The 288,358-nt window shown below is 45.1% G+C and overlaps 1 protein-coding gene across 1 annotated transcript; it reads right to left on the reverse strand.

The window, feature by feature from the left end:
• Positions 1 to 61,501: 61,501 nt before the first annotated feature.
• On the reverse strand, positions 61,502 to 216,267 carry L3HYPDH (trans-L-3-hydroxyproline dehydratase). The gene is made up of 5 exons (XM_068129997.2): positions 215,668 to 216,267; positions 156,832 to 157,001; positions 100,489 to 100,611; positions 78,364 to 78,501; positions 61,502 to 62,479 (listed from the first exon to the last, which is right to left on the reverse strand). Exons 1-5 carry the CDS (start codon positions 216,179 to 216,181, stop codon positions 62,354 to 62,356), a joined length of 1,071 nt encoding a protein of 356 aa, XP_067986098.1. The 5' UTR covers positions 216,182 to 216,267; the 3' UTR covers positions 61,502 to 62,353.
• Between the last annotated feature and the right edge of the window lie 72,091 nt (positions 216,268 to 288,358).

Consider the following 288,358-nt stretch of genomic DNA (forward strand, 5'->3'; position numbering starts at 1 on the left):
GTACCGCTCGAACCACGGACAAGATGGTATTTGCCGAGCAGTTTAGAAATCCGCGATTCGAGCTGTTAACAAAGGACTAAACCCGACTATTGCGGTTGGCCGAATCGTGCCACAGGTACTCAATTGGAGAAAACACTAAAGCGACCAGATGAGAGGAATTAAGATTGTTTTTCAGGTTTGCCCTGTGTATATGCTTTTTCCTCCTTGTAAATGCCCTTCTTTCGTTTCCTCTTTTTGTATAGAAATAAACCTGTGTTCTTCCTTTACCCTTGTTGGTTCTTTGGCTTCCTCTCATCTGGTCGCTTTAGTGTTTTCTCCGATTGAGTACCTGTGGCACGATTCGGCCAACCGCAATAGTCGGGTTTAGTCCTTTGTTAACGGCTCGAATCGCGGATTGCTAAACTCGGTTTTGGTTTCACACATTTCAAATAAAAATCACAAACTGTTGACCGGTTCTTGTCAGCTCCTAGTCTGCTGGCCAATGTTTCTTCCTGTCGTTCTTCTTGGTCTTTGCTTGCTGCCTATTTGAAAATAATAAAAAGCACACAACGCGTCCATTTTTATTTAGGGCCACCAGGGGCCAACTATGGGTGGTCCACCTGTATGGCGAAAGGCGCCACCTCACCGTGGTCCGCAAGCAAAGAACTCTCTCTGGCCATCATGGCCGGTCCCAGCAGATGGGCCAGGCCCCAACACATGGGGTCCATCAGTGTGTGGTGCTTAGCCACAGAAGCGTGTGGTCCATATGGTGGTGCTAGGCCACAAGTCGTGTGGTCCATAAGGTGGTGTATCGATCCAGGCAGTCTGTGCAGCGGCGGCTCGGGCACACAAGTGCGGCTACCTGGGCATCCCCCCCCCCCCCCCCCCCGGACCCAAAATGAACAAGCCGTGAGTGGGGAAGGAAAGGACAAAGCAAGCATCGGAGCAAGGTCACAAGGGTACACATCCAAACAAGGTAATGCAGAGGTGAGGTGCGCACGGGAGCGAGCGGAGAAAGCTCGTCCCTATCGTACGTCATCCCCCCCTCCCCCCGTCACCTACTCTACCCTTGCCCTTACCCCGTATTTACACAAAACTCTACACATTTACAAATTCCGTCTCTACTGTCTCGTCTTCCCCATATCTCCCCGAATACCAAATTAGTTACCAATCCCTCGAACCAAATTTGCCATCAAACCCAATTTCTCACCAATTCCTCATAAGGAGGAAGAGATGGAACAACCAGAACAATGTCACCCCCACATCATGATGTGTCTCACCATTCCAAAACATTTCAAAAATCACACGGTGTGGAGTCTTGTCACCTTGGTGAGTGGATGTAGATGGTGCGAAGAGAATTCAATCCTAACTATACTTCTAAATGACTTTAACACTTTTACTCTACCTGGGGTCTCTCCCTGCCAAACCATTGGCCATCTTACACTATGTGGTTCTAAGAACCGAACCCCCATTGACCAAACTGTGGTGCTCACCAATTTGGGGTCTCACTCCCCCGATACAACTTTGCACAATTTCAGGGCTGGGTCGTGTGGCTCACCAGCAGGTCTACTCACCTGCACACCTCCCCCACTGCAGTTGCCTCTGAGCTTACCTGCTCCTTACCCTAACCTATTTACCTGGGGAAGGCCCTCTGGCGCTCTCCCCACTCGGTGCCCTCTCTGGCACTGGGCTACCTGGGTCCGTCCTCCGGATCCTCGGGCTCCACTGAACAACTCTACTGGCTCCCAGAGCCTATGTGCGGCCTCACCTGGCCGACAGAATAACAGTGGCGGAGTGCCCATTTAACCATACACACACTAACAGGCCACACGCCCAGCCATTTCCACTTCACTAATGCACCCATCCAAACACCATTCTACCACACGCACCACAGATGCCAATATCCACCACAATTTACCTATACCCTCTACCTACTCTTAAACTACCCTCCCCGGGTATTCGTGAAAAGGGTCCATCTTCCCCATCCACTACTTTCGCACCAACCACTCCACTCCACATATTCACACTACTCACTCCACACCATCCATTCCATACTCCATTCCATTTATTCCATACTCCCTTCACTCCATGCCCCATTCACTCCAGACCATTCTCCATACACCTGTGCTTCACCTGCACTTGCTCACTCACCTGGTGCTCACACCCACCTGGTGGCTCTTGCACCCGTCTTTCCTCCCAGGCTCATTCATGCAATGCAATTCACAATCACAATTACTCACTCATACACTGCATCATCTAAGCTGACTACCCCCTTCTGAAACTCGCGCTTCCCCGTCGCCCCTTATACTATTGCGCTCTCTCGTCGTTATAATCCACTAATCTGCTACGTCCCCTCTTCAGGTACATGTCGCTACTTAACTCTACAGTTACCTATGGTCATGTTTCTAAATCCCTAACAATTATACAAACCCTCCCTGGCTTGGTTTGCACAGCCAAAACCCCATAACTAATGCTCATGTGCCCGGTGATGTGAGGGATGGTAAATTTACCATCCCTCCACAACGGGCATCGCTCACTTTCACCCCCAGTCCTCTGGCACTATGAGCCCCCCTCACAAGAGGTACTGGGTCCTGCCTCGGCATCTAACGCTGAGGCAATCCACGAGGGTGCCTGCTCGCCGGTATAAGGTCTTATACTGTCGGCATGGATGATCCGAGGGAGGGCTCGTGGCCCCATTTTGATCTTTAAGACCACGTCACAGACTTGCGACAGGACGACCCCCGGGCCTTGCCAGGGAGAGGTGAGTTTTGGGCACCTACCCTTCCGCCTCCGGGGATTAATTAACCAAATCTTCATCCCCGGAGCGTACTGGCTCCCCTGGCTCCAGTGGTCGTACCTGCGCTACATCTTGGCCCCCGCCAGATGGAGCTGGCGGCGGGCGAAGGCATGGACCCTCTCCATGCGTTTCACCAGGTGATGTGCGTAACCCTCCCTCGGCAGGATATCTGTGGTGTCTGGCACGGGACCGCATAGCAAGTCGGCGGGAGCCCGCAACTCCCGCCCATACATGAGCAACGCTGGACTGCATGCGGTGGCCCCGTGCTGGCTAGGTCGGTAGGCCATCAATAAGTATGGGAGATGTTCGTCCCAGGCATCCTGACGGGTGGTGGTGAACAAGGCCAGTTGTTGGACCAATGTTCGATTGAACCGTTCCACCATCCCGTCAGATTGGGGTCTTAGGGGTGTTGTTCTTGTTTTCCTAATTGACAGGAGTCTGCACACATCTTTTAGTGATTGGCTTTCAAAATTTCGTCCCTGATCAGTGTGCAGCTCCTGTGGAATCCCATGCCGGCATACAAATCCTTTCACGAAGGCCTGCGCTACCACCCCGGCTTCTTGGTTGGGGAGGGCGTAGGCCTCCGGCCACTTGGTGAAATAGTCCATTACAACGAGGATGTACTTATTACCTTGGCGGGTGCGGGGTAGTGGTCCTAGAATATCCATAGCCACCCGCTCAAGGGGGGCCCCCACCTGGTGTAATTGAAGGGGGGCCCTCATCCTCCGTGCTGGTCCCTTTTTGGCAGAACAGGCGTCGCATCTCCGACACCAGTCCTGTATGTCGCGCCCCATATTCACCCAATAAAACCTCCGGCAGACCCGAGATGTTGTCTTTGTCCTGCCCAAATGGCCGCCGGAGCGGGTACTATGCACCTGTTGTAATATGATGTTTTTGAATTTGTCAGGGACTATCACCAGCCAGGAAGTTCTCTCAGAGGGAACCTCCACCCACTTGCGATACAAGATGTTATCCTTCAATTCCAGGGTCTGCCACTGAGCCCAATATGCCTTTGTTTGTGCCCTGAGGGGGGTGACCACTTCCCCATTAGGTCTTTGCCCCAATCTGACCCATTTGTACACCGGTCCCAGGACGGGATCCTCCTGCTGGGCCGTGCTCCACGCCAAAGTTCCAAATTCTTCATCTGCGGTTAGTGGCAAAATTGGCCCTCTCACCCGGGTAGCACGGACGATGAGGATCAGGGCAGAATCGCCCAATTGCTCCCTCTCCTCGTGTCTCGCACAAAATTTACAGTTTTCCCCCAGACAACGACGCCGAGAGAGTGCGTCAGCATTACCATGGGCCTTCCCGCCCCGATGGGTCACATTAAAATCGTACTGCTGCAACTTTTCCAACCACCTTGCAATTTGGCCCTCTGGTTCCTTGAACAGAAGGAGCCATTGCAAGGAGGAATGGTCAGTTCGAACCAAAATTTTCTGCCCGTACAAGTATGGGTGGAAATGGTTCATGGCAGCCAGCATAGCCAATAGTTCCTTGCGGGTGACGCAATAATTTCGTTTGGGCCTACTCAACGCCCGACTTTAATAAGCAATCACGCTCTCCATGCCCTCCTGTGTCTGCGACAAAACTGCGCCCAATCCTTCCTGGCTTGCATCCGTGTCCAGGGTAAATGTCCCGTCACTAGTGGGGCACGCTAGAATGGGTGTGGATGTCAAACACCCCTTCAATTTTCGGAAGGCCTCTTGGCACTCCCTTGTCCAATTAAATCACGTCCCCTTCTCCGTAAGCCGGTGAAGGGGCCGGGCCAACTCTGCAAATTTCGCCACAAAGTGCCGGTAGTAGGAGCAGAGTCCCAAAAATCCCCGCACCTCCTTGATGGTACGTGGTGCGGGCCACTCCCCTACCACTGTAATTTTGCCTGGGTCTGTTTTTACCCCCTCGCGACCGATAACGTGACCTAGATAGGCCACCTCTCTTGCAAACAAAGTGCACTTGCTCGGACTCAGCTTCAACCCTGGAATTGAAGGGAAAAAAGCAGATACACAGGGCAAACCTTAAAACAATATTAATTATCAACGCTCAGGACAGACAACAGACTTACACGAAAGGGGATGGCAGGCAGGAATGACTGGACGAAGGAGAAGGGTCCAAGTGGGACAGCAGGGCTGGAAGGTTCTGGCAGCGGCACAGCAAGGAGGTCCGCTCCAGGTCCACGCTTCAGGCTGGAAGCGAACAGCCAGCGGCAGCTCCACGTATTTGGTTTCACACACGGTCGGACAATGTCAATTGACTACTGTATTGTTGTCGCCGTCACGGACCCACTCTTCTGCCTCACGATCCAGCGGTATGCTCACCTGGTACCTCCCTCATTTGCCGGATCACGTCTCTCACCCGAAAGCAGTCCCTCCCAGCCGCTTTTATTGTGCGCTCCTGTATCCAGCCGCCGGCTCCTAGGACACGCCTCCAGTCCGCTCTAGCGGGGAAAAATGGCCTTAAAACTATCATTCATTCATTCATTCAGTCCATTGTATAATTTAAATAAACATGAATGCAAATTTCGCATGTGGAAAAAGTAAGTACACCCTTGGCTCCAATAGGTGGTATTGCCCCCTTTGGCAGAAACAACCTCAAATAGGCATTTCTTATAACTGTCTACCAGCCTCTGACATCGACTGGGAGGAATTTTTGCCCACTCCTCCATGCAGAATTCTTTCAGCTGTGCGATGTTCGAGGGGTTTCTTGCATGCACAGCTTGTTTCAAATCCCCCCACAACATCTCGATGGGATTTAGATCCGGGCTTTGACTTGGCCATTCCAGAACCCCCCATTTCTTTCTTTTCAGCCATTCCTTGGTGGATTTACTGGTATGTTTAGGGTCATTGTCATGTTGCAAGGTCCACTTTCGGTTGAGCTTCAACTTTCCGACAGATGGCCTCACATTATCCTCAAGCACCCTCTGGTACAATGAAGAATTCATCGTGGATTCTATGATGGTGAGCTGCCCAGGCCCTGATACAGCAAACCTGCCCCAAACCATAATATTTCCACCACCATGCTTTACAGTTGGTATCAGGTTCTTGTGTTCAAATGCTGTCTTTGGTTTTTGCCAAACATGTCTTCTGGTACTGTGGCCAAATAGCTCTACCTTTGACTCATCTGTCCAGAGCACATTGTTCCAGAAATGCTGGTCTTTGCCTAGGTGTTCATTGGCAAACTTTAGTCTTGCCCTGATGTTCTTTCTGGACAGCAAATGTTTCCTCCTGGCACACCTTCCATGTAGATCAAATTTGTGCAGCCTCTTTTTAATGGTAGACTCGTGCACTTTGACATCAACAGTGGCAAGAGTTACCTGTCGGTCCCGTGATGACATTCTGGGGTTCTTAGAGACTTCTTTCAGCATCTTGCGGTCTGCTCTCGTGCTGAACTTGCTGGGGCGGCCTGGCCTTAACAAGTTGGCAGTTGTTTGGAATCTTCTCCACTTGTAGATGATCTTCCGGACAGTCGAATGATTGATTTGAAATTGTTTGGAGATATTTTTAAATCCCTTCCCAGACTCGTAGGCATCTATAACCTTCTTTATGAAGGCCTCAGAGAGCTCTTTTGATCGAGACATGGTGACGCCGCACACTTCAACAACAAAGAGCAAACCAAACTAAAGGTCTGAGGTTTCAATAAGATAGGTTCCTCTGAGATCCTCTCTAACGATGTTCTAATCATTTGCACCTGAGCTGGTGCACCTGATTCTAATTTTAGGTATTTGAATTAGTGATAAATGCAGGGGTGTACTTACTTTTTCCACATGCGAAATTTGCATTTATGTTTATTTAAATTATACAATGGACTACAAAATGTAAATGTTTCATGATATTTGTTACATTATATCACCTTTATCTGTAAATATTGTTGAAATGAAGATCAAATAGCTGTATGTTGAAATATGTTTAAAAAGGCAAAACTTTACATGGGGTGAACTTACTTTTTCACGTGACTGTATATATATATATATATATATATATATATATATATATATATATATATATATATATATATTGTTATAGATCGCGGTTAGATGTTATAGACCGAGCGGTGGTGTAAGACCGCGACCTAACAAAACTCACCCGATTCACCCAGACTTTGGCCGTATCGCGCCGCAGCTGCTCAATGAGGGAAAAGACAAAAACGACGAATGCAAAGAGGAAAACGAAGACAAAAAGTTTGGAAATACTACTAAATTTATTTACTATTTACACACATAAGCAAAAAGAAAGCAGGCACGTTTATTTACAGGCACATAAGACGCAGGTGACACAGTGCAAATACTAGCTTATACAGACTTAACTAACCCAGGGACAGAACAAACAAAACAAACTCACGTACACAAGAAGGGTGGAAAGGCAGGTGGATGGCTGAAGGGAGAGGAAGGTCCAAGGGGTTCCTGCAGCACTATCGGCGCATTTAGCGGCCGCCGTTCCTTTGCGGCCCTGCTCAAAACCGCCGTTCAGGCCCCAAGTGGCTGTTGGGTGCTGCTGCTGCGGCCTCCGCTGCTTTCCCTGGTGTCTTGTCTGGCTCGTCTGGTCCAAACCCTCAACTCTTTCTTGGTCCACTCCCTCTTTACCACCGACTCCTCACCGCAACCAACGCAACCAACTGACCACCGACTCCACTGACTGACTCTCTCCTTCTTCTGACCACTTGCGCGCGCATCTCTTTAGCGCCTCTCGCGATCAAGCCGCCGGCCTTCTGGACACGCCCATCGGGGTCCTCACCTCGGCCCTGGTTGGTCGCGCGACCCTCTCGCTCCGCCCTCAATGACGGATTTGGAGGATTCTTGGATATTGGATTGGAGATATTGGAGGGGAGGTGATTGGGAATCGAGGGCTCAGCAATGACGAGAGGGGATGTAATATTGGCAATCGAGGCTCGGCAATGACGAAAGGGGATGTGACGGAAATGGGGATTTTGGGGATGGGAATGAAAGGGGATCTATTCTCTTTCACTGGTGCAATGGAGTACTTCAATTAATGGGAGACACAGCCTTACTCTAAAACACAGAATAAGATATAACTATCGAACATGGATATTCTATGATTGGCTGACGTGTATGCTTGTGGACTATGGGACGCCCTTTTGGTCTTTACACAGCTCCGGAGGCAGGAGGCACAGAACAACAATAATAACAATAACACAGCACACAATCAAAAAAATATACAGTCCTCATATCCATAACACTGCACCCTCCTCCTCTTAGGCACGTCCCGGGCCTACAACTTTTATTTAGTGTGACACGTAGGTGTAGTTCCCTCTACTCTTAACCTGACCCTGAGTGCGACAGTTTTAAAACATAAATAAATGTGTCCCGCTGGTCCATTGCACCCTGCCTAACAGACTTACGCCCACAGTTAACCGAATTGCGGAATGGTCTTCAAACTATACACTGACGGTGGGAAGCATCTATCTATAATTCCAGCAATCTCTGTGTGAATGTCTGTGTGTATGTGTGTCTGTGACCGCTGTTTCTCGACAACCACGGGTCCGATATACTTGAAACTTGCCAGATATACTGCTGGGGACCTGAGGATGTGCCTTTTCAAGGTTTCATATTAATCGGACAAGTAGTTACCGAGCTATGTCCAAAAAACGATTCGACCAATCAGAGAGCAGCGAGCTATCACGTGTGCCGAACGTGGCGAACAGACTCTGCCTCGGACGGCACATTTGAGAGCGTATTCATTTATTTCACGTTGGCAAACTATGTTGGCGTTAAACTATGTTTTAAAACTAATTAAAACTAATTTGCGATTCATCGTAACTGCGATATGCGACCCTCCGGAGATCCTGTGAGAGCGTGCGCCATTACGGATAGGAAATGGACCAAACCATTTCATGTAAATAGAGGGGGGGGGGGGGGTTCTACCGTACTCGCAAGCCGTTCGCTTTGGCTTTGCGAATGGACCAAACCATTTCATGTAAATAGAGGGGGGGGGGATATAATTTTAGATATATATATAGTACGGGCATGCCCTAGTTATTTACAATTGACGCTACTTTATTTACAAGACTAACCCAGGACCTGTGATTGTTCTTTCTGGGGGGGAGACAGTCTGCTCTGCATCGACGCACCATGAAAGCACCAAAAAACGCACCAATACAAGCACCCTCAAGCACCAATCGGTGCACAGTCATCACTGTTCATGAATAAAAATAACCAAACAACCCCTAACCCTGCAGGTGATCTCTTGCTCTTCGGCTCCCTCTGCTGGTTATTATCATTTCTTCCAGTTGTTGTCATTCCTTTGCTTTGCTTACTGGCGGCCTATTTGTATTAAAACTTGCACCCAATGTGTCCATTTTATTTTATTTTATTTATGGCCCACAGGGCCGACTACGTGTGGTTCACCTGTGGGGCATCGGTGCCCTGTGGCCAAGGTCCGCCAGCAAGATTTCGGGCCCTCATGGCCGGTTCCAGCAGAGGGGCCATGCCCCAACCCATGGGGTCCATAAGTGGTGCTCGGCCACAGACATGTGGTCCATAATGTGGTGCATCGATGCAGACAGCTGGTTCTGAGAGTTTCGGGCGCACAATGGCCGACTCACGCACGCTCCCCTCGGCGCACAGGTCATGTGGGAGACAAAAGGGGAAAGACAATTGAGCGAGGGGTAAGGTCACAAGGGTACACATCAATAAGGCAATGCAAGGCGAAATGCGTACGGAGAGCGAAATGAGAAAGCTCGTCCCTACCGTACGTCACCCCCCCCTGTCACCTACACTCCCCTTGCCCTTATCCCATATGTACAAAATCTATACATTTACAAATTCGTCACTACTGTCACGTCTTCCCCATATTTCTTCTATTCCAAATTCGTCACCACAATCCCTCTACTTCAAAATTTGCCATCACCCAATTCATCATCAATCCTCATAAGGAGGGAGAGATGGAATTACGCACAATGTCACACCCACGTCATGATGCGTCTCACATTCCAAACATCTGCACAATAATAATTAAACATGGCATGGTGTGGAGTACCTGTCACCTCAGGTGAGTGGATGCAGATGGTGCGAGGAGATCCTTCATCCTAACTATCCTCTAAATGATTTTAACACACTTTACACGACCCGGGGTCTCTCCCTGCCAATCCATTTGCCAACTTACACTATGGGTTCTAAAAACCAATTCCCATTGACCAACTGTGGTGCTTCTCAATTTGGGGTCTCACTCCCCCGATTCATCTCCCGGTGCCCTTGCACAATTTCTGGGCTGTGACGTGTAGCACTCCCAGCAGGTCTACCCACCTGCACACCTCCACCACTGCAGTTGCCACCCGAGCTTACCTAGCTCCTCACCCTAACCTATCTACTGGGGAAGGCCCCTCCTGGCTCTATCACCCCACTGGTGCCCTCTGGCACTGGGCTACCCGGGTCCGTCCTCCGGATCCTCGGGCCCCATCCACAACAACTACCACCGGCTCCCAGAGCCCACCTGCGGCCTCACCTGGCCGACATCCTCACAGTGGTGGAGTGCCCAAACCAACTACACACACTAACAGGCTACACGCCCAGCCATTTCCACAACACTAATGCACCCATCCAAACATCATTCTTCCACTCGCACCACAGATGCCAATATCCAACCACAATTTACCTATACCCTCTACCTAACACTTACACTACCCGCCCCGGGTATCCGTGATGGGGGTCCATCCTTCCCCCATTCACACCTTCGCACCATCCACTCCACTCCACAATTTCCACCATACTCACTCCACGACCATCCATTCCAATACTCCATACCATTTATTCCATACACCTGTCGTTGCACACCTGTGCAATCACCTGGTGCCACCTGCACCCTCCTCCTCTTCCTGGACCATTTGGTCATCACAATACACAATCACCACTACTATCACTCAAACACTGCTCCACACACCTGTTCAGTTGCACACCTGTGCAATCACACCTGTGCAATCACACCTGTTCAATCTCAAACACACGGCATCATCTCAGCTAACTACTCCCCTCTGAAACTTGCGCTTCCCAGTCGTCCCTTTAAACTATTGCGCTCCCACGTCATTATCATCCACACTAAACTACCTGCGTCCCCACTACAGGTATCAGTCACTAACTAACCTTAACGTTACCTAATGTCAATCTCTAGATCCCTAACAATATAACCTAACCCACCCGGGCTAGTTTTCACTGCCATACACCCCATAAACTATAGCGCATTTGCCCCACCGTCTGTGAGGGATGGTGGATTTGCCATCCCACCACATCGGGGGTCTCTCACTATAATTTTTGCACATCAAATTTTCAACCAATCAAAAATTTTGCCAATCATCGTACCAATCATCAAATTTTGCTTTTTTCTAATTTCGGGGCCAAAACACTATCCTCATCGCCCGTCCACTTATTAGATCCTCTCGGTGCGCCAATTCACCTCTACAGCCCGGCTTCGTACAGCCGAGCAATGAACGCGGGTTCTTTTGTGCCAGCGGCTGGATACGTCCCGCACTCGGTGCAGGGAAGGAGGTTTACCCGGGCCGAGGTCCCACGCACCATCTCGGCACGGAGCCATCCAATGTCCCGATCTCGACCTGCCGGCACGTCTCACCAAAAAGTGGTCGCCATGACGACCCTTCCTATCGGGCTGCCCGCTCCGCCTAGTGGAGCCCGGACGCGGCCGTTCCAAGCGAGGCACAGCGTGGATCGCGTACGGCGGTTCTTTCGAACCCGCCGTGGTTCGGATCCCCGCTGGTCCTCGCGGCACGCGAAGCTGCCGACGCGCACCGAGGGCCCGATTCGGCTATAAGTCGTTCTAACCTCTAACCCGGTTACCGTCGATGCTTCACCTGGATGCTTACAAGCATACGCTACCCCTTTCTTGCTCATACATCCAGCCGTTTCCATGCTCCTCGTCGTACCTTCTCTAACACACCCAGGTACACTCATTCCACTCCCAGCCTTGGTCACACACCTGACCACCGAACACCTTGGCACACATTCGTCGCTCGCACACCTCACCAACACACCTCTTCGCGCTCCTTCCTCGGTCACCTCCTCTGTGACCATCACAGGGGTGCTTTCACTCGCACACCCAACCACGTGCCTCACGACCAACTCGAGTGTGCATTCCCACACACGCTCTACCATTCCAGGTGTGCATCCTTCCATTCCAGGTGTACATCCTCGCTCACCTGTCACAGCCAACTCACGCTCCGTGTCACTCTCACTACTTTCACCTCCATTCTTGACAGCGCACTCACCCTTACTCTCGACAGCACACTCTTTCCTCATGCACCTGTCCGTTACACACCTTTCCCGCGCATCCTCTTGCGCACACTCTCCCGTTACTTCCGCCGTAACACTCACCACACCGCGCTTCCATGTACCCCCTCGCACACGCGCTACGACCGACTCACTCTCGACAGCACACTCACTGGTCGGCGCGCACTTTTTCCTCACACACCCCATGGTCGGACATTCTCGCACACCTCTTTTTTCGCACACCAGACCTGTCACACACTTCACCAACGGCCTTTCACGAACACCCGGGTCTACACCACCCCCAAGCCGACTGAATCTCCCCTCACATCATATACATTGCCACTTACCTCCGTACCTCGTCGTCGCACCTCCTCCGCCACCTGCAAACTTTTTATTTGGTTAGTGAGCACCTCATCATGATTTGAACACAGACCTTGTACATATTCCATGACTTCCTCCTTTATCTCCCTCTTAGTTTCCCTCCGTCTCTTCTTAATTTCACTCACCCCCTCTTCCACCTCCTCTAATTTTTGCTTCACCTCTTTTATTTCCCGCTGCGTCTCCCCAAGTTCGTCCTCTAAGGCTACCGTGACCGTCTCTATGTGCATCCTCACCTCTCGGTCCTTCGTCTCCATTATCTCTGTCACCTCGTCCACCCTCATTGTCAGTCCCTCACGTACCATCTGACATTGCCTCTGTGTCGCTATTAATTCGTTCTTAATGTCTTTTTGTGTCGCTTTTAACCCTCCTAGTACCGCAGTGTTCCTTTGAACCTGCTCCACTAACTCCGTCTGTCCCTCTGTCAGCTATTCCACCTCCTCCGTCAGATCTTCTATTCCCCCTTGTAACCTCGCCGTATTATTTCTCACCTCTTTCTCAATACGCTTTTCGCCTCGCTTTACCTCCTCGCGTACCCCAGAGACCTCCTCACTTACACCTCGTCGTATCTCCTCCATCTGGTTCCCCATCTGTTCGATTTCCCGGGCGGATTGCTCCCCTATTTCCCACAATTTGTCTTCCATCCTATTTTCTAACCCCATTAACCCATTTTTCACCTCTTTTATCCCATTGTCTAATCCCTCAAATTTGTTTCCTAATCCCTCTATTCTACTCCCTAACCCTCCGATCTGGGCCCCCATGTCCTCCCTCAATTTCTCGCTATTGGACCCCATGTCCTCCCTCAATTTCTCGCTATTGGACCCCATGTCCTCCCTCAATTGCTTGCCCATTCTTTGTTCCAATTGTTCGCTATTCTGGGCCATAAGGGCCTTCATTTGGATCATAAAAAGATTCCAATCCACCAGTGGCGCTGCTACGGTCGCGGGCGTGGCAAAATTTGGTGCCGCTACACCCACGTGCGCGAGGACGCCATTTTGTGCGTCTGATACCCCCTCAACCGCCTCCTCATTGCTCCCCTCCATTTGATCCTGGGTTCCTCCTAACCCCTCCTCTAGCTCACCCACCGGCATCCCGTCGCCTTGACCAGCCATGGCGCGATTTCAAAATTCGGGTTTTTCTTTAAAACAAAATCAAATTTCGGTACTTTATAATTTTGAGCGCGTTAAACGCTTCAGGTCCGAATCCGACTCCTCGACACCAATTGTTATTGTAATAACACAATTGGTGTTCCAAAATTTGGGCCTAACAAATTTAGTCCCAGGTCCGAATCCAACTCCTGACTACCAATTGTTATAGATCGCGGTTAGATGTTATAGACCGAGCGGTGGTGTAAGACCGCGACCTAACAAAACTCAACCGATTCACCCAGACTTTGGCCGTATCGCGCCGCAGCTGCTCAATGAGGGAAAAGACAAAAACGACGAATGCAAAGAGGAAAACGAAGACAAAAAGGTTGGAAATACTACTAAATTTATTTACTATTTACACACATAAGCAAAAAGAAAGCAGGCACGTTTATTTACAGGCACATAAGACGCAGGTGACACAGTGCAAATACTAGCTTATACAGACTTAACTAACCCAGGGACAGAACAAACAAAACAAACTCACGTACACAAGAAGGGTGGAAAGGCAGGTGGATGGCTGAAGGGAGAGGAAGGTCCAAGGGGTTCCTGCAGCACTATCGGCGCGTTTAGCGGCCGCCGTTCCTTTGCGGCCCTGCTCAAAACCGCCGTTCAGGCCCCAAGTGGCTGTTGGGTGCTGCTGCTGCGGCCTCCGCTGCTTTCCCTGGTGTCTTGTCTGGCTCGTCTGGTCCAAACCCTCATCTCTTTCTTGGTCCACTCCCTCTTTACCACCGACTCCTCACCGAAACCAACGCAACCAACTGACCACCGACTCCACTGACTGACTCTCTCCTTCTTCTGACCACTTGCGCGCGCGTCTCTTTAGCGCCTCTCGCGATCAAGCCGCCGGCCTTCTGGACACGCCCATCGGGGTCCTCACCTCGGCCCTGGTTGGTCGCGCGACCCTCTCGCTCCGCCCTCGATGACGGATTTGGAGGATTCTTGGATATTGGATTGGAGATATTGGAGGGGAGGTGATTGGGAATCGAGGGCTCAGCAATGACGAGAGGGGATGTAATATTGGCAATCGAGGCTCGGCAATGACGAAAGGGGATGTGACGGAAATGGGGATTTTGGGGATGGGAATGAAAGGGGATCTATTCTCTTTCACTGGTGCAATGGAGTACTTCAATTAATGGGAGACACAGCCTTACTCTAAAACACAGAATAAGATATAACTATCGAACATGGATATTCTATGATTGGCTGACGTGTATGCTTGTGGACTATGGGACGCCCTTTTGGTCTTTACACAGCTCCGGAGGCAGGAGGCACAGAACAACAATAATAACAATAACACAGCACACAATCAAAAAAATATACAGTCCTCATATCCGTAACAATATATATATATATATATATATATATATATATATATATATATATATATATATATATATATATATATCCAAATATATGTGCAGTTCTCCAGCTTTCAATGAGCGCAAGTAATGACGTCACTGCCATGTACATACGCTCTGCCTGTCAAGCTCTCAAGAGAACCCTCTGACAGAGCAGAATTTTGATCTTAGTTCAGATACTGTCATAAGTGTATGTAAAACTCACAGTTACCGACCTGGTTTCGCCCTTTTTGGGGCTCATCAGGGCAACGCAGTGAGTACTGCATACACTTATGACTCTGAAAACCTTTCGGTTATATACCAGTCACTTTTGGATGTCATACCATCAGTGGTGAACCGCCATTAAGGTATCCCATCCAGCTATGCTGTACCTTAATGGGAGCGATAAGTGCCATCTGCCACATGGCACATTACCTCTGGTATCCACTCATTATATGGAATCCCCTGGATGCAGCCGGGAGCAAACCAATCCAAATATATGTGCAGTTCTCCAGCTTTCAATGAGCGCAAGTAATGACGTCACTGCCATGTACATACGCTCTGCCTGTCAAGCTCTCAAGAGAACCCTCTGACAGAGCAGAATTTTGATCTTAGTTCAGATACTGTCATAAGTGTATGTAAAACTCACAGTTACCGACCTGGTTTCGCCCTTTTTGGGGCTCATCAGGGCAACGCAGTGAGTACTGCATACACTTATGACTCTGAAAACCTTTCGGTTATATACCAGTCACTTTTCGATGTCATACCATCAGTGGTGAACCGCCATTAAGGTATCCCATCCAGCTATGCTGTACCTTAATGGTATCCAGCCCTGATGAGCCCCAAAAAGGGCGAAACCAGGTCGGTAACTGTGAGTTTTACATACACTTATGACAGTATCTGAACTAAGATCAAAATTCTGCTCTGTCAGAGGGTTCTCTTGAGAGCTTGACAGGCAGAGCGTATGTACATGGCAGTGACGTCATTACTTGCGCTCATTGAAAGCTGGAGAACTGCACATATATTTGGATTGGTTTGCTCCCGGCTGCATCCAGGGGATTCCATATAATGAGTGGATACCAGAGGTAATGTGCCATGTGGCAGATGGCACTTATCGCTCCCATTAAGGTACAGCATAGCTGGATGGGATACCTTAATGGCGGTTCACCACTGATGGTATGACATCGAAAAGTGACTGGTATATAACCGAAAGGTTTTCAGAGTCATAAGTGTATGCAGTACTCACTGCGTTGCCCTGATGAGCCCCAAAAAGGGCGAAACCAGGTCGGTAACTGTGAGTTTTACATACACTTATGACAGTATCTGAACTAAGATCAAAATTCTGCTCTGTCAGAGGGTTCTCTTGAGAGCTTGACAGGCAGAGCGTATGTACATGGCAGTGACGTCATTACTTGCGCTCATTGAAAGCTGGAGAACTGCACATATATTTGGATTGGTTTGCTCCCGGCTGCATCCAGGGGATTCCATATAATGAGTGGATACCAGAGGTAATGTGCCATGTGGCAGATGGCACTTATCGCTCCCATTAAGGTACAGCATAGCTGGATGGGATACCTTAATGGCGGTTCACCACTGATGGTATGACATCCAAAAGTGACTGTATATATATGTGGCAGATGTATATATACATATATATATATATATATACATATATATATATACATATATATATATACATATATATATGTATATATATATGTATATATGCATATATGTATGTATATATATATATATATATATATATATATATATATATATATATATATATATATATATATATATATATATATATACATACATACAGGGGGCTTCAAAAGTAGGTATACAGTAAGGATTATACCAGTATTACCAGTATTATAATCGTGGTGCTAGGATTCATTTAGTACGAGAATTCATTTAATTCATTAAAATCATTATTACCATTTTTTATATTTTTATTTTCGTAATTTTTTCTATAATACGTCTATTATTTGCAGGTGAAGTGGAAATTTAACGATGGCTGGTAATTCAACGGACGAGGAGCGCAAATGGATTTTGAAACAGTACTGGACAAAACATTTGTTTGAACATTTGAGGGATTAATATGTTTATTATTGATATGTTTATTATTGATATGTTATTATCGATATGCTTGTGTAATCAATAAAATACGTTTTGTGCGCACGGTTTGTTTTTCATTACTGTATACCTACTTTGGCAGCCCCCTGTATATATATATATATTTTTTTTTTCTGGGAACCCTCGGATCTTTCAGCCATTGGTATAGCATGACACCATCTCGGTTTATATTACTACAGCCACCATGTACGCATCGACTAAGCATTTTTTCCATCGTTGTTCTCCTCCTCTTCCCTTTCATAAGGGGTGAGGTCCGATTACACCAAGCTCTTCCACTCCCCTCTGTCCTCAGTCAACTCTTTCTGCCCTCCAGCCGCCTCCACCTTACTGATATCGCTCTTCACACAATCTTCCCATCTCAATCACACTCTACCTCTGTTCCTCCTACCTTGTTCCCTCAACCTATCCGCTCTCTTTGCCATTCTCTCTTCCCCCATCTGCCCCAAATGTCCTGCACATCTCAGCCGGCATTTCACCAATTTCCCCGTCAAGCTCATCTGCACACCAATCTCCTCCCTCAGTTCATCCATTCTCCTTTTATCCAACCTCTTAACTCCCAACAGTGCCGGTGAAGCAATCCTCCTGACCAAGTTGTTCTCGCAAATCTGCAGCCTCTATTGTTGTCTCTCTGTCAGTGCCACAGTCTCCAGACCGTAAAGGTAGGCCAGCGTTACACAAGACATCAGAACCTTTCCTTTCAATCTCCTTGAAAATGTTCTGTCTGCCATTACACCCTCCACCCTCCTCCACACATTCACACCCACCTGAATCCTCCTCTGCACCTCTGCCACTTCCTTGCCATCACCTGTCACTGTTCCACCGAGATACTCAAACCTATTTCCTTGTCTGATCTCCTTCCCCTCTAACCTGATATTCAATTTTTTTTTCTGCTGCCTCACTCACATCACCTCCATCTTCTCCATGCTCCTTTTCAGCTCATGTTTCTCAAATGCTTCTTTTTCACTCCCCCAGTACTTCCCGCATCTCCCACGCACTCTCCACCACAACAACCAGATCGTCCGCATATAATATCCTCCCCGGAATATCTTTCATGTTTACCTTCCTGCTTATGTTACGGATTCGTCACTTCCGTTGTTGTGGTTTTCATCCACTGTAAACATTTTTGGTTCCATGCACTATTATTGTTATCGTTTAAGTGAAATGGAGATAACTGTTTTCAAAAGGTGAAAAAGTTAGTGTTTTAAAAGAAACCGGAAACAGGATCGGGCACCGGACGAAGAAGAAGAGGAGAAAAAGGCAGAGCAAGTGAGGTCGGAGAAGAAGCCGAGCTGCTTCGAGGTCTTGAGCAAACACTGGCGAACGGGGGTCACGAGTGAACTTTGGGTTTCCTGGGAAAGGGATTCCTGCGACAGAGTTGTTATCTCTGTGACAGATAAACCTGCGTGTCGGGTTTTGCAGTTGATTCCGAAGAGAATCATTGGAATGCAGATACGCCTCGAGTACAGGCCCGTCGGCCATTTTGCCTCGCTCCCGATTTCGCATCGCTCCTGGCTTTTCACCTCGCTCCAACCATTTCACCGCATCCAGACGTTAACCTGGTTTGCGTGTGTAACATGGATTGTGAGTGGGAAATTTCGGTTCGCCGTTTGGGAGCCGTTGAACGTCCATACACGAAGGTGTGATTTCCCAGTCGCCTCTTGAGGGCACCTTTGCGCATCTTTGGCGGCGTGACGGTCAGCCGAACGGGATTCTGGTCTCGATACAACATCGTTCTTACGATTACCGGAGCGTGGATCGACTTTGACTTGATGCCGGGACAGAGACATTGGGAATGTTCTTTTCGCTCACTGGGAACACAGTGAGTTATATTGTACGAAACTGATGGTACCATCATAGGAATGATATATTGGTTGTACAATTGATCAATATTGTTATTGTACTGTTATTCTTGTGTGACCTTAATACAATACTTGTTTGTTGGTAACAATTGGTGTGGTTTCACCATTGATCTTTAACACACAGATTAACACATCTTTCTGCCGTGACTCCTCTCGGGGCTCGGAGGTACACCGTGACCGGGGTTTGGGGAGGAGCACGTAACACTTACCAGCTCCATCACCATGCTAAACAGGAGTGTGCTGAGAGCGCTTTCTTGCCTCAAAACCAATGTTCACATTGCAACTCCTCCGACATACTCATCATCAACCAAAACTCTTCCTGTTGTCAAACCATCAACCAAACCCCTGACTATCACTTCTCCTTCTCCCTCCTTTTGCTTTAAATATTTCCCTATTGATTCTTGTCTTTTTGCACTTGTTGTTTTCATGTTTTGTTATGCATTATGTTTTGCACTCTGTCAAAGCGCCTTTGGGCTTCATGAAAAGCGCTATACAAAATAAATGAATTATTATTATTATTATTATTATTATTATTATTGTTGTTCCCTTATGCATTCCTTCCACCAACTTAACTTCTGTTTCCGACACTTGTTACGTACTCCCTTCTGAACCCCGGCCACGGTGTACCTCCGAGCCTAGAAGGAGTCATGGCAGAAATATGTGATATTATGTGTGTGTCCCAATGACCAATGGTAGAACCACACCAAGCAACTGATACAAAACAAATTATTGTATTCAAACCTCACACAATAATAACACTTAACGCAAGTACAAGGAAACTCTCATTTGCACATCATAAACCATACAATTGCTATGATGGTACCACCAATATATCCTTAATCAATAACTCACAGTACTCCAACGTGAGTGAACTGCAACATTCCCCAAAGTCACGGTGTCACGACACAAGGCCAAAGTCGATCCCCGCTCTGGCGATCACACAAAAAGGTCATACCGAGACGTGAACCCAGGTCGGTCGACAGTCAAAGCTGCAGTAGAGCCGCTTGGTGAGACGTCGGGCCGAAGTCGGTCTGGTAATGGTTCACCCAAAAGGTGAGTGGAAACTCACACCTTCTGTTCACCCGACAATGAAGCTGACATGAACAATCAGCGGTTCCCACGCTGAGGTCGCTATGGGAAAACCCACGACACACACATGGAACTGGGCGAAGGGCTGGTGCGAGGTGAAATGGTGGACCGGCCGATAATGGAGGCGTCAGCTTGCTCTCCCAGCGATGATTCACTCTCGGAACAAAAACCCGTCACGCAGGTTGAATTACAACTGCAATAACGACACTGTCACAAGAATCCCAATCCCGGGGAACCAACATTCGCTCGCGACCAATGTCCAAAGGCTCGCCACCACGAAGCTGATAAGTCTTTCTTCTCCGATCTCTCTCGATCCTATTGTCAGCCTCCTCTTCGCCTTCTTCCGGTTTCTTCTTCATCCATTTCGTTTTTCTTCGGAAACACTATTTTTACCTTTGAAGACAGTTATCTCCATTTCACACCAAAACCGTACCAATAATAGTACCTGAAACTAAAAATGCTTCAAGTAGATGAAAACCACAAAGACAGAAGTGACGAATCCGTAACACTCCCCACCCTCAAGAAAGAAAGTTTGAACATAGTGGAAACTTTCTTTTCATGCAAAAACACGCTTTAACAAACAAAAGTGAAACTCACACCCAAAAAAACCTACCAATCAACCTATGGCTGATCAACTCACGTGAGCAACAACAACTGATATTCCCCAGAAGAAAGCAACAACACTTCCAAATAACCGACAGGAATTTTCAAAGTTAGTTCACTCTGGATAAAGCATCAGCAACTACATTGTGCCTGCCCTTTACATGCCCAATTTCCAAGTTGAACTCCTGCAAAGACAAACTCCATCTCATCAACTGCTGATTTTTTTTTTTCATTTTTTGAATGAAGGTTAAGGGGTTGTGATCAGTGAAGACTTTAAACTCTGGATTCTCTTGCACCCCAACTACAGGCACGACAGGTGATACAGGAACCATTTTTTCCACAGGCTTCCTCTCATAATATTTCTTCAGTCGGTTGACATGCCACAGCTGCCGCTTTTTCCCATGGTCAGGAGTTGTCACCACATAATCTGTTTCATTAACCCTCCTTTCGATTGCATAGGGACCAAAATACCTAGCCTGTAGTGGCTGACCAGGAACAAGAAGCAACACTAACACTCGGTCCTCAGGACTGAAATTTCTTATCTGAGAATTTTTGTCATGTCTCACTTTCATTTTATCCTGTGTCACTTTCAAGTTTCCTCTCGTGACTTCACAAGCCTCTGCCAATCTGTGCCTAACCGTTGACACATACTCAACCACTGCTGACTGCGACTCCTCCTGTAGCCACTGTTCTTTCACCAATTTCAATGGTCCTCGAACTGCATGTCAAAACACAAGTTCAAAAGGACTGAATCCCAATGACTCCTGAACAGACTCCCTCATAGCAAACAACAATAAGGGTATTCCCTCATCCCAGTCCTTGTCACATTCAAAACAGTACGTTCTGATCATATTCTTCAATGTCTGGTGAAATCTTTCCATGGCCCCTTGGCTCTCGGGATGGTAAGTACTTGACCTTACTTTCTCCACTCCCAACAGGTGTACCACTTGCTGAAAAAGCGTTGACATGAAATTGGAACCCTGATCAGACTGTGTGACCTTAGGTAGGCCAACCAGAGTGAAAAATTTAATCAAGGCCTTCACAATAACTGCCGCAGTAATTTTCCTAAGAGGCACTGCTTCTGGGAACCTAGTGGAAGCACACATGATGGTCAGCAGATACTGATGTCCAGCCTTAGTTTTAGGTAAAGGGCCTACACATTCAATAATGACTCGGCTGAATGGCTCTTCAAAAGCTGGAATTGATTTTAAAGGCGCAGAAGGGACTTTCTGATTAGGTTGTTTTTGCGGATTGTTGTTGCAATTGTTGCGGATTCGGGGTACGGCACTCCCGTTACCAAGGGGGGGGGGGGGGGGGGGGTTAGTCCCTTTGTCTTTTAAGCTGGCCGTCTCCAATCCTGGAAATTATGACGTCACTTCCGGTCGGTAGTAGCCAGGGTCATTGGTCAATGCAATCCCAAATACCTGCTTACTAGTACCGACCATTAGCGAGGAGATAACTTCCACCCGAGCCGCAGCGTTAATGGATACGCCGAGCGAAGCGAGCTGCGACTCGTGCCATTAACAAAAAGACTAACCCGATTCTGAGCGGTTCTGAAATCGTGCCGCCGGTACTCAATTGAGGAACAGATGGAAGCAATCGAATGAGAGGAAATCAGAAGGTAAAGAAAGAACAAATATGATTTATTACTATACTGTACAATAAAAGAGGAAACAAAAGAGAAAGAATGTACAAGCAGAGGAGCAAAAGGACACAGGGCAATCTTATACACTCTTAAATATCACGCCCAGGACAACACAAACGGACTTACACGAAAGGGTAGTGGTAGGAAGGAAGAGAAGGTCCAGGCAGATGGCAGGGAAGGAAGGTCCGGGTAGATGGCTCCGGCGTCGAGGTCTGGCTCCAAGTTCACGCTTTGGTTCACGGCAAAACCTGGCAGGCAGTGCGGTTCGTATGGTCGTGGTAGCGGACCGACCCTCTCACCGTCTCTTTGCTCTATTCACAGCTCCGCCACGCTCTCTCTCCACCCTCTCTCTCTCTTGGTGTTCGACTCGCCTCCCTCTCTCTCTCTCTTCTCTGCCTCGCCTCCCTCTCGCCACTCTCTTGGTGAGGCTGTTGCCCAGAAACAACTTGCCTTTGTCTCCTGGAAAGCAAATCCAACGGAATGAAATCTCATTTCCTTTCACAAAGCCCGAAACAAGTGTGTGTCCACCCTCAGGAGAGCCAGGAAACAATATCTCTCCGTTCTCAAGACCGAACTCTCTTATCTGTCTCCCTCTTCCAAATCCTGGTGGCGTCTGGTCAAATCTGTTTCTGGTGTTTGTTCCCCCTCCATCCCCTCCCTTACCTCAAATGGCTACACAGCTGACTCCGCACGTGAAAAAGCTGAATTCCTCAACTCTGTGTTTGCCTCTAAATCTTGTGTCCCAAACCCATCGCTCTCTGTACCCACCGTACCCAGTCATATCCAGCTGCTCCTGGACTCCGTGTCGTTTCCTCCTGACAAGGTGGAAAAGTTTCCGCCAACCTTCGAGTCTGATTCTGCAACTGGACCTGACGGCATCAGCCCACGGGTCCTAAAGTCCTGTTCTTCCGCTCTTTCACTCCCTCTCTCAGTTCTCTTCATCCTCTCTTTTGCTCAAGGTCAACTGCCATCTGCTTGGAAATCAGCCAACATCACCGCTTTACACAAAAAAGGTGCAAAAACAGATCCTAGCAACTACAGACCAATCAGCCTTCTCCCAATTATCAGCAAAGTCATGGAATCCAGCATTGCTTCGGATATGAAATCTTTCCTCTTCTCCAATGGCTTGATCTCTGATCATCAATTTGGTTTCAGACCAGGTCACTCTACTCTGGACATGCTGCTTCTGCTCTCTCAACAATGGATGGAGGTCCTCAATGCCAAACAGGAAATTAGAGCTGTGTCCCTCGACATATCACGTGCCTTCGATACGGTCTGACACCCCGCTCTGCTCACCAAACCCTCCTCCTTTGGTATCCATGGAAATCTCCACGCATGGCTGGCGGACATCCTCTCTAGTCGTAGTCAACGTGTGGCCCTGAATGGGTTTCTCTAATCTCCTCTTCCTGTTCAGGCTGGAGTTGCCCAAGGCAGTGTTCTGGGCCTTGTGCTTTTTCTGGTCTTCATCAATGATCTCTCTGACTCTCTTGAAAATCCTCTCTATCTCTTTGCTGATGACTCTACTCTCTGCCGCTCCATTCCTCATCCCTCAGATCGGCAGTCTGCAGCCTCCTCAACTCTCTGCAGACCTGGACAAAATCACAGACTGGGCAAACAAGTGGAACATGTCTTTCAATCCTGACAAATCTCACACTCTTACGATGTCTTTCCGAAAAGACCGACTGGACAACCCTCCCATCTACTTTCTGAATAATCCTCTCCAAGAAGTTCTGTCACTCAAGCTTTTGGGTCTCACTATCTGCCATGATCTTTCCTGGGAAAACCACATTTCCAAGCTGGCCTCCAAAGCCAGTCGCCGACTGGGCATCCTCCGTCGTGCGAAGTCCTTCCTTGGCACACCTGAGCTCCTCACCACATACAAGGCTTTCATCTGCAGCTCAATGGAGTACTGCTCTCCCCTCTGGGCTGGTGCTCCTGCCTCACACCTAGCTCGTCTTCACGCTGTTGAAACCAAAGCGTTCAGAATCATTGGAATCTCCCGCGATGACGCTATCTCCGAGGGCCTTTCACTTACTCACCGCAGGCCGGTTGGTGGTCTTTCCGTCTTCTACCGACTCCTCTCCGGCCTTGCTCCCCCAGCTCTCTCTGGGCTCTGTCCCCCAAATATTCCTACAGGTCGCACAAGATCTGCCTGAACCCTCTTATGGTTAAACTGCCAAAATCAAGACTCTCTGCTCATCTTCACTCCTTCATTCCTCTTTTCTCCCTCCTCTGGAACAAACTCCCTCACCCTCTTCAATCCCACTCCTCCCTCCAGGTCTTTAAAACAGCTGTTCACCACCATCTCTTATCTTCCCCAATCCAAAACCTTGATCTTTTCTACCCCTGCTAATTTCACCCCAAATCCACTTTTTTGAAATACCAACTTCTTTCCTGGAAGTCCTTGGTGTCCTTGCGTTTTATACCTATCCTGCCTCCCCCAAGCCTTCTCCCTCCCACACATCTCCCGATGTCTCTGCTCTCAAATGTTGTGTTGTGTGTTTCCTCCCCTTCTCTCCCCATCTTGTCTACCGCTCCCCTTTTTATATACTTTGTTTGCTTGTTTGTTTGATTTGTTTGCTTGATAAATGTTAGCTCTTTCACGAGCCTCGATTCTGTATACCAAAAAAAAAAAAAGGTCTGCCCACCAGCTGGCAAGAATGGCAAGATTTACAGAACTCCGCCACATCAGGTCGCAATGCTGGCCAAAAGAAATGTACCAAAATTCTGTCACATGTCTTGTTCACTCCAAGGTGCCCGGCCAAAGGTGTCTCATGTGCCAAACCCAATATCTCCTTCTGGTACTGCTGTGGCACCACAATTTGGTAATGAACTTTCCTCTTGTCATTTGCTAGCACCTCTGGTGGTCTCCATTTTCTCATAAGTATTTCCCCTTTCATGAAGTAACCAACAGGTACCTTCATAGCCTCATCCTCAGTAATAGCTTTACCAATCAAACTCCGGAGCTCCGAATCTCTGTGTTGCTCTTCAACAAGTCTCTTTTGGACAAGCACCATTTATTCATCTTCGTTCCCAGATGTCTCCAACGGACACTCCATTTTCTCTTTTTGTCCAGATGCCACCTTTTCCTTAGGTTCCTTGATGTCACTCCCTTTCCTATCGTCTCTTCCCGACTTTTCCTCCAATATCTCTATGGAACCCAAATCCACATCACCTTCCTTCTCCTTCCCTTCAGAGCACTTCCTACCCATAGCACGAGTCACTGCACAGGATGGAATGATACCCGGAATCTCCTGCTCTAACTGTGCTGTGTTATTTTCCATACTGGGCTTTTCAACCAACATTGGTTTACCGGAAACTCGACCACCGGCCAAATCGTTCCCGATAATAAAATAAATTCCCTCTGCAGGAAGAGTGGCTTGTAACCCCACAGTGACCGGTCCTGACACCAACTCAGACTTTAAATGGATTACATGAAGAGGAGCTTTAACATAGCCACCAACCCCCCTGTAAGAGAACACTAACCCCATTTGCCGTCTTCTCTGACAATGGCAAAATGCCCTCAAGCATCAAAGATTGATGTGCTCCTGTGTCCCTCAATACCCCAACAGGTCTCTGGTTAGTTAAGTCCCCATCCAGTGACACAAACCCCTCGGAAATAAAAGGTTTGTAACCCTCTTGGACAAGGTCATTCTGTGATGCCGTAAGTTTGGCACGGGAACCTTCACAAGTCACTGTTTCCCAAGGACGATTTCTCGCATTGGCCAACGCATTCGGAGTTGCACTAGTTTGACTCCGCTCCTGATTTTTCCTTTTCAGGGCGTAATATTGGGACATCAAATGCCCAGGTTTCTTGCAAAAAGCGCAAGTAGGCCCGGAGGAAAAACCTGTGGTCTGCCTCGGGCCCCCCGGAAGATAGGTCTGCCTTGGAACTGCAGTCTTCTGATCCCTAAAGGTTGCGGTATCAGATTTTCCCCCCATAGTCCTCTCTAGGCCACCTCCATGAAAATTTGTTTTCCCAACCTGATTTAATGTAACCCCCCTGGCTAACGCTAGGCGGGAAGTTAGGTTTGTGGAACCCCATCCTGTGTGTCAAGTGTTACGGAGTCCGCTACAATCTCCTGGTCTCGGTAACCTCCGAACCCCGAGAGGAACCCCGGCAGAAAGATATATACCATGTCAAAACCAAGATCGAAACCACACCAATGGTTATCAACAAAAAGAATATATTAAAAATCACACAAGAATAATGATACAACCATGATAGCCAGCCACCATACAATCAATAACTTAGGATGGTACCATCTGTTAAAGTAATCAAACTCACTGTTCCCAGTACATGGAAAAACCACCTTTAGGCGGTTTCCCAAGTTGCACTTGTCCCAGTCCCAGTACATGGAAAGAACCTCTTCAATGTCTCGATAACCTTCAAGGCGAAGTTGATTCGCTCCGGCGATCGTTGGAACAATGTCCGATCAAGAGCAATCGAGGCGTAGACGGTCGGAGCGATACAGAAGTCATGTGGTCCAACACCCAGCAAACTCGCGGTAGAATGGACACTCTCCAAAGACGCGCGCCGACGTACACGTTTGCCATTCAATCAGCGAATCGCCGTGTACTCCTCAAACGTCGCTTTATTGCAGAGCCATCCCTGGCAAACCACCGGAGGATAAGCCCAGCCAACGCGACAAAAACCTTTTCCGATGAAGGCAGCGCGCGGGGCGAAATGGCGGCCGGCTCTTGCTCGAGCCCAAAGCCTCTAGGCGAGGATTCTCTGGAACCTCACACCTGTACCTGACTTCGCAGGCTTTCCCACTCCTCCAGTGATAACACCAAATCACACGATTCCTTTCACGGACTCAAAGTCCACTTGCGACGTTCGCTCAACCACGCTCCGTACGGAGCTTCAAGACACGTCTTTCACTGTCCTCACGCCTTCTTCTTCTTCACCCCTTTTCCTTCCGGGTCGGTTTCCTGTATCATTTTACGTTAAGCTTTTTAACTTCAGATAGCTGTTCCTGAATGCTAAACCTTTTGAGAATAATAATAATACATGATATCAGAAACATGTCAAGTGGGTGAAAACCACAATAGCGGAAGTGACGAATCCGTAACACAAGGCATAGTCATCTGCCATTGTTGCTGCCTCATACAACTCCGGTACCTTTTTTTCATCCAGATGCACTTTAATGTCCACGTGGACGCACTGTTTAAATTCCTCCACCAATATGAATGGTCGTAAACGGTGGAAGTCTTCCCCAATCTCCTTCGAGTCACACCACCTATCAAACATAGTTTCCTTCACTCTGGCAAACTCGACATGGGTCTCATTCTCTCTCTTCCTGGCATTCCTAAGTTTTTGTGGGTAATCTTCAGGGACCAATTCATAGGCTTTGAGAATGGCTTTCTAACCCTTTCTTCACTATCTCATAATCTGCACATTGGTCAATCGGTAAAGCCGAATAGATATCTTGAGCTTTACCCACCAGAACACTTTGTACTAACATAGTCCATGACCCCACAGGCCATTTTAACATTTGAGCCACCTTCTCAAAGTGTAAAAAGAACTTGGCTACCTCCTTTTCATTAAAGAGTGGAACCAGCCTCACATGCCTACCAACATCCCAAGAGTTCTGACTGGTTGTCGAACTAGCCGGCATGGATACCTCTTCTCTCCGTTCCCCCAGTAATTCAAGCTCCTTGAGTTTAAGTTCCCTCTGATACTCCATGTCCCGTTCCTTTAACTCCCTTTCGGCTCTCCTTGCTTCTGCTCTTTCTGTTGCTCTTTTTTCCTCGAATTCTCATTCCTGTTCTGCTCTTTCCTTTTGTGCTTTCCATTCTAACTCTTTTAACCTTTCCTGGCTCTGCAGTTGCATCTCCATTTTCTGGAGCTCCATATTTTCTTTTTCCTCTGGTAACCAATCCAAGGCTACCTCTTCCCATGTTGCTTGTCCCAGTAGAGATTCTACCACCAATGTCTGAATCTCTGCTTTCTTCATACTAACTCGGACCTCCAAGTTATAGTATTTGGCCAATATCATAAGTTCCGATCTTTTTAACGCCTGGAACTGTGCCTTGTTAGGAGACGTCACAAACCTTTCCACTTCAAAGACCATTGTGACTATTAGTTAGCACCTGTTAACCTTCACACAAAAAATTCCAAATTTTCAGAAATTCAAATTTGGGAATGTTAGAAAATTCAAAATTTGAAAATTTTGGGAATGTTAGGGAATTCGATCCCCGACGATCCCGGACGAGTTACGTGTTCCTCCTCAAACCCCGGCCACGGTGTACCTCCGAGCCTAGAAAGGAGTCACAGCAGAAAGATGTGCTATTATTTGTGTGTCCCAATGATCAATGGTAGAACCACACCAAGCAATTGATACAAACCAATTATTGTATTCAAACCTCACACAATAATAACACTTGACACAAGTACAAGGAAACTCTCATTTGCACATCATAAACCATACAATTCCTATGATGGTACCACCAATATATCCTTAATCAATAACTCACAGTACTCCAACGTGAGTGAACTTAACATTCCCCAAAGTCACGGTGTCACGACACAAGGCCAAGGCCAATCCATCTCAGTGTCGTCATCACCATCTCTCTCGGAACAGTATTGTAGGCCTTCTTCAGATCCACATATCCCAATGCCATTTTACCGTAAACCTCCAACCTCTTCTCCACCAGCTGTCTCAAGATGAACATCCCAACTGTCATCCCCCTACCCTTTCTATAACCCTGCTTCTCTTCTCCGATCTCCTTCTCCACACTTCCTTATCCTCCAATCCGAAACCCTCTCCAGCACCTTCATAACATGAATAAGGAGTGTAATGCCCCTGTACTTTCCCAGATCTTGAATACCCCCCTTCCACTTAAATGTCGGCATAATTAACCCTGCCTCCACTTCTTTGGAATTGACCCATCTTTCATTCATACATTCAAAACCTCTTCATCCACCTGACTCTGACTTCAACCTCTGCAATTATCATCTCTGTACACACCTCATCAATGCTGGCACCCTTCCAATTTTCATTCTCTTCAATGCTGTCTGCACTTCCGCTTCCGTGATCTCCCACTCCACTTTCCCCTCCACATAACTCTGTAGCTCCAGCTCATCGTTGCTTCCTTCCCGGTTCAACAGCTGTTTAAAATATCCTTCCCACACCTTCAATACTGTGCCCCTCTGTCACTGGCCTCCCACCTTCATCATTAATCACCACCCTCTTACCCCCTTCCTGTCCTTGCTATCCTCATCCCTGTCATGAGTCAATTTATAGATCATCTTCCTCCCACCATCCTCTTCCAACTTGTTGTACACATCCTCTTCCATATAATTCCTTACCTTATCCACAGCTCTCCTTGATGCTCTCTTCTTCTGCACATACAGGTGCAGCAACCCCGCATCCAGCTGCCTCCCACCATCCGTGATCTTCTCTATCCTTTTCCAAACCTCTTTCTTTTCACCAAATGCTTTCGCTACTTCCTCTGTTCATCATACCTGGTTTATATCCCTAGACGATGCACCCCTTCCTGACATCCTTCCACAACACTTCTGAAATTCCCCTAAATGCCTCTCCATACTTAGACGCCTTCTCTAAACCTTCCACGCCTTCTCCAAACCTTCCACTTCTTTGCTAAGTTGCTCATACCTTGCCCTTACCCTCTCCTTGTACTCTTCTGCTAAGTTTCCCCTGCACTCATCGTGCAGAAGAGAATCATCAGGCAGTCGATGTTGTGGAAGAATGATTTGTCTGTCTGTTTGAAGGTTTTTGCTGATGTGGTTGGACCTCTGATGCTGACTTGCTGTGGATGGGACCTCTGATGCCGACTTGCTGTGTTTGGGACCTCTGATGCTGACTTGCTGTGTTTGGGACCTCTGATGCTGACTTGCTGTGTTTGGGACCTCTGATGCTGACTTTCTGTGGCTGGGACCTCTGATGCTGACTTGCTGTATTTGGGACCTCTGATGCTGACTTGCTGTGTTTGGGACCTATGATGCTGACTTGCTGTGTTTGGGACCTCTGATGTTGACATGTCGTGTTTGGGACCTCTGATGGTGACTTGCTGTGTTTGGGACCTCTGATGCTGACTTGCTGTGTTTGGGACCTCTGATGCTGACTTGCTGTGTTTGGGACCTCTGATGCTGACTTTCTGTGGCTGGGACCTCTGATGCTGACTTGCTGTATTTGGGACCTCTGATGCTGACTTGCTGTGTTTGGGACCTCTGATGCTGACTTTCTGCGGCTGGGACCTCTGATGCTGACTTGCTGTATTTGGGACCTCTGATGCTGACTTGCTGTGTTTGGGACCTATGATGCTGACTTGCTGTGTTTGGGACCTCTGATGTTGACATGTTGTGTTTGGGACCTCTGATGCTGACATGTTGTGTTTGGGACCTCTGATGCTGACTTGCTATGGTTAGGACCTCTGATGCTGACTTGCTGTAGTTAGGACCTCTGATGCTGACTTGCTGTGTTTGGGACTTCTGATGCAACTTGCTGTAGTTATGACCTCTGATGCTGACTTGCTGTGTTTGGGACCTCTGATGCTGACTTGCTGTGTTTGGGACCTCTGATGCTGACTTGCTGTGGCTGGGACCTCTGATGCTGACTTGTTGTAGTTAGGACCTCTGATGCTGACTTGCTGTGGTTAGGACCTCTGATGCTGACTTGCTGTGTTTGGGACCTCTGATGCTGACTTGCTGTGTTTGCGACCTCTGATGCTGACTTGTTGTAGTTAGGACCTCTGATGCTGAGTTGCTGTGGTTAGGACCTCTGATGCTGACTTGCTGTGTTTGGGACCTCTGATGCTGACTTGCTGTGTTTGCGACCTCTGATGCAACTTGCTGTGGTTAGGACCTCTGATGCTGACTTGCTATGGTTAGGACCTCTGATGCTGACTTGCTGTAGTTAGGACCTCTGATGCTGACTTGCTGTGTTTGGGACCTCTGATGCTGACATGTTGTGTTTGGGACCTCTGATGCTGACTTGCTGTCGTTAGGACCTCTGATGCTGACTTGCTGTGGTTGGGACCTCTGATGCTGACTTGCTGTGGTTGGGACCCCTGATGCTGACTTGCTGTATTTGGGACCTCTTATGCTGACTTGCTGTGTTTGGGACCTCTGATGCTGACTTGCTGTGTTTGGGACCTCTGATGCTGACTTGCTGTGTTTGGGACCTCTGATGCTGACTTGCTGTCGTTAGGACCTCTGATGCTGACTTGCTGTCGTTAGGACCTCTGATGCTGACTTGCTGTGGTTGGGACCACATTATCTGCCAGCTGCGCACCTCTGTAACAACCGTTATTGGTTGTGGCAGGTCATATTGATAGAAATGCACCAGTTCACAAATCACTTCTGTGTCTATTGTCCCAAATGAGCAGATCACCGAGGGGCTGAGGTGCAGTGCCTGTGTCCCGTCTCATGTGCTCAGTTAAGCGAGTCTGCAGTTCTACGAGCAGGTTCTAAGTCATTGGTCAGAGGCAGCAGCGGTAGAAGTATCATTGCAGTAGAGGCACCAGATGTGGAGTCACATGATTATACTGGGGGCGACTCAGTTTCCAGGGCTGGAAAAGATGATAACTGGGATTCTGAAGGTTGTATTGTGCACAACTTGAAACTGTAGCATGTGGCTCGTTTGCTTTCTTGTTTGCGTTTTTGTCCAAAGAGGTAGCCCATGGCATGCAATATGTAGAAATGAATGCAGGTCTTACTTTGAGGAAGTAACTTTTGTTTGTAGTTACTGTAGTCAACACACCAAGTGGAATCTCTGCTTCTGTTTGTGATAAACAATTTGTAAATGATAGATACATGGATGATTTACATTTGGTAATAAGGAAAATATCTCCAAGAGGGTCACACCCAATGCCGGCTTGGGATCCGAGGATCCTGGGTTCGAATCCCGGTCGATGGCTGAATTAACGCCAGGGAGGTTGATTCATCGTGTCATCCTTCCGAGGTCGACAAATTGAGTACCAGCTCACTGGTAATTCACTGTGTGTCGCAAGAGGCGACTAACAGGGTTGGCGGAAGGAAGGGCATCCGGCCATAAAACATTGCTTCAAAAAGGGGACCATGGTGCCCAAAAAAGGCCAACCCATGCTCTGCGGGGAAAAATGGCCTCTAAAGGCGGTTCTTCTTCACACCCAAGTGGGTGAAACAATAGGAATTGCAAATTAGTCGAGGAAATCCGGTTAATTTATCCGGAGCTAGTTGTGTCCTCCCATCAACTTACTTTCTTCATGGGAGAGATGCTCAACAAAAAGGCCTCAATCCTGTCACTAACTGAGGCTAAGGTAAAGCAAAAGATTTTTCAATCTTTTGATGGATCTTCATAAAAACGATTTAAATACACAAAATAAACAGAGTTAAACGAAATCTTCTGCATATGTATATTGTATACTCATGTATTGTCTTTGTGCCAAGATGAATAAAATTGGTCCATGCATAGCCGAGAAATGGTTGGGGACACGTTTAAATAACAAAATTGGTGCTAGGCAGCCATATTCGATCTGATCTCGATGAAAAAATGACGTGTATATGTAAGCCATCATTCGTTATCTGTGTGCCAAGTTTGAATAACATAGGTAAATGCATGTCCAGGAAATGGATGAGCCTGTGTTCAATACCGTTTTTTTTTTTTACAACTAAAATGGTTGCCAGTCTACCAATCGGCCATGTTTGATCAGATCACGAAATAAAATGAGATGCAGGTGTATGTCACCACATACTGTGCTTTTGCCACGTTTGAACAAAACCGGACCATGCTTGTCTGAGAAATACGTAGTTGGGGACACATTCAAGTAACAAAATGGCTGCCATTCGGCCATCTTTGATCGCATCACGAAACAAAATGGTGTGCATATATACCACTATGTATTGTCTTTGTGACAAGTATGAACGAAATCGGTCCATCCATGTCCGAGATATGGTTGCAGACGCAAGGACGAGACCCAATCCATATAAGCCTGCGGTTCGGACCAAGGCTAATAATGCATATAGCTTTTGCTGAGAATGAATTGATGAAAATGAAAGGGATATTAGCAATGAAGGTTGTATATTTGGAATTTGTTGAGTGGTACCCTCAGTGGCACCCTCAGCCAATGATGCTACCCCACAGCCTTGCGCTGCATATGAAAGAAGAAGAAGACTTGTGGCACAGTGCAGTAATAATTCTGCCAAACCAGTTCAAATATTTCCTGCATAATATAGTTTTGCCATGCTGGTGACAGGAAAGGGAAAGTGAGAATGGAGTGGAGGAGTTTTCGGTAAAAAGTCAGTAAATTTTCACCTCTAGTATGTTGATGTATGGTGGCGATTTACTCTCTACAGATTGAGAATTTAACTTTGTTATTGCAGCCCAATTACTGAATTGAAGAAAAAAAAAAAGAAGCTTTTCGTAGCTTAGTATAGGGAAGTCTCATTGATGGCAAAAAGCACTTGCGATCTGAAATGCTCAGTCACTTAAGGGTGTCCAATAAACTAGGTTCTCTGAACTTACTCCCTCTGCTCTTTGAATCCTCCAATCTTCTCCAGCTCTTCCAGAATGTACGCATTCTCCCGGTAAGGCCCTCCACGTTAAACTCTCAAAATACAGGTTCACTGAACAATTTTACTCACATTTGTGGAGCTCTCTTCCTGAAGGCTGTTCAAGTTTGCTCTGCCTTCCAGAGTTTGAACGTAGACTTCCAGGACTCGTAGCAAATGCTCTAAACATTAAGCCACCGACTCCCTTCCTTGTTATATCCACCTGTTGTCCCACTCTCTCTGTATGTTGCCAATATTTCTGCACTCACATTACCTTCCTTATCTTCCATGAGCCTAAACTTTGTATCTCCCCAAAAAGAGATGAAATTTCGACTCGCAATGTTTGGTTAGATGTACACATGGAAAAAGTTAAACTTGGGCTGTTTTCGTGGATCAGAGCAATAACCGAGGCAATTATTCAGAAACTGTAATGTTTATCAAAAATAAAACCATATATTGGTAAAGTCTGCATGTTACACAAATTAAGACAAATGACTTGAGACAAATTAAGAGGTTTTGTTCTGTTTTAGCTCACCTGGAATGTAGTTCCCGGGACCTTATGGGATGGCGCGTCATCCGTTAGTCAGTTGGTCCGTAAACACTTGGACCTTCTCTGAAACCGCTAATGGGATTGTGACCAAACTTGGCACAAATGATATTCGGTATGTTGCAACTCGAGTTTGTTCACAGCATGAAAAAGATCAGGGTCTAAGGGGGTCTACCGGGGTCAAAGTGGGTCCAGGTTAGACTCCCCCAAAATAGGTATTTGCTTCCTTCTCTGAAACTACACACACTATTTTGATGAAACTTGACCACAACCTTCACCACCCGTACTGTGCCAAAGTTTGTTCACGGCATTAAAAAAAATCTGGCCCTAGAAAGGTCTACAGGGGGTTGCCCCCCCAAATAGGTATGTGCTTCCACTCTGAAAATGCACACACAGTTCCGATGAAACTTGACCACAATGTTCCGTTCATCTCCCGTGATGTACCAAAGTTGATCCAGAGCATTAAAAATTGAGGTCTAAGGAAGTCTGTCTATGGCGGGTTTAAGCCCCACAAAGTAGGTATTTGCCCTCTTCTCTGAAACTACATCAGATTTCAATGAAACTTAACAACCTCCATCACCTTCATCACTTCAGACAAAAACCAACAATCGGGGTCTAGGGATGTCTACGGGGGTGGGGGTGGGGGATTCCGAGAGAATGTAAAGGGAGTCGTTGCCATTCCTGTTGCAAAGCAGCCTTCAACTGTCCAACAGCCTGCATTGGTGGATACATTTTCTTAAATCTTCACCCAAGAATGTAGGCCTGGTGTTGGCTTAACTTGGGTTTAGGTGGCTGGCTGAAGATCATAGGATCTTGAGTTCGAGCCCCTGTTGTGCCGTTTAAATAACACCAGGTCGGTTGACTCAGCCTGCAAACCTTCTGAGGCTGGAAAAATGAGCACCAACCTACTGGTGACAGGTAGTGCATCAGCCACGCTTCCAGAAAATGATGCAACCAGCAGTCACAGGCTGCATACGAAACAACAACAACGGCATCACCCCAATAATGTTGCAAATATTCTCTAATGGAGGTAAATTATGACTCCTTGCTGGCCAGGGCAATGGTGTGTGTCGTCATCGTGTCCCAATAAATCAGTAACTGGGTGAGAATGGTGGAGTCTGGCGTTGTCATCCATGATGAATGCAGTGGGTGGTTGTCAAAATGTGGAACAACAACACAATCCAAAATGTCCCTATGTTGCTATTCACCTGTACAACGACAAGGTCAGGTTTACACTCACATCACAGGTAGCCCCATATAATATATTGTTACGTGCTCCACCCCGACCCCTTGGTCATGGTGTACCTCCGAGCCCCGAGAGGAGTCACGGCAGAAAAATGTGTTATTCTGTATGTCAAAGATCAATGGAGAAGCCACCCCAACTGTTACTCACAAACAAATATTGTATTAAGATAACACAAGAATAACAGTACAACAATAATAGTAATCAAAAGTACAATCAATATGTCCTATGATGGTATCATCAGTTTCGTATTATATAACTCACTGTGCTCCAAGTGAGTGCACCAAGAACATTCCCCAATGTCTCTTATTCCCGGCTTCAAGCCAAAGTTGATTCGCTCCAGCGATCGCCAGAACGATGTCCAATCGAGACCAGAATCCCGTGGGGATGGCAAGTACAGTCCCACAGCCAAAGCTGCATAAAGGCACCCTCAGGCGACTGGGAAATCCAAAGGCGCCCTCCAGGCGACTGGGAAATCACACCCTCGGGTATGGACTTTCACGGCTCACACTCGGCGAACCGCAAATTAATCTTCAAGCCACGGTGCACACACACACACCAGATATGTCTGAAAGCGGTGAAAACGGCTGACGAAGCAAAGAAACTTTGCTTGACGCGCGAAGCGCGTGAGTCAAAATGGCCAACGACTCGTTCTTGAGACGTAACGGCCAGACGATAATTCTCCTCGGAATCCACCGCCAAAAACCTGACACGCAGGTTGATCGGTCACAGCGATGACAAATCTGTCGCAGGAATCCCTTTCCCGGGAAACCCGAAAGTTCGCGAGTGACTCCCGTTCGACAACGTTCGCTTCAGAACTCGGAGCAGCTCGGCTTTCTTGTCTGACTCACTCGCTCCGCCTTCTTTCTCTCCTCTTCCTCTTCGTCGCCGTCCGGGTCCTGTTTCATTTAAAACATTAACCTTTTTACCTTTTGACAATAACAATTGCTATTTCCCTCAAACAACAATAATAATAATACATGGAACCAGAAATGTTTCAAGTGGATGAAAACCACAACAATGGAAGTGGCGAATCCATAACAATATGCGCCAACAAACCAAAACCTCTCAATTTAATTGGTTCACGAGTTATCAAACAGAGTGTCCACTATATTCGTCATGGGTTTGTGTCTGTGTGTCTGTGTCCGCAGCATAACTACCCGATGATATCATCTGATCTTGATGAAACTTGGGTGGGAGGTTGATATCATGATCTAGTTGTGTCCTGTCGAGAGTGGGCGTATTGTGCCCATTGTGGGCGGAGCCAAAAAAGATGTCTTTTTAGGGGGAAATCGAGTTCAACCTACATCTTCTCCGAGGGAGTTGGTGGAATCTGACAGGGGTTTCGGCATTTGGCTAGGCCAATGTCATGTGTCTAGCCCCACGGAGCTTGATTTTTCATTTTCGCCCCAAGGTCAAGGTCACAAGGTCACGAAATTTAGAAAAGTCGATTTTTGATGGTTTTATTACATTGTTCGCTTCCTGATAGGGGGCAATGTCGTACATGATCTTATATTATCACATACATCATGAAATACAAGTTTTCCCACAAATTTCAGAATCTTTGACCTTTGAATGTCACAAAGGTCAAAGTTTCAAAGTTGTCGGAATCGAACCGAATTTTCGGTATTTTCTATCTCATTTCAAGGTCAGTAACTTTCGTTTTGACATTTCAAGGTCACAAAGGTCAAATTTTCAAAGTTGTTGGAATCGAACCGAATTTTCGGTATTGTGTAGCTAACTAGTCTCATAACAGAGAATACACGTACATTCCTATTTATATATTTTCAATGTCGGTTTTGACTTTTAAAGGTCACAAAGGGTGGCCATTTCAAAGTAGTCCGTCCTTTGTCATTGAATACCGCTCGCTCGTGAACCATCGTCGTCTCCTGACTTGTCCATTTTAAATTCAGGCTGTGACAACAAAATGTGCAAAAGTCAAATTGTGTGAATACTTTCTGAAGGCAGTGTCTTTGTATTTTATTCAAACATCATTAATATCAGTGTTTTTGTGCTATGCCTGCTTCAAAATTCCCAGAAGGCAGAATGGTTGATGGTTTTCCAAGTTGATGGTTTTTAAAAAAACTGTTGTACCTTTTTCACCAGATTGCCGTCAAATGAGATTTTTCAGCATTTGCTCTTTATTTATTTATTTATTTATTTCAAATTCTGAACGGGTGGTGGTGGTGGGGCAAGTTTCAAGACGATGACAAATTTTGTTCTTCATATCGATGGGTATCTCGAGGAGGCAATTTTCCACCTCTGCGCTCATCCTTAGTGTGAATGAAATCTTGGCATTCCATCCATAAAGGCAATTAGCAGGCTGCTCTCCTGGATTTGCAAGCCTTCGAGGTTTGTTGAGAATAGCAAGAAGATGCGATTTTAACAGCACCAAGTGTTATGGTATCATATTATGGAGGAACATCTAATTTATTGCAAGGGCTGCGTCCCCGAGGGCCAAACCAAATGTGATGCGGGTTTCATTAATCACCTTCCGATGTGAAAGTTTGAAGCTTGTGTACTGACAGTGATATATTACCTCCAAATACCAGTGTAGATCAGTGTTGATTGCTTAAAGAGGGACTTGTGCTTCTCAAAAAAGGATAACTAATGGGTAATATTGTACCTGTAAATACAAGAAAAGTCGGAGGTCCCGGCCACGGTGTACTTCAACTGTCCATCTTGACTGTGTCATATCTATTCGTACATTTCTGCACTCTCATTTGCTGCTCATGATAGCGAATCCAAGACAGGGAAATTGGCCATGGCACCAATACACAATGGCCTACTCTTCTTGAAAGTTGTGGTCCTAATTTATTTTCCCGAAGGCTGCTTCGCACAAGCACTCTGGACAGCCAGCTTTGATGACATGCTACGAGATGCTGCACCTCCTACCAGCACAGCACCAGAATGGAAATTTACTGGAAGTGTTTGACGATGGAACTCTAACCATTTTTACCTCAGCCACAGAAGGTGGTAGTCAGGTTCACGATGTTTTTTCGTTCAAAATCATGGTAGATTAGCAAACCCATACATTTTTGGAAACGTTATTACATGGAAAATCGGAAAATCAATGTTTACATTTGCCAATTCCGACCAATTCGATTCGACCAATTCGACCAATTCGACCAATCGACCAATTCCATTCGACCAATTCGACCATTCGACCAATTCGATCGATTCGATTCGATTCATCGAATTCGATTCGATCGACCATTCGACCAATTCGATTTGCCAATCAATTTGACCGACCTTTGCTTGTGTGGAACGGACTGTGAAAACGATGCGGACTATATTGTCGGATACGACACACAGGACAGTGATGACGAACTCTAAATGGCATATTCTGTAATCGTGTATGTTTGATGCCATTGACTGCCTGTGTATATTTTGTCATTGACTGCCTGTGTAGATGTGAAGTTATACTGACTGCATGTGTATATATGATTTTGCTGACTGCCTGTGTATGTTTGGTGATATGAATTATTGTGACACATTTTGATGTTATTAACTGCCTGTACAAAATGATAACATGTATTTGATTATGCAACTTATCGCGAATATAGAGACAGTATTTTGCAATTCAAAACCTTTGATTCGTGCCTTACCATTCCCCATAGCACTAATTTGATACTTTCATTGGATTCCTTGTCCCTGAAAATATAGGTTTAGTATATTTTAAAAAGTTTTTAGGGTAATTAGAGGCAGAAATAGAACAAAATATGTATTTTACAGTGGCCATTTTGAAAATCCAAAATGGCCGCCATACAGGTATCTCTCCAAATGTAAACATTGATTTTTAGTTTCCTTATGCTATAACCTTTCCAAAAATGTATAGGTTTCCTAATCTACCATGATTTTGAACGAAATATAATTTATTGACATAGTGAACCTGACTATGGACAGAGGTTACGTTTTCCACCCTGTCTATTTGTCTGTCTGTCTGTGAGCAGTATATCTCACAAAGTTATGGACGGATTCGGACAAAATTAGGTGGACAGGCTGGGTCTGTGACAAGGAGGAATTGATTTGATTTTGCTGAGGATCCGAATCCAGATACAATAAAATTTTAAGTTCCCCCCTCTGGGCTGGTGCTCCTGCCTCACACCTAGCTCGGCTTCACGCTGTTGAAACCAAAGCTTTCAGAATCATTGCAATCTCCTGCGATGAAGTTAACTCCGAGGGCCTTTCACTCACTCACCGCAGGCAGGATGGTGGTCTTTCTGTCTTCTACCGACTCCTCTCCGGCCTTGCTCCCCCAGCTCTCTCTGTGCTCTGTCCCCCAAATATTCCTTCAGGTCGCACAAGATCTGCCTGCAACCCTCTTATGGTTAAACTGCCAAAATCTAGGCTCTCTGCTCACCTTCACTCTTTCATTCCCCTTTTCTCCCGCCTCTGGAACAAACTCCCTCACTCTCTGCAATCTCACTCCTCCCTCCAGGTCTTTAAAACAGCTGTTCACCACCATCTCTTATCTTCCCCCATCCAAAACCTTGATCTTTTCTACCCCCGCTAATTCACCCCAGATACACTTTTTTTTAATTTTTTTTATTCCAACTTCTTTCCTGGAAGTCCTTGCAGTGTTCATATGCTTTTTCCTCTCCCACCTCCCCCAAAGCCCTCCCCCTCCAACATTTCTCCCATTGTCCCTGCTCTCAAATATTGTGTTTGTGTCCTTCCCCCTCTCCTGTCTCCCCTCTCTCCTCTCTCCCTCTCTCCCCATCTTGTCTGCCGCTCCCCTTATTTTTTGTGTTTTGTGTGTCGGTTTGACTTTTTGTGTGATTCATGTTAGCTCTTTCACGAGCCTCGATGTTGTATACAAAAAAAAAGAAAAAAAGAAGAAAAAAAAAAGAAGTGATTCTTCACCATTGAGCGATGGGGCCAAAAACAATATATGGCACGATATCTCATAAAGTTGTGGATGGATTCGGACGAAATTTGGTGGATGAGTAAACTGTTCAGCCTGGTGAACCTGGTGAATGTGATACCTCCGTATGCACTCTACCGAGTGCTGTTCTAGTATTCTCATGATTTATGGTCAGTTGTACCAAATTTTCATTGGTCTGAACCGCCTTGTAGCATTCCTGCCTGCCGGACCCGGTGGGGGTGGGGTCTTTTGTGTCCTCGGAGTCTTTTGGGTGCTTGGGGACTTTGGGATCTTCTGAGTCTTTTTGGGTCCGTTGGGTCTTTTGGGTCATCGGGGACTTTTGGGTCTTCTGGGTGTTCTGGGTCTTTGGGGAATTTTGGGTCTTTTGGGTCTTTTGAGTCCTCAGAGAGTTTTGGTTCATCTGGGTCTTTTGGGTCCTTGGGGAATTTTGGGTCTTCTGGGTCCTTTTGGTCCTCAGGGACTTTTGGGTCTTTGGGTGTTATGGGTCTTTTGGGTCCTTGGGAACTTTTGGGTCATCTGGGTCTTTTGGGTCCTTGGGGACTTTTGGGTCTTTTGAGCCCTCAGAAAGTTTTGGTTTATCTGGGTATTTTGGGTCCTTGAGGACTTTTGGGTCTTCTGGGTCTTTTGAGTCCTCAGAGAGTTTTGGTTCATCTGGGTATTTTGGGTCTTCTGGGTCCTTTTGGTCCTCAGGGATTTGGGGTCATCTGGGTCTTTTGGGTCCTCGGGGACATTTGGGTCATCTGATGCTTTTGGGTCCTCGGAGTTTTTGGGTGCTTGGGAACCTTTGGGTCTTCTGAGTCTTTTTGGGTCCGCTGGGTCTTTTGGGTCATCGGGGACTTTTTGGTCTTCTGGGTCTTTTGGGTGTTCTGGGTCGTTTGGGTCCTCGGGAACTTTTGGGTCATCTTGGTCTTTTGGGGTTCTTTGGGGGACTTTTGGGTCTTCCGGGTCTTTTGAGTCCTTTTGGGTCTTTTGAGTCCTCAGAGAGTTTTGGTTCATCTGGGTCTTTTGGGTCCTTGGGGAATTTGGGGGTCTTCTGGGTCCTTTTGGTCCTCGGGGGCTTTGGGTCTTTTGGGTCAATGGGGACTTTTGGGTCTTCTGAGTCATTTTGGTCCTCAGGGATTTTGGGGTCATTTGGGTCCTCGGGGACATTCCGGTCATCTGGGTCTTTTGGGTCCTTAGAGACTTGGGTATTTTGAGTCCTCAGAGAGTTTTGGTTCATCTGGGTATTTTGGGTCCTTTGGGGACTTTGGGGTCTTTTGAGTCCTCAGAGAGTTTTGGTTCATCTCGGTATTTTGGGTCTTCTGGGTCATTTTGGTCCTCAGGGACTTTGGGGTCATCTGGGTCTTTTGGGTCCTCGGGGACTTTTGGGTCATCTGGTTCTTTTGAGTCCTCAGAGACTTTTGGGTTGTCTCGGTCTTTGGGGTCATCTGGGTTTTTTGGGTCATCAGGGACTATAGGGTCATCTTGGACTTTTGGGTCCTCTGGGTCTTTAGGTGTATTTGAGGTCTTAAGGATCTTAAAAGGTCTTCAAAGATCGAAGGGGTCTCAGCAGTCTAAAGGGTTAAAAGGTGAATTTCCATAATACCTAATTAATTAATAGAGTACGTAATTAATAGACACAAAGTATGCCTCACACGCGAACACACACACACACAAAGAACTCATCCATTTACAGTAGATTGGGCATGCTTGCTGTTGGCTTAACGGTTAAGGTGGCTGACTTAGGATCTTGGGGTCTTGATATTGAGTCCCTTGATATTGAGATATTGAGGTCTTCGGCTTGACTCAGCCTGCCATTCAAACCGAGGGTTTTATGCTGGAATTAGCAAGGACGATTTTATAGTACCCAGACAACTAAAGGACGAACACGTCACGAAATGCATTAGCTGTCGTGCCGATATTAAAGCTATCTTAAAGTCATGTCCAAATATATTCAATTGTAAAATATATTGATCAGGAAAAGCCAAAATCCACGAGGAGTGTTTGGAATGGTTTCAGAAGGTGATGCCACCTTTTTCTTTCTTTTTGGATTATTCAGTGTCCCTTGACTTCATAATGAACTTGTTTCCATTTGTCCTTTAAACTGTCTGCAGACAGAAGTTTTTCATATTTCTCCTTGAGCCGCGTCTCGGTTGCCTCAGTGAGTTACCTATCGGTGGCCACGCAGGTGCTACTTCAATGTGAACCAGGTAATCGTCACTGGGGGCCGGGCCGCGCGACTCTAGGGAGTTGTTGGGGCGACGCGGCGGAAGGAGTTGGGGTGATCAATCTGCTCGAAGTCACAGTCACGAACTACAACGGCACTCAGTAGAGAGCATACCTCCACCTGGTTGGCCATATCACTCAATGGTGAAGAATCACTTTAAAAATTCGACTAGCTGGAACCGGATCCGGATCTTCACCCAAATTGAATCGATTCTTCCTTGTCAGACACCCAACCTGTCCAACAAGTTTCGTCCAAATCCGTCCACAACTTGAGATAACCTGCACTGTATCGTTTTTGGCCCTTTCTCCCAATGGTGAAAAATCACTTAAAAAATTAAATAACTCCCATATCCGAATCCATATTCAGATCTTCACCAAAATCGTATTGAATCGTCCTTGTCAGACACCAAACCGGTCCACCAAGTTTCGTCCAAATCCGTCAACAACTTTTTGAGATATCCTGCTATGTATCGTTTTTGGCCGTTTCTCCCAATGGTGAAGAATCACTTAAAAAATTAAATAATTCCCATATCCGAATCCATATTCAGATCTTCACCAAAATCGTATTGAATCGTCCTTGTCAGACACCAAACCGGTCCACCAAGTTTCGTCCAAATCCGTCAACAACTTTTTGAGATATCCTGCTATGTATCGTTTTTGGCCCTTTCTCCCAATGGTGAAGAATCACTTAAAAATTCTAGTAGCCGGATCCGGATCTTCCCCAAAATCTAATCATTTCGTCCTTGTCACAGACACTACATCTCTGCCAAATTTCGCCCGGGCGTCCACAACTTTTTGAGATATTTTGTTCACAGACAAACAGACAGACAGACAGGGATGAAAACATAACCGACATCCACCTTTGGCGGCTGAGGTAAAAATGGTTGTCGGTGCAATACCAATGTCGCGCACAGGAACGTTGTTGTGAAGAAGAAGCACAACTTTGGTTAACATCCCTGTGTATTTTGTCCTTTCCTTTTGGCAATTTTTGCTCGAGGCTGCCGTGCAATTCCTTTGTGATTGCATCGCTTCGTGAGGCATATTCATTCAGCAAGATTCCCTCGGCGTCCCAGAAAATGGAGGCCACGATCTTGTCGGCCGAAAATTGGGTGTAGAAACCTTTTAAAAACAACAATCCCTGGTGGTTCCATTGCACGGGTTGTTTCTGGGTCCGAGTGGTGAAGCCACCCACTTTGTCGCCATATGAGTACTAAAGTCGGCTTTATCAGCTCACGACATAATGGCAGCCATTACTTTCAATCCTGCGTGCTGACGTTTCAGATGGTGGTGATTACGGTCGATTGTGAAAACGCTGCATTCAGAAGTTCCAGCCCGGGATATTGAAGCAACGTTAATGTGCTGATCTTCCTTCATTACTGCCTCGACCTAGGCGGCAGTTTGTGGGTCAGTTGCATCCCGCTACCCCCTGGGCCTCACATCCTCGTTAAAGTCAGCCACTCGTTTGGCCATTGTAGAACATGAAGACACTTTTTCCATGCGTGGCAACCTTGAATTTCTGGATTTCCTTGGATCTGCCGGCTTTTGCATAAAATTTCATGACGTCATTCTGCCCATCAAGGCTGTGCTACATCTGGACTTGTGGAGAGGGTGTGGGAGTGGAGCTGAAATCAATGGGACAGGAACAGACATCACCAGGGTGTTTTATACAATATCTAATACAATAAAAAAATATATCGTATTATTATTTTAACATCTAAAAAAATGTTTTTTTGGTGGAGGAAGGAGGTGATCATACTTGCCAGGTGAGCAATGAAGAAACACAGCACATTCACCTTTTGACCCTCTCGCAGACATCGCCGTCATGTACAATATCACCCATTCATACCTCAACAACCTACATATTCCTTTTTTCAGATGAAAAGTGATGATTTTAGAAGTTTGACCTTGAGTTGACCTTTTACCTTTTGACCTTAAAATAGTTGCTTTCCCAATTCAAGGAGACACTATGCAATTCCTGTTTAATTTTGAAGTCAATCAGATGAAAATGGATGATGCATCAGATGAAAATTGATGATTTTAGAAGTTTGACCTTTTACCTTTTGACCTTAAAATAGTTGCTTTCCCAATTCAGAAATGCACTATGCAATTGCTGTTTAATTTTCAAGTCAATCAGATGAAAATGGATGATGCATCAGTTGAAAAGAGGATTTTCGGAGTTTGACCTTGAGTTGACCTTTTGACCTTAAAATAGTTGCTTTCCCAATTCAATGAGACACTATGCAATTGCTGTTTAATTTTGAAGTCAATCAGATGAAAATGGATGATGCATCAGCTGAAAATTGATGATTTTAGAAGTTTGACCTTGAAATGACCTTTTACCTTTTGACATTAAAATAGTTGCTTTTCCAATTCAGAGATGCGCAATGCAATTGCTGTTTAATTTTCAAGTCAATCAGATGAACATGAATGATGTATCAGATGGAAATTGATGATTTTAGAAGTTTGACCTTGATTGACCTTTTACCTTTTGACCTTAAAATAGTTGCTTTCCCAATTCAGAGATGCGCTATGCAATTGCTGTTTAATTTTCAAGTCAATCAGATGAAAATGGATGATGCATCAGATGAAAATTGATGATTTTAGAAGTTTGACCTTGAGTTGACCTTTAACCTTTTGACATTAAAATAGTTGCTTTCCCAATTCAGAGAGGCACTATGCAATTGCTGTTTAATTTTCAAGTCAATCAGATGAAAATGGATGATGCATCAGATGAAAATTGATGATTTTAGAAGTTTGACCTTGAAATGACCTTTTACCTTTTGACATTAAAATAGTTGCTTTTCCAATTCAGAGATGCGCAATGCAATTGCTGTTTAATTTTCAAGTCAATCAGATGAAAATGAATGATGTATCAGATGGAAATTGATGATTTTAGAAGTTTGACCTTGAGTTGACCTTTTACCTTTTGACCTTAAAATAGTTGCTTTCCCAATTCAGAGATGTGCAATGCAATTGCTGTTTAATTTTGAAGTCAATCAGATGAAAATGGATGATGTATCAGATGAAAATTGATGATTTTAGAAGTTTGACCTTGAGTTGACCTTTTACCTTTTGACCTTAAAATAGATGCTTTCCCAATTCAGAGATGCGCTATGCAATTGCTGTTTAATTTTCAAGTCAATCAGATGAAAATGGATGATGCATCAGATGAAAATTGATGATTTTAGAAGTTTGACCTTGAGTTGACCTTTTACCTTTTGACATTAAAATAGTTGATTTCCCAATTCAGTGAGGCACTATGCAATTGCTGTTTAATTTTCAAGTCAATCAGATGAAAATGGATGATGCATCAGATGAAAATTGATGATTTTAGAAGTTTGACCTTGAGTTGACCTTTTACCTTTTGACATTAAAATAGTTGATTTCCCAATTCAGTGAGGCACTATGCAATTGCTGTTTAATTTTCAAGTCAATCAGATGAAAATGGATGATGCATCAGATGAAAATTGATGATTTTAGAAGTTTGACCTTGAAATGACCTTTTACCTTTTGACATTAAAATAGTTGCTTTTCCAATTCAGAGATGCGCAATGCAATTGCTGTTTAATTTTCAAGTCAATCAGATGAAAATGAATGATGTATCAGATGGAAATTGATGATTTTAGAAGTTTGACCTTGAGTTGACCTTTTACCTTTTGAACTTAAAATAGTTGCTTTCCCAATTCAGAGATGCGCAATGCAATTGCTGTTTAATTTTGAAGTCAATCAGATGAAAATGGATGATGTATCAGATGAAAATTGATGATTTTAGAAGTTTGACCTTGAGTTGACCTTTTACCTTTTGACCTTAAAATAGATGCTTTCCCAATTCAGAGATGCGCTATGCAATTGCTGTTTAATTTTCAAGTCAATCAGATGAAAATGGATGATGCATCAGATGAAAATTGATGATTTTAGAAGTTTGACCTTGAGTTGACCTTTTACCTTTTGACATTAAAATAGTTGATTTCCCAATTCAGTGAGGCACTATGCAATTGCTGTTTAATTTTCAAGTCAATCAGATGAAAATGGATGATGCATCAGATGAAAATTGATGATTTTAGAAGTTTGACCTTGAGTTGACCTTTTACCTTTTGACATTAAAATAGTTGCTTTCCCAATTCAGAAATGCACTATGCAATTGCTGTTTAATTTTCAAGTCAATCAGATGAAAATGGATGATGCATCAGTTGAAAATTGAGGATTTTCGGAGTTTGACCTTGAGTTGACCTTTTGACCTTAAAATAGTTGCTTTCCCAATTCAATGAGACACTATGCAATTGCTGTTTAATTTTCAAGTCAATCAGATGAAAATGGATGATGCATCAGATGGAAATTGATGATTTTAGAAGTTTGACCTTGAGTTGACCTTTTACCTTTTGACCTTAAAATAGTTGCTTTTCCAATTCAGAGATGCGCAATGCAATTGCTGTTTAATTTTCAAGTCAATCAGATGAAAATGAATGATGTATCAGATGGAAATTGATGATTTTAGAAGTTTGACCTTGAGTTGACCTTTTACCTTTTGACCTTAAAATAGTTGCTTTCCCAATTCAGAGATGCGCAATGCAATTGCTGTTTAATTTTGAAGTCAATCAGATGAAAATGGATGATGTATCAGATGAAAATTGATGATTTAAGAAGTTTGACCTTGAGTTGACCTTTTACCTTTTGACCTTAAAATAGATGCTTTCCCAATTCATAGATGCACTATGCAATTGCTGTTTAATTTTCAATTCAATCAGATGAAAATGAATGATGTATCAGATGGAAATTGATGATTTTAGAAGTTTGACCTTGAGTTGACCTTTTACCTTTTGACCTTAAAATAGATGCTTTCCCAATTCATAGATGCACTATGCAATTGCTGTTTAATTTTCAATTCAATCAGATGAAAATGAATGATGTATCAGATGGAAATTGATGATTTTAGAAGTTTGACCTTGAGTTGACCTTTAACCTTTTGACATTAAAATAGTTGCTTTCCCAATTCAGTTAGGCACTATGCAATTGCTGTTTAATTTTCAAGTCAATCAGATGAAAATGGATGATGTATCAGATGAAAATTGATAATTTTAGAAGTTTGATCTTGAGTTGACCTTTTACATTTTGACATTAAAATAGTTGCTTTCCCAATTCAGTGATGCACTATGCAATTGCTGTTTAATTTTCAAGTCAATCAGATGAAAATGGATGATGCATCAGATGAAAATTGATGATTTTAGAAGTTTGACCTTGAGTTGACCTTTAACCTTTTGACATTAAAATAATTGCTTTCCCAATTCAGAGATGCACTATTCAATTGCTGTTTAATTTTCAAGTCAATCAGATGAAAATGGATGATGTATCAGATGAAAATTGATGATTTTAGAAGTTTGACCTTGAAATGACCTTTTACCTTTTGACATTAAAATAGTTGCTTTCCCAATTCAGAGATGCGCAATGCAATTGCTGTTTAATTTTCAAGTCAATCAGATGAAAATGGATGATGCATCAGATGAAAATTGATGATTTTAGAAGTTTAACCTTGAAATGACCTTTTACCTTTTGACATTAAAATAGTTGCTTTCCCAATTCAGAGATGCGCAATGCAATTGCTGTTTAATTTTCAAGTCAATCAGATGAAAATGAATGATGTATCAGATGAAAATTGATGATTTTAGAAGTTTGACCTTGAAATGACCTTTTACCTTTTGACATTAAAATAGTTGCTTTCCCAATTCAGAGATGTGCAATGCAATTGCTGTTTAATTTTCAAGTCAATCAGATGAAAATGAATGATGTATCAGATGGAAATTGATGATTTTAGAAGTTTGACCTTGAGTTGACCTTTTACCTTTTGACCTTAAAATAGATGCTTTCCCAATTCAGAGATGCGCTATGCAATTGCTGTTTAATTTTCAAGTCAATCAGATGAAAATGGATGATGCATCAGATGAAAATTGATGATTTTAGAAGTTTGACCTTGAGTTGACCTTTTACCTTTTGACATTAAAATAGTTGATTTCCCAATTCAGTGAGGCACTATGCAATTGCTGTTTAATTTTCAAGTCAACCAGATGAAAATGGATGATGTATCAGATGTAAATTGATGATTTTAGAAGTTTGACCTTGATTTAGCCTTTGACCTTTTCACTTCAAAAAATAGTTGCTTTCCTAATTCACTGAAGCAATATGCAATTGCTGTTTAATTTTCTAGTAATTCGGATGACAAATGATGATTTAAAACAATATGACTTCAAGATGACCTTTGACATCAAAATCAATATGCTTCTCAGTTGTGACTACCTCTACAACTTGGTAACGTTTCATGACGATCGGTTTAGAATTGTGACCTGTAGGCGATAATGGGTAGTAGAAACAGACAAATGAAAAATCACTCATAGAGCGACACTTGGCAAAACAGAACAAAGTAGCATGGCACTCAGTGGAGCATCCTTTTGACCTCAAAAATAATTAGTGGTTTAATTCAGTGACCTGATATGCAAATCGTTTTCAAAGTTTAAGTTAATCAGATGAAAATTGACAATTTTAGAAATTGGGCCTATGTTGACCTTTTGGCCTATGTTGACCTCAAAAATTGTTGGTGGTTGCTTTCAGTAAGGTGATATGAAAATCTTTTTCAAATTTCAAGTCAATCGGATGAAAATTGAGGATTTTAGAAATTTGAAAAAATTGGTTAACTTTTGGCCTATGTTGACCGTTTGGCCTAAGCTAATCTCAAAAATAGTTGGTGGTTGAATTCAGTTAGCCGATATGCAAATCCTCTTCAAATTTGAAGTCAATCGGATGAAAATTGAGGATTTTAGAAATTTGAAAACGTTGGTTGACCTTTGGCCTATGTTTGACCTTTTGGTCGATGTTGATCTCAAAAATAGTTGGTGGTTGAATTCAGTTTGCCGATATGTATATCCTATTCAAATTTTAAGTCAATCGGATGAAAATTGTGAATTTTAGAGATTTAAAAAAAGTGGTTGACCTTTGGCCTATGTTGACCTTTTGACGCCAAAATTATATAGGATTTTGTCGGCCTACGAACTCTACCATTTGGTAAAGTTTTGTGAAGATTGGGTGTCCTGGAGGCAAGTGTAAGTTAGCGGACAGACAAACACCCACACCCACACCCACACCCACACACACGACACACACACACACACACACACACACACACACACACACACACACACACACACACACACACACAAACCGGAGTGAGCAATATACTTGCAATTTTTTTTTTTTTTTTTTTTTGCCAAGTAACAAACAGACAGAATAACGCACGAGATCAATCAATATGCTTGAAAAATCTTCGATTTTGCAAGTAACAACATTACCTTTGCCAAAGGAATTGAAGCAGTGATCCGATGTCACAGATGCTAAAACCATCAACGAGAAGTCGATGCGAGAAGTCGATGTGAGCAGAGAATGCTCATTTTTAAATTAAATTTTTCTTTTTATTAATTACTAGCAGAAGTACCCGGCATTGCGGGGCGGGGGAGGGGAGGGGGAGGGGAGGGGGAGGGGAACGGGGGGGGAGGGGGAGAAGAGGGGGGGGAGGGGAGAAGAGGGGGGGGAGGGGAGAAGAGGGGGGGGAGGGGGAGAAGAGGGGGGGAGGGGAGAAGAGGGGAGGGGGAGGGGGGAGAAGAGGGGGGGGGGAGGGGAGAAGAGGGGGGGGAGGGGAGAAGAGGGGGGGGGAGGGGAGAAGAGGGGGGGGAGGGGAGAAGAGGGGGGGGAGGGGAGAAGAGGGAGGGGGAGGGGAGAAGAGGGGGGGGAGGGGAGAAGAGGGGGGGGAGGAGGGGGGAGAAGAGGGGGGGGGAGGAGAAGAGGGGGGGAGGGGGAGAAGAGGGGGGGGAGGGGAGAAGAGGGGGGGAGGGGAGAAGAGGGGGGGGGAGGGGGGAGAAGAGGGGGGGGAGGGGAGAAGAGGGGGAGGGAGGGGGGGAAGAGGGGGGGAGGGGAGAAGAGGGGGGAGGAGGAGAGAAGAGGGGGGGGAGGGGAGAAGAGGGTGGGGAGGGGAGAAGAGGGGGGGAGGGGAGAAGAGGGGGGGGAGGGGAGAGAGGGGGGGAGGAGAGAAGAGGGGGGAGGGGAGGAGAGAAGAGGGAGAAGGGGGGAGGGGAGGAGAGGGGGGAGGGGGGAGGGTGATGGGGGAGGGGGAAGGGGGGAGGGGAGGGGGAGGGGGGGGGGAGGGGAGGGGAAGGGGGGGGGGAGGGGGGAGGGGAAGGGGGGAGGGGGAGGGGGAGGGGAAGGGGGAGGGGGAGGGGGGAGGGTGAAGGGGGGAGGGGGAGGGGAAGGGGGGAGGGGGAGGGGAAGGGGGGGGAGGGGAGGGGAAGGGGGGGGGAGGGGAGGGGAAGGGGGGGAGGGGAGGGGGGAGGGGGGGAGGGGGTGGGGGAAGGGGAGGGAAGGGGGAAGGGGAGGGTGGGGGGAGGGGAGGGAAGGGGGGAGGGGGAGGGGGGAAGGGGAGGGAAGGGGAAGGGGAGGGAGGGGGAAGGGGAGGGAAGGGGGGGAAGGGGAGGGAGGGGGAAGGGGAGGGAGGGGGAAGGGGAGGGAGGGGGAAGGGGATGGGAGGGGGAGGGGAGAAGAGGGGGGAGGGGAGAAGAGGGGGGAGGAGAGAAGAGGGGGAGGGAGAGAAGAGGGGGGAGAGGGAGGAAGAGGGGGGAGGAGAGAAGAGGGGGAGGAGAAGAGGGGGAGGGGGAGGGGGAGAAGGGGGGAGGAGAGAAGAGGGGGAGGGGGAGGGGAGGAGAAGGGGGGAGGGGAGGAGAGGGGGAGGGGGGAGGGGGAGGGGGAGGGGAGGGAGGGTGGGGGGAGGGGTAGTGGGAGGGGGGAGGGGAAGGGGGAGGGTGGCGGGAGGAGGGGGGAGGGGGTGGGGGGGGAGTTAGAGGGGGGAGGGGGGGGAGGAGTAGGGGAGGGGAGGGGGAGGGGGAGGGGGGAAAAAAAACATGGATCTAAAGATGAAAGAAAAAAATACCTATGTGATGTGAATGGCAATGTTCCTCGCTGAAATGTGAAAAAACGCAATCGCGCAGCAAGGAACATCACGTGATCGCTCTGAGCGATCGATTGCAACTCTGCGTCGTGTCATGGGCGTGGCCAACGTGGCCTCATGCCCCCAGGTGATTGGCTAACTCGAGCTGCGAGAGAGCCATAATGCGCTACGTATGGCAAAAAATATGGATCTAAAGATGAAAGGGAAAAAAACCTATGTGGTGTGAATGGCAATGTTCCTCGCTGAAATGTGAAAAAACGGAATCGCTTTTCGCTCTGAAATACGTGCGAACGCGTAACTGAGTTAATGGCGGCAAGGAACATCACGTGATCGCTCTGAGCGAATCAGCACGCTGCTCTGCCATTCCGGTCATAATATGCCTCGCTGAAATGCGCTGAGGTAAAAATATGGTTTAAAAATATTATGATTTTTTTTTTAGGTCGACCATGTTCTTCCCAGGCTCAATATTTTTCTTTTTTTCTTTTTTCTTTTTTTTGTATACAAGATCGAGAGCTCGTGAAAGAGCTAACATTAATCACACAAAAAGACAAACCGACACACAAAACACAAAAAACAAGGGGAGCGGCAGACAAGATGGGGAGAGAGGGGGAAGGACACAAAAGAGAGGGGGAAGAGGGGGAAGGACACAAACACAACATTTGAGAGCAGGGACATCGGAGGGACTTGGGGGGAGGTGGGAGAGGATTAAAACATATGAACACTGCAAGGACTCTGGGGTGAATTACCGGGGGTAGAAAAGATCAAGGTTTTCGATGGGGGACGATAAGAGATGGTGGTTTGAACAGCTGTTTTAAAGACCTGGAGGAGGGAGTGGGATTGAAGGGAGTGGGGGAGTTTGTTCCAGAGGCGGGAGAAAAGAGGGAATGAAAGAGTGAAGGTGAGCAGAGAGCCCTAGACTTTGGAGACTTTGGCAGTTTAACCATAAGAGGGTTGCAGGCAGATCTTGTGCGACCTGAAGGAATATTGGGGGGACAGAGCACAGAGAGAGCTGGGGGAGCAAGGCCGGAGAGGAGTCGGTCGAAGACAGAAAGACCACCAACCTGCCTGCGGTGAGTGAGTGAAATGCCCTCGGCGTTGACTACATCGCAGGAGAATGGCCATGTTTGGCCAAATGGCCATGTTTGTGCCAAATATCAAGCACGTGAGCCTCTCCGTTTAGGAGTCTACCGGTAACATTACACACACACACACACACACACACACACACACACACACACACACACACACACACACACACACACACACACACACACACACACACACACACACACACACACACACACAAACTGTGTTTTATATATATAGATTTCTAAATTAATTAATCAAGTTAATTCTTAATTTTTTTTAATTAAAATTTTCATCATAAATAAGTGGCTGAGTATTTGATATAATGTATATTATGGTGCCCATTGATGGATGAGTATATTAGGGTGGGTCTTTTGGGTGTTCGGGATATTTTGGGTCCTCGGGAACCTTTGGGTCATCGGGGACTTTTGGGTATTTTGGGTGTTCGGGATCTTTTGGGTCCTCGGGAACTTTTGTGTCATCTGGGTCCTTGGGGACTTTTGGGTCCTCTGGGACTTTTGGGTCCTCTGGGCCTTTTGAGTCCTCAAAAGTTCCAGCATGACAGTTCCATTGCTTCTTTTGTAAGGGTTAAAGCTACGGTTTTACGTACAAGCCGCGTCATCAAAAAGTCAGTATGCCAGACTCTGAAAAGTCATTATTTTTCAACTTTCTTGACCTGCAGGAACCATGCAACACCTGTGTGGAAGCCGTTGCTTAGTGTCCTTCATTTACCCATTTACCCATTTACCTATTTTTTTTCGTCCACTATCTGTAGAAGAGGCCTCTACCCCCAATGTTTATAGATGCCAATCGAATTCAAATTGAAACCTATCTGTTGTTTATGCTGCCACGATCTTTCCAGGTAGACCATTCCACTGTACCTCATTACATATATCCTGCCAGCCCAGTTTATGTAACAAACATGGGAAAATTATTTTAAAGACAAATGATTTATTGATGCTAGGCAAATGGACGTGAAGGTGGAATGCAGCGTCTTACTGGTCTGTGGGTTAATGGGTAGGGAGCTTTGTTTGGCAGCCTTGTGCTGGTTACCCTGTAGTGCTCTGCTCTGTCGTGGCACCAACTGGGTGGTGTAGGTTGTTTGGGCCGCCTCCTGATCCGCACCACATTTCGTGCACGGCTCGCGGGTCACGTGACACGCTGGATGCGTCTCCCGATCCTGCCATTGCAATTCTCCCTGTATTCCCAAACTTCCGATCAACAGAAATTGCCACCATATAATTTCCTCATGCCTTTGACCAATTTCGCGCATAGAAGAGTAAAAATACAACAAATCAAAAGTTTTAGGCCTTTTGCAACAGTAAGAATGAAAAAACGCATTATTAGGAGCATTTACAAATTGATTTATTAGTAATTATAGCAGCGATTAAAAAATCAATCCCGATTCCATGGACAATTCTTTAATAAAATTAGGGTTAAGTAGCAATACCTTGTAAAATGTCGAAATAATTGACCCATTATGTTAATCCATAATGTGTTTCCTGCCAGCAACAATCAGTATCTCAATCCCTTTATGATCTTCCCTCTGGAAGGATTTCCTTGATTTGATGTAAGCGTTTGATCTGCAGAACGTGTTAATCAATATGTAAATTGGGCGACGCTGCTCTTTTGTCTTCAAACGGCCAATCAATTTGTGACCTTTAAGCCCCCCCCCCCCGCCCCCATATGCTTGCACCGCAGATTCCCACAGTGCGTGATTACTACTTGGTTACAGAAATGTGCTGAGTGCATGCACTTTGTGGTGTTAATAAACCAAAACTCGGCATCCACAGCACGGTCCAGGAGTATTGAAATGCAAAATAGCAAAGTTTGTTGTTTATAGTCTCCAAGAAGAATGGTATCTCCAAGAACAATCCTCTTCAAGACATTCTGTCACTCAAGCTTTTGTGTCTCACTATCTGCCATGATCTTTCCTGGGAAAACCACATTTCCAAGCTGGCCTCCAAAGCCAGTCGCCGACTGGGCATCCTCTGTCGTGTGAAGTCCTTCCTTGGCACACCTGAGCTCCTCACCACATACAAGGCTTTCATCCGCAGCTCAATGGAGTACTGCTCTCCCCTCTGGGCTGGTGCTCCTGCCTCACACATAGCTCGGCTTCACGCTGTTGAAACCAAAGCTTTCAGAATCATTGGAATCTCCCGCGATGAAGCTAACTCCGAGGGCATTTCACTCACTCACCACAGGCAGGTTGGTGGTCTTTCTGTCTTCTACAGACTCCTCTCCGGCCTTGCTCCCCCAGCCGGCATGTCTGTGCTATGTCCCCCAAATATTCCTACAGGTCGCACAAGATCTGCCAGCAACCCTGTTCTGGTTAAACTGCCAAAATCAAGACTCTCTGCTCACCTTCACGCTTTCATTCCTCTTCTCTCCCACCTCTGGAACAAACTCCCTCACTCTCTTCAATCCCACTTCTCCCTCCAGGTCTTTAAAACAACTGTTCACCACCATCTCTTATCTCCCCCCATCCAAAACCTTGATCTTTTCTACCCCCATTAATTCACCCCAGATCCACATTTTTAATGAAATACCGACTTCTTTCCTGGAAGTCCGAGCAGTGTCCATGTGTTTTATACCTCTCACAACCCCTCCCCCATTCCCATGCCTCCTCCCCCCAAGCCTTCTCCCTCCCACAGATCTCCCGATGTCCCTGCTCTCAAATGTTGTACTTGTGTGCTTCCCTCCCTCTCCCCATCTTGTCTCTCGCTCCCTTTATCTTATGTTTTATGTGTCAGTTTGTCTTTTTGTGATAAATGTTAGCTCTTACACGAGCCTCGATCTTGTATACAAAAAAAAACAAAAAAATATAAATTGGAGGAAATAAATGGAAGTAAAACGTGGGATGAAAAATGGGCACCTGCATGGTTCGGTCACAGCAAGTGGAGGTCATTATGATATGACGCAAGCATTATGGACGCTTTCCAATGAAGAATAGACTATAAAGTAAGACATTAACAAGTATTCGTTTTTCCCTACTGCGAGGTGGCTCAACGGATCATTTTGAAACTCTGCATGACGATTCATGACGTCAATGCGCAAAAACGAATGAAGCCTTTTTTTAAATTTCCATCCAAGTCGTGAGATAATTAACTTGAAATGTAATTGCATGATATCAAATACAATCTATATTTAGTGGAGCAAGTGTTTGCATGTGTATATGTTTGCTCTATACCCATTGGTTGGACAGCTGGCCTGACACCATCCACAATCGTAACTTGGAAAAAATATACTTCTGCCATTTTGGTAAGCCTCAGACATCCTCGGAAATGACATATCCGCGATTGCCATACCTTCCATATACGTTTAACGTTTAGTGTAAAACGACCTAAGCGACTGTTAAGGATCATCAAATATCGAAAGGTTGGAGCCAACAAGCATCATGGCCCTTGTGAATGCGATACGACGTATTGACCTCAGGGTTCAGGCCTTAGGCTTCAGCCCATAGTGTCAGTATATGGCCATTGCAATTATTATTATCCAAGCTAAATAAGCGCGATAATGAAATAAGCACGATAAAATTTTTTACCTTAAATGTAATGTGTTTACATTTAAGTGTTTAAATGTAATGTGTTTGTAATGTGTTTGAATGTAATGTAATGTGTAATGTAATGTGTTTGTGTTTACATGTAATGTGTTTGTGTTTACATGTAATGTGTTTGTGTTTACCTTAAATGTAATGTGTTTACATCTCGCGAGATCTTGGAGACGGCGGCAGCGATTCTCGAAGCTCCACACGGTCTCCACGTTTTTCGAAGTTAAGTCTGTTCACAATTGTATTTTGTCGAAACTGTATTTATCCTTCGTTGTGTGAAGTTATTGTGTGCAACTTTGGTTGTTTCTCGGTGTTTATCTTTCATAAATTGATCGTCTGTTTGCCGTGTCGCGAGCAAGGCCTTTGCCGCGTCGCGAACGATTTGTAATCGAAGTTAAGTGATTGTTCCCATTTGTATTTTCGTTAAAACTGTATTTATTTATGGTGTTGTACGTATATTTTGTCCCGACGAAGATTTTTCGGTGCAAATCTTTCATACCTGTATTGAAAATCGTGTTAATTCGTGTCGTGTCTTGAGGCCTTGTACAGTGTGCACTGTACAACCTTGAGGCTTTGTTTTTCTCTCAGTGGTCCATCGTTTGTGATCCAATAACTTTCGTTCTCTGTATTCCCAGTCTTTTCACCCATAGCCTACTTCCTTGTGTAAATCTCCTCAAAAAAAAACAAAAAAACATTTCCTTCTCTGTTCTCATTCATTTATTTCTTCTTATTCGTTCGTTCGTTCTTCGACCACGTGTTTCTCCCCCATTTCCCCAGATAGTTTTCACTCATTAACCTTCAATGTTTACACTTTCCCCTCAAGTTATGTATTCCGTCATATTTTATAACACCTTTTTCTTCTTCTTCTTTAAAAGGCTGCTTTCGACTTGCTCACCAAATCAATTCATCCCAAAAAAAATATCCATCTCCTATAGTGCCTTTTTTCTACATTCCCTAAACTCTCCTGCACTCCATCCTCCATCCAGCGTCCTTAAACGTATTTTTAACTCGAAGGTCACAAGAAACTCCTTCTGCAATAAATGTTCGTTTCCCATAAATCGTACACTTTCAAAAATCCAATCTCACCCCTCCCCTCCAAATCTTCCCCATAACCCCTCCCCTCCAAATCTTCCCCATCACCCCTCCCCTCCAAATCTTCCCCATCACCCATCCCTTTCAAATCTCCCCCCTTGCCCCCTCCCTCCTAAACTACCCCCTCACCCCTCCCCGCCAAGACGCCCCCTCGCCCCTCCCCTCCTAGACTCCTGCCTCACCCCTCCCCTCCAAATCTCCCCCATATCCCATCCCTTTCAAATCCCTCCCCTTGTCCCTTCCCTCCCAAACTCCCCCCTCACCCCTCCCCTTCAAATCTCCCCACCCTCATTGCTTCTCAATTTCCCCCCTCTCACTCCCCCTCCTCAAAGCGTCCTCCCCGCTTCTTCCCCCTTCAAACTCTCACCTCCATCTCCCCCAACCTTCTGCCTCGCTCTTCCCCCTCCTCAAATAACACCTCATTGTGGCTCACCCAATCACCATCAAACCTTTTGTCCGCCCCATCCTTCCCTTTCTCCGAGCTATTCTGAAATCTCTGACACACCTTCAACAGCTCTCCCTACCTCTTCCACCTCTTCCACATCTTACCCTACCCCTCCTCCCCCCTGTTCTGTATCTGATGCTCCCCCTTCCTCTTCATTAACGGAATGGACCTCAAACATCCGGGGCCTTCGTTCAAACTTAACTGATCTCTCCATACAGGTTGCTTCTGTCAAACCAGACGTGATCTGCTTAACAGAAACTTTCCTCCTTTATGATGTCTCTGATTCCATAGTATCTCTCCCGGGCTACTCCCTCCTCCGGTATGATAGACCTGAGCCTCGTCCTGGAGGCGGGGTTGCTATCTTTATCAAAAACTCTCTTCCTCACTCGCCCTGCACTGCACTCTCTCCACCTCACCCCCAGGAATACCTCTGGCTACGGCTTCCCCTTCGCTCCCACCTCTTGTTCATATGTGTGTTGTACCGTCCACCAAACAGTGATGACTCCATCTACATCTCGCTGTCTGATGATATGGACCAACTTCTATCTACTCATCCCAACTCTCTCTTCCTCATATGTGGTGATTTCAACTGTCATCATGCCAGTTGGCTGGGTGTGGGTACCTCTCTCACCAGCCATGGCTCCTCAGCAAAGGACTTCTGCGACTCACTGGGACTGACACAATCTGTCAATTTCCCGACCCGGATCTCAGTCAACGGAACATCTTCTCTTCTGGACTTGGTTATGACTAACTTCCCTGAAAATGTCTGCTGCTCTTCTTCTGCTCCGATCGGATCATCTGATCATGTCCTTGTTAAAGTGGACATCTCTCTGACCATCCTCAGGGAGCCTGCTCAGCGTCGACGAGTCTGGCATTTCACTCAGGCCAACTGGCACGGTCTTCAAGCAGCCATCAATCATCTGGACTGGTCTCCCATCTCTACCACCTCTGACATCAACTCATCCTGGGAATTCTTCCAAAGTAAATTGCTCTCTCTCATGCACAGATTTATCCCATCTCGTCTTCAGTTGTCATACCCTTCCTCCTGTCCATGGTACACGGAATCTTGTGGTGAGGCTGTTGCCCAGAAACAACTTGCCTTCGTCTCCTGGAAAGCAAATCCAACGGAAGGAAACCTCATTTCCTTTCACAAAGCCCGAAACAAGTGTGTGTCCACCCTCAGGAGAGCCAGGAAACAATATCTCTCCGTTCTCAAGACCGAACTCTCTTATCTGTCTCCCTCTTCCAAATCCTGGTGGCGTCTGGTCAAATCCGTTTCTGGTGTTTGTTCCCCCTCCATCCCCTCCCTTACCTCAAACGGCTACACAGCTGACTCCGCACGTGAAAAAGCTGAATGCCTCAACTCTGTGTTTGCCTCTAAATCTTGTGTCCCAAACCCATCCCTCTCTATACCCACCATACCCAGTCGTACCCTGCTGCTCCTGGACTCCGTGTCCTTTCCTCCTGACAAGGTGGAAAAGTTTCTGTCAACCCTCGACTCTGATTCTGCAACTGGACCCGACGGCATCAGCCCACGGGTCCTAAAATCCTGCTCTGCTGCTCTATTTCACCCTCTCTCTGTTCTCTTCACCTTCTCTTTTGCTCAAGGTCAACTGCCATCTGCTTGGAAATCAGCCAACATCACCGCTTTGCACAAAAAAGGTGCAAAAACAGATCCTAGCAACTACAGACCAATCAGCCTTCTCCCAATTATCAGCAAAGTCATGGAATCCATCATTGCTTCGGATATGAAATCTTTCCTCTTCTCCAATGGCTTGATCTCTGATCATCAATTTGGTTTCAGACCAGGTCACTCTACTCTGGACATGCTGCTTCTGCTGTCTCAACAATGGATGGAGGTCCTCAATGCCAAACAGGAAATTAGAGCTGTCTCCCTCGACATATCACGTGCCTTCGACACGGTCTGGCACCCCGCTCTGCTCACCAAACTCTCCTCCTTTGGTATCCATGGAAATCTCCATGCATGGCTGGCGGACTTCCTCTCTAGTCGTCGTCAACGTGTGGCCCTGAATGGGTTTCTCTCATCTCCTCTTCCTGTTCAGGCTGGAGTTCCCCAAGGCAGTGTTCTGGGCCCCGTGCTTTTTCTGGTCTTCATCAATGATCTCTCTGACTCTCTCGAAAATCCTCTCTATCTCTTTGCTGATGACTCCACTCTCTGCCGCTCCATTCCTCTTCCCTCAGATCGGCAGTCTGCTGCCTCCTCACTCTCTGAAGACCTGGACAAAATCACAGACTGGTCAAACAAGTGGAACATGTCTTTCAATCCTGACAAATCTCACACTCTTACTATGTCTCTCCGAAAAGATCGACTGGACAACCCTCCCATCTACTTTCTCAACAATCCTCTCCAAGAAGTTCTGTCGCTCAAGATTTTGGGTCTCACTATCTGCCATGATCTTTCTTGGGAAAACCACATTTCCAAGCTGGCCTCCAAAGCCAGTCGCCGACTGGGCATCCTCCGTCGTGCGAAGTCCTTCCTCGGCACACCTGAGCTCCTCACCACATACAAGGCTTTCATCCGCAGCTCAATGGAATACTGTTCTCCCCTATGGGCCGGTGCTCCTGCCTCACACCTAGCTCGGCTTCACGCTGTTGAAACCAAAGCTTTCAGAATTATTGGAATCTCCCGCGATGAAGCTATCTCTGAGGGCCTTTCACTCACTCACCGCAGGCAGGTAGGTGGTCTTTCTGTCTTCTACCGACTCCTCTCCGGCCTTGCACCCCCAGCTCTCTCTGTGCTCTGTCCCCCAAATATTCCTACAGGTCGCACAAGATCTGCCAGCAACCCTCTGATGGTTAAACTGCCGAAATCTCGGCTCTCTGCTCACCTTCACTCTTTCATTCCTCTTTTCTCCCGCCTCTGGAACAAACTCCCTCACTCCCTTCAATCCCACTCCTCCCTCCAGGTCTTTAAAACAGCTGTTCACCACCATCTCTTATCTTCCCCCATCCAAAACCTTGATCTTTTCTACCCCCGCTAATTCACCCCAGATCCACCTTGTTTGAAATTCCAACTTCTTTCCTGGAAGTCCTGGCAGTGTCCATATGTTTTATACCTCTCCCACCGCCCCCTTCCCATGCCCCCCCCCCCAAAGCCCTCACCCTCTCTCAGATCTCTCGATGTCTCCATGTCTCTCGGTCCCTGCTCTCAAATGTTGTGTTTGTGTCCTTCCCCCTCTCTCCCCATCTTGTCTACCGCTCCCGATGTTATATGTTTTATGTGTCGGTTTGTCTTTCTGTGTGATTAATGTTCGCTCTTTCACGAGCCTCGATATTGTATACAAAAAAAAAAAAAAAAAAAAAAAAAATGGTGGTTGATCCACCTTGAATAGAAGGAAAAAGTGACATTTTGGGCCTTACCCTTTGTCGGAGCAAAAGTGAGAACAATGGGGGTGGATGTTCATACAGGTTACTTAGCCCTTTAAATCCCCAGGTTACTTAACCCTGCAAGAGTGCAAGTCCCCAAACAGCTGAGTCCCCACCCCCTGGGGTATGAGCCGAGGGTCAATCCATAAAATCTTCACATATATCATGTGTGCCCAAATGTTGATTGGACATGCAAAGTTTTATTTGAAAAACGTTTTAAAATGTGCATATAATTGCATTTTTTGGTATTTGAACTTTTCACGCTGCTCCCATGGCCAGGTTTTGGCGGGACAGGGCCAAAAATGATATTTCATCATCACTACCAAGTTTGTTGAATTTCTGCACAAACGTTTAGGAGATAGCATGACAGACAGACGTAGCGAATTCAAATATCCCAGTTTTTATTTTTTAAGCGTTGAAAAAAAGAAAAAAAAACCATTTTAATGAAAGGGCCTTTCACTCACTCACCGCAGGCAGGTAGGTGGACTTTCTGTCTTCTACCGACTCCTCTCCGGCATAGCTCCCCCAGCTATATTTGTGCTCTGTCCCCCAAATATTCCTACAGGTCGCACAAGATCTGCCTGTAACCCTCTTCTGGTGAAACTGCCAAAATCTAGACTCTCTGCTCACCTTCACTCCTTCATTCCTCTTTTCTCCCACCTCTGGAACAAACTCCCTCACTCTCTTCAATCCCACTCCTCCCTCCAGGTCTTTAAAACAGCTGTTTCCCACCATCTCTTATCTTCCCCCTTCCAAAACCTTGATCTCTTCTACCTCCGTTAATTCACCCCAGATCCACTTTTTTTTTGAAATCCTGACTTCTTTCTTTCCTGGAAGTTCTAGCAGTGTTCATGTGTTTTATACCTTAGCCCGCCTCCCCCCCCCCCCCGACTTCCCCTTGCCTCCATCCCCCAAGCCCTCTCCTTCCCACAGATCTTCCAATGTCTCTGTTCTCTGCTGTTGTACTTGTGTGCGTCCCTCTCTCTTCCCATCTCGTCTCCCGCTCCATATATTGTATGTTTTGTTTGTCCGTTTTTTTGTGATTGATGTTCGCTCTTACACGAGCCTCGATCTTGTATGCAAAAAAAATAAAAATAAAAAGCGTGGAGATAATAATTTCAACTATCCTGTTGGCACGTGTGTTTGACCAATCTCCCTTCCCTCACTTTCAGCCTTCGAATTTGTAGTAAAATCCCAAATAGCTTGGAGTGAGGAATTAGACTGACGTGACTTTCAAGGAAGGAGGAATCCAGAGCACAAGGGATCTGCAGCTTCCAGGATGAATGTGCTGAACCCTGTGTAGAAAGCTTCACCGGACACCTCCACCGTAACTGCTGGAAAGGGACCGCATTGCGTTTCCTGAAACACAAGTGGTCATGTCTGTGGTTGGAGTTTGGTTATATGAAAATGAGATCAAGGTGCATTGGTGATGAGTAAGCGTTGGTGGAAAATTAAGCAAAGGTGTTGGGGAGAAATCACAATAGGAATCCTCTCCATCCTAGTCTGTATGTCTGATCCTTATAGCAACGAAAACCGGCTTGGTCAATTAACTCCAAATATTGCACTTGTGCTTTGGGTATCCAGGGTGAAGTACCTGCTAGTGTGGGGAGACGTCTTGAAATATTCAACTGTTCACATGGAACGGCTTGGGATCCTAGGATCCTGGGTTCGAATCCCGGTCGATCGCTGAATTAACGCCAGGGGGGTTGACTCAGCCTGTCATCCTTCCGAGGTCGGCAAATTGAGTACCAGCTTGCTGGGATGAATGATCACGGTGTGTACCCCGATTTAGAATAGGTACACCGTATCCCTGCGCATCGTAAGAGGCGACCAAGGGTTGTGCGTCAGGAAGGGCATCCGGCCATAAAAACATTGCCTCAAACAGGGAACCATGACTGTCATGGGGCCCGCAAGGCTAACCCCCGCACTAGCGGGGAAAAATGGCCTTAAAACGATCATTCATTCATTTTCACACATGGAATAGTGCAGTGGTTTAAACACTGCCCCTTATCCGAGAGAGGGGGTATTGCAGGTGGTAAACAAGGCCAATACCTGAAAATAAATCCTCTCTCTCTGGAGCAGGAGAAGGGAAAGGAGGCAGAATCTATTTGAGGGCAAAAATAAGAAGTAGAACACCATATCTTTCCCTTTATTGAATTATGGGAGATAAATATCGAGATAAACAGCGAGCTAAATTGAAGAACAAATCGAGGCCTCAAATCGGACTAAAATGCGACAGGAATTATAAACATCAAAATGGCAGTGCACTATAGTCAGCTGTTGCACACCAAAATGTCCAAAAAAACTGAGAGTTATCATGTGCTTTAAGATGAATTTAATGAATCGTGATACTGAGAATTATGGGTAGTGTAATGCACAGCACTTGCTATTCAATCGCATTATACATAGCTCTACGGCAGCTGTATGCTTGTCAGGTGGCATCATTCATCCACATTCACTGCGAAGATACAGTGCCCTCCATAAGTATTGGAACAGTGAAGTCAAATTTGTTATTATTGCTATATACTCAAGAAATTTGGATTTGAGCTCAAAAAAAAAATATGAGGCAAGAGAACAAAAGGTCAGATTTTACTTCTTGGTATTTCTATGTATATATATGTTTTACCATTGTAGAACAATAGCACTTTCTATGATCAGTCCCCCCATTTTAGGTAAGCATAACTATTGGAACAAATGACTGACAGGTGTTTCTTTTTGTATTGATTGTTCACACATAAAAGAGCTGTGAACGTCTCGTCTTAGTACTAGCCTTTGGTTTTTCCTTTGTAGTCAGTAGACATAAACAAACATGAAGATCAGAGAACTGTCTATGAAAAAAAACAAGAAATGTGGAAGCTGAAAGAACAGAATAATTCAATTAGAGCCATAGCACAACAAATGGGCATAGCAAATACAACAATTTGGAATATCATGTAAAAGAAAGAAACGAGTGTACGTAGTAATAGACAATGGCCAGGTCGGCCAAGGAAAACAACTACAGTTGATGACAAAACTAGCGCAATGTGACTGTGTCGCCAAAATGCCTCCGCATAGTCCCACAAAGGGTAGATGCCATCACTCTGCATATGTATGGGTAGTGGATCACGTTTGTGAAGTTTCGTGTTGATTGGATAAGGTTCGTTTTTCTATCCAAGATGGCTGCCAAACCACATGACCTATGACATCATCATTTTCAAACTATATGCAACAGTGCTGTTGGATGATATTTGTAAAATTTCACATCGATAGGGTTAGCGGTTTCAGAGATATAATTATTTAATACTTTCCTTCAATCCAAAATGGCTGCCAAACCATATGACCTATGATGTCATAAATTTAATATTTGAATACATTTGGGTCATAAATCATGTGCATGTAATTTCAGATTTTTAGGATAAGGAATTCGATTAAAACATTTTTGGCTGGTATACCACTTCACCTATGATGTCATCATTATCTTGCTTTTGTTCCCCATTGGGAGTACTTGACAATGTACAAAGTTTCAAATTTTTCCATTCAGCAGTTTCTGAGAAATAATTTTTTAATTATTTGCTTTTAATCCAAGATGGCTGCCATACCACGTGACATATGACGTCACAATTATCATAAAAACATTCTGCATGGGTGTCACTCCTACCCTGAAGGTTTCGCCTCAATCGGAGATATGGTTGCTGAGAAAAACGAGGTTTAGCCTGTGTGGACGGACGGACGTACAACCCGAAAACATAATGCCTCCGGCGACTTTGTCGGCGGAGGCATAAAAATACATCAGAGCTGTGAATAAAAACTCTAAAACAACTGTCATTGACATCAGCAACAACCTCCAGAGTGCAGGGGTGAGAGCATCACAACCTACCGTTTGGAGAAGACTTCGACAGCAGAACTACAAAGGGTATACCACATGTTGCAAATCTCTCATCAGCACCAAAAATAGAAAGGCCAGATTAGAATTTGCCAAGAAGTACAGAGGTGAGCCAGTGAGTTCTGGAACAAAATGTTATGGACAGATGAGACCAAGATAAACCTTAACTAACATGATGGAAAGGCAAAAGTGTGCAGAAAGGAAGGAGCTGCATTTGATTCAAAGCATACTACCTCATCTGCAAAGCATGGTGGAGGTAGTGTCATGGCTTGAGCTTGCATGGATGCCTCTGGAAATGGTTCACTCATCTTTATTGACGATGTAACTAATGATGGCGGCAGCAGAATGAATTTGGAAGTGTACAGAACATTTTGTGTCTGCCTTTCTACAAGAAAATGCCTCCAAACCCATTGGGCGGGGCTTCACCATGCAGCAAGATAATGACCCAAAACACACTGCCAACGGAACCAAGGGGTTAATCAGGTGGAAAAGTGGAAGGTGTAAGACTGGTCAAGACAATGTCCTGATATAAATCCAATGGAGCATGGATTTCACTTGATGAAGAGGAGACTAAATTCATAAACCCTCCAAAACAAACAACAACTGAAAATGGCTGCAGTTAAGGCTTGGCAAAGCTTCTCAAAGGGAGATACCAAGAGGTTGGTGATGTCAATGGGTCACAGGCTCGATACAGTTATTGCATGTAAGGGACATACATCCAAATGCTAGAACTATTACAGTACTTTAACTTTAAGTTAATCTGTTCCAATAGTTATGGTTACCTAAAATTGGGGGACCAAACATAACAAGTGCTATTGTTCTACAATGGTAAACCATATATACATAGAAATACCAAGAAAAAAAAAAGTTGACCTTTTGTACTTTTAACTTATATTCATCTTTTGGTCTCAAATCCAACTTTCTTGAGGATATAGCAATCATCATACAAAATATGCAATTTGGTGTCTGTCTGTCTGTCTGTCTGAGGATTTTTGACCATGATACATTCGGTCATTATCCCAGGTTTAGCCCTGGTGTTGGGCTAGCGGCTAGGGTGCCGGCTTAGGATCCTAGGATCCTGGGTTCGAATCCCGGTCAATCGCTGAATTAACGCCAGGGGGGTTGACTCAGCCTGTCATCCTTCCGAGGTCGGCTAATTGAGTACCAGTTCACTGGTAATTCCCTGCTTGTCGTTAAAGGCGGCAAAAAGGGTTGGCGTCAGGAAGGGCATCCGGCCGTAAAACATTGCTTCAAAAAGGGGACCGAAAAACAACAACAACCACAGTTCCCGAAAAAGGCCAACCCCCGCTTGCGGGGAAAAAATGGCCTCTAAAGGTGGTTTTTATACATTCGGTCGTTACTTATCCAATCTCAACCAAACTTAACAGGAGAACTAAGGGTCACACGATGAAGGTTGTAGCAATTTAACTTCCCCCACCCCCACCCCAAGGGGATTTTTTTCCTGCTAATGCGGTTGCGTGTTGAGGTGTATATCCATGTTAAGATAGCTTTATCGTGGCGTTTTTCCAAGGCCGCTTCTAATAAACAAACGTAACCACACTAAATGTAAAAGCATACTATAGTGGGGGGAGGGGGGCTATGTACTCAATTTCAAGTTCATGTGCAGTTCATGTTAATTTTGGGCAACCACTATAAATGTATTCTACTGGGTCCTGCTAATCGGAAAAATGATGTCGCCATTTTTTCTGTTGACCTTTAGTGACCTTGACTCAAGGTCAAAGTTCAAACGTCATTACAGTGACCAGACTTCATTCAAAGTATATCGACCTTGGTACCAAAATGTGGCAAATTTCACAAGGAACATTGATTATGACATTTGTTTTGTCATTTGCCCTCAGATGTTTGCAATATGCAAATTAATAAGCAAATGACCTAATTAGAGAAAAAATATGCATAATTAACATATAGTCTTCACCATACACGTAAATCCCATCACTTCGCATTATTATTGAATGCCAATCATTAGTTACCATCTCAAATGTGTTCTGCTGGGTCCTAAACTGGAAAAATATGTTGCTTATTGTTTTCTGTTGACATGTTCTTGATATTAACTGACCTTTGACATTAACTTGACTTTACTTACCTTGACCCAAGGTGAAATGTCAAATGTCATTTTAACCATGTGCAAATGTCAGATCAAGCAAAATAAGTCGGATGTCTAGAATATTGATTTTTGGATTCAAGTTCTCAATGCTTTTCTTTATACTGTTCATTCATCATGCTCATTTGCTCATGTTGGTTGGGTTTTTAGCCATTGTTAGTATGTATGTGCAGTATGTGCAGCACCTCCACAGCTCACAAGAAGAGGCTGACACAAGAATTATCCTACACAGCCTGGATGCCGTAAAGCGAGGAGCTACAGAACTGTACATACAGTCCCCAGATACGGATGTTCTAGTCCTGCTTATCAGACGTTATCCACAGCTATGCAAAGACATATTTTCTGACAGGGTCAGGAAACAAGAAACGTGTTATCCCGCTGTCACCCATATTTCATGCACTGGGTAACCAAATGGTTGCTGCTCTACCTGACTTTCATGCGTTCTCTGGAGCAGATCAAACTGGCAGATTTGCTGGCAAGGGTAAGCTTAGCTGCTGGCATGCACTGATGAAATCTTCCCCTGATGTGGTATCTGCCTTTGCATCTCTTGGTAATCGTAATGGGCCATCAGCAGAAACAATTGCAGCTCTAGAAGAGTTTGTTTGTCAGTTGTACGAGCCAGGGACATCCATCACCAATGTTGGCGACCTCCGCTGGAGATTGTTCACAAAGAAACAATCAGAAGCTCAAAAGTTGCCGCCTACTCGAGGAGCTTTGGAAGAAGCTATCGCGCGTGCCCACTACCAAGCAATGGTGTGCAACCAAGATTACGTGCCTGACCCACAGCTCCCACCTGTTACAGACTTTGGGTGGAAAGTGGAAGGTGATGGTCTGGTGGCCATCTCAACAAAGCAACTTCCTGCCCCATATTCCATCACTCACCTAGTTAAGTGTGGATGTACGACAACAAAATGCAGCTCTCACTGCTCTTGCAGATCACAGAATATGAACTGCACAGAGATGTGTGTGTGTGGTGCAGATGATGACAACTGTACTAACAATGACCACGGACATGCTTTTGGGATTGATGAAGAAGAAGAATATTATGAAGATCCTTTGTTGTGAACAATATGAGAAGCTAATCTAAAAGCAAAAACATGTTTCCAGTTTACTCAGTGCAAATTTTTTTACAATATGTGTCAACAATAACCATTAGATGCACATAGGAACACAATCATGGTAATGCAGAATTGTGGCCAAAATATGCTCTTTGAACTTTGACCTTAGTTCAAGGTCACAAGAGTCACAAGAATATTGATAACATCAGTCAGCTAATAGGACCCAGGATACATTTGTGATTAATTACTAACAATTAACATTTTATGGAGACGGGATGTACTAGCCATTATATGTATAACAGGGATATATGTTTAATAGGGTATGCTAATTATGCATATTTTTGTCTCTAATTAGCTCATTTGCATATTGCAAAAAAACGAAAGGTCAAATGAAACAAATGTCATAATAAATGTTCCTTGTGAAATTTACCACATTTTGGTACCCAGGTTGATGTACTTTGGATGAAGTATGGTCACTGTAATGACGTTTGAACTTTGACCTTGAGTCAAGGTCACTAAAGGTCAACAGAAAAAAATGGCGACATCACTTTTCCGATTAGTAGGACCCAGTAGAATACATTTATAGTGGTTGCCCAAAATTAACATGAACTGCACACAAACTTGAAATTGAGTACATAGTACACCTATGAGTACACCCCACCTATATTGAGTACACCCCACTACTATTAATGTGATTACAATACAATAATAATACTAATAATATCCCCCTCCCCAAAGGGGTTTTCCTCCTTGAACAAACGCCGTGTTAACATGTATAAACAGCTTATTGTGCCATTTTGGTTGGAGCACTCCTACCAGAAGTAAAAATATTATAAACCACAAACACGTGTGATTACCTTTTTAAACAGTCGCTCCTGCTGTTTAACACGAAACTGAAAGGGAGAAAACTTGGGGTGTGGTTAGTTACGAAGCAGCTAGCTAGTGTTTGCCAAGCCAGCCGTTCCGTATCAACAGTTTTGAATAGAGTGTTTGCTCAATGCTTAAACCCCTTGGCGAGCCCTCCACAAGAAACTTGGTAACTGAACACATCCGCTGATGTACTTGAGGCCCAATCATAGATCTACTGTAATCTATAAGACCCCAGAAAGGAATGACCCTTCCTGCCATTCCCATGGGGAATGGGCATACTAGTAATAACCAATTTAACTTCATTGCTCCAATATTTATGGAGCACACTGTATATGCGGTGTCGCATCACAGTGAAAATTGAGGATATCTTGAATAGCCAGATCATCCGCACAGGTTGCCCTTACACAGGGGTTTTTTTTACGACCTCTGATTGCCGTCCTCATTTTTGGATGGATATGTTTGCAAGACGACTAAACATGCGCTTTCATTCGCTATCACTTATAGCAAACAAACTGTATTTGCACATAAATTATGATATCATGCATGCACCTTATATGTATCACTACCACGACACTTCAATCGCTGATGTAACACACCCCCATCTCCACCTCTCCCCCCCCCCCTCCCACGTCTTAGCAGTCTTTTCTCGCACTGCAGCGAAGTCTGATCTCGCGTAAATTTCATCTATGTCACGCTTGCCATGAAAGGCGACTTTCTTAGCGGAATTTTTCCACTCTGTAGAATCTGAAGTGCATAAATCAGATGCACATGAAAACACCATTTTGAGGATTTTCCAGAAAATCATATGAAGGAGAATAACTTGAGATAAAATGACACTCGGTAAAGAGTATACCTCCGCTAGCCTTAACAGTTTACATTTTGTATCCCACTGATAGGCCGGATCTGGATTTGATTCTGAACCAACATCGAATCAGCTTGTTCTTGTCACTTACCCAACACATCCACCAAGTTTTGTCATAAGTCGTCCACAACTATTGGAAATATCATGCTATATATCGTTTTCGGCCCCATCATTCAATGATGAAGAATCACTTTGAGAATTAAACAAGAAAGAGCAATCAGGGATTGCAGACCCTCGCTAGGACGTGTTTGTGTGGTGTATGTTGTGGAGTGTTTATTGGCTGCTGTGTTTATGTGGTTTATTGACAATGTAGATTTGTTTTCAATTCAATATGGCTGCCAAAACACGTGACCAATGACGTCATCAATTGAAATCTCCCACATCATTTTTTGGGTAGATCATGCTCAAGAAATTTCAAACTGATCGGATCAAGCGTTTGACTTGTCCAATTATGACGTCATAATGAAGGCACTGATGACATCATGAATACAGTAATACCCCGGCCTACAACATTAATTGGTTCCATAAGCCGTGACGTAACTCGGTTTTTGACGTAAACTGGGCGTAATGTCTTAAAAATGCCTTAAAATGAAGACAAACACCGTAATTCGTAAAACTAGAGTAAATAACTGGAGGAGGCTGCGGCTTCGCCCTGAATCTTTGCCGCTCCCCGTCGGGAGTCCCTCCATTGTTTTCTATCGGTCGGGTCTTCTCCTCGAACGGGGTGACCGGCACGGACGTGTCAACCGTGAGCTGGCTTGTGTGCCGAGTGGCTCCGCGGCCCGCTTCACCACGGCGTGCTTTACCCAACGTGTCCGAGCAGTTTCACCAGTGGTCGTGTCGTGTCTTCTGTGACGAACGAAGGAGCTTAGGGTTCCGTGAACCCAGTAGTCCAAGCCATTTAGCATTTGACGGGGAAAAAACTGCAACACTACCGATCTCATTAGTATTGATTACCCTCAAGGTACCTTTATAACATACTAAAAGTATAAAGGTCTAAAAATATGGGGTGACTCTCAAATAATGCAATCAAGTTTTCTCCATTTAGCCCCATGTTAAAAGACGTACATATGCCGCATGCTATGATTATTGTCGCTCTCTGAACTTCTATTGCTTATTTTATACACTGGACCTAATCACTAGCACGATATAATAAATAAAGGATATCATACTGTACAATATTGTATATATAAGTGAAGTTTTTACTGTTTTAGTGTCTTATTTAACCACACCCCGTTTTACAAAGACTGCTCACTCCACAGCAAGCGACGGTACATCATTATTTGTTTGTGAACCATATATATCTTAGTTTTTAATCCCATCAATGACATGTATTTAGTATGTTTAGGTCTATTGGCAATAACATACAGTAATAGTATATTCAACTTTTCTATATTTGCAGGTAATCCAACCCTGAAGAATGGCGGCCAATTCGTGTGTGTTCTGCAATGAATCCACCAACAACGATAATCCAGTAGTGACACTTCGTGAAAAGGGAAGTCGGACTATTAATGTTGTTAGTGACCAGCGCAGTGACCCAATACAGACTGTTCCAGGTCAAGTTGTTCATCAAGAATGCCGACGTGTATACTGCAATCCAACAAAGGTAGCACAGAGTATCAGAGATACACACAGACCAGGCCCAAGTGTATCGCTCCGATCAGCAGAGGAAGCCTTCAACTTCAAAGCAGATTGCCTCTTCTGTGGTACAAAGGTGAACTTTGATAACAGGAAACAACAAGGAGATGTCCACTCTATCACATTTACAGAATGTAAAGATAGTCTTCTGCAAAAGTGCTCAACAAGGAACGATGCATGGGCCGATACTGTTCGGGCTCGACTGCTCATTGTGTGTGACCTTCCAGCGGCAGATGCCGTGTATCACCAGGTATGCAGTTCAAATTTCCGGACAGGGAAACTGATCCCTCTGAAGTTTGTACATAATGAAACAGTACAGAAGAAACAGAAATTGGGTAGACGATACAAATCACACACGAAGGCGGTCGTCCTGCTCTGGATGACAGATGTCAGGCATTTATAAAGGTGACTGAATTCCTTGAGGAAAATGACGACGAACAAAACACAATCTCTGATCTGGTGGACAAAATGGCCGAGTATCTTGCTGACTCAAATGCCGAGTCCTATTCTCAAAGATATATGAAAGACAGACTGATTTAACACTTTGGCGACAGAGTCATTGTCACAACAGTTAATGGCAAATCGAATGTTGCAACGATGAGGCAAACAGCTGACAGTGTACTTTTGGAGTTTCATGCAAACCAGTCTAAGGATCCTATGATTCAGAAGAAAATAATCCTGGAAGCTGCCGCTAAATTCATACTGGATGACATAAAGCAAGTGGAAACAGGGAATGAAACATACCCAACATCGGAAGACTTTGAGTTCAAAGACGCCAGCCTCAACTTTCTTCCTGATACTCTGAAGATTTTTCTTGGAAAGATCTTGAAGGCAAAAGATGTAGAGCTGAAGATAGCTTCAATTGGTCAGGCTATAATGCAAGCTGCACGACCACGTGTCCTGATTGCTCCACTGCAAATTGCACTAGGGGTGCAGCTGCAGCACCATTTCGCCTCTCGTTTCCTTATTGATTCACTGCATGCACATGGGTACTGCAGCTCATACAAGGAAGTCACACGTTTCAACCAAAATGCAGCTGAAAACCAGGGTACGGACATACCCAACATAGAATTTGTTCAATATGCAGCTGACAACGTCGACCACAACATTAGAACCTTAGACGGACACAACACCTTCCATGGCATGGGGATAATAGCCATGATTACCCCTGGAACAACACAAGGACATCCGATTCCTAGAGCTCAGGTCACTGCCAGCGACATAGAAACAACTGGAAGAATCCAGATACAGTACCATAGAGCTGACGACCAGGCACTTGCAACCTTGACTTATGGGAGCGTGCCTATCATGAGAGCCCATGATCCCACAGCCAACCTTGATGTACTGTGGAAGACGTCACTGCTGTTCAAGATACCAAGACCTGCATGGTCCGGGATGATGCAACTCTTACATCGTGGTGTCCAGCATTCAAAATCGTCTGTCCTGTTTCTCCCAATGATTGATTTGAGCTCGAGCGACACTACATGCATCTACTCCACTCTCAACTACATTGCGCAACATGCTAAACAACATGATGTACCTTTGATGTACCATCATCACCTTTGATCAGCCACTATGGTGGAAGGCATTGTCGATCATTCTCTCTGAGCCAGATGGAAGCCCGATGCGACGTATTGTGGTAAGGCTAGGTGCCTTTCATATGGAAATGAGCTTCCTTGGCAGCATAGGGCACCTCATGGGTGGTTCTGGGTTGAAGGAGCTGCTAGAACTCATATACGCACCAAATGCAGTGGATCACATCCTAACAGGAAAAGCAATTTCCAGGGCTGTACGGGCACACATCCTCCTGGATGCTGTCCTGAATGCACTCCTCCTGTCTGATCCTCTTGGTAGTAAATGATGATTAGGTAGTCTATATGTGATTTTATTATGAGTTTGTGATTTTAATCAACAAAATGTGCCATAATTCTGAAACAGTCATGACAAGTGATTCACGTATTTGCATATCAGTGATCAGTATTTCGCTATTGGGAATTTTGTTTACGTGCTTATTTTTTTGTTCCGTACGGGCCGTACTGGGGCTGTAACATGCTGTAATTCCTGATATTAAAAGTATAATTATATACCATGTGCTCGGAATGTATCGCAAAATGTGAAGAAATCGTACCGCAAAAGGATGAAAAGGGGGGTCCATGTACCAGTGATTTTGACAGACACCCCATATTTTTAGAGCTTTAGACTTTTGATATGTTATCTGGTATATATTACTGCATACAATTTCGCACTGATATGTAGTGTTGCAGTTTTTTCCTATCTGGCCCCATATTTGGGATAAATGGCTTGGACTACAGCTGCCCCGGGGATCGATGCTCGCCTCCGAGTCGTAGGTGTGCCCCGTCTTTCCTCGAGCGGCCGAAGTTGCTTGCTTCTTTATTTTTGGACGATGCGATATACGCAGAAACGACGACGTGCAGGCAGGCATTTACAAATCCATGCACATGCACACGTCGATCGGTTCTTTACAAGGATATGCAGAAACAACAACTTGCTACTCCCTGCACCACAGATGTCAATTTCCAAACAATTTACCTACTCCCTCTACCTAACTTTAAACTACCCTCCCCGGGTATTCATGAAGGGGTCCATCCTCCCCCATCCATTCCTTCGCACCATGCACTCCACACCACTCAATCCACACTACTCACTCCACACACCATTTATTCCCACACACCAAGTATTTTTTTTTTTTTTTTGTATACTGAATCGAGGCTCGTGAAAGAGCTAACATTTATTTCACAAACAAAACAACCAGACAAACAAAATATACAAAAAGAGGGAGCGGAAGACAAGATGGGGAGAGAAGGGGAAGCACACAACCACAACATTTGAGAGCAGGTAGAGTGTGGGAGGGGGAGGGCTTGGGGGGAGGAGGCATGGGAAGGGGGGGGGGGGAGAGGTATAAAACACAAGGGGACCGAAATTAGCGGGGGTAGAAAAGATCAAGGTTTTGGATGGGGGAGGATAAGAGATGGTGGTGAACAGCTGTTTTAAAGACCTGGAGGGTGGAGTGGGATTGAAGAGAGTGAGGGAGTTTGTTCCAGAGGCAGGAGAAAAGAGGAATGAAGGAGTGAAGGTGAGCAGAAAGTCTTGATTTTGGCAGTTTAACCATAAGAGGGTTGCAGGCAGATCTTGTGCGACCTGTAGGAATATTTGGGGGACAGAGCCCAGAGAGAGCTGGGGGGGGGGCAAGGCCAGAGAGGAGTCGGTAGAAGACGGAAAGACCACCAACCTGCCTGTGGTGAGTGAGTGAAAGGCCCTTGGAGTTAGCTTCATCGCGGGAGATTCCAATGATTCTGAACGCTTTGGTTTCAACAGCGTGAAGACGAGCTAGGTGTGAGGCAGGAGCACCAGACCAGAGGGGAGAGCAGTATTCCATAGAGCTGCGGATGAAAGCCTTGTATGTGGTGAGGAGCTCAGGTGTGCCAAGGAAGGACTTCGCACGACGGAGGATGCCCAGTCGGCGACTGGCCTTGGAGGCCAGATTTGAAATGTGGTTTTCCCAGGAAAGATCATGGCAAATAGTGAGACCCAAAAGCTTGAGTGACAGAACTTCTTGGAGAGGATTATTCAGAAAGTGGATGGGAGGGTTGTCCAGTCGGTCTTTTCGGAGAGACATCGTAAGAGTGTGAGATTTATCAGGATTGAAAGACATGTTCCATTTGGATGCCCAGTCTGTGATTTTGTCCAGGTCTGCAGAGAGTGAGGAGGCTGCAGACTGCCGATCTGAGGGATGAGGAATGGAGCGACAGAGAGTAGAGTCGTCAGCAAAGAGATAGAGAGGATTTTCAAGAGAGTCAGAGAGATCATTGATGAAGACCAGAAAAAGCACAGGGCCCAGAACACTACCTTGGGGAACTCCAGCCTGAACAGGAAGAGGAGATGAGAGAAACCCATTTAGGGCCACACGTTGACTACGACCAGAGAGGAAGTCCGCCGGCCATGTGTGGAGATTTCCATGGATACCAAAGGAGGAGAGTTTGGTGAGCAGAGCAGGGTGCCAGACCGTATCGAAGGCACGTGAAATGTCAAGGGAGACAGCTCTAATTTCCTGTTTGGCGTTGAGGATCTCCATCCATTGTTGAGAAAGCAGAAGCAGCATGTCCAGAGTAGAGTGACCAGGTCTGAAACCAAATTGATGATCAGAGATCAAGCCATTGGAGAAGAGGAAAGATTTCATATCTGAAGCAATGATGGATTCCATGACTTTGCTGATAATTGGGAGAAGGCTGATTGGTCTGTAGTTGCTAGGATCTGTTTTTGCACCTTTTTTGTGCAAAGCGGTGATGTTGGCTGATTTCCAAGCAGATGGCAGATGGCCTTGAGCAAAAGAGAGGGTGAAGAGAACAGAAAGAGGGAGTGAAAGAGCGGAAGAACATGATTTTAGGACCCGTGGGCTGATGCCGTCAGGACCAGTTGTTCTGACGCTTCTGTCTGACCAGACCAGCCGTCAGGACCAGTATTCTCTCCATTTATCCACTTGCACCCCATGCAAGTCAATCACTCAACACCATTACACATGTCCTCAATACACCAATCATACACTTTCTCCGGTCATCCCAGACAATTGCCTCTTTTCACCAAGTTCAACGATAACCAGATTCTCACACACACAACCATTATCGACCAATGCCTCATTTCACCAAGTTCATTCCAAAGATCCTCATTCAATTCCTCATTTGCGCCTAAAGCTCATCCTCATACTCACACACATGATACACCAAGATACACCAAGAGCGGCTTCAGCTTGAAGTCGCCGGTGCAATTACCCCCAAGCATTAGCGTTATCCACTCCTTCGCGACTTTGTAGCCTGGCATGGTCTTCTCCTCCTTCGAGATAAAGGAGATGATGATGTAGGAGTGACGTAAAGTCGCACATAATGACGTTCGCTGAACTGAAATTTACTCTAGAAGAGTGGCGTAAAGTCGGATTTGACGTAGGTCGAAATGGCGTAAAATGGGGTATGACTGTATATGTTGTTCCCCATGGGGAGTACTTGACAATGATTCATTTTTTTCCATGGAGAGGTTTTGGAGATATAGTGGTGCAAAGCTATTCGGTTTTTCCAAGATGGCGACCGTACCACATGACATATGACGTCATAATTATCATTTAAAAATTGTACATGAGGCGCTCCTATGGCTAAAAATTATTCGCAATCGGACCAACGGTTGGAGAGAAAAGCATACTCATTGTGTGTGGACAAACACACAGACAGACTGACAGATAGATAAACAAACAAACTGACCCAAATGCAATACCCTCTCGCCTGGAGAGGGTAAAATTTCTCGTATCCAGATCCAGATTCAGATATTTACCAAAATCGAATCGATTCGTCCTTGTCACACAACCAACCTGTCTACCAATTTTCGTCCAAATCCGTCCATAACTTTTTGAGATATCGTGCTATACATAGTTTTTTCCCCTCATTGGCCAAGAATCATTTTCGAAATTCTCAGATCCATATCCAGATCAGGATCTTCACCATATGTAACAATTCCATCCTTGTCGCATACCCAACCTCTCACCAAATTTAGTCTGAATTCGTCCACAAAACCTTTTGATATCCTGTTCACAAACATACAGGCAAACAGTCAAACAGACAGGGGCGAAAACATAACCTTCGGTGCTGGAGGTAACTATAGTGTGAGTGGAGTCTCGCCAACAATCGTATATGTAAGCATAAGTAAAAAGTTACAGCAGACAACGCTACCAGAAGTACGCATGGCATAAAAATCGGCGATTATCGCAAGATTATTATAAAACAATTAATAAATCTGTTGTTAAAAATTAATTAAATAAAAAATATGTTAATTAAAAATTGTTAAATAAAATTATTGTTAAATTATTAATTAATTTAAATTATTATTAATAATCGAATTATTAAAATTAGTTGTTAAAATTGTTAATATCAATTAATTAAATTAAATCACTTAATTAATGATCGCATGATTAATAGCTGCTGACGAATGAACAGTGCCACCTGTGCTGGTGATATGGCCATTGAAGTTTGCCTCAATTGACCAAATATAACACTAATTGGAATAATACAATGTTTTTGTGGAATTTTTGAGGTCTGCCTTCTTGAGGCTTCTAAAGACGCGATGACAAAATTATTGGCAGTAAAAGAATATGATGCATTTTAGAAACCTCACACTCAGTTAGTTCAGCAAATTCATCAGACCTTTCCGGGTGTTTCCCTGATAAGGCACTTCTCCCCCACCCTCCTGGCAAAAAGTCGGGGATGGGGGGGTGTGGGGGGGGGGGGAATTGCTCCCCACCCCGCTCTGACATCCCAGGGAGCGGGTATGACTATAGTGAGGAATGGAGGACGAGAAGAGAGTGAGGGAAAGAAAGCCCATGTGAATAGTAAGGTCAAGTGCATGCAATGAAAGTTATTCCAGGAGTGTGCGTGGGAGGGTGTAGTGGATGGGAGAGGGGAAGGGGAGGGATGAGGCCTTCTCTTTTTTTTCCTCTTGCTCTTCCATGCGTACAAAGATGATGTGACTACATTCTGTGATGTACGACTATGATTCAGGCTTTTGTTTTAATTTGAAAATAAATGTTAGTCAGTTGTACCAACTGTTGGCAGAGTCAAGAGGGACATTTCTTGTGACGTTGAAGGGCAAAGTCGAATCATGCTACAGAGGCAACATTTGTGGGTTAGGATGCCATCTTAGTTGAATTTGTTCCATACATGGTAATGATCTGTAAAAACCTATCTATCAATAGTAGTTAACATTGATTCACAAAGTAAAAAAAAAAAATTAGGGATTTGAGTGATGACTAAGTGTAATGTGATGTTTTCACACCTCGACTGCACGACCAGTGAATTGGCTGTGAGTGGCACTGCTCTCGAAGCTCCGTGTCTGTCCAAGGCCTATTTGACCCTTGCGATATTGAAGGGCAATGCGTGCTGTTACCCCAGATCCGGTGGGACACCGATCTACCTGCAGAAGTAAATATTGCAGCAGCGATGAGAGTCAAAGGTTTGGAGATTGAATTGGAGTACACACAAGAGCATACTATAATATTTTGAGAAATTTACTACTCCTAATAACTCAAGAGCAACATTTCAAAGCGAAGTCCTCTTTTAACATCGTGTATGTCAATAAATACAATTTCAGCTTTTAATGAGAAAGATCTTTCATCACTAGGATCTTCATTCATTACATCCATGTACATTGGAATCAGTGGATGGGTTGTCAACATAGATGTAATGGTTACAATGTGTATGTCAGGTTGGTCACTGGTCTGTCTATGCCAAGTGTGCTTTTGGGCAGCTGAATAGAACATCAAAAAATGTCTCGATGTCTGGACTAACAGTTGTACATTTCACAACTCCTATAATTTCCTCTACAAAGTACTCGACATCAGATCTTACAGCAGGTTATCAAGAATGATCTTGCTTTCGAGTGTCCAACACACCATTGGTGTATTCGCAGAAAGTCTGACATCACTAAGGTCTGTAGCAATGAAGATTGGGCTTTACCTGCTGAAATTGACAAAGGTATGCTAACTCCTGCAGAGGGCAAAGTATAACTTAAGTTTCAGGCATGAAGGCCTTGCTCCGATGAAGGGTGAGCGTTTGAAACGTCTGCTTTGCTTTGCTTCCCATGGTGGTTAGCATGCTTTGGCCAACTTTCAGATGATGAAAAAACTATGGTTAGAATTGTCCACCGACGCAAACTAACACTATCCTTAACAAAAGTGTAGTATTCAATCCTCTCTGCCAATAAATAGTGAAGTCATTAATACTTATGTTCCCTGAAAGCACACGAAGAATACTGTGCAATCCCCAATACACATGCAACTCCAAAATATAAAAACTCAACTAAAACATAACAGCACCTAATGTTAAACTGCAAAATGTTGTCTTTATGCTGTCCAAACACGAGTGTGTTGATAATTATTGGCAAAGTCGGTGAAGAACATCAGCTGCAAACCTGTCTGCGTTATGAGAGTGACACGAGAGGCAAATAGGTTTAAATGAAATATATGTATATATATATATTGTTGCGGATCTCAACGTCGGCCCCTTTTCCCCTTAAGAAGGGGGGATTAATCCCCTTGTTTGTGACTGACCGACGTGAGTCCTGAAGCTGCCCAGCTCCCTCCTGGGGAGGCAGGTGAGCAACCTCGTTCGCGACTGCGGACAAGATGTTAATTGCCGAGCGGATTAGCAGCCGCGGCACGAACCATTAGCAAGTAACTAGACCCGATTCTGAACGTTGGCCAAATCGTGCCACAGGTATCCAATGGGGAAATCACTAAAACGAAACGGATGTAAAGGAAAGAAGGCAAGGTAGGAAGAACAAATATAATTTATTACTACTATTTACACAATCAAAGGAACCAAGGAGAAGGAAAGATACGAAAATAAAGACAGAAGGATGGAAGGACCAGAAGACACAGCGCAATACTAACTTATCTAAACAGGCTTAACTTATACCCCAGGACAACACAGAAGACGGACGAGAATCAGACTTACACAAATGGGAAATGAAGGCAGGAACGAATGGCTGAAAGGGGAGGAAGGTTCAGGTGGTCCACAGAGCTGGAAGGATGCGGGTCCGGTTCGTGTAAACGACAAGGCTCGAGGTGAGCGGCCGCCGACCCTTCTCAATCTCGTTCGCATGGCGGCGTTTCTTCGTAGCAGCGGGTCGAAGCTGCGTGTCACAGGGGGGGCTGGACTACGGAGGTCTCAAAGCTGCGGTTTGTTCCTCAACTTTCGCAGTGCTCACTCCTCCATTGAACTTGACTTTGTTGCTCCTCCTCCACTGAACTCTCAACAACAACCACTGCTCCTCCTCCACTGAACTCTCAACAACAACCACTGCTCCTCCCGGTGGACTGCGGTGGGAGGCTCTGGGCGACGGGTTATATATCGCCACACCCTGGAACGTTCGCGAAACTGCCCGATCGTTCTCTCTCCGCCCTCTCAAGCCAAACCCCTCGTGCTTGGTTGGTTGATCGGGGCTAGCTCACTCCTCCTTCCCATGACGCGGTGGAGACATGCCTTTCTTCTCCGAGCTGACCGCGTGCTCAATGGAGTTTTGGGGTGAAGAAAACCGCCCAATGCAGTTGGCAATGGAGGCTTTGGGAATGGAGGCTTTGGGGAATGAAAGGGAATCTATCTTATTTCAATTCGGTGCAATGCAGAGTCAACTAGTGGGAAACACAGCCTTATACTGACATAGAATAAAGAGATAACTATTTAGAAGGGTATATGGTGGCCTACGTGCTTGTATATGGACTAACTAAGGGGACGACCTATGACCTTTACACTTAAACTGAGGTATTTACAAGAATTACTTACATTACTAAGGGTGATATTTACAAACATTACACAGGATTCTCAAATCCGCAACACTGCACCGTCATCCTCCAGGCACGTCGCGGGCCTATAAACATTACTTAGTGTGACACGTAGGTGTAGTTCCCTCTACAATTAACCTGACCCTGAATGTGACAGTTTTAAAACACAAATAAGTATGTCCCCCTGCTGCATTGCACCCTGCCTAACAGAGTCACGCCCACAGGATAACCGAATTGCGGAATGGTTCTCAAACTAAGCATGTACGGTGGGGAGCATTATTTACAAGTGACACTAATTGTATTTACAAAACGCAACCCAGGACCTGTGATTGTTCTTTTGGGGGGGGGGGGGGGGGGGAGACAGCCTGCGCTGCATCGACGCACCAGCACCAACAAAGAGCACCGTAAAGCCCCATAAAGCACCATAAATGCACCAGTCAGTGCACAGTCACCACAGTTCATAATAAAAACCAAAACCCTCGTGCTGGTCTTCCCTCTTCGGCTCCCTCTGCTGGCCAATGTTCTTCCAGATGTTGTCTTTCTTCGTCTTCTTGCTGGCGGCCTATTTGGACATAAAAAAAAGTGCACAACCGTGTCCATTTTTTATTTATGGCCCACAGGGGCCGACTATGGGTGGTTTACCTGTGGGCTTGGTGCCACCTCACCGGGTCTGCAAGCAAGATCTTGGGCCATCGTGGCTGGTTCCAGCAGAGGGGCCATGCCCCAACCCATGGGGTCCATGAGTGGTGCTCAGCCACAGACATGTGGTTTTTACACATGCTTGCGGACCCATAAGTGGTGCATCGATACAGGCAGCTGGTTGCGGGGGTTCGGGCACACAATGGCAGACTCCCGCACGCTCCCCTCGGTGCCCAGAGAGCACGATCAATGGGTCGGGGAAGGAAGACAGAGAGGGCAGGTTAGCGAGGGGTAAGGTCACAAGGGTACACGTCAATAAATGCAATGCAAGGTGAGGTGCGCCTGGAGACCGAGCGGAGAAAAGCTCGTCCCTACCGTACGTCAACCCCCCCTGTTACCTACTCTACCCTTGCCCTTACCCCATATTTACAAAAATCTACACCCTTACCAATTCGTCACTAATGTCACGTCTTCCCCATATTTCCCCTAATACCAAATTCGTCACCACAATCCCTCTAATCCAAAATTTGCCATCACCAATTAATCATCAATCCTCATAAGGAGGGAGAGATGGATCATCAGTACAATGTCACACCCACGTCATGATGCGTCTCACAATCCAAACATTTGCACAGTAAATAATAAAAACATGGCATGGTGTGGCGTTCTGTCACCCCAGGTGAGTGGATGTAGATGGTGCGGGGAGATTCCAATCCTATCTACCTTCTAAATGACATCAACACACTTTACACTACCCGGGGTCTTCCCCTGCCAATCCATTGGCCATCTTACTCTATGCGGTTTTAAGAACCAATTCCCATTGACCAAACTGTGGTGCTTCATCAATTTGGGGTCTCACTCCCCCGATTCAACTCCCTGTGCCTTTGCACAATTTCAGGACTGGGTTGTGTGGCTCTCCCAGCAGGTCTACCCACCTGCACACCTCCACCACTGCAGGTGCCCCCGAGCTTACCTGCTCCTTACCCTAACCTATCTAACTGAGGAAGGCCCTCTGGCGCTCTCCCCACTCGGTGCCCTCTCTGGCACTGGGCTACCCAGGTCCGTCCTCTGGATCCTCGGGCCCCATCCACAACTCTAACGGCTCCCAGAGCCCACCTGCGGCCTCACCTGGCCGACATCCTAACAGTGGCGGAGTGCCCATTTAACTACACACACTAACAGGCCACACGCCCAGCCATTTCCACGTCACTAATGCACCCATCCAAACACCATTCTTCCACCACGCACCACAGATGCCAATATCCAACCACAATTTACCTACTCCCTCTACCTAACTCTTAAACTACCCTCCCCGGGTATTCGTGATGGGGTCCATCCTCCCCATACCCACCTTCGCATCATCCACTCCACTCCACAGTTTCCACCATACTCCCTCCACACCATCCATTCCATACTCCATATATTCCACACCATTCATTTCATTCAACCATGCTCACCTGTATTGGCACACCTGTGCAATCACACATGGTGCCTCCTGCACCCTCCTTCCTCCCAGGCTTATCCATTCAATACAATACACTCACCCACAATTGTTCCTCATACACTGCTCCATACACTTCCACACTCAATACAACTCACAATCACCTCACACTTTTCACAATACACTTCCGAATACACTTTCGATTCTCAAACACACGGCATCATCTGGTCGACCTGGTGCCCTGCTAAAACTCGCGCTTCCCCATCGCCCCTTACATTATTGCGCTCCCTCATTATTATCATCCATTCTAACCTCTCTATGTCCCCGACTACCTGTCCAATGTCGCTACTTACACCTCTACCGTTACCTATGGTCATCTCTAGGTCCCTATACATTATCCTAACCCTCCCTCGGTGAGCTTTCACTGCCAAACCCCATAAAACTATAGCTCATGTGCCCCACGTGTGAGAGATGGCAGAGTTTCCATCCCACCACATCGGGCATCTCCCACTACCAATTTTGCCATCAAATTCCAACCAATCAAAAATTTGCCAATCACTGCCAATCCTTCTACCAATCCTATTCACTATTCTAAATTTTGGATCAAAACACTATTATCATCACAGTCCGCTATATCTGAGCCTCGGTGCGTCATTACCTCATTAAAACTCGGCTTCGCAAAGCCGAGCAATGAATTCGGGTGGTTTGGTCGCCTGCAGGTTGAATCCGTCCGGCATTCGGTTCAGGGGAGGCGGTTTGGTCGGGCCGAGATTCCATGCACCATCTTGGCGCGGCACCTTCCGGTCCCCGGCCCGATAGCTCAATCTCGCCCGGTCGGAACCCCGCCCCCGCCACAAGGGGGCACCGTTCCGATCCCTCCAACCTGTCCCTGAGCCGGACCGGTCGCCTTGCCCGACAAGGCCCGGACTCGACCGTGCGGGGCGGGGCCAAGCCCGAATCGGCAACGACGCTTCGAAGAGAAGCGACGCAACACCGACCCGCACCGGGCCTCGCATCCAACAAAGTGCACCGTGCAAGCAATCCGTCGCCCTAAACGCTGCCCCAGTCAACGTCGATGCTTCACTCGCATACGCGACCCGTTTCACACTCACAAAACCTGGCGTCTCGGCGCCTCCAGTGCATCCCACACACTCCGTCCATTCCACCACCGCACTCCCTGTTACACACCACACCTCTCACGCACACTCGCCGTTCGCACCCTTCCTTAACACACCTTGCGCACCGTCTTGCGCACTCTCCCTCGGTACGTACTCCGTACCACTCACCATGGGCGTGCACTCTCGCATCCACCCACTCACGCGCTTCAATGGGCTCTCCCACACCCGCGCCACAACCAACTCAGGTGTGCTTTCTCGCACACTCTCACCGTTCATCCCAACCATGCATCCTCGCACCCGCTCCTCCACCAACTCACTCCCCGAGTCACTCTCACCCTCGCACGTACACTCCGTACATTTTAAAACATGCTCACTCTTTGACGCACACTTTTTCCTCACACGCGTGCCATTCCCACTCACACAGCGCACCACGGACCCTCCACCAATGCCCGGGTGCTTCCTCGATCCCAAGCGCGCGAAAATTCTTTCTGCGCCAAACATCCTCCTGCAAAATCTCCCCGCACAACATACAGCACGACTCACCTTTGGGGTTCTTCTTCCTCCCTGCACCAACACCTGCAAATCTTTATAAGGGTTAAGCACGGCATCAAGGTGTGAATACGGACTTTGCACATATTCAATTTCTCCCTTCAATTCACGGGCTACCTCCCTCGTCTTTTCAATTTCAACTACACCCATTATTTTTTCTTTACTCACCCCGACGACCGCTGGCTGTATTAAAATTCCCTCTTCTACCTCAGCGGTCGCCGGCTTTTCCATACCCCGGGTCGCGATGTCTACCCTGGTCCAGTTACCTGTGCTTTTCTCCGACTCGCTCAACCGGTGCCTCTCGACTCGCGTTACCTCATCGCATACCCTCGCAACCTCTTTGCTCAACCTGCGGTCAACCTCCCTTTCCACCCGCTTTGCCTCATACCTAGCCTTGTCCCTCGCCAGTCCCTCGTTTACTTCTTTGGCCTGGGCAGTTATGTCCTTCAATGTGTCCCCCTGCAGGTTCAGGGACGCCTGCATTTGTGCCATAACTTGATCCATAAGGGCCTGCATTTGGACCACCCCCATTGGCGCAGCGGGCGCGGATACCGCGCGCTCGTGCGAGGCGCCATTTTGTGCGCCTGAAACCTGGTGCGCGAGGGCGCCATCTTGTGCACCTGATACCCCCGCAACCACATCCTCATTTCTCTCCTCCTCCAATTTCTCCCACCTCCTCCATGGGGTCCTGGGTCGCTTCTACCCCTTCTAACTCACCCACCAGCATCCGATCGCCTTGACTATCCATGGCACGATTTTAAATTTAGGATGTTAAATAAAATCAAATATTGGGCCACTCGTAATTTCGAGTGCGTTATGCGCACTTCAGGTCCGAATCTCGCTCCTGACACCAATTGTTGCGGATCTCAACGTCAGCCCCTTTTCCCCTTAAGAAGGGGGGATTAATCCCCTTGTTTTGACTGACCGACGTGAGTCCTGAAGCTGCCCAGCTCCCTCCTGGGGAGGCAGGTGAGCAACCTCGTTCACGACCGCGGACAAGATGTTAATTGCCGAGCGGATTAGCAGCCGCGGCACGAACCATTAGCAAGTAACGAGACCCGATTCTGAACGCTGGCCAAATCGTGCCACAGGTATCCAATGGGGAAATCACTAAAACGAAACGGATGTAAAGGAAAGAAGGCAAGGTAGGAAGAACAAATATAATTTATTACTACTATTTACACAATCAAAGGAACCAAGGAGAAGGAAAGATACGAAAATAAAGACAGAAGGATGGAAGGACCAGAAGACACAGTGCAATACTAACTTATCTAAACAGGCTTAACTTATACCCCAGGACAACACAGAAGACGGACGACAATCAGACTTACACAAATGGGGAATGAAGGCAGGAACGAATGGCTGAAAGGGGAGGAAGGTTCAGGTGGTCCACAGAGCTGGAAGGATGCGGGTCCGGTTCGTGTAAACGACAAGGCTCGAGGTGAGCAGCCGCCGACCCGTCTCAATCTCGTTCGCACGGCGGCGTTTCTTCGTAGCAGCGGGTCGAAGCTGCGTGTCACAGGGGGGCTGGACTACGGCGGTCTCAAAGCTGCGGTTTTGTTCCTCAACTTTCGCAGTGCTCACTCCTCCATTGAACTTGACTTTGTTGCTCCTCCTCCACTGAACTCTCAACAACAACCACTGCTCCTCCTCCACTGAACTCTCAACAACAACCACTGCTCCTCCCGGTGGACTGCGGTGGGAGGCTCCGGGCGACGGGTTATATATCGCCACACCCTGGAACGTTCGCGAAACTGCCCGATTGTTCTCTCTCCGCCCTCTCAAGCCAAACCCCTCGTGCTTGGTTGGTTGATCGGGGCTGGCTCACTCCTCCTTCCCATGATGCGGTGTAGACACGCCTTTCTTCTCCGAGCTGACCGCGTGCTCAATGGAGTTTTGGGGTGAAGAAAACCGCCCAATGCAGTTGGCAATGGAGGCTTTGGGAATGGAGGCTTTGGGGAATGAAAGGGAATCTATCTTATTTCAATTCGGTGCAATGCAGAGTCAACTAGTGGGAAACACAGCCTTATACTGACATAGAATAAAGAGATAACTATTTAGAAGGGTATATGGTGGCTTACGTGCTTGTATATGGACTAACTAAGGGGACGACCTATGACCTTTACACTTAAACGGAGGTATTTACAAGAATTACTTACATTACTAAGGGTGATATTTACAAACATTACACAGGATTCTCAAATCCGCAACAATATATATATTGTATCTGTCTATCTATCTATATATATATATATATATATATATATATATATATATATATATATATATATATATATATATATATATATATATATATATATATATATATATATATATATATATATATATATATATACAGACTTGGCATTTAATATGGAATTTTTTTTTGTGGGGGTGAACTTACTTTTCAAGATGTCTTAGAACCAAAAGTTCATTGGAATTATGTTGAAATTATTCTAGATTTTGTTAATGTGACCTTTAAAAGAAAGAAAAACCACATTTGACATTTCGAAACAAATAAATTGATCCTTGAAAGTGATGTAAACTGATATCGAACTCAATTCATGGACAGTACAGTGTTAAACTTCTGTACGTTTTCCAGAAGTATCTCTTTATTTTGCACATTAGCCAAATTTTTTTTAACAAAAACAAAAGTTAAATTACGACTGGGATTACGGATAGTAAAATTACAGTTCAGTACTTCGTGTAACCCCCACGAGCATTCAGGAGAGCATGTACACGTTGAGGCATGCTGTTCACGAGATTTGCCAAGGTTTGGACAGGAATCGCTTGCCATGCAGTGACAATAGCCTGCTGCAATTCACGCACAGAGGTCGGCTGCTGGTCCAAGTGGTCGATTTGAAGCGTTAATTCTGCCCACAAGTTCTCTATCGGATTCATATCCGGGGAGATGGCAGGCCACTCCATATGCTCTACACCGAAGAGCAAGAAAGTCAGCAAGAAAGTTTTGGATCATGCGAGCACGATGAGGCCGTGCATTGTCATCTTGGAAGACAAAGTTTCCTCGAAAGGCTGCACGAGCAAATGGAAGCAATGTTTCTTCCAGAATGGCCCTGTACTTGAACTGGTTCAGGTTTCCATACAGAACAACCAGGTCAGTTTTTCCCCTTGCATGAAAAGCATCCCAAACGGTCACCCCACCACCTCCAGCTTGGACTCTTGGCACTATACAATCTTCGTTGTAGGCTGCATGCACTTGTCTACGCACTCGGACATGGCCATCTTGACGATAGACCAGAAATCAAGACTCGTCACTGAAGATCACGTGATTCCAGTGTCCTGGCGGCCATTGATGGTGCTCTCTGGCCCACTGCAATCGGCGCTGGTGGTGTTGTCTGGTCAGGCGTGGCTTTCTCAGGGGATGCCTGGCACGATAGCCTGCTTGAACCAGTCGTTGGTTGACTAGCCTTCTGGATACAGGCACATTTGTCAATTGCTGCCACTCAGCCGTAAGCCGATTAGCTGACTTGGTACGGCCATTGCGGAATAACCGGTGCAGCTGGCGATCATCCCTCCTTGTGGTTCTGCGGGGACGTCCTGGCCTCGGTATTGGAGTAGGGACACCCCTCTGAGCATTTCGTTTCAGGATCTTTGACACTTGACCTTGAGTGATGCCATACTGCTGAGCAATAGCACGCTGTTTCATACCGTAATTTCGTAAAGCCACCACTCCATGACAAACAGCATTGTCGAGTTGACGGTCCATCTCCAGAGGAAGCGGCAATAACTTTTGGAGATGTGCAGCAGTTGTTTTCCACTAATACAGAACGCAACAATCCTTGTATACCCGACTGTGAAGCCAATCATCAAATGCACCTGTCCGTACATTTTGCCACGCCACCTGTGATATAATCCTGTTGTTGACTTCTTGCTGCGACAGACAAGCAGTGACATGGTTCTTTTAACAAATAAATCACCAAAGTGTAAAAGAAACTCACCAGATTGATATACTGAGTTAAGAAAGTAAACCGATGTCAAGAAAAAAAAAAATTCTATATTAAATGCCAAGTCTGTATATATATATATATATATATATATATATATATATATATATTACCAAGGCCCCTCTCCACTGATTGCTCATTTTGGCCTTGCGGCCAGCAATTGGAAGAATTCCTGGTTGTTCCAAACTTCCTCCATTTAAGAATTATGGAGGCCACTGTGCTCTTGGGAACCTTCAATGCAGGAGAATTTTTTTTGTAGGCTTCCCCAAATCTGTGCCTCGACACAATGCTGTCTCTGAGCCCTGCAGGCAGTTCCTTCGACCTAATGGCTTGGTTTTTGCTCTGATATGCATTGTCAGCTGTGAGACCTTACATAGACAGGTGTGTGCCTTTCCAAATCATGTCCAATCAATTGAATTTACCACAGGCGGACTCCAGTCAAGGTGTAGAAACATTTCAAAGATGATCAAGAGAAATGGGAGGCAGCTGAGCTAAATTTCAAGTGTCATAGCAAAGGGTCTGAATAATTATGTAAATGTGATATTTCACTTTTTTCTTTTTAATAAATTTGCAAAACTTTCTAAAATCCTGTTTTCTCTTTGTAAATATGGGGTATTGAGTGTAGATTGATGAGTAGGGTATTGAGTGAAAAATGAATTTAAACGATTTCAGCATGAGGCTGCAACATAACAAAATGTGAAAAAAGTGAAGGGGTCTGAATACTTATGTATATATGTATGTATGTATGTATGTATGTATGTATGTATGTATGTGTGTATGTATATATATATATATATATATTGTTGTGGAAATGAGGATTGTGTTTTTTTTTTATTGTGTTGTATTGTATAGTAAATTGTTGTAAATATCACCCTCTGTAAAATGTAATGATTCCTTGTAAATACCTCCGTAGTGTAAAGGTCAAAGGGCGTCCCATAATTAGTCCATAAAGCATACACGTCAGCCAATCATAGAATACCCCTGTTCGATAGTTATATCTTTATTATGTGTATTAGGGTAAGGCCTTGTCTCCCATTAAGATGACACTCCATTGCACCAAGTGAAATAGATAGATTCCCTTCATTCCCCGTTCCCATTGCCAAAACCTCCATTTCCCATTTCGTCATTGCCAAGCCTCGATTGCCAATTACATCCCCTCCAAAACCACCATTGAACATGTGCTCGGGTCGGGGAAGACGGGCGTGCCCGCCCGTCGTCATCAAGGGCGGAGCCAGAGGGTCGCGCGACCAACCAGGGCCGAGGTGAGCACACCGATGGGCGTGTCCTGAAGGCCGGCGGCTTGATCGCCGGAGGCGTTATAAAGGCGCGTGCACAAGAAGCAAAGTGGTGGCGTTGAGTGGTCGGTGGTGAGGAGTGATTGGACAAAGAGAGAGAAAGAGTGGTTGGACCAAGAAAGAGAAAGAGTGGTTGGACCAAGAGAGAAAGAGTGGTTGGACAGGGAGACGTGCAAGAGTGTTGTTGAGTTGAGGGTTTGGACCAGACGAGTCAGACGAGTCCTGGCAAAGCACTCGACGTCCACAGCCGCAGCAACAGCAGCAACAACAGCAGTTTGGGGCCTGAACGGCGGTTTTGAGCAGGGCCGCGAAGGAACGGCGGCTGCTAAACGCGCCGATCGTGCTGCAGGACCCCCTTGGACCTTCCTCTCCCTCCAGCCATCCACCTCCTGCCTTTCCATCCTTCCTGTGTACGTGAGTTTGTTTTGTTTGTTCTGTCCTGGGTATTTAATTAAGCTTGTATAAGGAATTTGCACTGTGTCTCTAAAATCTTCTGTATATTATTTTATTATCTTTCCTTCTCCTTGGTTTTTTTGAGCCTGTATATAGTAGGAATAAATTTCGTAGTATTTTCAACCTTTTTTTTCGTCTTCTTCTTCTTCTTCTTCACATACGTGTCACTTTTGTCTTTTCCATATTGAATATCTGTGGCGCGATCCGGCCAACGTTCGGGAATCGGGTTAGTCGGGGTAACTGTTAGGGCCGCGGGGCCTCCGCTCGGCAAAACGAACATCTTATCCGCGGTCCGTAACAATATATATATATATATATATATATATATCTATATATATTGTTATGTCGGTGAGGTAGTGATATGTAGAGTCAGGTAGATTTGTGTATGTAACATGTTCCGACTGTCGTCAAGAAGAAGGACCACCACCATGTAATAAGTAGAGGACCTGTTTAGCCCGGATGTCGCATTAAGGTGTATCTTCATCCCCATTACCAGGAATGGGGCATGTTAACTAGTTATAGGGATTATGTTAACTACTACCTTGTTAGTCAAACCTCTGTGATCTATCCTTTGTCCTTTATGGCACCGCACCATAGACACTAGTTAGAATTGCCATTAAACAACACTAAATAACAACAAAAAAACCAGCCGGAAGCCAGGCATCAAGCACTAGGGCTAACAATCCCACCTCACAGGCACACATCGGTCGAGGCAGGCCGAGAGCTACGCCCAGAAGGACAGTGATTGGGCGAGAGTTGACCAATGGGAAGGCCGGGGTAGGAAGGGACTCGCTGATCGGTGAAGGAAGGACGAGGAGGAAGCAGCGCACTTTTGGCAAGGTTCGACCGATGACGTCAGAATCGGACTATGTGTGGATGGTGTGGACCTGAACATGCAGTGGTGGCCTGTGGGCATTGGTGGAGAGGCACAGATGACGTCACGAGATGGTCAATAAAATAACTCTCGGACCGACATTTTCTCTCTCTTGCTTTCTCTTTTCGTGCCTTTTGCCCCTTACGCCTTCCTCTGCCCTTGACTCTCTCCTCTTGGTTCCGGACTCTGGTGGAAGACGGTTGTACGGGGATGAAGGGCTCCAGAAAGCGATCAGACCGACCGTGTTCAGAGGCGCCATCGGGAGATGTGCAGAGGGAACAGGAAGAGTCGCGGCCCGAGAACTGCGGTTCTCCATGCGTGGATGAGTGTACGAGCGCTGCAGCGTGAAAGGGCGCAACGTTTGACTTCTTTCCTGGAAGTCCTTGGTGTCCTTGCGTTTTATACCTATCCTGCCTCCCCCCAGGCCCTCTCCCTCCAAAAACATCTCCCAATGTCCCTGCTCTCAAATGTTGTGTTTGTGTGCTTCCTCTCCTTCTCTCCCCATCTTGTCGACCGCTCCCCTTTTTATATACTTTGTTTGCTTGTTTGTTTGATTTGTTTGTTTGATAAATGTTAGCTCTTTCACGAGCCTCGACTCTGTATACAAAAAAAATAAATAAAAAATAAAAAATAAATGAGGCCTGGTTCCCGCCAACACGCGCGCTTCGCACGCAACGTCGACAGCACTCCGCACCGGTTCGCAGACCATGACGAGATCCCACCAGTGATCGGAGCTAAGTGCAAGAAATAACCCACATATTTATTTTTAATTTATTCTTCCCCTTCGTCTGTGTGCAAGTCTGGTGCAGAGGATCCCGTTTAGGAATTCAGTTTTACCATCGCTCCTTTCTTTGTCCCGGCATTCCGTTTTAATAAACAGGTTATTTTTGAACATTTTAAATCCGTTTCGTTTTGAGTTTATTTTCCGCAGGTTTGAGGACTGCAGTGGGATCCGTGAAGGTAAGTTCTTCATCGTCTGCTTTCCCTTTCTTTCCCCATGTGTATCAAGTCTGCAATTGAACTGAACGCTTTGGTGTAAAAGCTCGTTTGGCCTACCGTGCTACCCTAGGGTAGTTACGCGACAAATATATTGTGCTTCAATGCATCTTTCTTGTGTGAAACGTATGTTTAAAGCAATTTTGTTAATGTTATTAACGTTTCATCTCAGGAACAAATACTGTTTACAAATACTCTGCTCTGTGTAGAATTAATGTTTGTGCTTAGTTTCGTCATCACGTGCAATGTTTATTATTGCCAGGCATTGCAAAAAATGTTTACAGAAAGGCCAGGCATACAATCTAATGAGTGTTTTTGTGTTTCAGATTGCATGAACATGGGTGCCAAAGTTCAGCTAACGCCAGAAAATAGACAGACAATTGTAACTTTGAGAAAAGAAGGCCAATCCTTGAGACAAATTGCAAAAGAATTACAAGTGTCAGTAAATGCAGTTGCTTGTGCCATTAAATGACATAACGAAACTGGTAAAAATGTGAAGAGAAAATGTTCTGTTCGACCAAGAATCACAAGACAAGTAATCGGAGTTACCAGAATGCACAACAGACGTCTTACAGCACCGGAAATTAGAGCTCAGCTAAACATCTCCAGCATTGCAACTGTTTCAAGGCCTTCTTTTCTCAAATTTTCATGAATTTGTAAAAACATTCTAAAAAAAAAAAAAAATCCACTTTGACATTATGGGATATTTTGTTCGATCAGTGACAAAAATATTTCAACTTTCCAAAAAAAAAGAAGTTATCACTGGCACTCTGACCTAAATGACAAATTCCTGCTCGAACCTACAAGGGGCACTGCAACACCAGCACAGCCACACTCCCAGCAATTATGCAAACCAGCATCCACATACAACTGTCTGGGATGCCACGTTGTGGTGGATGAGTGTTTTTGTGTTTCAAACCCCCAACACAAGTTGGTGTCCAAATCTTCCCCATTCTTCCCTGCTGCCTGGATTCGTCAGGGTAGCATGGTCATGGTTAGAGTGCCGATCGGTCCCCTTGGATCGGCCCTTTCCCTCTTGTCTCTCTCTCTCTCTCCAACTCTGTCGTGGCCCTGACTTTGTGAAGGTTGTGGTACACCATCCCAGATGTGGGGGATCTCTGGGTCGCTCCTGCGAGATCAGTTGACTATCTCCATGCCATTTGCTTGTTCGAGAGAACTGTCTGGGGCAATACAACAACAACAACAACAACAACAACAACAACAACAACCAGCATCCACTTGCTGCATGTGAAAAGATGATGAACCTCTTCAGAAAGATAGCTTGTATTCTTTCCTCAAGAGCTAACCCCTCCCACCCCCCTTCCCGTTCTTCCTCCCCCCAAGCCCTCTCCCTCCCACAGATCTCCCGATGTCCCTGCTCTCAAATGTTGTACTTGTGTGCTTCCCTCTCTTCCCCTATCTTGTCTCCCGCTCCTTTTATCTTATGTTTTATGTGTGTTTGTTTTTTTGTGATTAACGTTATCTCTTACACGAGCCTCGATCTTGTTTACAAAAAAAAAAAGAAGAGGTATCACTTAGTTTGAAAAAGAAGTGTGGTTAATTCGATAAATGCAGGCTACAAGGTATACTTTCAAGACCAGAGTAACAATGTTTGAGCTATCTGTGCTTGAGCTATCAGTGCTTAAATGACTACTGAGAAAAAAATCCCTGAAGTAAAGAGGACAAACAAGACTGTATCCAACAATTTTAATGCTCTCTGTACTCTACTAAAGATATGTAATGCTGAGATGCAGGCCTAACCCCCTGAAATGACTGGGTGATCTGACAGTAGGTAGAGGCAGCTTGTGCCGGATGTTTGCATGTTTAAGTGGGCTGCTGGTTCAAAGCAAGTATTGTCATGGGACTGACTATTCCTGAACCTCCAGTATCATATTTCGTCTTTTTCCCGGATAAAAAGACTCCTGCCGATTATGATTGCAGAGAAATTTGACTTGTTCACGATTTTGGGAAATTTTCGCTGCCGTAGCCTCTGCAAAGTCAATTACCATATTTTCTGATGTGCAATGAAAATTGTTTTTAAAAATACAATGAACATTGCGGGTCGAGGGCACTCGTTCAGTTTGCGTTTCAAACGTTCTGAACGTACGCCGAATTTTCCTGATGCTCTGAGGGATAATTTACTGAAACATTTCTCACGATTTTTCAGAAGTTCTTACAGGACAAGATACACAACTTATTAAAAATATTTTTTCTGTTGGCTCCTAAATGTTTATTTGAAATTTATTTATTTATTATTTATTTAACCACTAGGTAGCTTGCGACTTTCAACAGTCAGGGGTTTGTCTAAATCCGTCCACAACCTTTTGAAATATCATGCTATATATCGTTTTTTGGCCCTATCTCTCAATTATGAAGAATCACTTTGAAAATTAAATTTGTTTTCTCGTACCCAGATCCGGATCTTCACCAAAATCGAATCAACTCATCATTGTCACACCCCCAACCTGTCCACCAAGTTTCATCCAAGTCCGTCCACAACCTTTTCAGATATCCTGTTCTCAGGAGTGAAAAAGAACCTCCATCCACCTTTGGTGGTGGAAGTAATGATGGATGAAGAATAAGAGCAACTATTTTGCATCATCAGATGCCTCTGGCAGTTTCGAGGTTATTGGGCACAATCCTGGAAGGGTCGCCACTCCGACGCAAGATACTCAAATGGTTCATTCATCCCAGTAAGATGGTACTCATTTTCCCGACCTCGGAAGGAAGACAAGCTGAGTCCACCAACCTGCTGTTAATTCAACGGCATGACAGGGGCTCAAACTCAAGGCCATTAATGACACTGACATTTCGAATGTTAACCCTTCATTGGAGCGAAAGAGAGACGGAATAGGGGCAATCGGTGAAAGGTGTGTGCGTCAGAGTGGAGTCGTGGAGCACGTGGGGCGAGGGAGGGGATCAGAGAGAGTGGGAGGTGTAAGGTTCAGGTGTTAAAAATCAATGTTACTGGGAGAAAAGTTAAAATAATGGGGAAACAAACAAGAGGATATTTGATAAATTAACGGAAGCAACTTTAAAAAGTGATCAAAATATAAATAACAGCAATAAAATAAAAGTATGGAAAAATGTAAGTAGTAAATAAAAAATAATAACTATTAAAATAAAAACACAATGAAAAAACAAACAATGATTTTGAGGAGAGGGGAGAGGTTAATGAGAATTGAGGAAAAGTGAAGGAGAGTGAGCAGAGAAAAAGGAGGTGAGGTAAGATAGGTAAAATAAAAGGGGATAAACATTGAGGGGGGAGGATTGAAAAGGTGCAAGAGACGGGAGGTCAAATGAATGCAAAGTGCTCGTTGATTCTGTGGGGAGCCAACGTGCTTATCCTGTGGATAAGGCTTTGCTTTGACCAGGGAATTTCACAAATTCCTGTCCATCTTTAAGGAGATGAGAGGGGAAATCATGGCAGTTTCAGCGTCATTCTGTAAAAGATTGAAGTTCCTCTGGATTATGTTCTTGACTTGAAGGTTGATGAGATGGTGTGAAAAATGTCAACGGGATCCTTTCTTCGCTTGTTTTTTACAGGGGATTGTAAAGCCGTCTGTCCGTTGGTGTTGCGGGCACTCCCCAGTGCGCCAACCACAGTCGAGGTAGGAAAGGCATGCTCAGTGAAGAACTTCCCTCTGTCATAGGATTTTTAATTTGAAGTCAGAATCATCGCTGCACAGTCGATGGAGGCTGGGGAATGAAGAATGTGCAATTGAACTTCTGACATCGATGGGATGGGAGGAAGAATACCAATGATAGCTGTGTCAATTTGTAGGCGACAGCTCGGTACTTGAAACCCCCCACATGAAATTGACGCCAGGGTAGAAGGAATTGACAATGTCAATAAACTGTTTAAGATCCGCTCTGTAGCAGGATGAGGCAACATGCAGTCGCCTAGGTAACAAACCATCTTTAGAGGCCATTTTCCCCCGCAGAGCCGGGGTTGGCCTTTTTCGGGCACCTTGGTCCCCTTTTTTGAAGCAATGGTTTACAGTTGGATTCCCTTCCTGCCGCCAACCCTGTTGGTTGCCTCTTGTGACACACAGGGAATTACCAGTGAACTGGTACTCAATTTGCTGACATCAGAAGGATGACAGGTTGAGTCAACCCACCTGGCATTAATTCAGCAATCGACCAGGGTTCGAACCTAGGATCCTAGGATCCCAAGCCAGCACCCTAAGCGCTAAGCCAACACCAGGCTACGCAGTCGTCTAGGTAACGGCCAAATAATTTTGCGGTGGGACTGTGGAACTGGTCGAAAATTTGTCTCTCAATGAGACCTACACTCCCCACAAAGACTTGGTGCCCATGGCTACGCCTTTCGTCTGCTTGTAGAATTTTCCGGCAAACAAGAAGCATTTGAGAGTGAGGACCGCTTTTCATCTCATCAAGTGGGACAGAAATGTATGAAATTCCCTGGTTAAAGGACAAGTACCCTCTGACCTCCCATGCGTAAGTGTTCACAGAGTCACTGTAACACCTGCCCTTTCGTTAAGGGCAGGTGTTACAGCGTCAATGGCAGGTGCACTTTAGTCTCAGCACCGATAAGCAGTATTACAGTCATGGACAACTTCAAATTCTCCTTTGGGAATGTGATCTTTGGAATCAGGTGGACTTTATCCAAGATCCATATCGGTGAAACGTGGTGAAGATTGGGCGATATCGCTCTTATGAACATTTTTGCTCATGCAAACCAACTGCACAGATATCTCCAAATTGGTTGCTCGACACTTCAATCTTCCTCAACATTCGTTCGGTCACATGGCAGTGTCCTATATTTTCTCCAGTTCAGCACCATGGATAGGTGCAAGCGCAAATAACAAATCCTTATCTTTAGGTTTGGCACATTGGCTCCCCACGGAATCAGCAAGCACTTTTCATTCATTTAGACTTCCCGTCTCTTACAACTTTTCAATGCTTTCCCTCTCTCCGTTTTCACCTTTTATTAGCCTCCAATGGGAGAATCAGCCCAGCCGAGGGTTTATATATTGGGCTCTGTCCATCTGCCCAGACATGCATCCACCTCTACTCAAAAATTACTGGATGTATTTCTTTACTATTCGACACTTATATGCAATAATACCTGGGCATGAGGCACGCCAAATGATTTTGGGATCGGAGCCAATTTGAAATTTTTGGCAGTTTAATTTTTTATTTTGCAGGAAAATAGTACAGTGTTGTATAAGCTTTCATGAACCATTATTTATTTACATACATTTTACCATGTCCACGAGGAACACACAACTTAGGAGTATTAATTTATACACCTTTTATCATTCTACGATGTACATACCACCTTCATTTATTTATTTATATACATTTTACCATATCCATTACCAAAATACAACTTTGAATTATTTATTTATATACATACACTTTACCATCACTGTTACTGACATACCACCTTTAATTATTTATTTATTTATATGCCTTTTACCATTGTACAACCTACCTACCAACTTGAATTTTTTATTTATATCATATGCATACACTTTACTTTCTTCACTACCTGCAGAACACCTTGAATTATATTCTTTATTTATATACACTTTACCATCACCACTACCTGCAGACCACCTTGGATTATGCATATATTTTTCAATTTGTATCTGCATTACCATATCCACCACCAACAACACCCACATTTGAATTATTTATTTAATTATATACACTTCATCATCACTGCTACTGACATACCATTTTGAATTATCTTGTGTATTTATATACCTTTTACCATTCTACAACCTAGTAACCTACATAAGATCTTGAAAAAAAATCCATATTGTTACGTGTGCCTCCCCAAACCCGGGTTTGGTTTGGTGCACCTCAGAGTCTCGAGAGGGAACGCGGCAGAAAGATTTGTTATTTTGAGTGTTCTCATAAACCATGGTAAAACCACACCAATGCCATTGTAGAACAAAACAAGTAATTGCATTAAGAACTCTCACATACACAATAATAACACTCTTAAAGAAAGTACAATGAAAATATCACTTGAATCAAATGAACCACCTTTAGATGCCATTTCCCCCCGCAGAGCAGGGGTTGGCCTTTTTCAGGCACCGTGGTCCCTTTTTTGAAGCAATGTTTTATGGCCGGATGCCCTTCCTACCGCCAACCCTGTTAGTCACCTCTTGCGACACACAGGGAATTACCAGTGAACTGGTACTCAATTTGCCAACCTCGGAAGGATGACAGGCTGAGTCAACCCCCCTGGCATTAATTCAGCGATCGACCGGGATTCAAACCCAGGATCCTAGGATTCCAAGCCGGCACCACTTGCATCAAATGAACAATACATATGATGGTACCATCATTTCCCAATTCTCTCCAAGCAATAAACTCACGATACGACAAACGTGAGTGGAATGTAACATTCCTCAAAGTCCGTGCACAAATCCCCACGCTGGTTGAAGCCGTGCAGAACGACGAGAACAGGCAGGTATTGGCACGGCGGCAGACGAGGAGTTACGAGGTGGTAGGTCGATATGGGAATTGAACCAATATGGAAACCAACAGCAATCCACACGATGATGTCGATATGGGAATCCTAATGTCAAAACAAGATGCACCAAGCGGACAGTCTTTTCGAGGACAAAATGGCGTATAGGCCTGTAATGGAGGTTCTTGCTTTTTCTCCAACAATAACTCATGCTTGGTAATAAAACCTGAGATGCAGGTTTAATTGCAATCGCAATATAGGACGATGTCATGGGCAGTCCCTCCCCCCGGGAAGCCTCAACTCATTCGCGACCAATATCAAAAAAGTCCGCTCGCAGCCTTGATGCGACTCACTGCTGTATCTCTCTCATGGCGGTCTCCTGTCCTCTCCAAAGCTCCTCCTCTCTCTTCTTCCGGCTTCTTTGCCGCGTTTTTTTTTTTCCTCCAGAAACATTTATTTTTTACCTTTTACTAAAGTCATCTCCATTTCACACAAAAATCTTAACAACAATATTACCTGAAACTAAAAATCCTTCAAGTATATTATAACAACAAAGGCGGAAGTGACGGATCCGTAACAATATACATTTTACCATCACCACGACTAACCACCTGGAATTATCTATTTATTTTTATACCTTTTATCATGATACTATTGGATAGGTGCAATACCCTTGAATTATTTATTTCTTCATATTATACACTTTACCATCTCCACTACCTGCATATGTATTTACTTATTTAAATGTAAAACCTACACAATTACACATCCCATTTTAATGTGCAGTGACTTTTTAAGGAACCTGTCATTGATGAGGACTTGCAATCTTGTTTTATCTTTCTCACCTCTCCTTTTTCACTCTCCTTTACTTTTCCTTTTAGTATATAATCCTGTCCTCCTTTTCCTCTTTTATTCCTATCTTCTTGCTCGTTTGTGTTAGTGTTTTTATTCTAGTTTTTGTTATTTCAAATTTACGCACTATTTTATGATTATATTATGTTTTTATTCTTATTTCATTATTATTTGTATCACTTTTTAAAGTTTCTTTAGTTTATTTATATCATGTCCTTCTGTCAATTCTTGTTTGTTTTCCTATTATTTTCACTTTTCTCTAGGTCCTAGTCCCCTTGATTTTTAACCGTTGAACCCTAACCCTCCTTGTCAAAACGAGTCATTCTCACGAGTCATTCCCACGTGATCCCCGACCCCCTCTGATACCAACCCTAGCTGTATCAACCCTAACCCCTATCCTGTCTCTCGAATTGCTCCGATGATTTCGTCCATTAATCTGGGAACATCCTGGAACAATGTGAACTCTGGGCAACGATTCAAGTGAGATTAATACATTCACATAATGTTCTCAATACAATAATTTGCTGGAAATCCCAAGCGTTTTTCAGGTGAATTTCACACAAAGTGACATTTATTTTATTTTATTTTTAATACCAGGTTTTAAACATTCTTCTTTTTGGAGTGGTTGTCTCACGTAAATTGTCTGATGCATATTGTGACTCTGGGTGATGCATATTCTACTGGGTGATGTTCAATCGAAAGACGGTATCCACAGGTGGGTCACATACAGAATGAACCTGATCGTGATGTGATACCAAGCGACATGGATGCCAATTGCTCGACATTCACTCAGGTGAATCGGTCCAGTGTGTGATTGGCTTTGGAGCTAACTGCAATGGTGCACTTAAAATTATACTTTCACATGAACACTCAGAGAAATTTGGAATTCAAGACAACAGGTTTCTCCCTTCTGTGTGAGCAGTGTTTGGTGCCTGATGTGTGAGCAGTGTTTGGAACTGAGGTCAATGCGAGTAGTTGTGGCTTACCTGAGCATCAGCAAACACGCAGATGTTGGCAGTAGGTATCTCAGTGAAGTCATCATTCCCATCGGTAAGAATAGTACCATACAAAAACGCCAAGTCCTCGTTATCTGGATGACTCAATTTGACCTGTGCACAATGCAACAACCATTTCCATTTAGTATATAATCATGTAAAATGCTCTTCAGTTGATACTATATCCAAGTGTGCTTGTCCATTTGCAATGTGAAGAGGAAGTTTTGGTTCCTCTTATATATTATGAGTATCAGGTCGATATTTCTGATCCTCAAACCATATGTGGCTCAAATAATGCTGCACATTAATATAATATCAAAGGTCATGTTGTCCAGGTATCCTCTACCCGAGGACACTGTGGTTTCATCTTGCTTCACACGAAGAACACAAATCGCCTTCTTATCATCTCCACTACCAACACACAACATTGAGTTGCTTATATATTTATATAAATAATTAAATAACAAGGGTTCACGCTTGCCCATGCGGTTGCGATGCGGGGCCAAGTTGTGCATCCATTGTTAGCATTATTTTAAAATGCAACAAGAATACAATTTCAAACGCCAAGAATCATTATTATACTTCTCAAGAGATGTGCAAATCATTAAATTGCTGGGGATCTCAAAACCTGAGAATCGTTACACTTCATTATATGATCATTGTTAAAAAAAAATTCACTTTGATTCATTTTTGATTACATTTTGATTTGATCATTCACATTTGATGATACAGTGCCTTCAGAAAGTATTCACACCCCTTGACTTTTTTCACATTTTTTTGTGTTACAGTCTGAATTTTTTTATGGATTAAATTGAGATTTCTTGTTACTAATCTACACATAATACCCCATAATGTCAATGTATAATTTTTTTTTTTAGAAACTTTTTACAAAATAATTCTAAATGAAAAGCTGAAATATCTTGAGTCAATAAGTTTTCAACCCCTTTGCTACGACACTCTAAACTGAGCTCAGATGCAACCAATTTCCTTTGATCTTCCTTGAAATGTCTCTACAACTTGACTGGTGTCTACCCATGGCCAATTTTAAGAGTTGTTTCTCACATATGATAACATATCGATAATCTCGTAATAAATGAAATAGATCTCACCTGCGATTGAATATTTCTGTAATGGTGACCAGAAACCATTTGAAAAGCGATTTGAAAGGCCCAAACAGTCACCCCACCTCCTCCAGCTTGGACTCTTGGCACTATACAATCTTCCTTGATACATTCAGAACCCCGCTGCCCGTCTACTCACCCATTCCCGGACCCGTGACCACATCACCCCTGTCCTTTACAAGCTTCACTGGCTCCCCATCCCCCAGAGAATCCAGTACAAAATCCTCCTCTTGACCTACAAAGCCCTCCATAACCTGGCCCCATCCTACCTGGCTGACCTCCTCTCCAGACACACTCCCACCCACAACCTCCGCTCTGTTGGTACCAACCTCCTGACCCCCCCCCATCCGGACCAAATTCAGATCCTGGGGGGACAGGGCCTTCTCCATCGCTGGTCCCACCCTCTGGAACTCACTACCTCACACCATCAGAGACTCCTCCTCACTCACCACATTCAAAACATCACTCAAGACCCACCTGTTCAACACTGCATTTAACATTCAACCCACAGCATTTAACCCCTGACTATCTCTTCTCCTTCTCCTTCCTTTTGCTTTGATTATTATTTACCTATTGATTTTTGTCTTTTTGCACTTGTTTTTTGTACTCTGTCAAAGCGTCTTTGGGCTTCTTGAAAAGCGCTATATAAAATAAATGTATTATTATTATTATTAGGCTTCATGCACTTGTCTCAGTACCTTCCTGCAATCGTAGAATTTCTTGTTTCAAGGCATCAATACATAATTGTTTACTTTGAGAGCAATTGGTTTTGTATTGCTGACAGAAAACACGGATCTGCGCTTTAGCATAGTCCCACCACTGACAGAGATTTAGGAAACGATGTTGGAAATACACAACCTTGTCCCAAAAAACCACAAAGGATGATTTAAAGAAAGGAGCGCTCAGAAGTGAGGTGTTAAAAGACCGATGCAAGGTGTGGCGTTTGAAACGAGGAAAAGAAAAGCACAGTTTTACCATAGAATGATCAGAGAAACCAGAAGGGACAATAGCCGTATATGTCACAAGATTGACAGCAGAGTTAGGAATATAAAATTTATCAAGACGAGCAAGTGAAAGATGATTTAGTAAAACCCAACACCAGCTAAATTGCTGCAGGTTTGGGTGTTGTTGCCGCCATACATCGTTGAGGTCATGTCGCGAAATTATACTGGAAAGAGGCCTACTTGAAGCTGGATGTGGCTCTGCACTGTTCCTATCTAAAGTTGGGTTTAAAGTACAGTTAAAGTCACCCCCCAAGCACAACAACGTATCAGAAGAGAGGTGTCTCAGGAAATTAAAGGACTGATTAAAAAAAGTTCCTCTGTCTGTGCTATCGCTTGGAGCATAGACGTTAACAAACATAAATCGTTGCTGATTGTATTCAAGCTCTACAGAGGCTAGATACCCTGGTACGATTTCCTTCAATATAGGGGGGGGGGGGGGGGAGGGACAGACAAACGTGTACTGGCAAAAAAGCAATACCCGCACTCACAGAATCTGTATTACTAAAAAACCAAGTGCCAATCAGCTGTTGCTGCCAATCAGCCATGCAGTCTGCAGTGGCACGAGTTTCTTGCAATAAAAGTACATCAATCTTTTCCCTCCTGGCTAATTGCACAGTTTGGGACCTACGCAGCTGACTGCACCCACCATTAATGTTCAAGCTTGCTATGTTCATAGAAACATAGGCAGCAACACAGCCATTACAGGTTCAATTCTTTCCTTGCTGTGACAAGGTACCTCTTCAGTCTTTTCAGTGATTGATCAGAAATATGAAGGTTCCGCAGATTGTTGTGCAACTTCCTGAGCCCCAATAATGAAGGCGTGAATGTCAACGAAGAAATCGCAAATTTTCACGCGCCTTTTACGGTAGGTTTTTTGTAGGAAATCCATGATTTCAGCAGGAGGGACAGAGCCTCCAGAGACATGCTCCGATGAGAAGTCGGCCTCACCATCACTCAGTGAAGCAACGGAAGAACCCCCATCAGAGTCACTATCATTGCATTGAGAGTCCATTGCCGAAGCAACGGGCTCATCAACGCGGCAATCTGAGACTTCAGCACTATCACCCTGCTGACCATGAGCTTGACAAGGCTCAGCTGCCTCAATGGAGGATTCGATCACAGACACATCACTAGTTCCTTCACACTCACCACTCCCCACAGAGGGAGGGGTGGCACAATCAACAAAAGCTTCAGCAAGGGACACACATGGAGGCTCAACCTCACATGGAGGTTTACCCTCAGAACACCAGAGAGACTCAGGTGCTGTCTGGCCAACACATAAATTTTCAACACTTATCACATTACCCTCAAAAGATTCTGAAGGCAGAGGGGGTTGAGGAATTTCCTCAACTGGAGGCAACTGCTGAGGAGGAGGTTGCGCTCCATCGTCACCTTCACTAACAACTTGAGCGTAGGTTGGAGGACCGGCCAAGACCTTATTAATAATAATAATAATAATTCATTTATTTTGTATAGCGCTTTTCCAGAAGCCCAAAGGCGCTTTGACAGAGTGGAAAACATAATGCATAACAATACATGAAAACAACAATTGCAAAAAGACAAGAATCAATAGGGAAATATTTAAAGCAAAAGGAGGAAGAAGGAGAAGAGATAGTCAGGGGTTAAATGCTGTGGGTTGAATGTTGAATGCAGTGTTGAACAGGTAGGTCTTTAGTGATGTTTTGAATGTGGTGAGTGAGGAGGAGTCTCTGATGGTGTGAGGTAGTGAGTTTCAGAGGGTGGGAGCAGCGATGGAGAAGGCCCTGTCCCCCCAGGATCTGAATTTGGTCCGGATGGAGGGGGTCAGGAGGTTGGTACCAGCAGAGCGGAGGTTGCGGGTGGGAGTGTGTCTGGAGAGGAGGTCAGCCAGGTAGGATGGGGCCAGGTTATGGAGGGCTTTGTATGTCAAGAGGAGGATTTTGTACTGGATTCTCTGGGGGATGGGGAGCCAGTGAAGCTTGTAAAGGACGGGGGTGATGTGGTCACGGGTCCGGGAATGGGTGAGTAGACGGGCAGCAGAGTTCTGAATGTATTGGAGTTTATTGGTGATTTTTGAGGGTGAACCATAGAGGAGGCTATTGCAGTAGTCCAGACAGGAGGTGATGAAGGCGTGGATGAGGGTTTCTGCAGCCGTGGAGGAGAGGGATGAGCGGAGACGGGCAATGTTTTTCAGGTGAAAGAAGGCTGACTTTGTGATCTGTTTAGTGTATTTGTCGAAGGAAAGGGTTTGGTCAAAGATGACGCCAAGATTAAACCTTATTATCACCTTATTATCGCCAATATTGACGCCTTATTATCAATTCAGGCTCGTTGAGGTCGCTAGAAGGTGAGAGGGTTCTTTTCCTGGTTCTCTCTTTGTCTACAATGGGGTTTGTGTCAGCACCACCCATATTCTTTACATCGTCGACAACGATCTCAGTAGAGCCCTGCTGTTCATCACCATTCAGGATAGTGACTCTATCTGTGGACATTTTTGGGCACGAGTCTTTTAAATGACCATATTGACCACACTCAAAACAAACTGGAGACTCTGTGGAGACAAAGACCCGATAAGTGTGACCTTCGACCTTGAAGGGCAACACCGCATTTAAAGAGGTTACATCCCGCGGTAAGATCATGTTGAAGGAGCAGCGCTCCTGCTTGAGACGGACGAAGTGACGGACAAGACACAAACTCGTCCGAGAAGATGTTTATTGTATAATCAACTCGGGAACTCTGAAAACCCGTTTTTCGGGTTCGCATACATATAAACCAAACCAAAAAGCATATGTCAGAACCAAAGCCACGCCTCTCAGGCGAGGCACGCTTTGGTGGTCATGTGACCGACAGGTGCAAGCAATTATAACCTCAGCGCCGCGGTTTGTCCGCCGGTTACGTCACCGGCTTCGGCAAGGAGATTATGTTGCTGGTCTCGAGCTTTGGGGGACCCATGGGTCGCTACGCATGCCCCCCCAGAATCGACTTGGTCCAGAAAGGTCAAACTGAGGGGGGTCCAGATGACCCGACCAAAACGACCCCTGGCTGGTCGCGGGGGGGGGGGGGGGGGGGGGTCTGGTGTGGTGGCGGGTGGCCGGGCGGGGGGTGCAGTGGACGGGGGGCGGCCGCGCCGCGGTGGGAGAGCCAGCCGTGGCGGCTGGCCGACGTCCATGTGGGCCGGCTTGAGGCGGTCCACCGAAATCCGGTCCGCCCGGCCGTCGATGCTGACGACGAAGGACTTGTTGTCCCGTCGTAGGACCCGGAAGGGTCCGTCGTATGGTGGCCGGAGCGGCCCCCGGTGTGCGTCGTGGCGCACAAAGACGTACTCCGCCGTGTGGAGTGCTGGGGGGACGTAGGATTGGGGGTCGCCATGGCGGGACGTGGGCACGGGGGCGAAACGTTGGGCGGCCTCCTGGAAGTCCGTGCGCTGGCACGCGGCGGACCAGGGGCTGGTGGCGTCGGGCACGAACTCGCCCGGGACGCGGAGGGCCTGGCCGTACACCAGCTCGGCGGTGGACGCCTGGAGGTCCTCCTTTGGAGCCGTGCGGAGGCCCAAAAGGACCCACGGGAGCCGGTCGGCCCAGCCGTCGTCCTGGAGGCCGGCCATGAGTGCGGCCTTCATGGAGCGGTGGAACCGCTTGCACAACCTGTTGGCCTGGGGGTGGTAGGCCGTGGTGCGGTGCAGGGTAACGCCCAACGTGCGGACGACCGCGCCCCACAGTTCAGATGTGAACTGTGGGCCGCGGTCCGACGAGATGTCTGCCGGTGTGCCGAAACGCGCGACCCAGGTGGCGATGAACGCCTGGGCCACGTCGGCGGTGGTGATGGAGGTGAGGGGCACGGCCTCCGGCCACCTGGTGGTCCTGTCCACCATGGTAAGCAGGTGGGTGAACCCCTGCGATGGGGGCAGGGGACCCACCAGGTCCACGTGGACGTGGTCGAAACGTCACTCGGGCACGGTGAAAGGAGCCAGCGGAGCCTGGGTGTGACGGTGGACCTTGGCCCGCTGGCAGGGTGTGCAGGCGTTGGCCCAGTCGCGGACGTCCCGTCGCAACCCGTGCCAGACGAAACGTGCCGACACCAGCCTCTGGGACGCCTTCCGGCCCGGGTGAGAGAGGCCGTGGAGCGAAGCAAAAATGCGACGCCGCCAGGTGATCGGCACAATGGGGCGAGGTCGGCCTTGGGAGACGTCACAAAGCAGGACCGTGTCCGCGAAGGGGACGTCAGCCAAGCGGAGGCCCGTGTCCGCCACCCGGAGCGCCTGCACCGTGCTGTCGGTGGCCTGGTCCATCGCCATCAGGGCGAAATCGACGCCGAGGTGGACGGCGTTGGCGCCGGCTCGAGAAAGGCAGTCGGCCATGGCGTTGTCCTTTCCGGCGACGTGCCGGATGTCTGTGGTGTATTCCGACACGGCGGAGAGGTGGCGCTGCTGGCGGGCCGACCAGGGCTCCGTGACCTTGGCCATGGTGAAAATCAATGGCTTGTGGTCGACAAAGGCCGTGAACGGGCGGCCCTCCAGGAGGTGGCGAAAATGGCGGACGGCCAGGTACAGCCCGAGGAGCTCGTGGTCGAAAGTGCTGTACTTCAACTCGTTGGGCAGGAGTTGCCGGCTGAAGAACGCGAGCGGCTGCCAGGACCCGTTTACCCATTGTTCATGACCCGCGCCCACGGCGTAGTCGGAGGCGTCCGTGGTGAGGGCGATGGGAGCATGGGGTACCGGGTGGGCCAGCAGCGTGGCGTTGGCGAGGGCCCGTTTCGCGCCGGTGAAAGCAGCGTCCATGTCCATGGACCAGACGACGTCGCGCTTCGCCGGCTGGCCGCGGAGGGCGGTGTACAAGGGCCACATGAGTTGCGCAGCTCGGGGCACGAAGCGGTGATAAAAGTTCACCATCCCGAGGAACTCCTGCAGCGCCTTGACGGAGCGGGGGCGCGGGAAAGCGGCGATGGCCTCGACTTTGGCCGGTAGCGGCACGGTGCCGTTCCGGGTGATGCGGTGGCCCAAAAAGTCGATCGTCGCCGCACCAAAGTAACATTTGGCCGGGTTGACGATCAGGCCGTGCTCGCTGAGGCGGCCGAACAGCGTCCTGAGGTGGAGGAGGTGCTCGGCTCTGGACGTGCTGGTGACGAGGATGTCGTCCAGGTAGGTAAAGAGGAACGGCAAGTTGCGCAGCACGCCATCCATCAGGCACTGGAACGCCTGTGCCGCGTTTTTGAGGCCGAAGGGCATCCGGAGGAATTCGAAGAGGCCGAAAGGTGTAATAGCGGCCGTCTTCGGGATGTCGGCCGGGCGGACGGGCACCTGGTGGTACCCCCGAATCAGGTCCACTTTTGAAAAAATGGTCCGCCCCGCCAACCGGGCGGAAAATCCTGGATGTGCGGGACGGGGTACCTGTCAGGGGTAGTGGCGTCGTTGAGGCGGCGGTAGTTGCCGCATGGCCGCCATCCGCCCCCCGGCTTCGGGACGATGTGCAGCGGCGAGGCCCAGGCGCTGTCGGAGCGCCGCACGATGCCGAGGCGCTCCAGCGCGGCGAACCCGGCCGTGGCGACGGCGAGTTTGGCTGGGTCGAGACGGCGAGCTCGGGCGTACACCAGCGGGCCCGTAGTGGGAATATGATGCTCGATGCCATGACGCACCGCGACGGCCGAAAACGTCGGTCGCGTGAGGGCCGGGAACTCCATGAGGAGACGCGCGAAGTCGTCTGCCAACGGGAGGACGCAGGAAAGCTCGGTGGGCGCGGAACGGCTCAAGGCACACGCCAGCGAGCTGAAAGTTTAGGCGTTGACGAGACGCCGACGTTTAACGTCGACCAGCAGCCCATGGGCGCAAAGGAAATCGGCACGGAGCAAAGCCATGGGGACGTCCGCCGGCACGAACTCCCAGTGAAAGAGCTGGCTGCCGAAGTGGAGGGCGACGGTGCGTGGGCCGAAGGTGCGGATGGCGGAGCCGTTGGCCGCGATTAAGGAGGGGCCGCAAATGGCGGCCCGCCTGTCCTCCGCCGAAGCGGGAATGACGCTCAGCTGAGCGCCGGTGTCGCAGAGAAAACGCCGCCCCGACGCTTGGTCCGCGATGAATAGCAGGTTTCCGGAACGGCCGGCGCTCATGGCTGGTAGTGAGCGCCGGCCCGACCGTTTCCCGACTTGCCGAACGTACACGGGGGTTGACATGATCGGGCCCGCCGCCTGAACCTGGCGTGGAAATAACACCAGGCCGGGTCTGGCGGGGGCTCCGGTCGACGCGTCGGGACCGGGCGACGCGGCGTCGCCGCTGCCAGTCGCGCCGGCCCGGCGGCCTCCGGGAAGGAAGCTGCGTCGCGGGCGTCGGGCGGGTGGGCGGGAAACTGTGCCGCAGGCGCCGACTGGGTGGCGGGTGGGCTCCCGGCAGCCACCCCGACGAGCTGGCTTGCCGAATCGATCTTGTCGGCCTCCCTGTCGAGGTCGCGGCGGTTCGCGATGGTCGTGCTTGCCAGGGCGACCCGAACCTGGGCCGGGAGCTGGCGGAGAAAAAGCTCTCGGAAAAGGAAATCCGAGGGGTGCTCGTCGAGCAACGCGAGCATGTAGTCCATACGTTCAGACGGGCGCGTATCGCCGAGCTCAGGAAGGTCGAGCAGGCGTCGTGCGCATTCAGCTGGGGAGAGGGCGAAAGCACCCAGAAGAAGTGCCTTGATGGCGTCGTACTTGCCGTCAGCGGGCGGGCTCTGGAGGAGGCTCAGGCAGCGGGCGGCGGGCGAACCTCCGTAATGCCACGCAGGGCGAACTGGGAGTCCGCCTGAGCGAACGAGACGGCGGCATGTGCTTCCCAGAAAGTGGGCAGTTTGAGGGACACTGCCGTGTCCATCGCGTGTCGTAAACTCGGGGTCACCAGTGAAGGAGCAGCGCTCCAGCTTGAGATGGACGAAGTGACGGACAAGACACAAACTCGTCCGAGAAGATGTTTATTGTATAATCAACTCGGGAACTCTGAAAACCCGTTTATCGGGTTCGCATACATAGAATCCAAACCAAAAAGCATACGTCAGAACCAAAGCCACGCCTCTCAGGCGAGGCACGCTTTGGTGGTCATGTGACCGACAGGTGCAAGCAATTATAACCTCGGCGCCGCGGTTTGTCCGCCGGTTACGTCACCGGCTTGGGCAAGGAGATTATGTTGCTGGTCTCGAGCTTTGGGGGACCCATGGGTCGCTACAATGTAAACAAAACGACGAAAGGACATGACGTGTTTTAAACGGTTATTTTTCCCTCGTACAGGAACCATAGAAACTGAAGAGACGACAGAACCAAGTTTGTTTAGTTCAGTAACCAGGTCTTTGTTCTTAAGGAACGGAGGAGCGTTAGAGAGAGAAACCTAAACTGCCGGCGTGTCGAGTGGACATACCTGAACAAACACGTCGGGAGCAAAGAAAAGCCCGTGCTCGACTATTTGAGCAACCATGGGCAGTGGGCACTGTGGAAACAAAGATTACCACGCGTTTATTCATGCGAGAAGCCGCTTTTACATTATCCAAACCGATTATCTCTCCGACCGCAAGGATAATGGCCTCGACGTAGATTCCCGAAAGAGGTGAGCAAACCAACCCGTGCTTCCGGGTTAGCGCTTCAAGAGACGTGTAACGAGAGCTATCCGCCATCGTTTACACATTTAAACAAAGGATAAATGTATAAAGGGTTAATGAAGCCAAAAAGCTCCAGGAAACAAACGAAAAATAAAAATATTTACGAAAAAAGAAACGGAAAAAGGTATTATGATTTGTAACACAATGCGAAAAAAACCGAAAAGGGAACCACCCGAAGGGGGAACCTTTACCGGTCTCACCACATGTACTCTCTCACTTTCTCACTCTCAAGAGGGGGGGGGGGGGGGAGGGATGATAACGTGGAAGGGGATACACAAAAGACGGCACAAAGGTGAGAAGAGGTAAGGGGAGGGTAAAGATACAAACCACGAGGACGGAGCTACAAGGCCAAAACACGAGCAGACGCCATGACACCGCACCCAACGCACCGACGATAGAGAGGGAGAGACTGACTGTTTCTTCCTTTTATTACAAGAGTACAAAAAATCAGTTATGTTCAGTCACAAAGAAAACAAAACACAAAAGAATGGTCTCAAGGAAAAGTTATTATCAAATCATCATCATCAAGTGTGCATATGGCATCATTAAAAACCCACTTTTCTTTAAAACATGTTAAATTCTTGTTCATTTTAAAAAACCGGTACTCTAGCTTTAGTCTTGCATTTACAAGAGCCTTAAGGGTGAGCAGTACATCATATGACGAGTCAGAAGCGTTTCCCATTTTTTTCTTCCTGGATTTGTAAATTGCAAACTTGGCCTGGCCAATTAAAAAATTCATTAAAACCACATTTCTAAGGGAAGACGGTCCTAAAACACCATAAATAAAAACATTGTGATTGAAGAGGGAACCAAGCTTCACAAAGCGTTCCTGAAGGAATGTAAAAAGAGGTTGCAATCGTTCACACTCAAGGTATATATGCGGTAGGGTTTCAATGGATGCACAGAAAGGGCATAGATTAGAGTTAGCAGTAGAGAACCGGTTCAGTAAAACATTATAAGGTAAAATCCAGTGTACAAGTTTCCATTGAATATCTCCAACATACTTTGGAGTAGGCAAGAGATAAAAACTTCGCCAATTGGGGCAATTGGGTGGTATTGGGGGTAAAACATCCCGCCATCGAAGCCTCAGGTGCTCAGAAAATGTTTTTGCGTATAAAATTTTAACGTACGCGTTGTACAAAGTTTTCTTTGGAAAGGCGGGAAGGGATAATGCAGTATCATCAGGGCTGTTCAGGCCTGGGGACAGATTAAGTGGCGGGCTGAAGACTAGGAGTTTGGGGAAGTCACCCGCTGTTTCCTCAGGGGAAGGGCCAAGTTCCTCGCAGGTATTACGATACGTTGTGGATATCCCTTGAAGAAACCGAGAGATGATCCTGACAGATTTTATTCCGGTTTTTTGTGCCATAGCGGCAGCACTCAGCCAGCAGCTCCCAGACTCTGCCATGAGGTCTTTCATTCGCAGCAGCTTGGCATCAACAAAACGTTGAACGAGTCCCCTATTATTCAAGCTGTTTTCCAGGAAGGGATTGTAGCATAGGGGCTCATTCAACAACATTTCCATGTTGTATGTTGCCATTTCACGGGAAAAGGACAGGGCTTGCCAGGTGTTCATCACCCCTTGGTAAAAGGTGGGCAGCAAGGATGAATCGATTTGATGAGGGTTCATCAAGAAAAGTTCTCGGTCATAACCCAGCTTGCATGTAAGCTGCAATATGCAGTTAGCCAGAGGCCTCCAGAGTAGGGCTTCATCTCCATATACAAGTTGGCGCACGATATGAAGCCGGAAGACCATAATCCGGCTGCGGATATCAATAAGACCTTGGCCACCTTCAGTGAGTGGTAAGTATGCCACGGGGGGTTGGAGCCAGTGTTTCCCGCTCCAGAAAAAGTCGACAATGCTCTTTTGCAGTGTAATAAGAAGGCGCCCGGGCGTTTGTAGGCATATCATCTTATGCCATAGCATAGAGGCGACAAGATTGTTAATGACGAGAGTTCTTCCACGGTACGAAAGTTGAGAAAGAAGTCCTTTCCAGCGGGCCAGTTTTGCCATTACCTTGTCCGGTAATCCCACCCAGTTCTGCTACTCAAAGGTGTTGTCTCCTAGGAAAATACCGAGGTATTTAATGCCACTTTTCCCACTTTTCTGCCAGTTCACTCCTCCTGGTAGGACAATTGGCGGGCAATCTCCAGGTCCTATCCAAAGGGCTTCACTCTTCTTCCAGTTTACCTGGCCTGAACAAGCCTGACAACAAGCCTGAGCCACCGCAGTGACGTCAGCACTATTTTTTATATAAATACAGACATCATCTGCATAAGCAGAGACTTTTAGCGGTGTGGTAAGAATTGATCCAGTGAAGCCAGAAATGTGCGTACGTAATTGGAGCAGAAGAGGTTCGATGGCAAGAGAGTATAAAAGTCCAGATAACGGGCAACCTTGCCGTACTCCCCGTTGTACAGCAATGGGGCTACACAATACTTGATTAATTTTAAGAACACTGGATATATTACAATACAAAAGTTTAACGTACGAGATAAAAATAGGTCCAAACCCAAAATTCTCTAAAACTCTAAAAAGGTACATGTGGTTAATACAGTCAAAGGCTTTTCCTTGGTCAATGAAAAACAGACCAACATTTATATTAAAATTGTTACAAAACCGAATGGTATCACGGATAAGAAAGATATTATTAAAAATAGTACGTCCAGGAATACAAAAGGATTGATGTTCTCCTATTAGTACATTCATAAAAGGTTTCATTCGATTAGACAAGGCTTTGGCTAAAATTTTATAATCCGTACATAAAACAGAAATAGGACGCCAGTTCTCTATAAGTTGAGTGTCCGCTTTCTTAGGAATTAAGGTGGTGACTGCTCTCCGGCAACTCCACGGCAGTTGTCCATCCTCTAAACATTCATTCAATACCCGCAGTAGGTGAGGTCCAATGGCGTCCCCAAAAAACTGGAAAAATTCGCTAGTCAGCCCATCCAGTCCAGGGGCTTTATCAGGTTCCAAGGCCTTCAAGGCAGCGGTGAGCTCAGGTAACCTAAGAGGATCCTCCAACTGCTGCTTCTGATCCTCCGCCAATGTTGGAAGGTTAGAAACAAGTTCCGATATTGCATCCTGGTTAATGTCATGCCGCATAAACCGTTGTTTAAAATGTTTCCGGGCACATTCCCTGATTCTGCCATCTTCATAAAGGAGTTCCCCATCATGGAGCAAGCGTGTAATCATTGACGAAGAGGCCCCCCTTTTAAGGCTGAAGAAGAATTTGGTTGGAGCATCAAGGTCGTGTATGTACCTCATCTTCAGGCGCAATAAAGCATTTTGTGCTCGCCTTTCGGATATGGAATTCAGTAAGGCCGTTTTTCCATGCATTTGTTGCCCCATTTCCTGGTAGCTCACACTTGCAGTTCCCTGAAGCTGTTCCTGTAATTCCAGGATTTCATCTTCAAGTAAGGTTGTGGTTTTTCTTTCCTCTTGAACACCATACGCACGATATTGTTGGCAGAACAGTCTGATGTGCGTTTTGGCATTATCCCACCATTGTCTGAGGTTTGAGAAATTCCCTTGGGAGGCAACTAGAATATTCCAAATTTCCGGAAAAATGTCCTTAAAGGTACTATCATCAAGTAAGTTGTTATTAAATTTCCAAAAAGCACTCTTGTGTTTCAGGCAGGGGGCAGAAATTTTGAGAAATGTTGCGCTGTGGTCCGAGAATCCTGATGGGCAAATTTTGGATGACAGAACGAGGCGTTCAAGTGGAGGATTAATATAAAACTTGTCCAAGTGAGCAAGTACAATATTACCCTGAATGCATCGACACCATGTGTATTGCCTGATTGATGGGTGCTGTACCCGCCATATATCTGTCAAATTCATTTGTTTTAAAAATTTGGTGAGAGGGATTGTGGAGGCAGGATGGGGCTCTGCACTGTTCCTGTCTAGTTGGGGTTGGAGGGTGCAATTAAAATCTCCACCAATACAAACATGATTGTCTTGGTTTTTTCGGGCGTTTTGGCTGTCGAGGGACGTTAGGTGTGTCCCAAGGTCATTAAAAAACCCTCGCCGAGCTACAGGCGTACTTGGGGCATAAATATTAAAAATAGTATAAAATTCTCCACAGTAGTGGAATTCTAGGGATGCTAGGGATCCCTTGTGTATTTCGTCGAATTTAAGCGATGAAGGCGAAAAGGAGGGGCTAAGAATTATTGCGACACCGCCTTTGCGGGAGTCACCGTTACTAAAAAAGGACAGGCCGGGGAAGAGCCTACACCACTCTGCGACACAGCAGTCGTTGGCATGGGTCTCTTGTAAGAGGGCAATGTCAACTTTCTTCTGTAATAAAAAATCCCTTACTTGAACTTTACGGACAGAGCTACATCCTCCGTTAATATTCAGGCTACAAATGGAAAAACTCATTACAGCTACAAGGAGGAGTGACCACCACTCAATTTTTTGATAGCAGTTCATTCTTAGCTTTTTGCAACCACTTCTTTAAACGGTGACGTTGGGAGGAATTGAAATTAAAAACGTGGGGCCGTTTTACCATCAATCTAGCGGAATGTACAAAATCAGGTAGCTCCGGAAAAAAGGTTTCTATAACAACATTCCTTTTTCGGAATGTGTCCTTAAGAAACCTTTTTATCTCGGAGGGAGGGATTTGGAGGGGTTTCTTCTTCCTTAAGGCTACCACATTCACTAACAGAGTCATCTATATCAGATGGCTCAGATGGTGTGTCACACTGGTTTTCATCATTTATCTCCTCACCGTCATCACATCCCTCCACGTTATCGGATGGGGCATAGTCCATAGAGGGAGGGGACGGGGAGGGAGAGAAATGAGCCATCTTCGGGGGAAGGGGGGGAGGGGGGGGGGGTAACTAATTTTTGCGGTTCAACCATATCAGTTTCTAGGTCAGTAGACAAGGGCGAGGATTCATCCACATCTATGTCCTCCAATACCGAGAAACGATTTTCTGTGACGAGGGACAAATCTAGGCCAGAGAGGAGGGGCTGTCAGTTTTCAGTTGTAGGTTTTTTAAAGAGATGACCGTTTTCATCTGTTGTTTGCAGATGTCTTTTTCCTTTTGGGCAGACTAATTGAAACTCGTCCTGGTTAGTGGGAAGAGATTGCAAGGGTTTGGGGGGAGGGGGGAGGGGGGAGGGGGGAGGGGGGGGGGAGGACGTGATCATCGGGAGGGGATTTCCATCGGCTACCACGGCGAGAGAGGTAGGATCAGTTATAGCAGGCAACAAGCTGTGATTGGACGATGTCGCCTGGGGGGTGAGGTCTATCGTTAACAGGAGATGGCTGCAATTAGATCCTTCAGTAGAGGGAGGGGCCCCTGTTTCAAGGGGAGGGGAGGGGAAGGGGGTACGGCGGGGGGGTTTGGATCGGTGGTAGGAGGGCTTGGGTCGGTGGTAGACAGATTGGGATCAGTGGTGGTAAGGCTTGGGTCGATGGTGGGAAGGTTCGGGTCGGTGGTGGGAGGGCTTGGTTCGGCGGCGGGAAGGCTTGGTTCGGTGGTGGGAGGGTTTGGTTCGGTGGTGGGAAGGCTTGGGTCGGTGGTGGAAGGGTTTGGATCGGTGGTGGGAAGGTGGGGGGGTTGCTTATTCCCGGTTCGGAGGGGAGGTTGTACTTGTGGAGAATTCTCTTTTCGGGGGCAGTCATGCTTAACATGCTGAAATTGTCCGCAGCCAAAACATTTTAGAATGTTGGTGGACACGTACACTGTATATTCGTTCTGTTGATGTTTTAATTTTATTATAAGGTTTAAATCCTTCTGGGAATTTTTAAAAATCATAAACACTTGCCGCCGGAATGAAACCACGTGCCTTAAATCGTTGTTTCGTGACCCGAAGGGAATCATGGAGATACGAGACACGATGGTACCGTATCGGGACAATTCTTTAATTAGTACATCGTCGGATACAAATGGGGGGCAATTGGATATCACGACTTTTATCGCTGGGCTATCTAGTGGGGAAATCATTACAAATAAATCTGGATCGATTGTCAAACCCTGTTCGACAATTTGTGGGACACAATCCACGTCGGACAAAAAAATAACGATCCGCTTGTTCATCCGTGAAGCGGCAACAACCTTGTCGATCCCGACAACACGACCGGTTGCGAGGACAACGTCCTCGACACTAACCTCACGTTCCGGAGGTACACAAAAGAACCCGTGCTTACAGGTCAGGCTCTGAAAGGCCGTAAATCGAGATAGTGCAGCTGCCATGCTGGAACAGCTGCACTTACAACCCCTCCCCAACTCGGGGAGGGTGAATATATAATATAATCTTCCCTACCCGAACTCCGGGAATGGGAAGTAATCAGACCTCTCCGATTTCCCTAACTTTGGAAAAGGGAGGCAACAAAACAAACTGAAGGAAAGATAAACGAAAGGAAAAAAAGGAAATAGAGGTTTAAGATGAAGGAGCAAACACCGATCGGGCGACGCCCAAAAACGGCGAACCCTTACCAGCGATCACCCTGTGATCCCAGTCTCCATGCATCTAGCACACCCACTGTCGAAAAATAATTTAACAAATCAGTACTACCTTCGGGATGAGGTTCTGCTGTATTTCGGTCTATACTGGGTTTAAAGGTGCAATTAAAGTCACCCCCCATGCAAATACAATTATTGAGATCTATCGACTGCATGTGTCGAATTAAAGATGAAAAGAAAGCTCTTCGGTCCACACTCTCACTTGGTGCATAAACGTTGAATAGTGTAAACCGAAAATTATTAATGACCAGTTCCAATGAAATAAACCGGCCTTTAATCACCTCCTGGAAGAGGCATGACTCAGGTACTAGTCCTGGTCTGGGTAAAAAGGCCACACCAGCAGAAGAAGAAGACACGTTACTAAAAAAACATTGTCCCTTAAAGAGGCGACACCAGTCGTACTCCACATTTTGAATTATATGGGTTTCCTGGAGTAAGAGTACATCAATTTTCTTGCGCTCAAATAAACTTTTCACCTGAACCTGGCGGTTTTGGCTTGCACCTCCGCCATTCATATTTAAGGTTCCAAAGGTGATTTTTTTCATGGATTATCTAAAGGCGTGAGCGGTTGCTGGGAAATCTCGCTCCCTGCTTTTGTAACAGCCTTTCTAAGCCGATGAAACAGCGACCTTGTTAAATGAAATTCATCCGGCCTCCTAATTATGTCCTTTGCAGCCTGGATGAATGAAATTAAATCAGGAAAATGATCTTTTACAATCACATTTCGGTGTCGGTAGGTGTCATTCAGAAAAGAAATAACAAGTTATGGGGCTATGGATGACTGATACGCTGAAGATTGAGACAACTCAGTCATCTCAACTTCATCATCTGATTCTGACAAATCAGAAACAGCTCTGCCCGGGTCACATATATCAGTCTGCGCCATCCCCATTTTGATTCCAGCCAAGTCCGAATATTTGCTGGAATGTTCTATGGTAGAGTCATCCTCACTCTGGTACCCGGGACATTCAGCAGGAGCTGAAATCTCGACTTCACCCTCCTGTAGGGAGATGTTCACTGGCTCAGTTGACGAACCAGTGTCATGATTTAGATCTTGCATTGGTAAAGAGGAGCTTGGGGCTGAAACATTCCCATTCCGCTCGGTCTCAGCAGGTAGTGAATGTGGCGGCTCACTAATGAGCTCGCCATTATCTTTAGTCTCGACCTCTACTTTTTCTCCCAAGTTTTCGGTGCTGCCCGATAATGTTTCAGAATTAATTAATTCAGGTTCCTTCTCCCTGGTGTCAATACAGCTTGTCGACACCTGAGAAAGACGTTTCAGGGCGTCTTCACCCACACTGTCTTTATCCAACACTACCTTTTTCAAAGTAATGTTGGAGCTACAAGCACCAGGTGCTCTTCGTTTTTTTGTCACCACAATGGGATCTTCTTCCATCTCCTCACTGCACGTAGCATCTGCCACAACAGGTGGGTTATCCGGGATTATTTCATTATTTACCGAATCAGTGGTGTTGTCGTTTTCACCAACACGAACAGGAGTATTATCCCAACCCCTCGTGTGCGAGGGAGCGGCGGTAGGAACCGTTCAGGTATTTCGGTTTACCTTGTTTCGTACGTTAGAGACCGGGGTGTTATCTCTTTTACAATCAGCGTCACTATGACCTGCTTCACCGCACCTTACACACGATACCTTCGGACAAAACCTTTTCACATGACCAAAAGCTCCGCAATGAAAACGTGTTAATGAGGCCGATGACGCATACATCTGGTACTCATGGTTGTTCACCTTTACCTTGAGCGTGATGTTTAACCCCGTGTCATCGCCTCGATCCGGAAGCACCATATACACCTGCCGTCTGAAGCTCATCACGTGTTCCACACGTTCATAGTGAGACCGGAGCGGAATCATTGTGATTTTCGACACCACTGTTCCGTATCGGGACAAAACGGACATCAGCTGATCACAGGTTATAAATGGAGGTACATTAGATATGACGACCCTCATCGACGGAGTGTCCATAGGCGACGCCAAGACAAAGAGACCTGTCTCTGTGGTTAATCCCGCACTAACAACATCGTGAACGAATTTTTCATCGGACACAAATACAACAACTTTTTGATTCATTCTCGACGCTGCTCGTACATTCTCACAACCGATTATTTTCCCCACCAACAAAACAATGTCCTCGGTGGAAGTTCCTTCGGGTGGAACACACACAAATGCATGCTTCCTTGTTAAGTTGTCGAACGCCTCTAACCGAGAGCGTGTATTCACCATCCCAGTGAATTAACACCCCCCACTTGTCTGAACCGGGCAAGAAGGTACCAAACCGAAATAAATCAAACTAAAATAAATAACAAACGTGCAGTATAAGCACAAAAAGGCTTACAAAGCGTCATTAAAGCCAGTAGGCCGCACCCAAAATGGGTCCGCTCTCAATCCTCTCTCTCTCGAAGACAAAGGTATAGAAAGGATGAAAACAAAACGCCAAAGTACACAGGATGGAAAAGGAGAAGGAGGGGAGGGCAGGAGAGGAGAAAATCGCACAAAGGACTCACCACAACACAGAGCAGTTGCTCACAGCCGCCATGACGCTACACCCAAATCGCAACAGCCGGCAGGGGGCGAGAGAGAGAGAGAGGGAGAGAGGGAGAGAGGGAGAGAGGGAGAGAGGGAGAGAGAGAGAGAGAGAGAGAGAGAGAGAGAGAGAGAGAGAGAGAGAGAGAGAGAGAGAAAGAGAGAGAGAGAGAGATCAGTGGGTGAAAGGACAGAAAGGAGATCGTGATTTAAAGCAGTGTAATTGCATATGTGAAAGTGTTGGAAGATGTGAAAAATGCAATTCACGCTATATTTCCAATGTGTTTATTACGATTGTGGCTTTGCAGCTGAACTGTGCACTACTTTAACAGTTCGCTCATTAAGAGGAAAAGGTGTAGGATATTCCCCAGCATGAAACTTTATTTTACTCATCATTTTGCCTTTTCTCCAGAAACAGTGGGTCGAGGGAATGACTGACGGCACATTTACAAGTGTGGTTGAACAGTTTTGTCTATAAAGAAAGAAAGTATTCAGTATGGACGAACAAATTTATTTGGAAAACTATGTTGTTTTGAAAAACATGTTTAATATGACTACTATTTTTCCCGGATGAATACTGGTTTGACAGAGCACACAAATCTGTATTTTGTTTTCCACCAAGTATTAGCCCTTTGTGAATGTTGTGTAGATTTTCAGATCCTGCAAAGCGAAAGTTGTGTCTGTTTCCAATCCCAATGAAGTTTATATGTGCGTCCTCTAAAAAAACAGGTAAGTGTTGTAAAGACTAGGATGTTCATTAAAATGCAAAATTCTTCAGCAAATTCAAAACGACAAAGCCAACTGTCTGGTATCAATTATTATGAATCCTTAGACCTTGTGGTGGTAGAGGTGTGGGTCTCATTTCACCATTGGTGAATGGTCATCCTGGAGATCAGCAGTTGCTGTTTTGTGTTTCTGGCTGATTTTTCAGGACCATAATTCATTGCAGTTCGAAGCGCTTCAACCCTTTCTGGAATGCACATTCGTGTCTGCTGAGGCCTCTTTGGTTTAAAGACAGCACTTTGCTGCTTACTAAGCTCACTGCCTGCAGCATACAAGGATTCCTTCATATGTTGCGTTCTGACTTTCTCCACTGGCACAGTTAACGTGATGTTATCAATGAAGCCTCGTCCTCTCACAACCCAGGGGAGGCTGAAGTGCCCCAAGGCAGCTTGGCCCAGTCTTGTTCCTTATTCAACTGAAAGACCTCTTTAACAATCTGGAAAACAGCCTCTTCCTTTTTGCAATTGACCCACCATTGTGTTATACAGTACCCCCAATCCACTGGCCGGCAGACAAAAGCTGCATCACCCTGCTGATCTGGATTTATTAGATTTTGGTCTGACAAATGGAACATGTCTTTCAATAGCAGATATTCTCATTGTCTCACCGTGTTACTCCAAAAAGATAATCAAACTAGAATGGCACTCGGTAGAGAGCATATCTCCGCCAGGTTTAACAGTTTATGTTTTGTATCCAAATGAAAGATCGGATTTAGATTTGGACCTGAACCAAAATCTCATCGGCTTGTTCTTGTCACTTACCAACTCATCCACCAAGTTTTGTCATAAATCAAAAACAATCTTTTGAGATATATTATATATCGTTTTGGCCCTATCACTCATTGGTGAAGAATCACTGAAGAATTAAAAAAATTCTTGTATCCGGATTCGGGTCTTCACCAAAATCTAATCGATTTGTCCTTGTCCCACACCAAACCTGTCCACCAAGTTTGGTCAGAATCTGTCTATAACCTTTTGAGATATCGTGCTATATATTGGTTTTAGCCTTGTCACTCAATGGTAAAGAATCATTAAAAAAAAATTCTCTGATTTAGATTTCAGATTGATTTTTCACCAAAATTGAAATGACTAGCATGACTTGGCACGGTCCACGTGCCTCACCACACGTCGTTTCAAAGGGATAGGCATCTTTGACCATTTTGGTGTCTTTTGGGTCTTCATGGTGTTTTGGGTCTTCAGGGCCATTTGGGTCTTCAGGGTCTTTTGGATCCTCTGGGCCTTTAAAGTTATTTTGGGTCTTTGGGGTGTTTTGGGTCTTTGGGGGTCTTTTTGGTCTTTTGTGTCTTCAGGGGCTTTAAGAGTCTTTGGGGGTATTTAGGTTATTCGATGTATTTAAGGGTATTTTGGGTCTGAAGGGTCTTTAAGGGTCGTTGGGGTCTTCAGGGCGTGTTGGGTCTTTAGGGTGTTTTTGGTCTTCAGGGTCTTTTGGGTCTTCAGGGTGATTTGGGTCTTTTGGGTCTTCAGGGACTTTTGGGTCTTCCGAGTATTTTTGGGTCTTCTGGGTATTTTTGGGTCTTTGGGGTATTTTGGGTTTTCGGGATCTTTGGTTATTTGGGGTGTTTTAGGTCTTCGAGGTGTTTTGGGTCCTCGGGGTGTTTTGGGTCTTCAGGGTGTTTTGGGTCTTCGGGGTGTTTTTGGTTTTCAGGGTGTTTTGGGTCTTTGTGTTATTTTGGGTTTTCTGGGTTATTTTGGGTCTCTGGGCCATTTGGGTCTTCAGGCTCAAGGGTATTTTGGGTATTTGGGGTGTTTTGGGTCTTCAGCGGTCTTGCTGGTATTAAAGGTCTTGGGGGGATTTAAAGGGTCGTCAAAGGTCTGAGGGGTCTCAGTAGTCTAAACGTAATTAAGTGGGTTAATTAAGAGGGTGTTAATAATTTTATTTGAAGAATAAGAAGAAGACGGTTTGGTCGCATACATAACCATATACGTTTGCTCTATTATAATAAGATTCTTCCTTGTCACACACCCAACCTGTTCACCAAGTTTCGTCCAAATCTATCCATAACTTATTGAGATATCATGTTCACAAACAGACAGGGGTGAAAACATAACCTCCATCCACCTTCGGTAGCACATGTAACGAACCCTCATATCAATTTCCATGGTCAGACATTGGAAGAGCTCAAGTATTTTCAAACCCAGCAATCGACTGGGCATCCTCTGTCATTCCAAGTTATTTGTTGAAAAATCAGAACTACTCAATCTACAAGGCCTTTGTCTGGTACTCGATGGAGTTCTGCTCTCCACTATGGGGTAGCATCCCAGTTTCACATCTCTCTTTCCAGGTATCTGTGGAATCTAAAGCCCTCAACAATTATGGAATCTCCCACGATGAAGCCAAAGCACAATGTCTGTTGCTCTCACATCGCAGACAGGTTGATGGCCTATCTTTTTTTTAAATCTCCATTGCTCCAATGTTCCTTCTGCTGTCTCAGTCATCGAACACTCCCAAACTCCTCCAAAACAAACATGTTCTTTCATGAACCCCCTCCTGGTTAAACTCTAAAACTCAGGCTTAATGCCGATCTCCGCTATATTTTTCAGAACTGCCATCCTTAGGGTGTTCGATCCCACTCTTCCCTTCAGGACTTCAAAGCCGACATGCACTCTCATCTCATGTTATTTCTCCATCCCTCCATGTGATCTTTTCTACCCCCTAATCCAACGTTTTCTTCCAGGTTACCATTTCCCATACTTTTTTTCTTTCTTCGTTTTTCTTGTACATTCATACCCTTGATTGCTTGTTCATTACGTCTGCCACCTAAGGTGGGGGCGGAGGTTATGGATTCAACTCTATCTGTCTACCTGTTTGTTTGCCTCTGAACAGGATATCTCAAAAAGTTGAGGATGGATTCGGACAACATTTGATGGAGAGGTTGGGGGTTTGAAAAGGACAAATGATTAGATTTTAGTGAAGGTCCAGATCCGGATACAATAATTTTTTTATTTTGCAAGTGTCTTCACCATTGAGAGACATTGAGAGAGCCTGGTGTTGGCTTAGCGGTTAGGGTGCCGGCTTGGGATCCTAGGTTCCTGGGTTCGAATCCCGGTCGATCGCTGAATTAACGCCAGGGGGGTTGACTCAGCCTGTCATCCTTCCGAGGTCGGCAAATTGAGTACCAGCTTGCTTGGATGAATGATCCTGGTGTGTACCCCGGCTTAGAATAGGTGCACCGAATCCCTGCGCATTGTAAGAGGCGACCAAGGGTTGGCGTCAGGAAGGGCATCCGGCCGTAAAAACATTGCCTCAAACAGGGAACTGTAGCGGTTACCGCTGGATGCACACAATCGCCTTGCACCGGCCAGAACACGGCCAGACGCGCCTCTCCCGGGCATGCCCGGACTCACTGTTCCCGGGCACGCCCGAACCTCCCGGGCACGCCCGGTCTCGTCCTTCCCGGGCATGCCCGCCCTCGCCCTTCCAGGGCTCGCCCAGAGCGTCCGGGCATGCCCGCTATCGCCTTTCCAGGGCTCGCCCAGAGCGTCCGGGCATGCCCGCTATCGCCTTTCCAGTGCTTGTCCAGAGCGCCCGGGCACGCCCAGCCTCGACTTGCCAGGTCGCAGCCAAACACGCCCGGGCAGGTCCAGACTCGCCTTTCCAAGGCTCGCCCTTGACACCCGGGCATGCCCGGTATAGCTTGTGCCGGGCAAACTTCCCGACATAAATGTGTATATATATTGCTGCCCGATAAACGGGCTTTTGTCAGAATACCTGAGCTGTTTTGTTTCAATAAAGCAACTCGGACGAATTCCGTCTTTGGTCGCGTCACTTCTTTCGACTCGCGTTGGAGCGCCGCTCCTTCACTGGTGACCTACCAACATGGACACGGCAGTGACTCTTAAACTGCCTACCTTCTGGGAGGCTCACGCGGCTGTTTGGTTCGCCCAGGCGGACTCCCAGTTCGCCCTGCGAGGCATCACCGCGGACGACACCCGCTTCCACCACGTCGTGGCAGCGCTTGGTTCCGCCACCGCGGCCCGCGCCCTGAGCCTCCTCGAGTACCCGCCGGCTGCCGACAAGTATGACGCGCTGAAGACGCTCCTCCTCGACGCTTTCGCCCTCTCACCGGCGGCACGCGCACGGCACCTGCTCGACCTGCCCGAGCTCGGCGACACGCGCCCGTCCGAGCGCATGGACTATATGCTCTCGTTGCTCGGTGAGCACTCTCCGGATTTTCTGTTCCGCGAGTTGTTCCTTTGCCAGCTGCCTCACCCGGTACGCCTCGCCCTAGCTGGCACGTCGATCACCGATCCCCGCGCCCTCGCCAGGGAAGCCGATAAGATCTCCTCGGCGGGCCAACACATCGGCGCGGCTACCTGGAGCCTGCCGCCGTCCGAGGCGACGCCCACGACGCCCGAGCACCCTGCGCGGTTGGAGGCCGAACTGCCGGTGAAACTGGCGGCCGCCACGCCGCACCGACCGCTTCCGACATGACGGCCGGGGCCTCCACCTGACCAGGCGTGGTGTTACTACCACGCCAGGTTCGGACACAAGGCTCGGACGTGCCGACCCCCGTGCACTTTCGGCAAGTCGGGAAACGGCCGGGCCGGCATTCATTCCCAGCCATGAGCGCCGGCCACTCGGGCAACTTGCTTTTTATTCGGGACAAAGCGTCCGGGCGGCGTTTCCTTTGTGACACCGGCGCCCAACTGAGCGTCATATCCGCCTCCGAGCAGGACAGGCGGGACGCCGTTTGCGCCCCCTCTTTGGTCGCTGCTAATGGCTCGGCCATACGCACTTTCGGCCCGCGCAACGTCACCCTCTGCTTCGGCAGCCAGCGCTTTCAGTGGACCTTTGTGACCGCCTGCGTCCCCATGGCTTTGCTGGGCGCCGACTTCCTCTGCGCGCACGGGCTGCTGGTCGACGTCAAACGTCGTCGCCTTGTCAACGCCGAGACCTTCAGCTCCCTGGTGTGCACGATGAGCAGCTCCACGCCGACCGAACTGGCGTGCGCCCTCCCGACGGCGAACGAGTTCGCTCGCCTGCTCGCAGAATTCCCGGCCCTCACACGGCCGACGTTTTCGGCCGTCGCAGTGCGGCATGGGATCGAGCACCACATACCCACTACGGGCCCGCCGGTCTACGCCAGGGCCCGCCGCCTCGACCCGGCCAAGCTCGCCGTGGCAAAGGCCGAGTTCGACGCGTTGGAGCACCTCGGCATCGTGCGGCGCTCCAATAGCGCGTGGGCCTCACCACTGCACATCGTGCCAAAGCCGGGGGGCAGATGGTGCCCGTGTGGTGACTACCGCCGCCTCAACGACGCTATCACCCCCGAAAGGTACCCGATCCCGCACATCCAGGACTTTTCCGCCCGTTTGGCGGGATGGGTCATATTTTCCAAAATTGACCTGATACGGGGATACCACCAGGTACCTGTCCGGGCGGCCGACGTCCCGAAGATGGCCGTCATCACGCCGTTCGGCCTGTTCGAATTTTTGAGGATGCCGTTTGGCCTCAAGAACGCGGCCCAGGCGTTCCAGCGCTTAATGGACGGCGTGCTGCGCGACCTGCCATTTCTTTTCGTCTATCTGGACGACATCCTCGTCGCCAGCACGTCCCGCGCCGAGCACCTCCTCCACCTCCAAACACTGTTCGGTCGCCTCAGCGAGCACGGCTTAATTGTCAACCCGGCCAAATGCCACTTCGGCACGACGACCGTTGACTTTTTGGGCCACCGCATCACCAAGACCGGGGCCGTGCCGCTGCCGACCAAGGTCGAGGCCATCACCACGTTCCCGCGTCCCCGTTCCATCAAGGCCCTACAAGAGTTCCTCGGCATGGTGAATTTTTATCACCGATTCGTGCCCCGCGCTGCTCAGCTCATGCGGCCCCTTTACGAGGCCCTCCGGGGCAAGCCGGCCAAGCATGACATCGTTTGGTCTGCGGCCATGGACGCGGCCTTCGCGAGCGCAAAACGGGCCCTCGCCGACGCAACGCTGCTGGCTCACCCGGTGCTCAACGCGCCCATCGCCCTCACTACGGACGCCTCCAACTACGCGGTGGGCGCCGTCCATGAACAATGGGTGGACGGGGTTTGGCAGCCACTCGCTTTTTTCAGCCGGCAGCTCCGGCCGAACGAGTTAAAATACAGCACGTTCGACCGCGAGCTGCTCGGTCTATTCCTGGCCATTCGCCATTTCCGACACCTCCTGGAGGGCCGCCCGTTCACGGCTTTCGTCGACCACAAGCCGTTGGTCTACGCAATGGCCAAAGTCACGGAGCCGTGGTCGGCCCGCCAGCAGCGCCACCTCTCCGCCGTGTCGGAATTCACCACGGACATCCGGCACGTCGCCGGCAAAGACAACGCTGTGGCCGACTGTCTTTCTCGGGCCAGCGCGAACGCGGTCCACCTCGGCGTGGACTTCGCGCTCATGGCGGCCGACCAGACCACCGACACCTCGGTGCAGGCCCTCCGGGCAGCGGACACGGGCCTCCGCCTGGCCGACACCCCCTTCGCGGGCACCGTCCTGCTCTGCGACGTCTCCCAGGGCCAGCCTCGCCCCATCGTGCCCGTTTCCTGGCAGCGCCGCATCTTCGCCTCGATCCACGGCCTTTCTCACCCGGGCCGGAAATCTTCTCAGAAGCTGGTGTTGGCGCGTTTCGTCTGGCACGGCCTTCGATGGAACGTCCGCGACTGAGCCAACGCCTGCACGGCCTGCCAGCGGGCCAAGGTCCACCGCCACACCCAGGCCCCGCTGGCACCTTTCACCGTGCTTGCATGGCGTTTCGACCACGTCCACGTGGACCTGTTGGGTCCCCTGCCCCCATCGCGGGGGTTCACCCACCTGCTCACCATGGTGGACAGGACCACCAGGTGGCCGGAGGCCGTGCCCCTCACCTCCACCACCACCGCCGACGTGGCGCAGGCGTTCATCGCCACCTGGGTCACGCACTTCGGCGCACCGGCGGACATCTCGTCCGACCGCAGCCCACAGTTCACGTCCGAACTTTGGGGTGCGGTCGCCCGCTCGTTGGGGGTCATGCTGCACCGCACCACGGCCTACCACCCCCAAGCCAACGGGTTGTGCGAGCGGTTTCACCGCTCCATGAAGGCCGCACTCATGGCCGGCCTTCAGGACGACGGTTGGACCGACCGGCTGCCGTGGGTCCTTTTGGGCCTCCGCACGGCCCCCAAGGAGGACCTCCGGGCGTCTGCCGCCGAGCTCGTCTACGGCCAGCCGCTCCGCGTCCCGGGCGAGTTCGTGCCCGACGCTACCAGTCCCTGGTCCGCCGCACACCAGCGCTCGGACCTCCAGGAGGCCGCCCGCCGATTTGCCCCCGTGCCAACGTCCCGCCATGGTGGCCCCCAGTCCTACGTCCCCCCGGCGCTTCGCACAGCGGAGTACGTCTTTGTGCGTCATGACGTGCACCGGGGGCCACTCCGGCCACCGTACGACGGGCCCTTCCAGGTCCTGCGACGGGGCGACAAGTCCTTTGTCGTCGACGTTGGCGGCCGGTCGGACCGGATCTCTGTGGACCGCCTCAAACCGGTGCACATGGACGTCGACCGACCACCACGGTTGGCCCTTCCTCCGCGGCGAGGCCGCCCCCCGTCCACAGTTCCCCCCGCTCGACCACCCACCACCACGTCGGACCCCTCCCCACGACCCTCCAAGGGTCGCTTCGGCCGGGTCATCCGGACCCCCCTTAAATTGACCCTGCCGGTGCAGGTCGATTCTGGAGGGGCGTGTGTAGCGGTTACCGCTGGATGCACACAATCGCCTTGCACCGGCCAGAACACGGCCAGACGCGCCTCTCCCGGGCATGCCCGGACTCACTGTTCCCGGGCATGCCCGAACCTCCCGGGCATGCCCGGTCTCGTCTTTCCCGGGCATGCCCGCTCTCGCCTTTCCAGGGCTCGCCCAGAGCGTCCGGGCATGCCCGCTATCGCCTTTCCAGGGCTCGCCCAGAGCGTCCGGGCATGCCCGCTATCGCCTTTCCAGGGCTCGCCCAGAGCGTCCGGACATGCCCGCTATCGCCTTTCCAGTGCTCGTCCAGAGCGCCCGAGCACGCCCAGCCTCGACTTGCCAGGCCGCAGCCAAACACGCCCGGGCAGGTCCAGACTCGCCTTTCCAAGGCTCGCCCTTGACACCCGGGCATGCCCGGTATAGCTTGTGCCGGGCAAACTTCCCGACATAAATGTGTATACATATATATTGCTGCCCGATAAACGGGCTTTTGTCAGAATACCTGAGCTGTTTTGTTTCAATAAAGCAATTCGGACGAATTCCGTCTTTGGTCGCGTCACTTCTTTCGACTCGCGTTGGAGCGCAGCTCCTTCAGAACCATGATTGTCATGGGGCCCGCAAGGCTAACCCCCGCTCTAGCGGGGAAAAAATGGCCTTAAAACGATCATTCTTCACCATTGAGAGACATGGCCAACATGATATATGACATGATATCTCAAAAAGTTGTGGATGAATTTGGATTAAACTTGGTGGATGAGTTGGTTAGGTGACAAGAACAAGCCGATTAGATTTTGGTTCAGGTCCAGATCCAGATCCGGCCTATTCGTGAGATACAAAACGTAAACTGTTCAGCCTGGCGGCGCTATGCGCTCTACTGAGTGCACCGTTCTAGTTTCAAGTGTGGTCACACTGTCCCATAGTCAGTTAGTTGCCTTTATACCAGCAACATGTCACTGGTCTACAAGAGCTTCGCGTTGCTGTTGTTACTGGGGTTCATTTTGTGGTCAATGTTTGAAAGGTGCACCCATTCATCGGACAGCTTGACCGAAAGCACCAAGACGAAATTATATGGCCGTCATATTGGTTTTCTGGTGGGCCTAACACAGCAGGCATGTAGGCCTCTGCTGATTATGCACTGCCCGGGTTTGTTGCATCAGATTTCCATCGGCTTTGTTTGGATTCAGTGTTATTGACGATGAGGGACTCTGAAAAATCTAAACATAGTAAGGTTTCATGAAGCAGCATAATTACGCAAATTACTAAAAAAAAAAAATGTTACATAATTTTGGACGGCACGATAATGGGTTTAAGCAATCTGTGACCTTGTGACGAAATAGCTTATTCTGATATAACCGTGGGGAGGGTGACATGGATGAGAGGTGTCGAGTTAATGTATTAATAGTGCATTAAAAATGTGTGTTTCCCAATCGTAACTGTTACCGAATTTTTTTGCAGGTTGTGACCACAGTGCGGTCATTGGTGTTCTGTTCTTGTTCTGTTGCATTGGCTCTGTTTGCTCACTCTTCCATGAACCACGATCTTGTATAGAAAACCTTTTCTTTGAAGTTGAAGAACTGTGTTGCAACATGGTGCCCATGTTGGCCCAAATAAAGCTTTGAACTGTTATTGCACCACAGTTACACAGTTTTCTCGGCGAATAAGAACACTGTCCAACTGATTCGTTCTGTTCATCTACGACCTTCAATCACCGTGTCCAAAAATCATTTGCACAGCAAGTTATTCTACAAGATTTTATTGAAATACAACATGATGGATGGTGCTCACAAGCACAAGCTGCAAACGAAAGAAAACCGTCATCACTCCACGGGTCATCGTGAATGTTTACGAACTAAAAGTCTCCAATGCTGTCCTTGCAGTGTTTGGATCAATAAAACTTTTCATTGGCTTGGAAGATTTATATTGTCTTCATCCATCTCCAGTGTAAGTAGAACGCTATAGCTCGTATCGAAATGGCGTGTTAGAGGTTTCCTGATGGTATTTATGAGGATAAAAGACATATGATGTATGTACACAAATAGTTGAAGAATCCTTCCTTTTTAAATAAGTACATTCTGTAAGATTACGGCACTAATAATTAAAGCTAGATAATTTACTCATTTTCATGTCAATTTCTGTTATATTAACTCTTAATTCATACAAAATTGCCTCATAATCATGCAGGATCCTAAACTTTAGACACATATTCGCCTCATGGTCTCGTCCATTCCCAAAGGGATAGAAGAGGGATTTCAAACAGTGTGTATGTGTGTGTGTATGTTTATATGTGTGTATAATATGCATGTGAGTGTGTTTATGTGTATGGTATGTGTTTATGTGTGTGTAGGTGTTTGTGTGTGTTTGTGTGTAGGTGTTTGTGTGTGTGTGGATTTATATGTGTGTACAGTCACGTGAAAAAGTAAATACACCCCATGTAAAGGAAGAGTGAGCAATTGGGAAGCCAAATTGGGGGATTGAGGAAGGATATGGGAGAAATGAGGGCCGATAGTGAGGCAATTGAAACTAGAATGGGTGAACAATTGGGAAGCCAAATTGGTGGATTAAAAACTGAGATGGGAAGCCAAATTGGTGAATTAAGCAATGATATGGGAAGCCAAATTGGTGAATTAAGAAATTGGATGGGAAGTCAAATTGGGGAATTGGGAAGCCAAGCCCGGGAAGTAAATGAGGGACTGGCGAGGGGGAAAGCCAGGTATGTTGCAAAAGAGTATGAGAGGGAGAGAGACCGCGAATTGAGCCAGGAGGTCACATCGGTACGCGACTCGAGGAGCGCGGATTGAGCGAGGCGGAGCAAGGCACCGGTAACTGGACCGGGGTAGAGATCGCGACACGGGGTGTGAAAAACCCGACGGCTGCCGAATTGGACAGGGCGAATTCATGTGCAGCGGCGGGAAAAGAAATTAGAATTGGAAAAGTAACTGAACAAATAGTAGTGGAAATTGAAATTGGAGAGACCGTGGACTTAGAACAGCACACGCGGCAGGGAGAAATGGATAATGTGCAAAGTCCGTGCCCGCATCATGATGCCGTGCTTGTTAATCCTTATAAACATTTGCAGGTGCGTGTGGAGCGAAGAAGAAGAACCCCGAGGTGAGTCGGGCTGTGTATGGTGCTAAGAGGTTTTGCGGGAAGGTGTTTAGCGCAGAAAGAATTTTCGCGCGCTTGGGATTGAGGGCACCGGGAGGGTCCCTTGTGAGTGGTGTGAGAGAAAATGGCGTGCGTGTGAGGAAAAGGTGTGTGAAGGTGAACGGCACGCGTGTGCGAATGGCGACAGTGTATGGGGGTGATACCGAGTGCGAGAGTGAATGCACATCGGAGTGTGGAAGTGGAACGACGAGTGATACGGAGAGTGAGATGGATGAGGAGTAGGTGCGAGGATGCCCACTTGGGATGGATGGAGAGAGTGTGCGAGAACGCACACCTGAGTTGGTGGTGGCGCGTGTGCGGGAGGGCACATCGGAGCGTGTGAGTGGGTATGTGCAGGAGTGCACACCCGTGGTGAGTGTTACGGAGTACGTACCAGAGGAGTGGTGTGCAATGGAGTGTGTGAGTAGGATGAGTGCGCAAGAAGGTGCGCGAGAGGAGTGGTGCGTAACAGAGTGCGTAAGAAAGGGAATGCACGAGCGAGTGCTGTGACAAAGTGCGTGGGATGTACGAGCGGCGTTGGAGCGCCGGGTTTGGTGAGTGTAAAAGGGGTCGCGTATGCGTGTGAGCATGCGAGTAAGGCATCGACGTTAAACGGGACAGTGGTTAGACCGACGTTTAGCCGACGCGAGCTCCCAGTCCGTGCCGGGCGGTGTGGGCTGCGGGAGCCGGCGGGGATCGGTGTCGCGTCGCTCCTGTTCGGAGCGTCGTGCACGATTCGGGCCGGGCCCCGCCCTGCATGGTCGCATCCGCGCTTTGCCAGGCAAAGCGGGTGGCCCGGTTCGAGGGAAGGTAGGAGGGGTCGGAACGGCGCCCCCTTGTGGTGGCGGCGTTCCACCCGGGCAAGGCTGGGCCATCGTGCTTTGGAGCACACGGCCCTGCGCCGGGATGGTGCTTTGAGCCTCGGCCCGACGAAACCTCCTCCCCTGAATCGAGTGCCGGACGGACCCAACCGCAGGAGACCAAACCACCCGCATTCATTGCTCGGCTTTGCGAAGCCGAGCTTTGAAAATGCATTGACGTACCGAGAGGCTCAGTTTAATGGACTGTGATGGCGACAGTGATAGTGTAATTGTTTCAAATTGATAGGGAATTGGCTTGAAATTACTTGTGATTCGAAATTGGGAATAGTGATGATTGGAAATTGATACCCAGTGTTGGGGGGTGGTATATCTACCATCCCTCACTCTGGGGGCAAAGGAGCTTTAGCATTTATGGGGCATGGCTGTGAAAACTAGCCAGGGAGGGTTAGGTTATAATGTTAGGGTTTAGAAATGACAATAGGTAACATGAGAGTTAAGTAGCGACATCATACCTGTTGTAGGGGACGTAGCAGATTAATGGATTATAATGATGAGGGAGTGCAATAGTATAAGGGGCCACTGGGAAGCACGAATCTTAGAAGGGAGTAGTCAGCTTAGATGATGCTATGTATTTGTGGTGAGCATGATGATTGGCATGATGTGCATCGAGTTGAGTGTATTGTATTGAGTGAATGGTCCTGGAGGGAAGGAGGGTGCAAGTGCCACCAGGTGTGCAGGTGCCACCAGGTGTGTGGGCACAAGGTGTGCAAGTGGAAGTACAGGTGATTGAAGAATGGTTGTATGGAATAGATGGTCTGGAGTGAATGGAGCATGGAATAAATGGATTATGGAATAGATGGTATGGAATAAATGGAGTATGGAATACATGGAGTATGGAATGGATGGTGTGGAGTGAGTAGTGTGGAATATGTGGAGTGGAGTGGTTGGTGCGAAAGGAGTGGATGGGGAAGATGGACCCCCATCACAAATACCCGGGTAGGGTAGTTTAAAAGTAGGTATGGGGAGTAGGTAAATTGTGGTGGAGATTGACATCTGTGGTGCGTGTAGTAGTAAAGAAGCGTGTGATTGGTGCATGAGTAAAGTGGAATGGCTGGGCGTGTGGCCTGTTAGTGAGAAAGATTAAATGGGCACTCCGCCACTGTTAATATGTCGGCCAGGTGAGGCCGCAGGTAGGCTCTGGGAGCCAGTAGTTGTTCAATGGGACCCGAGGATCCAGAGGACGGACACGGGTATCCCAGTGCCAGAGAGGGCACCGAGTGGGGTGAGAGCGCCAGAGGGCCTTCCCCAGGTAGGTTAGGGTAAGGAGCAGGTAAGCTCGGAGACAACTGCAGTGGCGGAGGTGTGCAGGTGAGCGGACCTACTGGGAGCGCCACACGACCCAGCCCGGAAATTGTGCGAGGGCACAGGGAGTAGAATCGGGGGAGTGAGACCCCAAATTGGTGAGCACCAAAGTTTGGTCAATGGGAGTTCGGTTCTTAGAACCACATAGTGTAAGATGGCCAATGGTTTGGCAGGGAAAGACCCCATGTAGAGTAAGTGTGTTAAAGTCATTTAGAGTAGAGTTAGGATTGGAATCTCTTCACGCCATCTGCATCCACTCACCAAGGTGACAAGGCTCCACACCACCGGTTTGTGCAAATGTTTGGAATGGTGAGACGCATCATGATGTGGGGGTGACATTGTGCTGATGTTCCATCTCTTTCTCCTTAGGAGGCATTGATGATAAATTGATTGATGGCAAATTTGGTTTTATGAGAAATTGGGATTGATGACGAATTTGGTATAGAGTGGAGATATGGGGAAGACAGGACATTAGCGACGAATTTGTAAATTGTGTAAATACGGGGTAAGAGGCAAGGGTAGATTAGGTGACAGGGGGGGGGGGGGACGTACGGTAGGGACGAGCTTTCTCCGCTTGCTCTCCTGCGCACCTCACCTCTGCATTACCTTGTGTTGATGTGTACCCTTGCGCCCTTGCACCCCGCTAACTCTGATTTGTCTTCCTTCCCCACCTATGGACCGTGCTCTCTGGGCACTGAGGGGAAAGCGTGCAGGCGCCGCAGTTGTGTGCCCGCACCTCCGCTGCCTGCCTGCCTGGATCGGTACACCACTTATGGACCACACGTTTGTGGCCAAGCCCACTTATGGACCACACGTTTGTGGCCGAGCACCACATCATGGATCACACGGCCATGGCATGGCCACTGCTGGGGAATCTTGCTTGCAGACCACGGTAAAGGTGGCACCTATGCCAAGCAGGTGGACCACCCTAGTTGGCCCCTGCTGGCCATAATTAAACAAAAAAAAAGTGGACGCCTTTGTGCCCTTTTTGTGTTGTTGTTATCTCTCAAATAGGCAGCAAGTCAAGAAGACACCCAGAACATCGACCCCAGCAAAACATCGGCTGTGCAGCGAGGACGCCAGTGTGACTTTTTGAACTGTATAACTATGCACTGGATGGTGCTTTGTGTTTTTTTATTGGGTGATTTATGGTGGTGCTTTTGGTGCTCTGAGATTGCACTGCAATATCAATTGTGCATCTCGGAGCACCCGTGGGTATGGTGTACCGGTGCAGTGCAGTGCATCACCTTTCCTCTTTCCAAAAACTCTGCTTTTGTTTCCCAAAAGAACAGGTCCTGGGTTTAGTTTTGTAAATACCAAATAGTGTGTCTTTGTAAATAATGCCCCCCACCGTCCATGTTTAGTTTTGAGATTTAATTCCGTGATTCTTTTATCCTGTGGGCGTGAATCAGTTAGACAGAATGCAACGCAGCAGGTGGGACATACTTAATTGTTTTAAAACGGTCGCACTCAGGGTAAGGTTAATAGTAGAGGGTTACTACACCTGAGTGTCACATTAAGTTAAAGTTTGTGTCGGCACGGGACGTGCCTGGAGGAGAGACGGTGCTGTGTTACGGTTTTTAGAACCTTCACTTTGTAAAATAATAATTCTTGTAAATATCCCCCTTTGTAAAGGTTGCACCCTAGTTAGGCAATGTACAACATGTAGGACACCATAGGATCTTCTTTAGTTATTTAATTAGTCTATGTTTCAGTTCAGGATCTGTTTCCAATAGTTTGACTCTGCGTTGTGTTAATCAAATAACCTAGGCCCCTTCAATTATCCCCAATCTCTCTCTCTCTCCAAAGTGCCAGTAGCAGTATTGCAGCATTCGCTGCCTTTTTGGTTTGCTTGCTGGCCCCAAGCCGCCATTACACACGCGGTCAAGTTGGAGAAAAAGGGATGAGCAGCCAGGAACGTAGGCGTGGCCCCATCAACGTGTCACGAAGGGAGGTAACAATTAACCCTCGTGACCAATCCGGGTCGAGGCGTGTTCACCGGTAGGCGGAGCAAAGCGGACGCGGCTTAATACGCGAAGCTTGCAATAAAAGCGAGGGCGCAAGCCCTTTCACGGCAGAGAGCAGATGCGGGGGAGATCGGCAGATGCGAGGGAACAGCGCAGAGGCGGCGAATACAAGAACATTGCGCGGAGGATCGTTTGGGATGATCGCTTTGGATACGAACTGCCGTGGTTTTGAGAGCATTCGGCACGCTATACGTACGCGCATTCCAGCCCCTCGCATTTGTAACGTCCGGTCGAGCGCCAACGACGCCAGCTGCCTGCCATTCTTCGCGGCAGACCCGGAGCCTGGAACCATCTGCCTGGACCTTCCGCCCCTACCAGCTACCATTCCGTGTGAGTCTGTTTGTATTGTCATGGGCGTGTTATATAAGAGTGTATAAGGTTGCCCTATGTCCTTTTGTTTCCTCTTCTGTATATTCCCTTCTTTCGTTTCCTCTTTTAGATAGTAATAAACCATATTTGTTCTTCCTTTACCCTTCTTATTCTTTGCTTCCTCTCGTCCGATCGTCTTAGTCTTTTACCCATTGAGTACCTGTGGCACGATTTGGCCAACCGCTATAGTCGGGTTTAGTCCTTTTGTTAATGGCCTGAGTCGTGGCTCGCTTCGCTCGGCGTGTCCATTACAGCCGCGGCTCGGGCGGGGCTCATTTCCTCGCTTACTGGAAGGCGCTGTTAATTAGGTAATAGGAACAATTGGCCTACCACCCTATTCAGCGCTGACCGGAAGTGACGTCATAGCTCCAGGACCGGAGACGGCCAGCTTAATAGACGAGGGGATTAACCCCCCGCCCCCCCCCCTCGGTAAGGGGAGCGCCGTACTCTGAGATCCGCAACAATATATATATACAGACTTGGCATTTAATATGGAATATTTTTTTGTGGGGGTGAACTTACTTTTCAAGATGTCTTAGAACCAAAAGTTCATTGGAATTATGTTGAAATTATTCTAGATTTTGTTAATGTGACCTTTAAAAGAAACAAAAACCACATTTGACATTTCGAAACAAATAAATTGATCCTTGAAAGTGATGTAAACTGATATCGAACTCAATTCATGGACAGTACTGTGTTAAACTTCTGTACGTTTTCCAGAAGTATCTCTTTATTTTGCACATTAGCCAAATTTTTTTTTAACAAAAACAAAAGTTAAATTACAACTGGGATTACGGACAGTAAAATTACAGTTCAGTACTTCGTGTAACCCCCACGAGCATTCAGGAGAGCACGTACACGTTGAGGCATGCTCTTCACGAGATTTGACAAGGTTTGGACAGGAATCGCTTGCCATGCAGTGACAATAGCCTGCTGCAATTCACGCACAGAGGTCGGCTGCTGGTCCAAGTGGTCGATTTGACGCGTTAATTCTGCCCACAAGTTCTCTATCGGATTCATATCCGGGGACATTGCAGGCCACTCCATATGCTCTACACCACGGTCAGCAAGAAAGTGTTTGATCATGCGAGCACGATGAGGCCGTGCATTGTCATCTTGGAAGACAAAGATTCCTCGAAAGGCTGCACGAGCAAATGGAAGCAATGTTTCTTCCAGAATGGCCCTGTACTTGAACTGATTCAGGTTTCCATTCAGAACAATTAGGTCAGTTTTGCCCCCTGCATGAAAAGCAGCCCAAACGGTCACCCCACCACCTCCAGCTTGGACTCTTGGCACTATACAATCTTTGTTGTAGGCTTCATGCACTTATCTGCGCACTCGGACGCGGCCATCTTGACGGTAGACCAGAAATCTAGACTCGTCACTGAAGATCACGTGATTCCAGTGTCCTGGCTGCCATTGATGGTGCTCTCTGGCCCACTGCAATCGGCGCTGGCGGTGTTGTCTGGTCAGGCGTGGCTTTCTCAGGGGACGCCTGGCACGATAGCCTGCTTGAACCAGTCGTTGGTTGACTAGCCTTCTGGATTCAGGCACATTTGTCAGTTGCTGCCACTCAGCCTTAAGCCGATTAGCTGACTTGGTACCGTCATTGCGGACTAACCGGTGCAGCTGGCGATCATCCCTCCTTGTGGTTCTGCGGGGACGTCCTGTCCTCGGTATTGGAGTAGGGACACCCCTCTGAGCATTTCGTTTCAGGATCTATGACCCCTGACGTTGAGTGATGCCATAGTGCCGAGCAATAGCACGCTGTTTCATGCCGTAATTTCGTAAAGCCACCACTTCATGACAAACAGCATTGTCGAGTTGACGGACCATCTCCAGAGGAAGCGGCAATAACTTTTGGAGATGTGCAGCAGTTGTTTTCCACTAATACAGAATGCAACAACCCTTGTATACCCGACTGTGAAGCCAATCATCAAATGCACCTGTCCGTACATTTTGCCACGCCACCTGTGATATAATCCTGTTGTTGACTTCTTGCTGCGACAGACAATCAGTGACATGGTTCTTTTAACAAATAAATCACCAAAGTGTAAAATAAACTCACCAGATTGATATACTGAGTTAAGAAAGTAAACCCAAGTCAAGAAAAAAAAAATATTCCATATTAAATGCCAAGTCTGTCTATATATACATATATATATTGTTACGGAACCCAACGTCGGCCTCGGATCCCTTCTCGAGGGGGGATTAGTCCCCTCGTTTGTGACTGACCGATGTGGTCCCTGAAGCTGCACAAGCTCCCTCCAGAGGCAGGTGAGCAGCTTCGTTCGCGATTCATGATTCATCACCGTCCATTAAACTTGAGCCTCGGTGCGTCGTTACATTCTCAAAACTCGGCTTCGCAAAGCCGAGCAATGAATTCGGGTGGTTGGGTCGCCTGCAGTTGGATCCGTCCGGCATTCACGACTCTGGGGAGGAGGCATGCTCGGGCCGAGATTCCACACATCATCGCGGCGCGGAACCTTGCGGTCTCCGGCCCGATGACCGAGGCTCGCCCAGTCGGAACCCCGTCCCCGCCACCAGGGGGCACCGTTCCACTTCCTCCCACTCGCCCTTGAACCAGACCGGTCGCCTCGCCCGACAAGGCCCGGACTCGACCGTGCGGGGCGGGGCCAGGCCTGAATCGTGCCCGACGCTCCGAAGCGGGGCGACGCAGCATCGATCCGCGCGAGGCTTCACATCCAACAAAGCGTGCCGCAAACCGAGCGCCCGCTATCCGTCGCCCTAACTGCTAACCCGGTCAACGTCGATGCTTCACTTGAATGCTCACACCACGCGACCCGTTTCACACTCACAAACCCCTGCGTTCCAACGCCGTCCGTACATTCCACCCACTCCGTCCATTCCACCTCCGCACTCCCTGTTACACACCACACCTCTCGTGCACCCTCTTGCGCACACTCGCCGTTCGCACACTTCGTTCCACACCTCTCCTCCGTTACGTCCTCCGTAACACTCACCATGGGCGTGCACTCTTGCATCCACCCACTAACGCGCTCCGATGTGCCCTCCCGCACACGTGCCACAACCAACTCAGGTGTGCTTTCTCGCACACTCTCGCCGTCCATTCCAAACGTGCATCCTCGCACCCGCTCCTCCACCAGCTCACTCTCCGGGTCACTTTCACCCTCGCACGTACACTCTGTCCACTCCGACGTGCATTCTCGCTCGCACTCGGTTTCACACTCGCGCTCCAATGTGCTCTCTCGCACTTGCGCCACCACCAACTCACTCTCTGTGTCACACTCCGTACACCCCGACGTGCATTCTCGCTCGCACTCGGTTTCACACTCGCGCTTCGTAACACGCTCATGCCCCGATGCACACTTTTTTTTCACAAGCGCGCCATTTCCACTCACAGGGGACCCTTCACCAACGCCTGGATGCTTCCTCGATCCCAAGCGCGCGAAAATTATTTTGTCGCCAAACATCCTTCTACAAAATCTCCCCGCACAATACACAGCACGACTCACCTGGGGGATTCTCTTCTCCACGCGCACCTGCAAATCTTTATAAGGATTAGCAAGTACGGCATCAGGATGTGACCTTAGACTTTGTGCACAAGCCATTTCTCCCTCCAACTGGTGCTTTTTTAATTCTGCCGTCTCTACAAGCCCGATTTTAACTATTTCTTTTTCTTTAACGACCGCTGGCTTTAATAAAATTCCCTCTACCTCAGCGGTCGCCGACTGCCCCATACCCCGGGTCGCGATTTCTACCCCCGTCATTTTAATCGCGCTTTGCTCCGCTTCGCTCAACCAGCGCTTCTCGACCCGCTTTACCTCATTGCGCACCCTTGGGACCTTTTCGCCCGATCTGCGGTCAATGTCTTCCTGTATTCTTTTCGCCATGGCGTTTATTTGCTCCTCAAATCCAACCGGGTTGTACCTTGCTTTGTGCCTCGCTTTTTTCGCGTCTAGCCCCTGGGTAGCCATCATTGCATCAAATCCCTTACTGTCACCCATCAGAGAGGCACCGAAATGCATCATCAAAGGCCCCAGTCCATTGGCACTGTGGGTCCGGCTATCGCCGTCACGTACGGGAGGCCGCCATTTCGTGTGCCTGCAACCCCCACGACCACACCTTCTTTACTCTCCTCTTCCACTATTCCCACTTCTTCCCTGGGGTCCTGGGTCGACTCTACCCCCCCCTTTTAACTCTACCCCCACCGGCACCCGATCGCCTTGAGCATCCATGGCACGATTTTAAATTTAGATGTTATTACAATCTCGGCCGCTCCAAATTTTGACCAATTTTTTTTTTTTTGATGTTTAAAAATTTGGTTCGGGCCTCGAATCTCACTCCCAGACACCAATTGTTATGGAACCCAACGTCGGCCTCGGATCCCTTCTCGAGGGGGGATTAGTCCCCTCGTTTGTGACTGACCGACGTGGTCCCTGAAGCTGCACAAGCTCCCTCCAGAGGCAGGTGAGCAGCTTCGTTCGCGACCGCGGATAAGATGTTAATTTGCCGAGCGGATGGCAGTCGCGGTACGAACTGTTAACAAAGACTAACCCGATCCTGAACGTTGGCCAAATCGTGCCACAGGTTTTCAATGGGGAAAAGACAAAGACGACGGATGTTAAGAAGAAGAAGACGAAGGCAAAAGGTTGGAAATACGATTATTATTTATTATTACTATTTACACAATGAAAGAAACCAAGGAAGAAGGAAGGATAATAAAATAATGCAGAAAGAGGGACGGACCAGAAGGACACAGTGCAATTTCTAGCTTATACAGACTTAACTTATACCCCAGGACAAGACAAAAGACAGACTACAAGCACACTTACACGGGGGATGATGACAGGAATGGTAGGAATGGTTTGGGATGGCAGAGAAGGGGAGGAAGGCACGGAGCTGGCTGGAGCTTGATCACGCACGGGACGTCGGGCTGGACCTCGACGGCCACCGATGCCACCGATCCTGGTTCCCGCGGGGTAACGGGTCGGAGCTGCCTGGTGGAGCCAACCTGCTGGTGGAGTCAAAGCTGCTGGTCGAGCCAAAGCTGCTGGTGGGGGGTCTGGCGTGACGGGTTCTCTCTCTCTCTTGAACTTAATCGTCTCTTTTGCCGCCATGGGGACGTCGCGTGCTTTCCCAGGACTCATCTCCCGTGGGGAGCGTCCCGCTGCGGGTTATATAGGCCCCGCCCTTCAACCTTCGCGAACCTACTCGACGGTTCTCCCCACGCCCTCTCAAAGCCAAACCCCTCGTTCTGGGTTGGTCGGCAAGGGCTGGCTCACTCCTCCCCTCTATGACGAGGTGGAGACATGCCTTTCTTCTCCAAGCCGACCGCGTGCTCAATGGAGGCAAATGCAGTTGGTCATAAATGCAGTTGGCAATAAAGGCTTTGGGGGAATTTGGAAAAGGGGATCTATCTATTTGAATTCGGTGCAATGGAGTATTAATTAATGGAAGACAAAGCCTTAACCTAATACACAGAATAAGGAAATAACTACCAACAAGGAGGAAATCTATGATTGGCTAACATGATTGTATATGACCTAACTAAGGGACGCCCTTTGACCTTTATGCACAGAGGAAGGAGGGTGATATTTTTTACAACAATACAAAACACAATTCTCATTTCCACAACAATATATATATATAATATATATATACTGTATTTTAGGAGTTGCCGAAGGCGAGAAGAAGGGGCCATTTCGTTGGGTACAAAGCTTGTTTATTGTACAGAAATCTCCAGCAACTGCTCACGAACGGAAGTCGTAACGGCTTATATAAAACCAAAAACCCTCTTCGGAGGGCGTGGCTCCAACAGCCGCGCGTGCGTCACGACCACACAACCAAAAGTCCCACAGGGCCGTGCACGTGGATTATTACCAAATAAGGACATGCAAATAAGGTAAAGGTAACCGCCACATGCGAATAAGGTAACCGCTGCATGCGCCCCCCCCAGAATACACTCTCACGGGCTTGTACGTAGTTTGCAGGCACGCTCGGCGGTTGCCGAGAAGGCGCGAGCAGTGCTCGGCCTCGATACACACGAAAAAACGCCGCCGTGGGGTTGAGTCGACCGAGGGGCTGGTCAAGGCCTCGGGGGAGGCTGCCGAGGATCCTCGCGGGCCTCCCGAGGTTGCAGTTCGCGGGTGCAGTGCCGAGAAGGCTCGAGCAGCGCTCGGCCTCGGTGCACGCGAAAAGCAGTTGAGCCAACCGAGGGGCTGGTCAAGGCCTCGGGGGAGGCTGCCGAGGTTCCTCGCGGGCCTCCCGAGGATGCAGGGTGGTTCGTAGTTGCGCGAGTGGCGAGCAGCGGTAGCAGTTGTAGTTGCAGCAGTAGGAGGTGCGGGAGTGGCGAGCAGCGGTAGCAGTTGTAGTTGCAGCAGTAGGAGTTGCGGGAGTGGCGAGCAGCAGTGCGCGCGAAGGTAACGAGGCTCCAGTGTGCGCGAAGGTAACGAGGCTCCAGTGCGCGCGAAGGTAACGAGGCTCCAGTGCGTGCGAAGGTAACGAGGCTCCAGTGTGCGCGAAGGTAACGAGGCTCCAGTGCGCACGAAGGTAACGAGGCTCCAGTGCGCGCGAAGGTAACGAGGCTCCAGTGCGCGCGAAGGTGACGAAGTAGCGGTGCCGCCAACGTCAGTGCGTGCGCAAGAGATGAGCAGCAGTGCGCGTGAAGGCGATGAAGTAGCCGTGCCGCCAACGCCTCATAACGGCGTTCCTTCAGAGGGTCCCGGAGCAGGCTCGCCTCTCTAGTCGTAGAGGAGGAACCGAGCGCGGTGCGCGAACCACATGGCCGCTCGTCGTTGCTAAAACTCCGGCAGTTCGAGTTTAGGTCTTGTGGAAGAAATTGGGAGAGGGAGAGAAAAAGAAAAGAGCAGAAAGAAGAGAGAACAAGCATTCTGAGTATTGCGCTGCAACACATGTCCCCTACCGGCAGTCTGTCATCCGGAAGACTGTTGGGGAAGTTACCAAGGGTTATTTACCCACAGGTTCTGAATCCGAATCTTTCCCAATCGCTAATTACCTCAGGATGGGCTCACCTGTGATTTGCACTCGGAACTTCGATTTATACACGTTGCAGACAGGTCAGCAGAAGCACGAGAAAATAAGTTGTTGATAAAGAACCTTTCGAGTCGCTAAATATCAGTAATTTATGAAATTTTCCGGTTCACGATCAATGATCGATGTGTATATATATGTTGCTCGGCTTGGCTCCGCCCCTCCCGAAAGCACGCGCTGTGTCGCGCTTTTGACGTTCACGAGACGAGGCTGAGGGCGCGTGGTGCGGCTTGAGGAGAACTCTAGAATAAACAAAGTGCCATAACTTTGTCAAAAATGATCGGAACGTTGTGAAGTTAGAACTTGATCTGTAACTTATCATGAGGAAACCATGTACCAAGTTTGAAATTATTAGCATTAAGAGTTTAGAAAAAAAGTCTGGAAAACTGTTCTTTGTGTGACGGACTGACAGACTGACGGACAGATGGAGTAACGGCATGCAAACCTATAGTCCCCTCCGGTGTACACCGGTAGGGGACTAATAAAGGCAATAAATGTTTTACAGCTCCTTCATATAGCTTGCAGAATGAATGGAACCACCACTCACAGAGTCACAATGAAGGTGTAATTTCAATATGGGGAAAGGCTCCTGCAAGTTGAACAAGCATTCTGAGAATTGCGCTGCAATACATGTCCCCTACCGGCAGTCTGTCGTCCGGAAAACCGCAAGGTCGCTCCGTGGAGCAGCCTGCATGTATTGCACTGTGTGAATTATATAATTACCAACTCACGGTCTGAGGTAACTCGGCTAAAAATTATCCGATTTGCACCAAATAAATTTCATGAATGGTTGCACAGACTCCTACTTCTCACTAAAAGGGGAAAAAGAATGTAAATCAGAGTTAAAATAAGCCCGCAGGGTCGCTCTGTGGAGTAGCCTGCACGTATTGCACTGTGTGAATTATATAATTACCAACTCACGATCTGAGGTAACTTGGCTAAATATTATCCAATTTGCACCAAATGAAGTTTATGAATGGTTGCACAGACCCCTACTTCTCACTAAAAGTGGAAACAGAATGTAAATTGGAGTTAAAACAAGGAATATTAACAGCTTTGACTTACCGCACTCCAAATTATAGTCCGGAAAACTGTTGGGGAAATTACCAAAGTTCAAAGTGCCATAACTTTGTCAAACATGATCGAAACGTCGTGAAGTTCGAACGTGATCTGTAACATATCATGAGGAAACCATGTACCATGTTTGAAATCATTAGCATTAAGAGTTGAGAAAAAAAAAGTCCGGAAAACTGTTCTCTGTGTGACGGACTGACAGACGGAGGGACGGCGTGTAAACCTATAGTCCCCTCCGGTGTACACCGGTAGGGGACTAATAATGGACACCTGTTTTCTGACTTCTTCCTTTGCCTTTTTTCATTCCCATTCCACACTCCCCTCCATTGCTCGTAGAAATCTTGTGTTTTCAGCACTGTTGCATGCACGTGTTATGTTTGGAATTCACATGTAAATCATGTTGGGAATTCATTCACGTCATTCACATGTAATTCACACGTTATAATTCGGATGACAGGCAGTGACGTCATGGGAAACGGAAGTGACGGTTGGTTTTGCAGAGTGCGAGGCGCTGAGAGGATTCGGGGTTTTTGTGGCCTAATGGCTGCTGTGCCGTGTTGCAAGTTACTGATTAAATTGTTGATGTTACAAGCAAGTACGTTCCGTGTGAGTGCTGGATACAACATTTTGGCGATGAAGATGGCTGATATTTCGTTACCTTCACCTGCACTGTCCCTGCCGGTCCCAGGCGAGCCCACAGTACAATGGCGGCGATGGTATAGCGATGTTTACCGTGACGTCACGTACCCGATCACGTGACCGCGGTCTTTGTTTTGGTTGGCAAAACACCAACCATGCTGGCCGTCTCTAAGTGGTACGCACGCACGTACGTACGTCCACACACGCATGCACGTACGTACGTCCACACACGCACGCACGTACGTCCACACACGCACGCACCTACGTACGTACGTCCACACACGCATGCACGTTTGTCCACACACGCACGTACGTCCACACACGTACGCACGTACGTCCACACACGCACGCACGTACGTCCACACACGCATGCACGTACGTCCACACACACACGCACGTATGTACATACGTCCACACACGCACGCACGTACGTCCACACATGCACGCACGTACGTCCACACACGCACGCACGTACGTCCACACACGCATGCATGTACGTCCACACACGCACGTACGTACGTACATCCACGCACGCACGTACGTACGTCCACACACACACACAAGTACGTACGTCCACACACATACGTACGCACAAACACGTACACACACCTTCCAGTTCATTTTCCCGACTAACATCCCATTTTAAAAACATTTAAATCGCCACAGTATACGCATCGTCGAGCAGCCGCCACAGTCCGCGCCTCGTACTGGACTCGGAGCACATTCCTTGGGCAGTCTTTTCTAGTCGACGCTGATGCCTCAAGGCCTATCCCACTGGGACCGGGAACGTGAACGGGGTCGACAGCTGTAAAGCCTCCACAAGCCGTGTAGGCAGCCGCACAGAAAGCCGTGACGCGCAGGCTCACTCGTGTCTGTGGGGCTTAATTACGAAATGCTACGTCAGCTGCGAACCCGCGTCCCCAAACCGGAGCCGCCATTGCTCGGTTGTGAGGGACTGTCGTATCGTTGAGACGCAACAATCCCAAAATGGGATTGTTGAGACGCTGTGATGGTATGACTTTGCCTTTGATGAAGCAGAATGGTACATCATTCCCGATCGCATGATACCACAGTGGCTTCACATGACCACTTAAAAAAAAATTGTATGCCTCTAGTGACCTGAATGCCTTCAGTGACTCCCTTGTGTAGATACCCGGTGTGTCGATCAAGTACGTGTACACGTCGCCGTAGTTCAAATCTGGCCAGCAAGATGGATTGTTTTGCCATCCTTTCAATGCAAATGGATCCGGAAGAATATCCTCACCATTCCTATAACTCAACTTCGATTTGTACCGAGATTTTGCAACAGTGTCAAGACTATCAAAATACTCCGAAACGATCACATGTGTGTCGAGCGACGCCATTGTGCAAAACGAAAACACTGCGCTTTTGCCAACCAGGCTGCTGCGCATGCGCGGATATGGTGGGTTTGTTTATAAACAGTGAACATCGCTATCAGTCGTTGGAAACTTTATGATGGTATCTTTATGATGGATGGTATCAGCGCTGGATTTACAAGACACGGCGGCCCCACGTAAGCGAGCCATTCTTATACACTGCTTGAGTACGGAAGGTCAGCGGATTTTTTCTACTTTGGAACCGGCAAACGACACGTTCCAAGCAGCTGTTGGTGCACTTTCTGCACATTTCGGGGCTCAACAGAGTCTTCTCCTCAATCGCTTTCAGTTTCGTCGGCGACCTCAGCGGCCGGGTGATTCCATGATCTCCAATTCGTGTCTGCACTAAGAAAGCTAGTGCAGCACTGCAAATTCGGAGCACTGCAGGACAAGTTAATAAGGGATCAGCTCATTTGAGCCTGGTGTTGGATTAGAAGTTAGGGTGCTGGCTTGGGATCCTGGGTTCAAATCCCGGTCGATTGCTGAATTAACACCAGGGGGGTTGACTCAGCGTGTCATCTTTCCGAGGTCGGCAAATTGAGTACCAGTTCACTGGTAATTCCCTGTGTGTCAAGCAAGAAGTGACTAACAGGGTTGGCGGCAGGAAGGGCATCCGGCCGTAAAACATTGCTTCAAAAAGGGGACCATGGTGCCCAAAAAAAGGCCAACCCCCCCCCCTCCCCCACTCTGTGGGAAAAATGGAAAAGTGGCCTCTGAAGGTGGTTTTTCTTCTTCGTCTTCTCATTGAAAAAACGTCTTGTGTGCAGCTGAGGGAACGCCTGTTGTTAGAATCTGATGATTTATCATTGGGGAAAGCAGATGTCACAAAGCAAATTGAGGCAGTTTTAGCAGCGGCGGTGTACACTGGCAGACACCTCCGCAGCACCATCTTTGGATACTACAACACAAGTGCCTGTACAAAAAGTACAAAATACCGCCCGGAGTTGCACTAACTGTGGATCATCCAAACATGCAGCCCGGTCCCTGGAGTGCCCTGCAAATGGCCAACGTTGTAGGAATTGCCAAAAACTTCACCACTCTGCCCGGTGGTGCCGCTCTTCACCCGTCCTATCGGCTACCGCATCAGACACAGCAACTTCATCACGAGTCGCAATCAACTCGGTGCCCCAGCCAGTTACTTCATTCAAAACCTGTGGATGTTATGTGAATGACATTTTAAATCCGCTTCTGGTTGATACAGGCGCCAAAGTTTCGATTCTGAATAAGGCAACTTATGACAAAAAGATTTCACGCATTCCCCTGAAACAGACTACAGTGGCTCTGTCGGGTTAAGGCAATACCAACATTACTGTGCTGGGAATGGTCAGCCTACCGGTGCGGTACAAAAACCACGCTGCTGCTCCTTCAGTTTTCTACATCACCACAACGGTGTCAATCTGATGGGGCTGGACTTATTGTACAGTCTTCACTTTCGGCTGGCTGATTCCTGTGGCGCAGACATCCCACAGGTCACGACCACCTGGCAACACATGTTTCCCACATTGTTTACAGGCCTGGGGTGCATCTCCGACTTTGTACACCAGCCTACAGTTAACTCTGCTGTTGCACCGGCCATTCAACCCCTGCGGAGGGAGCCTCATCTGTCCCTCCGGGACCAGGTCACAGCCGAACTACAGCGCCTCTGTGACGCTGACGTCATCAAATCCATCAATGCGACCCCTTGGATTTCAAACCTGGTCATTGCACGAAAAAAATCTGGGGAGCTGCCACTGTGTGTAGACCTCTGGGCAGTCAACAAAGTCATCATTCTGGATAAATATCCCCCGCCCACCGCAGAAGAACTCAACACACATTTCCATGGCTCCACTATTTTCAGCAAATTCGATTTAAAGCAAGGTTACTTACAATAGTGAGGTACCTTAGTGAAAATATGGTTACACGGTGGACAAAAGTACCATTTTTTCACTACAGCATCTCCGTGGTATACCTTTTAGAAAAAAAAGTAAGCTGCAAAAAAATTGGATACTGGGAAGGGCAATATATGACGTCATTATGACGTCATCAGCTAATTATTACACAATTATATATAAAAAATCGTTTAATTAGCATTGAGTAAGCCATGGAGCGTATTTTGCCCTTAAAATACATGTTTCTGAGGTGAAGGAATTCAATGCGGTTGCCAATATTGTTCTTAGACTATCTTTAAAAGATTTATGATGTCATTATGACATCATCATTAAAAATAAGCTCATATTACACACAAATTGGAGAGGTTACTCAACACTGACATATGGAGAGTCTTTAGTTCATAAGGCTATGCCTGTTGGGTCACAGAATTTAACGCAGCCGCACTTTTTTATTTAGACTGAGCTATTACGTTTTATGACGTCATCATTATGTCATCTTTTTTTTTTCTTTTCTTTTTTGTATACAAGATCGAGGCTCGTGAAAGAGCTAACATTAATCACACAAAAAGTCAAACCGACACAAAACACAAAAAACAAGGGGAGCGGCAGACAAGATGGCGAGAGAGGGGGAAGGACACAAACACAACATTTGAGAGCAGGGACATCGGGAGGACTTGGGGGGAGGTGGGAGAGGAATAAAACATATGAACACTGCAAGGACTCTGGGATGAATTAGCGGGGGTAGAAAAGATCAAGATTTTGGATGGGGGAAATAAGAGATGGTGGTGAACAGCTGTTTTAAAGACCTGGAGGGAGGAGTGGGATTGAAGGGAGTGGGGGAGTTTGTTCCAAAGGTGGGAGAAAAGGGGAATGAAAGAGTGAAGGTGAGCAGAGAGTCTAGATTTTGGCAGGTTAGCCATAAGAGGGTTGCAGGCAGATCTTGTGCGACCTGAAGGAATATTGGGGGGACAGAGCACAGACAGAGCTGGGGGAGCAAGGCCGGAGAGGACTCGGTAGAAGACAGAAAGACCACCAACCTGCCTGCGGTGAGTGAGTGAAAGGCCCTCACAATCAGCTTCATCGCAGGAGATTCCAATGATTCTGAAAGCTTTGGTTTCAACAGCGTGAAGCCGAGCTCGGTGTGAGGCAGGAGCACCAGCCCAGAGGGGGGAACGTATTCCATTGAGCTGCGGATGAAAGCCTTGTATGTGGTGAGGAGCTCAGGTGTGCCAAGGAAGGACTTCGCACGACGGAGGATGCCCAGTCGGCGACTGGCTTTGGAGGCCAGCCTGTAAATGTGGTTTTCCCAAGAAAGATCATGGCAGATAGTGAGATCATGTGATAGTGAGATCATGCAGATATGCAGATAGTGAGATCATGGTCGCCATGAAGATTCTATATTCATGGTCGCCTACTTTAAAGGTGTGGGAGGTGCTCAACTGCTTCGCTGCGTCTTTTAAAACAACAAAACAGAAACGTCTAAACGATTGTAGTGCTTCAATCTGCACGTACAATTCTGCTTGTTGAATAAAAGGATAGATGGTTCAAAATTAAACATATTGAATTAAATATATATATATACATCATAGTCGCGCTCCTCTCCCCTGTTGTGATCAATGATTCCAAAAAAATAACGATGTCTTATGTCATTATTACCTCACAAAACACAGTGACAGCCCCCCCCCCCCCACACACACACACACACACACACACACCCCCACACACACACACACATCTGTTTCATGCTATATTATTGTTGTAATTGTTACTCATGCCTTTGTGAGAGAATATTACGAAGTATTACCAGCCTCATTGATTCTGCAATTAGGATTGATTTTGAACACCCCAATTATACTCAAGGCAAGTAATTCATTGTTCAAAGTTGACATGCACAGATGTGGAATAAGATTGATAGTTTGGTGTCAGTGATGAGCTGTAGCTGCAAGCAGAATATTTCTGACAGTTGCAACTGCAAAGTTCTGTGCAGGGTAGACCACTTCCATGAAAAGGTCCTAAGGCTGCAGTGGACGAAGGATTATGGTCGATGGTATCCAGTGCACCGACAGTGAAGAGTCCTTTCCTGAGAATAGATGGGCACACAATTTGATCAGCAGTGAACTGGTCACACATTGCAGATGCCAATTTATTCTCCAGCTGTAGGACCCGGCTGTAGGAGATGCTCAACCCCAGTTTAGCCAGTTGGTCAACAAGTGTTCTGTTCCTCGTCAGTGTGTGAATATTTAATCCAATGTAGACAGGAAGTGGAGGCTCTTGCTCTGGAGACTGTTTTTTGGGAGTGGCCCCTTTCTTGTGTTTTTTCTTCGAATTGTGCAGGTATAACTGAGCCATTGTTTGACTGGCCTGAGTGTCATCAACATCACTCTTCAGGTTTGGTCCATACAGGATCATTGACGAAAGGAGTGTGAGGCTGGGAAGCATTTTCTGGCACTTAGGGGGGGGGAAACTGCCAGAAAACTCGAAGTGCGTTTCTCTAAACATTTCTTCACGGCATATTTTTGCTACTTTTGCAAAAAGGAGACCTTCTGATTCATAGTTGTGTTCGAGCAAAGCATCTTTGAGCATTTGTTGCATTCCCTCTGGAAACACAAGAACGATGTTCTTGCCATCTGTCTGCTCTTGCACACCTGTGTCAGCAAAGTGTTCAAGAAGTCTGCTTTTCAAACGACTCTTGTTGATTGAGACATCCTGCCAAAGATTTTGAAGACGACGTTCATTCAGATCATGAAGATCAGATAACTTGAAGAGGTATGTCCCATCCTCAATGGCAAACTCAGATCAGATAACGTAAGACACCAACTCCACAAATGCTATGGCGTCTGCTCGTTCTCTTTCCATGTTTGAGGAAGCATCTTTACGGTGATGAGCCCGATGTCTGTTTCTATATTGCGTCAAACAGTTAAGGTGGTATTTGGCTTCTAGAGCAATTAAATCACCCCCTGTTATTGGTCCCCTACCGGTGTACACCGGAGGGGACTATAGGTTTGCACACTTTCCTTCGTCTGTCCGTCTGTCAGTCCGTCAGTCTGTCCATCCGTCTGTCAGTCCGTCACGCAAAGAACAGTTTTCTGGACTTTTTTTCTAAACTCTTAAAGCTAATGATTTCAAACTTGGTACATGGTTTCCTCATGATAAGTTACAGGTCAAGTTCGAACTTCACGACGTTTCGATCATTTTTGACGTTATGGCACTTTGAACTTTGGGAATTCTGATCATTCTGCTGATCCTTAACTCAGTGCCATTTTAAGTTTTAATTTCCTTTAAAAAAGATTTTCTCTGCAATAATTGGACCCATTGAGATCAAATTTTCACCGTAGGGGGGAATCAGTCTGTAGAATATTTTAATGGTAATTATGACGTCACAGGTCACGTGGTTCGGCCGCCATATTGTTTTTCGTGAAAACCCCTTTTTCTCTGCAACGGCTGAACAGATCGAGGCCAAACTTTGCAGGCAGAATCGCATACCCATGACGAACAAAAACGTCAGCGAGCATGACGTCATGCGTCACATGGTTTCAAAGTTATGACGTTTTTAAGCATGATCCTTTAAAACCGAGCTCCTCCGTCATTTTTGATCCAATCGAGGGGAAACTTCACAGATCTGTTCAGCATGTCAGTCTACTAAAAGAACATTTTGGAATTTGCGATAGGGCATGTGGTTTGGCAGATATCGTTAATTAAAGGAAAATATTTTTTAAAAATGGATATCTCTTGTTTATTCTAGAGTTCTCCTCAAGCCGCACCGGGGGCCCTCAGCCTCGTCTCGCGAACATCAAAAGCGCGACACAGCACACGCTTTCCCGAGCGGCGGAGCCAAGCCGAGCAACATATATATATATATATATATATATATATATATATATATATATATATATATATATATACACATCGATCATTGATCGTGAACCGGAAAATATAATAAATTACTGATATTTAGCGACTCGAAAGGTTCTTTATCAACAACTTATCTTGTTGTGCTTCTGCTGACCTGTCTGCAAGGTGTATAAATCGAAATCCCGAGTGCGAATCACAGGTGAGCCCGTCCTGAGGTAATTAGTGATTGGGAATGATTCAGAACCTGTGGGTAAATAACCCTTGGTAATTTCGCCAACATTTTTCCGGACGACAGACTGCCGGTAGGGGACATGTATAAACCTTGGGATGCTGCTCTCAGTTGCAGCATCCAAAGGTTCAGCGCAATACTCAGAATGCTTGTTTTGGATAAGAGTTGTTCATCCTGCATATCAGTTGCCATCTTTCTGAGGGACTGATCAGCACCAAATGTTTCGAAGTTGTGTAATTTTTGGGCACTCGTTTCACAGAAGATGCACACAAATTTAGCATCAAACACTGACTGCCTCTTTGACTGTCGCATCTCGGCAGCCTCGTCTTCATGTTTTCTTTTCTTCATTACTTGCCTTTTGAGTTGCGAGTTGTTGAACTTTTGATGACAAGAATGATGCCATGGGGCATTATTTTTCCACAAAAATTTCTACTGTTCCTTCCGCTCCATATTCTACATCAATTGGCAATTCATTTATTTTCCTGAACTCTTCAACATTTGCCAGGAATGCAGCATATACTTCTCTGGCGTTACACTTAAATCCTTTCTGTGGACAACATAGTCTTTCTGGTGTAGTTTTCATGCAGATAATGCAAGCAGCCCAATCCATGATGACCTGAAATTAGATAGTAACAGTCCACGTAAGCATAAAAAAGTAGAATATTCAAACCAATTACATGTTCCAATGTTGTAAATTAATACGTTTTGTAGAATTTTGTAAAAACTTGCAAAGAAGGTATATTTTACGTGAGATGTAGAATGATATTTAAAAATTTCTAAGAGGAATTCTGTTCATTTTACTGAAACCTCTGATAAGTTATTAATGAGCAAGACTATAGATGAAGGTTTTTACAAATTAATATTTACTTAGAAACGTCCCTTCTGCTTAAGATACCCAATTTCCTTTATTTTCAGAGGATTGAATTCACATATTGCAGTATGCCTAAAATGATTAAAAATTATCATTCCACTGTACAGTGACCGTTCAAGAAATGATGGGATAGTCAATGAAATAGTCGGTGTTGCACCTATATAGTTACTATGTTTCATACACAAAATATTAGAAAAAAAACAAAAACTTGCATCCACACAACTGTATATTTTCCCTATGTTAAAGTTACGTGTAAACATAAACTCAACAAAGAAAGACATGTAGGCCTAAATTTGATCGGTTGCAAGAGTTTAAAGATCACAATCTAGTTATATCGAAAAGAACAAGAAGTCATGTCGACAAATACTTTAATTGTAGCACTTATGTCAAAAATCAAATGTTCTTTGTTTTTTTCAACAAAATTAGAATATAGTGATGTCACTGCAACAGCAAATCAGCTTATGGTTGCTTAAATGTCATTGATTACATCACTCTTCAATTCCCTGACCCTCAAAATGTCAAATTAATGACTTGGAATCTCATCACAATGCTTCACAACCTTATTTTCTACATTTACTTGCTCTATGAGCTCGGTAGTAGATTTTGACGTCATTATGACATCATAAAGTACACTTTCTGTCATCCGATTTTTTTGCAGCTTAACCTCTTTTTGATTGTAACACATTGGCAAAGGTTTGGTGAAAAAATGGTGCTTTTGGCTGCTGTAGTTCAAGCTTTCAAGCAAAAGCCTCTTTTTGACCTTGGCCCACCGTGTAACAATCCTTGGCATTTTTGTTACTAAGGTACCTCACTACAAGTGCCTTTGGCACCAGCCAGCAGAGACTCACAGCCTTTGTCACGCACATGGGGGATTTCCATTACAAGCGCATGCCTTTCGGCCTTTGCTCGGCTCCTAAAAGTTTTCAGAAAAGAATATCTCTTCTCCTCGCCGGCATACCTGTGGTGTCAATCTACTTGGATGATATTGTGGTGCATGGTGCCACCCAGCCTCAACATGATGCTCGACTACAACAGGTTCTTCGTCAGCTCTCTGCCCATCACGTCACACTCAACACTGCGAAATGCCTCCTCGGGGTTCCAGAGATAGAGTTTGTGGGGTACAAGCTTTCATGGCAAGGCATCACTCCTATCTTATCACATGTTGACGCCATCCATACCCTTCCGGAACCACATTCAGTATCTCAACTGGCACCCTTCCTGGGTATGGCCATATATTACCTCTGCTTCCTGCCACAGTTTGCCTCGACTACAGCCCCACTACACAACCTCCTCAAAAAGGATGTGCCTTGGGAATGGACCATGGCTTGTAGTCACGCTGTACAGACGTTTAAGCGTCAGCTCACTTCTGTCCCCATGCTAGCACACTTCAGTCTCACAGCATCCACAATGGTTACCTGTGAAGCCTCCGGGGTGGCACTGGCTGCTGTACTGTCACAGCTTCATGATGGTGTTGAGAAACCAGTGGCATTTCCTTCCCGTTCCCACACTCCGGCTGAACAAAAGTACTCGGTGGGTGAGAGGGAAGCGTTGGCATGCATTTGGGCATGCGAGTGCTGGCATCTTTACCTCTACGCAGAGTCTTCACGATGCGAAATGACCATCATGCTCTCAGAACACTTTTGACTACCAGCGGCTCAGGTGGGCAGACCATGTGAATCAGTACAATTTTAAGTTCGAATTCATGCCGGGCCACCAGAACACAGTTGCAGACTTTCTGTCAAGAGCAGTGGTTTCACCATCAACGGTTCAGCAGGTAACAGACACCGAGCCTGTTCTAGTGCAGCTGCTTCAGGCACCCCTGTCCACTGTCATCTCCATGGAATCGCTTAGGAAAGTGTCCCAGGATGACGCTCTGTTTACCACGCTCCGTACCTACATCAGAGGGGGGTGGCCGTCCAACGTGGAAGGGGAGCAGTTTCCCTACTACAGAGTGAGGGCAGCATTATCCTGCTGGGAGGATGTCTGTATTGCTAGGGGTCACCGCACCTTGAGTCCAGCGTCTCTTAGAGTGCAGGTTTTGCGAATGGCACATGAGGGACACCTTGGAGTAGTGAAAGTTAAACAGCGCTGCAGAGACATTGTCTGGTGGCCCACTATCGATCACGACATCAAACTGATGGTCAAGGATTGCACTGCATGTCTCCTCAGCGGAAAATCCTCTCCACCAACTCCGGCCCCTCTATCCCCGGTGCAGTGGCCATCCGCACCTTGGAAACACCTCCAGGTGGACCTCTGTGGAGACTGCATGGTGTACCAGCCCATGCCTTTACCTTTTAGTGGTGTATGATCTCCATTCAAAGTGGCCTGAAGCTTTGCTGCTAGGGTCAGTCACCACTCAATAGGTTATTCAAAGGCTTGATTCATTGTTTGCCAGGTGGGGTCTCCCAGATATCATGACCACAGACAACGGGCCCCAATTCATTTCCGCTGACTTTACAACTTACCTGGCAGAGAGAGCTATCAAGCACATTAGAACAGCCGTATACCATCCTCAAGCTAATGGAGGTGTGGAGCGCCTGGCTTCACTGCCGATGGAACCAATTTGTCAAGTCCAGCAAGCGTGACAACTTGTGATTCCATAACTATCAGGGACACCTCTTCGTGGTGGTTGTACCCCCCAACACCAGTCGGGGGACAAATCTTCCCCATTCTTCCCTGTTGCTCGCATCTTAACTTTGCTGCTTGTTGCAGTCATGCAGCACGGAAAGAAGAGGACAGTAGAAAATTAAGTAGATGGAAATGTAACAATGTTTTACATGTTGTCATTTTAATACTTTGTTTTCTTCCTGATTTTGCTTCTTGATGTTTTAAATTTTTTTCTATTTGTATTTTTTATTTGCATCTTTAATAAATTTTTGAATCGTTTTTTTTTACCATTGTTCTTTGAGGCACTTGATACTGTATGAGTTAGGTTACTACGACGTCTGCCTAACGTCAGGCAAATGTTGGACAAACGTTGGAAGGGAGCTTTGGCCCAACGTGGGCAAACGCTCCTTTCCAACATTCGCCCAACGTTGTGCCAACGCCCCCTACAACATCTGATTAACGGTGGGCCAACATTTCCTTCCAACGTCTGATTAACGCTGGCCCAATGTTGGGCCAACACTTCATTCCAACGTCTGTCTAACACCGTTGGACAGTCACCGACACCGACACCGCACATTCCACTGTTGGACCAGCCTATGTCTACAAACCAAATGTCTACAAACCGTTGGCCCGCCGGGACAAAATGACTTTGGCCCAACGTTGGTTTTTGACTTTGGCTCAACGACATTGCTGACGTTGCTCCAACGTTGCTCCAACATTGTTGTGTAAGCTGGGCAGCAGCTGGCAGCCAACGTGTTATTGAGATCAGTTCAACAACAGTTTATGTGAGTTTGTTGTTTTCTGAAGTGAATCATTCCGTTTGAAGAAACAATGTAATTTCCAATCAGCAGCCATGTTGTAGACCCTGATGTAGATCGATAATACTTGAATCATCAATTTTATGGTACTTTGGATGGTGGTTCAATGTATAGGGTTGAAAGTTTGATTTTTTAAATAGTAAATCTATACATACTATAAGAGAGATGTTTGTCTGTCTGTGTGTATGTGTGTGTCGCCATTTTTCTCAGGAATGGGTGAACAGACCTTATCTTCGTCAAACCTTCAGAGGTTCACACCCTTGGTATTCTGGAAGCAGGAATTCCACAGCAAGATGTTCCAAGACATTTCAAATACCACAGGAACACTATTGAATTGTTAAAGTATTTACCATTATTAGCTTGTTTTGACAGATCCAAGTTAAGATGTTCTTTAAGGTCACTTCAAGCAAAAGACTCTCTAACAATACACCATTCAATATTTATGCTGGCAGATGTGATGTAGCTAATGCAGTATTGATTTACACCCCATTTACATTCACATGAGGCCCAGAAAAATCCATGTATAACCCATGCAACTCCCATACCCAGCCCACATGGGGTAGCCCACGAAAAACCCATGCCCTGCCCACATGGGCTAGCCCACGAAAAACCCATGCACTGCCCACTTTTGAAACCCTACTGGCACCTGGGTGGAGCCTATGGACAAATACAGCTGAGGCCTACGTGTGGAGACACATATGGGACCCACAAGTTAGCCCACATAGGACTCATATGGAACCTGGCTGTACGTGCTGGCTGGGTACACACACACACACACACACACACACACACACACACACACACACACACACACACACACACACACACACACACACACACACACACACACACACACACACACACACACACACCACAAATACGTTCCTCATAACTAAGAATAAGATAAATCTTAGAATTATTTGCAGAAATGCTCGAAATAAGTCACTAAATTGACATGATTTCATTCAAACAAGGTAGGAATCTTCCAAATCCCACACAACATCTTGCCTGTTCTCTCACTGCCCGGCTCACGGTCGTTGCTGCTGCAGTCAGTTCACTTGTCCGAGATGTCCGCACATCCAATCCCAGTGTACTTGCGCTGAGCACAGCATAGAATGCACCGCCATAACCAATGTCCACAATGAGATCTCCATGTCCAGGCACATTGATAGTTACATCTGCAAATCACATGAGAAGTGATGTTCAAGAAACCCCAAGATTTATAACATTGTATCAATGCTACTCCAAATTACTGGCGAATTCACTAAAGGAAGTTTCGGAACAAATGTACGACATTCATAAATTCCTTCTATATTTCTGTCTGACTTTTTGTGAATCACTAACCTGTATTCTCCCTGGTGGTCATGTGACTGCAAGAAAAGAATGGTGGACCAAGTAGTTTTTTTTCCAGTTTCAGGCTGTTCTTCCTCGCTAAAGTTCATTGTACATATATTGATCCAGTGCGATAAAACACACATACTTGATACTGACTATTTACAACTACGTATGTATCATTGCAAGATAAGCCAGGTGTAGGCTTAACTAGGGTTATAAGTGGCTGGCTTAAGATCTTAGGATCTTGAGTTTGAGCCCCTGTCGGCCTTTGAATTAACACTAGGTGGGTTGACTCAGCCTGTTGGCAAAATGAGTACCAGCTTACTGGTAAGGGGAAAAGGTCAGGTCGGCTAGGTTACATTCTTATATGTACAGTAGCCTGCAAATATATTCAGCCCCTACCAATAATGCCACATTTAGATGAATTACTAATCATGTAAAAACAATATTTCCAAGTGAACTTTTTAACCTGAAGAGGACAAACTAAACACATAGTTTAAGGAGGTTACATGTCAGGAATACCTGCAAAATATGTACAAATCAAAATTCGTTGGTTGCAAAAGTATTCAGCCCCTTAGGTCAGAACTTGGTGGAAGCACCTTTTCCAGAAATGACTGTGATGAGTCTTTTTGGGTAGCTCTCTACCAGCTTTGCACAGTGATGATGAAATCTTTGCCCATTCTTCACGTCAAAACTGCTCTCGTTCTGCCACTCGGTGGACTGCAATCTTCAAGTCTCTCCATAAATGGTCAATTGGGTTCAAGTCAGGACTTTGACTGGGCCACTCAAGAAAAAAAATTCTCCTTATTCAGCCACTTCGGTGTGGCTTTAGCTTTGTGCTTCAGATCATTGTTCTGCTGAAATGTGAATTTCAGATTCATGGCTGAATCAAGTAAGTTTTCATCAAGGATTCTCCTGTACTCTGCACCATCCATTGTCCCTTCTATCCTGACAAGCTTGGTAGTTCCTGTTGATGAAAAGCAGCCCCATAACATGATGCTGCCACCACCATGCTTGACAATATGGATGGTGTTGACTGGGTGATGTGAAGTGTTAGTCCTGCACCAGATGTAACGCTTTGAATTTAGACCAAAAAGGCTCAATTTCTATCTGGTCTAAGCACAATACCTTTTCTCCACAAGCCTGCAGTATCATTAAGATGCTTTTTCACAAACTTATACAAGCTTTTAGATGCGTCTTTATCAGAAATGGCTTCTTTCTTGTAACATGTCTATAAATGCCAGCTTTGTGAAGGGAACAGGATATTGTTGATTGATGAACACTGATCCCCATCTCAGACATAGAGACTTGCAGATCTTTCAAAGTCATTGTTGGATTTTACAGTGACATCACAAACCAGCTTCCTTCTTGTCCGGCTGCTGATTTTGGATGGGCGACCTGATCTAGGTAGTGTCTGGGTAGTACGATACGTCTTCCACTTCTTAAAACAGTATTATTGTTATTAAAGCAAGACCAATGGGATTAAAACAAGATCAATGGAAAGACGCATAGAAAGTGAAATTATATTTTTCCATTTCAGATTACAATGTACCAAAAAAAAAAAAACTTCCTATTTCAAGGAAATTATCCAAAATTATATTATCAGGAATTCCTCTTTGTAATAAATATAAGCAATGCATGAAAGACAAAGCTAAGGAGGAAGAGATGAGGAATAGTACTGAGGCTAAGTATGACCACCTCAATGATGAGTTGCACATCCACATTGATGTTTATGCACCACTAGAAGAGGCTTATTGCAGAATGGGTCATTGGGTCAGGCAGTGGAGGAGGTTAAGAAGTATTTGATTCCGGTTGGACAAGAACAGTGCTGCGGTGAAGTAGCTTGAATCGAGGCCTGATCTCGATTACCTTCGGGGTGATTGATTCATTTTGGCAGTGCCAGGACCGGTGATGTGGACACCGTGCCTGGTGTTCATGCTCATCCACCGATCTAAATGGAAAAATGAAATCCACCTCATTCAGCGGTTTATACATCATGCATACGTCGATGTTATGATTGTTGTTTGACCTGTGATTCTTGAACAGTGGTTGTTCAAAACATTTTCGTCTTCAAGAAGAATTGAGGAAAAAAGGCATTAACCGAACTGTTACCTTTTTATTTCGTTACCTTCAAAGTTAAAATGCTTGGGCATTCCCGGTGTGTACCCTGGTTAGAATAGGTACACCGTATCCCTGCGTGTCGTAAGAGGCGACAAAGAGGGTTGGCGTCAGGAAGGGCATCCGGCCATAAAAACATTGCCTCAAAAAGAGAACCATGACAATTACAACGACATATGGGCAGGGTACAGCCCGAAGTGGAAATCGGTTTCTGAGGTTTGGGACATGGAATGTAGGGACAATGACAGGGAGATCAGGAGAAGTGGTGGAAGTATTGGTCAGAAGAAGAGTGGACATATGTTGTGTGCAAGAGACGAGATGGAAGGGAAGTGGTGTGAAAATGGTGAAGGGTAGGCAGGGACAGAAATACAAGTTTGTGTGGCAAGAGTGCCCGGAGGGCGTGAATGGTGTTGGTGTCCTGTTTTCTGAGGAGTTTGTAGACAGTGTGGTGAGTGTGACTAGAGTGAGTGATAGGTTGATGATGGTGAAAATGATGATTGGAAAGCTCTTGGTGAACGTCATCTCGGGATATGCTCCGCAGGTTTGTCGGAGCGATGAAGAGAAGGACATGTTCTGGTGTGCGTTAGAGAAGCTGATGGAAAACGTGAAAGATGAGGAAGTTGTTGTGGTAGGAGGAGACCTAAATGGACATGTGGGAAGGAGTATGGACGGTTTTGAGGGAGTTCATGGGGGTTACGGATATGATGTGAGAAATGGAGAAGGTGAAAGAATTTTGGAGTTTGCTGATGGAGCTGATTTGTTGATTTGTAATACTCAGTTCCAGAAAGGGGATAATAAGCTTGTTACATACACGTCAGGTGGGTCGACGACAACCGTTGACTACCTGATGGTGTGTCGGCGAGATAGGGGGCACCTCCGGGACACAAAGGTGATCCCAGGGGAGGAGGCTGTTTCACAGCACCACTTGGTTGTCTGCGACATGAGGGTGAAAGGTGCGAGGAGAGCTCGGCGGGTGAAGTACCAACCGAGAATGAAGGTGTGGAGGTTGAAAGAGGTGACAGTAAGGGAGGCATTAAAAGAGAGGCTGAGTAGTGTAGAGGATGATTTGGTTGAGCTTGAACGTGTTTGGATGTCAATGAAAGATAGTCTATTGGAGCCGTTGGTGAGGTATGTGGATGGACAAAAGGACCACCGAGGCACTCGGAAACATGGTGGTGGGATGATGAAGTCGGAAAGAGAATTGACGAGAAGAGGAAGAAGTTCAAGGAGTGGCAGAAGGCGAAGGGTACGGGAGCAGAAAAAGCAGAGCATGAAAGTTATACGGCAGCCAGGAAGGCTGCAAAGAAAGAGGTAGCAAAGGCGCAGGAGGCATGCAGGAGAATGTTCGGAGAACGTTTGGATTCGGAAGAGGGTCAGAGAGCGGTATTCAGGATTGCAAAGCAGATAGCGAAAGAGAGGTGTGATGTGATAGGGGTGAGTTGCTTGAAGGATGAAGTGGGACAAATCGTTGTGGACCCAGATGGAATTAAAGGAAGATGGAAAAGATATATGGAAATGCTGTTGAATACAGAGAATGAATGGGATGGCAATATAGAGAGTAACCCAGTTTTAGGACCGGCAGAGAAGATAACTGAGAAGGAAGTTGAGGAAGCGATAAAAGCAATGAAGAGTAGAAAAGCGGGAGGGCTGACGGGAGTTGTGGGAGATATGTTGAAGGCAGCAGGAAGTTGGGGTGTGAAGAGAATGACAGAGATCTGTAATATGGTGGTGAAAGAAGGCCGCATTCCAGTGGATTTGGAACTGAGTACCCTCGTCCCTCTATACAAGGGGAAAGGTGACCCTCTGGAGTGTGGCTCGTACCGAGCGATAAAGTTATTGGAGCATGGAATGAAGGTATTGGAAAGGGTGTTGGAGAGGAGGATAAGGAAGAAGGTGAAGAGCGACGAAATGCAGTTTGGATTTATGCCAGGAAGAGGAACGACAGACGCGCTCTTTATTGTGAGGCAGTTGCAGGAGAAGTACATGGAGAAGAGGAAGAAGTTGTTTCTTGGGTTTATTGATCTGGAGAAAGCATTCGATAGGGTTCCACGCGAAGTATTGACATGGGCATTGAGGAAGTTAGAAGTGGAGGAATGGTTGATCAGAGTAGTTATGGCAATGTACAAAAGAGCGCGCACAGCTATAAGGACGAAGGACGGGAACAGTGGTGAGTTTGAGGTGAAGGTGGGAGTGCATCAGGGGTCGGTACTAAGTCCACTACTATTTGTAGCTGTGATGGAGGTGCTGGCTCAGAAGGTAAAGGAGGGTTTACCGTAGGAGTTGTTGTATGCAGATGATCTGGTGTTGATTGCGGAAAGTATGGATGGACTGAAGGAAAAGATGAACAAGTGGAAGGAATGTATGGAGACAAAAGGTCTGAAGGTGAATATAGGAAAGACGAAGGTGATGGCAAGTGGTAAAGCATGTGGTGAGGTGGAAAGAACTAGGAAGTGGCCATGTGCTGTGTGCAGGAAGGGTGTCGGAGTGAACTCCATTCAATGTACAATGTGCCCTGAGTGCAGTGGTGTTGTCTAGTTTTTTGTAGTGGGTTTTCTGTGATTTTTCCCTTCCAGCCTCATAGTCACCCGTCCCAGAGCGACGCGCCCCGGAGCGACACCCGTCCTGAAGCGACACCCCATAAGCACCACCACACTCACTAATGCATACAGTCAGTGCTTCTTAACACAGAGGCGGTGAATTTTCTCAAATCAAATCAAATTTTATTCATATAGTGCATTTTATGAATGAAAGTTATTTATATAGCGCATTTTATGAATGAAAGTGTGAAAGTTCTGTCACGAAACTATGTTGTTACGTATCCTCGCGCATTTTAAAGTGGGTATACGGAAACCCTGGACCTTTCCTAGTGGGTATACGGCGTATACCTGCGTATCACGTAGACTACACCACTGCCTGAGTGGGTTCATCAAAAATGTAGTGGTCTGAGAGGGTCATTAACCAGTGTGGCAGCTACATTCAAATGTAAGGTGTGCACAGAGGGAGCTGCAGATGGAGGAAATGTTGAGTTGGATCTTGGAGACGGCGTGAAGCTGGAAGGTGTGAAAACATTTTGCTACCTCGGAGACATGCTGAATGGAGAAGGTGGATCAGACTCGGCAATGGTTGCAAGAGTGAGATGTGCATGGAAGAAGTTTCGGGAACTGAGGGGCGTGCTGATGAGGAGGGGAGTGTCGTTGAAGCTGAAGGGAAAGGTGTATGCTGCATGTGTGAGAAGTGTTATGATTTATGGGAGCGAGACATGGGTAATGAACATAGAGCAGCAACGAAGGCTGGAAAGTGTGGAAATGCGAATGGTTCGGTGGATGTGTGGAGTATCATTGAGAGAGAGGAAGACAAATGATGAATTGCGAAAGATGATGGGAATAGAGCCAGTGATTGATGCTGTGAAGAGGAACAGGTTGAGATGGTTTGGTCATGTGTTGAGGAAGGATGAAAGTGACTGGTTGAGAAGAGTGATGGAAATGAATGTAGAAGGAAGTTGAGGACGGGGAAGACCGAGAAAGACTTGGCTTAAGATGGTGGAAGAAGAAATGCGGGCAAGGGGGTTAACAAGGATAGATGCAGAAAATAGGGCAAAACGGAGAAGATTGTCATGGGGACCGCAAGGCTAACCCCTGCTCTAGCAGGGAAAATGGTCTTAAAATAAATGTTGTTGTTGTTGTTGTTGTAATAAATATAAGCAATAAATTTGTATTTTTCATGCCAGAATTGATGACAGCAAGCCATCATTGCCTATTGAATTCAAATAATATTTCTGTCAGGAAATTTAACTCTAAAGTTACATTTCTCCTTTAACTGAGCAATTCTCTTTCATGTAAAATGATGAGAACATGAAAAGGACATGAAGTCGAGCCAGAGCCCATTGTCAGGCTTGCCTGAGATTAGATTTCTCAGGCTTCTCGACAACCAAACTGTGGTTTCAACCAGTGTCGAGTGTGCTCCTGGAACATATTTATCTGACTATTCATCCAGTGATAAGGCAGAGTGTCTGTATGTGAGATTTGCAGAATTGGCATGTTTTCATGTCTTGTCCCCTGCTAGCAACTCACATGTTACGTTATTGTTTTACAGGTAGGTTAGGATGAGACATGTGTGACTATACTGTTGAATAGCATATAAGAGTTTCCACATGGGTTCATTAGAGGCTACACGCAGATGAAACAATGATGGCTGTCTCATTTGTGTGTGTGTCTTCTTGTGAGTCCATGTTTTGTTATGTCTTGTGTCAGTTCGGCAGTCTCAGATCCCTCAGATTAGATCTCAGTCTCAGATCAGATGTCCCTCAGATCGGCAGTCTGCGGTCTCCTCACTCTCTGCAGACCTGGACAAAATCACAGACTGGTCAAACAAGTGGAACATGACTTTCAATCCTGACAAATCTCACACACTTACGATGTCTCTCCGAAAAAACCGAACGGACAACCCTCCCATCTACTTTCTCAACAATCCTCTCCAAGAAGTTCTGTCACTCAAGCTTTTGGGTCTCACTATCTGCCATGATTTTTCCTGGGAAAACCACATTTACAGGCTGGCCTCCAAAGCCAGTCGCCGAATGGGCATCCTCCGTCGTGCGAAGTCCTTCCTTGGCACACCTGAGCTCCTCACCACATACATGACTTTCATCCGCAGCTCAATGGAATACTGTTCTCCCCTCCTGGCCGGTGCTCCTGCCTCACACCTTGCTCGGCTTCACGCTGTTGAAACCAAAGCTTTCAGAATCATTGGAATCTCCCGCGATGAAGCTAACTCCGAAGGGCTTTTCACTCACTCACTGCAGACAGGTTGGTGGTCTTTCAGTCTTCTACCAACTCCTTTCCGGCCTAGCACCCCCAGCTCTGTCTGTGCTGTGTCCCCCAAATATTCCTACAGGTCGCACAAGATCTGCCAGCAACCCTCTTCTGGTGAAATTGCCAAAATCAAGACTCTCTGCTCACCTTCACTCCTTTATTCCTCTTTACTCCCGCCTCTGGAACAAACTCCCACCCTCTCTTCAATCCCACTCCTCCATCCAGGTCTTTAAAACAGCTGTTCACCACCATCTCTTATCATCTCCCCCATCCAAAACCTTGATATTTTCTACCCTGGTTATTTCACTCCAGATCCACCTTTTTTGAAATATCGACTTCTTTCCTGGAAGTTCTAGCAGTGTTCATGTGTTTTATAACTCTTCCCCCCTGCCTTCCCAATTCCCATGCCTCCTCCCCCCAAGCCCTCTCCCTCCCACAGATCTTCCGATGTCCCTGTTCTCTGCTGTTGTACTTGTGTGCTAACCTCTACCTCCCCATCTTGTCTCCCGCTCCCTTTATTGTATGTTTTGTGTGTCCGTTTTTGTCCCCCCATCGCACCGCGAAGCGAAAGGGGGACTATGGTTTTCCCCTTCGTCCTTGTGTCCGTCCGTCTGTCCGTCCGTCCGTGTGTGTGTGTGTACATGTGTGCGTGCGTAAGCGAAGGACCGCATTCGAATTTGGTGTGCGGGTGCAACCCACGTCAAAATCCAAGATGGCCGCCGCCATGTATGTCTGACGCCATGTATGTCTGAACCTTGTGAGCGGAATATCTTGAAAAATAAGCGAAGTACAACCTTCTAATCTGGTGTGTAGGTGTATCTAGGCATAACGAAGAAACCTATTGAAAATTGGGTCGCCACGTCAAATCCAAGATGGCCGCCGCCATGTATGTCTGAACCTTGTGAGCAGAATATCTTGAAAAATAAGCGAAATACCAACTTCTAATCAGGTGTGTGGGTGTATCTAGGCATAAGGAAGAAACCTATTGAAAATTGGGTCGCCACGTCAAAATCCAAGATGGCCTCCACCATATAAATGTCTGAACCTTGTGAGTGAAATATCTTGAAAAATAAACGAACTACTAACTTCTAATCTGTTGTGTGGGTGTATCTACGCATAAGGGAGAACTCTATTTAAAATTGGGTCGCCACGTCAAAATCCAAGATGGCCACAGCCATGTATGTCTGAACCTTGTGAGCGGAATATCTTGAAAAATAAGCGAAGTACCAACTTCTAATCTGGTGTGTAGGTGTGTCTAGGCATAAGGAAGAAACCTATTGAAAATTGGGTCGCCACGTCAAAATCCAAGATGGCCGCCTTGCGTCTGCCACTTTGTCAACTCACATCACTTCACCGACGGGGAACCTGGGCGTAACGCTTGTTTTTTTTTTGTGATTGCTATTATCTCTTACACGAGCCTCGATCTTGTATACAAAAAAAAAATACCCAAAATTTTTTTGTTATGTTGATGAGGTTGGTTGTGCAATTTCTTGGCAAGGGATATACTGGGTGGTTTGTCATTGCTTTCTCAGCAGTATCGGGCAGGAATTTGGAATTTGGCCATGGTACAGGATATAGCTCGCCTGCTCTTCATGAAGAACACAGTGGGATATTTTACCTTTGACCAGCTTATGTCAACAGATGGTACACCCAGGTTGACATCCATCCGAGGATTAAAATTGAACTTGTTATGTTCGAACAAAACACCCATGAACTCGAACTTGTTCTGTAACTTATCATAATAAAACCATGTACAAAGTTTCAGTTGAATATGTTAAAGGGTATGGGGCAAAAAAAATCTGAAAAACCACTGGTGTGACGGACGGACGGACAGACGAGCAGCTAACCTATAGCCCTCTCCAGTAAAACCGTTATAGTGTAGCAGCATAGCAAACCTGTTGTGCATTTTGTGATACAAGCACCAAATTTGGCACAAATGTACATTAATATGTTGCGAACATTTTCAGATATTGGGCCACTTGAAATTCCGTAATTTTTTTTTTCAAATTTTTTCAAATTTCGTAATTTCAAATTTTTCGGGTGACACCGTCACAATTTCGGTCTTCGAGGCCGGCCGATATAGTGGGGCGGCTTAGCCCAAATATTCAAAAGAATTGTGCATTTTGTGATACAAGCACCAAATTTGGCACAAATGTACATTAATATGTTGCGAACATTGTGTGGTCAGCAATGAAGACGAGAGTCTGAATTACATGTATGCAAAAGACCTTGTGAACCAGTGAAGCAAATACACGGGTAAGCATGAATTAAATCTAGGGCATGATATAATTTCCATGATGTTTACCTCTACACTCAATGGTGGAAGGAGGTAATGTTTTGATCCCAGCTTGTCTGTATGTCTATTTGTCTGTTAGTCCACAAAATTCCAGACAAAGCTTGTAGTAGTGGTAGTTGTAGTTGTAGTGGTAGTGGTGATAACAGAAATTGTTATATAGAACTGAACTTATATTATTATTATATGCAGAAAATAACTTCATTTCTATATGCCCTGCAGTGGACAGGTTAATTGGTTTATGCACTGAAGGGGTCACCCTGGTGTGCACTGCTGTGTTCTGCCTCACTGAGTTGTTCAGGTATGATGTACTCAGCACAAGCTTCCGGTCGGCCCGGAGGTGGGGGTGCGGGGCCTGTCACGGAACGTCAAAACAAACGGCCTGCCGGGGCCGCCCAAAAGTCGGGCGTGAGGGGCGCGTCCACTAATGGAACGCCTCTCGCTTCCCAGATCGAGGGCCACGTGGTCAGGAGAACCTCGTCCCTTCCGGTCACACTTTGCCTATCGGCCGGCCTCGAAGACCGAAATTGTGACGGTGTCACCCGAAAAATTTGAAATTACGAAATTTGAAAAAATTTGAAAAAAAAAATTACGGAATTTCAAGTGGCCCAATATCTGAAAATGTTCGCAACATATTAATGTACATTTGTGCCAAATTTGGTGCTTGTTTCACAAAATGCACAATTCTTTTGAATATTTGGGCTAAGCCACCCCACTATTAGTGGACTAATAATTAAAGACGTTTGCATTCAGGGCAACTTGAATCACTCAGAGACCAAGTGACTTCATGTGCGTTTTGAATAAGTAAATGGGGACTGGGAGGGAGAACAAAGGACACAAAATAATTTATTTACAGTGTATTAAGAAACATTTGCACCACGGGTATCGGACAACAGAATCGACTATTGTCCCCTAATGTGTTAACGATGTTCTATCGAAACGACGCAAATTGACTTGAGGGCACGGCTTGCACAACCAACACGGCGGTGACGTAAATCGGAACTTGTTTATGCATCAGGAAGAAGATAAGTGGTTGAGGCTCGTATATTGCCACAATTAGGCTGCTCATGGTCACTTGAGAGTTGCAGGATTGTGCGGGAACTGCATATCTCGCGGGATTGTGACAGGTGACCGTGATGGGCTATGACATGTAGGAGCCATGCTTTTGCTTTTTTGATCACGGTTTCTGAACATTCTTACATGTTGGGATCGGGAGGAGCGCTCGTCATGCTCCACTCCACACATTTTGATTTATATATCATGATTTATATATTATTTATATATCATTTTGATTTATATATCATGATTTATATATCATTTATATATCATTTTGATTTATATGTCATGATTTATATATCATTTATGTATCATTTTGATTTATATATCATGATTTATATATCATTTATACTATCGTGACTCGGCGCGCTCCGCACGCCTCACCACACGTCGTTTCAGAGGGGTAGGCATCTTTGACCATTTTGGTGTCTTTTGGGTCTTCATGGTGTTTTGGGTCTTCAGGGCCATTTGGGTCTTCAGGGTCTTTTTGATCCACTGGGCCTTTAAGGGTATTTTGGGTCTTTGAGGTGTTTTGGGTCTTCAGGGTCTTCAGGGTCTTTTGGGTCTTCAGGGTCTTTTGGGTCTTTTGGGTCTTCAGGGTCTTTTGGGTCTTTGGTGTCTTTAGAGGCTTTTGGGTCTGCCCGGTCTTCAGGGGATTTTTGGGTCTTCGGGGAAATTTTGGGTCTTCGGGGTGCTTTGTGTCTTCAAGGTGTTTTGGGTCTTCGTGGTGTTTTGGGTTTTCGGGGTGCTTCGGGTCTTTGGGGTGCTTCGGGTCTTCGGGGTGCTTTGGGTCTTCCGGGGGGATTTGGGTCCTCGGGGTGCTTTGGGTCTTCGGGGTGCTTTGGGTATTCGGGGTGCTTTGGGTCTTCGGGGTGTTTTGGGTCTTTGGGGTGTTTTGGGTCTTCGGGGTGCTTTGGGTCTTCGGGGTGTTTTGGGTCTTTGGGGTGTTTTGGGTCTTCGGGGTGTTTTGGGTCTTCGCGGTGTTTTGGGTCTTCGGGGTGTTTTGGGTCTTCGGGGTGTTTTGGGTCTTCGGGGTGTTTTTGTTCTTCGGGGTGTTTTGGGTCTTCGGGGTGTTTTTGTTCTTCGGGGTGTTTTGGTTCTTCGGGGTGTTTTGGGTCTTCGGGGTGTTTTGGGTCTTCGGGGTGCTTTGGGTCTTCGGGGTGCTTTGGGTCTTCGGGCTGCTTTGGGTCTTCGGGGTGTTTTGGGTCTTTGGGGTGTTTTGGGTCTTCGTTGTGTTTTGGATATTCGGGGTGTTTTTGGTCTTTGGGGTGTTTTGGGTCTTCGGGGTGTTTTTGTTCTTCGGGGTGTTTTTGTTCTTCGGGGTGTTTTGGGTCTTCGGGGTGTTTTGGGTCTTCGGGGTGTTTTGGGTCTTCGGGGTGCTTTGGGTCTTCGGGGTGCTTTGGGTCTTCGGGGTGCTTTGGGTCTTCGGGGTGCTTTGGGTCTTCGGGGTGCTTTGGGTCTTCGGGCTGCTTTGGGTCTTCGGGGTGTTTTGGGTCTTTGGGGTGTTTTGGGTCTTCGGGGTGCTTTGGGTCTTCAGGGTGCTTTGGGTCTTCGGGGTGCTTTGGGTCTTCGGGGTGCTTTGGGTCTTCGGGCTGCTTTGGGTCTTCGGGCTGCTTTGGGTCTTCGGGGTGTTTTGGGTCTTTGGGGTGTTTTGGGTCTTCGTTGTGTTTTGGGTTTTCGGGGTGTTTTGGGTCTTTGGGGTGTTTTGGGTCTTCGGGGTGTTTTGGGTCTTCGGGGTGTTTTTGTTCTTCGGGGTGTTTTGGGTCTTCGGGGTGTTTTGGGTCTTCGGGGTGTTTTGGGTCTTCGGGGTGCTTTGGGTCTTCTGGGTGCTTTGGGTCTTCGGGGTGCTTTGGGTCTTCGGGGTGCTTTGGGTCTTCGGGGTGCTTTGGGTCTTCGGGCTGCTTTGGGTCTTCAGGGTGTTTTGGGTCTTCGGGGTGTTTTGGGTCTTCGTTGTGTTTTGGGTCTTCGGGGTGTTTTGGGTCTTTGGGGTGTTTTGGGTCTTCGGGGTGTTTTGGGTCTTCGGGGTGTTTTGGGTCTTTGGGGTGTTTTGGGTCTTCGGGGTGTTTTGGGTCTTCGGGGTGTTTTGGGTCTTCGGGGTGTTTTGGGTCTTCGGGGTGTTTTCGGTCTTCGCGGTGTTTTGGGTCTTCGGGGTGTTTTGGGTCTTCGGGGTGTTTTGGGTCTTTGGGGTCTTTTGGGGTTTTGGGGTCTTTTGGGTTTTTGGGTATTCAGTGTCTTTTGAGCCTCAGGACCTTGAAGGGTATTTTGGGTCTTTGGGGTGTTTTGGGTCTTTGGGGTCTTTGGGGGCCTAAAGGGTATGCTGGGTCTTTGGGGGTCTTGGTGGTCTGAAGGGTCTTGGGGGAATTAAAGGGTCGTCAAAGGTCTGAGGGGTCTCAGCAGTCTTAACGCAATTAAGAGGGTTAATTAAGAGGGTGGTATTTTATTTATATGCAACGAAAACTTCTTCTTCTTCAAACATACATACATACATACATACATACATACATACATACATACATACATACCAAACCATATACGTTTGCTCTATTATAATAAAGATATCATTTTTATTTATATATCATGATTTATATATCATTTATATATCATTTTGATTTATATATCATGATTGATATATCATTTATATATCATTTTGATTGATATATCATTTATATATCATGATTTATATATCATTTATATGTCATTTTGATTCATATATCATGATTTATATATCATTTATATATCATTTTTATTTATGTTTCATGATTTATATATCATTTATATATCATTTTGATTTATATATCATGATTGATATATCATTTATATATCATTTTTATTTATGTTTCATGATTTATATATCATTTATATATCATTTTGATTTATATATCATGATTGATATATCATTTATATATCATTTTGATTTATATATCATGATTGATATATCATTTATATGTCATTTTGATTCATATGTCATGATTTATATATCATTTATATATCATTTTTATTTATGTTTCATGATTTATATATCATGATTGATATATCATTTATGTATCATTTTGATTTATATATCATGATTTATATATCATTTATATATCATTTTTATTTATGTTTCATGATTTATATATCATTTATATATCATTTTGATTTATATATCATGATTGATATATCATTTATATATCATTTTGATTTATATATCATGATTGATATATCATTTATGTATCATTTTGATTTATATATCATGATTTATATATCATTTATATATCATTTTTATTTATGTTTCATGATTTATATATCATTTATATATCATTTTGATTTATATATCATGATTGATATATCATTTATATATCATTTTGATTTATATATCATGATTGATATATCATTTATATGTCATTTTGATTCATATGTCATGATTTATATATCATTTATATATCATTTTTATTTATGTTTCATGATTTATATATCATTTATATATCATTTTGATTTATATATCATGATTGATATATCATTTATATATCATTTTGATTTATATATCATGATTGATATATCATTTATGTATCATTTTGATTTGTATATCATGATTTACCTATCATTTATGTATCATTTTGATTTTTTTTATCATGATTTACCTATCATTTATATATCATTTTTATTTATATATCATGATTTATATATCATTTAGATACCATTTTGATTTATATATCATTTATATATCATTTTGATTCATATATCATGATTGATATATCATTTATGTATCATTTTGATTTATATATATCATGATTTACCTATCATTTATATATCATTTTTATTTATATATCATGATTTATATATCATTTATATATCATTTTGATTTATGTCATGATTTATATATCATGATTGATATATCATTTATACATCATTTTGATTTATATATCATGATTTATATATCATTTATATATCATTTTGATTTATATATAATTTATACATCATTTATATATCATTTTTATTTATATATCATGATTTATATATCATTTATATATCATTTTTATTTATATATCATGACTTATATATCATGATTTATATATCATTTATATATCATTTTGATTTATGCCATGATTTATATATCATGATTGATATATCATTTATATATCATTTTGATTTATACATCATTTATATGTCATTTTTATTCATATATCATGATTTATATATCATTTACATATCATTTTGATTTATGTCATGATTTATACATCATGACTGATATATCATTTATACATCATTTTGATTTATATATAATTTATACATCATTTATATATCATTTTTATTTATATATCATGATTTATATATCATTTATATATCATTTATATATCATTTTGATTTATATATAATTTATACATCATTTATATATCATTTTGATTTATATATAATTTATACATCATTTATATATCATTTTGATTTATATATAATTTATACATCATTTATATATCATTTTGATTTATATATAATTTATACATCATTTATATATCATTTTGATTTATATATAATTTATACATCATTTATATATCATTTTTATTTATATATCATGATTTATATATCATTTATATATCATTTATATATCATTTTTATTTATATATCATGACTTATATATCATGATTTATATATCATTTATATATCATTTTGATTTATGTCATGATTTATATATCATGATTGATATATCATTTATATATCATTTTGATTTATACATCATTTATATGTCATTTTTATTCATATATCATGATTTATATATCATTTATATATCATTTTGATTTATGTCATGATTTATACATCATGACTGATATATCATTTATACATCATTTTGATTTATATATCATGATTTAGATATCATTTATATATCATTTTGATTTATATATCATTTATACATCATTTATATATCATTTTGATTTATATATCATGATTTATATATTATTCATATATCATTTTGATTTATATATCATATATATATATATATTGTTACAGACACGACTTTGATGTTATGGTGGGCCGAGCGGAATGGCCGCCGTGTCCGCACAAGTTACCCGATTATACTCGAACGTTGACTAAGTCGCGCTATGCTAAATCAATGATGGAAAAGACACAACGGCTGGATTAAAATGACACGACACCAAGGGTTCAGTTCTCAAGACCTCCGGAGGAGGTTATATTAGGGCGGAAGGTCAGATTACAACGACAAGAGGGACAGCATAGGAAGATAGGCACTTAGACACAGTCTTATCTAGCCCCGACAGACGACAGATAAACGGGACAAAACTGACTCACACGGGGATTGATGGCAAGGAGGGGCAGGTCTTCGATGGCTCAAGGTGCACCTTGGCTCAGGGGCAAAATCGACCCGGTCCAGTCCAAAGATGCGGGAGGTCTCACTCAGCGCTCGGAGGTGGTGACTTGTCTTCTCAAGCTGGGGGCGCATCTGACCTCACATCCGGTAAGTCGCTGCGCATATCCGGCGGGGAGTGACACGCCCTCGGCTCGTTAGCTCCGCCCCAGATGGAATCGGCCCGTTGCTTCTCATTGGGTGCGGGGGTTACCGGCTCCGCCCTTGACGAGGGGCCGACAGGCAGCCCCTTCGTGGTAACCCCGTCGGCGCACATGGGTAATGGCGGCTAACCGAGCCGGAGTGAGGACGCACACTCCCCGCGCCGCGCCGCCCCCATTTCCTCTGTTGTTGTAGTTGTAGTTGTTGTTGTTGTTGTTGTTGTTGTTGCATGGGGAAGATGGGAGGAGGTAAGGGGAGGTCCTAAACTCACTACTGGTGCCATACAATCACATTCTGGTGCAACGAAGAGTCAGAATTAATGGAAACGAGTCCTTAACTGACATAGACTAAGAATAACTAGCAAGATGTCCGAAAGTTGTCTACGTGAGATGCGGTGAACCTGGGTGCGACATTTAATGGGGGAAATAGGGGAAGGTCGGTTCTACAGAGTGTTATTTACAGGCAATGGGACTAGGGAATGGGGGATTGGGGATAGTTGGGGAGTATTGGGAAAATAGGGGAATATTTACAAGCGGATATGGAGGCCAAATGCCATATCCGCAACATTGCACCCTTCTCTACCCTCGGGGCGTCCCGACCCGATAAATTTTTACCTATTTTAGTGTGGCACTCAGATGTAGTTCCCTCTACTATTAACTCTACCCTGAGTGCGACAGTTTTACGGATATTCACAAATGAGTAAATATGTCCCCCTGCGACGTTGCACCCTTCTCCTCACAGAAACACGCCCACAGGATAACCGAATTGCGGAAAGAATTCTCAAACTAAACATACAGCCGGTAGGGAGCATTATTTACAAGACTACGCTGATATCTACACTACGATCCAGGACCTGTTTTTGGAGGAACACATGCAGATGTTATGCATAGAGAGAGCACGCATGCCAGCATCGATATACCAACCCACGAGTGCTCTGTGGCCTTACGGCCTTTAATAATGTGCAGAGCACCCCTTCCCAGCACCAAAAGCACCACCCCATCACACAGTCAGCACCATCCGGTGCACCAATAAAGTGTTTATAAATCACCGGTGGTGTCGCAGCCGGCCGATGTTCTGCCGCTGGTCTTGCCTTTGTGTGGTGCACTTGGCCTTCGTACTTCTTTCAAAAATAAAGAAAGGCGCCAACCGCGTCCATTTCTTTATTGTGGCCGTCAGGGGGCCAACTATAAGTGGTTCACCTGTATGGCATAGGTGCCACGTTGACCCATAGGTCCATCCACGGGTGGTGCTTGGCCGCAAAAGAACTGCGGTCCATTGTGGGTGGCCACCAACATTGCGGTCCATATGGTGTATCGATCCAGGCAGCAAGCAGCGAAAGTGCAGGCCCACAACTGCGTAGCCAGCACCTCTCTCTCCTCTCTCTCTACCCCAAAGCCAGATCCTCGGAGGTGGGAGACAAAAGAAGAAGACAAGTGAGTAAGGTGGTAAGGGCGCAAAAGTGCACGCAATATAAGATGATGCACACTGGGGGGCACATGGGAACCAGGTGAGACAGGTACGTTCCTACCGTACGCCCCCCCCCCACCAGGTAACCTACATGGCCCCTCCCTTACCCCTTACTGTATCCACAAAACACAACACTACCCATAAACATCTACTTTACAAATCAACAAACATCCCTACTGTCTTCCCCGTTCCTCCCATAAACCAAATTCGTCTTCTCTCCCTCCTAACCAATCAAATTTGCCATCTCCAACTCAACATCATAATTTGCCATTACCAATTCATCATCAGTCCCTCCTAGGGAGGGAGAGATGGAATCACCCCAATGTCTCATCCACGTCGTGATGCGTCTCACAAATCCAACAGCAGTTCTCCTTTCTGCAACACAAACAAAGAAAACACAGGTGTGGAGTCATCATCATCACCACAGGCAAGTGGCTGCGTATGGTGCGACAGGTTCATCAATCCTAACTATTTCCTAAATGACTTTAACAACTTTACACTACCCGGGGTCTTTCTCCGGCCAAACCATTGGCCCTCTTACACTATGGGTTCTAAAAACCAATTCCCATTGGCCAAACTGTGGTGCTTTTCAATTTGGGGTCTCACTCCCCCGATTCATCTCCCGGTGCCCTCGCACAATTTCTGGGCTGTGGCGTGTACCTCTCCCAGCGGGTCTACCCACCTGCACACCTCCACCACTGCAGTTGCCTCCGAGCTTACCTGCTCCTTACCCTAACCTAACTACCTGGGGAAGGCCCTCTGGCGCTCTCCCCACTCGGTGCCCTCTCTGGCACTGGGCTACCCGGGTCCATCCTCCGGATCCTCGGGCCCCATCCACAACTCTACCGGCTCCCAGAGCCCACCTGCGGCCTCACCTGGCCGACATCCTCACAGTGGTGGAGTGCCCAACCAACAACACACACTAACAGGCTACACGCCCAGCCATTTCCACAACACTAATGCACCCATCCACAATACCATTCTGCAACCGCACCACAAATGCCAATATCCAACCACAATTTACCTATACCCTCTACCTAACACTTACACTACCCGCCCCGGGTATTCGTGAAAGGGGTCCACTCTTCCCCCATCCACACCTTCGCACACCACTCCGTACCACTTACTCCAACTCTCTCCACACACCTGTACCTGCACACCTGTGCTCTCACACCTGGTGCCACCTGCACCCTTCTCTCCCCAAGCGCATTCGCGCTGATCCACAACACTCACTACTCACACACTGCTCCACACACCTGTCGAGTTGCACACCTGTGCAATCACACCTGTTCAATTCTCACACAGCATCATCTCATCTAACTACTCCCCTCTGAAACTTGCGCTTCCCAGTCGTCCCTTTAAACTATTGCGCTCCCACGTCATTATCATCCATACTAATCTACCTGCGTCCCCACTACAGGTATCAGTCACTAACTAAACTTAACGTCACCTAATGTCACCTTCTAGGGCCCTATCAATATAACCTAACCCACCCAGGCTAGTTTTCACTGCCATACACCCCCATAAGCTATTGCTCCTTTGCCCCCACCATATGGGAAGGGTGGCAAGGATGCCACCCTTACCCACCGGGCCCATCGCTCCTCAATCCCCCAGTCCTCTGGCACTAATAAGCCCCCTTTATTCAGAGGTACTGGGTCCCGCCTCGGCATCTAAAGCCGAGGCAATCCACGGGGGCGCCTGCTCGCCGGTGTAAGGCCTTCTAGTGTACCGGGGTCTGGCGGGGGGGTGTCTGGGGTCGGCTAACCCGCTCCCCCCTGGGCGGAGTTAAGGACCTCAACCACCGGGGGTCATCCCGGCGCGTGGCTCGACAGTGCCGCGCCAGGTGACCCGGACGGTTGCAAGTATAGCACCTCACCTGATAAGGTGCTTGCCTCCGGAATTCCAAATTTCCCCCCTGTAGGTCCGAATTGGATTACTCACTCGTGGTCCACCGCGGGCCACCTCCGGGGCCGCCTGCCATGGTCCAGGTCCCGCCAGGCGCTGGTCCACCAGCCTCCGGACCATGCCCGCCAAGTCAGGACCCACGTCGGGGGCGGGCCCCCTAAGGGGTCCGCCCTCCATCGGGGGTCCCACCTGGCGGACCACCATTGCGAGACGCTCGCCCCCCCGGGCCAGGGGCCTCGCTGCTTCCCAACGGGCCGCAGCGTCAGCCGCCTGGCTCAGAGTCTGCGGGCGCCACATGGCGAGCTGTTGCCGGAGCTCAATATCCGGGAGGGCCTGGATAAAATGGTCCAGCGCCAGGCTTTCCCGGGAATCCGCTGCCATGCTAGCATGTGCGATCCCCACTGCGCGGCGAATGTCGTGGGCAAGTTCCCCGATGGCTTCCTGGGGCTTGCGCTTTCGCAGCGCGAGCTGAGCTTTAACAAGCTCGCTCTGCTGTTCTATGCCAAATCGATTAATTAGGGCGTCGCGGAGGGCTGGCAGGGTGAGAGCACCCGCTGGTAATGCCGTCAGCACCTCCGCCGCCGCGCCGTGCAATGCGGCCACCAGGTGTACTCCACCTTCGTCCTCACCCCAACCGTTGCCCTTACACACACAGTCGAACTGCGCCAGGTACGCGCGTAGATCACTCTTGCCGTCATACGGCGCGAGTGGGACCTTGTGGGACCACCTCGTATGCGAGTCGTTGCCCGCCGGCCGGACCCCGTGCGTCGCCCCTTGCGGGGTCAGCGCGGGGCCGAACCGGCCGGGCCCCCACAGTACATTACCCCCAAGGGGCTCTCGTGCCTCCCCGGTCCCTCCAACAACTACCCCTGTTGGTGTCGATGCATGGGTCACACCTCCGCAACCCGCTACCCATTCCATACCACCACAACCTTGCTCACCCACACCTCGCACCTCTCGTTCCATACCCTCCGGACCAGCCATACACCTCACTCTTGGCCTCTCACGAACATCCGGGTCTATCTCGACCCCCAAGCTTATTAAATCACCTGGCGCATCATACGCACGACCATATTGGTCACCACTTACACCGGGTCCTCTTTCTCTTCGCTTCTCCTCCATCACCTGCGAATCCCTCATCCGGTTAATGAGCACATCATCACGATCCGAACACAGACTTTGGACCAATTCTTTTACCTCCTCTTTTATCTCTTTCTTATCCTCTCTCCGTCGCTTCTTAATTTCGCTCACCCCTTCTTCCACTTCTTCTAATTTCTGTTTCACCTCCTTCATCTCCTCGTGCGCCCCTTTTAGTTCTTCCTCTAACTCCACTTTATTTTTTTCTATGTGCTCCCGCACCTCCCGCTCTTTAACCTCCATCACCTCTACCACCTTGTTCATTTTTCTCGTCAAGTCCTCATGTACCGTCTGACACTCTTTTTTAATTACCCCTACGTCCTTTTTCATCTCTTTCTGCGTCGATTTTAACCCCTCTATTACCGCTGTGTTCTTCTTTACCTGTTCCCCCAACTCCTTTTGTCCCACTGTCAGTTGTTCTACTCCCAGCGTCAATTCCTCTATACCACCTTGCAATTTTACAGTCCCCTTTCTCACCTCCTTCTCCATGCGCTCCTTACAGTGCCTCACCTCCTCGCGCACTCCTCCGACCTCCTCACTCACCCCTCTTCTGATCTCCTCTCCCATCACTTGCATCTCCTGCCCAGATGCCACCCTCATCTGCTCCATTTCCTCCCTGTGAGCATCCAGTTTGGTTTCTACCCCCATTCTAACCCCCTCTATCTGCTGCCCCATTTGGTTAACTTCCCTTTCCGCTTGGTCCCTCATGTCCCTCAATTTGCCTTCCATCCTGTTTTCTAACCCCTCTAACCCATTTTTCACTCCCTCTATCTGATTCTCCTGGGCAGCCATTCTATTTTCTACCCCCATTAACCCATTTCTCACCTCTTTTATCCCGTTGTCTAACCCCTCAAAATTATTGTCTAACTTCCCAAATTTCTTGTCTAACTCCTCAAAATTATTGTCTAACTTCCCAATTTTCTTGTCTAACTCCTCAAAATTATTGTCCAACTTCCCAAATTTCTTGTCTAATCCCTTAAAATTATTGTCTAACCCCTCACCGGTACCCCTCGCTTCGTCCCTCATTACCCCCATTTGGCCCTCCAATCGCTCATTCTGAGCCTCCATCCGGTTCCCCATTTGTCCCATACTGCTTTTCAAACCTCTAATTTGGTCTCCCAATTGCTCACCCATTTGTTCCATAAGGGCCCTCATTTGCAGGAGGAAAAGGTTCGAATCCACCAGGGGCGCTGCCACGGTCGCGGGCGCGGTGACCAGCGAGGCGCCATTTTGCGCTCCCGCAACGTCGGGCACAACGACGCTATTTTGTGCGTCTGCTACCCTCACTGCTTCACTCTCCTCGCGTCCCTCAATTTGGTCCTGGACCGACCCTGCCTCACTCTCCTCTACCGGAACCCAGCTGTCATGATCCGCCATAGCGCGACTTTCAAAATTCGGGTTTTTATATTTGGTAAAACACAATCGAATTTCGTCGTTATAATTTCGAGCGCGGGAAACGCGCTCCGGATCGAATTCTACCTCCCAACACCAATTGTTACCCTAGTGGTACAATTGGTGTTCCAAAATTTGGGCCTAATAAATTTAGTCCCAGGTCCGAATCCCACTCCTGACACCAATTGTTACAGACACGACTTTGATGTTATGGTGGGCCGAGCGGAATGGCCGCCGTGTCCGCACAAGTTACCCGATTATACTCGAACGTTGACTAAGTCGCGCTATGCTAAATCAATGATGGAAAAGACACAACGGCTGGATTAAAATGACACGACACCAAGGGTTCAGTTCTCAAGACCTCCGGAGGAGGTTATATTAGGGCGGAAGGTCAGATTACAACGACAAGAGGGACAGCATAGGAAGATAGGCACTTAGACACAGTCTTATCTAGCCCCGACAGACGACAGATAAACGGGACAAAACTGACTCACACGGGGATTGATGGCAAGGAGGGGCAGGTCTTCGATGGCTCAAGGTGCACCTTGGCTCAGGGGCAAAATCGACCCGGTCCAGTCCAAAGATGCGGGAGGTCTCACTCAGCGCTCGGAGGTGGTGACTTGTCTTCTCAAGCTGGGGGCGCATCTGACCTCACATCCGGTAAGTCGCTGCGCATATCCGGCGGGGAGTGACACGCCCTCGGCTCGTTAGCTCCGCCCCAGATGGAATCGGCCCGTTGCTTCTCATTGGGTGCGGGGGTTACCGGCTCCGCCCTTGACAAGGGGCCAACAGGCAGCCCCTTCGTGGTAACCCCGTCGGCGCACATGGGTAATGGCGGCTAACCGAGCCGGAGTGAGGACGCACACTCCCCACGTCGCGCCGCCCCCATTTCCTCTGTTGTTGTAGTTGTAGTTGTTGTTGTTGTTGTTGTTGTTGTTGTTGCATGGGGAAGATGGGAGGAGGTAAGGGGAGGTCCTAAACTCACTACTGGTGCCATACAATCACATTCTGGTGCAACGAAGAGTCAGAATTAATGGAAACGAGTCCTTAACTGACATAGACTAAGAATAACTAGCAAGATGTCCGAAAGTTGTCTACGTGAGATGCGGTGAACCTGGGTGCGACATTTAATGGGGGAAATAGGGGAAGGTCGGTTCTACAGAGTGTTATTTACAGGCAATGGGACTAGGGAATGGGGGATTGGGGATAGTTGGGGAGTATTGGGGAAATAGGGGAATATTTACAAGCGGATATGGAGGCCAAATGCCATATCCACAACAATATATATATATATATATATATATATATATATATATATATATATATATATATATACATATATATATATATGTATCCCTGCGCATCGTAAGAGGCGACCAAGGGTTGGCGTCAGGAAGGGCATCCGGCCGTAAAAACATTGCCTCAAACAGGGAACCATGATTGTCATGGGGCCCGCAAGGCTAACCCCCGCTCTAGCGGGGAAAATGGCCTTAAAAACGACCATTCATTCATTCATTCATATATATATATGACATATAAAAGTTTTATATAAAATAGATATATATTTATAAAATAGTTTAGATATATATAAATATATATAGTTTAGATATTCAGATATAAATATAGTTTAGATATATATAGTTTAGATATTCAGAATCATTGGAATCTCCCGTGATGAAGCTATCTCCGAGGGCATTTCACTCACTCACCGCAGACAGGTAGGTGGTCTTTCTGTCTTCTACCGACTCCTCTCAGGCCTTGCTCCCCCAGCTCTCTCTGTGCTTTGTCACCCAAATATTCCAACAGGTCGCACAAGATCTGCCCGCAACCCTCTGATGGTTAAACTGCCGAAATCTCGGCTCTCTGCTCACCTTCACTCTTTCATTCCTCTTTTCTCCCGCCTCTGGAACAAACTCCCACACTCCCTTCAGTCCCACTTCTCCCTCAAGGTCTTTAAAACAGCTGTTCACCACCATCTCTTATCTTTCCCCATCCAAAACCTTGATCTTTTCTACCCCCACTAATTCACCCCAGATCCACCTTGTTTGAAATTCCAACTTCTTTCCTGGAAGTCCCGGCAGTGTCCATATGTTTTATACCTCTCCCACCCCCCCTCCTTCCCATGCCTCCCCCCCCCAAAGCCCTCTCCTTCCCACAGATCTCTCGATGTCCCTGCTCTCAGATGTTGTGTTTGTGTTCCTTCCCCTCTCACCCCATCTTGTCTACCGCTCCCCATGTTATATGTTTTATGTGTCGGTTTGTCTTTCTGTGTGATTAATGTGAGCTCTTTCACGAGCCTCGATCTTGTATCCAAAAAAAAGAAAAAAAAAAGAGCAAGAAAGTCGAGGAGGGTGGCAGTGAGACGAGGGGTGGTGGATAACATGCACAGGTTTGAGCTGGGAGGGGAGGTGGTTCCATCATTGGTAGAGGCCCCTGTGAAGAGTTTGGGAAGATGGTATACAGTGGAGTTGAATGATGTGGGAAGAGTGGAGGAGGTCAGAAACAAGCTTTTGAGAGGTTTGAAGAGGATTGATGGATGTGGTTTGCCAGGTAAGTTGAAGGTATGGTGTTTGAAGTTTGGATTGATGCCACGAGTATTGTGGCCATTGATGATGTATGATATTGCGATTGGGCATGTAGAGAGGATGGAGGTTGTGGTGAGCGGGTTTGTGAGGAGGTGGTTGGGAGTGCCACGCTGTTTGACGAACATTGGCTTTTATGGTCAGGGTGGAAAACTCCAGTTTCCCTTGACATCATTAACCGAGGAGTTTAAGGTGGTGAGGGTGCGGGAGTTCATGATGTTGCGGGATTCAAGTGATGCAGTGGTAAAGAATGCTCTCCCAGAGAAGAAGGGAAGTTGGAAGTGGAATGCAAGAGCAGAGGTGGACGAGATGGAGGAGCAGTTGCAACAGGAGGAGGTCATGGGGATGGTACAGCATGGGAAGCATGGCTTGGGGTGGATGGAGCATGAGCGATGGGGAAAGGCATGTGTGAAAGAGAGGAGGAAGATGGTTGAGAGGGAGGTGAGAAGAAAGGAAGAGGAGGGGAGATATGTGAAAGCAGTCGGTCAGGCACAGCAAGGTGCTTGGACTAAGTGGGAAGGTGTGCGGGTGAGGATATTGAAGTGGCAAGAGATTTGGAGGATGGAGCCAATATTGTTGAATTTCCTGTTGCAGGCAACGTATGATGTGCTTCCGTCACCAGTAAACTTGAGATTGTGGGGGTTGTTGCAGGAGGAGAGATGTTATTTGTGTGGAGGTGTGGGAACGGTGCAGCATGCACTGAGTGCATGCTCAGTAGCATTGGCAGCAGGAAGGTACAGGTGGCGACATGATCAGGTGCTGGCGGTGGTGGTGCAGATGGTGCATCTAGAGGTGCTGAGATCGAGAGAGAAGAGTGGAGAAGGAGACTGTTGGGGGAGAGGTGTGGTTTGTCAAAGAGGGCCAAGTGGTAAGAGGTGGAAAGAGGAGGAGGTGGAAAGCAAGAGGGCTGTCAGATGCTTGTGATTGGCAGGTGGTGGCAGACCTAAAGCCAGAATTGGTATTCCGAGAGGAGATTTGTGTGACGGTTGCGGCCTGACATTGTCATTTGGTCAAGTGCAACAAGACAGGTCATCTTAGGGGAGTTGTCGGTACCTTGGGAAGAGAACATGGAGGAGGTGCACAAGAGGAAGAGAGGAAAGTACAGTGAGCTGGAGGCAGAGTGCCGGGAGATGGGTTGGCGAGTTTCATGTCAGACATTTGAGGTGGGGTGTAGAGGGTATATTGGCAATTCCTTTTCTGCATTTCTTGCTGGGCTGGGAGTGTGTGGGACAGAAAGAAGGAGGATGTGTGACAAGGTGGCCCAGGTTGCCTTGAAAGGCTCATTTTGGATAGGGAGGAAGTTTATGGAGGCACGTCGAACAGTGTAGGTTGGTTGTCTGTTTTTTTTTTTTGTTTGTTTTTTTGTTACCATTATTATTTCTTATTTTGTGTATATGAGTGAGTTGGTGAGGGTGTGTGTTTTTGCATGAATTAATTTTTGCATGAGTGTGTGTTTTTGGGTGTTGAGTGGTGTATGATGTAAGGGTAGGTGGTTGGTTGGTTGGTGTTGTGGGTGTATGTGGGTGTATGTGTGTGTATGTGTGTGTATGGGTGTGTATGGGTGTGTATGAATGATCTCGTGTGTTTTGTTGGTGAGTGGTGAAGGGTATAAAGGTGGGTGTTTGAGTGTTCCACCATGTTTGTTTGGTGCTGTGGATTCTGGATGTGGAGGTGTTGTTGTTGTTGTTGTTGTTGTTGTTGTTGTTGTTGTTGTTCGCACTGGCTGGGGGTGGGGGTATGTACGCATCCAGGTGCAGTTGCATATGGATGTGTATGTGCCCCTGCTGGCCCACCTTAGCTGACCGTAGGTTGAAGGGCCGAAACGGGATGATGCTGAGGACCTCGACTGAGGACCCAGTCAGTGCGGCACACTTGTGACCAGGTGTGTTTTGCTTATTATTATTATTATTTTGATTTATGTATCATTTATATATCATTTTGATTTATATATCATGATTGCTATATCATTTATATATCATTTTGATTTATATATCATGATTTATATATCATTTATATATAATTTTGATTCATATATCATTTATATATCATTTTGATTTATATATCATGATTTATGTATCATTTATATACCATTTTTATTTATATATCATTTATATATCATTTATGTATCATTTTGATTTATATATCATTTATATATCATTTTGATTTATATATCATTTATATATCATTTTGATTTATATATCATTTATACATCATTTTGATTTATATATCATTTTGATTTATATATCATTTTGATTTATATATCATTTATATATCATTTATATATCATTTTGATTTATATATCATTTATATATCATTTATATATAATTTTGATTTATATATCATTTATATATCATTTTGATTTATATATCATTTATATACCATTTTGATTTATATATCATTTATATATCATTTTGATTTATATATCATTTATATACCATTTTGATTTATATATCATTTATATATCATTTTGATTTATATATCATTTATATATCATTTATATATCATTTTGATTTATATATCATTTATATATCATTTTGATTTATATATCATTTATATACCATTTTGATTTTTATATCATTTATATATCATTTTGATTTATATATCATTTATATATCATTTATATATCATTTATATATCATTTTGATTTATATATCATTTATATATCATTTTGATTTATATGTCATTTATATATCATTTTGATTTATATATCATTTATATACCATTTTGATTTATATATCATTTATATATCATTTTGATTTATATATCATGATTTATATATCATTTATATACCATTTTGATTTATATATCATTTTGATTTATATATCATTTATATATCATTTTGATTTATATATCATTTTGATTTATATATCATTTATATACCATTTTGATTTATATATCATTTATATACCATTTTGATTTATATATCATTTATATACCATTTTGATTTATATATCATTTTGATTTATATATCATTTATATACCATTTTGATTTATATATCATTTTGATTTATATATCATTTATATACCATTTTGATTTATATATCATTTATATACCATTTTGATTTATATATCATTTTGATTTATATATCATTTAAATATCATTTTGATTTATATATCATTTTGATTTATATATCATTTATATACCATTTTGATTTATATATCATTTATATACCATTTTGATTTATATATCTTTTATATACCATTTTGATTTATATATCATTTATATACCATTTTGATTTATATATCATTTTGATTTATATATCATTTATATACCATTTTGATTTATATATCATTTTGATTTATATATCATTTATATACCATTTTGATTTATATATCATTTATATATCATTTTGATTTATATATCATTTTGGTTTATATATCATTTTGATTTATATATCATTTATATATCATTTTGATTTATATATCATTTTGGTTTATATATCATTTTGATTTATATATCATTTATATATCATTTTGATTTATATATCATTTATATATCATTTTGATTTATATATCATTTATATATCATTTTGATTTATATATAATTTATATACCATTTTGATTTATATATCATTTATATATCATTTTGATTTATATATAATTTATATACCATTTTGATTTATATATCATTTTGATTTATATATCATTTATATACCATTTTGATTTATATATCATTTTGATTTATATATCATTTATATACCATTTTGATTTATATATCATTTTGATTTATATATCATTTATATACCATTTTGATTTATATATCATTTATATACCATTTTGATTTATATATCATTTTGATTTATATATCATTTAAATATCATTTTGATTTATATATCATTTTGATTTATATATCATTTATATACCATTTTGATTTATATATCATTTATATACCATTTTGATTTATATATCTTTTATATACCATTTTGATTTATATATCATTTATATACCATTTTGATTTATATATCATTTTGATTTATATATCATTTATATACCATTTTGATTTATATATCATTTTGATTTATATATCATTTATATACCATTTTGATTTATATATCATTTATATACCATTTTGGTTTATATATCATTTTGATTTATATATCATTTATATATCATTTTGATTTATATATCATTTATATATCATTTTGATTTATATATCATTTATATATCATTTTGATTTATATATAATTTATATACCATTTTGATTTATATATCATTTTGATTTATATATCATTTATATATCATTTTGATTTATATATCATGATTTATATATCATTTATATACCATTTTGATTTATATGTCATTTTGATTTATATATCATTTATATATCATTTTGATTTATATATCATTTATATATCATTTTGATTTATATATATAATATATATATATATAATCATTTTGATTGACTTCCGTTTCCGGTCCGGTCGTGAGAGGACGCTGGCGTCGCTTGCTCGCCGCTTCTCTGACTGGACCATTGTCCATGTCTTGCTTTCCTGGTGGTCGTGGTGGATTTTTGGCCATTGAGTCTTCCTCTGCGCGGTCCCGGCTCTGCTCTGCTGCTCCTGGCTTCGCCTGCTCGGCTCCTTCGCTATTTCCTCGGGCTCACTCTCGTGGGTTGTGCCGCCCATTGTTTGCGGCGGCGGTGGTGGCGGTTTGCCGCCGTGATCTTGATTAGCGGCGACGGTCGTTTGCCGCTGCATTTGCCGCTTTGCCTCCTCAACCTTGGCCTCGTGCTCGTCTCTTCGCTCCTGTCTGCCCTCTGCATGGTCCCGGCTCTGCTCCTGGCTTCACCTGCTCGGCTCCTTCGCTGTTTCCTCGGGCCCACTCCCGTGGGTTGTGTCGATTGTTTCGCCTCCTCACCCTTGGCCTCGTGCTCGCTTTGCCTTCGCTCCTGCTGGCATGGCTCTGCGGTACTCCGCCGCAAGGCTTCTCCTGCTTAAAACCCGCTCCACCCCATCATGCATCTCTGCAATCAAATCGAATGGACTCCTGCGTCGACCCAGGTACATTCACCGTGGCTCCGGTCGTAAGTTTGTTTATTTACAATCAGGTCACTCCATCCCCATCCTCTGGTCGGCTCAGCGCACTCCCACTCATCGTCCCAACACACCTGGTCACAACAACGCACAAAATCGCACCTCCTGTCTGCGAACCCTGGCCAAATCACCTGGATTCATACACGCCGTACAAAACAACATCAAGCTCACCCTGTTCAATACCCGGTCCCTCAACAACAAATGCCTCATCCTGAACGACTACATCCTGGAAAATAAACTGGACTTTCTCTGTCTCACTGAGACCTGGCAACAACCACTGGACTACTACACGCTCAACCTCACCACACCCAATGGATATTCTTACATCAATAAACCATGCTCGGAGGGCCGAGGTGGTGGAATTGCCGTTATTCACCGACAAGACATCAAGACCAACCTCATCTCCATCTCATCTGCTCCATCATTTGAACACCTGGCTTTTAAACTCTCTGGTCACACACAGTCAGTCATGGCTGTTGTCTACCGCCCTCCCAAACCACACCCATCATTCCTGTCTGACTTCTCCTACTTTCTGACCCAGCTATGTTCCCTCTCCCCCTCAATCCTCCTCCTTGGTGATTTCAATATCCACATGGACTCCACTGACTCCACGCAACCACTGACTTCACTGATTTACTCACCTGCTTTAACCTCACTCAACATGTCAACTTTCCTACCCATAACCGTGGTCACATTTTGGACCTTGTCTGCTCTACTGGACTAATTTTGCACCATCTCTCTGGCTCAGACCTCACTCTCTCTGACCACCTAGCCATCACTCTGACCATCAACATCCCCACCCCAGCACCAAGGCATTATCGCACTATCAACTTCCGTAAGCTAAACGCTCTTTCACCTGCCTCATTCTCATCGACCCTCTCTGAAAAAATGTCCACTTCTCCCTTCGTTGACCTCCACACCCCTTCTGACCTCACTGACTACTACAACCACACTCTCTCCTCCTGCCTTGACCAACTTGCGCCTATAAAAACCAAAACAGTTTCTTTCACCCATTCTGCTCCCTGGTTTACCCCTGAACTCCGCCTGATGAAAACTCGTGCTCGCCAACTTGAAAGACTCCGCAATAAAACAGGTCTCACAGTTCACTCCCAGGCCTACAAGGACCACATACAACACTATAAAGATGCCCTCTCCCGCGCCCGCTCCGCCTACTACTCTCAAATTATCCACTCTGGCTCCGGAAACCCAAAAGCACTCTTCTCTACAATAAACAATCTCCTCAGCCCCCTGAACACCACCACCCAGTCATTCACAATAGACAACTGCATCTCCTTCCTTTCATTCTTCCAACGCAAAATTGAAAACATCTACAACAGCTTGACCACCGCCGCACCCGCTCCCCCTCAAACCACCTGCCCCCCCCTTATCCTGCCATCCCCTGTCTCAATTCTCCCCAGTCTCCCCTACTGACCTCTCTGAACTCCTCATCGGAATGAAAACTGCCACCTGCACTCTTGACCCCATCCCCTCCAGCTTTGTCAAGGCCTCCCTTCCTGCTCTCTCTCCACTTATCATTGCAACAATAAACTCCTCCCTGTCTACAGGCATCGTCCCACCATCCCTCAAAATTGCTGCTGTTACCCCCATTCTGAAAAAACCTGGACTAAACCCTGACACCCTAAATAACTTCAGACCCATCTCCAACCTACCCTTTCTGTCAAAGGTTTTGGAACGCGCTGTAGCCACTCAACTCAAACATCACCTCTCTGCCAATAACCTGTATGAAACATTCCAATCCGGATTCCGCTCCAACCACAGTACTGAAACTGCTCTCCTCAAAATCACCAACGACCTTCTCCTCTCCTCTGACGCTGGCAACCTCAACATTCTCATCCTCCTCGACCTCAGCGCCGCCTTTGACACCATCGATCACACCATCCTCCTCACCCGACTTGAAACCACCTTTAACATTACCGGCACTGCCCTCTCTTGGATTAAATCATACCTCTCTGACAGACGTCAGTTCATCTCCATCAATAACTGCAAATCCCCCACTGCTCCCCTCCCCCAAGGTGTCCCCCAAGGTTCAGTTCTTGGCCCCCTCCTCTTCATCCTTTACCTGTCCCCCCTCGGTCACTTAATCCGCCGTCATGGTCTCCAATTCCACTGCTTCGCCGATGACATCCAGCTTTTTATCTCCACCAAGTCCATCTCCACCGCCACCCACTCTATCCTGACAAACTGCATCACTGAAATAAAATCCTGGCTTCAAATCAACTTCCTCAAACTTAACTGTGATAAATCTGAAATAATCATCATTGGCCCAAAGACGCTCACCAAGTCCACCCATAACTTTGCCCTCAACATCGACGGTTTCCCAGTATCCACCTCTCCTCACATCCGGAATCTTGGCATCATCTTTGACCAAACCCTCTCCTTCGACAAATACACTAAACAGATCACAAAGACAGCCTTCTTTAACCTGAAAAACATCACCCGTCTCCGTCCATCCCTCTCCTCCGTGGCTGCAGAAACCCTCATCCACGCCTTCATCACTTCCCGTCTGGACTACTGCAATAGCCTCCTTTATGGTTCACCCTCAACAATCACCAATAAACTCCAATACATTCAGAACTCCGCTGCCCGTCTACTCACCCATTCCCGGACCCGTGACCACATCACCCCCGTCCTTTACAAGCTTCACTGGCTCCCCATCTCCCAGAGAATCCAGTACAAAATCCTCCTCTTGACCTACAAAGCCCTCCATAACCTGGCCCCATCCTACCTGGCTGACCTCCTCTCCAGACACACTCCCACCCGCAACCTCCGCTCTGCTGGTACCAACCTCCTGACCCCCCCCATCCGGACCAAATTTAGATCCTGGGGGGACAGGGCCTTCTCCATCGCTGCTCCCACCCTCTGGAACTCGCTACCTCACACCATCAGAGACTCCTCCTCACTCACCACATTCAAAACATCACTCAAGACCCACCTGTTCAACACTGCATTCAACATTTAACCCACAGCATCTAACCCCTGACTATCTCCTCTCTTTCTCCCTCCTTTGTGCTTTGAATATTTCCCTATTGATTCTTCTTTTTTGCAATTGTCTTTATGTTTTGCTATGCATTATGTTTTGCACTCTGTCAAAGCGTCTTTGGGCTTCCTGAAAAGCGCTATATAAAATAAATGCATTATTATTATTATTATATATCATTTATATACCATTTTGATTTATATCTCATTTTGATTTATATATCATTTATATATCATTTTGATTTATATATCATGATTTATATATCATTTATATACCATTTTGATTTATATATCATTTTGATTTATATATCATTTATATATCATTTTGATTTATATATCATTTATATATCATTTTGATTTATATATCATTTATATACCATTTTGATTTATATATCATTTATATATCATTTTGATTTATATATCATTTATATATCATTTTGATTTATATATCATTTATATACCATTTTGATTTATATATCATTTATATATCATTTTGATTTATATATCATTTATATATCATTTTGATTTATATATCATTTATATACCATTTTGATTTATATATCATTTATATACCATTTTGATTTATATATCATTTTGATTTATATATCATTTATATATCATTTTGATTTATATATCATTTTGATTTATATATCATTTATATATCATTTTGATTTATATATCATTTTGATTTATATATCATTTATATATCATTTTGATTTATATATCATTTATATATCATTTTGATTTATATATCATTTATATATCATTTTGATTTATATATCATTTATATACCATTTTGATTTATATATCATTTATATATCATTTTGATTTATATATCATTTATATATCATTTTGATTTATATATCATTTATATATCATTTTGATTTATATATCATTTTGATTTATATATCATTAAAAGATCATTTTGATTTATATATCATTTATATATCATTTTGATTTATATATCATTTATATATCATTTTGATTTATATATCATTTATATACCATTTTGATTTATATATCATTTATATATCATTTTGATTTATATATCATTTATATATCATTTTGATTTATATATCATTTATATATCATTTTGATTTATATATCATTTTGATTTATATATCATTAAAAGATCATTTTGATTTATATATCATTTATATATCATTTTGATTTATATATCATTTATATACCATTTTGATTTATATATCATTTATATATCATTTTGATTTATATATCATTTATATATCATTTTGATTTATATATCATTTATATATCATTTTGATTTATATATCATTTTGATTTATATATCATTTATATATCATTTATATATCATTTTGATTTATATATCATTTATATATCATTTTGATTTATATATCATTTATATATCATTTTGATTTATATATCATTTATATATCATTTTGATTTATATATCATTTATATATCATTTTGATTTATATATCATTTATATACCATTTTGATTTATATGTCATTTATATATCATTTTGATTTATATATCATTTATATACCATTTTGATTTATATATCATTTTGATTTATATATCATTTATATATCATTTTGATTTATATATCATTTATATATCATTTTGATTTATATATCATTTATATATCATTTTGATTTATATATCATTTTGATTTATATATCATTTATATATCATTTTGATTTATATATCATTTATATATCATTTTGATTTATATATCATTTATATACCATTTTGATTTATATATCATTTATATATCATTTTGATTTATATATCATTTATTTATCATTTTGATTTATATATCATTTTGATTTATATATCATTTATATATCATTTTGATTTATATATCATTTATATACCATTTTGATTTATATATCATTTATATATCATTTTGATTTATATATCATTTATATATCATTTTGATTTATATATCATTTTGATTTATATATCATTTATATATCATTTTGATTTATATATCATTTATATACCATTTTGATTTATATATCATTTATATACCATTTTGATTTATATATCACTTATATACCATTTTGATTTATATATCACTTATATACCATTTTGATTTATATATCATTTATATACCATTTTGATTTATATATCATTTTGATTTATATATCACTTATATATCATTTTGATTTATATATCATTTATATATCATTTTGATTTATATATCATGATTTATATATCATTTATATCCCATTTTGATTTATATATCATTTATTTACCATTTTGATTTATATATCATTTTGATTTATATATCATTTTGATTTATATATCATTTATATACCATTTTGATTTATATATCATTTATATATCATTTTGATTTATATATCATTTATATATCATTTTGATTTATATATCATTTATATATCATTTTGATTTATATATCATTTTGATTTATATATCATTTATATATCATTTTGATTTATATATCATTTTGATTTATATATCATTTATATATCATTTTGATTTATATATCATTTATATATCATTTTGATTTATATATCATGATTTATATATCATTTATATACCATTTTGATTTATATATCATTTATATATCATTTTGATTTACATAGCATTTTGATTTATATATCATGATTTATATATCATTTATATATTATTTTGATTTATAAATCATTTACTGGTGTCTTCTGGGTTAAACTTCAACCGGGTACAAAAAGTACACCAGGGTAACAAGATGTGCTCCTTGCAGTCATTTTGAGATAACAAAATGAGCTTCTCACTTATAAAGCGTAAAAAAACAACTTTTGCCCAACCTAGGTACATCTTTAGTCAGCAGAAAGAGTTGAAAGTCCACTGTTTGCTAGAGGACAAAAGGATTTGTTTTTACAATGCCATTGTTATAAAGCACTGCCAAAGCCCAGCTCTTGTGCCTCTCAACTTGACAAACGGGAAAGAAAACTTAAAAATAATGGGGTGTCAAGAAAAGCAGATCAGTGATACGGTGCTGTGCACTGCGGCAGGCCAGATTATTTTTGAATAATCGTGTCCATCGGAAGAGGGCTTCGTGAGCAAGTCGTAAAGCAAAGTCAAAGCAGATAAGAATGTTCAAGCCAATTTGTTCATATATCGAGGAAAAGGTGGCTGATAACGAATACTATTGGGAAAACAAATATTCACAGCGTTAGTAAAGAAAGGAGAAAAAAAAATAGCAAAAGGCCGGTCAGATATGTAGGTATGATAAGAAATCAGCAAATAAATATCCAAAACTTTTAATGAGGATTTTGTCTGTTGCAAGCCTTCAAATGGCGTCCAGGAATTGTTACCTCCGCCGCCAAAGGTGGATGGAGGTTATGTTTTCACCCCTGTCTGTCTGTTTGTCCGTTTGTCTGTCTGTCCGTTTGTGAACAAAATAACTCAAAAAGTTGTGGACCGATTCGGACTAAATTTGGCAGAGATGTAGCGTATGCGACAAGGGCGATATGATTAGATTTTGGTGAAGATCCAGATTCGGATCCGGCTACTAGAATTTTAAAAGTGATTCTTCACCATTGGGTGATTGGACCAAAAACTATACATAGCAGGATATCTCAAAAAGTTATGGATGGATTTGGACCAAACTTGGTGGACCGGTTGGGTGTCTGACAATGACGATTCGATTCGATTTTGGTGAAGATCTGAATATGGATTCGGATATGAGAATTATTTATTTTTAAAGTGATTCTTCACCATTGAGTGACATGGCCAACCAGGCGGAGGTATGGTCTCTACTGAGTGCCGGTCTTGTTACCCTCGCCTGAGGAGAGGGTATTGCATTTGGGGCCGTTTGTTTGTTACTTGGCAATTTTTTTTTTCCAAGTATGTTGATCACTCCGGTTTGTGTGTGTGTTTGTTTGTGTGTGTGCTTGTCTGTCTGCTCACTTATACTTGCCTACAGGTCACAATTTGAAACCGATATTCACGAAACTTCACCAAATGGTAAAGTTCGTGGTCCGACAAAATCCTATATATTTGAGGTCAAAAGGTCAAAAGGTCAACAAAGGCCAAAGGTCAACCACTTTTTTCCAAATTTCTAAAATCCTCAATTTTAATCCCATTGACTTGAAATTTGAATAGGACTTACATATTGGCAAACTGAATTCAACCACCAACTATTTTTGAGTTTAGCATAGGGCAAAAGATCAACATAGGCCAAAGGTTAACAACAATTTCAAATTTCTAAAATCCTTAATTTTCATCCGATTCGCTTGAAATTTGAATGGGATTTACATATCAGTTAACTGAATTCAACCAACAACTATTTTTGAGATCAGCTTAGGCCAAAAGGTCAAAATAGGCCAAAGGTCAACCACTTTTTTCTAATTTCTAAAAGCCTCAATTTTCATCCAATTGACTTGAAATTTGAATCGGATTTCATATCGGCGAACTGAATACAACCACCAACTATTTGTGAGGTCAAAAGGATGCTCTACTGAGTGCCATTCTGCTTTGTTCTCTTTTGCCAAGTGTTGCTCTATGAGTGATTTTTCATTTGTCTGTCTGTCTGTTTGTCTCTGTTTGTTTGTCTGCACAGAATAAATATGATTTTCTCTGCAACCGTTGGACCGATTGACAGGAAATTTTCACAATATGTGCAACTCCACCTGTAGAATTTTAAAATTATAATTATGACGTCATATGTCTCGCGGTATGGCCGCCATCTTGTAAAAACTGAAAAAAATTGCACCTCTATATCTCCAAAAGCGCTGCATAGAAAAAATTGACACATGGCTCATTGTAAAGAGCTCTCCATGGGGAATAAAACATGTTATGATAGGTGTCTATTTGTTATGATAGGTGTCTAAACATGATGTCACATGATAGGTGTCTATCTGCGTTAATTAGGATGTTCGGTGCCTCAATTATGACGACATAATTCGACAAGTACAAAACATCCGATCAAGATGTAATTCTTGATCGTCAGAGGGATAAATTGGTGGAGAAAATAAAATGATGTCATCGGTCACGTGGTTCGGCCGCCATCTTGGAAAAACCGAAAAAAATTGCACCTCTATATCTCCAAAAGAGCTCCATAGAAAAAATAGAGACATGGTTCGTTGTAAAGAACTCTCCATGTGGAATAACATATCTTAATGATGATGTCATTGGTGCCTCCATTATGACGTCATACTTCTACAAGTACAAAACTTTATCCGATCAAGATGAAATTTCTTGAGCATCATCTCGGGATAAATTTGTGGAGAAAAAAATTAATAACGATGACGTCATTGGTCACGTGGTTCGGCCGCCATATTTGTTTTACTACAAAAGCCTTCAAAACCACTGAAAACACGTCCTGGCGAGGGTCTGCAATCTCTGATTGCTCTTTCTTGTTGATGTTGCAGCCGAGACGTCGCTATTGCTTACACGGAACCGTCACAGCAGATTTTGGCCATTGGGCGTACGTGGCGTGTGGCAGGTCGCACTGAGGCATGTTCCGCTGAATTGCCGTAGGGACTCCGGAGGACAATTTATGGCCGCGCAGCCAGTGAAACTGATAAACAATGGCATTGGCACAAAACGCTCGTTACAAGCTGTGAATTACTGTATGGGAGGGAAACAAAAAAAAAACGGAGGGAAATTAGTCCGGTTGTAACAAACACGGTTTGCCATAATGATGCGTCAAAGCGCTGCTCGAAGATATTATTTATTTTTCAAGAAAACAAACTTTCAACAATTATTATGTGTTTAGCTTCATTGTCTCTGTTGATACGAAGTTCTGTAACAATGTCATCGAAATTGGATGCGGGATGAGGTATTTGTTTTATTCAACGGTGGAGTTGTAGACATCATCTGCGCTGCAAATTAAAGTGTTCACGCCATTCCAGTGACACAATGGCGGAGTGTGAAATCGACCACGTGCGTGAAACAAAATAATCTACACAACATTCATTACGAAATACTGTAGACTGTCGTTAACAAAAACTGCCTTTGAAATATATTTTAAGATAAATGCAAAAAAAAAAACAATATAAAAACAACAACAAAAAAACAACAACAAAAACAACAACAAATTCAACACAGACATCAATCATTTTATTTCATAATTCATGTCGAGGAATATTTGTATTTTGAGGCAACTATATCACAAAATAAAATTTGTCTTGAGGAATTCTGCATAATTGAAAATAAAATATCATCATTAAAAAGTTAACTTGATATTAAGCGGGTATTAGGACTTAGTTTAAAGGATTTCATATTGACGGGTGAATATCAAATTGCGGTAGATTTTGTGTCCGAAGGACTAATCTTCCGTTTAAATGCTGTTACTGATAATATTGTCCTTATTTTTTGTTGTGTACAGGTTAATTAAACATTAGTTAACGATATGATGGTTGAAATTCACATCTGGGATTTAATTTTTTGTGTGAAAAAAAATTTCAAAGTCTGTGTACCTATGAAATATCTCTGTCCGAGACGAACATTTTCAGAAAGTTACATCATTTATCCGCAGTAAACAATGTGTTGAGAAAATATTAAGCCCCTGTTTCATCAAGTGATTTGTATTGTACAATGTGCTGACGAAATAAGCTAATTTGTGACCTCCTTATATTCATCACTGAACCGAAATGCACATGTCCCTGATTTGAAGTCCCCCCTGTTACCCTGTCCAATAAAGCCAGCCTGTGTCTGATTTTACCATATTTCATTAATGTGTCCAGTACAGTTTGCAGCATATAAGTTCTCATTTCCAGCATGGAAGAAAAAAGTTGAACAAAGAAGTGATTGAAGAAATTTTTTTCAATAATAAGTTGGTGAGTATTGCACGTCAAACAGAAATTGTCCACACTGTTATACATTCATCATTTATAAATATAAAACATTCGAAAACACTAATCACGCAACTATATTACAGAATAGTTCCTTGAGGCATGGGAGTGATGGGGCGATAATTTGGGAATTAATAATGGAATCAGTGAGATTTGTGTGCATGAAATGTCCCCGCTGTTACTGTCCTCTCTGTTACTTGATTTTCGGTAACGGGGGGGACCAAGCCTAACAGTGGGGACATAATTAAGGACCATGTCTGCAAATTGTCCAGTGAAAGTCAGAGCATGCACTTTGGTGCATCAAAGAAACAACTCAGCTTACACACTGGTGTGTATTATGTAGGTCCAAATGCAAACCCTGCACCAGTCTGCACAATCTCAGAAAACTTGTACCATGGTCCAGCAGCCATATGGGAGCACCTGAAGCCAAATCTCAACAGCTTGCAGGAGAAGCACGAAGTGGACACCATGCACTTCTTCAGTGATGGGCCCACGACCCAGTACAGGCAGAAATTAAATTTCTTTCTGTTCACCAAAGAACTGGCACAAAGGAAGGTTACTTTTGGTAAGCTATGGTGATCTCATAAATAACCATGTCAAATAATCTGTATACAATTTTAGCTGTCCTCAAACAGCACATGTACATATGATTTATTACAATCCATTCCATCTGACTATTTAGATTATGTTTTAGATGCTTGTACTACAGGGAGAGGAATTATGGATGACCCTTAACCAATCATTTCATCAATAATTTTTTGGAATGTTGTTTTACAGGGACATGGAATTTCCATGAGGCAGGCCATGGGAAGGGGGCACCTGATGGAGTTGGCGCAACTGTGAAACGAATGGCCGACAACCTGGTACAGAGAGGGAAAGATTGCCCAGATGCGGTGACAATGATTAATCTGTTAGAGGAGGCACACTGTCGCATTGAGCTGCACTTGGTAGACGTAAAGGATATTGACTCTGCAGTGACCAAATCAGCAAAACTGCACCTTCCGAGTGTCCCAGGCACAATGAAAATCCATCAAATCTTAACAACAAAACATGGATGCATACAGTTTCGAGATCTCAGTTGCTTGTGCACCAAAGGAGAAATATGTCTATGTTTTAAACCAAAAACATTCACTTTCCCGAACCACCTGCAATGTGCCATGGAAGATGATGTACCAGATCCTGAACCAGAGCGGATGCCAGATCCTGAATCAGAGAGTGTGCCAGATCCTGAATCAGAGAGTGTGCCAGATCCTGAATCAGAGAGTGTGCCAGATCCTGAATCAGAGAGTGTGCCAGATCCTGAATCAGAGAGTGTGCCAGATCCTGAATCAGAGAGTGTGCCAGATGGTGTGCTGAAGTCTTACTGATTCAACTGATATCTCACTACTTAACAAGTATGTTGTGGTGAGCTATGATGGTCGACCATATCCTGGAATTGTCATTGATGAAGACCATGAAGATCTTGAAGTGAAATGCATGCATAAAGTCGGCAAGAACAGATTTTTTTGGCTCATGTTGGATGATATATGTTGGTACAATAAGGATAACTTCATATGTGAAATACCACCACCGGAAAAAGTGACCCTCAGACATCTCCAAATCAATCCCTCAATTTGGCATGCAATTCAATGCCACTTCTCATGAAGAGTTCCATCAACTACAATAATGATTCTTGTCCACATTATGCATTTCATTTCTTTCTATTGTCATGTGGATCAATTTGTTGTCCCTTCTGTTACTGTTGGTCCCCACTGTTACTTGGTGTCCCCTCTGTTACTGCATGCAAAAATGGATATATTTCTGAACCTGCACTCATTTCTACCATTGCATCTGTTCTATTCCACTCCTGCAACTATACAAGTTTTGGATGTATTCACATAATTAAAACTGTTCTTGTATTTAAGGACCAAATTTTGAATATAGCTAGCACTGTGTGGTACAGACAGGATACGCTAGATATTAATTGCAATATTATACACCACCATCAATGATTATTACAACGAAAAGTTCCACATATGATAAGAGGACTTATTGCCTCATGTTTGTGCACAATTGTAGAAATGAGCAAGTATTTTAGTATAAGTTGCAATATCACCCTTGTCCGTAACAGAGGGGACAAAATGTATTGCGCATTGCTTCTTATTATCTCTGGCATTTAATAAATTTACTTCAAACAGTTTTCGCATGGGTATAGTGTTTCTTCTTAATCATTTTTGCATCATTATAAGAATTTTTTTTTCTTAATTTAACATTTTTTTTTTTTGGATTTTAAATATCCAAAATCTACCGCAATTTGATATTCACCTACGTGTTTTGATTTGTTTGCAAGGTCGAGGCTCGTGCAAAAGGAGGTGACCGAGGGTAGAAAGGCAATAAACTCACAACACACAAGGAAGAGAATGAAAGAAGAGGAAAAGAAAAGAAAGAGAGGAGGGGAAGACATAATACAGTAACCTTCGAGTAAAAGGGTTGTACACGACAGGATCTGCTAGGACGAACAACGGTGCCCGGCATTGCCCGGTGCTGTTCTAATCCTGTTGGCATTTTGAAGAAATCAAATGTTGTTTTCTTTCTATTTTTTTTGTGGGGACATAAAACACCTACAAACACCCACGAAGGAATGTGGTAGGGGATCATTTAATATTACCTTTCACTTAATGACGAAGGCTTAGGCACTACAAGAGTGATTTAAAAAACGTCCAACTTGTTTTCCAAATGTTTTAAACATTTTTTCTTTTTACCTAAAACACATCACCGACACTTACTGATGAACTTCTGAAAGTTTGACGAAGTGGTATCTCTGAGAAAAATGATGACACACACTGACAAAAACACACACACACACACAAAAACACAGACATAGGTAGACGTGCGCATGCACACACACACACACACACACACACACACACACACACACACACACACACACAAAGACAGCCACACACATACACACACACACACACACACACACACACACACACACACGGACACATACACACAGAGACACATACACAGAGAAAAAGACAGACACACACACATATGCAAACATACACACAAACACACAAATACATACACACAAACACATCCATCCATACATACACACACAGAAACACATACACACACACACAAACACACAGACAAAGACAGACACACATGCATATGCAAACATAGACACAAACACACAAATACACACATACACACATACACACCCATACACCCATACACACCCATACACACCCATACACATAAAAACACACACAAATACATGCACAAAAATACATGCACACACAAATACAAACACACACAAATACAAAACACAAACACACACGTATATATATATATATATATATATATATATATATAATATATACACACACATACACACACACACACACACACACACACACACACACACACACACACACACACACACACAAATACATAGACACCCATACACACCCATACACACAAAGACACACATACACACAAAACACACAGATACACACAGACAAAGACAGACACATACACAAACACACATAAATACATGCACACACAAATACATACACACACAAACACACACGCATACACACACACAAACATACACACACACACACACACACACACACACACACACACACACACACATACACACGGCTCTCTTATAGCATAGATTAATTGGGGAAGTGAGGATTGCAGGTGGGAATCGGGGGACGATGACATGCGATGGTGGTGCACCACTTGCATGAACCCCTGGAGAGAAAAGAATAGGTTTGAACTATCGCCAGAAGGCAGTTTAACAGATGTGAAGAGCAAGGAATGAAAAAGTTGAGTTTTGCAGTCAGCCTAGATTTTTGAAGTTTGTGCAATTTTATTTATTTTAGAAGCATAGATGGATTTATTTTAGAAATATTTTAGAAGATTTTTGAAAGATTAAGAGAGCAGATGGATAAATGTTGGAAAATAGAGGGGAGAAAACCGAGACACTACTGATCTGTCTGCGATGTGAGAGCAACAGAACTTGGATGATTCCAATAATTTTGAGTGTTTTGGATTTCACAGAAACTAGGAGAGAAAGATGTGATGCAGATGTCAGCAGTCTACGTCAACAAAGTATTTGAGAATTGATGGAAAGAATTTTGATTCTCTGCCAACAGAAATAACGTTGTGGACATTGTAGGTGTGCAATGACATAATCGGTGGCCAAAACTGTAATCGTTAACCAGTAAATTGGGGCTGTCACAATGTTTTGGTTCTAATAACTTGCCATGAAACAACTTGCCTTTTCCTCATGGAAGGCAAATCCAACTGAAGGCAATCTCAGTTCCTTCCACGAAGCTCGGAACAAGTGTGTGTCGACCCTCAGGAGAGCCAGGAAGAAACATCTCTCTACTCTCAAGACTGAACTCTCAAACCTGTCTCCCCTCTTCCAAATCCTGGTGGCAACTGGTCAAATCCGTTTCTGGTGTTTGTTCCCCCTCCATCCCCTCCCTTACCTCAAATGGCTACACAGTTGATACAAAGCCGAATGCCTCAACTCCGTGTTTGCCTCAAAATCTTGTGTCCTGAACCCATCTCTCTCCTTACCATCTAAGGTGTTCTCACCTTACCCAGTTGAACCCAACTGCTTCTGGACTCTGTGTCCTTCTCTCCTGACAAGATGAAGAAGTTTTTGTCAAACCTTGACTCTGATTCTGCAACTGGACCAGACGGCATCAGCCCACGGGTCCTAAAATCCTGCTCTTCCGCTCTATCTCACCCTCTCTCTGTTCTTTTCACCCTCTCTTTTGCTCAAGGTCATCTTCCAGCATTCTGGAAATCAGCAAACATTACTGCTTTACACAAAAAAGGTGCAAAAACAGATCCTTGCAACTACAGACCAATCAGCCTGCTTCCAATTATCAGCAAAGTCATGGAATCCATTATTGCTTCCAACATTAAATCCTTCCTCTTCTCCAATGGTTTGATTTCAGATCATCAATTTGGATTCAGTCTACTCTGGGCATGATGCTTCTGCTGTCGCAAAAATGGATGAAGGTCCTTAACGCTAAGCAGGAAATTAGAGCTGTCTCCCTCGACATATGTCCCTTCGATATGGTCTGGCACCCAGCTGTGCTCACCAAACTCTCCTCTTATGGCATCCATGGAAATCTCCACTCATGGCTCGCAGACTACCTCTCCTCTCATAGTCAATGTGTGGCCCTGAATGGAATTATCTCATTTCCTTTTGCTGTCCAGGCTGGAGTTCCCCAAGGTGGTGTTCTGGGCTCTTTGCATTTTCTAATCTTCATCAATGATCTCTCCAACTCCCTGGAAAATCCTCTTTATCTTTTTACTGATAACTCCACCTTCTGCTGTACCATCTCTCATCCCTCAGATCGGCAGGTTGCAGCCTTTTCACTCTCTGCAGACCTGGATAAAATCAAAGACTGGTCAAAAAAGTGGAACATGTCTTTCAATCCTGACAAATCCCACACTCTTACTATGTCTCTCCAAAAAGACCGACTGGAAAACCCTCCCATCTACTTTCTCAACAATCCTCTCCAAGAAGTTCTGTCACTCAAGCTTTTGGGTCTCACTATCTGCCATGATCGTTCCTGATAAAACCACATTTCCAAGCTGGCCTCCAAAGCTATTCGTCGACTGGGCATCCTCGTCGTGTGAAGTCCTTCCTTGGCACACCTGAGCTCCTCACCACATACAACGCTTTCATCCACAGCTCAATGGAATACTGCTCTCCCCTCTGGGCTGGTGCACCTACCTCACACCTAGCTCGGGCTTCACGCTGTAGAAATCAAGGTTTTTAGAATCATTGGAATCTCCTGCGATGAAGCTAACTCCGAGGGCCTTTCACTCTCTCATCGCAGGCAGGTTTGTGGTCTTTCTGTCTTCTACAGACTCCTCTCTGGTCTATTCCCGCTGCCCTCTCTGGGCTCTGTCCCCCAAATATTCCTACAGGTCGCACAAGATCTGTCAGCAACCCTCTTATGGTTAAACTGCAAAAATCAAGACTCTCTGCTCACCTTCAATCCTTTTTTTTCCCGCATCTGGAACAAACTCCCCCACTCCCTTCAATCCCACTCCTCCCTCCAGCTCTTCAAAACAGCTGTTCACCACAATCTCTTATCTTCCCCCATCCAAAAGCATAATATTTTCTACCCCGGTTAATCCACCCCAAATCTACCTCCTTCAAATTCCGTTTTCTTTCCTGAAAGTCCCTGTAGTGTCCACCTTGTTATCCCATGTACCCCACCCCAGCCCCTTCTCTTTCACAGATCTCCTTATGTCCCTGTTCTCTACTGTTGTTGTGCTTCCCTGTCTCTCCCCCTCTGTCTCCTGCTCCCTTTATTATATGTTGTATGTGTTAGCTGTTATAGGAGCCTCGGCTTACTATCCAAAAAAAGCCGAAGTACTGCTAAACTGCAGGCTCGTGTTCCGATTCATATTCTACAGTATTTTAATATATAAAACTCAATTACAACTCAGTATTTCCTGGATCATAGACTGACATTTGTAGACAGACAGAGTGAACCAGTTGAATAACCCCGCTTTGCGCTCCACGCACAGGTTGACGTCAACCACAGCCCCAACAACAGCGGCAACAACAGCAAAGATCCTCGTTTTTTCGTGTGTTTCACTTCACATTTTACATCCTCGTTGAGACTGACACGTAGATGTGCAATATGTTTGAAAAGTACAATATGCCGTCTTTTGATTAAACCCATAAGCGAAGCAATGGATAGGCACAGCTAGTATATGATTATATGACTGAATCAAATTAGCTGTTGAATTATTTAAAAAAACACTTCACTCCAAATGAATGATTCATCGAAGAGTTATTTTATATTTTTAATGAAAAATAAAGTTTGGACTTAAATCCAATTAACCAATGCTTTGAATTATCCAAACATGCCTTTTATGCACACAATACAGTAACTTGAGGATGAAACAAATTTTCATTAAAGCTATAACATTTTTCAAAAATATCATCACCAGTAAGACTGAATTTCAAATGAATCTGAAAATCAATATGTGTGTGTGGGTGTGTGTGGGTGTGGGTGTGCGTGTTATTTATATTATTGGTATAGCTCAAAAACATATCACTGGCAACTGTCATTGACACTTGCTTTGCATTACTTTCCCTTCCACAGTAATTATTTTCTCAAAGCTTTTGCATTCTATTTATCCCACTGTCTATATTGAAAGAACTGCCCAAGTACTTATGAAATATTTGGAAATCCATTCAGAATGACTTGTAGTTTACTATCTGCACTCAAATAATCATGCTTGCCTGCCGGGAGCCAAAGGTGGCTGTTCACCTGACTTGCAAATGATCTGGGGACGCGAATGTGTTTTTAGTGCACAATCTACTACCCAGACAACATCCACATTCTATATAGCAATCAATGTAATGTGGTGTCAATTGGCACCTCCAGGCAACCACTTGGTACCCACAGTGCAGGCAGAAATTTGTAACTTGTTCAGGGTGACCCTGATGTCTCGGCTACTCATTTGAAGGCCAATGTGGGATATTCAACGTCCATCAATGACAAGTGCTGGCAAAAGCTTAATCCGGATTAACGTCCATCGATGGACAGTGCACACATTGATCCATCACCCTGCATTTGAAACATTAGTGTGACAGTTTATAGTTGGGTCGGGATTTAAACCCAGGCTAGACAGCTCAACTTAGGTGAGTAAAGTTATTTCCAAGCTATCCTGCCAGCCCTACTCAAGAAAATAAGGAATTACTGAATCAGACAGGTACTTCAAAACCAAGCAGTGACCTCTCGGTTTAAATGACACAAGCAATCATCTTACAGAAAAATGGACTTTCTTACTCCAGAAGGCAATATATATGTTATAACAAAACTCCATTGCTCTCACTAACGTAATAAAGTATGAGACGTATCAAGCAGTTTGGGAACAAAGGCCATCTAGAGTTCAGATAAGCACTATCCAAAAACAGTGAAATCACACTCATGGACTCAAACACAAAGAATAAACAAAAAGGTTGTGACCTGGGTAAAAGTGCTTCGCCATTTTGACTTCATGAACACTTCCTCACAACAGAGGTGACTAAAACGTGATTAAAGGAAGCTGGGAAATCTCAAATAAAAGAGCAAGATGCTCTAATCTGAAAAGAATTCCAACAAATCATATGCACCATCTTTCATAATGTAATTAATGTCAACAAGAACCCTTTTGCAAAAGGCAGTCCATTCATCACTGTCGCCGCCATTTTCTGCCACCAATTAAATATCTTACAAAGAGTTAAAATTTGTGTTGCGTGGTTTTGAGGGATGTGCGTTGCAATGTTTTGAATAACATTTGGTGCGCAATAATGTTTCGTGCTACTTAGGCTCATGTATTGTTATGCAAACGTGTGAGCTGCAAAATAATGTATAAATTGAAGGCAAGAAGAAGAAGCAATTGATAAAATAATAACCACAAATAGTTGGATAGTCACTGGACTGTGAAGCAGTATTTCCCTGTGAGCGATTTGTTACCACGGCCTTGCTGAGATGGCTATGGTCACCTGATGGGAAAAGCAGGAATCGATTGAACTGCTAAATTGTTTGGGTTAAGCCCACTGATGGTTGAGTGGGTTTTGAACCCATTTGCTACATTTCTCACCTTGAGGGCAACAAACTCCAAACAAAATTGATTGCTATTCCCTGCTCTGTCTGGCATACCGTTCGTTCCTTATCTTGCATCTCAATTCTTGTTGCCCGTGCATTGTCTTAGAAGAGTTTATCTCAGACAACAGGATGGATTGGATCGATGAAGGAGAATATATGGAAAGCTGAGATAAGGGAAGAAGAATATACTTGTTTAGGTACTTGGTCATTTGCGGGCTCATGGAGATGAAGCGTCAACACTGGGATTTATTGAAAATAAGATACAAAGAGGAAAGTGAGGTCACAGTAATTACTGTTGAGTCTGAAATAATAATTTTAACTTCACTTTCTGATAATCTTCATGGATGTATGCAGATTTGACATTGGGTACTTGAATTGTTACAAAGTTGGCTTAATTGTTTCAGACCAGTCACTATATTTATATATATACAGTCACATGAAAAATTAAGTACACCCCATGTAAAGTTTTGACTTTTTCAACATATTTCAACATACAGCTATTTGATCTTCATTTGAACAATATTGAAAGATAAAGGTGATATAATATAACAAATATCATGAAATATTTATATTTTGTAGTTCATTGTTTAATTTAAATAAACATAAATGCAAATTTCGCATGTGGAAAAAGTAAGTACACCCTTGGTAAGTACACCCTTGGCTCTAATAGGTGGCATTGCCCCCTTTGGCAGAAACAACCTCAAGTAGGCATTTCTTAATACTGTGTACCAGTCACTGACATCGACTGGGAGAAATTTTTGCCCTCTCCTCCATGCAGAATTCTTCCAGCTGTGCGATGTTTGAGGGGTTTCTTCCATGCACAGCTCGTTTCAAATCTCCCCACAACATCTCGATGGGATTTAGATCCGGGCTTTGACTTGGCCATTCCAGAACCCTCCATTTATTTATTTTCAGCCATTCCTTGGTGGATTTACTGGTATGTTTAGGGTCATTGTCATGTTGCAAGGTCCACTTTCGGTTGAGCTTCAACTTTCCGACAGATGGCCTCACATTATCCTCAAGCACCCTCTGGTACAATGAAGAATTCATAGTGGATTCTATGATGGTGAGCTTCCCAGGCCTTGATGCAGCAAAGCTGCCCCAAACCATAATATTTCCACCACAATGCTTTACAGTTGGTATCAGGTTCTTGTGGTCAAATGCTGTCTTTGGTTTTCGCCAAACATGTCTTCTGGTACTGTGGCCAAATAGCTCTACCTTAGACTTATATGTCTAGAGCACCTTGTTCCAGAAGTGCTGGTCTTTGCCTCGGTGTTCATTGGCAAACTTTAGTCTTGCCCTGATGTTCTTTCTGGACAGCAAAGGTTTCCTCCTGGCACACCTCCCATGAAGATCAAATTTGTGCAGCCTCTTTCTAATGGTAGACTCGTGCACTTTGACATCAACAGTGGCAAGAGCTACCTGTAGGTCCCGTAATGACATTCTGGGGTTCTTAGAGACTTCTTTCAGCTCTTGCGGTCTGCTCTCGGGCTGAACTTGCTGGGGCGGCCTGGCTTGAACAAGTTGGCAGTTGTTTGGAATCTTCTCCACTTGTAGATGATCTTCCGGACAGTCGAATGATTGATTTCAAATTGTTTGGAGATCTTTTAAAATCCATTCCCAGACTGGTAGGCATCGATAACCTTCTTTCTGAAGGCCTCAGAGAGCTCTTTTGATCGAGACATGGTGATGCCGCACACTTCAACAACAAAGAGCAAACCAAACGAAATGTCTGAGGTTTAAATAAGACAGGTTCCTCCAAGATCCTCTCTAACGATGTTCTAATCATTTGCACCTGAGCTGGTGCACCTGATTCAAATTTTAGGTATTTGAAGTAGTGATAAATGTCGGGGTGTACTTACTTTTTCCACATGCGAAATTTGCATTTATGTTTATTTAAATTATACAATAGACTACAAAATGTAAATGTTTCATGATATTTGTTATATTATATCACCTTTATCTATCAATATTGTTGAAATGAAGATCAAATAGCTGTATGTTGAAATATGTTGAAAAAGTCAAAACTTTACATGGGGTGTACTAACTTTTTCACGTGACTGTGTATATATACAGACTTGGCATTTAATATGGATTTTTTTTTCTTCTTGATTTGGGTTTACTTTCTTAACTCAGTATATCAATCTGGTGAGTTTCTTTTACACTTTGGTGCTTTATTTGTGAAAAGAACCATGTCACTGTCTTTCGCAGCATAAAGTCAACAACAGGATTATATCACAGGTGGCGTGGCAAAATGTACGGACAGGTGCATTTGATGATTGGCTTCACAGTCGGGTATACAAGGGTTGTTTCGTTCTGTATTAGTGGAAAACAACTGCTGCACGTCTCCAAAAGTTATTGCCGCTTCCTCTGGAGATGGTCCGTCAACTCGACAATGCTGTTTGTCATGGAGTGGTGGCTTTACGAAATTACGGCATGAAACAGCGTGCTATTGCTTGGCAATATGGCATCACTCAAGGTCAAGTGTCAAAGATCCTGAAACGAAATGCTCAGAGCGGTGTCCCTACTCCAATACCGAGGCCAGGACGTCCCCGCAGAACCACAAGGAGGGATGATCGCCAGCTGCACCGGTTAGTCCGCAATGTCCGCATCAAGTCAGCTAACAGGCTTAGGGCTGAGTGGCAGCAACTGACAAATGTGCCTGTATCCAGAAGGCTAGTCAACCAACGACTGGTTCAAGCAGGCTATCGTGCCAGGCGTCCCCTGAGAAAGCCACGCCTGACCAGACAACACTGCCAACGCCGATTGCAGTGGGCCAGAGAGCACCATCAATGGCAGCCAGGACACTGTAATCACGTGATCTTCAGTGACGAGTCTATATTTCTGGTCTATCGTCAAGATGGCCGCGTCCGAGTGCGCAGACAAGTGCATGAAGCCTCCAACAAAGATTGTATAGTGCCAAGAGTCCAAGCTGGAGGTGGTGGGGTGACCGTTTGGGCTGCTTTTCATGCAGGGGGCCAAACTGACCTGGTTGTTCTGAATGGAAGCCTGAACCAGTTCAAGTACAGGGCCATTCTGGAAGAAACATTGCTTCCATTTGGGCGTGCAGCTTTTCGAGGAAACTTTGTCTTCCAAGATGACAATGCACGGCCTCATCGTGCTCGCATGATCCAACACTTTCTTGCTGACCATGGGGTAGAGCATATGGAGTGGCCTGCCATGTCCCCGGATATGTATCCGATAGAGAACTTGTGGGCAGAATTAACGCGTCAAATCGACCACTTGGACCAGCAGCCTGCCTCTGTGCGTGAATTGCAGCAGGCTATTGTCACTGCATGGCAAGCGATTCCTGTCCAAACCATGGCAAATCTCGTGAACAACATGCCTTAACGTGTACGTGCTCTCCTGAATGCTTGTGGGGGTTACACGAAGTACTGAACTGTAATTTTACTGTCCGTAATCCCAGTCGTAATTTAGCTTTTGTTTTTGTTTAAAAAAAAATATGGCTAATGTGCAAAATAAAGAGATACTTCTGGAAAACGTACAGAAGTTTAACACAGTACTGTCCATGAATTGAGTTCGATATCAGTTTACATCACTTTCAAGGATCAATTTATTTGTTTCGAAATGTCAAATGTGGTTTTTCTTTCTTTTAAAGGTCACATTAACAAAATCTAGAATAGTTTCAACATAATTCCAATGAACTTTTGGTTCTAAGACATCTTGAAAAGTAAGTTAACCCCCACAAAAAAAATATTCCATATTAAATGCCAAGTCTGTATATATATATATATATATATATATATATATATATATATATATATATATATATATATATACATACATACATTATATATATCTGGCCACTCTGCCATAAAGCCCAGATCGGTGGAGTGTTGCAGTGATGGCTGTCCTTCTGGAAGTTTCACCCATCTCCACACAGGATCTCTGGAGCTCAGCCAGAGTGACCATCGGGTTCTTGGTCACCTCTCATACCAAGCCCTTCTCCCCCGATTACTCAGTTTGGCCTGGCGGCCAGCTCTTGGAAAAGTCCCAGTTGTTCCAAACTTCTTCCATTTAAGAATTATGGAGGCCACTGTGCTCTTGTGAACCTTTAATGCAGCAGAGATTTTTTTGTCGGCTTCCCCGGATCTGTGCCTCAACACAATCCTGTCTCTGAGCTCTGCAGGCAGTTCCTTCGATCTCATGGCTTGGTTTTTGCTCTGATATGCATTGTCAGCTGTGAGACCTTATATAGACAGGTGTGTGCCTTTCCAAATCATGTCCAATCAATTGAATTTACCACAGGTGGACTCCAATCAAGGTGTAGAAACACCTCAAAGATGATCAAGAGAAATGGGAGGCACCTGAGCAAAATTTCAAGTTTCATAGCAAAGGGTATGAATACTTATGTCAATGTGATATTTCAGTTTTTTCTTTTTAATAAATTTGCAAAACTTTCTAAAATCCTGTTTTCTTTTTGTCATTATGGGGTATTGAGTGTCGATCGATGAGGGGAAAAAATGAATTTAAACGATTTCAGCATGAGGCTGCAACATAACAAAATGTGAAAAAAGTGAAGGGGTCTGAATACTTTCTGAATGCACTGTATATATATATGTATAAATATATATATATATATATATATATATATATATATATATATATATAAATATATATATATACATATATATATACACATATATATATATATACACATGTGTGTATAAATGTATATATATATATACGTGTATATATATATATATATATATATATATATATTTTTTTTAATATTGTTACGTTTGTGGGGGTAGGGATGAAATATCTTAGGAAAGTCAGGATTGTATAAATTAGAATCGACCGTATGCCACGAAGAAGAAGAAGAATCTCGATGGATTAAGCAGGCTGTGCAGGTAAGAGCGTTTGCATATCTCCATAAGGAGGGTGGTTTTGTGCTAGTTAAATGGGGCTTATGGTTGATAATCTTCAGTGTGTAACGCCTCCTGTACTTTTTCCCTTTGTTCTTAGAAAATTCAGCTGGCCAGTAAATGAGATCCATGCGCCCACAATGCCATCAAGGCTAATAAAAAAAACCCAGCAAATTTGCCGACCGTGCTAGTAAAACCCCGCCTCACGCCGTTAACGTCATCCGAATATTTTCGAGAGATTAGACTCCACCCTCCGACGACTCGTGACGGAGAGGCCACGCCTCGACCTTGTTCATTGGGAGTCAAGCAAGGCTGTGAGGCCCCGCCCTGAAGACGTTGATTGGTCAAGAGGACGAGATAAGGTGATGGGACCTGAGGATTGGTAGAGTTACGTCAGCAAGTGTCCGTCTCTCTGTTCGTGCTTTTTCTTCTGGCCCTTGCTTCATGGTGGACGGTCACAGTTTTCCAGTCTCTCTTTTTGCCCTGGTTTTGTGGTGTATTGTCGCATTTTATATCGCTCTCCCTGTGTGTTTGACGGAGGCGGCTCGGCTTTAGGCAGTGCACTAGCCTTTAGGTGAGGCGAGGCTAGCGAGGCGAGTTAGCCATTAGACGAGGCCAGTGTTCGGAGCCGGTGGTTTATGATGATCTGAGGAGGAAGGATTTTGGCCGCCACTCCGCAGGTTGGTAGCTGCTACGGGTGCGACTGTGCGCCATCTTGTGCGGTTCCCGCCCTGTGACTCAGGGACCTGCTTGACAACCACCAGGCTTTTGAGGGCCGATTGAGGACGCTAGGCTGAGTACCGGCTAATGCACCACACAAACACATTTTCTATCATTTGTTTTCCCTTGTCGTGTCTCTGTGTCTGTATGGAGGGTCCCTCACTTAGAATATAGTTCTTACCTCACCTTTCATTTTTATGGTACCACATTCATTCTCATTAGGTCATTTGTTGTTGACTTTTAATTTATTGTCCTGTTCGTTTTTGTGTTTGTGGGTCAAGGGATAACCCCGTGTCAGCTGTCTGATCAGGTATGGCTTCGGGCACTTTGTGTTTGAGGAAACCCCAAAGGAAGAAATCACAGGGTGTTAAATCACAAGACCGCGGAGGCTGTTCAACTGGACCACGATGGCCAATCCATTTGTCTGTAAAGTTCAAATCAAGGGCCTGGCAGCATAATGAGCAGGCGCACCATCATGCATGAACCACATTTGGCCATCTGAGTGGAAATACATGCTGCTCCAGCATTAGAAGGTAATTTGCAGCATTCACATTTTCTTCAAAAAATATTGGTCCAACAATGCCTCCAGAAGAAATGCCTGCCCAGACGGACACACTAGCTTGATACTAGATGTTGTGCACAACAGTAAATCGTAGGTTGTCTTCTGCCCATGTCATGCTGTTATGACGATTCACAGAACAAGATAAATTAAACTTGGATTCATCTGACCACAAGATCCTGTTCTGGAAATCATTATCCATATCCATTAACCCAAGCAATGTCTCACATGCACCTGTAAAAATCATCCTCAGATAGCTGGTGAATTAATCTGGGTATGTATGATTTCGCATTAAGGTCTTTTAGTATTTTTCGAATCGATGATCGGCTGACGTTGGTGACGTTTGATAAACGACGAGTTGATAATGGTGTGTTACTGTCGAGTTGTTGTTAAATGACTGCTCTGCTTTCCTCAGTTCGAACAGTACGAGGCCTACCTGGTGACTGTTTTGGAAGAATGCTGCCGGTTTCATCAAATTGCTTGTTTATTCTGCCGATAGTTCTTGTGTCAATTGCGTTGGTGCCACATTCTTTGACAAGTTGTCTGTGAACTTCAGCCGAATTTCCAGATACAGAATACAAGCGCACAGTGTGAATTTTCTGTCTCACGATATCCTCCGTCATATTAGGGCGTCTAATTCACAATGAACTGAACTAATGCAAAGACAAACGCGTGCAACACAGGAAGCGAAGCATACCCCGATCCATACCATGTGATGCACCTCACCCTGTTGCGTATCACGTGATGTCTGTGCTTGTTGAAGCGGTCACATCCATTTACGAGTAATCATGTTTTGTTATGCACCAAAGAAAATTGTATTTTTGTTTTGCACCAAACGAAATACAAAAAATAAATAAATAAAGAACAATAATAAACTTAGTTGTGCCCAGGGTTTTTGGACCACCCTGTATCTATCTATAATTCCAGTAATCTCTGTGTGTGTGTATGTGTGTATGTCTGTGTGTTTGTCTGTGACCGCTGTTTCTCGACAACCATGGGTCCGATATACTTGAAACTTGCCAGGTATATTGCTGGGGACCCGAGGATGTGCCTTTTCAAGGTTTCATATTAATCGGACAAGTAGTTACCGAGCTATGTCCAAAAAACGATTCAACCAATCAGAGAGCAGCGAGCTATCACGTGTGCCGAACGTGCCGAACAGACTCTGCCTCGGACGGCACATTTGAGAGTGTATTCATTTATTTCACGTTGGCAAACTATGTTGGCGTTAAACTATGTTTTAAAACTAATTAAAACTAATTTGCGATTCTTTCGCTTTCCTGCGCGTTTGTGCACGCTATGGCGATTTCTTTACCAAACTCCGCAAGCCGTTCGCTTTGGACCAAACCATTTCATGTAAATAGAGGGGGGGGGGATTGTCACCGTACTCACAAGCCGTTCGCTTTGGACCAAACCATTTCATGTAAATAGAGGGGGGGGGTTGTCACCGGTACTCGCAAGCCGTTCGCTTTGGACCAAACCATTTTCATGTAATTAGAGGGGGGGGGGTGATTTAGGGGAGAGAGTTATAGTGGTCGGGCATGGCCCTGAGTGTATTGTCTGTTGTTAGTTGTGGTAGTTGTGTGTTGTTAAGAGTAGTAGTTATAGAGTAGTGAGTATAGATAGTTCTTGTAGTTTAGTGATAGTTATAGTCTATTATATATATATAATAATATATATATAATAATCATTATATATATAATAATATATATATATATATATAATATATATATATATATATAATAATATATATATATAATAATATAATAATAATAATAATAATATATATATATATATATAATATATATATAATAATAATATATAATAATATATATATAATAATATATATAATAATATGTATATATATATATATATAATAATATATATAATAATAATAATAATATATAATAATAATAATAATATATATAATAATAATAATAATATATATATATATATATATATTTATATATATATATATATATAAATATATATATATATATATATATATTGTATCATGTGATTGACTTCTTTCTGTTGGTACTTTCATTTCTCATCGTTGTTGTGTTTATCATTTCATATATGCAGAGTGGATCATTTCAATTTGAAGTGCATGCAAAAAGTTGTCATTTTGGGTCATTATTTTTCCAGATTGCATTGCTCATAACATGTTATCCATCTTTGTAGCTTTTCAGGTACCCAGCAGTATAATATCCGCACACACATAGTTACATCGTCAACAAAATGCATTGGCTGCCCAGGAAAGTTATTAGACTCAAAAACATGCCATTGCCATTCATCTGTGACATTTGGTTTGTCACTTTCCAACTAAAATAGATTTATCATGACAAAAGATGCAAAGAAGGGATGCAGGAAGAGTAGTAGTGATGGATGAGGAACAGGGATTTTTGAGAGGAGGGAGGATGGAGGCAGTGATAAAACAGAATTCATTGTGGAGGAAAGAAGGGCATATGCTAGAGGGAATGGAGCACAGGTAAAAGTTGAAAGGAAGTAAGGTGTGAGACAGTCAAATTGCCTGTGAGTCTGACATTAAAGTGTGGGGAGGGAGATTTGGTCAGAAAGATAAATGGGGATAGAGAAAATTGTTGGAAAGCTGTTGGAAAGTCTTGGGAGTTTGAGCATGGTGCATGAGACAGGGGCACACTGAGAAACGATAAACGGACAAACAACAACACAGGTCGTGGTCGTAGTTCATATGCATCACGTGGCTACGCATTAGCATCAGTTGTCGGAGTGATGCGACAGTTGCACTGAAGCAGTGGCCCCCTGTAAGTTAGAGCAGGAATTTCGAATTTGTTGAGGATGCCGGCCTGCACACCCATTGATGAATTGCCCTGTCTGTGAAACACCAGGATGACAAATACTTTAAGCCTGGACCAATATCTGAACCCATGCTGGACAGCTTGGAAGGCAGTAGTAATTTCTGGATACCTTTGGTGAGCATGGGTACCTCTAGATTATCCTGCCAGGACTCCAGCACAGTTGATTTGAGGAGTAAAAAAGAATCCAAAATGAAATAATCTGTTCTGTAAAGATGTCCTTGTCTTTTGGCGTAATCTATTCAGAATCCTGCGAACAACCTGTTCGGCTGGTGGTCTTCTATCATGTTTCATGTGGCCTTGCACCCTGACCTCTTTCAGAAACCCATCCCTAGCCCAGTGATGGCTAATCATGCAAGGAGGCACCAACCGTGCACTTCTTACCAACCTCTCCAAGTCCAGGCTTGTTGTTCACCTCCACTTTGTGTCTCCTGCTTTTCTCTACTGACGTTTCCTTTTCCTTGTGTTCCCATCTGAGCACATATATCATGATGCTAGAACCCCATGGTTCGCGTGTGATATCAAAGGGGAAACACAAGGGGGAGAGGGAGGTAAGTTCTTCCCTTTGCCCATTACTCTCCCTCCTATCGATATTCTCCCCGAACCCACCAATCCCCAGAAAAATGTTCATGGCTCTACATCTCATCAGCAATGGAACAAAGGGGGAGAAATTGCCTCGGGGAAACTTTTATTAAGTGCTTCGATCACAACATTTTCAAGATAGAATCGTTGCACTAATTTAGTTTCCATTAGACTGTAAGTGTGTCTGGTAGCGGATAGCCGAGAGATACACACACTCTCCTCTAAACTCTCTAGCCTGGGTTTGAATCTCGACTCAGCTATAAATTGTCATCCTAGTGTTTCGCAGATTCATCAATGTGTGTGCCGTCCCTCGGATGGACAATAAACGGGGCATCCCATCTGCCGGCATTACTTGGTGAACATTAAAGATCCCACGATGTCCTTCGCGAAGATGAGGTGAGTTATCACCAGCACCCAGTACGAATTACATGGTCGGTGGCATAATGTTTGGAGTGTCCACTCTTCATCTGGAAGGTCGACGGTTTGAACCCCGGTTAAGTCATACCATAGACTTTTAAAATGCTACGTGCCGCTTACTTGCTTCATGCTTCGCTTTTAAAAGAATGGACTATAGGTTGGTACTTCTAGAGCAGGCTTTGATAGGCCATAATGGTCTAATCCTGCATTGAAGTTCCTTGTAAGCGTAAGGGAACATATATTTATTATTATTCCTGTCCTAACGATACCACAGGGAAGCTTGGTGTTGGCTTTTAGCGGTTAGGGTGCTGGCTTGGGATCCTTGGATCCTGAATTCGAAACCCGGTCGATCGCTGAATTAACGCGAGGGGGTTGACTCAGCCTGTCATCCTTCCGAGGTCGGAAAATTGAGTACCAGCTTTCTGGGATGAATGATCTCTGTGTGTACCCCGATTTAGAATAGGTACACTGCACATCGTGAGAGGAAACTGAGGGTTGGTGTCAGGAAGGGCATCCGGCCATAAAAACATCGCCTCAAACAGGGAACCATGATTGTCATGGGGCCCGCAAGGCTAACCCCCGCTCTTGCGGGGAAAATGGCCTTAAAACGATCATTCATTCATTCATTTCATTTGACTATACCACAGGGATGGTGGTGGAAAACCTCCCAGTGTAATCCTTGCCATGAGGCTGCTTTGGCAGTACCAAACCTGCTTTCAGGCTAAGACTGTAAATGGGGTTATATCAATGAATCACATTGGGTATAGTCCGTGTAGAGTGGGTGTGATGTACCAGTGGCAAAGGCGAAAGCAGGTATGCTCCGAAATCGTGTGCGCCCATTTTGGCTGGGGGCATCGCACTGCACGAGCGCACGTACGACCCCGCATGGACACTGCACCGAAACAGGGGTCTCGGGCGTGCGCTTCTCCACCAAGCCCGAGTCCACGGCAAAACGAGCCAGGGCGATGACCGCGTGCCCACACATCGTGCTGTAACCCTCGCAGTGCATGAAGAGGACGGCCAGGTCAGCCTCGGAAGGGTCGTCCGGTGGAACCAGCAACGCGCCGTACATGCCGGCATGACCGCGGGGCTCCAACATGAGTGCACGCCGCAGCCGGTCGAGTCCTGGCTCGGTGACCATAGTGTGCCGCTTGGACAGCAGATCTTTCCCTGGTATGGGCGGAAACCCGTGCAACACGATCCGGAGAGGCTCTCCGCCAGTATGCATGTCCACAACCGTGATCCTTGGGCCATTTCGTGGCAAGAGCTCTTCGGGAACCGGGATGATCTTCCCTAAGACTTCCATTGCGCGAGCACTATGGATCTGCTCCGGTGGATATTCGGCAAAATAAGTTCATAACCCTTCATCCGGAAAGAAATCTTTGGAAGCTCCCAAACTCATAAAACACCCTCTAGGGGTAATAGCCAGAGTAGCAGACAAAGTACAGTCTCGTTGTCTTTCATGTAACTTAAGTACTCTAAATCTAAGCCTTTCTTCCTCGTGTCAATGGATAGATCATCGTAGCAGAGAATAGAGCAGCAACGGGCACAACGAAGGGGACAGTGCATATTGGGAGCCTCGTTCACCAGACCTCACCCCGTGCAATTTCTTCTTGTGGGGCTTTCTTAAGGGCAAGATTTACACAACTCAACCAGCGAATATTCAAGGCCTGAAAGAATGGATTTAAGCAGCTTTTGGAGAAATTACAGTCAGAATGCGATTGAAAATGGTCTTGGAGTATCTTGGAGTATCGCGAAAAGATGCTTGAAAAATGATGGAAATCACGTAGAAATTCATAACTAATGTTGTACACTTCTGAATTCAATCAAATTTTTTACCACAAAAATTTGAAATATGTACCTGTGTCCTGTAAATATTTTGGTCGATTTCGTTTCTTAGCAACAGAATTACAGGGGTTCAAACCCGCGAATAAATAAATGGCCCACCCCGACAATAAAATTACTTTCTGTACCTCCTATTTCTCTAATAAGTATATAATCTTACACCTATGCAATATCGGCCTCCGCCGACGAAGTCTCCGGACACATTATGTTTTCAGGTTGTACATGCCTGTCGCCGGACGCAACTTGAGAACTGCTGAAGTGATCTAATTCAAACTTAGTACAGACATGTACAATGATGTGAAGATAAACTGATTAGATTTTGGGGTCAATAGGCCAGAGGTCCCGTTAGGTAAAAATTACGTTACTGAGCCAACTTGTGAACCAACAGGTACATATCATGATTCGAAGTATAAAACTTTTATTGTTCATCGTAGGTTTCACCAAACCTATCCTCTTGAGTAAGATATGTTGTAGGTGTCAGATGGAAACATCAACTTTTTTATTCCAGTTTCTAAGAATGTAAGAATGAAATCTTATTATAATAGAGCAAATATATATGCTTATGTATGTATATTTGTGACCAAAACGTCTTCTTCTTCTTCTTAAAATTAAAATAACACCAAAAAACACAGTCCATTAACTCTTAAGTATGTACTGTTGAAATATACCTTTTGACCCTACAGACTGCTGAGACTCCTCAGTAATTTGACGACCCTTTAAGTCCCCCAAGACCCTTTAGACCACCAAGACCCCCAAAGAACCAAAATACCCTTAAATATGCTAAAGACCCTTAAAGACCCCAAGACACAAAATACTCTTAAAGACCCAGAGGATCCAAAACACCCTGAAGACCCAAAGCACACGTAAAGACCCTAAAGACCCAAAATACGACAAAGACCGAAAAGACCCCGAAGATCCGTAAGACCCAGAAGACCAAAAAGACCTTGAAAACCCTTAAATACCCCAAAGACCAAAAGACACTAAAGACCCCAAACACCCAAAAAGAACCCGAAGACCCAAAATACCATGAAGACCGAAAAGACACCGAAGACCCCAAAATACCACCGTGAGAGAAAAACTAAATAATATGACTGTTAATTGATGTTTCTTAATTAGAAGATGATGCATGCATGACCATATATAGGCTTGTGTGATTTGCAATGCATCATGGATAATGTGTTTAAACTTTGTTTGTGTGGTCTATGGAAAATAATGCAGAAGTTAAAAGATTCCTAATGAGATGTCTTGTCTTGTGAGCGAAGACCACACACTTAGGACTACTGAGTTTGTGGTTTTCACTGTCAGGGTTGAGTGAGCTTTGCCTGATAAAAGTAACTTCCTCTATTTTCATTTCATCCATATAAGAAAGCATTTGACAATGTGTATTTCAGAGTGTTCCATGGTTCGAGTACTGTGTGTTGCTCCCTGTTTGCAAACGCGAATTAAATGTTGATGAACTGATTCAACCATCTTTTTGATTGGTCTGACTTTTTTTTTTGTTTTTTGTATACTGAATCGAGGCTCGTGAAAGAGCTAACATTTACTTCACAAACAAATCAACCAGACAAACAAAATATATAAAAAGAGGGAGCGGAAAACAAGATGGGGAGAAAAGGGGAAGCACACAAACACAACATTTGAGAGCAGGGAGATGTGTGGAAGGGAGAGGGCTTGGGGGGAGGAGGCGTGGGAAGGGGGGGGGGGAGAGGGAGAAGTATAAAACACAAGGACACCAAGGACTTCCAGGACAGAAGTTGGTATTTCAAAAAAGTGGAATTGGGGTGAAATTAGCGGGGGTAGAAAAGATCAAGGTTTTGGATGGGGGAAGATAAGAGATGGTGGTGAACAGCTGTTTTAAAGACCTGGAGGGTGGAGTGGGATTGAAGAGAGTGAGGAAGTTTGTTCCAGAGGCAGGAGAAAAGAGGAATGAAGGAGTGAAGGTGAGCAGAGAGTCTTGATTTTGGCAGTTTGACCATAAGAGGGTTGCAGGCAGATCTTGTGCGACCTGTAGGAATATTTGCGGGACAGAGCCCAGAGAGAGCTGGGGGGGGGCAAGGCCAGAGAGGAGTTGGTAGAAGACGGAAAGACCACCAACCTGCCTGCGGTGAGTGAGTGAGAGGCCCTTGGAGTTAGCTTCATCGCGGGAGATTCCAATGATTCTGAATGCTTTGGTTTCAACAGCGTGAAGACGAGCTAGGTGTGAGGCAGGGAAGAGCACCAGCCCAGAGGGGGTAGAGCAGTATTCCATTGAGCTGCGGATGAAAGCCTTGTATGTGGTGAGGAACTCAGGTGTGCCAAGGAAGGACTTCGCACGACGGAGGATGCCCAGTCAGCGACTGGCTTTGGAGGCCAGATTTGATATGTGGTTTTCCCAGGAAAGATCATGGCAGATAGTGAGACCCAAAAGCTTGAGTGACAGAACTTCTTGGAGAGGATTATTCAGAAAGTGGATGGGAGGGTTGTCCAGTCGGTCTTTTCGGAGAGACATCGTAAGAGTGTGAGATTTGTCAGGATTGAAAGACATGTTCCACTTGTTTGCCCAGTCTGTGATTTTGTCCAGGTCTGCAGAGAGTGAGGAGGCTGCAGACTGCCGATCTGAGGGATGAAGAATGGAGCGACAGAGAGTAGAGTCATCAGCAAAGAGATACAGAGGATTTTCAAGAGAGTCAGAGAGATCATTGATGAAGACCAGAAAAAGCACAGGGCCCAGAACACTGCCTTGTGGAACTCCAGCCTGAACAGGAAGAGGAGATGAGAGAAACCCATTCAGGGCCACACGTTGACTACGACTAGAGAGGAAGTCCGCCAGCCATGCGTGGAGATTTCCATGGACACCAAAAGAGGAGAGTTTGGTGAGCAGAGCGGGGTGCCAGACCGTATCGAAGGCACGTGATATGTCAAGGGAGACTGCTCTAATTTCCTGTTTGGCATTGAGGACCTCTATCCATTGTTGAGAAAGCAGAAGCATCATGTCCAGAGTAGAGTGTCCAGGTCTGAAACCAAATTGATGATCAGAGATCAAGCCATTGGAGAAGAGGAAAGATTTCATATCTGAAGCAATGATGGATTCCATGACTTTGCTGATAATTGGGAGAAGGCTGATTGGTCTGTAGTTGCTGGGATCTGTTTTTGCACCTTTTTTGTGCAAAGCGGTGATGTTGGCAGATTTCCAAGCAGATGGAAGATGACTTGATTGGTGTTCAAGTTTTTCGACCACACCACGAAGACCAAAAAGACGCAGAAGACCCAGAAGACCCATGTAATCGTGTTTCAATAGCATGCAATTAATAGACGTACTCTCTGTAATTATTAACAGATGTACTCATGTTTCAATAGCATCTTATTATAATAGAGCAAACGTATATGGTTCGCTATGTATGTATGTATGTATGTATGTATGTATGTATACACGCGACGAAAACGTCTTCTTCTTCTTCAAATAAAATTACCACCCTCTTAATTAACCCTCTTAATTGCGATAAGACTGCTGAGACCCCTCAGACCTTTGATGACCCTTTAATTCCCCCAAGACCCTTCAGACCACCAAGACCCCTGAAGACCCAAAATACCCCAAAGACCCAAAATACCCTTCAAGGCCCTGAGGCTCAAAAAGACCCTGAATACCTGAAGACCCTAAATACCCGAAGACCCTGAATACCCGAAGACCCTGAATACCCGAAGACTCCGAATACCCGAAGACCCCGAATGCCCAAAACATCCCGAATGCCCAAAACACCCCGAATGCCCAAAACACCCCGAAGGCCCAAAACACCCCGAAGACCCAAAACACCCCGAAGACCCAAAACACCCCACAGGCCAAAAACACCCCGAAGGCCCAAAACACCCCGAAGGCCCAAAACACCCGAAGACCCAAAACACCCCGAAGACCCAAAACACCCCGAAGGCCCAAAACAACCCAAAGGCCCAAAACAACCCAAAGGCCCAAAACAACCCGAAGGCCCAAAACACCCCGAAGGCCCAAAACACCCCGAAGGCCCAAAACACCACGAAGGCCCAAAACACCCCGAAGGCCCAAAACACCCCGAAGGCCCAAAACATCCCGAAGACCCAAAACACCCCGAAGACCAAAAACACCCCGAAGGCCCAAAACACCCCGAAGGCCCAAAACATCCCGAAGGCCCAAAACACCCCGAAGGCCAAAACACCCCGAAGACCCAAAACACTCCAAAGACCCAAAACACCCTGAAGACCCAAAACACACTGAAGACCCAAAAGACCCCGAAGACCAAAAATACCCAGAAGACCCAAAAAGACCCAAAGACCCTTAAGACCCAAAAGCCTCTGAAAACACCAAAGACCCAAAAGACCCTGAAGACAGAACTCTCTTACTCTCTCAGAGAGGACAGAGAGGACAGAACTTACTCAGAGAGTCTACTCTCTTACTCAGAGAGGACAGAACTCTCTTATCTGTCTCCCTCTTCCAAATCCTGGTGGCATCTGGTCAAATCTGTTTCTGGTGTTTGTTCCCCCTCCATCCCCTCCCTCACCTCAAACGGCCACACGGCTGACTCCGCACGTGAAAAAGCTAAATGCCTCAACTCTGTGTTTGCCTCTAAATCTTGTGTCCCAAACCCATCCGTCTCTGTACCCACCATACCCAGTCGTACCCAGCTGCTCCTGGACTCTGTGTCCTTTCCTCCTGACAAGGTGGAAAAGTTTCTGTCAACCCTCGACTCTGATTCTGCAACTGGACCTGACGGCATCAGCCCACGGGTCCTAAAATCCTGTTCTTCCGCTCTTTCACTCCCTCTCTCTGTTCTCTTCACCCTCTCTTTTGCTTAAGGTCATCTGCCATCTGCTTGGAAATCTGCCAACATCACCACTTTGCACAAAAAAGGTGCAAAAACAGATCCCAGCAACTACAGACCAATCAGCCTTCTCCCAATTATCAGCAAAGTCATGGAATCCATCATTACTTCAGATATGAAATCTTTCCTCTTCTCCAATGGCTTGATCTCTGATCATCAATTTGGTTTCAGACCTGGTCACTCTACTCTGGACATGCTGCTTCTGCTTTCTCAACAATGGATGGAGGTCCTCAATGCCAAACAGGAAATTAGAGCTGTCTCCCTTGACATATCACGTGCCTTCGATACGGTCTGGCACCCCGCTCTGCTCACCAAACTCTCCTCTTTTGGTATCCATGGAAATCTCCACGTATGGCTGGCGGACGTCCTCTCTAGTTGTAGTCAACGTGTGGCCCTGAATGGGTTTCTCTCATCTCCTCCTCCTGTTCAGGCTGGAGTTCCCCAAGGCAGTGTTCTAGGCCCTGTGCCTTTTCTGGTCTTCACCAATGATCTCTCTGACTCTCTTGAAAATCCTCTCTATCTCTTTGCTGATGACTCTACTCTCTGTCGATCCATTCTTCATCCCTCAGATCAGCAGTCTGCAACCTCCTCACTCTCTGCAGACCTGGACAAAATCACAGACTGGGCAAACAAGTGGAACATGTCTTTCAATCCTGACAAATCTCACACTCTTACGATGTCTCTCCGAAAAGACCGACTGGACAACCCTCCCATCCACTTTCTGAATAATCCTCTCCAAGAAGTTCTGTCACTCAAGCTTTTGGGTCTCACTATCTGCCATGATCTTTCCTGGGAAAACCACATTTCAAATCTGGCCTCCAAAGCCAGTCGCCGCCTGGGCATCCTCCGTCGTGTGAAGTCCTTCCTTGGCACACCTGAGCTCCTCACCACATACAAGGTTTTCATCCGCAGCTCAATGGAATACTGCTCTCCCCTCTGGGCTGGTGCTCCTGCCTCACACCTAGCTCGTCTTCACGCTGTTGAAACCAAAGCATTCAGAATCATTGGAATCTCCCGCGATGAAGCTAACTCCAAGGGCCTTTCACTCACTCACCTTAGGCAGGTTGGTGGTCTTTCCGTCTTCTACCGACTCCTCTCTGGCCTTGCCCTCCCAGCTCTCTCTGGGCTCTGTCCCGCAAATATTACTACAGGTCGCACAAGATCTGCCTGCAACCCTCTTATGGTTAAACTGCCAAAATCAAGACTCTCTGCTCACCTTCACTCCTTCATTCCTCTTTTCTCCTGCCTCTGCAACAAACTCCCTCACTCTCTTCAATCCCACTCCACCCTCCAGGTCTTTAAAACAGCTGTTCACCACCATCTCTTATCTTCCCCCATCCAAAACCTTGATCTTTTCTACCCCCGCTAATTTCACCCCAATTCCACTTTTTTGAAATACCAACTTCTGTCCTGGAAGTCCTTGGTGTCCTCGTGTTTTATACTTCTCCCACCCCCCCCCCCCCTTCCCACTCCTCCTCCCCCCAAGCCCTCTCCCTCCCACACATCTCCCTGCTTTCAAATGTTGTGTGCTCTCAAGTGTTTGTGTGCTTCCCCTTCTCTCCCCATCTTGTCTTCCGCTCCCTCTTTTTATATATTTTGTTTGTCTGGTTGATTTGTTTGTGAAGTAAATGTCAGCTCTTTCATGAGCCTCGATTCAGTATACAAAAAAAAAGAAAAGAAAAAAAAAGACCCAAAACACCTCAAAGACCCAAAATACCCTTAAAGGCCCAGAGGATCCAAAAGACCCTGAAGACCCAAATGGTCCTGAAGACTCAAAACACCATGAAACCCAAAAGACACCGAAATGGTCAATGATGCCTACCCCTCTGAAACGACGTGTGGCGAGGCGCGCGGAGCTTGCCGAGTCACGCTAGTGTAATCAATGGACATACTGTACTCATATTCCAATCGTATTTATTTAAAAGATGTACTCAGTCAGGGTTCAATGGTATGTAATTAATATACGTACTCATGTTTCAAAAGCATGTAATTAATAGATGTACGCAGTGTAATTAATATGCGTACTCACGGTTCAATAGCATGTATTTAATAGATGTACGCAGTGTCATTAATATACGTACTCATTTTTCAATAGATGTATGCAGTGTAATTAAAACACTTACTCACATTTCAATAGAATGTAGTTAATAGATGTACGCAGTGTAATTAAAATACTTACTCACGTTTCAATAGCATGTAATTAATAGATGTACGCAGTGTAATTAAAATATGTACTCACGTTTCAAGAGCATGTAATTAATAGACCTGCTGTACTCAAATTCCAATAGTATGTATTTAATAGACGTACTCAGTCAGGTTTCAATGGTATGTAATTAATAGATGGTACTCACGTTTCAATAGCATGTAATTATTAGACGTGCTGAACTCAAATTCCAATAGTATGTATTTAATAGACGTACTCAGTCAGGTTTCAATAGTATGTAATTAATAGACGTATTAAAGATTCAATGATATACTGTGTGTATATATATATATATATATATATATATATATATATATATATATATATATATATATATATATATATATATATGTACATATATATATATATGTATATATATATATACTGTATATATATATATATATATATATATATATATATATATATATATATATATATATATATATATATATATACATATATATATATATATATATACATATATATATATATATATATATATATATATAAATTATTAAAATGGAGCAAACGTATGTGGTTATGTATGTATATTTGTGACAAAAACGTCTTCTTCTTCTTCAAATTTTCTTTAACAAATTGCATCATGTTGTTTATATATTTAAAGCTAACCTAAGAAACACATTCGTGACTTACCCGTATTCATCAGCGGCACTTATTTTGTTACTTTGACTTGATTAATCGAGATCGAGATCGTGATATGGGCAAAATAAAATATATGACGTAAAAACTCAGCCGGAAGTCTAAGGGAGGTGGTGTATTGGGAGCATATTTGCTCTGTGAGGCTGGAAGTTCAACTTTCCCATCCAGTTTTTGATAAATTTGTATTGACCTTCCCTTCCAGCTCTAACTGATAATTTAAAACAAGAAGACGTCATGCGGAGCACGATACTTGCAAAATCCGCCCCCCCCCCCACCCCCAAAAAGTTTTCCATTGTTACAGCAAATTGTCCATTTCGTGAAAATTAAAATTTACGATCTTGATCAAAGCTCTGGTCAACAGGATGAAAAGTGACGATTTTTCAGATGAAAAAAATGATTTTAGAAGTTTGACCTTGAGTTGACCTTTGACCTTTTGACCTCAAAAATAGTTGGTTTCCCAATTCAGTGAGGAAATATGCAAATGCTGTTCGATTTTAAAGTCAATGTGGATGAAAATTGGATGAAATGGATGAAAGTGGATGAAATTTGATGGGTTTTCAGATGAAAATTTATGATTTTGGAAGTTTGACCTACAGTTGACCTTTGACCTTTTGACCTCAAATAGTAGGTTTTCATATTTAGTGACACAATGTGCAAATGCTGTTCAATTTTCAAGGCAATCGGATGAAAATCGACGGTTTTTCAGATGAAAAGTACGTACTCGTATTTTGGAAGTTTGACCTTGAGTTGACCTTTGACCTTTTGACCTCAAAAATAGTTAATTTTCCAATTTAGTGAGTCAATATACAAATGCTATTCAATTTTCAAGTCAATCGGATATAAAATGGCGATTTTAGAAATTTGACCTCCAGATGATCTTTGATCTCAAAATCAATAGGCTTCTCAATTGGGACGACCTTTACAACTTGGTGAAGTTTCGTGACGATCCGTTTAGAATTGTGACCTGTAGGCCGGTGACAAACAGACAAACAAACAGACAGACAGACAGAACCACAAACGCAACCGACCAATATACTTGAAAAATCTTAGATTTTGCAAGTAATAAATATTTATTTGTACTCGGTTCCTTTTTATTTGTACGTGTTGGGTTCTGATTTCTGATTTACAGTATATATTCAATTAGAACACCAAATATGTTTGGCCGACCTCCCCCACCATACCGCCCAGCACCATGCACCCCATCCCCCCTCCACCATTCCCCCACGACCCCCAATACACCATCACCACCATTAACCCCCACCCACCATTCCTGCCATCCCCAACTCCCTGAGAAAGCAGACATGGTCACAGATGCCTATCCCTCTGAAGCGACTTGTGGTGAGGCGCACGGTCTTCCTGGTGATCAAGAAAGTCTTAAAGCTTCCTTAGTGAGATAATTTAAGCAGAAGATTCATGAAGGACAGACTTCCATGAACATGATATTGTGCATGGTTGGTTGTGTTTGCACCAGGAACAGTTGGCAATGCAGGAGTCTGCAGAACAGTCACACACAATGTCATTGAGCAGTTATTGTGCAGCTACTTTCCGTGGACATCATTTTGGACCTCAATAGTCCATCCTCTCCATTCTCATCGTAGCCATACAGTGTTGGTGGTGTAATATCAGAATGGCCCAAACGTTTTTCATGTTTTCTTACATACTTGGAAGTGTATTGGTTCTTCCCATCAATGGTGTGTTAATTGTGAATCCATTTATTAGCTGCTAATTGCCATGGGGCGACTTTGGCAGAATTAACTGGCCTCCTCTGTCGATTGGCACAAGCTCTGGAGGGATGTATGTATTCACCTCTGAGGGTTGTTGTTGAGAGTCCACATATAGCTCGTGCTAATGTGATGAATGTCCGTAGTGCTGGATGGGATATGCAATGCTCTGGGGCACTCGTGATATCAATCAGCTTCTTGCTTCCCAAGTTGTGGTTGGAGGAACACCGCCATGCCTAAATGCTTGGATGATGTGATTGAGGTTGATAGTGTTGTAATATTACAGCAATGCTTGGGCAGCGTGTGCCAGTGTCAATGTTTTCTCCATATTCGTATGATTTGTGATCAATCATCCATACAATAGCTTTGTACCTCAAAGGGACTACACATTTTCTCTGTGCATATACAGTAGCTTTAGAGTAGTATTCACCATCTAGCTTACGTGTGAGAGCCACTCGTTTATGCAATATGCCAACTACATGATGCACAATTGTTTCTTCACTGACTGGACAAACATCTTCAGTGGTTTCAGGCTCAATAAATTCCTCTTCAGCAGAAGCAAGCTTTCTTGTTAGTTGATTTGCCTGTAGCAGGACTTCACCCACATATGCCATTTGAGCAGACAAAATGAGAGCCATCTTTCTGTTGAATGAATGCCAGAGTTGGCCATTCCTTTTGCAATTTCAACTTCAGTTTTTGTGAGGTGTATATATTGCAGTCATCGTCATCAGTATCTCTTAGAAGTTTCCAACAGTATATCATGAATTCCATGAAAATCGTCACCCACGTGTAAAAAAAATTAATCCATTAATTTATACTCCTTGTGCTGATTTTATTGTGCCATATATCTCGTAGGTTTTGGTTATAAACAAAAAGAAACGCTAACTTATGGAGATGTGGATTATGGCGGTGGGGATTATGGTGGTGGTGGGGATTATGGTGGTGGTGGGGATTGTGGTGGTGGGGATTATGGCAATGGTGGTGGTGTGGATTATGGTGGTGGGGATTATGGTGCTAGTGGTTGTAATTATGGTGGTGGAGATTATGGTATCCTATTATGGTATCCTATTATGGTATCCTATTTTGGATACTTTGTCATTTCAGCTGTGTTAACATGTCACAAGCGCACTTGTGATTCCGTCACATCACGTGTGATTCCGTCACATTACCTGGTCTGCCACCTATAGTTTGCAGTTTCTGCATTGCATTACCAATAAGACTGCGATAGGAAAGCAGTACTATTGTTGACGTCAGAATTTTTTTTTCTAGACCTTGTGTTCACTAACAGAGCAGAGTTTTTATATCAAATCTCATTAGTCTGTTTACCATGTCCACATAGTGTGATTCCGTCACAAGACTATTCTGGGTAACAAATTTTGTTAACCTGGGTAAGCCTCACTGAGAGTAGTACTCGTCTGTAGCCATGTGACAGTTCTGGTTCAATACATATAATTGAATTCTCTCTGCTCTTCTTAGCATTCAAGATAATTACCTTATATGTTCAAAATTAGAGTGCACATGGTGATTCCGTCACGATGGAATTCATGATATGTTGTGAGTGTAGCCAGCAAAAAATACATGTTTGGACTGATCCCCTCCATGATTTGCTGAATAGCCTTGAAATGGACATAATTTTCTGTAGCTGTACTCATTCTTCTTTTAGATGCTATGTTTCGTGCATCAATGTATGAGAAGTTTCTCTTCCTATGATACTGGGCCTCAACTGCAACAAGGTCACCATTAGTAACCCCTCACAACTGGTACATCATTTGGATATAATGTTGATCTTTCGCAGCTCTTCTGGATATAATTTTGCAGGATTTAGTATGTTTGTTTGATTCTCCGCCAACCACAGGCTCCATCATTGAAAATGTTGAATGTTTTATGGGATGGTAGATATTCCCACAAATTAAGCAGTTGGTGTTCCAATCAAATATTATTACCTCTGTCACCGAGGGTGTTTATTTGTCTACGAACAGGATATCTCAAACGTCATAGACGTATTCGGACGAAATTTGGTGGACAGGTTGGGTATGTGATAGGGAAGAATTGAATCCGGATCCGGATCAGAGAATTTTTACGGCGTAGCCCATAGGGCAAAGCAGTCTAGAACAGTGTTTATCCATCTGTATGTATGTATGTATGTACTCGTATGTATGTCCCCTCAAACGTATACCAATCAGAGCTGATGATCTGGTCACATGACAGGGTGATGTGATTACGTCTGATGTCATTACGGCATACAACGGCTGACATTACACTCCGGCATTTTGATTCCAATGTCGTTGAGGCCAAACATATCGTCGAACTTGTCATATATCACAATCGCCATGCTCTACTTTTACATTTTTCATTCAGTGTGAAACACAAACAAACCGATTGCTAAAATGATCATCAAATATCGAAAGCATAAACGTTAAGGATCTTCCAACAACACAGTACGTATATAGATAGGCCTTAAGCTTCATGCCTTCATACCTCACCTTCAGGCTGCTTCGGACAAATTAACCCAGGTTTCTTAATACAGTAGTGTTGTTTTCGTAATAATAATAATAATGATAATAATAATAATAATAATAGTGTTAATACTGTCAGGCGATCACTGGGGGAGGGGGGGGGGGCAGAAGGAAGAAGAAGAAGCGGCGAGAGATCTTACCTCACGGCCCGCGCGCGCCAGCGTCTTCAACCTGGAAACAATTGAACTCACACGAACACTGGATTTTGCATAGGAAGGGGAAATAATACAAGGATTTATTTACAATAAATATCGGGACAGGAAAATAACGCGCTGGTAATCACTAAACCCCTCTAATGGAGCGCTCCCACACTTCAGTTCAAATACAAACAAATGGGAATGAAGCAAATAAAATGTTGTGTTCGTTCGTGGGGACTTAGCTCTGTCTGTGGTGAGTCAGGACTCGTCAGCTTCGAGCGCAGTCATCCGACGTGGCTCCGTGCTTGGTGGGAAGTAGGCCTCAATGCCCCCGTTCGCGTGCTGCTCGGCCACCGAGCCACTCGCTCACCCTGGTCTAGCCCACTCCAGTGGCAAGCCTTGCTCGCTTTGTGAATACCAGGGAGGAGAATCGATGGTGCTCCAATGTTGCTCCAACAGGTAATTCATGGTTTGCAAGAGGAAGGTCCAACCGGGAACGGAAGGCAACGCGAGAAGGGCAAAATGCCGGCGAGCCAGTTGTTTTGTTGCTCGTAATCTGACGTCAGTTCTCTTCCTCTGCCAATCAGTGCCTCCATTCCTTGTGACCTTTCACGCCTTTTCACGTCACCGGGGCTTCTGCTTCAATTAGTGCGTAGCTTGTTGGTAGTTCGTTCGCGCCCTCCGCACTGATTGGCCGAGCATCTTTGGGCTAACTTAATCGTGTGACACGTCCTTCATCTTCCCTACCCTCCAATCAGCGACCTGCCTCCAACTCGCCCTCCCCCCCCTGTCAATCAATCAAGAGCACCCTGGGCATGGCTCCCAGCCTGCCTGGCACGATGTTTGATGCCCATGCCGGTGTTGTGTACGCGGCCACTTCCGTCTGCTCTTCCAAAGTCATTGTGGCGGCAGGGGAATTATTTAATGTGTGGTCTGCTAATGGGCCTATCTAATGTCTATGGTGCGGTGCCAAAAGGGACAACGGGATAGCGACAGGGGGATGACATACAAGGGAATTTTACCCATAATCCCTGAACTATTTAGCATGCCCCGCCCCCTCGTAACAGGGACACATATCCAACTTATCCGACATCCGGGCTACAGGTCCCTGACTTATTATACATTGAGATGGTTCTTCTATCACGATCATCGGAGCACCTACCTATGCAGATTTACCAGGATCTAGATATCCTCCCCTACCCCAAATTCATAACAATACTATTAATATGGTACATATAATCGTAACACTGCAATCCCTTTGTCGTTATTGCAAAGTTTCTAGATTGAAGCGGTGTATGGTTCATGAATCAATGATACGCGTTGTACTGTACAAATAACACGGAAGTAAGGAATTCGCCTCGGTTCTTTTTAGTAATATCATTTTCATAATAATGATAACGTAACGTTAATATTATAGTAAATCTAATTGTAACACAAATCCCTTCATAGCTACTGAAAAGTTATTGGAGGTGAAAATATATAATCTTCTATATATTAAAGTAGCGGCAGTTTTGTGTCCGACCGTCACGTTACGTCATTACGTCTATGATGTCACTACCACGGCTGACTCCACCGACCTACATTTTAATTTACTCGTTCACCTGTTCACTACCGGAATGGCAGAAAGGGTCATTCCTCTTTGGGGTATATAGATTACAGTCGATCTATGGTCGGGTCTCAAGAACATTGAGTGTGTTCATTTACCAAGTTACTTGTGGAGAGATCGCCAAGTGGTTTAAGCATTTGAGCAAGCATTCCATTCAAAACCATTAAGGAACGGCTGGCTTGGCAAGCGCTAGCTAGCTGCTTGGTAAATGAGCACACCCCAGTATTCCTCCCTTTCAGTTTCATGTTAAACAGCAGGAAAAGTGGGTTTCGTTAGTGGTTTTCAAAACAAAACCTTAATTGATGGGTTCCACTTTAGCGGCAGGAAGGGACATGTTATTAACCGAACCCTAGTGGTGTATATAGATTACAGTAGATCTTCGATCAGTTCTGTAAGTAAAACGTACCTCACGGATGTCGGGATTCCTCCAAATTTGTTTGTTTAATGTTATAAACAGCATTAGCGACTGTTAAAAAAGCTAATAATGTGTGTTTGTGGTTTATAATCTTTTACAGGCCTGGCTACGCTGCTGTTAGACTTCCGGTCTTGTTTCAGTGATTCTTCTCCATTGAGTGATATGGTGAAAAATGATAGTATTGTTGCGGTTCTGAGAATGTACAAATATGATCAATAAAGGTTAAAGGTTTGCCCCCATAGTTAGTCCACATGTAACACGTCGGCCACCTTAGAACATTAGTTATGTCATAGTATATGTGAGATAAGGCCATTTCTAATAGTGATACCTGCGTTGTGTAAAGAAATAAATAAGCGTAGGTCCCGTTCATTTTGCGGCCCACCCTCCAAATCTACCTTGTTGGGCAGCATCCAGTCTGCGCCCCATGTTTTGCTATTGCTCCTCGCATTAGGATGCTCAAACCAGCCAAATGCCACGAGATAAGGCCTGGAAAAGGGGCGGAGCACGAGGTCGGGGTGTGGCCACGTCAAGCAGCACGTCAAGGGTGGAGCCGGTAAGACCCAACAACCAATCAGGGCTCGGGTGGAATGGCGTGAGGGGCGTGTCAGAGCGCGGCTGGCAAATTCCAGAGGGTTTGCTGAACGGTGCTATATAAAAGCGCACGCAATGCCCTTCCAGAGGACTGATGAGCAAAGGGCTTTGTAAAAGGATTATTGAGGACTGACGCAACTGCAATCGTTGTTTGAAGGACTCTCGTGCGAAAGGACTGGCCAGAAGGAGTATATGCGCTTTACCAAAGAGGACGATTGGGAGAGGCGCTTCGCCATTTGAACTGTTGGGGGCGAATATAGTGCCAGTTCATTTATTACATACGCGGCTGAGCCGCGAAGTAACTGCCAGCCTTGCGTACCTTTTCCCCGATAATTGTCCGATCCGCGCCAACGACACGCAGGGAGCGCCTGCCGTCTGTCTTTCCATCTTCTTCACAGCGAGTCGGGGACCCGGAGAACGAGCTGTGGACATCATCCCTGGACCATCAACCCTGACCATCTACATCCCCTTGTGAGTGTGTCTGTGTGTGTGGGCCCGTTTGTCCTGGGATAAGTTGACTGTTCTTAAGGCTGCACTGTGTTTCTTCTTCTTCGCATCATTGTACAAAAGTGTTAATAAACCAATCTGTTCTTCCTTTCTTCTTAATCCGACCGTATTAGTGATTTCTTCCATTGGGTAAACGTGGCACGATTACAACTGCTCAGATCGGGTTTAGTACCTGTTAGCGGCCCGGATCGTGGCTCGCTATCGCTCGGCATTTCCACTAAAACCGTGGTTCGGGTGGGGTTATTTCCTTGCTTCCCGGGAGGCGTTGGTACTTAGGTAATAGGAATAATTCGGCCTACCACCCTATTCAACGCTGACCGGAAGGAACCTAATAGCCCCAGATCACGTCGGCTAGATAAAAGACAAGGGGATTAATCCCCCCTTGATAAGGGGGAGGCCGACGTTGAGATCTGCAACAATATATATATAGCATATTTCAAAAAGTTCTGTACGACTTATGACAAAACTTGGTGGATGAGTTGGGTAAATGATAAGAACAAGCCGATTAGATTTTGGTTCATGTCTGATCCAGATCTGACCTATCAGTGGGATACCAAATGTGAAATGTTCAGCTTGGCGGAGGTATGCTCTGTACCGAGTGCCGTTCTAGTTTTAGCTGTTTTCGTCATGTTTAGCATATGGGTGAAGAAGTCTGAATACAAAGCAGTCGTGGGCGGGCTTTGCATTTTCAGATAGATGCTTTCTTGTTTTATTTGGAATGCAAAGAAAGTTTTAGACTAAACCGCCATCACGTGAATTTACTGCAGAGGGTCCGGGTCTTAAAACAGCTGTTGTAGCCAGAGGTTTAAAGACATTTTGATTATATTTGTTGACATGTGTCAGGTGGTATACTACGTGCTAGAACAACCCACAAATTGGAATTCTAGATATTTTATTCAAACAATATATGTGAACATGCTCAGAGAGCAGTTTTACAAAACGCTGATTGCTCGATTGAGGGTACAGGTCCACAAACACGTCACATTCCCAACTCACACAGGTTTAATGCAATGTCATCATGCAGATTCTTTAACCTGTGACCCTAGACTTTGATTTTACACGATGACAAATGTTGTACACACAGTTTGGATAACTGCAAAAATAGAGCACTTTTGGCCCTTTGCTGCTGGAGTAGAAGGGATTGGAATTCGGATCATTAGGAGACAGCACTAGGGTTGTGCGTGACTACAGGCATGAGGGACGAAACAAAAACTTATTTCTGTTGCTCTGCCCGAAGACTCGTTCAGTACTGTCAAAACAGCCCCACGGCAAGGATTACACTGGGTGGTTTGTCTTTGCCTTTGTAGTGAAAGTCAGGGCAGGAATTTGTAATTTGTTCAGTGCCAACGACAGCTCGCCCACTCTTCCTCTGGGATCTTTAATGTCCAACTAATGCTGGCCGACAGGAAGTCCAGTGTAACATCCATCTGTGATCCGAGGGACCGACAACATGCACACATCTATAACTGATGATTCACTGTGTCTGTGAAACGCTGGGATGACAGTTTATAGCTGGGTCGGGATTCGAACCCAGCCGAGATAGCTTAGAGGTGAGTGTGCGTACCTCTGGAGTCTAACTCTAGACTATCCTGCCACTTCCAACCAAAGAAAAAAAATACTTCTCAACAAAAGGAAAACTTTGGCCAATGCACGCAGAGCTTTTGAAATTACGACATTGTTCATGGTAACGACGTCGATGCAATATCTTCTTCAACAAAGCTGAATAAACAAAGGTTAATGTTAATTGTGCCTTTTTTAACGAATGTACATTGGGCTTTGTTTGCATACCTATATCTATGACACACACACACACACACACACACACACACACACACACACACACACACACACACACACACACAATACACACACACACATACACACACACACACACACACACACACACACACACACACACACACACACACACACAATACACACATACACAGACACACACACACACACACACACACACAATCACACACACACACACACACACACACACACACACACACACACACACACACACACACACACACACACACACACACACACAAACACACACACACACAGCTCTCTTAACTTGTTTGCTTTCTTTGTGTACATTCTTGTGCCTGTTGATCCCACCTTGGGGACCTTGGACTCGCCATCTGCTCTCCGGTCTGTTTGATCATCTTAACATAGCTTTCACTGCCGGAACGTTCCCTGTTCGCCCATATACTCCATATTCCTGGCCTCAAAGATACAGGACAGTGGGGAGGGGGAGGGAGGAGGACAATTAAATTGCATTAAAATTTTCAATGAAACTTTTATTTCTGCTGCAACATTTGTTGTTCATCATCATATTCAATCACTATGAAATGTTTGCTTCTTAAAGTCGAATATCATATCATTATTAAATGTTTGTTGGCCTGATACATTCACGAATCCTACCCTTTTTATATTCATTGTCTCTAAAAGTAAAATAGCACGAAATAAATCGTGATTTTTCATTTTTTCTTTTAATCCTATTTTTCTTTTTAGCCGCGTCGCAGACGCTGCTCATAGAGTGCCCTCTGCTGTTGTTGTTGTTGTTCTTCTTGTTCTTCTTGTTCTTGCAGAGAAGACAAAACCTCAAAGCTCCACCCATTCTGGGAACCATAGCTCCACCCATTCTGGGAGAGCCTTCATATAAACAAATATCCACCATTTTATTAACTCGCATAGCTTTGAGGCCTGTTTTGTAGGCCCGTGGTGTCTTCCTCTCTCACACAGTTTTATTTCAAATCAAATTGGATATATCATTTCATTTTTCACAGTCGCTAACATAGTTTTAGACTCGGTTGAAAAAAAACGGGAAGAAAATCCGATGAAAGTTGCCCTTTATAGAACGAAATGAATTCTCAAAGGCCTGTAACTTCAAGTCCATTGAGATTTTTTTTTTTTTAAATCGCGGCATGGTCAGTCATACACCGCCCGAAATAAGAGACGGGAAAATGCCGAGATATATATATTTTGTTTAAATCGCGGCATGGTCAGTCATACACCGCCCGAAATAACAGACGGGAAAATGCCGAGATATATATATTTTGTTTAAATCGTGGCATGCTCAGTCATACACTGCCCGAAATAACAGACGGGAAAATGCCGAGATATATATATTTTGTTTAAATCGCGGCATGCTCAGTCATACACCGCCCGAAATAACAGACGGGAAAATGCCGAGATATATATATTTTGTTTAAATCGCGGCATGGTCAGTCATACACCGCCTGAAATAACAGACGGGGAAAATGCCGAGATATATTAAAAATTCGTCGCCACACACGGGAAATTGCCGAGATATATTTTCACTTTGCACAAAAATAACATCAAGTAATCGAATCGATAGGATTGTCCTGTGCCTATACCATCGACGTTATAGGCACAGCTGCATCTAGGCATTGTGTAACATCGACGCGGCTTTTGTTTTAATTAAAACTTTTTGTACTTGTTTATCTTAATAATACAAAGTAATAGTAATGGGCTGGTTTGTGTGTCTGTCTGTCTGTAACAATCCTTCCCACCGATTGGTTGGACAGCTGTCCTGACTCCACACACTATTATAATAACTTCGATGCATATTTAAGATGTTTCACGAAAAATATAATTAATTTACGATCATTTATTAACACAATTAGGCTACTCATAATAACTTATTAAACAAGTAGAGATACATTTAAAGTACACCGCCCACATGTCAAATAAATAAATATCCTCCAGCGTGGCATTGCCAGGGCGCCTTTGGCAATACCGCCGTGCAGCTCAAAGAGACTGTATTGGGTGGGAGAGGTGTACATTGATTGGAGAGGTCAATAAAAAATTATTGATTGATTAATTGCATAATTAGAATGAACAAACAATGATAATACAATATTTTCTTAATCAATTGGCTAATAGCATACCTAAACCACTAGTGCTTCATCCGAAGCTGCAATGTTTTGAAAATTAATTGAATAGGTCATTAATTACATGACATCCGCTCTACACAAATTTCCTGCTTATGATACATCGAGCTATCTTCTTCTTCACGGCAGTCGGAGCACGCTACATATTTGAAATGATGAACCACTACCTGGTTCTGAAGTAATCATTGTCTTTTTTTTCTTTCTTTTTTTTGTATACTGAATCGAGGCTCGCGAAAGAGCTAACATTTATTTCACAAACAAATCAACCAGGCAAACAAAATATATAAAAAGAGGGAGCGGAAGACAAGATGGGGAGAGAAGGGCAAGCACACAAACACAACATTTGAGAGCAGGGAGATGTGTGGGAGGGAGAGGGCTTGGAGGGAGGAGGCGTGGGAAGGGGGAGGGGGGGGGGGGGGGTGGGAGAAGTATAAAACACAAGGACGCCAAGGACTTCCAGGACAGAAGTTGGTATTTCAAAAAAGTGGATTTGGGGTGAAATTAGCGGGGGTAGAAAAGATCAAGGTTTTGGATGGGGGAAGATAAGAGATGGTGGTGAACAGCTGTTTACCCCCTACAAATGTAATAATATCCTTTATAGCCACATCACTTGGTCACTGTCGTCTCCAAATATTAGCTTCCTAGCTCAAAAGGTACCTGAGATATTGTGCAGATGAGAAAGAAAATAAATAAATGATTAATAATGAAAATAAATAAATAATAATCATCAAATAATTAATCAACTGGCCAATAGAATACCTAAACCACCACCATCTCATCCGAATCTGTAACTTTTTTAAAAAAATGAATGAAATAATTAGTCGAATAATTAAATAATTAATCGATTAATTGATTAATCAATAAATAAAAAAATAGCCTTTACAGCCAAATCACTTGGTCATTGTCACGTCTAAATATCAGCTTCCGAGCTCAAAAGATGCCTGAGATATTACCAGATGAGAAAATAAATAAATAAATGATTTATGATGAAAATAAAGAAATAATAATCATCAAATAATTAATCAACTGGCCAATAGAATACCTAAACCACCACCATCTCATCCGAATCTGTAACTTTTTTAAAAAAATGAATGAAATAATTAGTCGAATAATTAAATAATTAATCGATTAATTGATTAATCAATAAATAAAAAAATAGCCTTTACAGCCAAATCACTTGGTCATTGTCATGTCTAAATATCAGCTTCCGAGCTCAAAAGGTGCCTGAGATATTACCAGATGAGAAAATAAATAAATAAATGATTTATGATGAAAATAAAGAAATAATAATCATAAAATAATTAAATAATTAATCAATTGGCCAATATAATACCTAAACCACCACTGTTTCATCCGAAAGTGTAACTTAAAAAAAATTAATTTCTTTTTTATTTTGTAATTTTCACCATAATATTTCAAATTATTTTTGAAATATTATGTATAATATATAAAAATAATATATAAATTTTGTAATATTTCAAAATAATTTGACCCCCGGTTCTGCCTGCGTGGTTGTGTTTTTTCCATGCTCTCCACGCTATCAAAGGAAAGTATTTTTCCCATTTGTATTTTTGTCAAAACTGTATTTTTTTTACCGTGTACATGTCTACTGTGTGTTTATAGTAAGATCTTGGTTGTAAATCGTGCATACCTGTGTATAATCGCCAGCTGTTCCTGCCGCATTTTCAGGCCTGGTCCCTCGAGGCCTTCCTATCTCCTTGGCTGCCGTTTGTCCATTTACTTTCGTTCTCTCACTGTATTGATTTTTTCCTTGTCTTTCTTTTCACCACATACTTCCCCCGAACTTCTTACCCTTTGTTTAAAGTTTAATTCAAAAAATAAAATAAAAACTCTGCTCCAATCCAATTAAAACTCTTCCAATTAAATATTAACTCCTCCAATCCAATTAAAAAACTCTGCTCCAATCCAATCCAATCCAATGCAACTGCTGCTCTGTCCCCCAAGTATTCCTGTAGGACGCACAAGATCCGCTAGCAACCCTCTTCTGGTGAAATTGCCAAAATCAAGACTCTCTGCTCACCTTCACTCTTTCGTTCTTCTTTTTCCCCACCTCTGGAACAAACTCCCCCACTCTCTTTTATCCCACTCCTCCCTCCAGGTCTTCAAAACAGCTTTTCACTACCATCTCTTATCTTCCCCTATCCAAAACCTTGATATTTTCTACCCCCGTTAATCCTCTCCAAATCCACCTTCTTCATATTCCCTGTTTTCTTTCCTGAAAGCCTTTGTGGTGTCCATCTTGTTTATCCCGTGTACCCAACAAAATCGAATGAATTCATAATAACCTCTGTCCACTGACCAAATATCATCAATTCAGCCAGATTGCAATCCTTCCTCCATGGCTTGATAAAAGAACGAATAGAGCATTGTCTAAAGATGAATGAAGAATAGCAGAGGTTCTGAGCCAGAAATATGGTCATTTTTGAAATTTGTGTGAAGGAAATAAAAAAATGTATTTCAAAATAAATTAATTCATGATATTGAAGTACATCACATGCATTTTTTTTTTTTTTTTACTGATTTCGTTTTTTTTTTGCAGGCAGAACACTTGAGTGACCATGGAGAACTGGTCGGGTGAATAACGCGCTTTTGCTATCAAAGCTTTTTACAAGAATAATGATAGTGCAACTGCTGCACAACGTCAATCCAAACTCCATTTCAATGTTCAACGTCATGGAAATGTGCCATCTGTTCGTGCTATCCAGTTATGGGTTCAGAAGTTTGAGAGGACCGGTTCAACTTTAAAAGAGAAAACCGCTGGGAGCACCCAAATCAGTAAGAACGGCACAAAACATTGAGCGTGCAAGGGAGTCAGTTTTGAGAAGTCCGCATCGCTCCAGCTGAAAGCATGCATCAGCCTTAAGAATTTCTTATACATCACTACGCTGAATATTGCAGAAGCTTTTATCCCTATAAAATTCAAACTGTCCAGGAATTAAGCCAAGATGATGACATTGCCTGCAAGAATTTTTTGTGAGGGAATGCTTGGCCATGTTGCAGAACGTCATTAATAAATTGGCGTCCAAGATCGGAGGAATGTGTCAGACGAAATGGTGCGCATCTCCTGGGTGTTCTTTTCCACTAATAAATAGTATATTATGTACTTCACTTTCTTGTAAGAATTTGTTTTGAAATACAACTTTTTATTACCTTTACACGAGTGTTAAAAATTACCATATTTCTGGCTCATCCTGTATTACAGACTTGAGTCAACAATGCGACATTTAGCAGAATAGTAGTTAATAGAAGAAAAAGCAGAGCAGAAGGGAAAGTCCTTGTCAGTGTCAACCTGGACGAGTTTATTTATCCACCGTTTTTAAATTAATTTCCCAAAATAACATAAGCTTCGCTTTTCTTACAGATTATACAGGTGACTGCAGAACATGATGTACCCTTGAAGCATGAAGGAGAATTTCCAACAACAGCAGCCGTGGCTAGATGGGATCTTAGGATCCTCTTTGGCGGCAGGACAGAGGTGGAAATGGGGTTTGAGGTTTCGAAGGTAGGTTGGTATCACATCTTGCTTGTTGGCAGTCCTGACTTAGCAGGTGAGATGAAAGTGGCTTGTATTTGGCCAACACACTTCATTGCTCTCTGAACTCTCGTCTAATCATAAACTTATCTCGTCCTATCAGCAAGTCGCATTTGGGATGAAAACCCAACGCTGAATCAATATCTTGCTTGTCACCCAAAAGTAAAGGTAAAACGTTATAAACCATCGAACCTTGTAACATTACTTTGGTGTACTTTTGTAAAGTTTTTATTTATTTACAAAAAACATTTCTCTCTGATACTCTACCCAAAGGGCTTACTTCTGTCTATCTCCGGTACTACCAACGCCATCTCATGGCAAGGATTACACCAGGTGGTTTGCCTTTTCCTTCAAAACTGTATTGAGGGCAGGGATTTGTTTATTTGTTCAGGGTGCCGGCCATAACTCGTCCACACCAAATTCGAATCGATTCGTCCTTGTCAGACACCCAACCTGTCCACCAAGTTTCGTCTGAATCCGTCCAGAACATATTTGAGATATCGTGCTATATATTGGTTTTAGCCACATCACTCAATGGTGAAGAATCACATTAAAAATTTTCGAATCCAGATCCGTATCCAGATCTCACCAAAATGTAATCATTTCATCCTTGTCACATATCCAACCTCTACACGAAATATCGTCTGAATCTGTCCAAAACATTTTAGATATCTTATTCACAAACAAACAAACAAACAAACAAGAAAGACAGTGCAGAGCACGATACTTGCAAAATCCAACCCCACTCCCCCAAAAGAGCAGTTGCCATGGAAACATTAAATTGTCCATTTCATTAGATTAAAATTGACGATCTTAATCATAGCTTCGATCAATCGGATGAAAATTGATCTATTTTTCAGATGAAAATTTATGATTTTAGAAGTTTGACCTTGAGTTGACCTTTGACCTTTTGACCTCAAAAATCGTTTGTTTCCTAATAGTCCTTGAGCCAGACCAAAAGTAATGCTCCGGCGGGGGGAGTAATTCTCATTATGATTTTCCATTAGACCAATGTCTCAAGTGTCAGAAAAGGTGTGATGGACATCTGAGAACGGTAGCTTAGTGCCCGGATGGACGCCATCTTTGAAACCACCCAGCTCGAAAATGCCCATTTGGTGGGGTACATTGTTGCACGTGTATCTGGACTTCTATAATAGCTATCGATGTGCGGTTGACGACTAAATATACGTCCGATGTGTACCGTCTAAATAAAAAATAATATGAAGCATTTTGTTTTAGATTAATTATTATAAAAATCAATTATCGAAAAAAAATCATATATTTTTCAATATTTTATTATTAGACTTGTACTTTTTTTAGTGAAACAACACTGGTATGATTTTCCAAATTATGCATTGTGCTACACCGTTTATCTGTCTATAAAAATAACTCAAAAACTAAAACATATCATCCACCACGAGTTTACAACAAATAAATGTAAAGAGGCATAAAATGACTTAGGCCGCCGCTGGCATTATCTATTCTGACGATAACGCAAGTTAGGAATGTCGTACGGAGAGGATTTTAACACCATACGATATCTAATAAGCAGGCGGAAATTGTTACATAGGAAATCTGCACTTTGGTGGCCATCTTGGATTTCAAAATGGCCGCCAATTATATTAATTATTCATTACTAGAGTTTGGAAAGACGTATGGAGCTGATTTTAACACCATACGATGTATATTCCTAATAAGCAAGCGGAGGTATCATTGAACATGTCATGTTTTAGTCAAATAACACCGGTATGATCTTCCAAATTATACATTTTGCTAAACCGTTTATCTGTCTATAAAGATTTTCAGGCAATTTGGCCTGCATTATAATAGAGAACAACATATGCTATACAATATACAGTGCACACAAAGTTAATCATCAGAGTCGCCATCAGAGTCATTGGCATCCTGAGCCACGATAGCATCATCCTGCACCATGTTGGAGCATCCCTGCAGCTTACACACAACAGTGCACTTCAACCCATTCAGTATGCAGGAGCAATCTGACGGTCGACACGTCCTTCTGCATGTGCATGAGATTCAAGACGACATCTGGAGCTGGTAGACCCGCCATCCATCGGATTGTGAGCGAACCGCCATCATCGAGCTCCCAACCATGTCCTGCTGATGGTGTTGGGACGTCTGGTAGGTTTTCAAGGCTGCGTCGCCAGATAGCCGCCTGATAGTTGGCCCTAAGCGTATGCTGCATCAAGGAGTCTTCACAAGGCGGCAATTGTCCAGATTCGATCTGGCCCTTCTTTGCACAGAACATGTGATAACGGAGCGAATTAACACCGACGATCTTCGTGTTCTTGGCGTACAGCTGACACGTGAAGGCCTGAATGCTATTGAAGACGTCTGTTGGTACATTCCACGAAGATCCCAGATCTGTGAATGCTTGAAGATACAGCTCATTCGCTTGCACAAGCTTCAAAGCCTTTATCTTTCCTTGGCTAGCCAGAGCACTCACAGTGTCACACCCGCTCCATGCATGAAGCCCTGGCAATGCACTGCAAACTCCAGACCCCAATACCGCAGCCAACTTTCCAACGTCGATCATTCTGACTCGAACCTTTGTTCCTCGTCTGATGAAGAGCTGACTATCGATGGTTCTGCTGAGATGAAGACTGATGATCAGAACGTCGGTGTCATCTGCCACTAAGATGATCGTCTTGTAGTGGGTAGCGGCGTGCTTTGCGTGGAGAAACATACGCGTGTCTGCTTCCTCGTGGCTACATTCGAGTGCTTGCACCAACTTCCACCTATCGCGGGTCAGTACCACACATTTTTCACCACAGGTGACATACAGTGTTCTGTTGCCTAGCTTTTCGCGATTTGTTTCATGTTCCCACGACTCCGCCAGAAACACAACCAGTTTCTCCTTTGTCTGGCTGCAAGCAAGGAGACGCCGCCAGTTCATGATTTTGTGTGCGGGTCTGATCTCGCTGAAACTGATGCCTTCATTTGAACCGCGGTTCACACGCTCAGCTGCTTTGATGGATTCTTCTGTGTATGTGTCAAAGACAACATCGATGCACTCACTGCCTTGACCAGCGTGAAGCGCTGCAGCAAGGATGCGGTCAGATAGTTCTTCGAACGTGTCGTTCTCGCCATGCATCTTTTGTATGAGAGCCATCGCATCAATTATTGTTGCACTTCGCTTGTCAACGCTCTCGGCTGGTTCCACAAGACCTTCCATGTGTTTCGCAAGTGCAGCTTTGTTCGTTTTTTTCATTGACCCATCAACGTTTGCCAAAGACCATGGTAACGGCCCTAGTGGGTGACAAAGGACAAGTTGCATGTCGAGGTTCCTTGTCTTGGCGATGAGTATCATGGTGGCAAACAGTTGTCTGTCAGCTCTCAGGACGATCTCCTTGTTTGTGCCCTTCACAACTTTCTGCTTGATCTTACCAAAGGTCTTCAAGTTTAGCTTGTTCAATGTGTCATGAAAGCCTGTTCCCTCTTCAAGACGTTTCTGGAAGCTTTGATACGCCGCTTCCCCCTTTTGCAGGGTGTTGAGTAGGTCATTAGAAACGTCCTCCCTCGCAGCCGCTCCGGTAGATATACTGAGAAGACATGACGGATCATCGGCGAATGGATTGGTCCAGTCATTTTCCAGTAGATCACAGATAGCTGTGACGCCAGACTCATCACGTTTGATGCGAGAAGTAGACAAGTCAGGGTGCTTGGCGTGAGATGTGTCGCTGCCATTCACAAGGATCGTTTCTCGTAGTTGCCTCAGTGCAGTAGCCCGATTTTCTGCAGTTAGATAGTATCGTGACACAGCCCCTTGTCGAAGACTAAAACCTCGTGTTCCTCCAGCTGTTTGCGTATCTTTGTTTACTGTTTCTTCTGTTGTCTGATCAACAGCGATTCTGGCAAATGGATTCCCTGGTCTAAGCTGTACGGAGAAGTAGCCTTGATTGAAATGCCTGTACAACTCGGGGCATGTTTCGTGGAGTTGCGTCATCTGTGCATAGTACACTGGTAGATATCTAGCATAGTTCACCTTGTTCATTGCGAAACACCAAGGGATCACTCTTCTGACACAAGCCAAGTGAAGCATCCAGTCGCCTTCTCTATCCGCACGAATCAACCCCAGCAGGGTCTCTACCATATCAATATACATCATCCAGAAGCGAGCCAGGTCTCCATGTTTGGTTCGCAGAAAATGTAGGTATTTCGCGAACATGTCAAAGCTCTGTACACATGAATCATCATCGAGAGCAGCAGCGAGAGTCTCGTGGCAAACATCCTCCTTGATGCTGCGAATTTTGAGGTCAGTGCTTCGAATCTGGGGTTCCTTGTCAGGATGATTGCTTTCTATCCACACCTGGAAGCCCTTCCAAATGATGCGCATTAGTGCCTCGTACATCAACTTGTGGAGTCGCACAGCACGGTTGTATTGCTTGCCTTCCAGAACCCTGTTGATGGAACCTTCAGCGATTACTCCTGACTCAACAGCTACATCCCGAAGGCCTGCATCTCCAAACATTTTCCCAATGCTCGACATGAAGTTACAGATGGTATGGAAGTTCCCCATCATGAGCACGATTCTTCCATATCGATCGACATCTTTCCATGCTATTTCGGTCGCCTTAGCAAATAGTGCCTGGTCTAGCACCACCGGTATACGCTCAAGCTGAAGTGATGACATGATGTTCAGAGCTTCTCTGAGGATTTCTTGCACTGTTGCCATATCTGTGGCAGGCGCGTTTATAGTCGGCAGGTAGCCAACTACATCTTCCGTCACCTGAACACGATCTCTAGTCATGATGTTGAAACCAGTCCACGAACTGATTGTCTGGTCGCATGGTTCCAGCATGCGAGTCATAATCCATACGTGATTTCGGCGCTGCGCAAGGGATGTTGCGCCTGCAAGAGTGTCAGAAAGATCTGCAGGCTTGATTGCAGGTGGGCCCTCTCGTTTCCCACCGCTGTATATTGGAACTAAATCACTGGATGACGGGATAGATCGCTTCTTATCTGCTTTGGATACTGCCGATGGAGGTTGGGGCGGCAAACACGACTGCGACTTCGGTTGGACGATGATACCGTTGACGCGATGCGATGTTCCGCCACCACTCAGCGATTCCTCTAGCCTGTCGATGTTATCGAATGCTAATACAGTCGGGACCGAAGGGTGCACATGTGACGGAAGTGGTACTGTATCTTTCTCCACACTTGCTAATTTGTCTATGCATAGCGCTGTCTCGATTTCTTCCAGAACTGTGTACGAACATCCGTGCCCGAGTCGATTCAATATTTTGATGACCTCTGTATTACCGGTGAGCGTTTTCATGACCCACGGAAGTAGGACATGTTTCGATGTTCTGATGGTACCCCGGTGTACAGCATTGATGATATCTTGAGCCATCGACCATACCAGTGTGTCGGCACGCGCAGAGCTACCCCCACTCCCGCAAATCAAAGTATGCAGAAATACACGAAGAGAATCTGGTATCTTCACGTAATCTGAAGTGAGTTCTGCTGGCTGAGGCGGCCAACGTTCATTGTAATGAGCATCTTTGATCTGGTGTCGCAGTGAAGTAGCTGCACGCACAATGTTACTTTCACCGTCCGTTCGTTCAAATGCTTTCACTTCTGCTTTCAGGTTTACGCACTCTGCAGCAATCTCTCGCTTTGTCAGATTATCGGGCATCAAGTATACACGGTGTTTCACATTGAAGAAGATGAGCGATTCTCCAAACTCTCTTTGTAATGTGCGCTGCAGATTCTTCTTGATGGAGTCACGAACATCAACTGAAAATGTATCTGAAGACAGGATATCTGTTGCAACATCAACTATTGGAACAATCCTCGGGTTCAAGAACAAGTCAGTGCGAATGAAATTGAATATACATCGTATCATTTCTTTTTTCTCGATATTATCTTCAATGTCATCCGAAATCCGAAAAGCTCGCCAGCTTACATAGACATACTCATCCAAGTCAGTGAACATGTTAGATGGCGCCACAATACAACTCTATAATAGAGTTGTATGTGGCGCCATCTAACATGTTCACTTTTAGTTCTTAAGCCACCCACCCCCCCCACCCCCCTCAGAAATTAATCAGGTCACCGCAACAAATCTCAGACTGAGATATAGAATATAGAATATAGATATAGAATAGACTGACGTCACTTTCGGCACTGGGTTCTGTGGGTTGATTATCGGCGGGAAATTCCAACTGACATAGTTTCGGTTTGTGGAAAGTGCATGCCTTTTCATATATTTTTTGTGTACACTCGTGGTGGATGATATGTTTTAGTTTTTGAGTTATTTTTATAGACAGATAAACGGTGTAGCACAATGCATAAATTTGGAAAATCATACCAGTGTTGTTTCACTAAAAAAAGTACAAGTCTAATAATAAAATATTGAAAAATATATGATTTTTTTTCGATAATTGATTTTTATAATAATTAATCTAAAACAAAATGCTTCATATTATTTTTTATTTAGACGGTACACATCGGACGTATATTTAGTCGTCAACCGCACATCGATAGCTAGTATAGAAGTCCAGATACACGTGCAACAATGTACCCCACCAAATGGGCATTTTCGAGCTGGGTGGTTTCAAAGATGGCGTCCATCCGGGCACTAAGCTACCGTTCTCAGATGTCCATCACACCTTTTCTGACACTTGAGACATTGGTCTAATGGAAAATCATAATGAGAATTACTCCCCCCGCCGGAGCATTCACTTCAAAAAATGGCCGGTTGGCTCAAGGACTATAATACAGTCACTCAATATGCAAATGCTGTTCAACCAACTAGTAAATCAGATGAAAATTGACGATATTTCAGATGAAAATTGACGATATTTCAGATGAAAATTGACGATTTTAGAAGTTTGACCTTGAGTTGACCTTTTGACCTCAAAAATATTTAGTTTCCTAATTCATTCACTCGATATGCAAATGCTATTCAACTTTCAAGTCAATTGGATGAAAATTGACAATATTTCAGATGAAAATTGATGATTTTAGAAGTTTGACCTTGAGTTGACCTTTTATATTTTGACCTTAAAATAGTTGCTTTCCCCATTGTGTGATGCACTATGCAATGACTGTTTAATTTTCAATTCAATAGGATAAAAATTGCCAATATTTCAGATGAAAAGTGATGATTTTAGAAGTTTGACCTTGAGTTGAGCTTTGACATTTGACCTTAAAATATTTGCTTTCCCAATTCAGTTAGACAAGATGCAATTGCTGTTTAATTTTCAATTCAATTGGATGAAAAATTACAATTTTATAACTTTGGCCTCATGGTGACCTTTGACCTCAAAATCAATAAGCTTCTCAGTTGTGACGACCTTTACAGCTTGGTAAAGCTTCATGACGATCGGTTTAGAATTGTGATCTGTATGCGATTGACAAACAGACAAACAGACAGAATAACGAATTCAACCGACCAAAATACTTGAAAAATCTTCGATTTTGCAAGTAACAAACACAGATAAACAGACAGGAGTGAAAACAAAACCTCCATTCGCCTTCAGTGGCAAAGGTAAAGAAGAGGGAGGGTAACAGCAAAGAAGGGAGGGTGGTAGGATATTGTATGAAGGGTGGGGATGGAATGGGATAAACGTGTAGAGTAGTTATCAGAAGGGAATTAAAGGGTCAAAGACTCATAGTCGAGTTGAATACAAAACTCATAAGTACACGTGTACTATAGACAAATACTTGATACAATTTCAGACAAACAACCACTCAACTTGGGGGAAGTTTCTTCAGCATTTTTTTTTCTTCAGAATCATTGGAATCTCCCGCGATGCAGCTAACTCCGAGGGCCTTTCACTTATTCACCGCAGGCAGGTTGGTGGTCTTTCTGTCTTCTATCGACTCCTCTCCGGCCTTGCTCCCCCAGCTCTCTCTGTGCTCTGTCCCCCAAATATTCCTACAGGTCGCACAAGATCTGCTAGCAACCCTCTTATGGTTAAACTGCCAAAATCAAGCCTCTCTGCTCACCTTCACTCTTTCATTCCTCTTTTTCCCCACCTCTGGAACAAACTCTCTCACTCTCTTCAATCCCACCTCTCCCTCCAGGTATTTAAAGCAGCTGTTCACCACAATCTCTTATCTTCCCCCATCCAAAACCTTGATATTTTCTACCCCCGTTAATTCACCCCAGATCCACTTTTTTGAAATACCAACTTCTTTCCTGTAAGTCCGGGCAGTGTCCGTGTTTTTTGTTTTTTTAACCTCTTCCACCCCCACCCCCCTTCCCATGCCTCCTCCCCCCAAGCCCTCCCTCTCCCATACAGTCATGTGAAAAAGTAAGTACACCTCATGTAAAGTTATGACTTTTTCAACATACAGCTATTTGATCTTCATTTCAACAATATCGATAGATAAAGGTGAAATAATATAACAAATATCATGAAACATTTACATTTTGTAGTCCATTGTATAATTTAAATAAACATAAATGCAAATTTCGCATGTGGAAAAAGTAAGTACACCCCTACATTTATCACTACTTCAAATACCTAAAATTAGAATCAGGTGCACCAGCTCAGGTGCAAATGATTAGATCATCGTTACTGTTACGTGGTCCCCTCGGTGAATACCTGGTCTCGGTGACCCCCGGACCGTGAGAGGAACTCCGCCAGCAAGCTGTACTATATATGCGCTTTCGCCACGCAATCCATATGAATTTCACCCAGGAGACAACTGATGTTCAAGGATATATTTCCAATGGAAATGATACCATACAATTTCAATGACACAACCACGGAGATTTTCCCCGAGCAATCAACAATACACAATCATCACCAATTCCCAATTCACAATCAATTCCCTATGATTAAGATGGCCATCTTATACATGTGTGTCCCGGTGAGTACTCACGACACCCTTTTGGTCTCGGTCCCGCACAATGTCTCTGGGCCCCTCCTGACCAAGATGATGGTCGCCGTCGCCGCACTCGGGCGGTTGAACGAACCCCGGGTGGACGTGTTTCCACCGGGCAGGTATCGTACCAGGCACCGTGGCTGCAGCCCCTCGTGGCCACGCGAAGCGGATACGGTAGAGCAAGCCAAACCCCACGCCGCTTGCAAGGCGCGTTAGGCCCCAACGTGCGACCCGCACGCGTCTGTTTGGACGGTGCCGCGAACGATGCCAGACGCGGGGTCGATGCACGGCCCCACGTCAACTTGACGTCTCCACCGGGCAGGTACACGTCCCGGTAATTCCTCTCGCCAGACAGGCTTCGGAACGCCGCTTTTTCACGCAGCGCAAGGTCGATCCCACCTTTTGTCGGAGCGGGGCGAGGAAGAATAATACTCGTCCTTTTTTCCTCGTGTCTTTTCCTCTTCCGTTTCCGGTCACTTCCGTTTCCGGCCACTCCCTCAGAAGGGCTCCTGACCCTCCAACCACAACAACTACACAACAACTTAATATACTACACACGGATAAGCAAAGACCTGAATGGTAATTCACATACATTCACATAAATATGTAACACTCCCCCCCTTCAAGAAAGAAAGTTTGAACCCAGCGAAAACTTTCTTTGCCGGCCAATTTGGAGAAACAAACCAGATAACTCAACCCCCCCCACATTATCCGTTCCCCCCGGGCACAGTTATCACTTAAAAATAAAGCAACCAAAATTTCACCACAACCCCTCCAGATTACTCCCTCTGGACTAAGTACCAACAACGACATTGTCCCTGCCAAATCAAACTCCATCTCACGATCCTCTGACTTTGACCGTAAGTTTCTTGGGAATGAAGGTTAAGGGGTTGATCAAAGATCCAAAGTTAAGCAACTCGATAGCACTTTTTCCGGGAGGCCAAGCCGAGTATTCACTACATGGATGCCTTTAGGAACGCGGAGTTCACGGTTAGTCCGTGCAGGAAAGTTCTCTACATGGGCGCCTTGAGGAACGTGGAGTTCACGGTTAGTCCGTGCATGAAAGTTCACTACATGGACGCCTTTAGGAACGGCGTTCACGGTTAATTCGTGTAGGAATCTTGGCTCGGCGGCTCCGCCGCCTTCAGTGCTTCAACTTCTCAGAACTTCCCTAATAATTAGGGTGGGACCACTGGTCCCTGTAGTCCCATGAATAGCGGTCTCCTTCTCGGCCACTACCAAAACTACCGCCCAGTTGTCCTCTCCTGTAGACCTCTCGACGCCTACGAAATGCCTTCCCTACTGTTATGGTCCGACCCTCCAAATCCTTGCCATTCCAATTCTTCTCTGCCTCTCTGGCGTCTTTTGTGCTGGCAAACGTGACAAAGCCGAACCCTCTTGACTGTTGCGTTTCCCAGTCTCTTACCAACCGCACTTCCACCAGCGGCCCATATCTGTTGAAGACAGAGGTCAGAACTTCTTCCTCTGTTTTGAAGTTCAGTCCCCCTACAAATAACTTGGCACTTTGGTCGCCCTCCCGAGCTGGTGTGGTGTTATTTTCCCTGCTGGGCTCTTTACCAACCCTCAGGTTACCATAAACTTGACCCCCGGCCAAATCATTCCCGATAACCACAGATACACCCTCTACAGGAAGCGTGGCTTGTAAACCGACGGTGACCGGTCCTGACACCAAATCGGACTCCAACTGGATGACCTGAAGGGGAGCACTAACACCGCCCCCGATCCCCTGTAAACGAACACTATCCCCCGTTGCCGTCTCCTCGGACCATGGCAAAATGCCTTCAAGCATTAAAGATTGATGGGCCCCTGTGTCCCTCAATATCCTAACCGGTCTCCGGTTAGTCGAGGCTCCATCCAGTGACACAAACCCCTCTGAAATAAATGGTTGGTAACCCTTTTGATGGCGATTTCTTACGCTAGCCATCGCATTCGGAGTTGTAATAGTCGGACTCCGCTCTGGGTTGTCCCTTTTCATGAGGTAACAACTGGACATAAAGTGTCCAGGTTTCGTGCAAAACGCGCAAGTAGGCCCGGAGGAAAAACTCGGGGTCTGCCTCGGGCCCCCCGAACTATAAGTTTGTCTTGGGCCCGCATCCCTCTGATTTCGAACCGGTGGGGTATCATAGTTGTCCCCATAATCATCTCGAGGCCGCCGCCATGTATGGTCGTTCTCCGCACCTGCTGTTCCCCACCTCCCCTGCGGAGATCTAGGCGAGGAGATAGGTTCGTGGACCCCTATTCGGTGGGTTAAGGCATAATCATCTGCCATGGTGGCTGCGTCCCACAACTTTGGTACCTTCTTTTCCTGCAGGTACACTTTGATGTCCTCGTGGACACACTGCTGGAATTCCTCCACCAGGATCAAGTCCCGCAATGTCTCGAAGTCTTTCCCGACTCCTTTTGACTCACACCACCGATCAAACATGTTTTCTTTCACTCTGGCAAACTCCACATGGGTCTCACTCTCCCTCTTCCTTGCATTCCTGAATTTTTGCCTGTAAGCTTCCGGAACCAACTCATAGGCCTTGAGGATGTGCTTCTTCAGTACCTCATAATCTGCACATTGGTCCATTGGTAGCGCCGAATAAATTTGCTGAGCTTTCCCCACCAGCACACTTTGCACGAGTATGGTCCAGGCCTCCTCCGGCCAGTTTAATTGTCGAGCCACTTTCTCAAAGTGTGGGAAAAATTTCGCGACTTCTTTTTCACTGAACGGTGGAACCAGCCTCACATGTCTGCCCACATCCCAGGTTTTCTGGTTAGGTGTCGACCCCGTCAGCAAGGGTGGTGCCTCTCCCCGTTCTCTCATTAACTCCAGCTCCTTGAATTTGATTTCTTGCTGAAGCTCCATGTCACGTTCCTTTAATTCCCTTTCCGCTTTTCTCTCCTCTGCTTCGAGGTCCCTTGCAGCTCTCCTCTCCTCTGCTTTTCTCCCTTCTAACCTTTCCTGGAGTTCTCGTTCCACTCTCCTTTCCTCTGCTTGTTTCTCTTCTCTCCTCGCTTCTGCTTTCCTTTCTTCTTCTGCTCTTTCCTTTTCTGCTTTCCTTTCTTCTTCTGCTAACCTTTCCTGGAGTTCTCGTTCCACTCTCCTTTCCTCTGCTTGTTTCTCTTCTCTCCTCGCTTCTGCTTTCCTTTCTTCTTTTGCTCTTTCCTTTTCTGCTTTCCTTTCTTCTTCTTTTAACCTTTCCTGGAGTTCTCGTTCCACTCTCCTTTCCTCTTCTTGCTTCTCTTCTCTCCTCTCTTCTGCTTTCCTTTCTTCTTCTGCTCTTTCCTTTTCTGCTTTCCTTTCTTCTTCTGCTCTTTCCTTTTCTGCTTTCCTTTCTTCTTCTTTAATCCGTTCCTGGCTCCGTAATTGCAACTCCAGTTTCCGGAGCTCAACGTCTTCTGGTTCTTCGGGTAGCCACTCCCAGGCTAACTCGTCCCATGTTCCTAATCCCACCATAGATTGTATCACCGTGGCCTGCAACTCTGACTTCCTCAAATTAGTTCGGACCTCCAAGTTAAAATGTTTGGCCAATTTCAAGAGGTCCGACTTTAGCAACGCTCGGAACTGTGCCTCACTCGGGGTTACCCCAAAGTTCTGTGCCACAAACGCCCTGGTGCCTATCGTTAACACCTGTTAACCTTCACCCAAGACTTTACCCCAATTTCTCAAATTTTTTTTTACCAATTAATAATTAATTAATAAATTTTAATTAATAAAAAATATTATTATTTTATTATTTTATACAATTTTAAATCCCGGACGAGCCCCCAATTCTGTTACGTGGTCCCCTCGGTGAATACCTGGTCTCGGTGACCCCCGGACCGTGAGAGGAACTCCGCCAGCAAGCTGTACTATATATGCGCTTTCGCCACGCAATCCATATGAATTTCACCCAGGAGACAACTGATGTTCAAGGATATATTTCCAATGGAAATGATACCATACAATTTCAATGACACAACCACGGAGATTTTCCCCGAGCAATCAACAATACACAATCATCACCAATTCCCAATTCACAATCAATTCCCTATGATTAAGATGGCCATCTTATACATGTGTGTCCCGGTGAGTACTCACGACACCCTTTTGGTCTCGGTCCCGCACAATGTCTCTGGGCCCCTCCTGACCAAGATGATGGTCGCCGTCGCCGCACTCGGGCGGTTGAACGAACCCCGGGTGGACGTGTTTCCACCGGGCAGGTATCGTACCAGGCACCGTGGCTGCAGCCCCTCGTGGCCACGCGAAGCGGATACGGTAGAGCAAGCCAAACCCCACGCCGCTTGCAAGGCGCGTTAGGCCCCAACGTGCGACCCGCACGCGTCTGTTTGGACGGTGCCGCGAACGATGCCAGACGCGGGGTCGATGCACGGCCCCACGTCAACTTGACGTCTCCACCGGGCAGGTACACGTCCCGGTAATTCCTCTCACCAGACAGGCTTCGGAACGCCGCTTTTTCACGCAGCGCAAGGTCGATCCCACCTTTTGTCGGAGCGGGGCGAGGAAGAATAATACTCGTCCTTTTTTCCTCGTGTCTTTTCCTCTTCCGTTTCCGGTCACTTCCGTTTCCGGCCACTCCCTCAGAAGGGCTCCTGACCCTCCAACCACAACAACTACACAACAACTTAATATACTACACACGGATAAGCAAAGACCTGAATGGTAATTCACATACATTCACATAAATATGTAACAGTTACAGAGGATCTTGGAGGAACCTGTCTTATTTAAACCTCAGACATTTAGTTTGGTTTGCTCTTTGTTGTTGAAGTGTGCGCGTCACCATGCCGAGATCAAAAGAGCTCTTTGACACCTTCAGAAAGAAGGATATAGATGCCTACGAGTCTGGGAAGGGATTTCAAAAGATCTCCAAACAATTTGAAATCAATCATTCGACTGTCCGGAAGATCATCTACAAGTGGAGAAGATTCCAAACAACTGTCAACTTGTTCAGGCCAGGCCACCCCAGCAAGTTCAGCCCGAGAGCAGACCTCAAGATGCTGAAAGAAGTCTCTAAGAACCCCAGAATAATAATAATAATAATACATTTATTTTATATAGCGCTTTTCAAGAAGCCCAAAGACGCTTTGACAGAGTACAAAAACAAGTGCAAAAGACAAAAATCAATAGGTAAATAATCAAAGCAAAAGGAAGGAGAAGGAGAAGAGATAGTCAGGGGTTAAATGCTGTGGGTTAAATGTTGAATGCAGTTTTGAACAGGTGGGTCTTGAGTGATGTTTTGAATGTGGTGAGTGAGGAGGAGTCTCTGATGGTGTGAAGTAGTGAGTTCCAGAGGGTGGGAGCAGCGATGGAGAAGGCCCTGTCCCCCCAGGATCTGAATTTGGTCCGGATGGGGGGGGGGGGGGGGTCAGGAGGTTGGTACCAGCAGAGCGGAGGTTGCTGGTGGGAGTGTGTCTGGAGAGGAGTTCAGCCAGGTAGGATGGGGCGAGGTTATGGAGGGCTTTGTAGGTCAAGAGGAGGATTTTGTACTGGATTCTCTGGGGGATGGGGAGCCAGTGAAGCTTGTAAAGGACGGGGGTGATGTGGTCACGGGTCCGGGAATGGGTGAGTAGATGGGCAGCGGAGTTCTGAATGTATTGGAGTTTATTGGTGATTGGAGATATTGGAGAATGTCATCACGGGACCTACAGGTAGCTCTTGCCACTGTTGATGTCAAAGTGCACGAGTCTACCATTAGAAAGAGGCTGCACAAATTTGATCTACATTGGAGGTGTGCCAGGAGGGAACCTTTGCTGTCCAGAAAGAACATTAGGGCAAGACTAAAGTTTGCCAATGAACACCTCAGCAAAGACCAGCACTTCTGGAACAATGTGCTCTGGACAGATGAGTCAAAGGTAGAGCTATTTGGCCACAGTACCAGAAGACATGTTTGGCGAAAACCAAAGACAGCATTTGACCACAAGGACCTGATACCAACTGTAAAGCCTGGTGGTGGAAATATTATGGTTTGGGGCAGCTTTGCTGCATCAGGGCCTGGGCAGCTCACCATCATATAATCCACTATGAATTCTTCATTGTACCAGAGGGTGCTTGAGGATAATGTGAGGCCATCTGTCGGAAGTTGAAGCTCAACCGAAGGTGCACCTTGCAACATGACAATGACCCTAAGCATACCAGTAAATCCACCAAGGAATGGCTGAAAAGAATGAAAAATACCTTTTAAAATGAGGAACAAGCAAGGAAGCACGTACCTTTTAAAATGAAGAACAAGCAAGGAAGCACGTTCCTTTTAAAATGAGGAACAAGCAAGGAAGCACGTACCTTTTAAAATGAGGAACAAGCAAGGAAGCACGTACTTTTAAAATGAGGAACAATAAAGGAAGCACGTACCTTTTGAAATGAGGAACAAGCAAGGAAGCACGTACCTTTTAAAATGAAGAACAAGCAAGGAAGCACGTACCTTTTAAAATGAGGAACAAGCAAGGAAGCACGTACTTTTAAAATGAGGAACAATAAAGGAAGCACGTACCTTTTAAAATGAGGAACAACCAAGGAAGCACGTCCCTTTTAAAATGAGGAACAAGCAAGGAAGCACGTACCTTTTCAAATGAGGAACAAGCAAGGAAGCACGTACTTTTAAAATGAGGAACAATAAAGGAAGCACGCACCTTTTAAAATGAGGAACAACCAAGGAAGCACGTACCTTTTAAAATGAAGAACAAGCAAGGAAGCACGTACCATTTAAAATGAGGAACAAGCAAGGAAGCACGTACTTTTAAAATGAGGAACAATAAAGGAAGCACGTACCTTTTAAAATGAGGAACAAGCAAGGAAGCACGTACTTTTAAAATGAGGAACAATAAAGGAAGCACGTACCTTTTGAAATGAGGAACAAGCAAGGAAGCACGTACCTTTTAAAATGAGGTACAAGCAAGGAAGCACGTACCTTTTAAAATGAGGAACAAGCAAGGAAGCACGTACTTTTAAAATGAGGAACAATAAAGGAAGCACGTACCTTTTAAAATGAGGAACAAGCAAGGAAGCACGTACCTTTTAAAATGAAGAACAAGCAAGGAAGCACGTACCTTTTAAAATGAGGAACAAGCAAGGAAGCACGTACCTTTTAAAATAAGTTACAAGCAAGGAAGCACGTACCTTTTAAAATGAGGAACAAGCAAGGAAGCACGTACTTTTAAAATGAGGAACAATAAAGGAAGCACGTACCTTTTAAAATGAGGAACAAGCAAGGAAGCACGTACCTTTTAAAATGAGGAACAAGCAAGGAAGCACGTACTTTTAAAATGAGGAACAATAAAGGAAGCACGTACCTTTTGAAATGAGGAACAAGCAAGGAAGCACGTACCTTTTAAAATGAGGAACAAGCAAGGAAGCACGTACCTTTTAAAATGAGGAACAAGCAAGGAAGCACGTACCTTTTAAAATGAGGAACAAGCAAGGAAGCACGTACTTTTAAAATGAGGAACAATAAAGGAAGCACGTACCTTTTAAAATGAGGAACAACCAAGGAAGCACGTCCCTTTTAAAATGAGGAACAAGCAAGGAAGCACGTACCTTTTCAAATGAGGAACAAGCAAGGAAGCACGTACTTTTAAAATGAGGAACAATAAAGGAAGCACGTACCTTTTAAAATGAGGAACAAGCAAGGAAGCACGTACCTTTTAAAATGAGGAACAATAAAGGAAGCACGTACCTTTTAAAATGAGGAACAAGCAAGGAAGCACGTACTTTTAAAATGAGGAACAATAAAGGAAGCACGTACCTTTTGAAATGAGGAACAAGCAAGGAAGCACGTACCTTTTAAAATGAGGAACAATCAAGGAAGCACGTACCTTTTAAAATGAGGAACAAGCAAGGAAGCACGTACCTTTTAAAATGAGGAACAAGCAAGGAAGCACGTACCTTTTAAAATGAAGAACAAGCAAGGAAGCACGTACCTTTTAAAATGAGGAACAAGCAAGGAAGCACATACTTTTAAAATGAGGAACAATAAAGGAAGCACGTACCTTTTAAAATGAAGAACAAGCAAGGAAGCACGTACCTTTTAAAATGAGGAACAAGCAAGGAAGCACGTACTTTTAAAATGAGGAACAATAAAGGAAGCACGTACCTTTTAAAATGAGGAACAAGCAAGGAAGCACGTACCTTTTAAAATGAAGAACAAGCAAGGAAGCACGTACCTTTTAAAATGAAGAACAAGCAAGGAAGCACGTACCTTTTAAAATGAGGAACAAGCAAGGAAGGACGTACTTTTTAAAATGAGGAACAAGCAAGGAAGCACGTACTTTAAAAATGAGGAACAAGAAAGGAAGCACGTACTTTTTAAAATGAGGAACAAGCAAGGAAGCACGTACCTTTTAAAATGAGGAACAAGCAAGGAAGCATGTACCTTTTAAAATGAAGAACAAGCAAGGAAGCACATACCTTTTAAAATGAGGATCAAGCAAGGAAGCACGTACCTTTTAAAATGAGGAACAAGCAAGGAAGCATGTACCTTTTAAAATGAAGAACAAGCAAGGAAGCACGTACCTTTTAAAATGAAGAACAAGCAAGGAAGCACGTACCTTTTAAAATGAGGAACAAGCAAGGAAGCACGTACCTTTTAAAATGAGGAACAAGCAAGGAAGCACGTACCTTTCAAAATGAGGAACAAGCAAGGAAGCACGTACCTTTTAAAATGAGGAACAAGCAAGGAAGCACGTACCTTTTAAAATGAGGAACAAGCAAGGAAGCACGTACCTTTCAAAATGAGGAACAAGCAAGGAAGCACGTACCTTTTAAAATGAGGAACAAGCAAGGAAGCACGTACCTTTTAAAATGAGGAACAAGCAAGGAAGCACGTACCTTTTAAAATGAGGAACAATAAAGGAAGCACGTACCTTTTAAAATGAGGAACAAGCAAGGAAGCACGTACCTTTCAAAATGAGGAACAAGCAAGGAAGCACATACCTTTTAAAGTCTTTATTGGTATGACTCGGCCGGGATCGAACCACTGACCTCAGTCTCAGAGCGGACTCTCTAACCATTTAACACGAGATTGTGAATTGTTACTCCCAGCTAGATGGCTCGATGACAGCAGAAGCCATTTGCATTTTTGCCTCCACAATCCCTACCCTGTTTAGAATCACGTGCGGGCACGGGCAACTTGCTCATGTGATGCAATCCTGTAAATAATAAAACTTACTTCTTCTTTCTTCCAGTCGATCGTCAGCCATTCAATATGCAAAACCAGCAGATCTCAGCCATTATTGGGGCCTGCTGATCAAGCAGGAAGCGTTCCAACCTCTTACCAACTGGTATATGGGACACTTCCAGCAAGTGTTCTGCAGTTTGGGCCTCTCCACAATCACAGCTTGTTGTGTCAGCTCGGTCCCAGGTATACATGACATTGTAGCGGCTGCCGCTGGGGTTTCACAATCGCCTTGCACCTATCAAGGACGCGGAGCGATCACCATGCCGGGCTCGTCCAGGACGCCCGGGCAGGCCCGCGCTCAACTTGCCAGGCCTCGGTCGGGACGCCCGGGCATGCCCGGGCATGCCTGGGCAGGCTCGCCCTCAACTTGCCAGGCCGCAGCCAGGACGCTGGGCCACGCCCCCTGGCGCCGGGCCTGGGCAAACCCCCTGGGTTAATAGATATATATTGCTGACCGAAAAACGGGTTTTCAGAGTGCCTGAGTGTTTGATTTCATTAAAGCAACTCGGATGAATTCTAGCTTTTTGTCGCGTCCATTCTTCCGATCGACGTGGGAGCCCCAGCTCCTTCATTGGTGACCTATCGACATGGACACGGCAGTCGCCCTTAAACTGCCTACCTTCTGGGAGGCTCACGCGGCGGTTTGGTTCGCACAGGCGGAGTCCCTGTTCGCCCTGCGAGGCATCACGGCCGACGACACCCGCTTCCACCATGTGGTAGCTGCGCTCGGGTCGGCTACCGCGGCCCGCGCCCTGAGCCTCCTCGAAAGCCCGCCAGCCGCTGACAAATACGGCGCGATTAGGAAGCTTCTCCTCGATGCTTTCGCCCTCCCATCGGCGGAACGCGCACGGCGCCTGCTCGATCTGCCTGAGCTCGGCGACACGCGCCCTTCCGTGCGAATGGACTACATGCTTTCACTGCTCGGCGAGCACTCTCCGGCATTCCTGTTCCGGGAGCTGTTCCTCCGTCAGCTGCCTAACCCGGTACGCCTCGCCCTGGCAAGCACGACGATCACAGATCCCCGGGCCCTTGCCAGAGAAGCCGACAAGATCTCCGCCGCAGGACAGCGCATCGCAGCGGCGACATGGGACCCACCGCCGTCCGACGCAACACCCAGGGCGCCCGAGCACCCGGCACGGTCGACGGCCGAACTGCCGACGCCATTGGCGGCCGCTCTACCGAGCCGACCACCTCCAGCACGACGACCGAGGCCTCCACCTGACCAAGCGTGGTGTTACTATCATGCCAGGTTCGGACAGAAGGCCCGGACATGCCGACCCCCGTGCACCTTCGGCAGGCCGGGAAACGGCCGGGCCGGCGTTCATTACCAGCCATGAGCGCCGGCCACACGGGCAACTTACTGTTCATCACGGATAAAGCGTCCGGACGGGGCTTCCTGTGCGACACCGGCGCCCAACTGAGCGTCATACCCGCCTCTGACCAGGACAGGCAATCCGCGGTTTGCGGCCCCTCCTTAGTTGCGGCCAACGGATCGACTATCCGCACCTTCGGCCCGCGCAACGTCACCCTCTGCTTCGGCGGCCAACGCTTTGCTTGGACGTTTGTAACAGCCAACGTGCCCGTGGCTCTGCTAGGCGCCGACTTCCTCTGCGCACACGGACTGCTGGTGGACGTCCAACGGCGTCGTTTAATCAACGCTGAAACCTTCAGCTCCCTGGTATGCACATTGAGCAGCTCCGCGCCGACCGAGCTGGCATGCACCGTCCCGGCGGCGAACGAGTTTGCTCGCCTGCTCACGGAGTTCCCGGCCCTCACGCGGCCGACGTTTTCGGCCGTCGCAGTACGGCATGGGATCGAGCACCACATACCAACCACGGGCCCGCCGGTCTACGCCAGGGCCCGTCGCCTCGACCCAGCCAAGCTCGCCGTAGCGAAGGCCGAATTCGACGCGTTGGAGCACCTCGGCATCGTGCGGCGCTCCGATAGCGCGTGGGCCTCGCCACTGCACATCGTGCCAAAGCCGGGGGGTGGATGGCGCCCGTGTGGTGACTACCGCCGTCTGAATGACGCTACCACCCCCGACAGGTACCCGATCCCGCATATCCAAGACTTCTCCGCCCGTCTGGCGGGATGGGTCATTTTTTCGAAAATTGATCTCATACGGGGATATCACCAGGTACCTGTCAGGGCGGCCGACGTCCCTAAAACGGCAGTCATCACGCCGTTCGGCTTATTCGAATTCTTGCGGATGCCGTTTGGTCTCAAGAACGCGGCTCAGGCGTTCCAGCGCTTGATGGACGGCGTGCTGCGTGACCTGCCGTTCCTTTTCCTTTACCTGGACGACATCCTCGTTGCCAGCACGTCCCGGGCCGAGCACCTCCTCCACCTCCGAACACTGTTCGAGCGCCTCAGCGAGCACGGCCTCATCGTCAACCCGGCCAAATGCCACTTCGGCACGACGGCCGTTGATTTTTTGGGCCACCACATCACCAAGAACGGGGCCGTGCCGCTGCCAACCAAGGTCGAGGCCATCACCACGTTCCCGCGTCCCCGCACCATAAAGGCCCTGCAGGAATTCCTGGGAATGGTGAATTTTTATCACCGCTTCGTGCCCCGCGCTGCTCAACTCATGCGGCCCCTCTACGACGCCCTCCGGGGCAAGCCGGCCAAGCACGACATCGCCTGGTCCGCAGCAATGGATGCGGCCTTCCAACGCTCAAAGCGGGCCCTCGCCGACGCAACACTGCTCGCTCACCCGGTGCTCAATGCTCCCATCGCCCTCACCACGGATGCCTCCGACTACGCGGTGGGCGCCGTACATGAGCAATGGGTGAACGGGGTTTGGCAGCCACTCGCTTTTTTCAGCCGGCAGCTCCGGCCGAACGAGCTCAAATACAGCACGTTTGACCAGGAGCTCCTCGGTCTACACCTGGCCGTCCGCCATTTCCGCCACCTCCTGGAGGGCCGACCTTTCACGGCGTTCGTCGACCACAAGCCGTTGATTTACGCCATGGCCAAGGTCACGGAGCCATGGTCGGCCCGCCAACAGCGCCACCTCTCCGCCGTGTCGGAGTTTACCACGGACATCCGGCACGTCGCCGGCAAAAACAACGCCGTGGCCGACTGTCTTTCCCGGGCCAGCGCGAACGCGGTCCACCTGGGCGTGGATTTTGCGATTATGGCGGCGGACCAAACCACCGACACCACGGTGCAAGCCCTCCGGGCGGCGGACACGGGCGTCCGCCTGGCCGACATCCCCTGCGCGGACACTGTCCTGCTCTGCGACGTCTCCCAAGCTCAGCCTCACCCCCATCGTGCCCGTCACCTGGCAACGCCGCATCTTCGCCTCCCTCCACGGCCTTTCCCACCCGGGCCGGAAAGCTTCCCAGAAGCTGGTGTCGGCGCGTTTCATCTGGCACGGCCTTCGTCGGGACGTCCGCGATTGGACCAGCGCCTGCACGGCCTGCCAACGGGCCAAGGTCCACCGACACACCCAGGCCCCGCTGGCACCTTTCACCGTGCCCGAACGACGTTTCGACCACGTCAACGTGGATCTGGTGGGCCCCCTCCCCCCGTCACGGGGGTTCACACACCTGCTCACCATGGTGGACAGGACCACCAGGTGGCCGGAGGCCGTTCCCCTCGTCTCCACCACCACCGCCGACGTGGCGCAGGCTTTCATCGCCACCTGGGTCGCCCGCTTCGGCGCACCGGCGGACATCTCGTCAGACCGCGGACCACAGTTCACCTCCGAGCTGTGGGGCGCGGTCGCCCGCAACCTGGGGGTCAAGCTCCACCGTACTACGGCCTACCACCCCCAAGCAAACGGGTTGTGCGAGCGATTCCACCGCTCCATGAAGGCCGCGCTCATGGCCGGCCTTCAAGACGGCGGTTGGGCCGACCGGCTGCCGTGGGTCCTTTTGGGCCTTCGCACGGCCCCCAAGGAGGACCTCCAGGCATCCACCGCCGAGCTGGTCTATGGCCAGGTGCTACGCGTCCCGGGCGAATTCGTGCCCGACGCTACCAGTCCCTGGTCCGCAGCTCACCAGCGCTCGGACCTCCAGGAGGCCGCCCGACGGTTTGCCCCCGTGCCGACATCCCACCACGGTGACCCCCAGTCCTACGTCCCCCCAGCACTCCGCACAGCGGAGTATGTTTTTGTGCGTCGCGACGCACATCGGTGGCCACTCCAGCCGCCGTACGACGGGCCCTTCCGGGTGCTGCGACGGGACGACAAGTCGTTCGTCATCGACATCGGCGGCAGGTCGGACCGGATTGCAGTGGACCGCCTCAAGCCGGCGCACGTGGACGTCGACCACCCACCACGGGTGGCCCTTCCGCCACGGCGAGGCCGCCCCCCGTCCACGGGGCCCCCCACTCGACCGCCCACCACCTCACCGGACCCCCTCCCACGACCCGCCAGGGGTCGCTTCGGCCGGGTCATCAGGACCCCCCTCAAGTTGACCCTGCCGGTGCAAGTCGATTCTGGGGGGACGTGTGTAGCGGCTGCCGCTGGGGTTTCACAATCGCCTTGCACCTATCAAGGACGCGGAGCGATCACCATGCCGGGCTCGTCCAGGACGCCCGGGCAGGCCCGCGCTCAACTTGCCAGGCCTCGGTCGGGACGCCCGGGCATGCCCGGGCATGCCCGGGCAGGCTCGCCCTCAACTTGCCAGGCCGCAGCCAGGACGCTGGGCCACGCCCCCTGGCGCCGGGCCTGGGCAAACCCCCTGGGTTAATAGATATATATTGCTGACCGAAAAACGGGTTTTCAGAGTGCCTGAGTGTTTGATTTCATTAAAGCAACTCGGATGAATTCTAGCTTTTTGTCGCGTCCATTCTTCCGATCGACGTGGGAGCCCCAGCTCCTTCAACATCCTTAAAACATTCAATACCTGTACGCAGTCTTGTAATAAGTGTGCGTTGTGTAAACTTCGTGCGACAAGGCCTTCTCTATGCCCTGAAAAGTTCACAGGTCTTTAGAATGGCTGTCATCTGCATAGGCCAATTTCATACCGTATGTGTGTGGCAAGTCAACTGTATAGAGGTTGAAAAGTGCTGGAGCAAGAACAGACCGTTGGGGGGCGACATTCTTAAGGTTCCGAAAGGTGTGTACAACCACTATACCAAACGTTGGTATTTGGTCAATTGGTCGCGAGCGCATTGTTAACGTCGGGGTAACGTTGCCTATTGGTTGTAATCGCGACGTCTATTTTTCCAACGTTGGCCTGACGTTGCCTATTGGTTGCAATTGCGACGTCTATTTTTCCAACGTTGCCCTGACGTTGCCTATTGGTTGCAATTGCGACGGCTATTTTCCAACGTTGGCCTGACGTTGCCTATTGGTTGCAATTGCGACGGCTATTTTCCAACGTTGGCCTGACGTTGCCTATTGGTTGCAATTGCGACGGCTATTTTCTAACGTTGGGCTGACGGTGTTGTGTTAGCTGGGATAGTCCATTTATCAGCACCCAAAAAACAGCAGTTGGAGATTTCATCGATGACTTACTTTAAATTCATATTAGAGATTGTACTTCTGATGTACCGCACTCTGTTACAGAGCATCATCGGTGCTACCGAAGCAGTTTCTTGGAAAGGGTTATGCTGTGTGGTTTGCCATTGCCTTCCCAGGAGTAGCTATGGCAGGAATCTGTAACTTGCTCATGGTGCTGACTATAGGTCGCCACACTCTTGAAGGGCTCTTTAATGTCCAACAACTGTTGGCACAATAGATACACAGTTTAACATCCATTCAAGGGACGGCACACACATTATTGAGTCACCCTGCTTGTGAAACACCAGGATGATAGTTTATAGCTGGGCTGCTATTCCAACCCAGGATAGACAGCTAAGAATCGAGTGTGCGTACAATCTGTGCACAGGAAGATTATCTATGCACAGAATGCCCCAATCTACGAACAGGAAGTCACACATTTTGTCTGTGGAAGTGTGATGATGTTGGGTGGCATTGCTGAAACCTTTCGCACCAATTTGACCCATTCCCATGGTAATGTGACCGCAAGATTGTTACATTCATGAAATTTTACATCAACATGTTTTACCTACCCTTCAACAACGTGGTCCAGAAATAATGTTTATGCATGATAATGCTCTTGCTCTCAGGACCATTCGAACAAGGCATGTTCTTGTCAATGGCAACACTAATGTCATGGCACCCTGGTCTGCCATCTCGCCAAATTTAAATCCAATTGAACATCTCTGGGATATCATAGATTGTTGCATTCTGTCCTTGTCAAGACAGCCATGGACCATTGATGAGCTGGAACAGGAGTTGATTCGGGCGTGGGATGCTGTCCCCCAGGCTCAGATTCCAGTGCTCATAAGGTCAACGTTGACGACGACGATGCAATGAGGCGATTGCTACCGGAGGTGGACAAACCCAGCATTGAGATTGTTTCTTCCACGTTCGTTTGATTCCCATGTGAAAGCATTCGCCACAACGGAGCATTAGGTCATAATGAAATGAAAGAACCACCTTTAGAGGCCATTTTTCCCCACAGAGCAGGGGTTGGCCTGTTTCGGGCACCTTGGTCCCCTTTTTGAAGCAATGTTTTATGGCCGAATGCCCTTCCTGCCACCAAAAAAACCTTCCAGCCACCAACCCTGTTGGTCACCTCTTGCGACACACAGGGAATTACCAGTGAACTGGTACTCAATTTGCCGAACTCGTTAATGATGACAGGCTGAGTCAACCCTCCTGGTGTTAATTCAGCGATCGACTGGGATTCAGAGCCCAGGATCTTAGGATCCCAAGCCGGCACCCTAGCCGCTAAGCCAACACCAGGCCAAGGTCATAATGAAATGGACGTGTAATTATTCATCATTTATGTGCATCAGAGGTTTGCACAGCATATGTCTCATGATATCACAGAAAGAAATCGCACCAACAATAATCACGCAGTTGGCCTTTTATGGTGGAGAGTGCACTGCGTCTGGAATGTAACCCAGGCTAGACAACTCAAAGGTGAGAGTGCTTGCTATCTCTGTACCATCCTGTGGGACCATGCGCACAAATTGTGTGCAGCCTCGTTATATAACGTTTCCGCATGGAATTCGTGTTATATGTCTGCGACACTCTCAGTACATCGTGAGCCATTCCTGGCTGGAGCTTACGGCACAAGTGATAAGTGGAAAAGCAGCAAAACAGTTCTGTAAGCAGGGCCTGCATCCCTGAACCGTGACAACACTTCTTCGATTCCGCAGTTGCTTGTTCTGGCATACAAGGCATCAGGATACAAGAAGGGCAAATTCTACACTCATATTTCCTCTAAAATCTCAGCCCGAGAGCTTTTTTTTTGTTTGCCCATCGCTGGAAACCATATTTCAGGGCAGTCGGGACGTCAAAACGCATTCACGGACCGCAGGCTCATAAGGCACCATGTAATATTAACCATCACGACTCATTAGTCGCGTTTCGCTCCTGCATTCAGACATGCGCCACGAGTGGAACAAGAGGGAGAGAGGGGGCCCGGATAATGAAAGGAAAGCAGATTTGCATTCCGCCGCTGATTCCTACGCACGTTGTAGAAAAATGAGTGCAATCAGCTGTAGCGTCTGGGAATTGCATCGGATTGGGGATGGGTGGAAGGGGCATGGGGGTTCACCGAGCTTTTGCCTTAAAAAAAAGAAGAAAAAAAACATCATTCAGTTCCATCTGGCCAAGGAAATTACCAACCGATGTTTCATAAAGGAACCCCGATGTTCCAAGGAGCCCCGATGTTCCATCACATGCAAATACATCCACTAACGGAACTGGCAAATCGTACGAAATAACTAAATAAAGTAATCTGCTGCGAAATACAATTCCAAAAGCGTCAAATAGAATTGCTACTCCAGCATGTTTAATGCATTTTATGCGGTTAATCCCCTGATGCGGAATATAAAGAAATATATAAAGTCTTGTTCAGGCTGCGCCGCTCGAAATATAGCGAGGATGTTGGCAGGTACATGGCTCGTAGCTGCAGAATGCAGCTTCCAATCACGAGCAAACATTCTCGCATTGTCGCTATCAGTGTATTGGCAATATTTTCACCTTCAACATGGAACCCACATCGTCTCATGTCGCGGACGCCAAACGCCTGTGGTTTGACAAATGAAGTGGGATATTTACACCTTGTTTGCCGTACGCGTACTCTCAAGGTAAGGTGCAGCCTGGTGTTCGTAATAACGAGATTTCTTTTGTACTTTTGAATGCAGCATGTCCATGCTCTCTCCAGACGGAGCGTCGTTTCTGCCGAAGCAGTTTCTTTTGGGCAATGTTGTGATCCTGGACTGGTTCCCACTCCGACGCACAATTGATTGTACAATTCCCCTCCAGAATAAAAATAGAGGTTGACAAAGTTTTGGAAATCTCCCTTTTTCCCAAAACCTAGAAAATGCATTAATATATTTGTTTCATTAATTAATAAAATAATTATTTAATTATTGGTATTTATTTATTTATTTATTTATAATGACCAAAATAGGATACCTAGAAAATGTATTTATTTATTTGTTTGTTTGTTTCATTAATTAATTAAATAATTATTTAATTATTATTATTTATTTATGTATTTATTTATATCGACCAAAATAGGATTTGCCAGATACAATTGGTTGTTGTTGGCGTTTTGTATGCAGCCTGTGGCTGCTGTTTGCATCATTTTTCTGGAAGCGTGTTCATGCTGCCGGTGCAGTGTCCCAATTACCAGTGAGCTTGGTTACATCAATTGTACTGACTCTCAGAAGGATGACAGGCTGAGTCAAACCCCTGGCATTAATCCAATGATTGACCAGGATTCGAACCCAGGATCACAAGGTATCCCAAGGCAGCACCCAACCAGGATCAATTGCCACTGGCCATATGGTGTTTCAGCTCAATAGGTATGTGAACACCATTTACTTTGTCTCAATAACAATCGTCGATTAAATATTTTGGGGAAAGGGCCTGTAAGTGGCAAACGGAATACAATTTAGGGAAGTGTAAGGTAAGATGAACGGGAAGAAAGAAACAAAAAGAAGAACAGAAGCATGACATATAAGTATTAACATTATCATACTATAATGGAGAGATTCTGCAGTGTAATGGTTAGGAATGTTTTTCAGAATAATTGGAAATAAAATCCATCGTCAGTGAGTCAAATGTCAGGCAGTCAGGTAAAGCAAATAAAATGTAAGGATTTTGTTTAAATTTCTTAAAACAATGTTAGCATTGCATAGAAGTCTAGTTACGTACATTTATATCTCAATTAGAATTACTATCGGGCACTCCCTCCCTCAGGGTCCTCCGGGCAGGAGCACCCTTCTCCGCCCACCTTCAGTGGTGCTATGGCACATTCTTGGAAATGCACTTTACAATTTTTGAAAGAAATTTTATTGATCACAACATATCATACTTTTATTGATTATTGATCACAACTTAGAGGGAGAGCAAGGTCCATATCATAAGATAAAGGAAGATGATTTGTAATACCGGCTACCACCAAAGGTGGTGCTATTTCAGCAACATGTCCTTAATTTATTTATTTTTATTTTTCGTATACAGAATCAAGGCTCGTGTAAGAGCTGACACATTGAACATGAAAACATGCACAGACACACAAAACAAACCATGAAGGGAGTGGGAGACAAGAGGGGCAGAGAGAGGGAAGCACACAAGTACAACAACAGTAGAGAACGGGGACGTCGTCGGTAGATCTGTGGAAGGGGGAGGGCTGGGGGAGGAGGGAGGGGTACACGGTATAAAGCAAATGAGCACTACCAGGAATTTTAGGAAAGAAGTTGGGAATTGAAAGAGGCGGATTTGGGGTGTTTTAACGGGGGTAGAAAAGATCAAGGTTTTGGATGGGGGAAGACAAGAGATGGTGGTGAACAGCTGTTTTAAAGACCTGGTGGGAGGAGAGGGATTGAAGAGAGTGTGGGAGTTTGTTCCAGAGGTGTTGTGTGCGTATGTTGTTCTATATATCCGTGTGTGTGTGTGTGTGTGTGTGTGTGTGTGTGTGTGTGTGTGTGTGTGTGTGTGTGTCACAAGCCTTAGATCCTGCAAATGAACAAATAAATAAATAAAAGTCACCCAAGGTGCATTCGAATGTTAAAAGGTATGAAAAATGATGAAAATCGGTCAAAGATTCGGTCAAGTAATAAATATAATACCAAGACCAAGTTTGTAAAAAAAATAATTATAGGACATCCAAAGTGCATCAGGAAAAAGGTTTTTTTAAAGGGATAAAATAAGTCAAATTAAGAAATTATGTCATTGTGATTTAATTAACAAAAATGATAAAAATTCAGATCAAACCATGAAGAGGGATGTATGACTTAGTTTGCAAAAATGCTTCAATGACATCCCAAAGTGCATCATCCATCTATATGTGAAAACAAAAACAGATGCCAAGTTCATAAGTTAGGTCACAGTGATGTAATTTTAAAGAGGCACATTTCACCCACTTGTAAAAAAAAAAAAGTTTAACTGTTAATCCACCCACACTTGTCAAAACGTTTAACCAACTGACATTTCGCCCACCTGCCAAATTACTGGTTGATTGAAGGTAAGACTTTCCTGCAGAGCTTCCTCAACACAATAAATTGTAGAAAAGATAAAGGTTTTGGATAAGGAAGATAAAAGATTGTGGCGAACAGCTGTTTTAAAGACCTGGAGGGAGGAGTGGGATTGAAGGGAGTGGGGGGAGTTTGTTCCAGAGGCGGGAGAAAAGAGGAATGAAGGAGTGAAGGTGAGCAGAGAGTCTTGATTTTGGCAGTTGAACCATAAGAGGGTTGCAGGCAGATCTTGTGCGACCTGCAGGAATATTTGGGGGACAGAGCACAGAGAGAGCTGGGGGTGCAAGGCCGGAGAGGAGTCGGTAGAAGACAGAAAGACCACCAACCTGTCTGTGGTGAGTGAGTGAGAGGCCCTCGGAGTTAGCTTCATCGCGGGAGATTCCAATGATTCTGAACGCTTTGGTTTCAACAGCCTGAAGCCGAGCTTGGTGTGAGGCAGGAGCACCAGCCCAGAGGGGAGAGCAGTATTGCATTGAGCTGCGGATGAAAGCCTTGTATGTGGTGAGGAGCTCAGAAGTGCTTTTGTAGTTTCCGTGACATCCATGTTTGTTCCATTATAGTAAGATTTCCGGACATTTGAGATTGTCCAGCATAGAGTGATTAAAATTAATCCATAAATCACAATTATTTTTTTTGAGTAAAACAAGGGACAGATAGAGAAAGATTGAAAGGTGATTATAAAATTGAATGTGATGTCAGTATTTAGGACATTTTAAATGCCATTGCTGGAGTAGAAGCAAGTTGTTGGTTATCATTTTGTTGAGATTATCGTAATGGTTTGTACAAGGTGTCAAGGCTTGAAGATGAATTTAAAAAATGTAACACGCATATTTTATTTCTTCAGTAAGTAGTAAAATAATTTCCGGAGAAGGTAGTGAGAGTAGGCACAACTGTTCAATTGAAAGAGAATAAAGTTTCACACAAGACTCTCATGCAATGCACAAGAGTTTCCTGCACAGTGTATGAATGGAATCAAATAGTGGACACAATTTCCAGTATTTTGCACTCTGAGAGAATGTATTAAGAATTCCCTTTTCTTCTCCCTCTATAAAATGATGCACATCATCGTTGGATGAATTGTGCTACATATCAGAACCCCATCACCTTCATGAAGGGAAGATAGACGTGTTTCTGCTTGCACTTGCTTTTGCCTATGCAGGAGGAGAAATAAAGAAAAAAGCAGTTGTTATTGTTACAAGTTAGGTGTTCGATAACATACAGGGGTTTGATATGAAATTGAATCGAAGAAATTCGTTAATATAATTTGCTTTATGTGTTTGTGGGATGAGTTTCTTTTGGGAAGCAAAGTCAAGGTTCACGTAAAAGCTATGACATGGACAGACTATAAAAGAAAGAACACAGTGGAAAGTGGGGAATCATCAATTTCTGGGTCGGAGGAAACGACAGAGGAACATGGAGGAAGAATGGGATAGCGGAGGAATAACTTAGAGAAGAATGTCCTTTACTTCCAAAGGGAATGTCCTTTACTTCCTACTTCCAAAGAGAAGTAAAGGAAAGGGGGAGAGGAGGAAGCTCGATACAAACTCAAACACAGCATGGAGGTGGTTGAAAGAACAGGAAGCAAGAACCAGGGATGAAACAACAATGAGAAATAGAACAAAAGGGAAAAGCAGCACTTCAATATGAGCTGCGAGTGAATCTACCTGAACTTCCAAGTTGTTCGAAATTGAGATTTGCCAAAGAAAGACTTTTCATGACAGAGGATGTCCAATCAGCATGTCACTTTGGAGTCGAACTCTGATATTTAGTTTGTCTAAGAAAGATTGCGGTTGATGGTAAAGACCAAAACTTTGAGGCACTGAACTTCATCATCAAGCAGTTTTGCAAGACGGGAGATAGGAGGGTTTGACAAACCACCGTTTCGGAGAGACAGAGGGATAGTGTAAGAGTTGTCAGGTTTAAAGACATATTTCAAAGTTTTGAACCAGTTCCTGGTTCTAATAAATCTATAGAAAGGGAAAGAGGTTGCTGCCTGCCTATTTTAAGGATGAGGGATGTGATGTCAGATGGTGAAGTCATGTAAAAAGATAAGGAGGGTTTCTGGGTTACGTTTGTGGGAATGTCAATCATTTACAAAGCATGCATAGACGCGTGTCATATTGGGTGTATTCTGTAGAAATGCCAGGTCAGCTGCGGGATCCCAAATAGTACCTTTTCGTATTTATTTTTCATTTTTCTTAAAGTTTACTCCATATCCACTCCCTTTACGCCATGTGATTTTGCAAGGCGCAAAATAATGTGGCCAACAAAGGAACAAAACAAAACCTACAAAACATGGGGTAAGAGGGCTTTTCTTGGATGCTTTTTCTAAATACAAAGTACAAGGGAAGAGTTGAAATAGGAATGCCAAGATATGATGAATGATGAATGTCTGTGAGGGTTAAAGGTTAAATAAGTAACCAAAACAGATGTGGCAAAGAGCACGAGATGAAAAAAACCAAACTGGCACGCATGAAGCTACAGCAACAGCCCCAACAACAATGGACATGAACAAAGGTGGCTAATAATCGACGGCAACAGAACAAATCCAGCAAATAAGTCATCCTCCCCTGGAAACATGAAATCGGAAATTAAAAACCCAAAAACCGGAACGGATTACGCTGTAAACACCAAGGGTATATACTTCCGACCTTGATCTTTAATGGGCCTTTATCATAGTAAGCTTGTATTTAATCTCATCCTTGTTGATTTTTGTCTATCATACTGGGTCTTTCCTCAATGGATCTCAAGATTTAAGTGATGGAACTACAATTTATTGCTTTGAGGAAGCTCTGCAGGAAAGTCTTACCTTCAATCAACCAGTAATTTGGCAGGTGGGCGAAACGTCAGTTGGTTAAACGTTTGGGTTAACGAGTGGGTTAAATGCGTCTCTTTAAAATTACATCACCGTGACCTAACTTATGAACTTGGCATCTGTTTTTGTTTTCACTTATAGATGGATGATGCACTTTGGGATGTCCTTGAAGCATTTTTACAAACTAGGTCATAAATCCCTCTTCATGGTTTGATCTGAATTTTGACCATTTTTGTTAATTAAATCACAATGACATAATTTCTTAATTTGACTTATTTTATCCCTTAAAAAAAACCTTTTTGCTGATGCACTTTGGATGTCCTATAATTATTTTTTTTACAAACCTAGTCTTGGTATTAGATTTATTACTTACCAAATCTTTGACCGATTTTCATCATTTTTCATACCTTCCAACATTCGAATGCACCTTGGTGACTTTTATTTATTTATTTGTTCATTCGCAGGATCTAAGGCTTGTGACACACACACACACACACACACACACACACACACACACACACACACACACACACACACACACACACACACACACACACACACACACACACACGGATATATAGAACAACATAAGGACACAACACCTCGGGAACAAACTCCCCCACTCCCTTCAATCCCACTCCTCCCTCCAGGTCTTTAAAACAGCTGTTCACCACCATCTCTTATCTTCCTCCATCCAAAAACCTTGATCTTTTCTACCCCCATTTATACACCCCAAATGTACCTCCTTCAAATTCCGTTTTCTTTCCTGAAAATCCTTGTCGTGTGTCCATTTTGTTTATCGCATGTACCCCACCCCAACCCTCTCCCTTTCACAGATCTCCTGATGTCTCTGCTCTCTGCTGTTGTTGTGCTTCCCACTCACTCCCCCTCTTGTTTCCCACTCCCTTTATTATGTGTTATATGTGTCTTGTAATTATCTCCAGATAATTGCATAATCTGGAGAGCTCTTACACGCGCCTCGACTTGGTATACAGAAAAACAACAAAAAAACACCAGACTGTTAGACAAGACAAACAGTCAGTGAGCCTGGGGGGAGTGCCATCACATCCTGTGATACGATTTTACCAGTGACGTCACAACAATGGCACCGCATGTCTCACCACACTCAATGGGGCATTTCCTAAGGAGGACTTCCCTCCTCCCCATGGATGCAACCTATTGGGATTGCCTGTGCTCTTAACCTTTTATATGCAGAACGTCAAGCAAGCAAGCAGCACGTACCATTTTAGTCTTTGGTATGACTCGACCGGGGTTTGAATCTCCTACCCTCCCAGACTGAGAGCGTACACTCTAACCATTACACCACCATTTTGCAAACTCGGCCACAGAGATATACTAAGGCCTAGATTTGGCTAATTGTGATAACAAGGATGCTAAGACTTAATTTCCTAATTTTGAGAAGAATCGGCAAGGGGAGCATTTTTGGGGACAGGGTGCATATATTTTGCCCAATTTCTGCCCTTTAGCATGTTGATGTACTTTAATGTTCATCAGGAATTACAGCCATATTTGATGTTCACAATGATATTTATGTGTGAGAGCCCTCATTTTTTTCACAATAACATTCTAGTTAATTTTTGAAATCATTCTGTCAATATGCTTTCTTCTGTGCATGTCCGTAGTATGAGGTTAAATTTCCGTTAAGTAAAATAGGGATCAAAATTGTAGGGGATAACGCCTCCACCCTTTCTTGCAATAACCATAGTGAAAAGGTAATTAATGTCTCTGGCATTGAGATTTTTTCCCTCCAAAGAAAGTGGATTGTACATCTCTAATAATGGGGAAATCCCATTTTGTGACCTGTCAGCCTTTTTTACCAGCCGAAATTTATTATTATTTTTATTTACCTTAAATTTTTTATTTTTACCTAAAATTTTACCTGCTGTCATTTACCTGCTGAAAAGAGTGGAGATAGATTTTGACGAGTCCAGTTTAGTATATGTTGGACAGGTAAATGTTTATCTGATGTGAACATGTCGTTGCGGTTGCAATAATTCCCAGCTGTCTGAATGTGCTCACATTGATCAGTAAAAGGTTGGGAACCCCATCCCTAGCTGTAGGTATCTTGTTCTTTTCCAGATCCTCCAATTTTCCTCCTCCAGAAAGTGCCTCATTCTGATCTTATCCTTCCACGGATGCACAATTTTTTTTTTAAAGGAAACAACCCCCAATTGTGTCCATCTCAAAAGTTTCTAAGTAACTTTGAAACTGACTCTGCGTATCTGTTGTCTTGTGCACCTCCGTCTCGTCTTTCAATAATTCTACCCACTCCTCCCCACAATGGGATATTGTGCTGATTAACTTCCCATCTAGTTTCACTGGAAGCAATGTTAAGACATATTCTCTATCCTGCTCATCCGCATATCTTTCAAAACCACGGCCCATTGCCATTCCTACTATTTTTCAACAGAGCAGTTCACTTACTGTCTTCTGTGTCTGGAGATTAATGCCTTACATTGCCTTCCAATGTCAAAATAACTGACTTTGCTTGTGGATGTTGTTTGTCTGTGCCTTTTCTCTCTCTATGCCTCTACCCTGCTCATTATATATACCCTGCAGTTGAAAATATAATCTGTGGATGCAAACCTACTGCAATGGCTCCAGCAAATAAAACAGCTCAGCCAAACCTGCGCCCAAACTACACTGTGTCTTATAGTTGTCAGACCTGCGCCCAAACTACACTGTGTCTTATAGTTGCCACACCTGCGCCCAAACTACACTGTGTCTTATAGTTGCCAGACCTGTGCCCCAACTACACTGTGTCTTATAGTTGCCAGACCTGTGCCCCAACTACACTGTGTCTTATAGTTGCCAGACCTGTGCCCAAACTACACCGTGTCTTATAGTTGTCAGACCTGTGCCCCAACTACACTGTGTCTTACAGTTGCCACACCTGTGCCCCAACTACACCGTGTCTTATAGTTGCGAGACCTATGCCCCAACTACACTGTGTCTTACAGTTGCCAAACCTGTGCCCCAACTACATTTTTTTTCTTGTTTTTTTTTTTGGAAATAAGATTGAGGCTCGTGAAAGAGCTAACATTAATCACACAAAAAGTCAAACCGACACATTAAACACAAAATAAGGGGGGCGGTAGACAAGATGGGGAGAGAGGGGGGAAGGACACAAACACAACATTTGAGAGCAGGGCCATCGAGAGAACTGTGGGAGGGACAGGGCTTGGGGGGAGGTTTGAGATGTATAAAACACATCAACACTGCTAGGACTTCCAGGAAAGAAGTTGGAATTTCGAAAAGGTGTGTCTGGGGTGAATTAGCGGGGGTAGAAAAGATCAAGGTTTTGGATGGGGGAAGATAAGAGATGGTGGTGAACAGCTGTTTTAAAGACCTGGAGGGAGGAGTGGGATTGAAGGGAGCGGGGGAGTTTGTTCCAGAGGTGGGAGAAAAGGGGAATGAAAGAGTGAAGGTGAGCAGAGAGCCTAGAGTTTTGCAGTTTAACCAAAAGAGGGTTGCCGGCAGATCTTGTGCGACCTGTAGGAATATTAGGGGGACTGACCACAGAGAGAATGGGGGAGCAAGGCTGGAGAGGAGTCGGTAGAAGACAGAAAGACCATCAACCTGCCTGCGGTGAGGGAGTGAAAGACCCTCGGATTTAGCTTCATTGCAGGAGATTCCAATGATTCTGAAAGCTTTGGCTTCAACAGCGTGAAGCCGAGATAGGTGTGAGGCAGGCGCACCGGCCCAGAGGGGGGGGGAACAGTATTCCATTGAGCTGCGGATGAAAACCTTGCATGTGGTGAGGAGCTCAGGTGTGCCAAGGAAGGACTTCGCACGAAGGAGGATGCCCAGTCGGCGACTGGCTTTGGAGGCCAGCTTGGAAATGTGGTTTTCCCAAGAAAGATCATGGCATATAGTGAGACCCAAAAGCTTGAGCGAGAGAACTTCTTGGAGAGGATTGATGAGAAAGTAGATGGGAGGGTTTTCTAGTCGGTCTTTTTGGAGAGACACAGTGTTACGGATTCGTCACTTCCGTTGTGGTGGTTTTCATCCACTGTAAACATTTTTGATTCAATGTACTATTATTGTTTTCAAAAGGTTTATTGTTTATGAACTCTTTTCAAAATGTGAAAAGTTAGAATTAAAAGAAACCGGAAACCAGATCGGGAACCGGACGACGAAGAGGAAGAAGAGAAAAAGAAGGCGGAGCGAGTGGAGTCGGACAAGAAGCATAGTTGCTTTGCGGTCCGGAGCGAACGTTGGCGAGCAAGAGTCACGTGTGAACTTTGGGTTTCCCAGGAACGGGATTCCTGCGACAGAGTTGTTATTGCTGTGACAGATCAACCTGCGTGTCAGGTTTTGCGGTGGATTCTGAAGAGAATCATCGTCATCATCGTCGTGCCATTATGCCACGAGACCGGGCCGTCGGCCATTTTGACTCGCGTGCTTTGCTTCTTGCGCAAGGTGTTTGCTTCGCGTGTGCCATTTTTTTTTTTTTAATACATAATCTAGGCTCGTGAAAGAGCTAACATCTATCACACAAACAAACAAACAGACAAAGAACCAAAGCATATAAAAAGGGGAGCGGTAGACAAGATGGGGAGAGAAGGGGAAGCACATAAACACAACATTTGTGAGGGACATCGGGAATGTGTGGGAGGGAGAGGGCTTGGGGGGAGGCGGCGTGGGAAGGTGGGGGGGGGGGGGGTGGGAGAAGTATAACACAAGGACACCAAGGACTTCCAGGAAATAAGTTGGTATTTCAAAAAAGAGGATTTGGGGTGAAATTAGCAGGGGTAGAAAAGATCAAGGTTTTGGATGGCGGAAGATAAGACCTGTGTCCCTCAACACCCTAACAGGTCTGCGGTTAGTCGGGTCTCCACCCAGCGACACCAACCTCTCTGAAATATATGGTTGGTAACCCTTTTGAGGGCGATTTCTCACAATGGTCATTGCATTCGGAGTTGTACTAGTCGAACTCCGCTCCTGATTTTCCTTTCCCAGAGCATAACAGTGGGACATTGAGGGCGATTTCTCACACTGGTCATTGCATTCGGAGTTGTACTAGTCGAACTCCGCTCCTGATTTTCCTTTCCCAGAGCATAACAGTGGGACATCAAGTGTCCAGGTTTATGGCAAAAAGCGCAAGTAGGCCCAGAGGAGAACCTCATGGTTTGTCTCGTGCCCCCCCGGAGGATAAGTCTGCCTTGGAACTGCTGTCTTCGGATTTCTAGAAGTCGTGGTATAAGAGTGGTCCTCATATTCATCTCGAGGCCACCTCCACGAATTTTCGTTCTCCGCCCCTGATGTACCATAGCTCCCCTGGCTAGGTCTAGGCAAGAAGTTCGGTTTGTGGAACCCCATCCTGTGTGTTAAGGCATAGTCATCTGCCATGGTTGCTGCTTCATACAGCTTTGGTACTTTCCTTTCCTCCAGATGTACTTGAATGTCCTCGTGGACACACTGTTGGAATTCCTCCACCAGGATCAATTGCAATTGTTCGAAGTCTTTCCCAACCCCTTTTGAATCACACACCTATCAAACATGGTTTCTTTCATTCTGGCAAACTGCACATGGGTCTCACTCTCCCTCTTCCTGGCATGCCGGAATTTTTGCCGGTAAGCTTCCGGGACCAATTCATAGGCTTTGAGAATGTTTTTCTTCAAAATCTCATAATCTGCACATTGGTCAATCGGTAAAGCCGAATAAATATCTTGAGCTTTACCCACCAGAACACTTTGCACTAATATGGTCCAGAACTCCTCAGGCCATTTTAGCAGTTGAGCCACTTTCTCAAAGTGTGAAAAAAAATTGGCTACCTCCTTTTCATTGAAGGGTGGAACCAGCCTCACATGTCTGCCAACATCCCAGGTGTTTTGACTAGGTGTTGAACCAGTCGGCATGGATGGTACCTCTCCCCGTTCTTTCATTACATCCAGCTCCTTGAGTCTAATTTCCTGCTGAAGCGCCATTTCACGGTCCTTTAACTCCCTGTCGGCTTTTCTCTCCTCTGCTTCGAGTTCCCTTGCAGCTCTCCTTTCCTCTGCTTGTTCCTTTTCTCTTCTTTCCTCGAGGTCTCTTTCCACTCTCCTTTCTTCTGCTTGTTTCTCTTCTATCCTTTCCTGGAGTTCTCTTTCAACTCTCCGTTCCTCTGCTCTTTCTTGTACTTTTTTTCTCTTCTAACCTTTCCTGGAGTTCTCGTTCCTGTGCTGGTCTTCTTTCCTGGAGTTCTCGTTCCTGTGCTGCTCTTCTATCCTGGAGTTCTCTTTCCACTCTCTTTTCTTCTGCTTGTTTCTCTTCTAACCTTTCCTGGCTCTGCAATTGCATCTCCAGTTTCCGGAGCTCCACATTTTCTTGTTCCTCGGGTAAACAATCCAAGGCTCCCTCTTCCCATGTTCCTTGGCCCACCAGAGATTCTATCACCAATCTCTGCATCTCTGCTTTCCTCATATTCATTCGAACCTCCAAGCTAAAATGTCTGGTCAATACCAAGAGGTCCGATTTTAATAACGCTCTGAACTGTGCCTCACTAGGGGTCACTGCAAACTTCTCTGCATCAAACTCCATGGTGACTATTGTTAACACCTGTTAACCTTCACAAAAGAAATGTAATTTTTTTTTTTTGAAAAAATTTGGGAATGTTGGAAAAAGTTCCAAATTTGGGAATTCTGGGAATGTTAGGGAATTCTTTCCCAGACTAAATTTAGGGAATTTTTATATCCCGGACGCAGACCCAATTTCGAGCCCACGAGTCAATTGGACGAGCCCCCAATTTCTGTTACGTGTTCCTCCCCGACCTCCTGGTCTCCTTATACCCCCCAACCCCGGGAGGAGCCACGGCAGAAAAGAAATGTTATTCCGTGTCGAAATCAATATGGAAACCACACCATGAGTTATCCACAACCAAAGAATATATTAAAGAGCACACAGGAATCACGATACAACAATAATAGCAATCAACCATACAATCAATATCTTAAGATGGTACCATCTTATCCAGCAACTTAACTCAAACTCACGGCACTCCCAGGGAATGGAACCGAGCACTCCTCAATGTCTCTATAACTCTCCAAGGCGAAGTTGATTCGGTCCAGCGATCGTTGGAACAATGTCCGATCAAGATCAATCGAGGCGCATGCGGGCGAAGCGACACAGAAGTCACGTGGTCCAACACCCAGCAAACTCGCAGTAGAATGGAAAATCCCCAAAGACGCGCGCCGACGTACACGTTTGCCGTTCAATCAGCGAATCGCCGTGTAATCTTCAAACGCCGCTTTAGTGCACAGCCATCCCCGGCAGACCACCGGAGGGTAAGACCAGCCGACGCGACAAAAACCTTTTCCGATGAAGGCAGCGCGCGGGGCGAAATGGCGGACGGCTCTCACTCGAGCCGGAGCCTCTAGGCAAGGATTCTCCTGAACCTCAATGCCGATACCTGACTCCGCAGGTTCCTCAATACTCCGGCGATAACACCTATCGCACGAACTTCCTTTCAAGGTCTCAAAGTTCACTCGCGGTGTTCGCTCGACCACGCCCGTTACGGAGCTTCGACACGGGTCTTCCCCGACCTTTTCCTCACGACCTCTTCTTCTTCGCTCGACGTCTTCCGGTTCACGATCCGATTTCCTGTCTCATTTTTACCATGAGCGCTCTTTACCTTTTAACTACAATAACCATTTCCCTTAAACAACAATAACCGCCGTTTCCTTCCAATCCCAATAAGAATAATAATACATAACCAGCAATGTTACAAGTGGATGAAAACCACAACCACGGAAGGGCCGAATCCGTAACAATATAAAAAGGGGAGCGGTAGACAAGATGGGGAGAGAAGGGGAGGCACATAAACACAACATTTGAGAGCAGGGACATCGGGAATGTGTGGGAGGGAGAGGGCTTGGGGGGAGGCGGCATGGGAAGGGGGGGGGGGGAGGTGAGAGAAGTATAAACACAAGGACACCAAGGACTTCAAGGAAAGAGGTTGATATTTCAAAAAAGTGGATTTGGGGTGAAATTAGCGGGGGTAGAAAAGATCAAGGTTTTGGTTGGGGGAAGATAAGAGATGGTGGTGAACAGCTGTTTTAAAGACCTGGAGGGAGGAGTGGGATTGAAGAGAGTGAGGGAGTTTGTTCCAGAGGCGGGAGAAAAGAAGAATGAAGGAGTGAAGGTGAGCAGAGAGTCTTGATTTTGGCAGTTTAACCATAAGAGGGTTGCAGGCAGATCTTGTGCAACCTGTAGGAATATTTGTGGGACAGAGCCCAGAGAGAGCTGGAGGAGCAAGGCCGGAGAGGAGTCGGTAGAAGACAGAAAGACCACCAACCTGCCTGCGGTGAGTCAGTGAAAGGCCCTCGGAGGTAGCTTCATCACGGGAGATTCCAATGATTCTGAACGCTTTGGTTTCAACAGCATGAAGACGAGCTAGGTGTGAAGCAGGAGCACCAGCCCAGAGGGGAGAGCAGTATTCCATTGAGCTGCGAATGAAAGCCTTGTATGTGGTGAGGAGCTCAGGTGTGCCAAGGAAGGACTTCACACGATGGAGGATGCCCAGTCGGCGACTGGCTTTGGAGGCCAGATTTGAAATGTGGTTTTTCCAGGAAAGAACATGGCAGATAGTGAGACCCAAAAGCTTGAGTGACAGAACTTCTTGGAGAGGATTATTCAGAAACTGGATGGGAGGGTTGTCCAGTCGGTCTTTTCGGAGAGACATCGTAAGAGTGTGAGATTTGTCAGGATTGAAAGACATGTTCCACTTGTTTGCCCAGTCAGTGATTTTGTCCAGGTCTGCCGAGAGCGAGGAGGCTGCAGACTGCTGATCTGAGGGATGAGGAATGGAGCGGCAGAGAGTGGAGTCATCAGCAAAGAGATAGAGAGGATTTTCAAGGGAGTCGGAGAGATCATTGATGAAGACGAGAAAAAGCACAGGGCCCAGAACACTGCCTTGGGGAACTCCAGCCTGAACAGGAAGAGGAGATGAGAGAAACCCATTCAGGGCCACACGTTGGCTACGACTAGAGAGGAAGTCCTCCAGCCATGCGTGGAGATTTCCATGGATACCAAAGGAGGAGAGTTTGGTGAGCAGAGCGGGGTGCCAGACCGTATCGAAGGCACATGATATGTCGAGGGAGACAGCACTATTTTCCTGTTTGGCATTGAGGACCTCCATCCATTGTTGATACAGCAGAAGCAGCATGTCCAGAGTAGAGTGACCTGGTCTGAAACCAAATTGATGATCAGAGATTAAGCCATTGGAGAAGAGGAAATATTTCATATCCAAAGCAATGATGGATTCTATGACTTTGCTGATAATTGGGAGAAGGCTGATTGGTCTGTAGTTGCTTGGATCTGTTTTTGCACCTTTTTTGTGTAAAGCGGTGATGTTGGCTGATTTCCAAGCAGATGGCAGATGACCTTGAGCAAAAGAGAGGGTGAAGAGAACAGAGAGAGGGAGTGAAAGAGCGGAAGAACAGGCTTTTAGGACCGTGGGCTGATGCCGTCAGGTCCAGTTGCAGAATCAGAGTCGAGGGTTGACAGAAACTTTTCCACCTTGTCAGGAGGAAAGGACACAGAGTCCAGGAGCAGCTGGGTATGACTGGGTATGACTGGGTATGGTGGGTACAGAGAGGGATGGGGTTGGGACACAAGATTTAGAGGCAAACACAGAGTTGAGGCATTCAGGTTTTTCATGTGCGGAGTCAGCTGTGTAGCCGTTTGAGGTAAGGGAGGGGATGGAGGTGGAACAAACACCAGAAACAGATTTGACCAGATGCCACCAGGATTTGGAAGAGGGAGGCAGATAAGAGAGTTCGGTCTTGAGAACGGCGAGATATTGTTTCCTGGCTCTTCTGAGGGTGGATACACATTTGTTTCAGGCTTTGTGAAAGGAAATGAGATTTCCTTCCATTGGATTTGCTGTCCTGGAGACGAAAGCAAGTTGTTTCTGGGCAACAGTCTCACCACAAGATTCTGTGTACCATGGATGGGAGGAAGGGTATGACAACTGAAGACGAGATGGGATAAATCTGTGCATGAGAGAGAGCAATTTACTTTGGAAGAATTCCAAGGATGAGTTGATGTCAGAGGTGGTAGAGATGGGAGACCAGTCCAGATGATTGATGGCTGCTTGAAGACCGTGCCAGTTGGCCTGAGTGAAATGCCAGACTCGTCGACGCTGAGGAGGATTCCTGAGAATGGTCAGAGAGATGTCCACTTTAACAAGCACATGATCAGATGAGCCGATTGGAGCAGAAGAAGAGCAGCAGACATTTTCAGGGAAGTTAGTCATAACCAAGTCCAGAAGAGAAGATGCTCCGTTGACTGAGATCCGGGTCGGGAAATTGACAGATTGTGTCAGTCCCAGTGAGTCGCATAAGTCCTTTGCTGAGGAGCCATGGCTGGTGAGAGAGGTACCCACACCCAGCCAACTGGCGTGGTGACAATTGAAATCACCACATATGAGGAAAAGAGAGTTTGGGATGAATAAATAGAAGTTGGTCCATATTATCAGACAGCGAGATGTAGATGGAGTAATCACTGTTTGGTGGACGGTACAACACACAAATGAACAAGAGGTGGGAGCGAAGGGGAAGCCGTAGCTAGAGGTATTCCTGGGGGTGAGGTGGGGAGAGGGCAGTGCAGGGCGAGTGAGAAAGAGAGTTTTTGATAAAGATAGCAACCCCACCTCCAGGACGAGGCTCAGGTCTATCATAACGGAGGAGGGAGTAGCCCGGGAGAGATACTAAGGAATCAGAGACATCATGAAGGAGGAAAGTTTCTGTTAAGCAGATCACGTCTGGTTTGTCAGAAGCAACCTGTATGGAGAGATCAGTTAAGTTTGAACGAAGGCCAGGGATGTTTGAGGTCCATACCGTTAATGAAGAGGAAGGGGGAGCATCGGATACAGAACAGGGGGGGCGGGGAGGGGTAGGGTGAGATGTGGAAGAGGAGGATGAGGTAGGGCGAGCTGTTGAAGGTGTGTCAGAGATTTCAGAATAGCTCGGAGAAAGGGAAGGATGGGGTGGACAAAAGGTTTGATGGTGATTGGGTGAGGCACAATGAGGTGTTATTTGAGGAGAGGGAAGAGCGAGGCAGAAGATTGGGGGAGATGGAGGTGAGAGTTGGAAGGGGGAAGAAGCGGGGAGGACGCTTTGAGGAGGAGGGGTGAGAGGGGGGAAATGGAGAAGAAATGAGGGTGGGGAGATTTGAAGGGGAGGGGCGAGGGGGGAGTTTATGAGGGGAGGGGTTAGGGGGGTGTTTAGGAGGGAAGGGACAAGGGGAGGGATTTGAAAGGGATGGGAGATGGGGGAGATATGGAGATAGCTTCGGCCAAAAGGTCAACATAGGACAAAGGTCAACCAATTTTTTCTAATTTCTAAAATCCTCAATTTTCATCCGATTGACTTGAAATTTGAAAAGGATTTTCATATCCCCTTACTGAAAGCATGCACCAACAATTTTTGAGGTGGACATCGGCAAAAAGGTCAACATAGGCCGAATTTCTAAAATTGTCAATTTTCATCCGATTAACATAAACTTTGAAGATGGTTTGCAATTTTGCATATCAGCTCACTGAATTCAACCACTAATTATTTTTGAGGTCAAAATGATGCTCCACTGAGTGCCACGCTACTTTGTTCTGTTTTGCCAAGTGTCACTCCATGAGTCATTTTTCATCTGTTTGTTTATGAACAAGATATCTCAAAAAGATGTGGAGGGATTCGGACGAAATTCGGCAGAGAGGTAGCGTATGTGGCAAGGACGAAATGGTCAGATTTTGGTGAAGATCCGGATTCGGATCCGGCTAGTAGAATTTCTATGTGATTCTTCACCATTGGGAGATAGGGCCAAAAACGACACATAGCAGGATATCTCATAAAGTTGTGGACAGAATTGGACGAAACTTGGTGGAGAGGTTAGGTGTGGGATAAGACCGAATCGATTTGATTTTGGTGAGGATCTGAATATGGATTCGGATACGATAATTATTTAATTTCTAAGTGATTCTTCACCATTGAGAGATGGGGCTAAAACCGATACATAGTATGATAATTAAAAAAGTCGGGGACGAGTTATGACTAAACTAGGTGAACGAGTTGGTTTGGTGACAAGAACAAGCCGGGTAGATTTTGGTTCAGGTCCGAATCCAGATCCGGCCTATCAAAAAATACAAAACATAAACTGTTCAGCCTGGCGGAGTTGTGCGCTCTACTGATTGCTGTTCTAGTTTCTGTATGCTTTCTTTACTTCATTTCATTTTTCTTGCAAGTTCTCGACACTTGACTGTATCGGTCTACTCGAAGCGCACTCACTATATCCTCAGATAAAATTTTTCTACAAAGAGATGCATTTTCATTTCTAACACCTAAAAAGACCGCCGAGCATATATCAATACATTCATTTGTATGCTTGAAAAAAAAAAAATCAATAACCCCGTAATAAGTTGAACAAAATTATCCGAGAATGTGCTGAGCTCATTGTTTTGTGACAATTAAATTTCCGTGGCGGCTGAGAATTAAGACCACACTCTCCAAGGTGCTGAACGTGGTTTAACAATCAAACTGCAGTCAGAACTGCCGCTGCGTATTGACATCTTTGTCAAAAAATAATCGTATTCTAGGTGCAGACCAAGCTCCCAAAAGGATCACTGTATGGAATTTCTTCTTGATGCCATATCAAGTGTGCTCGTTTACAGTTATTAATAATTTTTAGGGAATAATTTTCTGCAAGTTTGGAATTGATGATGTTAAATTTAAGTGCTGCTGCAAAGTACTGATACGTTTGTTTCAAAAAAATACTTCAATCTCGGTTCTGGGTGCAAAGAAAAGGAACGATAATCAACTGCGGCCCACAGCGTATAATGAAGGAGAATCCCACTGCCATCTATCACAAACTGGTAGCAGATATGAGTGTCCCAGGATGTGATTAAGGTACCAGGAGGCCTTACATTCCGACAAGATACCCGGGCTTATTGTGCATTGTTGACAGAACTATTTCTCTGATTTTAAATGCGATTAGGCCTCACATTATTCTTAAAGGGCTTCTTACCTTCAAACAATAAGAACTGCCTCTCCAAGATAAACAATAATGCACAGATGCTGCCAATATTCAGCAAACATAATTATGCCGCAGACTGTTTATTGAAAGTGGTTGTGGGATATAGCTGCTGCAAGGAATTTCAAGATGTCGGACGTGTGGCGTTATTTTATATGAGAGGGATGTAAGAGGGTTGACTTTGCCTCGCTCTGTTATCGAAGACCAGGGACATTATCTGTAGGGGCTTTTCCATGGGGAACACAGAATGTAAAAGGACTTTGATTTGAAGGTTTACTTTGCCAAATATTGGAATCACCTCAGTCACATTCCGTCTCGGAAGTTCAATGGAAGGAAAAGAAAAAAGGCACATATGGCCTCGGTCTGATCGCAGAACTTTCCACAGAAATGTCATTTGACAAAGTTCAGGGTTCAGTCTGTTATGGAGATAAGATGGAATCATAGTCCGTGATACAAGCATAAAAATTGGAACATAAGATTATTTTGAGAACCTTTTTCATAAAAAAAACGTTAGCCACTTGAAATTCCAAGATGGCGGTCATTTTCCAAGATGGCGGTCATTTTCCAAGATGGCGGTCATTTTCCAAGATGCCTGCCTTTGAAGGTACTGAAGTTTGATTTAGACCTTGATTATCAATTATGTAATACGTTTTCTGATATTTTGAGTGCCATTATAATATCTTCAGCTACAAAAGCTATTATTCACATGCTTTAGTTTGGCAGGGTTCTAATATGGAAGAATTAGTGGGCAAACAATATCATCTTCTGTATATTGCCTTATAACTACCTCTCAAAGCTGTGCAGAAATCTCAAAAACGCTCTCATCTGAAACATTGATGCTATTTTCATGGAGAAGTTCAACAATATGTTTTTTCTGGTCTTGGCAAAAACAGATAGACCTATGTATATAGGAAAGGGTGTTTCATGAATTCAGTGATGTCTACGGGATGGTGCATCGTCTTTGTATCGTCCAGATCGAGCTACAGTTGTCTGTTTTTGGGATGGTAGATGGTGTATATCCTAAAATAGCAAAATATGCAGTTATCTGCTGGGCTATTAGGCAGGAATGAGGTTGAGAAAAATATGGTGTTGTAGCTCTAACATGAAATTATCACTTCTCTATTTAGGAACATGTGTGACTTGGTGGTTTCATGTTCAAAGACTTGTTATAGTGTCCAAAGACAAAGACAAGGAATTGAAGACCTGTTTTGTTTGGTATCCTTCAACCCTGCTGTTGTGAGTTCTCTCCTCTCTACTGTTCTTATTGTTATTTTGCATCCTGATACATTCTGTGTTCTAGCTCTTCCACGAGCCTTGACTCAGAACACAAAAAGGCAAACATAAAGAACTAGAGAGTTAATCGAACACGTATATACTTCAAGTCAAATAAAAAAATGATTTTAAAGATTGTTAAGAAAACTTCCGGAAGTTTAGCGCTATTGAAGCAGTCTTATACACCACCCTTATTTAACATGTCCAAGTACTGTAAAACTGGAGGTGAAAGTAATAAAAAGGCGATTTGTGTTCTACAATGTTCAAGTATATAATTCAATTTATATAAAGATTGTAAAAGTCGTATAAATAAATAAATTCCAGAAGTTTACTGCTGTTTTACCGCTGTTGACGCAGTGTCTATTCCATCACCATTCATTCATCTAACATGTCACATTAGTTATTCGTGCCTGTTGTTTGTTTCCTTTATAACGTCCTTAAAACAGTAAGTTTCATGTTTGGAATGATTTTCAATTTGGTTTGACTGCCAGGCAAGCAGACATCTCCCTCCTCTCTGTGCACGCACGTGAGATCAGGACGACTTCAAAGACAAAGTACTGTTAAATGGCAGGTTTGTTTTCCAATTCATGTTCCGATTTGTGTTCAAAGTATAGCATTCAATTTATATTCAGTTTTTCCTTGTTCATAAACTGTCATTTGTAGACAGACAGATAAACTGACGGACATTAACCAATTGCCTAACCCCGATTTGTGTGTTGTGTGGTAATTAAAAGACTTGCTTTACTTCATTGTTGTGGGTATGGCATCCATCGTGTCATTCACAAAGAGAAGACTTTTTGAATGTAATTATAGGGTCAAACTTTAATTATAGGCAACGCCGGGTACTCCTGCTAGTATATATATATTAAGATGTATAAATAAATCATTATTTATTGTTTGTAGCAGATATGACTCTGTAGGGTGAAACCCATTCCTCATGGAGAGGAACCCCGATCCTCCCCCTTATCATGTATGTATATATGATAAATATATATATATATATATATATATATATATATATATATATATATATATATATATATATATATATATATGCTTTCTTCAGCTTCAGCTATATATATATCAGTCATTATGCGACTTCATACCATGAGTGGTGAACCACCATTAAGGTATCCCATCCAGCTATGCTGTACCTTAATGGGAGCGATAAGCACCGCCTGCTACACGGTACATTATCTCTGGTATCCACTCATTATATGGAGTCGTATGAATGCGGCCGGGAGTAACCAATCAGATTATAATTTAAGTTCTCCAGCCTAATGAGCGCACGCTGTGACATCACCATCACGAACGTGTGCTTTGCCTGCCAAGCTCTGGAAGAGCCATCCAACAGTGCGTAATTTAGATCGTAGTTCAGATACTGTCATAAGTGCAAACATACACCCACAGTTACCCATCTGGTTTCGCCCTTGTTGGGCTTCATCAGGGCAGCGCAGTGAGACCTGCATACACTTATGACTCTGAAAACCTTTCGGTTATATACCAGTCATTATGCGACTTCATACTTCATACCTTCATCATTAGGCTGGAGAACTTAAATTATAATCATATATATATATATATATATATATATATATATATATATATATATATATATATATATATATATATATATATATATATAGATATATATAGATATATATATATATATATATATATATATATATATATATATATATATATATATATACATATATATATATATATATATATATATATATATATATATATATATATATATATATATATACTGTATATATATATATATATATATATATATATATATATATATTGTTACAGACGCGGTTTTAAAGATGTTATTTTACCGAGCGGTTGGTATTACCGCGTCCGAACAGTTACTCCCCGATTAGAACCCGATTTCACCCGACGTTGACCAGATCGCACCACAGATATTCAATCGGGAAATCTCTAAAGCGACCGAAAGAGAAGGAAAAGAGAAAAAGACAGAGTACGGAGGAAGAACAGATTTATTATACACACACAAGCAAAAAGAAAGAGCGACCAAAATTATTTACAGCAATGGATGGAAGAAGTAGTCACACAGTGCATTGTTAGCTTAAACTATTCATTTTACTTAACCCCAAGACAACGAGTAGGACAGACGACGTTCACACTCACACGGGGGATATTGTAGGCAGGTAGGGCTTGAGGTGGATTGCTGGAGAGGGAGGAGGGTCGGAGGCAGCAGCTCTGAATTCCTCGCGGTTTTTGGCGGGAAAACCCTCCGTCGCGTATCCGTTGCTGTAGGCGTCACGCGCTGGCTCAGCACCCCTGCTCCTCTTCTTCCTAGTGGAGCCGTCTCCCTCCTTTCAGCGCGTCTCTCCAAAGCTGGTTTCCTTTCCGAGTACCTCTCCTCTTTGGCTTGGAGCGTTTCGCATCTCTTCGCTCCTCTCCCAGGTCATCTCCCAAGTCATCTGATCTCTCATCTGATGAAGCAGTCCCTTACAGTCGCTTTTATCACCTCGGGCGGAATCAAGCCGCCGGCTCCGAGGGCACGCCTACCGGGTCGCTCACCGCGGTGCTGATTGGCTGTTAGGGCTGGCTCACTCCTCCCCTCTATGACGAGGTGGAGACACGCCTTTCTTCTCCGAGGTTAGCACATGGGCAATGGCGGCTTGCGGGATTGAACACAACTCGCACCCTTTTTAAAAGAACTTTGGAGAGCGGAGATGTTTGGGGAAATTGCAAGGGCCTATGCTTATTTTGTTTGATACAATGCAAAGTCAATCTAGTGGGAAACACATATTTAGCCTACATAGAATAAGGAAATACACTATTTAAAAAGATATATCGTGACCTGCGTGTAAGTTTCATGGAATTAACTAGGAGGACGGATGCGACCATTATTTACATTACCAGGGTGTTACCATACTTTTGTAACGTTCACATTGTAACGTTTTCACATTCGTTACACTTCCTCCAAAATTGTTACACTTCTCAAAAAAACCGTTACACTTCTCAGAATCGTTACACTGCACCCTCCTTTCTTCAGGCCCGTCCTCGGGCCTACTAAACTTTAACTTAGTGTGACACGTAGGTGTAATTCCCTCTACAATTAACCTGACCCTGAGTGTGACAATCTTAAAACACCAATAAGTATGTCCCCCTATTGCATTGCACCCTGTCTAACAGACTCAAGCCCACAGCTAACCGAATTACGGAATTATTCTCAAACTATACATTTACGGTGGGGAGCATTATTTACAATGACGTTATTTCTTATTTACAACGCAACCCAGGACCTGTGTTTTTTTTTTTTT

This window comes from Myxine glutinosa, chromosome 1 (assembly GCF_964187855.1).
Source record: "Myxine glutinosa chromosome 1, kmMyxGlut1.1, whole genome shotgun sequence".
Taxonomy (NCBI): Eukaryota; Metazoa; Chordata; class Myxini; order Myxiniformes; family Myxinidae; genus Myxine; species Myxine glutinosa.

Excerpts from the sequence above, each read along its gene's own strand:
- L3HYPDH (XM_068129997.2), bottom strand. The coding sequence starts at position 216,181 with ATGGAAGTCTTAGGGAAGATCATCCCGGTTCCCGAAGAGCTCTTGCCA. Across the intron at positions 157,002-215,667 it reads TGCTTTCGCCTTTGCCACTG|ATGTAACTATCAATGTGCCT; the intron begins GTACATCACACC and ends TGTGATTTGCAG. Across the intron at positions 100,612-156,831 it reads GCCGGGCAGTGAGAGAACAG|GTCAAATTGAGTCATCCAGA; the intron begins GCAAGATGTTGT and ends CATTGTGCACAG.